The 288,358-nt window shown below is 37.3% G+C and overlaps 7 protein-coding genes and 1 long non-coding RNA gene across 43 annotated transcripts in view; 2 read left to right on the top strand and 6 right to left on the bottom strand.

Annotated features, from left to right (window-relative positions):
- Window positions 1-60,819, top strand: part of LOC124177767 (suppressor of lurcher protein 1) — a 354,466-nt gene extending 293,647 nt beyond the window's left edge. Inside the window, exons 9-13 of the mRNA XM_046560556.1 lie at window positions 22,671-22,857; window positions 31,886-32,076; window positions 45,285-45,492; window positions 50,195-50,442; window positions 57,870-60,819. Coding sequence (XP_046416512.1) covers window positions 22,671-22,857; window positions 31,886-32,076; window positions 45,285-45,492; window positions 50,195-50,442; window positions 57,870-57,928 — 893 coding nt within the window. The 3' untranslated portion in view covers window positions 57,929-60,819. The remainder of the gene's footprint in view (window positions 1-22,670; window positions 22,858-31,885; window positions 32,077-45,284; window positions 45,493-50,194; window positions 50,443-57,869) is intronic.
- A 17,366-nt stretch (window positions 60,820-78,185) lies between these two features.
- Window positions 78,186-93,433, bottom strand: LOC124180802 (high affinity choline transporter 1-like). Of its 2 annotated transcripts, XR_006870314.1 has the most exons (14): window positions 93,191-93,433; window positions 88,497-88,699; window positions 86,801-86,908; window positions 86,268-86,496; window positions 84,638-84,866; window positions 84,230-84,467; window positions 83,682-83,788; window positions 83,457-83,560; window positions 83,227-83,357; window positions 82,838-83,112; window positions 81,943-82,515; window positions 81,567-81,760; window positions 80,663-80,995; window positions 78,186-80,309 (listed from the first exon to the last, which is right to left on the bottom strand). XR_006870314.1 is itself a non-coding variant. In XM_046566599.1 (13 exons), the coding sequence occupies exons 2-13, from the start codon at window positions 88,666-88,668 to the stop codon at window positions 80,731-80,733; spliced, it is 2,625 nt and encodes an 874-aa protein (XP_046422555.1). In that variant the 5' UTR covers window positions 88,669-88,699; window positions 93,191-93,433; the 3' UTR covers window positions 78,186-80,730. The 2 variants fall into 2 exon arrangements, 1 of the variants encoding a protein (XP_046422555.1); XM_046566599.1 differs by having other exon boundaries at window positions 78,186-80,995.
- A 5,666-nt stretch (window positions 93,434-99,099) lies between these two features.
- On the bottom strand, window positions 99,100-101,234 carry LOC124175670. The gene is made up of 3 exons (XR_006869209.1): window positions 101,017-101,234; window positions 99,288-99,430; window positions 99,100-99,142 (listed from the first exon to the last, which is right to left on the bottom strand). It is a non-coding gene; the product is annotated as an uncharacterized LOC124175670 (long non-coding RNA).
- A 1,581-nt stretch (window positions 101,235-102,815) lies between these two features.
- On the bottom strand, window positions 102,816-109,814 carry LOC124175655 (caspase-1-like). 2 transcript variants are annotated; one of them, XM_046556060.1, is made up of 7 exons: window positions 108,987-109,813; window positions 107,319-107,489; window positions 105,636-105,778; window positions 105,246-105,490; window positions 104,942-105,120; window positions 104,678-104,813; window positions 102,816-104,559 (listed from the first exon to the last, which is right to left on the bottom strand). In XM_046556060.1, exons 1-7 carry the CDS (start codon window positions 109,005-109,007, stop codon window positions 104,324-104,326), a joined length of 1,131 nt encoding a protein of 376 aa, XP_046412016.1. In that variant the 5' UTR covers window positions 109,008-109,813; the 3' UTR covers window positions 102,816-104,323. The 2 variants fall into 2 exon arrangements, with proteins under 2 accessions (XP_046412016.1, XP_046412022.1); XM_046556066.1 differs by lacking the exon at window positions 107,319-107,489 and having other exon boundaries at window positions 108,987-109,814.
- Window positions 109,815-111,821: 2,007 nt separating this feature from the next.
- Window positions 111,822-123,276, bottom strand: LOC124175625. 4 transcript variants are annotated; one of them, XM_046556034.1, is made up of 4 exons: window positions 123,121-123,276; window positions 121,984-122,084; window positions 121,735-121,901; window positions 111,822-120,668 (listed from the first exon to the last, which is right to left on the bottom strand). In XM_046556034.1, the coding sequence occupies exon 4, from the start codon at window positions 120,408-120,410 to the stop codon at window positions 113,292-113,294; it is 7,119 nt and encodes a 2,372-aa protein (XP_046411990.1). In that variant the 5' UTR covers window positions 120,411-120,668; window positions 121,735-121,901; window positions 121,984-122,084; window positions 123,121-123,276; the 3' UTR covers window positions 111,822-113,291. The 4 variants fall into 4 exon arrangements, with proteins under 4 accessions (XP_046411990.1, XP_046411982.1, XP_046411997.1 ...); XM_046556026.1 differs by having other exon boundaries at window positions 121,735-121,879; XM_046556041.1 differs by lacking the exon at window positions 123,121-123,276 and adding an exon at window positions 122,545-123,063 and having other exon boundaries at window positions 121,735-121,879.
- A 1,393-nt stretch (window positions 123,277-124,669) lies between these two features.
- On the top strand, window positions 124,670-182,177 carry LOC124174970 (all trans-polyprenyl-diphosphate synthase PDSS1). Of its 2 annotated transcripts, none has more exons than XM_046554722.1 (8): window positions 124,670-124,859; window positions 165,722-165,877; window positions 169,179-169,312; window positions 169,516-169,657; window positions 175,064-175,153; window positions 175,332-175,463; window positions 176,154-176,348; window positions 176,477-182,177. In XM_046554722.1, exons 1-8 carry the CDS (start codon window positions 124,704-124,706, stop codon window positions 176,696-176,698), a joined length of 1,227 nt encoding a protein of 408 aa, XP_046410678.1. In that variant the 5' UTR covers window positions 124,670-124,703; the 3' UTR covers window positions 176,699-182,177. The 2 variants fall into 2 exon arrangements, with proteins under 2 accessions (XP_046410678.1, XP_046410687.1); XM_046554731.1 differs by lacking the exon at window positions 124,670-124,859 and adding an exon at window positions 147,723-147,803.
- Window positions 182,178-182,716: 539 nt separating this feature from the next.
- LOC124174968 (trans-Golgi network integral membrane protein 2-like) lies at window positions 182,717-185,328 on the bottom strand. The gene is made up of 3 exons (XM_046554706.1): window positions 183,861-185,328; window positions 183,065-183,195; window positions 182,717-182,984 (listed from the first exon to the last, which is right to left on the bottom strand). Exons 1-3 carry the CDS (start codon window positions 185,125-185,127, stop codon window positions 182,838-182,840), a joined length of 1,545 nt encoding a protein of 514 aa, XP_046410662.1. The 5' UTR covers window positions 185,128-185,328; the 3' UTR covers window positions 182,717-182,837.
- Window positions 185,329-189,488: 4,160 nt separating this feature from the next.
- LOC124187781 (ankyrin-3-like) lies at window positions 189,489-288,008 on the bottom strand. 30 transcript variants are annotated; one of them, XM_046579943.1, is made up of 38 exons: window positions 287,624-287,821; window positions 285,075-285,260; window positions 242,828-242,929; window positions 241,475-241,607; window positions 241,171-241,334; window positions 240,773-240,928; window positions 240,501-240,629; window positions 240,021-240,218; window positions 239,649-239,945; window positions 239,366-239,563; window positions 238,929-239,075; window positions 238,684-238,833; window positions 238,267-238,407; window positions 237,944-238,099; window positions 237,749-237,847; window positions 237,190-237,387; window positions 236,646-236,829; window positions 234,893-234,997; window positions 228,936-229,064; window positions 228,743-228,848; window positions 226,658-226,735; window positions 223,909-224,133; window positions 223,666-223,826; window positions 223,319-223,530; window positions 222,934-223,147; window positions 220,987-221,176; window positions 220,706-220,841; window positions 220,283-220,613; window positions 219,912-220,115; window positions 218,309-218,550; window positions 218,065-218,119; window positions 216,973-217,203; window positions 206,788-215,492; window positions 199,611-201,690; window positions 198,495-198,563; window positions 195,846-197,675; window positions 194,018-194,234; window positions 191,596-191,674 (listed from the first exon to the last, which is right to left on the bottom strand). In XM_046579943.1, exons 2-38 carry the CDS (start codon window positions 285,240-285,242, stop codon window positions 191,668-191,670), a joined length of 18,147 nt encoding a protein of 6,048 aa, XP_046435899.1. In that variant the 5' UTR covers window positions 285,243-285,260; window positions 287,624-287,821; the 3' UTR covers window positions 191,596-191,667. The 30 variants fall into 30 exon arrangements, with proteins under 30 accessions (XP_046435881.1, XP_046435886.1, XP_046435893.1 ...); XM_046579925.1 differs by lacking the exon at window positions 194,018-194,234 and adding an exon at window positions 189,489-191,518 and having other exon boundaries at window positions 199,611-215,492; XM_046579930.1 differs by lacking the exon at window positions 194,018-194,234 and adding an exon at window positions 189,489-191,518 and having other exon boundaries at window positions 195,873-197,675; window positions 199,611-215,492.
- Window positions 288,009-288,358: the final 350 nt, after the last annotated feature.

The following is a 288,358-nucleotide window of genomic DNA, read 5'->3' as shown; positions in this document are numbered from 1 at the left end:
ATTTTTAATCGCATTATTTGTATCTTATTTTACAACCCGGAACCATTGATCGTCGAGTCTACTCGAATCTCGCTCGAATGAGGTCAATGGAATAAAAGGGGACGGAAATACGCTGGTATCCGAACAAGAACTTCAGCCGAGAAGGAAAACAAAAATTAAAATATCAAGTTTACGGTACGTAATATGTTACGTGTAAGCATCGTCGAATAATGTATGAAATAAATTATAGACTTGCGGTAGATTTGAAGGTAGATAAGAAATAAATCAGCGACCGGATCATTGAGCATTAAACAACATTATATATCTACCTATACATGTATGAAATATATCTTACTTTGGTTCAGCGAAAATTTTCCAGCTAAAGACAAGCGTGACGATAAATTAGAAATTATCGTTCGTTTTATACGTATATACATAAATATATGTATATATGTATACATATATGAAGAGAAGGAGGAAAAGATGCGATGAATCATATCTACTGTGTCACAAATTCCAAGTATATGAGTGAAACAATAAATTTGTCCGGGTGCGTAATGTTTCCGTGTGGGTTACGTATGCGAGCATCGTATGTACGTATCTTATACGTATGTGTGTGTGTGTGTGTGTATACGTATACATACGTACAGGTACATCGGAGAGTCGTTTTAAGAAAGTTTTGCCAAGTCGGCGCAATAGAAAAACATCGTAAATCTATATCGATTTTCTCGCGAACGCCGCGCATCATCTCTGCACACAGCTTTGCTTCGATAAATTTCGTTTCGCAGGTCCTTGGGAAATGTTTTTGCCCGATTTTTGTTTGATAGATGGCCCGGAACTTGCAAGGCGTAATTTTTTTCTTAAGGGTCAGAAACGTTCTCCTAAATTCGTGACAGCAAACTAGTTTACAACCTTTCGCCAACTTTCAGATTCTTTGGCACACTTTCCTAATTCTTTTTTTTTTCCCCCCCTTCTTTCACTCTCTCCTTTTTTTCTCTTTTCTGCTTTTTTCGCCCTTTGTGCGTCCTTTTCCTTTCTTACCCTTCATTCTCTGAACAACTAACCACGCCTCTGACTAAGAGTTATTTTACAACTTTAGCAAAAGTAAATGCTCTCCGTCAGCCGAAACGAGTCGTTTGGCAGGGACGCAATAAGGGTGGCGATTTTCACCCTAGCGATAAATAAAAATAAGATAACCGTCAAAATTACGCGTAGCCGTTCGGTTTTAGTAATACACAGCAGATAAAGCTTCGAAATCGTGTAAATACACGATAAAGAGTTTGTTTTTTTCAATCTCGAAGACAATTTATCCCTGTTTACCACGACCGATTGGACAATTATCCCAGTTTTCAAGCTTTTTTCGAAAACCAGGTTGATTGCCAGCCTACTCTAGCGCTGAAAAATTACCCGATTTATAAAAAAGCCCCGAAATCCCGATAACAAGGCGTGCAGGGCGATACGGCCTCTTATATTTATCACGCTTTACGCCACGCGCGTAGATAAATATGAGGGAATTTTGCAAAACCGCGAGAGGTAAAAAATCTGGCAAAATGTGTGCGCGTACGGAGAGCGATTTTTATTCCCCCCTTATTTTTCCGTCCCTCTTTTGCCACTCGGGGTTGAAAAATCAGCGAAATGAAACTAATTGAAAAACGTTTGAAACCCGGAGGGGATTCGATAGTGATGAGAAACCCGACTGTGGCGGTTGTTCAAATACCAATAGTCGGTGCCAACTATCGTGCAACGTTCCAAAAACAATTAACAATTATTTACAGCACCGTTTGTCAAGCTCTACTGGTTTTCCAACGATGTAACAGGAATTTTATTCACCGTTCCCCGGCATGCAAGCGAATTCACCGGTGAAGCGGATAGGTACGAGTATACCAGAGGGTGGAAATTCTATCGGATAAAAAGGTGGAGTGCTTTTTGAATGAAAAATAAATCCCATCTTCTATTTTTCAACAGAGGAGAAATAATAACCGAGCAAATGTTTTTCTTTCATTTTTGTTTCGTCGGTACTTCTCCGTGGTTTCTTTTTTTGTTTTGTTCTTTTTTACCGCGTTTTCGCATAGATTTTTCGCTGAGGGAAAAATGTGCTTCGATAGCACGAAAGAGTTGTTTGACTTGGAATAACAATCGTTTTATAATTTTTTTTTTTTTTTTTTCAACCTTGCATGATTACTAGTTCGACAAAGTTGTTGAATTCTTAATTGTGGGAAGAAAACTGAACCGATTTTAATGAAATTTGACCGAGGAATCGAATAATTCGCAGAGATTTTAGGTCACAATATGGCGAGTGTTTTTATTTGAAATTGATTTTCATATAAATTTTCAATTCCGATCGAATAACTCGACGCACCTAATTTTAGGATATTTTCTGTAAAAATTCGCATATTTAGTGCACATATGCAGCCGTATTTTTTTTAATTTCCATTGACTTCCGGTTATCAAGTCGAACCCACATAAACTTTTGGACAGATTTTCGTTTTCAGGATTTTTTACTTATTTTTCTCGAACTCGACACGAGATTTTTACCGTTGGACAAACATTCTGCAGAGTATCTCCGGGATTAGTTATCGAAGTCAATCAAAACTCCGAACCTCGAATTGATCAACGTGGTGGGTTATAAGAAAAAGATATAAAATAATGACTAACATCAAAGAAATGTACTCGATTTTTAAGAATTTTAAATCAAATCGAAACTCCTCATCGATATCTCAGCTCTTGTTTACGATGTCAGCATTTTGTATTTTTGTATTTTCTAATAGATCTTAGTATCGCTTGCGAAAATTAATTAATTCGATCAATAGTCAATACAGGCACGACTATCCCTTAAGAGAAATTCCTAAAAATGATAAATTTACTGCCCAATAACCTGCTGAAGATAAATTTCCGCAGTCAGGAAATTGAATTACAAGTATCACAAAACTATCGAAACTCTCACAGCTTTGAATTTAGAAATTGCTTCCGAAGCCCCCGTCGGGTTTCGGATAAGTTACCAACTCTTGTAAACACAACTCGATGCGCGATAGCCTTTTCCTATCTTTCTTTTTCCAAATCGCAGCTGACTCACTTGGAAAGAGCAATTTACCAGGCACCAACACACACCTGGAGTACCGTCGATCGATCTATAGCAGACATTTTTTCCACCCCCTCCCTTAGCGATATGCGAAGAGTGATCGATGCGGCCGTGGGAGGGGCCCGCAATTCCGCAATGCGGGGCCTTCTGTACCGGCCATGCAGCGATCTTCAACCCGATTGCGAGTTTTCATATCGTTGGTGTACGCAGCACATCAATTCCCGGAGCTTTTCGCGGTGCGAAAAAGCGAAGAGAAAGAAGGGGGTAGAAGAAGAAAAAAAGAAAGGAAGGACTCGAGGAGCGGAGTTAAAAAACAAAAAAAAAGGAAAGCAATCGACAAATGTGAGAACATTAGTTCTATTGACCTCCGCAAATTGAAATAACTGCACGATCGTACGTCAAAGAGTTTAACGGGTTGCGAGTTACATGTATACGTGTGTGTGTGTGTGTGTGTGTGTGTATATATATATATATATATATGTATATGTCGGAGAAAAGCCACGGAAAGGCGGAGAGGATGAAAATTGATTATTTTGGCAAGGATTACTCATATCAAAGCGTGACGATACCGAACACATCCGGTAAGCTCGCTAGCTAACCCGTGACTGTCGATTTCGTCTAAGCGTTGTTACAAACAAGCCATTTGTTTGTTGCTAAGATTCCGTCATTAAGCTATATTCATAGCTTGCAAATAACGCTGGACGCTTGATACGGTGAACTCATCGAGAGTTCAATTTCAAATGAAATATCCTTTTATTCTTAAAAGACTAAATACATTTTTAAATGGAATTATTGAACAAAGATTTGTCATACTCCGACATATATATATATGCATACGTGTATGTATGTGTATACATTTTGGTGGAAATTACTCTTTAGAAAACTGATAAAATACCGCATACAACGGCTCCGCACCCATAACAAAAGTTTTTGCAATAAATATTACCGCCTTGTTTGTCGTGAGATTTCAGTCGGGTTTCATTCTAAGGGCGCGAGGCGAGGCGAGAGCGAAAAAATACTCTTTCTATTCTCTTTTTTCCAGTCCAGTAACCACAGCCGCGAAATGTTCGCCGTTTCTGTATATTATGTATACATGTCACTGTATATATATATACAGTATGTATATACACACACACATATATAGGTATATATGTATATTCTGTATGTACCAGAGATCAATAAATTTCAAGTGTTACGTGGTTTCGCCTCGCACACAACGCATCCGGCTACAGATAATTCATCCCTTAACTATATTATGCTTCGCCGTGTAAATAAATTCAAACCATTCCAACCCTCTTGGCTCGAAGGGAGAAAAAAGGGGAAAGAAATATTCAACAACAAAGATAAGTATTCTACCGGAAAATCTTTGATACTTTACAGCGCGAAGTTGCTTCCGTAATGTCTTATCGAATATCCCTCGAGGTTACGGTTACAGTTCGTCTTTTTTTTTTCCCTACATTTTCAATGATTCAGCCGTTACTAAATCAATTTTAGATATTTTTTTGCAAAATACGTTGTGTTTTAAAGCGTTAGCAGGTGTATTTCTTCGAGAAAACGTTGACGAAGAAGTAATATTAGTTTCGTAATATTTGAAAAAGTTGAAAAAGTCGAATCTCGGTCTGCCTTATAATCTTGAAAAATTTGTTCGAAGGTTTAACGTTTTTTTCCTACGTTCTACTCCGTATGTTTCACCCTTAATACATCACGTCAAATTTGACGACACTTATGCAACGTGTTATAGGTGGAAAGTTTTTCAGGCAATTTGGGAAAAAGGGATGTAAGTCGATTAACTCCCTCGTCTCCCTCGATTTCACCCCTCAATTACGCGGCTCGACACTGTATAGCCTCATAAATTAACCGCACAAGCTACCGAACCGATCAGAACTCGGGGAGGTAGTTTTGGCCGAAGAGCGCTATTAAGACGATCTGCCAGATGGTTTTGGCCCGGTTGACGGCGCTCCGAAACCTCCGGAATATCGTCATTCTCCGAGGGATATTCCCCATAGTCGAGGAAAAGAGACGGACGTCGTCGAAGGGCTGACCCTCTTTATACGCGTAACATCACGTGACACGGCATCAATATACCTAAACTCATATATGCCAGGATCGTTGAAAATCTCTCTCATTCATCCGGCTGTCTCGTCGTGCAGCTGGGTCAATATCGAGAAAGCAAGCAATTTTTTCACCATCAAAAAAAAATACGGAAGGTCGGAAAATTTATGGACAAGAATTTTTCAAACTCCACATCTTGGTCTCGATTATTGGCAAAAATCGTGCCGATCAGGTTTTCTTTCTCCACTAATTTCAATCTGTAGAGTTTTCCGCTTTTCATCCGTTTCCCTCGCTCCTCGGGGAGAAAATCGATGTTGGATACACGCGGCCCGATTCGTGACGTGGGATTTGTCCTGATCGCGGCTCAAAGAGCCGGGTGAAAGGTGTCGGTGTGAATCGGCATCGAGCGTTACAATTTCATCTTGAAATCGAGAAAAGCCCGGTGCGTTATTCACGACTATATTCCCGCATATTATTCACTTTGACAGACGCCGAATGCAGGGGGTGAGTTTAAGGGATGGGGATAACGTACGCTTAATGAACGGAGGCTTTTGACCGTGGCGTTTATCGTCCATTGCATGGAGGGAAAAGCCGCGAGCCTTGGCAATGCCGAAGTGCCGATATATTCGTGCGAATGGACCGATATAACCTCATTTCACTTTTCCTTTTCCTCCTTGAATCTGCAAGGATCGGTGATAAAGGGCCAGATATTAGATACCAATATCCATAAACGGTATCTCCCATTTACAGATCCGCGGCATAATATGCCGTGAAAAAAAAAATTGACCTCACTACTAAAATCGAGGAAAAACGTCGACTTTGAAGTAGAGTTTAACCTTCGTTCTTTCATAGCCTTGCATATTCGCTGTAAGTATGCCTGTACAAGCTTCGTTTATTATGTAATGCGGGGTTTTATTTTTTCACTTTCGATCCCTGCACCCTAAAAGTGTATACTTATTTTCTTTTACCTCAAAACCAATTCCTCGGAGCGGTAAAACCAATGTCGGTAGAAAATATTCATAGCGATGGATATGGAGGACTATAAATGTCAAAATCTTCCGGGCCTTCCGGCACTATACTCGTGGCTCGTTTTACCTTTGTTATTTATTCATTCGTTTATTTCATACATTTTCGCGGTCGATTTCGAAAAGCTGACTGACAGCTGTCTGTGATTCTGAAATATTCTTAAATAACACCTCGAATCCTTTCTTTTTTTTTTTTTTTGTTTTTTGCATTTTCTAAGCTAACCATTTTTTTCAACTACTCTCCTTCTTTTGGAACCAACGATGAAAGAAATAAGTCGTACAATAACAATGTTGTTTGTAGAAAAAAAAAAAAAAAAAAATTGAGAAACTAATGACGTTATCGTCCTAAAATCTAAAGGTTGATTTTTATACTAAAAGAGTTTCTAAAAATATCACGTACGCAATTACATGGCTAAACGCTTGCTCAACACATTAAAGCTCAGGAAAAAACTGGCTCAGATAGCATCGAAATAACTATATTTCAGTTAAAACTGTAGTTTATCAAAAATGATTCAAACAAATTATACTGAAAATCATTATTTTGAAAAACCGACTGCGCCAATCGATTCTGCGGGAAAAATAATAAAGAAATCCCTGCATGACATTTTGTCGTCAGAGTTCAGTTCGTTAGTGTAATAGTTTTTACGATAAGAATTATGAAGACTTGTAAATTTATTTAGCACGATTTTACACTAACAACCTGGACTCGGCGAAAAAATGTTATACAGAGTTGTTTCATAATTTTTCCCGTAGAATCGATTGGCGTGGTCAGTTTTTCAAAATAACCATTTTCAGCATAATTTTTTTGAAATGATTTTCTATAACCAATTGCAAACGACATACGAAAAAATCGGTATATTTCCTTTCTTCATTTTGCTACGAATGCAATAATTAGTTTGATGCTATCCGACCCATTTTCTCATGGGCATTAATGGGTTAATGTACCGTATAATAGTTTGAATAGTCGTGAAGTTAATTCCAGTTGAATGTTTTACATGAGCTTTAATATTCAAATACAAAATATACGAGCATTCACTCTCCTAGTAATTGTCGTATAATTGTTTTATAGAGTATTAAATGCAATGATATGAAGTCAGATCAGCGCTTCGCGCTCTGCGATCCATCGTCATCTTACGCTCTGCTGCAAACATGTTTTAATATAAATATTGAACCCGTGTGACCGGCAAAAAATTTAATTATGCCTTATATTATACAGTTAAAACACACGATATTAGCAGTAACATGCCGGATGAAAATTATCGAGGAGAACCGGGGCACATCTATATTAGTAAAACAAGAAAACCATGTTTATCCACGGCCGAAGATTGCCGCGCAATGCACACATTACTGTAAATTCAATTTTCAGAAATTATAATCTCGCCTACCCGGCGGCGGGAACTGATTGAATTCATTGATTACATGCGTTTGATTTCTTACCGAGAAACGTAAATATGCCGACCCTTCGGCGCTCCTTTATGGTACCAAAAACCATAATACGAATTTCAATCCCATTAATTGTCCCTTTGTTTCGACACATTTTTTGATTACACTCACGTCATTGACCCCAATCCAATTAAGAGTTCGCCTGATCATTTATTTTTATATCTTCTATCGAGCATTTGTTTCACGTATATTTTCCCTTCGTATCTTACTGTAGATATGTGTTCGTGAAATTTATCGGAAAGACAAGATTCAAGAAATAAATTTTTATAGTGATTCGCGAATCGAGGGGTTTCACCTGATGTCACGTATCCTCTGTAAAACAGTACAGAAACATAACTTTCAGCTTCTGAAAACTCGAATGGTGATGTAAAAATTGCAACCAATTCCGTGGGAGACGCAACAGGTTTACACGGCTTTTCTTTCCGAAGTATTATACGAGAGAACGTCATTCTGCGATGGGTGTTATAAAAATTGTTGAAATGCTAACATAGTGCAAATTTTCTGAAGTGAGTGAGAATTAAAGAAAAAAAAAAAAATCGCGACTGAAAACGCAAATAAACGAGAAGAAAACTGGGAAAGGGATGATGAGATAACGTGTGCGTTAAATGGTAACGGGCAAATAGATTTTCCACAAATCACTCCGATTGAAATAAGTTTACAAAGGTACGTCCAAATTTTTTATTTCGCGGACTGAAAATACGGATGTATGGATAAATTTCTTCGAAGCATGACGGGGCGGGGTTAAAGTTCCGAATTTGAGAAGTTTCGAAAGCGCTTAATTCCAAATTATCCGCTGGCGAAACTTGAAGTAAATGGATCAAACTTTTAAGAAGCAACAAAGTTTCGCATGGTCGGAAACCTGACGGCTCAAAGTTCCGAAATGCACAATTCCGAAAATTCAAGTTTCGATAGAGTGAAATAGCGAGGGTTAAAACATACTTACACATCGTAGTTTACGCAACGAACGGACGTAAAAAATTAGAAAAACCGAAAATCGGAATGACCAGGATTCCGAAATTAAGTGTACCGAAAATCTAAGACAGCGAAAGATCAAAATGGTGAAATTTCACCAAGCCAGAAATTCGTAGGAACGAAAATCTTCGGTCACTCAGAATTTCGATGTTTCAGATTTATGAATTTTCTCACTTTCACACTTTTGGGACTCTGACGTGTTGGATTTATGTCCTTCCGGAATTTTGCCCTTTGGAACTTTGAGCGTCGAATTTCGGACCGCTCGAAACTTTGATGTTTCGTCAAAGTTTGATTTCTTTACTTTAAGTTTCGCGCGCCAAAAATTTCGGAACTTAGCGCTATCGTAACTTTTCAAATTCGGAATTTCAACCCCGCCCAGCATGACGAAGGCAACGTTATATCGACGTGTTTTTACGTCCAAGCACATACATGCTGCATGCTTATTTCTATCTCGCAGCGAGTAGCAGCTGCTATAAAAGTTTCCACCCAACCTGCTGGAACTCGGTCCTCTACGAGTTTCGAGGAAAAATGTAAAATGAAGAATTTTAAAAAAGTTTCACTTTTGTTATACTCTTGCTGCCTTCGTCCATTAATAATCCCGGATGAACGTATAGCTCCACCGCTTTCCTTCCCTCGCCCACCTCCTCATACTTACGCAAATTTTATTTAACGGATACATTACCTGCTGCAAGCTCGTTTATGTTTATATTTCATCACGTACATCGTACGTCGCATTATCGAAACCACTAATTTCCGTCAGAATACGACGTAAGAGATGATGATACGCAAGAATTCATCACAGGTCAGCTGATGATGCGATCAAATTCATTTTTTAAAAACTCGCAATACGGTTAGTACTTATCGTTGAAATTATTTCATGTAATTTTGAAACAAATGCTGATTTTCACTCTACGTGAATGAAATTTTTACGGTCGTTTCTAAAAGCTTTACCATAAATTGATCCCTCCAACTCCAGGCTTACAGAAATTTCACGATATTTCTAGTAGTTCGAAAGATTTTACATCGTTCAAATAATTCTAAACGATTCCCGAAAATATGACGCGAATTTAATGAGGTTAATGAATTGTACGGATTTAAAAAGAATTTATGCGTTTTGAAAAAAACATGATATATTACACGACTGTATAATTTTTATTCATTTTTTTATGCTATCACTTGAAAAATATTCGCGAGGTAGATTGAATTTCGCAGTATTTCCTTTTTTAAGTAAAGTCCGAGGCTGTTTTTTTCTTTATTCACTTTTTCTGGACCGCTGCGATTACTTGAAATAAATTTAAAAACGTTGAATCAGGTCTCAAGATGTGTAAGACGGGACAGAAATTTTAATCAACGCAAAAACATTTCCAGACACGCCTAAAGCCTGAAGTCGATTCGTTAAAACGAATGTCCAACTTGAGAGAAAGCAGAAGTCTCAGAAATCCTTAGGTTCCAGAATATAAGGAAAATGGGGGAAAATGATAGAATTTTTTCACCCCTACCGCTTTCATTTCTCGATCGTTTAAGCGGCACGGAAATGGTCGGAGGTTGGAAACGGGCGATGGGTGATGGGGATGAGGTTACAGATCCCTTAACAGCTGCAATACTTTTGGTAACACCGTTCCGCCCAATCGAGCAACCATTACAACCATTAGCGGCAGTTCCGGAGCAGCTCTTCGGCACTCCGCACTTTCCCACGTTTAGTTGAGGAACGGTATTCGTATTTACATTTTTATGGGGTCTGCGACGAAGACGATAACGATTATGTGTACAAGACACACTTTTCGGTATTGATGAATCAATCCAGCAACGATTTACCGCAATTATTACTCCCACCGAGCTGATCGATTTTAAAATTACATTTTAGGAGAGACGAACGAGAAGAAAGTCACGATGGAACGATAGAAAAAAAAAACGTGAGAAGCGTAAGAGATGGATAAAAATAAAACGTGTCTCGGATTTTTCCTACACTGCAGATTTTATTTTTCTACGTTAGCTTTTGATCCTTGATCTTATTTTCATCTAGTCTCCTTTTGGATTTCGGCTCCTTTGCCAAGAAGCCGAAATTTGAATTGAACGAAACTGACAACGAGTACAAAGGATCGGGAATCCTGTTGGCCGGAGGATCGTCCCAAACTCGGGAGATCATAAATCTTGCATTTCATTACCAAACTCAGCGTGAGACTTGAAGTTGAATATCGCAGGGCAATCGCTCATCTTGACCTTGACGTTTGACCCGGTGACCTTTGTCACGCGAATGAATTTTCTCAAGGATCAAAGTATTGAAGTGAATTACCTGCAGCCGTCGTTTAATTTTTGATATTATTAGTGTAGAAACTTGATTAAAAATACAAAGAGACGAAGCGAGCCTTTTTTTCGATGCCCGTTGCCTCGCGGTATGAAAAATAATACGAAAGCATAGAATGAGAATTTTTAACTCGGGAAGAAGGAAAGAAAACGACTCGTATAACCGTGTTCAAAGTGGATGCGTAACAAACTTTGGTGTACGACTGACGGTCTTCTGGGACCCAGGGAATATCACATACTTCAATTTTCAGGCTTAAGAACGCGGCCTCATAATCCCACCCACCTCGTTGTTTCCCAGTCGCAGGATAATAAAAGTGAGTACCAATTTGAAAAGATGATAATGCCAAAGAGAATAAGAAAATGAAAAGAAACAAAGCGAAATGAAAACGCGTGGGAAGCCACAAAGGCTTTTTCGATCAAATTTACGGTCGTAAGAATTGTCAGGTTAATTGATTCCTTTCCGGGAGCGGGAATATGAATTCCTACCAATTGTTGAATTTTCACGACATGATGAAAATCCGGCTGAGTGACTGACGAGTGCTTTTACACCAACTTTTGTCATCCTACAAAGCCGCGCCTATTTTATTACATCGGCAAATCCAACAAATCTCAGCCAACTTTTTGAGATGAAAATTTTGATCTTCGTGCTATTTGGATATTTTTAGTAGAAAATAAGATCTGAAAATCCCTCGATTTTGAGGAATTTACGACTTACCGTTTACGAGAAAGGCGTTGTTAAATTTTATCGCTTTTGTGAATTGAACCTTTGTCTTCAAATTTTTAACACTTTCCGGCGTTGGGAAAAAATATGATTCCTTTTATTTTCAGCTTGAATAACTCCGATCTTTGCGAATATGAAACCCTGTAAGATAAACACGTTTTTTCGAAATTTTCAGTCCAGTATATTCAAAGGAGCAAAAAATAAATTGTTTATATTTTTAAATAATAAATGGCATATAAAATTTCTCGAGTGGAACGAAAATGAGCTCATAATTTAGTGGATATAAATATTCTATAAGGGCTTAAAATTTACTGAGTAAGTATATTCCGTGTTCTTGGAATATTTGTGCCTATTCAATTATGATCCGATTTTCCTTCAACTCAAAAAATTTCAGGATATACAAAAAATTCTCTACTTTTCCACAGACAACAATGAAAACAGAGAACTGACAAAAACACGCTTTTTAGAGAACTGTTGAACATTTTGACTTAAAAATTGTTTTAGAATTTTTTGAAAGGTTATTTTTCGAAAGTATATATGAGTGTAAACAATAAAATATCAAAATGCTAGATGGCACCACAGATCCGATTCTTCACATTCAAGTACTGGAAATCAACGAAGAAAAGACGTGGGGTCGTTTGTACCCCAGTGTGTCAAACAAGGGTTAAATGAAATTGGCCCGTTTTGACGGGCAAGTCCACCACCCCTTGGAGGCGTAATATCGCGCTATTGTAATAATGTCAGGAGGGTCGAAGCGAAATAAACGATGCAAAAGACTCGGCGTGGGCGCAGTTGTAATTTCGACTAACTTCGTGGAAACTGATATGATTTCTGAGGCAATATTATGACAGCGCAGCTTCGCCGTTAAAAACCATATTCGCGAACTCCCGTCGCTTCACTGCAATATCCGCTATATTGCGAATCCCAATTTGCATACATTATTTCTTAGACGTAAGGTGTATCTTATACCTACCTCGACTTATACGTCCCGTGACATAATTTTGGCGCGGAATTACTTCCGCCCCTACAAAGACCGCGCTTCGGAGACTACAAGCCAAGATTCGCGACGTCGTCAATTTTCCCCTGTTGGCAGAATCGCGTCACGGCTCATTGAAGCCGTCGAACACACAATTTTTTGCAATCGAGATCCGCATCCAAACCGCTTTCGCATATTACGAAAACGGCGACATGTAATGAAATTCGCGATCGGTAAAATTGTCCTGAACGCATTTTCTTTCAGAAAATTTCTCTACGGCACAATCTTCGCATAAACACATCTATTTTGAGGGGCTTCTAGCTTGCTGAAAATTTCAGCTCGAACCGCGTGTCGTCGACCGTATCGTGACCCAGGCCGTGGGACGCAACTGTCATTGATATTCAACGAGTCAATTATAAATCCAGGCAACCCGGAAAATCAAAGGCTTGTACCCCCGAGACAGCAAGGGTAGTGCTCCGAGGGGTGACTGAAACCCAAGGCACGGTACGAGGAGTGAACGCAACGTGCAACGGGCTGGTCTGAAAGACAGAACGCAAAGATGCCTGCGTCACTCGAGTAATCGCATTCAAAGTTCGGGGTTGCCTTGATGGATGTGTCGGAAGAACAAGACTACGTACGAACGCTACCGAAATTTGCTAAACGCGCGAAAAATCTGTTCCGCGCGCAGAGGGCGCCACCGGAAATCGAAGCGATCAAACTGAAAATCGGAGCGCCCGGCGCGAGGGATCATTCCGAAATTATCACTCGGCGCGACAGGTCGCTAAGCGGGACTCGGAGCACCCGATACACCCGGTAAAACCGAGATTGCGAAATTTCACAATTTGCGGCTTACGTGATCCGATAAAAAGTTTAACGTTTTGGAAATAATTTTACGATTCTTATGAAATTTAGTTTCTCAATCATTTACGGCGTCACTGATTGCGCTTTTCATTCTGAAATTAAGGTTTACAGAGCCTCACCAACTTTCAAAATTTTACATCACAAACCGACGAGTCTCTTCTTTTCTCAAGCTTCTCTTCTTTTTTTTTTTTTTTCTTGACTTGGTATTTTCCGTCAGTGTTGGCTATTTTTAGCGCATTATTTATAAATCTAGCAATTATCTATAAATCGTCAAAGCAACGAAAAATATATAATCACGCTCTTTAACACAACGAAACCCGAACAACCTGATCAATTTAACATATATCTTAAGGTATTCAAAAAAAAAAATGTATTTCCTCTAATGCGCCTCAAAATTTCGCTAGAGCATCTCAAATAGAATATCTCAGCCAAATATGAGCTCCTGATATTGATATTTAGAGGTCCCTATTTTGTCTCTTCCATTTTTCATTCAAATAACACGTGAAAAAGAATCGGAAAAATTTAGATTCGTTTTATTCTCGTTAATGGCTTGACTCATGAACTATTTAAATATGGATACTTACACGAAATTTCATATCCTATAAAAAGATACAAAGATAGAATTTTCCCAACTCCAACCGATTCAGAGATATTCAAGATGACTCAATTTTTATGGACGATAACGGTATACGGCAGTCTGATGTATACGCATAGTAAGCTTCGATAACTTTTTTTAAAGCAGAGCTCGTCCGATTATTTGAATCTTCCTAGACAGAAACGAGCACATCTCGTTACACTGGTACACAAGCAGCGGAGTGATAAAAGAAAATCGATTCTAGACACATGGCGCGCTCGTTTAAAATCTGCGAAATGTACATGTCGACATGGACGCGTGTGTACGTATGGACTATTAGTTTTGGCATTAGAATCCAGCTGTCACCGCCAACCCCCATTCGGTAAACCTGCAAAATTAATCCTCAAGTTGGCGTCTACGCTGCGTAATCGCATTCGCGACACAAATTCCGAGGTGCAACTCGGGTCTGATACTCTTGTGCAAGTTACAAGTTGCCCAAATCCTCCGCAGGATTTCGCTAATAACTCCAGGGAACTTCTTAGCTTCTCTGTCGTCACGTTTCATACAGAAGAGAGAATAGCATTTTACAAAGATTTAGTGCACGGTTCATTTCGAGAATTCGAAGACAAACATTTAAGTTGGCTCTCTTGTGTGTCTAAAATACTTGGAATGATATATTTTATGCCCCCGTTTCAATTAGGTCATTTAATTGGGAACTTGTTACAGGGCTTTAAGTGACTTTATGAAACTCACGGTGACTTATAATAACTTTCCGGAACTTTGACGCAAGCTATGAAATATATTCTTCAAACTTTCAACAAGAAATCAATGCGGTCTATCGTTACTGTTAAATCTAATTAATTCTTTCCGTAAAAATTTCAGCATATAATTCACCTTTCACTGCAGCCTCGAATCACGGGCACTAAATCATCTGCAATTTGAGCGAAAATAAAATAAACGAGCCAATTGTTATGGAACACCACACAAACACACACACACAATATATGTATGGGGCATTCCATGCCAACTCAGTGAGCCGGTGTTCCCGACCAATTTAGATTTTTTTTATTCCTTATTTAAGTTGTCTCAGAAGAGCCATTTTTTCTAAAAAATTCAAGACATTCCTTAATGTTGAATGAAGATTTTAAGCCTAGAACAGGAATGTGATTCCAGTTTTTTTTTTTATTTTTCCAGAGGAATTCAAACACTTTATTTCAACAATTTCAAAGCAAGTTGCATCATTTTTTTGTTTCGGATACGATGATAAATGTGAAACATTAGCAGGAATGAATATTCATTTTTCTTGAAGACACTTATCGCCTATTATTATTCGTCTTTCGGAAATTCTGAGAAGAAGCGTTCACACTCCCGTTCTGGGTTTAGAATCATCGTTTCACATCACGGAGTGTCCGTGAATTCTTTGAAACAAAAGTAGCATTTTTGAAATATCTTGAACAACGAATTATAAAAAAAATTAATAAGGAATCGTTTTTTAAACTTTTCGTGATGCTTGAAGAAAGGTGAATCATATAAAAAATAATCAGAAAAATCTAAATTGGTCGGACTCACGGGCTCGGTGAGTTGTCATGGAATGCCCCATATATAAATATACCCAGGCATAGCACGTGGTATCGAACTCATCGACTTTGTTCCACCATAGGTTGTAAAACGCCGCTATAATACTTCCGTATAATGAAATTCTGGCTTTATTACCGTAATACTGACCGATATGACATACGCCAAGGAAAATTGTGTGAGCGTGTCAAAACATTAAAGGGTTTCACCCCGGGATGAGTGAAGCATTATTACTGAACACACGTCTGTTATATGATCATATTCAACGACCGTGAACATTGTTTCGGAAATGTTGCACATTTCGTGGCAATTTAACCAGGTCAATGATCATTCACGACTGGTTGAATCACCCACTGCATTGTTATAATAACAGTTGTCAATTATTTTACCTAAGAATAATTACAGGCAATAATTGAATACCTGCAGATATTTTTGGCTGTTGTATGAATTTTTGATTTACATTATTTTTACATTACGATCACAGTTGACACTACTACATTTTCTGCGTAGATGCAATATTAAATCTGTTCACTGTGTCTCTGTGACCATAATTTTTTATTTCAAGATTAATGCCTTACAAGAAGATTTATTGTTGAACCGACATCGAGCTTAGGGTTACAGGAGAAAAAATTCGCATTCAATTTGTACCCAGAACAATATTTTTCGGTTATGATAAAGAAAAAAGAAAGATGACGCGATGGAGACGCGCGATGTATAAACGCAAAGTCGACAATAATATACTTTCTAAACAAATAGATAAATAGGCGGATAAACAAGTCCGGGAAGAAATATAGGGGAGAGGGAGATTGAAACTTGCGTATATTTATACGGAAGGGATACACGGGCGATCTTTGAGAGTGGCGGGCGATTAAATTTGTTTCAAATCTTAGGGTGAATGAGGATTGGAAACGGTGAAAAAAAAAAAAAAAAAAAAAACGGGGAATACGAAAAGCGTAGCGAAATGCCGGAAGCCAGTAAATCTCCTGCCGCAGTCAGAATTGAGTTACAGCTCCATTCAGCATCCACCTTAAGTAACTTCGCTTCGGGTTCGTTTCCCCTCCCCTCCCCTCCCCTCACCCCGCCTCGTCATACTCTTCTCGAGGAAACTGCGCCCCCAAGGGATTGCAGCAAAGGGTGCAGCAAAGATTCTCCTTCCGGAATCCGCTCGCCAATTGCGCAACACTCTCGATCATCTCGGTGTTAACCGAAATTCGAGTGGAAATTCGTCGAGGGTTTTCAGCCGTTAAATATTTCATTTATTCACCGCAGCTAATAACGAGGGAATCAACGGGTAATCGTCATCGACCGGAAACTGCCGTGAGAGAATCGAGGCGGAAGCTCTTGTAATGTTGACAACTTTCTGCTACCATAGAATTTCAATCCCCCTTATTCGAAACGAAATTTCCCGATTTTTACGCCTGGGTAAAAGCTCGTCTGAAAGAGATAAATTCTCATTCTTGCGTCGGTCGTTTTATTGCCAGTTGAATTAAATTCATTCGCCAAAGGGATGATCGAACATTATATTTTCATTGTCGCTCGTATATATATATATATATATATATATATATATATATATATTCAGAGTTTGAAAAATATTCACCTGTATATTTATTCTATACGTAATTATTCTCCGGAATACGCGTCGCGTAAAAAAACCTTTCGCGTGTATATTTTTTCTTTCCAGATATATTTTCCGTCCCGCTTTTCTCCCAAACGGATTATTTTCCGGCCAACAGAGGTGGAAACAATGAGCTTGCGGTATGCTCCGACGGAGTTCGTTACTTACTTCTTTCATTTTACAAATTAACCGTCTCAAAGAATAATATATCGTAGTATTTGTTATTCACCGAGACTGTTAAACATCGATTAAACAATAATACGTCGTGTAAGACACGTTGCAGTATTATTTGTCAGCATCCCCCTTTCTCGAAATATTATTTCAAATCAGAACCTATACTTTCAGAAGGTGGGCGTCAAATTTTTATTATTTGTTTGAATATTTTTTTTTTTTTTTTTTTTGCAAATTTACCACATTGTCAAAAATTCAGCTCCCACCACCCGAAACCATAGTTTTTCGTCCAAGCCTGACATAACATGAAAACTTTTTCTCAAAGGTGATACATATGCAGTGTGTATAAATTATTTAAAACTTTACATTTCGTAAACGACAAGCTTATGTTATATTCTCAGTGGAATACGACGCGACGTGTCAAAATGGCAAAGAAGGCTGCAAGGAGAACTTGACGAAGTGGATGTGTGTATTATTCTGCTGTATGCTCGCGTTTATCTCCAGAGACTTACCCAGTAACGCAATATCGTTACGAAGGCTCGATGGCCTTTTGAAATATAATCGAGTCAAAGTTGGAGTCTGTGAAGTCAACCCTCTTGTGTATGGTTATATGCCGACTCACAATTGAAGCAGGTATACTCGATAATCCGATACACGTTGAGAGGATCAACGAAACGGAGAGATAAGTAGAAAACACGCGTCGAACTACTTTCGAATACTTCAAAGCGTGACATTTGATCTCCGAAATATGTATGCTAATTCTTAAAAAATATTGATACAGACAGAGGTCTTAGAAGCGGGATAAAGTCTTCAATCAGGAAATACCGACACCGAATTTGGTTTTGTTCAGTAATATTCTGTCGCTGCGATATAATCTGCTCCAATTTTGACACGATTTAACGGCCGACGTCTATGCGGCAGAAAGCCGAGCTTTCAACGATCTCAAAAGATTTTTTCAATCAAATTTCATCAAAGTCTGCTACAGTAATGAGGAAAAAAATCGTATCAAATTTTTCCCAACGAGATCAAACTTCGAGATGTCGAAAATCTTCGTCAAGTATACCGGAACTCGAAAATTCGACGAATCGAAAACAAGATCGAGAAATCTGAATAAGGTCAAACATGTACAGCTTTATAGAAAAATATTTGTCGAACGTAATTTTAGGGTTTTAGGGTTTTAATACGAATATAAAAAGATAGAAATATAAATTAAAAAATGTCGAGTTGATAAATCCGAGAAACAGTGAGCGGGCAGAGAGACATGGCGTTGAAGAGGGTGTAGAGTTAACGACGTACAGAATACAAGTATATAAGCTTATAGGTACACTAATCCTTGCTCGCCCGACCTCGGTTTGCTCCGACGATCACAAATGGCATTAAAATTAATTACAGTTGGAACTTTGGTGGTGCAATATTAATACTGTCGTTTTAGTATCTGACTTACTGATTTCATATCTGTAATAACCGTGTACATATTACACACGCAAACACACACACACACATACGTACTCTCCTCGTTTAATTAGCGATTCTCCACAATTGCGGCACCTCGTTATACACACATAGACAGGTGTATCGATCTACGCATACTCCCCGATACAGTTCTCGACCAGCGTGAAACTGTTCCAAAAGCTGATCAAGGCGTATATTATATTCATCGATTAAAGTTGCGTATAACGTACGTGAAACATGGTTAGTTGGTTGAATAATCGAGAGAATGGATGGTAATGGAAAATACGTACGTCGATACAAGAAAAAACAAAAAAAAAAAAGTATTAAGGCTGCTGAGAAATAACTTTCAAATTTTTAAAACCATTGACAATTTCACAACATACGGTTCTGATGATGATATTTTCCTGCAGTTGAAGAATATAGAATTCAACTTAAATCAAGAGATTATAATTAAATAATTTACACTGGAAGATTTTACGTGAAATAAGTATACTTCTGGGTGAAGTGGACACGAAATGATATTTCATCGAATCAAGAAAACTCTTCCTTCGCCATGTTTGGTAATTTCCGAAAATCCGTTTTCTGTGCTTATTTTTTCAACTCAATAGTCCAAATCTCGTATAGTCAACTTGAAACAATGAACTTACGAGTAGAGAAAAAGTTGCCGAAACACCGAAGCAGCATGATCATTTTGTTTTTCGAGTAAATATCCAGACTCGAATAGATTCAAACAGTCCGTTCGCTTTATCACCGAGAGTACAGCTTGTGCTTTGATGTTTTGTGGTCAGACTTCCAGTTACAAAGTTAAGGTGGCTTAAGCCGGGTTTACAGTGCTTGAACTTTTTTCTTTCTTCTACTCTTTCACTTTCTCCTTTTCACCTTTTGCCTCGATTTTTCGTTTTTTTCTTTTCTTCTTTCCCTTTGTTTCTTATACATGTACTCTACCACAAAGAATTTTCAACGCTGCCAGCTCATGAATGCAAATTAAACCCATTGCTTTGCCCCCGTGGTCTTCTTATTTGCGAGGTATTAACCCGAAACCCTCACCTCCAACCCCATGACCTTCACAAATGGCTCACTGTGTTTTTACCGCCATTTATTTCGACCATGCAGTTCGTAAAACAAAAAAAAAAATTGAAAGAAAAAGACACAGGAAATTAGATGATTAGCTAAAGTATGTTGCTTACGTGCGGTTGAATCGTTTTTGTTTTCATTTCCGTTTTGCAAAAGCGAGAAAAAACAAAAAAGGATCAAGGTATCCGTACAACGTGTAACATCGTAAATGAACAGAGAACGAAGCCTGCAGCTATGGCGATTTAAAAATATTTCCTAGCTTAGGCCAGAGTTCTGGGAATATTTTATATTCCACCCGCATGGTGGAAAAGTGCTTCTGTGACCTATACCTACATGACAAGAGAGCTTTTCCAACTGATTTTCCAATTCTAAAATTACCTCCAGAGAGAAAATGAAACTTGTCTATACACGCGTATGGTAGAATATAGTAGACTGGCGGGATGAAATATTAGCAGACAAATTACCGGCGGAAAACTAATCTCCATTGTTATTACACGGTAAATGTAATTAAGAAGAAACTGAGATCACCTTAGGCTGTGTAATGTTTCTTTTTTAGTTCCGTTTGTTCTTTCGCTGCTTGCATATTGGAGAAATATTCTTTTTTCCTTCTCTCCACTGTCTTGTTCGCGTTTAAGGACCGAGGGTAAATCTACTTTACCTATAACAAACCGGTTAATAATGCAAGCTCTTTTCTCCGCTCGCTCATGGCGCTTGCATTCGTCGTTTGCGCACGGTGTAAGGCTTGAATCCCGGGGGCCAGAGCCCCGCGTTTAAAATCTCTTCCACTTTCCAGTGTAGGCAAACTGAAGGGCCCGCACTTGTGGGAACTAGGGAGCCGAGGTCCGAGCTTCGATGTCGAAGGGCTGAATACCGAAGCTCTGGGCTTTGGGCTTTGGGCTTTGGACTCACCTCATTACCAACAAACTTTGCATCTCCCCTCCCCCCCACTGTTTGCACCCGTGCGGTGTACGTAAACGTTGGCAGGAAAACACAACGGCGACAAAGCGACAAACTTTCGTTATTACCTACCTGAATTCTAGCCGGCGTTATTCGTGAAAAGCTCGGGTTATTCATGACGGCGTGGTTTAGAACGTACAGTTCCAGTTCCGCCTGCTGCAGTCGAGCCTCGGTATCACTTGGAAATTCAGTTTGGCGGTATTAAAAAGTATTATATTAAAATGCGAACGGCAGAGACAAACAGCAGAAATGTATGCATGACGAAAAAGGAATACTTCTCTTTTGCAATTTGCGTCTCGAGGTTTGTCGAAGTTATTTATTTTAATATTTTCACAACACGAGCGAGAGGAGTAATCAAGGTATCAAAAGTTTTTTGCCTCCACATTTTTTACAGTCGATGACACGCGTTGTTTCTTCTCAGGCAATAATCTCAGACGCTAATCAGACAAACAATATACATGCCTGTGTACTTGTATTCGAATATGTTTATCGGGTCGAAAAAAAATCTCACCTCTTCGAACGTGTCATCTATTTTACTTTGGATTTTCAGAAACTCCTGTAAAGCTCTCAAAAATGACGTTTATTTCTTGTCTTGCTGCGAAAAAGTAGACACTCTTTAATACATTCAAAAGTTTCAAAGCGGGATGGAAATAGGGTTGTAATTAACCCTCCGTGTCCCTGGTTGCTTTTCAGACCCTCGGTATTCCCCCTGGGTTTACGTTCTCAAAGTGTTTCGGACTTTGAAAAAATCTAGAAAAAAATCAGGGTTACTTCTCGGAGTGTCTGGTACCTACATCCAAAAGTTAGCGTAACGTCAAATGTGCGACAAGGACTTTTTGATGAAAGTTGAAATTACCTTTCCTTACTTCGGAGAAATTTGAAATTTGTATTTCGGCTATGACTTTAAAGGTGCCCAAGGGATGTGGAGAATTAACAATAAAGCGGTATGCATATTCCCGACATTTCAAATGTTCTGAACGGATTCTATATTCTTAGAATATTCATATTATCGACGAAGTGCTTCTCCCAGATGAAATCAAGTGTTCTACTCTCCGCAACACCGTTTTTTCAATCGTGCTCATAAAAAAAAAGTATCAAATTGGTATTAGAAAATTTTAGGGTAAGGATGAATTCCTTGCTAATAATTTTTCATTCTCCTTAATCTTCTGCACTTGTTGTTCGTCAAAATCCTCTTATTTAGAGACATAAATAATATAACTATATCGCTGTTAGTGTTACGACATATCCCTTGTCTCGACGGCGAGCAGCGCCCTTCGGTATTATCGTTTCTGGTATTATTGTACAGGTCTGAGAATACGGCATTGTCATATCCACGAACGTTCAGCCGGTTATATATTTACCAACAGCTCCGTGAAAATCATGACGGGAGTAGACGACGTATTGACGCAGACTCAGCGGCGCGTTTGCAGAACTTTCGTCTCTCCAGCTGCAGGTATAGATACAGATAAAGTTGGCGCAGAGTCTAGAAGGGCGAAAGAGCGATTCAAAGAAGTGTTTGCGATTTTTCTCGATCGGTCAGCAGCCCGTTGAACGGAAAATCCGAGCTCCGAAAGAGGCGGAAACGGCAACGCGTGCGAAAACATGATAAACGCGATTAGCGCCGATACTCTCTTCTTCCCTCGAATAAGACGCGGCAACGGCGAACTTTCCCGAGTTGCGAATCCCGGGCTTTCGCCCTCGCCTCATGCAATTCGCAACTTGCTAATCCGCGGAGTCTTCGCCCGGTATAAAAAGTTTCCTCACCACCTCAACGCCGGCTCTGATCCAGATCCCGTTTACATAATCGATCTACTTCTACTTTTATTCTTCGTTTCAGCTTCCTCCTGCGACAACGTCTTCAACAGCGATCTCACCAAGACCGGCATCGTTACGTCACCCGGGTACCCCAATCCGTATCCGGCCAGAGCCTACTGCAGATACGAGTTCCAGGGACGGGGTAAGGAGCGGGTTCAAGTCATCTTCCAGGAATTTCATCTCCACGACATATACACCGATCCTAAGGAGTGAGTAACCAACCCTTCTCGTTATCTTACTTTTACGAGCTTCTTCTTTTTACACTCAATTTTTTTATACGACCGCATCGCTGCAGGTAAATTTTACAATGCATGGAATGGTGATGATGTTTTGGATTCGTTTTTTTTTTTTTCTTTTTAAACCCTCTTTATGTCCGTCGTTTAATACGAGATATCGGGCAATGTTGTTACAAAAGTCGAACGTACTTGTGAAGCGGAAAATTTTTATTCTACACAATTAATTATCACGTGATACACCTACTATTTTTTCATTTTAATTTTTTATTTGAAAAATTCCGAAAGGAAAAACCAAAATCTTCATTGTTCACCTAGGGTAAAAAAATTTCTTCTCCTCACAGTGTATATTTTCGAAATTTTACGATCGGCGACTGCAGCTGATAAGAAACGAAGCGATAAAAAAAAATATGGGCCTCACAAATCTCAAAGAGCGTTCTGTCACCGACAAGTGCTTACTTGCACCCGGTAACTATTCACCGGATAATCCACGTCAAGGAATTTGATTCCGCACGATTTATCATTGCAATGTATTTCTATTGGCAAGGAATATTTCCTATTAAATTGGGGTATTTTATTATTACAACCGCTTAAGGCTGAGCTATTCCGAAAGATCCTCCAGTAATTTGTGCGACAAATAGACAAGAGTATTAAATACATGGACAATTTCCGAATACAGATTCCTTGGAATTTTCAACTGTCTCGTCGATTTTTCAGCTTTTATTCATCAGCGCCGGAATACACTCTCGACTCAATACATTGTAAAAGAATGTAACATCCTGCGGTGTAATACTCTGAGTAAGTGATTGTTCTTCTCTCCGGGAAAGCGTCATTTACGAAAGAGCTGGAAACATGGCAAAAATCATCATTTTCCTCAGTAAGAATGAATTGGAAAACCGGTTTTTTTTTTTTATCTTATCGAGAAATAGCCTTTTTCAACAGAAAACTTTTAGATAACATCTGTACTTTGGAAAACAAAAAGCAAGCTAGATTTAATCGCATCCCCTCAAATCCTTCACTAATGAAAATGAAAGATCGATTAGGAAGACGACGAAGAAATTAATACAAAAGCCAGGTATATCTTTCAGCTGCGAAGCTTCATCGTTTTGGAAAGTTGGATTACAAGCTGAAATAATTGCCGCGTGGGAAGACTCGCTCATTATAAGTGTATAAGGTACGCGAAGTTTCAACCTACTCGAAAGTTCAAACTTGCAGCCTCCCTTTTCTTAAAGCGACTGTCAAGTAGAACTCTGCAACACCGAAACTTGACAAAGAACAAATGAACCGAGCATTTCAAATGATGCTGATTTTTGCGTCAACTCGTCTTATTTTTCCCGAATTTTAAACGTGATTGCCTTGAAGCGATTTCTTCGGTTCTTGTCACGAAGTTGATGCCCAATTTTCTAGAAAGTAAAATATTCCTTCTATCTGGTATCCACTCCAAGAAGTTATTGTAAAAATTGTTTTCATTCTTGGCAAGCTCATTTGCAAGTCGGAATCTATTGAAGCTCGAAGCTTTTTGAAACTTTGTAGTTTTACTAAAAATTTCACGGTGACATTACAACACCAATTTTACTTCATGTAATTTTTAATTCGGAAATTCTATCACCATATTATTTTTTTTTTCGAGAGTTTTGTATTCGGTTGAAGAATTTTGTTTATTGAATTAATTATGTTCACGCTTTTATTGACGTTTTCTGTTGCGATTGAATAGAATTGTTCAACTAAATTACACGATTCATTGACATGTCCAGAAATCGTTCGATCTTTTTTAAAACTTGCGTTGAAAACTGTCAGAGTTCTGTTTTGTTTTACCTCTCATAAAATGCTTGTTAATTTCATAGAATAGGACACCAAGCCGATCACGAGATTGAGCTCTGCGTTATCGACTGAATTAATTTTGTACATTTTAGTGAATTAATTAATTTTTCGAACGGTAAAGCCATGGGAATTAACGATAAGCTTGAGCCCATCTGTGACCAGCTTTATATCAAATTATCGGAAAATTAACAAACTGCTTAACAAGGAATAGGAAAAAAAAAACAATTGGGATTGCGGAATGCAATTAAAGGCTGAGAAAAAATTCCAATAAACATTAAACAATCGGTACGATGAATAACAGGAAAGAAAAGAATGCTTGATCTCGATGAAAATTCCAGGAGCTTATTAGCAATTCGGTTATAATGTAGTGGAAAAAAAATTGAAATTACACGTTTTTACGATTCTTCGTTTTCCATACGCGGACTGCGAATAGTGACAGGATAATGTGTAATGGTAATGGCGGCGAGCTTTGCACGAGGCCATTTCAACTCCGATGGGAGAAACTTTGTCACGTAACTTCTCATCGTCGCCATGTATTTACGGTTTCCTGTCAGAGCCCGGTATTTCATTACTGCATCTTCAGCCGCTGGTAGTTCCTGTTCATTTTCCTAATGCAAATATGCGTCACCGAATGCAGAGCCGCTTCTCTGCGCTTTTCGCTACGGACATTCGTAGGAATTTTTACTCCGGGATAGCTGAAGAAATTTACCAACTTTCGTACGGCTATCGTCAGTTTTCAGAGACGAAAGTGTTTTTATACTTTAAACATTTTTCGGCGAAGGCCGCCGAATTTTCATAAATTTGAATAAAATAAACCGCTTGACTTGGCATTGATTACGATTTGATTTTCGAACGGAAGTGTTATCCAAAAAATATTACACATTTAGGAGGAAGCGATGATAGTTTCGAAAGAAAATACCAGATTTCCGTGCGATACGATGAAAAGAGAAAAACTTGAACTGGAAGTACAAAAATGAATTTCGGAAAGGGAAAACTATTTAATTATATACTTCTTTGAAAGTGATTTAAAAAATTTGAATCTGAACGTTGTTTCGCGTTATAGTGAAGCCTGAAGCAAAGACTATTTATCTGTGAAAAAAATTCACGGGAAGCAAGCGGTTCCAAATTTTCATGACACTGAGCAAAGAAATTCAAACGCGTGGAATTCTTATATCGGACGCAGAAAAGGAATAATGAAAACCCTCAAATTGTGTATTTTCTGTAAGAGAGCTGTAGAAACGAAGGGTCCTTTTTATTTTCCTGAAAGTCTCGAAGTTGGTCATACGATGTATGTGTTTATATGTATACAGGTTGTTTTTGAATTTTCCTGCTCCCAGGAGCTTAAACGCTTTCAAATTTATTAAAAGAAATTCCATCATGCATCAACTTTAAGATAGTCCGCTTTTGTGATCGAAGCATCTTATGGAAATAACATGGGAAAAACGTTTTTTACTCTTCGAAATTTTATAACTCGTTGACGAATATACCGAAAATAATGGAAAATACAAATTTTTGTAGAGAATTAAAGCCTCTACCGAAAAGCTCCGATGCATCAGATTCTTAAATAAAAGCCTTCATATGTCGATTGACAAGTTTGATCAAACTTTGAACGTTGATTAACATATGAATCAGAATTATTCTAGTGTACGTGAGTACAATATTATATTCGAATATGCGCACTATATATTGAGTTGTTATTTTCATTTTTATTGTCAAATTTCATCAAATCCCGGAAAAAGTTTTCCAGTTGTTTACCCGACCGTTTTTGTTATATCCCTCGACAAATTTTCTTTCCATTGGACACGAGGCAAGTTTCGAAGCATCTTATGTAATATCTTTTCGATCCTCGCCGGTTGGTTATTGTTATTATCCTCGTTACGAGTTGTCACTGCGTTGTACATTTTTATCAACTTTATTTTCGCCTTCTTCATTTTTTGTTTAAAAACTTCCTTTCATTAGCGGTTAACGATTTTATCGAACCCTCGACCCGCAAGCGTTCAGCCCTTACGAGTGACACGAGGATAAAAAATGAGAAAGTGCGGGAGAGAGTATCTTTGAGGCTAATTATTCAGGAGTGTACAATATACTTTTTCCAGGGGTGCCGGAACAATTTATTTTGCGTAATAATTCATCATTAGCTAACGAGACCTGCGACGTAGTTAGCCGGATACTCGTGTACGTGTACAACATTAACTTTCACTTTTCAAAAAAATATTTTTAGGTTAATTTATTTTGAGCCAACTCCTCAGGACGTGGAAAAGAACTTACTTACTTACTTCTACGTATGCGAAGAAAATAAATATAAATTTTTTCTAAGTTTGCGTGTGGAAGTGAATGAAAACATTTTTAAATATGTGTTGTGAAATATTTGTCGAGGAATGGAAATTGGATGGTGATTTAATCGGAACGAATATTTTTCAGGGATCTCGAATTTTCTCAATATATCCTACATGCCTAGAATAATTTTATAGTCAATTTATTTGTCAAGGAATTTTTCGGTTTTTTTCTCTCACCTGCCTAATATTTTATTTTATTTATTTTTTTTTCTACCTGTGTTTTCCTCTCAATATCATTATTACAAAATTATCACACTCTCCGAAATAATTTCAGTGTTATTTTCATTGTGTAACCAGTAATGAAGTTTGGGTAAATTCAGTTGAATTATAAAACCAACGATGAGCTTTTTTTTGGCTAAAACCGGTTCGTTTCGGGTGTTCGTAAGAATATATTTTAAAATGGATTTCGCATTCGCAAAGATTCGACGTTAAAATTGCGAATCATATTTTTGTCGGACAACAAGAAGTGATAAAAATTGAAACACCGTGCTTCAATTCGAAAACGCGGAAAAATTAATTAACGCTGTTTTTCATAAACGACGACGATTCTGATATCTCGGAGTACCTACACTTTGACGTATCTTAATTACAATCTGATAAAAATTTCTACTTTGAAAGACTGGCCGAAAGTTAATGGATCCGTCCATATATAATAATTATTAACCGGTGAAAGGCGTCAAGAGACTTGGAAATTCCATTTCTAATCTTCGTTACAGATTGTACGCAACGCTTTGGGTATGTGCAGATATTACAAATGCCTGTCTCCGACATCATAATTAACGGCCCGAGTGTAGAAACCAATTTGCACAAAGTATGAAACAACATTAACGGTGTCACTCGCGTCTCGTGCAAAACGGGCTTACGAAAATTCGACGCGTGCTAATTCCTCGGCTTACTCTTGCTGTCCATAATAATTCATTGCCAATTTCCCTCCCCCGCCCCTCCGTCTTCAATTCCCGCCAGTCCCTTGACAAGCATTGTCGTTTTTATCAAATGTAAAAATGAATTCAAACCCCCCACGCTTCGCTGCCCGCGTACATGTTTCATAGCAGTTGAATTTTTTTTTTTTTTTTTTTTTCGCCTTCTGCTTCCGTTCCACCTTTCGTTTTTATTGCTCATATTCCGTCCTCCCCCCGCCGAATCGTTGGACGAAAATTTCACCGGGCCAATTGTCTCGTGTTATAAGCCCCCTGGTTCTATTCCCTCTCGACATCGATTCAAATATTAAAACTCCCGACTCTGCGCAAACCCGCATTAGAATGTGGCGCCGGTTTTCTTACAGAATTGAAGAAAATACTCCCGACAATCACGAAACGTCGGCCTTTACTTATTTAGTTCGGGGTGTAGGTATTTTATACCTCGGAGTTTCTGGAATGGCGCGCGGTGGCGCTGAAGAATGAAAGAAAAATTGAAAATTCACATAAGCTTCTCTGCACTAAACTGAAAGATGAATTTATGCAACAAACATTCCCGGCTTATGAACATTTGTGCAAAACAACGATGGGTGCGTGTATCGATTGAACCTACAGTCTCGTAAAGAGTGTCGAAATGGATGAATTGTCATTGAAGAATGGATAAAAGAATATCACTGTAATTAATCTCGCGTGTCTAATGGCATAAAATCGTAAGCTCGATCTTACAACCTTTTTCTGTTGAAAAAGGCAAAAGGGCGTATATTTTTTATTGGATCATATCTTGGCTTAAAACATAAAAATATGGTCAGAAACGTTGAAATTGACCAACAGTTTCATTAGTAGCCAAAGGTAGATGCGACCTTCTGCTACTGATTCAACCATGAAAACGTATGTGGATTAAATCCGTAAGGTCGTATCTGGCAAAAATAATTTTCTTCTTTTTTCTCGGGCTCGAGTATAAATTCGTCAAGTGAAAGCAAAAGGTCGAATATCCTGGTAGATTCGATCTTTTGGTCATGATGATAGTCGAAAAAAATTATCTACTACGGTAATTGCATAACGGCATGAGAGCCAAAAATTATTATCATCATTCCTCTCATTCCGATAATTGACGATTTCGCTAATCAATGTTGAAAAAATCGACGTCCTCAGTGTACAATAACTTTGTTAGTTTAAATTTTTCATGCGTTTCAGTAGTCTTTAAAGCATTTACAAAAAAATAAATAAAACTATCGGCGGTTACGACCTTTTGTTTTTACCTTCGAGAATTTTTTTAATTAATTCTACATTTTCACAGATATCGGTTTGTCCGTGCGTTTCAATGGTTTTTAGAATGATTGCAAAAAAAAGGGCGGTTACAACCATGTATTTTAATCTTTTTTCTAACGTACACTTATTAATGGAAAAAGGTTGTACCTGCCTAACATACGACCCTTTGCCTTTGTACTTTCAAACGCTCGATTTCAATTGAATTATATGTTTTGGTCATTTTTAGAGTGAATGGTGAAAAAGTTTTTTTTTCATTTTTAATTCCAGAGTGTGATGGAATAAGCTCATCAATTAATCACAGCTTTAGAGAGGTTACGTTATTTGGCAATTTTTTTTTTGATGCCAAACGTCATCGTTTCACCAAATTCAATTAGTTACAGTCCGTTTTGTTCGTAAATCAATTTCCAAGTTCAATCTGATCGATTTCAGTCGCACTCTTGAAATCTTTGTATCAGCATTGTTTCATTGAGACGAGTTCGTAATAAATATCCAATTGTACCTCGAATACTTAGCGTTTCAAGCATAATGGACAAGGTTCGCAGCATCGTCAGGCTGTAAAATACATTTAACAGTGAGAAACTGAACAATGTCGAACCCTCGTTTTCCCTTGCGATTTGTTTAATCTCAAAAAGGCAAAATTTATGCTGTGCGGGCTTGAAATTTCTGAATAATTGAAAATCGACTCAGCTCGACGGAATACGATGAATGAGAATTTTCATTCGTGTAAGTAACGCGTACAAGAGTAACACATATTTGAAAAAAACGAGAGTGAAAAGCACATCGATGTTGTAATCCAACCGACTTTTAAAATTCTTTTTTTCACTTTCATATTTTCCCCCGTCGCTCATTCTCCCCATTTTCTCTTTTCCCTTGACTTTCACTCTCTCTCTCTCTCTCTCTCTCTCTTTCTCCCTTTCCCTCTTTTCCTCTCCCAACTTCAGCAGAATGACAGAAAGACGAACGGATCGTAGCGAAGTGATGCGATGTCGGCTTCCCACGCGCGTTTTCCAACTCGGAGGATTAATAACTAAATGGACGAGCCGGTGAATTATTGAATAGCTAAGCGCGGGGGGAAACAACAAATTCAGAATTTACACACACCCGGGAAAGCTTGAGCAAGCAAGGCTTGAACAAAGATAACAGCTTCCTCTCCTGCGGTTGTTCTCTTCCGCAAGTTTCACCCCGCTGCATATGCCGAGTTAACCAATTCTTCTCAATTATTCCCCGTCTTGACTCACATGCCAAAAACTCGTCCAAACTTTCGGGAAACAACTCGAGCAGATGGAGCCTCGAACTCGGGTTTCGGGATTTCGACCTTTCGTGTCCTCGGTCAGTCGTTATTGATAAATTCGAATTCGTAGATTTTCAACAAAGGCGCGAGTCTGACATTTGAAACATCGACGTTTTGACTCTTCCACATTTTCGCAAATCAATATTTTACTCTTCGTAATCTTGCCAATTCTTAAAAAAAAAAAAAAAACGCCGGTATAAATTCATCTTTGCATTTTTGCATCGTCAATTTTTATCCCTCCACAAATCATATTTTCATATTTATGGTATTTCTACGTTTTTAACTTCGGTGGTTTGACTTTCGGAATTTCGTCCCATCGACTTTTCGGTCTTTCGTATTTTTGCACACCACCTTCAAATTCAGAATTCTACCCGAACCTTGCGCGTGAAATGACTTTTCACTTTTTCTCGAGATCTAATAACGGGGTGGGGTACAAAACAGCGGAAGACTAAAAGCAGCTAATAGATGGCGTTACGCTTTTGAAGTGATACGAGGGTACATGAGGTACGTGAATGTGGAACACGATTTAATGTAATAACGTCTTAAGAAAGTCGAACGTTCGGGAAAAAAGATTTACTGTTTGAATGTTATTAAAAACATGCTGCCCATTCCTTTGTGCTCTTTTTTTCTTTGATGACACAGACGATTCTCTGATAAAATGAGATAATTTTGATAAAACTGGCACGGAGTTGAAGAATTTCAGAAATTTAGAATATTCAGGAAATTAGCGATCGGTATTTCGTCCTTTCGGAATTCTGGTCCTTCTACACTTTGCGAATTTAAATTTTTCTCCTTCTGAACTTTGATTTTTACCAAATAACTCTTTTAGTTTTTTGGTTGATCGAAGTATTAGCCACTAGCAATTTTTAATTTCGAAACATTAATTTTTTCATATTTTCACATTCCGTGCACTGTTCATTCAGAATGTGCAGACTGTTCTGAAAATACACTTTAGAATAAAAGAGTCTTTGGGTTGAATAAAATCTCGGAAATACAGTTATTCGATCATTCGTATTTATTTGTTTATTTTTTTTTTTTTATTTAATTTTAAATTCGTAACCCGAACGTTTCTCGGCTTACGCACCGTCGTCTTTTTGACTTTTCGGAATTTCAACCCGCGCCCTAGTAACGACGTTTCACGTCTCGTTCATTCGTATAAATGAGAAAAAAGTTAGGCACCCAAGGGGCAAATAAGAAACTCATTTAACCCCTAATTTTCATACGTATTTCCTCGTCCTTGTCGCCAACTTTTCATTCCCTCAAAAAACTCGACAGAAACGAAATTATTCGAGTTGGGTTATCGCACTCCAAACTCAAATATCTCAGAATTTTCATTCCGCGACAAATTTCTCAATTACTTCGAACAATTTCAGATGCGACGGAATCGACTCGCTCCTGGCCTACGTCCTGATCGACGGAAAGATGGAGAAAATCGACGCGTTCTGCGGCTCGATGACGCCTCGACCGTTGATGAGCAACGGGCCGAAGCTCTCGCTGGAATTCAACGGCATCGTCTCCTCCAGACACGTGAGAGGATTCAGAGCGACTTACTCCTTCACCGAGAGTAAGTACTCTGCTCCGTTGCTCTTTAAATTTCTGTAAGATCCAGGGCCGTGAATAATAAATAACAATCAAGGGTTTTCCCGCCGTGCGAAAACTGGGCAATACTCGTCTCACAAAGGGTTGTGAATTAGAAAGGGAGGGGAAGGTTAAGCCCGTCGAGGAGTCAAACTCTCCTCCCTCTCCCTTCCTCTCTCTCTCATCCCGAGAGCCGATACCTTTTGAAAGTGTAAGCACAGCAGCGTAAAGAGGGAATTAGGCAGAAATCCACTCGGAAATTAGCCCTCAACCCCTTCTCCTGGATACGTGCGAAACGGTTTTCCCTGACCTCAATGAATACTCCATAGTAGGTCCCAAAGTGCTCTCACAAGTGTTCCTTGGCGAAGCTAAAGGTCGCACAGGTTTACCCTCGAGGCTGTGAGCCCTCGCCGAATACAAACCGGTTGACGAAATACCCTGGAAACTGCCCTACGGCCTGCCGACAACTTTGGCAAAATGTTATTCGTGCACGGGTACGATTACATCGCTCCCAGCCATCCTTGTTGTTCGACGTATAAATTTTGGTACGCGCGTTGCCGCAATTTTGGTAACGCAAACTTATCGCGGATATTTATTCATAGATTATTCAACACCTTGATGTGCAGATCGATTTTTCTGCTCGACGGTATTACGGAGATGTCGTGCTTCGGCAGGTCGGCGATATCTGGATCATTCGAGCTTTTTCTCTTGTTCTATTATCGCTTGTTGAGGTGGATCGTTGGCCGAATATTAGAACATGGTCTCTATACTATGCATCTCTATACTATGCAAATAAGACCAAATAAAAATGTTTACATGAATTTAATACAATATCGGTATAAATTCTGTAGCTATTGCCCAAAACTTGTGGAAAAAAAATGGAAATAATTATAAAGACTATTCTTCTGGGAGAGTTTTACATTGCAAAAGAATTCAAAAAAATTGCACACATCGTTTACTTCCGAGTACGGAAAGAATTCGACCTTCGTTACGGTTTCACTTGAACCAGTGTAGGAAATAGGGAAGGAGGAAAATACGTAGATTCACTGCCGCAAGTTTAGCATTCGGCTTTCTTCACTGAATCCGGAAGGTTGGATGGCTTCGAGTTTTACCGGTTCAAGTTCCTTCTACATATTCCGCCCGTCTACTTATCCATCTATCCGTCTCTTCCCCTGTCGGTGACACCTCCGTCAAAATTTCAATTTCCCTTGAGTATTCCTGAGAGAGCGATATTAATATGCATAGTACGACACAGTGCCAATTTCTGCATTACTGCGATTGAACACGCGTGGAAATCTCAGATGCGAGAACGTTTGTCAATTTATTGGCAAAATCCGCGTGTCAGCGACAGGTGCGTGCTAATGCGGATTGGAAATGAAACGCGCTAATCATTCATCGCCGGTTTAAGCCGCCAGATTCGAGCCGAAATAAGCGAGAGAGGCCTGATAGGTTTTCGGCGTTGAAAATCCGACTTTTCGAAAGCAATTTGAAAATTACATAATATCTGCGAATGAAAGCTGCTTAAAACTTTTTCACTCCAATTTTCAACGTAGAAGTATTTCACGATTCCTTTCACCTGTCGATTTCTCGTTTCTGTAACCGCCTTGCGGAAGAAAAAAATCTGAAATTTCTTCCCGGAACTTGATGAGAATTAAATACGCTTTTCGCCTTTTTCCTGTTTCCTGATTATGAATCCTGTTTCGTCGATCAATCGCGAAAGAATATTGAAATCTCGGGATGTGTCATTAACCTGTTAACAGCAGGGAAATATCAATTCAAATCTTTTATTAGACGTGAAGTTTATAAAAAAGTCCAATACATTTCTTATTTGGAGTTCCCAACCTGATTTCTGGTCGACATATCGGTCAGCCCTGCAGCTAACAAGTTAAACAATCAAATAAAATGGCTTGGATGTTCCACGGTGTAAAAATCGCACTGATAAAAGTCTGGCAAGCTATTAATTATAAAAGTGGATACCTTTTCAAATGTTCCACGATGAAGAACATTGAAATTATCACAGAAAATCATCTCCTTCGACTCAGAAATATGTTTTTGACATTTTAATAACTGCGGATGAGAAAGGAATGTTTATAGTTCTTGAATTTTGGCGAATCGACCGCTTGACTATTCAGAAATAAAAAAATTTCAGTTGAAAACTCAAGATTCGATAAAACGTTCCATGCATTCCCAGCTTGGTATAAAATATTTCAAACCCCTTTTCCAAGTTTTGAGAAGGTTGAAACAAAAACTGAAGTATTTGAATCGACATTTTCGAAATATCAAATATATTGTTCAACTTTTTTGAGACCAAATGATTCTATTTACACAAAATTGTTTCAAACCTGAACAGATCCCTTAAACTAACTAACGCGATTGGTGAAAAATTTCTGTTCTCCATTCGGAGAGAAGATGAGGCATAGTTATAATTCCTGTCTTCGTGCACAAGTTATACGATTAGATGAAACTTTTACGTGTAATGGTGAGACTTTGTTTTTCACAGCATGATAAAACCCACTACAACTTTCGGAAGTTTAGCTTTCACAACTTTGAAACGCGCTTCAAGTGAGCTCTAGTAGTTCGATGTATTTAACGCTCCTTATGCTTTGGGAAGTGAACTTCTACTCGGCATATTTGTTAATTTATAAGGGCGAACATTTATCAGCGCAAAACTGCAATGAACCCGGAATAAAGCTAACGGTGCAGAATTATTATCATTGCTGAATTTTCCTCCTACTCTATTATTGCACCCGACAATAATCGATGTTTACGTTCCGGCGTAACGATAATAAAACAAACAAATGAGCCTATCCCCCAATTAGAAATTATGTTCTCGGGATAATGATGTACAATTAAGACGTGGAAATATTTTTATTCTCTCAACCAAATATTTTACGTCGTACTTCGTTAAATTCAGTATCGATTTCCGCCGGTAAATGAAAAACGGGGATGGCATGAAAGACTGGAGTAGGTGAACGATCATCATTATTCATAAGAAGTTTTTTAGTTTGAAAGCAAACCGCCCACTTCCTTGGATACAAAAAATGCAAACTCACCCACGTTTTAATTATCATGTAAAACATACCTTTACGTGCACAAAACAATTCAAAATTTCGAGCTCCAACCTCGTTACGCTTCATTTGAATCGTATGGTAATGAAAACCGTGTCTGTTCTTGCAAATCATTAAACTACTGAAACCTCGCATTGTTCAGTTGAAAATCCGAAGCCCCATTTCGGTCTTCCTTTTTTTAGTACAATTAAATAATACTAAATAAAAAATAAGCTCCTTTGCGAATTATTTCCACTGTTTTTAGATTAGCATTTTCATTTTACGTTGGAAGCTGAATTCACGGCGATCGACTTTGACGAACGAATGAATACAAAACGAACACTCGTGAGGTTTGCCTTTTTTACAGCCGAATCTATTCGCTGATTAAAGAGTTTTCGAAATCCTGGGATATCCCGGAACGCCAAAAATCCTTACTATCTATCTATAAAACGACTGCGGCGTTTCGAGTCGCGCCGATATCGCAGGGAATTCACGTCGCCGCTTTGCTCGCGGAGATTGACGCCATAACTAAACTCGAGAAGCCAAGTTTGGCAATAACAGTTTTTGCTTAGATTGTCTAGCAGTCTAAGCTGTCGCTACGGAAGTACGCCGTTCCTAAACTATGTCACGCTTCAAGTAGCTTCGCCATGCGATAAAGTGGACGGCGGATAAGGGGCTGACGATTTTTTCCTTTGTCTTTTTCCCGCACGTAACGAGTTCGGTAATTCGAAAATTTTTCCAAAGCTGTTTGAAACAATTTTCATTAGTGCTGAATTTCATTGCGCATGAAATCTATACATAATTTAGGGTGCTCTTTAAAAACGTAATTTTTTAATTTCGACCAGCGCGCCCGCCAAATTGGCTCCACGTAATTTAAAAATAATTGTCTCATTTTTTTGAATTCTTATCTTAACTCCAACCCGTGCCCCAAGAGGATATATTTCCCCATTCAACTCTTTTAGTGGAACATCAAATCTACCAAACGGATTTAGATCAAATTTGGTATAGGGTTTTTTGAGTCACTGATTACGAATCTGAATACTATATATATATTTTTGTTATCATATTTAGCTTGTGCTCGACTTCTAGCTCATTGAGTTATAATGTGATTCATGAAAGCACAAAAACAAGCCCTCGAAGATTACGTCTTTGCTAATTCACAAAACGCGTGGGCTAATGCATAAAAATGCCTTCTGCATGAAAAATCCGTCGATGAGACGAACAACGAATAATTTACGGCTAATGATGTGATCGTTATGCTAATTCTGCAGAGGGCATCGTGACGCTTCTTTTTAAATCATATCGGATTTATACGCTCCTACTTTATTGTTTCAATATCAAAAGTATTGAAGCAGCTTAGCGGGACAAAAATCGACACTACTTATAAATTTCATTACGAGATAGTCGTAGATTGAGTATTTATTGATTTATTATATTTGTAAGCTATGAAGATCTATTCACAAATACAAGAATATAGCTAATTACAAAAAAGGTTCGGATGTCTATACTTCACTTGATATCGCTTTGAAATTGAGCAAAAACGTAATAGCATTGTCAGATTTCGCCCCACGATGTCTCGTTTTGTTTATAAGTTTATTTTCTACGAATTCAATGAAATCTGTTTTTTTTATCATGTTGGCATGGTCGATCTATCGAGTTTCAAAAATAATCGATTACACACGATCAATCGGGGAAAAATAATCAATTTAGTGGAAAATCAGGTATTAATTCCTAAGTCGTGTCTCAAGCGTCTATTATACGCACACTCGCTGACCTGATTGCGAGTGTAACGTTATACATGGGTCCTTGATATACGACGTACTCATATACAGGTATACTCGAAGATTATTGAACGGGCAGGTATTATAAAAGTTCTTTGAAAACTTTATCAATTTTAAGAAATTGCCGGTTATACGATAGAACCCGGGGCCGAGGCTGCAAGCGGTTGGTTGGATACTCGTTCACTGACTTTTGCCCTACTTCCGGTTTTAAGTGGCCAAGTGTGCAATAATATCCCCTGACAAGTTGTTAAGCTCCGTATATGAAGTGTGCAAGCCTTCGTATCTTGCTTTTGAAATCTCGCAAGGTTTGCGTAGAGTAGATGTTGGATGAAGGTCAAATCGCCATTTTGAAGAAACAAAGTATTGAATTATTTAGAAAATTTCCCCACGATTATTAGAGGATCAAATTTTAGAATTTTTTTAAATAAATTTTAATAAAAAAATGATCGCGCGTCATTTTCAGTGAAAATTCTGACCATGTCTGATGAATTGATAAGCCACTTGTGAAAGTTATTTATTAATTCATCATTTTGGCATGATGGATGATTCAGAAACCCTTCGGTAAGTAAAAAACCCCCATCACATCTCCGGAAGTTATTGGTTAGGCGAATTTAACCACGAAGAAATATCGAGAGAGGCACAGAAGTTGGTATATTTCTTTACAAACTTGGGATATACAGAGAAAGAGAGTCTTGTGAACGATCCAGCAAGCACTGCATACAACTTCGATACCTCGTTTAGTTTTATTTCGATTGTTTCGGGCAAGCTGTGTCGAATTTTGTGTTTTTAGGAACGATATTGCATTATACACGTGAACGGTAACAAAACAAAAGTTTTCCAATATATCTTTCTCCTAGAAAGTAGAAGCAAATACACCTATACATATAAGTATACGAAAATACTGCAAGTTCGTATTTTAACTTGTGTCAACATATGGAAGTCAAACGGTCTTTCTGACTTTCTCTTTTATTCTTCTCTCTCCCTCTCGCTCTGCCCATCTATACGTACATATATTTCTATCCATTACAAAGCTTCGTTGGTTTTAACAATCTGTCTCACAATCCATGTCTGTCGGTGTAAAGACGAATTTACTGTTTCTTCTTTGTTCTCAACGTCGTTTTGTTAAGCACATGAAAAACTATGGTACGTATAATCAAGTTAAAGAGACTGTATATCGTGAGATTGAAAATAAAAATCTTCAAGGCAGTTAATTGAATTCGAATCCCTTTTTCCACCACTATGTTACTCAAACAATATTGAATCCCTGTGTAACTAACAAGCAACGGTACGAGAAAAATGTTAAATACTGTAGAGTATAAATAATATATACATGAATATAACGAAGAGATCGAATATCTTAAAAGTCATTGAAACGCATTAATCACTTTGAATTGAGCCGAAAATGAACCCTGTAAAATTTCACTGATTTTTCGAAAAAGTTTCAATTACTTTGCCAGGCTATCCTCGTTTATCTCGACAGTGTATTTTTTCCACATCTCCCCTGAATTTATCGCCTCGCGTTGACAGGTTTATAACATAAAATAGTTGATGCTCGGTATTTATGAAGCAATCTAGATAAAATCTCTTGGTGATTAATTGTGATTATAAATTCATTTTGCTGAGAAGATAAATCGACTATAATCCTTAAAACTGGTGTCCGCCTATTAAAGCTCGAAGATTACTTAATTCACCTTTTCACTCTTGAGCGTTTTTCGTTTAAACGATGAACCGGACTTTGGTGGCTACATTTTTTCAAAAATATTCCGACAGCAAATTTTCTCCAAAGTTTCTTCACATTCATCGATTTATCGTTCGAAGAGAAATGTCTTTAACAAATATTTCGTTCTTTATATTAAGCAGGTGGGTTTGAACTCTGCTTGGAAGTTTTGATCGATCGTCGATTTACGGGACGTGCCTTTTTGCCGAAACATGCGGAACGTATCGCGGTATACCATCCCTCGCAATGACGTCATAGATCCTATAAGCTCCCCTCGAAGTGTTAACTATTCCTCCAAACATATTGGCGGATTTGCGCACGGCCTCTTCGCGTGTAAATTGCGGCTTATCAAGACTCACGGCTTTCATAGTTTTCCCCGGAATCGAGGTCGAGGGCTTAAATCACCCACTTCCAGTAATGATTTGCGAAAAAAAGATTCCTTGGAAATATTGACCGAGCAAATGAGAAGAAATACAGGGGCCGCAAGAAAGTTTTTTTTTATTTTACCGACAGTCGATCAGTGTAGCTAACCTTATAAATTATGCAATAATTCTTACTCAAGGGAGAACAACGCGATGAAGTTTTGTAAGAAGAAGGAACGAAAAAAATTATAAAAGTTGAAACTGATTACGCATTCTTAATGAAAACTGGAAAGAAAAAGCTGCAGCTTGGCTTTTATCCCGATCGAATAGACTTTCCCAATCACACGAGAAGACAATATGACTGAACAAAAATGAAAAAAGAAAAAAAATACCGAATTGATTATCTCTCGATAGTTGGAAATAAACGTTGATCCGTGAAGTAATCAAACTGTAAGTGCTTTTCGTTGAATTATCTAACAATTCCTTCAGCTCGTGAACTGCAATTCAATGCGCAGGTACGTGTTATATAAGTTTCACTCGTTAAAAGTATAAAGTTGTAAACTATGAGGAAGTGGAGATAAAAAAGAGTACGTACGGTTGAAACAATAAAAGATCGAAAGAGAAAACCTATCAAATAAATGCAGTTTCCGGACTGGCGCACTTTCTACGCGTTTAACACACGTGAATAACGGGCTGCTGCATTCTCCATCGATTGTAATAAAATAACGCACTCGAGACGGCGATAAGGAACCTAAATTGTACCGAGAAAAATTTTGTAACAGTTTAAATAGCGCGCCTACTACGTAAATAAAAATAAGAAAAGTAGGCGAATGCGAGAAGTGTTCGTGGACGAATGAGTTTCATCGGTTCTCACTCTGCGAGAAGTCTCCGAAGGAACAACATCTAATCAATACGTCGTAGTCAACATTTTCAACCTATTCGCACATTTAAAGGTATCTAATTTCACAATCTACATTTTCTTTTTTTTTTTTTCTTTTCCTATTGAAGAAAATCTGGTCACATGTTTTTTTTTTAATCTAAATGAACACGTTATAATCTTAACAAGTTTGTAATAATTAAAAGTGAATAGCCATTTACGAAAATGAAGTCTGTATGATGAGAACGTGGCACAACAGCTTGACAAAATCCGTGATTGAAATATCTACTGCCTTTTTTACCAAAAAACTACAGAACCCGCTTTGACAACAATAAAGTAAAAGCTGATTAAAAATGGAAAACTGTTATCGTTTGAATAAAAGATTAGTCACAAAATATGATCGAGTTAAATTTGACAATGAACATTTATATATAGAGAAGGCGTATTTAATCTTGCGAATGAAAGAATAGACGAATGAACGATTAAAATTGATTAATATTTACAATTTTATTTATACAAAGTTATACACCTATGATTTATTCATTTATTGAATGGAAACAAAATATATACATTATACAGTTCACCTAAAAAAAAGAGAAATTCACTCGGAATGAATAATAAAACGACATTGACCAATTTTACATCTATAAATAAAGGTACATGTCTAAACAATTTTCTTCATAGCTTGAACCTTGTATCCTTAATAATAAATCTTCTTTCTTTTTGTGTTAAATGAATACTTCTTATGATGGACAACAATTGCTACAATTTGTATAAGTCACTTCCATAAAAAAAGTTTTTAACTACGTTCATTGTTACCACAAATGAAAATTACAGTTTTAAGTATAAAATGAAAATAAGTTTTGCAGCAGCTGTAACCGTGAAAAAATATGGCGTGTTTTCTGATCACTACTCGTACGATAGTTTCTAGTAACTGTAACGAATAAATTAATTCTCAGTTTGGCAGTTTCATGCGGAGGGCGGCGTAGAAAAATGTCTATAAATCCCTGATTGACACGAATAATTGAAAATATTGAAAGGACGATACTTTTGTGGCTGGGTGCCTTATGAATCTTCGCTCGCCTCCATAAATCCGATATCGAAATGTCGCGGCGGCGTCCAACTGTGCTGGATAGCTGATGCCTCTGTGTCCTATGACCTGTCCGCAATAAATGAGCGAACGAAACGCACCCAGGGGATGAACAAAGTCTTCGAGGGTAAGAACGTGGGTCGCTGCGTGAGAAAAGATGAGAAATTGCCATCCGAGCCGATTCGGAAAAAATACTTTCGTTACAATGTTTAAAAATGGCAATTTTTCGGGGAAAAAATTTATGCTGAATTCAAAATAATATTACGTCGACGCATATGTGACAAAACTTTTTAACGATGTGATCAATTTAAGACGAAGTTCTTTTGTCTTCTCGTTTTTATAAAATTTGTAGGATTTCTGACACCAAAATTTTGAGTATCAACAAGAGTGAAAAAGTGCTTTTGTCACGTGTGAAAAAATTCGAGTAAATTTTCATCCTGCCAGAAAAATTATTATATCTACTTAGATCCGAATTTTCTTTTTATTTAATCTGATCCAATTATACGTAACTTATAGATCCATTCGGATCGGATATTGGACTTAATACTTCCCAGACTTTCCAATTTCAGTTTTCCCAATAAGAGACGAAATTCCTAAATCCGAATTTTCGATACTTGGTTTCTGAAGTATGTGCCTTTCGGGCGGTGCATCCGCTCTAAAAAACGAAGAGAATCACTCGGCGGGAAGAAATCAGTTCGAGAAGGAAAATTCTGGGAGGGTTGGAAACTTTTTTCCGTCATGAGAAGCCGTTTCGTGCCATTCGAACAAATTGTCAAAGAGATAAAATAAATTCTACACTTTATCGCACGAAGGGTACTTTGCAGCTCGGACGGCGGTTCTCACGCTAAAAACTTTTTGCTCGTCTATATGTTATACACATAGCCTGTATAGCCCTGTATAAGCATGTACATGATGTCTGGCTACTCCTCGTTCACGAGATCGCAACCTTTTTGCCTGCCTTTTTTCGGTCTATGTCTTTTTTTGCTCGTCGCGTATCTGCGGTTTGTATCTTTTTGAAAAATATCACATTGCCTTGCGTGTTTGTAGGCAAGACATTTTTTATTAACAGGGTTGAAGTTTCGAATTTGAAAAGTTCCGAAAACGCCCAAGTCCGAATTATTTGGTAACGAAACTTGAAGCAAGGGTTTCAAATTTTTAAGAAACAACAAAGTTTAACTTTCGGAACTTTGAGCATCGGCTCTCGGGCCATTCGGAACTTTGATGTTTCGTGAAAGTTTGATTACTTTACTTCAAGTTTCACCACACAAAAATTCGGAATTTTTCACCTTTCGGAAATTTTCAAATTCGGAATTCCAAATCCGCCCCGTTAAATCAAACGTTGGGACAGAAGCGTGACTGCGGTAAAATTATTTATCAACAATTACACATGCGATAGAAGGTTCGCAGGGGATGCAGGTAACGGAAATGACGGGGGTGGGGGGGGGGGAGTTAATTAGAATTCAAAATCACGCTGACGTAGTGCAAAATTGAACCTGATTATAACGCGACACTGTATGCACATACATTGTCGATGAATTTACAGCTTAACGCAAATACCCTAATAATGCCAACCTAATTAGAATGTATTAATATTAATCACGGATTCTCGGATAATCGATTCCACAATCTGCCCAGCTATATAAACCGGCTTTGTGTGTCCCGGCTCGTTGTCAGTCGCATCACGGCGTTTCGATGCAAAGTTTCCCTCAATTCGCCAGCAAACTAAACACCTGAAATACGAGTGACGGGAAAATCTACACGCCATGCAGTTTTTGTCCGCATTTTTATTCAAAATTTATACTCCATCTTCATCCGAAGTTAATTTTGGCGAGAATCCTAAGATCTCAACCGAAACCTTAATTCCCTACGAGGTTCGATTTCGCTTGCGAACCAAGGCGACGAAGTTTGTCGAAAGAGTAAAGTTTCACGTATACGATCGAGATCTAATGTGCGAAGGCAGTGATGAAACACGAAACAAAGCACACAAAGCGAGACCCAAAGAGGATCGATCTCTTTCTTTCTCTCTCCCCCCCCCCCCCCCTTCCCTCTATTTCTCTCTTTCTCTCTTCCTCCCTCTCTCGTTCCCGGAAAAAATAGAGAGCGAGAGGGATGGCGTGAGGAAATCATAGAAATAGAGTGAGGATCAGTTCCGATATCGCATGTGGCTGAGGCAACTTTGCTCGGCACTTATGAAACGCGGTGTCTGAAGATTGATCGATTTCTAGTACGGGGCTAATGGAACTTGAAGAAGACAAAACCAAGAGACAGTGTCGCTCTCTTGAAAGATCAGATTCTGTTTCAATTTTTGTCAATATAAGAAATCGGCGACTCTTCGTCGCCGGTTGTAGTTTCCTCGCTCGATGTGTTCGTCATTTTGAATGAAACCGATGAAGTTTGAGTTGTCCGTGAGGGTTTCGGGGGAAGTGGACACATCGGCAAATCGATGGGTGGAACGAGAATGAACGGAAATGGACAAAAGCAGCCAGCTCCTTTTTCCACGTGGCTGCGGGTGTGCTTTGGAAGTTTGTTTTATGAAAACAAATCAAATTCTATTCGTCCATTATCTACCTAGATTCTAGAGAAAAAGGAGGAGGTTCGTTACATACAATTTGACACTTTTTATCAATTTTACTACGAGATAGCGACGCATTGGTATTTATCAAATTTCATGATCGTGAATCAGGAAGACCTCTTCAAACATATACAAAAATAGAAAATACTACAACGTAAATAGAAGCTCGGAATATCGATGCCTGATTTCAAATCGGTTAAAAATGGTCGAGAATCTAATAGACTCGTTTGATTTTACTCTACAATGATTTATTTTATTCGGAATACTATTTTCTACAAAGTCTATTAACATCGTCATATTAACATCGTTAAATATTAAACTATACTAGTTTGCGCCGATATTGATTATGATTAAGAAGTAATTTTTCAGTAAATAATCTTTCGAATAAAATGTGCTATCTCAGAGTGTCGAAAAAATTTAAATCTAGTATGTTATTAATCGTTTCGAAGTGCATCCCGTGATAGAAACAGAAAAAATATATTCTTCGTACGATCAAACATCTTTTTAAAATTGTTTTCTATCTCACTTTCACAAATCTGTTTACCTTATCCATCACTTCCAATTCGAAATAACCTCATTGCTACGTGTATTTTTTGCTAAAATGAATTCTTCTGAATGATACAGTGCACAAAACGATGGGTATTATTACTAAGAGACGAAGTATTTCAAAGACTGCTACACGTAGTCTCCTACTTGTACGACCAGAATCTCGAGGGTTACGGTGCAGGTCGATTCTATAGAAACCGAGACGACATCTTGAAGAAGCCATTACTCAAAACATATTTTAATGGAATGACGTCTTTCTCCCCTTTGTTGAACGAAAGTACAAACTGCGAAGCAGCAAACGTTGCTCGTGAAGTCAAATACATAACGACGGGAATCTTGGCATCGAATTGACGTGGATTATAAGAATAAAGCGGTTTGTTATTATGATTTTTCATTGTTGTATCCATGAAGAATAATTACACCGCGGTTAAATTTATACTTTTCTCATCTGTCAGAGTGATTAAATCGATGCTCGCGCCCCTTACGTTGATTATTATTTAACGATTGAGAAAATATCAAGTATCTAATCCAGAAAAGAAGAGACTGAAAAAAACTAACAATACAATCAATCTTAAAAAATAGGTTCGATAAATCAAATTTTAATTGGTTGAAATGAATCTTACACCGTTAGCGCAGGAATAAATAATTCTCTCCTCGAAAGGAAAAAAAAGTTTCCTATGCTAATAATATTCGATGGATCGCATTCTTTTTAAAGTTTTTTTTTTATCTTCTGGAAGAGGAAATGCTAACATTTAATGAACTTTCTACGAAATTGCCTGAAATTAAGTTTAAACAAAGTTTAATGTGTGTATATATATATATACATATTGTAATAAGGTGCAACTTTATTAAATTTGACCTATAATTATTTTGCATACGACGCTTTGTCGCTTAGTTGAGGAGCTGTGAATTTATTAATGAATTCATTACGAACCGAAACGAGGCACCCTTCATTAAAACTTGCCGGTTAGTTTCGACACGACGAAGGAAAAGGAAAAAAAAAGTATTTTTCCGATAATATTATCATTGAAAAAAAAAAGAATACATTCAATTGCAGGCTGTTGGAAATTCCCTTCAGTATAATGAAAAACAAGTTGTTTAAAGTAAAACATTCATTAGCCTACTGTTTCGACAATTTTATCGCGAATGAGTTAAAAATGGACGCTGTCATAAAGGGAATCTTCTTCTTTTCCTGTTCACAGATTTCGGCATCACGACGGGTCGCCAGCTGCCGGAATATCCCTGCGCGTTCGTCTTCAACAGTAACGAGACTCGAAACGGAACATTCGCCTCGCCAAACTACCCCGGCTACTATCCGAGAGACACGGAGTGCCATTACTTCTTTAACGGACAACCGAAGGAGCGAGTCCACCTCCATTTTCACTACTTTGACGTCGAAGGAGTGCTGCCGTAAGTCGAGGAAAAAATGTTGGAATAAATAATGAGAAATCTGCCGTTTAAAATGTATATATTTGATCGCGGGGCTTGCTGTTTGCAAAACATCTCGATGCGTAAGAAATAAATTGATGCTACTTATTGATATAAATATCAGCTTCGCTACCGGAGCGATTTATGCCAATTGTCTACTGATACGAGTCTCAAGAAACGTTGAATTCTAATTAGATACAGCTGACGTTGAGCGCTTTACAGACGATGCTGATATTATTATTGAAGATTGGAGTCAATATGTACACTGATTTCTCGCAGTAACAGATTTTTTTGCAAACCAATGGTCCCGCTACGAGACTCATACCGAAGCTGTAATGAAAACGTGTGTATCTTGAACAACAAACTTTAGCAGCCCTTGCACGAGAGCTTGGAGAATTTCGTGCTTTGAAGGAGATTTCTATTCATTAATTTGCCACCAATCTGGAAGGCGGCCACGACGAAGTTTAAAAAATTTGAAAATAAAAACGACCCTAGTTGAATACAAGCCCCGTTCAACTTTCGACTGATTATTATAGCGACAAGTGAAAATTGAATTTAACACCCGGCAAAATCGAGTTACACGCCTTCGGTGATGTTCGTAATTGTAACGGGGGGTTGCGGGTGGGGGTGTTATGGTTTAATTAATCAAATTCATCAAGCACCTCCTCCTCCTCCCCCATCCATGCACCCTTTGCTAGAAACGCTACATATCCCGCTGTGTGTATACATATATATACATACATATGTATATGCCTATGTATATATGTATGTACACGTATATATCTCCTTTCGCCTGCAAGGATTCCTCTCCAATCTTTGGATACACGGTATATCACGTATTCCGAGACTGGCTGATACCTAGCAAGTTTCAAAGTTACCTACCTGGGAGATTGCAAATTGAGTAATTGATATCAAGGCCCTGTCTTGGCCGTCTCTGCCTTCCGCGCTCTATAAATCTGGGATTCGTACCAACTACCGTGTAACGAGCGTTTTCGTGGGAATTAAACGGACCCGTTCAATCCCCTCGAGAGATCTCGAAATATATCTTCGCGCCGCGGCCGTTTCAAAGGCGCGGAGCCGGCGGTCCTTGCAAAACTATTGGCCTCTGCGCAGGCTGTCTTTACCCGTGCTGGTACCTGTAACTTTATTGACAAAAACAAGCCGGAAACATTGTTTTTTCGCAATAATTTTCATCGCCGTGAAAAGGGGAGAGTCGGTTATTCTGTCCAATAAATTTGAGCGATTATCTCGAAAACGGCCGAGTAAAAAATTTGAGACTGATAAAACTTGACAGCCAAACGAAAGCGTTTTAATAGAGATGTTCAAAAAAAAAAAAAATCGTGTATAACAAAAAATTTATACATTTGAAAAAGAATAAATATATAAACTGTGAAAAACGTAATCGTTTATTTGGAAAAAATAATAAGCAGGAAAAAGTATATGTTTGTTGATAAGACATTGAAAATGGATTTATTTCTAGTATAACCGGAGGTTCAAATTGAATGGGACATTGGATTTTTTCATGCCCATTATTTGATTGTAAAATCATGTAAGTTTCAAATTTTTTCATCGAAACGTTTCCGAGATCATCGCGGAGTTTGTCGGACAGATCGACAAACCAACGTTCAGACCGACATTTTTCTAAAAACCCTTATTTCGTATTCTAGAGGTTCGAAAACGTGAAGATTCGCTGAAATTGAAAAAAAAAAGTGATTTTCAAAGGTTACGAAAATCAAAAATTAATTTTATACGATGAAAAAGCGCCGCAGCGATCTCGGATAAAAACTGTTGAGCACGTTCCGTGCATCTACATAGCTATTCAAACCTTATCCTTCTTTCAAATCCCTCGTTTCAAAAGTTAACTTCAATATTGTCAGAGTCAAGGCCGGTTGAATTTGAGTAAAGGGTGTTGAAAACAAGTAAAAAGAACTTGTACCTTCTCAAAGCCACCTCTCTTTGTGGTTCGCTCATTTACTCTTGTTCTGAAACTTTCGGATTTTCGTTTTATAAACAAACGGAACAAACAAAGCTGCCTATTCTTTTATGTAGAGTTACATTGCTAAAGCTACACTCTGGAGATTTTCATACGAGAGTACGTCAGGGTTAAAAATTTAAAAACATCTACATCACGTTCGAGTTTACCTATCGGTTATTCGGACAAGGCTGCGATGCTTCAAATAATTGTTTTTTCGATTCAACCGTGAAAATTAGATAAAACCGTGCGAATTTATACGAAGTTTATACTTAAGTATAACCAACTGAAAGTCAAGTAGCTACCAGAGTCATTTGAAGTCTTTCGAATTCTTCAAGTTCTGCAGTTTTGTTTTTGCAGTTTTGCTTTTGCATTCACTAAATGACAGAGTGGGCCGTCCGTTCCTTTAATTTTTTTCCTTCTTTTTCTCCTTCGCTTTGCTTCTTGTACCTATAATACTTTACTTTTCCTCTTTCCTTTTTCAACAAACTTTTCGGATGGATTATCTTTCTTGCCGTTATATCTTGCTTACTTTTATCCTCTCATAACAACACCGCCATGCCTTCCTGATGTATCAATTTCTTCGAGTGAAACATCCAATTCCTTCTCACAATTGATACGTATAAACTGAAGTAGCTTCGTACAACTCCATATAAGCCCACATATGTACATACATTGGTACATATGTACTATGACATGTAGTTTTTTTTTCCTTATACGTACATCCTTGCAAGCTTATACACAATTTACTTTACCAGGGTCAGTTTATGTCAGGATTCGGAATCAAAACTTGCCCCGAAATGAGGTGAAATTTTCCACATTTCCAAATACGTTACTGCGAGGGTATATTTTTGGCAAAACGTGTTTTTTTCCCTTCTTCTCTCCCGTCCAAACGTCTGTAATAATTATTTTTTTCACCTATCCAGCATAGCTTCGAAGCGCAAAAAAATATCTTGTTGAATCGCGAATAAGGTAATCTTACTTTCCGATCAGTTTTCCAATAAATGTATACATATGTGTACATTACATATAGTATATTTATACGGGTAAGGCGTACACGCATGTGAGGCAAAAATCGATCGAGCATCGTCGAGAAACGTAAATATATTAATAAAACATTGAGTAGGTATGAAAGAAAGAATGAACTGGTAAGAGGATGGGAAAGTTATGTGATGATTCTAGTCGAGGACAGGATGGCGAAGTAATAAGTCGCAGGTTGTATAGAAAAATATACGCCTTTATATACGTACGCACAAGGCCTCGGAGTGGAGCTATAAATGAAATTAGATTACTCATGGAACTGCCAAGTGGGAGCCACGATATCAATTTATGGCATACCTAGCCATAAGCGAGAGACGTGATCATCTCGAGATTTTTTTCGTGAAAAATCGAGGGAAAGATTTCATCGTACGCGATGACAGACGCGGCAATATTCACCATTTATTATTCGTAACTTACGATGTATAGCGCTTTGTTGACCTGGCAAAGAATAAATATTTTTACTACATCGGTGGCGAGTTTTTATTAATACTATTTTTCCGATTCTTCCGTATCGAGAATCGATGATTTATTACAAATTACTCGGTATTTTTCTGCAACGTCTTCACACTGTCCGTCAGCTAGAAGTATGATTTTTTTCGACGAAAGAATAGAAAAAAAATTGATGAAATTCCAAGTTATGACGTAACTTCAGCATTGAATCTGTGAAAAATATACGTGCCGCACACGTTGCGTTACGTATGTAATTAACTGCTTGTTCGTTTACTAAAGTAATGCAAAAAAAAAAAAAAAAAATGATGTATTATTTGTATTCCTCTCAGATCGTTATTTATTTATTTGGAATCAACTTTATTCAATCATAATTCATGTAACAATTCGTATTTCATTATCATCTCGATAATTATCTTCCGTCAACGATTATTCAAACTTAAAAATGATAAATATATAGGAGTATCTAGAGGAGAATTCTTATCTTTGGTTCGTTTCTACTAGTATTCAACCTAAAAATGATGATTGTAAAAAAAAAAATGTACCATCGAAATTTCGTAAATTGCTAAGGCCAAGTCTGACAGCTGCAGACTCTCTCGTAGAAAATTTAATGACCGACTGACCAGCTGGCCGTAATCCTTGCTCAGCCAAGCCTCTCCTCCTCTAATATGCGTGTGCGTGTGTGAACAAATTTGTATTTACCCTTACACATGACTTCGGTTAAAACGTTTGTTCAATTAGAACAGTTCGTGATGGGAATGTAAAAGGTTCTTTACACGTCGAGGTGATTTGCAAAGTACAACTGGAGTTTCTCACGGAGTGAGGGGGCGAAAAAAAGAAAAAGAAATAACCCCCACCCAAAAAAAAAAAAGAAAAAGAAAATGACTCGAAACGGCAGGTAGAGAGCTTTTCCCTAATTTAGCTCGAATTCATATTTGAAGAGCGAGATTGCTCGTAATCCTTTCAGAAACCCTTTTGCCCAAAGGGTAGCTCACGCCTCGCTCCGGCAATATTTCACCGTGCGTCTTCGTGACGGTGTGCAATTTACGCGAAAAAAGGCTACGTAGCCCGCGGAGAGCGAACCCTGCACCCCGTCTTTTGTTACCCTCTGTATTTATTTTCTCCCCATTCCCATCCCCCTATCTACTTTCCTCCTTATTCCTCGACACCTATTCTACACCCCAACGGCAGACGACGCGATAACGATTGCAATCGATCTTTCAGATGCGGAGCTGCCTCGGCGAGTGACTTCGTCGAGTTCTCAAATTACATGGCACGCGATAGAAAGTATTCCCGGCATTGCGGCCAACTGAAGGAATTCGACGTCGACAGTGACGGGAAATTCTTCAGGGTCACTTTCAAGAGCAACGAGAGATTGGACGGGACCGGCTTCAATGCCAGCTACGTATTTTACGACGAGGAGGACAATTTCACCGTAAAACCGACCCAGGGTCACGCCTCCACGTGTAAAGGTAATTTCAATCTCGCTAATTCAAAATTTTATAACATTCAAGAAAACGGAGATCAGAAACTGTGGTTAACGATATGTTGTAACGTTTGTTGTCTTTGACAAGAAATGTTCCAAGGAAGACTTGTTGTTTAGGCTAAAAAAATTCAAACTAGAAACAAAATATCTGATATCTGCCGCATTTTTCACCAACAAACTATACGGAACCTGTTTTGACAATAATAAAGAAAAGTAACAGCTCGATACGAGAAAAAAAAAAAAATTTTCCTTCAAAAAAAAGACTAGACATGTAAAAAATGTCGTATTAAATTTGAAAATGAACATTCATACACATAGATAGAAAAGGCGTATTTTAATCTTCGAATGAATGACTGAAAATAATTAATATTCACAATTTTATCTATACAAGTTTATACGCCTCTGACTTATTCATTTATTGAAAAAAAAGAAAATCTCTACAGCTTATCTAGAAGAAAAAAAAATTCACTCAAAATCGATGGTAAAACAAAATTGACTGATTTTACATCTATAAATTGATGTGACGGATTTTGTAAAGCCGTTTAGCTACGTCTTCGTTATGTAGATTTCATCTTCGCAGATGGCTTTTTACTTTTAATTATATAAAAACGGTTACTACGTTATTCAATATGCATGGACATTTGTTATTGTACCGAATGTCAAATTTCTAACAATATTATACCTATCATATACCGATTTGAGAAGATGGAAGATTGAAAATCTTGTATCACTCCATAATTTTCGAGACAATATTTCTACCCCTCTTACGATAACAAAACCCTAGAAAGGTCGGATACGTTGAAAGAAATGTAGCCTTGAAAGAAATAATTTTACACGCGATCAACATTTTCTGGTCTCCGATCAATCTGAATTTGAAATTCTTCAGTGCGGATTGAGCCGTACCTCAACCTTCCACAGACAAATTCGGTACTTCATTGTTACACGTTATCAAATTTCTGATCAATTATTAAATGTAAATCGTACTCATCGAGTTCTTCGATCAACCGCAAATTACACAAATCTTATATAAATATTATCCCGAGAATCGTAGTGATTTTAACTTTAATTTCATACGAAATCTCTTCCCGAGATTCAAAAAATCTCAAATTCACTCGATTCTTACTTCTCTCTACAATTTTCACTCAACGAATTTCCAAATATTTAATACTCAAATCATGTTCAATCGTCCTTTTTCAACCTTAAATCTATTGAGAACCAAGTCTGTATTTTGCTGAAAAACGATCGTCAGTTAATTCCTCGATAGCGATCGTCAGTCGTTGATTGCGATCAATCAAGTTTGAGAAATTCATCACAGTTTCCGAATGCATAAGCAATTTTTCCATCGAAATCACGAATCTTTAACATCGCGATCGCTTTAAAAAATTGGTCCTCCGAGTAAACAGCAGCTAATTACAAGAACAAAACGTATTCCATTTCAAGTATCGTTATGAAAACTAGCTAATTAGTAACGCTCTGGAAGTTTGTTCGTGAGACTGTTTGACGAAAAAAGGAAAAGAAAAAACTCTGCCCAGCGCAGTCAACAGGTAGCTGCAGTATTTCGGGGCTTCGTATAAATTTGGCCAAGCGAATTAAGAGCAAAGAGACCTGAGAGAGTGAATTGAGCTGAGCGTTGAGGGTCGTAAACGGGATTATATAAAGTGGGATGGAAATCGAGCCAATGACGAAGTTATTCGACACAGTTCGCTGTGTCGTCGAGGGGTAATTTTTAAGGCGCATTGAACGGCGGTTGTGCTTGCGAACTTGCAGATATATGTACATGCCACGGGTCTAGATGAGATATTCGAGCTTATTCGGTGCTCAAGTCCTCGTGTATTCCTTGGCGAATTGAAATTCGCGGGATTGTGTTAGGATCAATTTGACGTACCGAACGAGTCGTTTGCTTATTTCGGTTAAAGTGCCCTGTGTAAGGGTTTATTCGAGGGAATCGTATCGCGAGACATCGGGTTCAAATTGATCCACTCGAACGAACCTAACCCTCGTCCCTCCGCCCCTTCGTTCCTTTGCTCCTTCGCCTCCCGCAGGTGAAACGTCTTATTATAAAGTATAATATTCGCCGAAGGGGTTTCTCCAGACGTTTCTAAATCCATCCTCACGAAGCCTGTTATCAGTTTCAACTGGCTTACTTTCCGTCCTTTTTCTTTGTTATTCCCACCCCCATACGAACTTCCAGGAATAAGCCGAGGGCCGCACAGTCAAGAAGAAACCGCAGACACAACGAAAAATTCAACCTAAATGAAACTTGAATGGAAATGAAAAAGAGCATCGACGATATTTCCTCCTATTGCGAATGGATGTTTTCCAACTTTATCAATTGCTGCGAAAAAACTTACGCCGCGCGCCGTGACAAGTTTGGTAAAGAAATGAGCGTTTTTTACCGTTGCAAATAGCATACGTCAAGAATTCGCATAAAATTTTCGAATGTATATGCAATATACATATGTGATTTTAAAAAACTAATTTGTACCGAAAGCGGGGACCAAAGTTGACAGCACAAAGAAAACAAGCATAGATTTTTACGCACCGACTTCAGGCTGAGAGGGAAAAGAAAACGTATACCCAGATCTTTTTTCTATTGCAGGATAAAAGTTGAAATCGTGTGTAGGTGCAGAGTGTGCGAAATTGGGCAATTTTAGACACACATATCGTATGTGCAGGAAGAAAAGGTTACCCTCCCATAAAGGATATGCGATAATAAACATTACCTTTTTTCTTCTTCTTCGTCTTTCTCTTCGATTTTTATGGGGTATGAAAAAGTCATATTGCTGCACCTCAGACTTTCACATAAGTGGAACACACACATATATATATATATATATATATATATATATGCGTGTGTGTGTGCGTGTGTGTGTACGCAAATAGCTTTAGATTTGAGTATTTTAAATATTTCCGATACACAGCACATATCATTTCATCGATCACAATTTATACAATTTTAATGGGTACTTTTTCAATTGTTTCAATGTCATAATGTCGTACGGAAAACGTTCCGGATTCAGCACAAACACGCGTATAGTTTATAACGATAAAGTTGTCGAAGGTTTGATTGTACGATACGTTACGTTTGAATTTTAAGCAGCTTATATATCAATCGAATCACGGTATGAAAATATCCTCTGTCAGATTTCCGGAAACGAAACTTCGTTATTTTTATTTGTAAAAAAATGTATTCGGTAACGATTAGTCGCAGTAAAATTGTGCACTATATCCACCAAATCCTAGCGAAGGAGTAAATTTTTCAATCCGTCTGACAATTATCTTCTTCGCTAACCACATTTTACGTTGATTTATTTCGAGTTGAGTCGTCGAAATTAACTCGTCAAAAGAGATGGAAAACGTTTTAACTGCATCCATAGAGAGATTCACAATTGAAAAGTTTCGTGAAATACTGCAGCGAAAGGAATATGTACCAACAATGAGAAAGTATCATTCAATGAGACGGAATTTTCTACACATAAATCCGACGCGAAACAATACAGAGAGAAGCTTCCTATATTTTACCTACTTTATGCTTCAGCTGGAACTACGTGGATTATACATTCCGTGCTGCTGTTGCTACGTACCGTTGTTATCATTATCGTTAAATGCATACAGTGGAACTTAATTTATATTTGTTTTCATTTTCACACAACGGTCGGATTAAAATTCAATTAGTAGAGAATGTTATTCGGTATTCTGCTTTTGAAATCGTGAAAATAACCAAATTAACGAACAAAATTTAACCCACGAATCGTATTTCCGACTCAATAATGAATCTGTCTCATCCGCTTTGAATTTACGAAACTGTATAACAAGTTTTGATAAAAAAAAATATGTTTAACTGACGGATGAATATCCAGTTTTGTGGCGTGTGCGCGATTTCAATTTTTCGTTTAATTTGTTTTCGGTTTCCGCAACGAAACGGTTATAGTTCTAAAAATAAACTGACAGAGCTGGTTTAAAATGTAACTAAACAACAAAAGTAGTCTAATTTTCACCCTAAAATATTCAGACGTCCAGCTAGCAAATGGATGAATATAAAAAAAAATTCATGACGAAATTCATGCGGCATAGGCGTAACCCACGTATAACTTGGGAGAGATGAAATTGCATGGAAAAAAGGGCGACCACTCTCCCTCTATATCGCGGATGAATTTCTGATTTAACGATAGTCATCGATCGTGTGTAAAGTACGAGGCACCGGGGACGTTTGCCTTCCGCGAATCGCGAGATAACAAGGGGGGGGGGGGGGGGAGGGGGAGCGACAAGATTTGCTTCTCTAAGGATATTTCATAGGTGAGAATGTCTTCGAGCTGAGGCGAGGGTGAGTTAGTCTTTCTTATATAACCTTCGCCGGCGTTGAGAGCCTCGGGGAGTGTCATCAATTTTTCGATATCCTCGTGCAGGCAGGATATATGTACCAACCCTGCTCAGCTACGCCTATCGACGGAAGGAGGACTTCGCTGGAGCTTGCCGAGGGTCGAATCGTCAAAAATTCATCTTTATAAGCCAGAGGCTGTTTACGACGCACAAGGGGGGGGCGGGGGCGAGGAAACGGCGACGCTTCAAAAATCGGGCTCAAAAATTAATCCCCAAATATGTCCTGCCGATCGGAGAAGTCGTATAAAATTATCGCCTAAACCTACATACGACTTTTCGTACAATATCAGGTTATTCCATATTTATGACCAACCATTTTTTACCGCTACCCATCGATGTTATAGTGTCGTTTATTTATCAAATATCACCGAAAAATTTTCACACTATTTTCTATACGTCAGAGTTAATATTCATTCAAGTTGAGGCGAGTGTCGGAACTCTGTCAAGTGTTTCAGCGCTTTCAGGAATTTCACACCTCCACGCAGCGCTCAATATTGTAAAGATATGCTATATTACACTTGAGATACTTGCGAAACCGTTGCAGGAATATCGCAAAAACGTGGATCTCTAAGATTTAAAAACTTGCGAAAAGTTGAATTGTCGCATTTTTTCTGCAATATTATTGACCGTGTATTTTTATTTTTTAAATTCATTCTCCACTTTGTTGCAAACTAAATGCAAACGAGACATTATGGCGTCACAAAATGATGATTAGAAGTGATTTTCCTCGTTTTACCTACGTCACGTTGTCAAAGAGCCTAAATAATTGCGCCGGAGTTGGGTCACGTTTTTGGTAATTGAATAACGTCGCACTAATCTTGTTTCGCGCTTTTAACCGGAAGTACTAAGGTAAATGCGTGGTGTTTCGGTATATATTTACCAACGACGTAATTTCTGTCCTCTCCTCCCTCCCTACCCCCTTCATGCCCTCTGGCGATCGCGTAAAGACTGGGTTTCGGCTCTCTCGTTGTTAAAATCCGCTCGTTGAGATTCACCATAAAAATGAGAATACGTGATCAAAGATTTGTTGTTTCGCGGTTTCCAAAATGCACTGAATATTATACTTTCGAAGATAACGCTTTTTCTCAAGCTAAATTTATTTGAAATTTGCATCGTGAATTCCGAAGAAAAGTCTTGCTAAAAATAAGCGTACTGAAAACGATGCAAATGTGTTGAATTTTGATAATGATTTGAAAATGATTAAGAATATAAAAATATATATAAATCCCAGCGCAAAATTTTCGATTCACTAAAAAAAAAAATACCGTCGATGACAAAAGCTACATCGGTATTTTTCCACTCTAGACATTTTTCAGTCGAATATAAGAATTGACGCATTTATTTTTCCCGAGATCAGGATTGTTTTTTCCATATCTCTTATTTCCCTCGCGCCGAATACAATTTCCCTGCAGGAATTGAATTGTATCAACGCTGCTTTATACACAGCATTGTTTTGGGCCTGCGATATCTGAATATGAAAACGCAAGTTGAAGATGGGGAATATCTGGGTGAAATTAAACCCCAAGAGAAGCTGTGAACAAAAGGAAGAAGAAAAGATCCCTTGAAGCCTTTGTACCCCGATACACGCGAATCTCCGCAGATAATACTTAATTGCGTCAACGAAAACGCGGAAAGATGACCAGGGGGTAAGAATTAGCAGCTAAGTGCTGACTCGGGGGATTTCATATTCCGCACGGCGAAATAACGGAGTATAATTTATTATGTTAGAGAACCGGGACTAATCAGATTTTCCTTGATTCGCTGCGAATCTCTGCAGTCGTAGAAGCATCAACGCCAACCCCTTTGCTGATTCTCGCATGTATATCGTACACCTGTACAATGTGCGATATCCCCGTGTAAGAGAATTGCCTAGAATTTGAAAAGTTTTTCAAACTTTCTACTTTGCGGAAACGAGGCGTTCCTTTTTTGACATGGAAGGATTCGCGGCTGTTTCGCCGTTTCTCGCCATGCGGAACAAACGACCGTTTCATCTTGTCTCTTTCTCGGTCTGAAAACATTACTTATTCCCCTTCGCGACCTTCTGTTTTAGAATTCGTTTTGTACCTCAACGATTTTCGACCCTTCACGTTTTAGACACTTACTTTACTAAATGATCGATCTGCAAATCTCTAAATATCTGGATTGTTTTTCAATTCAATCTCATATTACTAGGAAACACGTAAATCGTGTTCATTTTTCCAATAACTGTACCGAAAATCGACATTTAGTCTCGATTAATTGTTTTTGCACTCGTTTCACCTTCTGAAAATAGTTACGTGTGAAAATTTGTAAAACTAAATCCAATCATAGGATTCAAATCTTCGATCTTCTTCGTACGAATAATTTGATTTCTCACTTACCAGCGAATCCCGTATCTTGCATAAATTTAATTAACCAATCGAATGTAGAAATATTAACGAAAAATGTCTCAGAAGAAATAAACTGAATTCTAGTACTCTCTTTCCGTCAATCGACGTTTATAAATTTTTTATTTCGTCAGACGTTATGAATTTCCAAGTTATTGCAAACACCAAATTGTTTATCGCAATAGCATGCCACGGTATGCTCCATTTTCTCAATTGGCATCGTCGAACCAACTGTGGTAAAAAATAGCAGTCATTTTCGGTAGAAAAGAAACGAAGAGAAGCCGTCCAAGGTAGATGGCAAACGAAATTATACGCCACTAAAATTGTCTATTTTGGTAGACTTTATATTAGTCGGAAAGACCGCGAGGGAAGGCGAAGGTGGATAATTCTATTCCGAATGTTCGTAATACTATTACGTTCCGAGGTAAGCCGCCGTAATCGGATTACTTGACTCGGAACTAAGTCTCCTGGCGGTATATTTCATTCGGTACCGGAAAGTTGCCACTTCCGGTCCCTTTAGCAACGTGCGCGAAAAGTCGTCATAAAACTGTCCGACGACGACTAATGGCTATCACCCGAGAATAGAGGCATAGTGTGATATTTGTTTCCCTCTGCAGCCGAACGTTAATCTATATTAATAATTAATAATTCCTTTTAATAATTACAGGTCCTGCAGTAATGTTCCTGGTACTTCAACTCGTATTTCGAATCCATCTCCAGGCTTGAAGCAGTTTCTTTTACAACAATTACCGTTTATTACGGAACCAATTGCACTCAGCTACAAATAGTAATTACTTTCCGAGTCTGCTGGTCATGCTGTTGCGCAGGTGAGATGAGAATTCGCACCTGGTGATACAAGAAACTTAATCCTCGTCCCGACTAAACACGAAACTTCCGGCCTACGTTGTGGTTTGTTGAAGAAAAAAAAAATAAAAAATTCTCACATACTTGCGGTTCGTTAAACTTTATTGTTGGTCTAATTTATGAATTTTTATTCTTTTTCTTCCTTAATGATGACAACGAACAAACTGAACGAATTCCGGTATTATACCTATACAGTGACGTTGTAACGCAGTGTTTTTAACGCATTCGGCATTTTCTAGAACGGGGAAAAAAAAAACATTAAACAAATATAAACTGATTTTAAATACAATTATTAATAAAAAACTATAATTATATGTTAACAAGATTAACTATGTAATACGCGTAATATATATATATATATACATATAATATAGATATATATGAAAATTGAAACTGACACAGTTATATAATATATAAATGAATGATAATAGTACGTAATTGATGAAATTTAGTTGAAACAGTGTGCGTTTCTCTACGAATGTGCGTGCGCGTGTGTGTGTGTGTGTGTGTGTGTGTGCACGACGATTAATCTGGGCGATTTAAGCAAATTTAAAAAAATTACTAAAACACCAAAGACAATCATTAACATTGTTTTGCTAAATTCTTACCAATTTCATTTCGTTATTTTACCATAGCAAAAATATTTAATTGTAGCGTATTGCACTATCATTCGTGACGTATGATTGAAGCTTATTCTTAGATCAAACTAATCGAATTTATCCGTCAATAAATAGATGCCGATTTTTCTACCGTCGGAATTTTTCCAAACCACGCGCGAAGTTCTTGATCTTTATAAGAACGGGAAACCTTCTCAACTTCTCGTATAAAGTAAGGCAATTTTGTTTATCCGTTAGACGTGAGATCGTTGAAAATGTTCAGACGTGAATGTATTTTTCAGTTGGTGAAAAAGTTCGGCTACAAACTTGATATCGACCCTCGTGTGCATGCAATTATATTGTATAATCTGTAAAAAAAAATATATATATATATACATACATGTAATAGTTAAATTATTATACATCTATGAAACCAATTATTATAATTGCGATTAGAATATACATTAGACTGTAATATGTGAATATTTTGGAATAGATTTATAATTCGTTAATGCATATAATATATAATAATGAAACTCCTCGAGATACTATTAAAATATACGTTATGAATATGTTTACGGATAATTTGTAACGACGATGCAAGGTGACACATTGTACATGGTTATGCAGAAGGTCTGTATGATTGGAATGAATTTATATACATACGTAAGATTATACAATAGATATATGTATAAATATAATATAATAGGTGTTGACCAGTGATTTGCTGACTGTTTATTGCTATTTACATTATTACATTACAAATATATTTATTATTAAGACTACGGTACATGAAATTATATACCTAAAATTAAACGGTAAAAACATATAATACAAAAAAATGTACGATTATCAACTTGTAAATATTATGTTATCTAATATCGTAGGTATAAATAACACACTGCATTCATTTCGAACCACATATAGGTATGTATATTAACATTAATAATTGCCAGTGGTCGATACGGTTTTTCTCCCGTTATGTACAAATAATATTTAACTATTCTTCCACAGATGTAAATCGAGGAATTAGGTATAACACTTGAAGGATCGAAGCGGAAAGCAATAAGAAAAACCTGATATACAAATTTTCGAACACATTGCAAGCCAACCTATAAAAATCGAAAATTTGATGTGCCTCGAATTACCTGAAGAGAAACCAACGATTTTCAAACTCTCGTGTATTATCGGTAATTACGGGTGGAAGAAAAATGAATCGGTAGAACCGAGGGATTAGCCACCGATCAATTCATTTCATACGACAAAACAGTTTCGAGAGATTTTTGAGTGGTTTGCTTTCGTACTACCGGAAGTACTTCAAATGTTCTCAGCTAAATGATGCCAAAAAAATGTCACGTGACCTGTTCGGTTATATGAAATTGCAAGGGTGGTTAACCCCTCGAATATAACTGCATCGACCGCTGGCTTTCACCGTGAAGAGCAATTCTCACACATACTTTCTTATTCTGTATGTAACCAACGAGCACAACGGGCTAACTTACAAGTGATAATATTCTGCGGGGTGAGTTGTAACATGTAAATATTTGAAAAGAAGAAAAAAGTAAAAGAACTTTTCGTCTGTCCATACATATACATATACATACGCGATGCACGTCTGCATATTAATATGTTAATATACTTGTCACATGTCACACAATTACTTATTATTCCACCTGTAATGTGCATAATTTGTTTATTCGAAGAAAAAGGAAACAATCGCCGACGGCCCGTTCGTTTTTGAAAGGAAACAATTAAGACACTTGGTTTTCTCGGGTGTTGTAGTCTCTGAGCCCGAAAACCACGACCGTTCCTCGATAATATTCAACGAATTTAACGAGACGGTCATGTTGACAATGTTAAACCCGCGGCAAACTCGAGTGCAATAATTTTTCTCGGTGCTCTCGGCTCGGGGCAGAAAACGTTTCTTCGATACGCCCTGGCCAACGTCTATTTTATTACGCTGATATTATTTATAATTGTTAATTTATGTATTATACCTACCACTCCGACAGCTGTGACTCTCTGTGAATCACGAAAACTACAAGCTACCATTTCCTGCAAGCCTATACAGCGAAAGAATTTATTTTCTTATTGAGTTTTTTGTGGCACTTTTGCCAAACTTTCATGTACATTATATATATATATATATATATATATATATATATATATATATATATATATATATATATATATATATATATATATATATATATATATATATATATATATATATATATATATATATATATATATATATATATATATATATATTATATATATATATATATAAAAACGCATTAGTTATTATCGAAGTGTAATTTCATTCGCTGATACGGAATTAATAAATCATAAAGTCGTATGAATGCATTATTCATCTCCCTGAGAATCAAAACTTTCGCAGGTTCAATTCCGCAGAGAAATTATCCACCGACCGACTCGCTTTATGCAAATTCTAACAACAGATACGTTTTTTACGACATAAAACTTTGTTTCGTTCAAAAATATTGCACCAATCTTCCAGTATCAATTATTTAACATTTATTTTAATGCATTCAAATAACAGATAATTAGGCACAATCGATACACTGTTTTGAATGAATTTGTTACAACTACGGAAATCGTTTTTTTTTTTTTTTTCTTGTTTTATTTCCATTCATCATGTCTACTACTATTAATCTTTCATGAAGCATCCTCTCCATTTTCAGAACGGGAAATTGTTATTTTTCAACACACTGTATTACAAAGACGCACTCAATACAGATTACGACATGGAAAAGATTTCACTTTAATTACGTTTAATAAATGAATGACTAAATTAAATATTGCTATAACGATCTCTTCAGTTATTCATAATCGAATAGTAAAGTCCCCAAGCATTTCTGTCGTAAATATATACGGTTATAAAAAAACGTTTTACACCTGTCGTTGTGACTTGACGGACAATCGATGTCCTTATCTATTCCAAAATTGATCAACCTAAATTTCGATCTCGACTCAGTTATCCTCGTGAATTTCCGACCTTCGTACATCGGCTCCCAGTCAATTTTCAATTTAGATCTTTTCTCTTCACCTGCAATTATGTCTTTAATCGGCATAGGAATAGTAACAAGTTTTCAATTCGTCTCGAGTATTATTCATTGCGATTAATTAGCAAAGTCGAACTAATTTACTCCGTATCACCAAGAAAGCTGCCCGAAAGATGGAAATCCTCCTTTCGTCGCCAACTTGGCATCCCTCTCCTTTTATACTGTTTTTACCTCTCCTTCGGAAAAAATGTAAAAAACCGTCGATAAAACTCCACCGGAGATGATCCGGGTTATTAAATCAACGCCTGATACCCAGAGGATCGCGTAATATACGATAATAATGAAAATTTGATGATCCAATCTCAGGTCCGATAAATAAGCCTCGATGTCACAAGTACACGTAGAAATTAAATTCAATATTCAGAATATCGCCGTCTCGTATCTCGTTGGAGCTTTTTTATTTTGGAAACACATTTTTCAAACGGATATCGTTTCTCTGCAGAAATTTTTCTACACGAAGGTACGATCCACCGAAACTACCCAAGCCGTGGCTAATAATTTGAAACTTTAACTGATAAAAATATCTGCGGAACCAAGTATTTATATTTTGTTTAAATTCAGTACATAATACGCAGAAATTTATTGCTTATAATGACGTCACAGAGGCAGTTTTCGAGAAAATACTGTTGGTTCACATTTTTTGTCCGATGGACTCTTCCGGCATTTTGAAAAATATTTACAAAAAACAAAAAGAAGTTGTGCGTATAAATTATCATCCAACCATTAATTCCTTCATCAGCACCACTGAAATTCGTAAGGAAATTCAATTTTGAAAAAAGAGTTGACTCGCGATATTTTCCAAACATGGATTGAATGAGAGAAAACCTTTCAATTTACTCGGTTCTTCGAACTAAGTAGCAAACTTCGGGTGGGGGGGTGGGCGTAAAAGTGAGCTTATGATTGGAACCACGAGTCTAGCAAGTGTCACCAATGACAAACATCCAAATGTTTCGAACACAATATCAATCAACGTACCTAAGTTGTTCGACGAATTATCACAGACCCAATGCTGCTGACTTCGGAAATTGTGCCGAGTGCTTGTGGCCTTTGAGGTCACCACCACTTTCAATCTGGAAATTAATGGTATACGAAACAGCTTTCTACGGTGGAATTAACTGCAGCGTAAAGAGTTACGTGAACCCGATTAATCATCGACCGGTTTGTTATAGCTATGATAATACCAAAAGTAAAAAACGTGACTGGTGTTTTTTTTTTTGTTTGGTTGAAGTAAATTTCATTCCGACAACCCGTTGACTGAAGAATATAAAGACAGTTGCCCTAATGGGCTTGGGTGTGACCACCGAAAATCGTCGTGCGCCTGCGCTCCCTGATTGTGAGATCTGCCAACAGTAGAGTTGAGAACCTATTGTAGAACATCAGAGAGTTACCGATTTCGACATGATGCTGGCCGCATTCACCTTCCGAGTAACACAGTCTTCGCAATGCTAAGCCCAAGACTTGTCGGCGATACAAGAAATTAATAATAAGAATATTCGTAGCAAAACAGTGATTTAATTAGAGTATAGGTACCCGAGAGAAGGATGTATACAAAGATCATAAATAATAATAGATCATATGTAATAATGATGCAGAGACCAAAAAGTATACATGTATGTGCGGTCCATGTACGACATTAATATATATGATCCATTTATGATTGATACGTGATGCATACTATAAATTTTATAATTTTCCAGGAGACAAACTAGATTATCTACAATAATACGTCGATAATATGAAAATAGAAGAATTATTCATTTCGAAATGGGATTCTATTCGACACGCACTCGATGTATTCCATAACATTAATATTCATAATTATTCCAACAACATTTGCTCTGTCGATCTTGAATTTTCGCAGGCGGAGAATCGAAAGGCTGTTTTAGCTAGTCGCAAGTGAAGTATCTACGTTGGGTAGAGAGACAGAATTGTTTTTCGAAAAGTGTTTGGATGGAAAAAAAATTCAGAGTAACCATAATACATCACGGATGCGCTAATTTTGATCGATGTGGAATGGATGCTCCGTACGTGAAACAGTATTTAACGCAGTTTCCTGATTTGAAGAACCTAAAAGGGTGAATGTCGGCGATTTCTTTTGTTTCTTCTTGAAGCTTCTTAAAACTTCAAGAGTATTTTAACACATATTTGAAATATACGAGCAAAAATTTTTATCATTCAACTGTCGCAGAACGGCAGCGTTATTAGCTGACCCGTTAACTGAAGAGTAAACCTTTAGTCCACGCCTGACGATCGAAGGGTCAAGCCGCTTGAGTCTGCAATCGGCAGCAAAGATGAAATACGTATTTCTTGTCTGGAATATAAGCACTGAAATCATTATACATCATATCATATCACATCATACATCATACATCGTACATCATACCATACATCATACAGAGTATTGAAGTTCGAAACCAAAGTTTGAATGTTCGGAAGTTGTGAAAGTGACGTCACCCGAAATTTTTTTTCTCCTGACGACCTCGATCTATATAGACGAAAATCAGCTAGCCGAATTCCTCAGTCCGGAAACAACCGCGCAGTAGAGCGGACGGATGAGAGTCGCGCTCCGCAAATTTCGAGTACCGGGTTCTCAACCTCCCGGATCCCGCGCTGCAGGTCCGATGCTTGATGAAACTCGACTTCCAGGACAAGCGCTCCGTAATTTCGGTTTCATGTTGACAATGAATTGGTTCGATTCATTTTTCGCGCTAGCCCAAATTCAGGAGCTGTCAATGCGATAATCAAATTTATTATAAAGTCGATTAGTTAATGACTTACATTAATACTTGAACAATAATTTTTGTGTGTTCTTATACTGAAAATATTTATTACTATTCAAGGAATAACCCGAGGTGGTTATCGGTGGTTGTTGGAGGTGGTTGGCGGTCGTTGGAGGTGGTCTGCGGTGCACGAGGAGGAGGACGACAAAGACGAGGACAACAAGGTGAACAAAGAGGACAAGGATCAGTGCTCGGTGAGTAAAACACTTTTATAATATTTGATGGAAATTGTAATTATATTTCATCTGAAATATTTCAAACTTGTCATGTTTACATTAAACTATTTAAATTCATTTTCCGCGCAAGCACAAATTCGGTAGATATAAATGCGCTAATAAAATTTATTATATTATTAATTAATTAATTAATTATATTGATCCTTACACAATATTTTTAATGTGTTCCTATACTGAGAATATTTATTACTATTCCAGGTATAACCCGAGGTGGTTGGCGGTGGTCGAGATGGACGAGGTGGAGGACGAGGATTCGTGCTGGGTGAGTTTAACATTTTTACAATATTTGATGAAGTAGAATCAGCATTAGGAGTAGGATCAGGGGAAGATATAGAAATAGGAGTAGAAGTAGGAGTAGTGGTAGGAATGGGACTCGGAGTAGGAGTATGAGTAGAAGTAGGAATAGTAGGAGTTGGAGTGGGATTAGGAGTAGGAGTAGTCGGAGTAGGAATAGGAGTAGTCGTCGTAGTAGGAGTAGGAGCAGAAGTAGGTAGGGTGGGGTGGGTCGTGAGAGGGGAGGGGAGGGGCGGGAAGGGGATATTATCATATCAAGTTATCAGTAATAAGCAATTGCGGGTAAAATATTAGCTTACTTTTGTAAATATTTATGAATATAGCCTCTATGAATGTTCATTGTTGGTGTATAAGGTCTGGCAACGTACCTACTTTCTGTAAGAGATGTTTAAGATTTTTAACATCATTATGTTTCAGTTCTGTGCCCCACCTAGTGATCCACTGGTACATATCCTCCGACGTGACATCGCTGTGCTACGTATAAAGAAGAAAAGATTTATTAAGATGCAAATTGCTCCTCTCTTCTTGTCATTGTGCTTTCAGCCATTGTTGTGCTGTGTGTTTAAAATTTAGGACAGTATATAATATAGAATAACAGGTACAGCTACGAATATAGCACTACAATAAATCTTATAGAAATGAGCTCTCATTGAGATTTCTCTGTATTTATAACTCGACGCGAGAAGGCAAAAATCAATGTAATGCCATCTGTAAGGTAATTTGACTCGTGTTTGCACAACGAGAACTCGTTGGGCATTTTGCGGTGAAGTTTGAAAAATTGTTGTACAAAAAATTAAATAACTATAAAAATGGATAAAAAATATTATCTCTAATTGTGAATGTAGCTAATACAGCTTTAACCGTATATTGATTATGTTATTGATCTATTGTTACAAGATCGGAATTAGATAAGCTCTCTAAATACTCTTTTCTAGACTAGTAATTTATATCACGTATATGTATACTATGATTACCCTTGCCACGTTTTATGTTGCGCTTGTGTAATTTGTATATTATTAACCTTACGTTTTACTCTATTTGCGACAAGTTGTGAGTGTTTCTAATTTCTTGGCAATTATTTATGTACATGTATGTGTGTACATGTATATGTATACATATGCATGTGTATATACATATATACACATGTTTAAAACTAGATTTTTACAATAAACACAGAGGTTTTAGTATATTCACATACGGATTTCTGTGTATAGGTATACTTGAACTAAAATATCCTTATCTCTAACACGGAGTATTTCGTAATTCGCATTTGTCTTGTAACCCAATGTCCTGCATACGATGGCAAAAATCGAGATCCAACTTAATTGAGTCTCAAGGCCCTGTTGACATAAAAGCTGCTATTTGATAGAAATTATAGTTTATAGTTTACACAGCCCATTGCATGATATTTCATTATAAATACGTATGTTTCAATGTATTTAGGAATAATTTATCAAATGTACAGAGGTCATGTGCAAATAATAAATGAATTCGACCGCAGTTTTATGTATTCATTAGAGCTTTAACAATAAATTTAAGCTTTGTTACTTCTTTTATTTTATTATCGATAATCAAAAACATTTCCGACTATTCGTGCTGTGGAAGCATGGGGATGAAACCAAATGTAGCAAAAGACTAGAAACAGTGTATGTAGAGTACGGGTATTTTTCTAACAATGCAAACACGTGCCGCTAGCTTAGTTTTGACATATCTAGAATACCACGCCTTGCGAATTAGCTTTCCAGACAGAGTTGAATGATGAATTTTAAGGACTGCATTATCGTTGTTGAATACTCTACGCCTCATGGGAAACGAAAATCTGTAACGATAAAATTGATGCACCGGATCATCGTCGACTTACCTTTTGAAATGTCCTACCATTTCCGAACACCTCCAACCATCCTATTTACCTATATTACTAGATTAGCTATGATATGAAAAGAGAAGAATTATTCATTTCGAAATGGGATTCTATTCGACACGCGCTCGATGTATCCCATAACACTAATATTCAAAATTATTCCAAGAACTTTTCATTTTCTCTCTCGATCTTCAATTTTCATAGGCATAGAATCGAAACGTTGTTTTAGCTGGTCGCAAGTGAAGTATCTGCGTTGGGTGGAGGAGCAGAATTGTTTTTCGTAAAGTATTCGGATGGAAAAAAATTCAGAGTAACTGTAATACATCACGGATGCGCTAATTTTGAACGAGACGAAATGGATGCTTCGTATATGAGACGGTATTTAACGCTGCGTAGTGATTTAAAGACCTAAAAAGGTGGTAGGGAGAGAAAGAACGAAGCTTCTTAACACTTCGAGTGTATTTTAACACACATTTGAAAGATACGAGCAAAATTTTTCATCATCCAACTGTCGCAGAACGGCAGCGTTATCAGCTGAGCCGTTAACTGAAGGATATATCTTCAGTCAACGGCTGACCATCGAAGGGCCTGGCCGCTTGAGTCTGGAATCGGCAGGACAGATAAAGTGTGTATTTCTTGTATGAAATGTGAACACTAAAATCATTATACATCATATCATATCATCATACATCGTACATCATACATCGTACATCATACATCATCATACATAGTATCAAAGTTCGAAACCAGAGTTCGGATGTCGGATGTCCAGAAAGTGACGTCACCAATTCAAAATCAGCTAGTCGAATTCCTCAGTCGGGAAACAACCGCGCAGTAGAGCGGACGGATGAGAGTCGCGCTCCGCAAATCTCGAGTACCGGGTTCTCAACCTCTCGGATCCCGCGCTTCGGGTCCCCTACGTATTTCGAGTACCGGGTTCTCAACCTCCCGGATCTACAATAAATTATTTCAATTCGTTTTTCGCGCAAGCCGAAATTCAGTAGCTGTCAGTCCGCTAATAAAATTTCTCGACTTCCACGATAAGCGCTCCGTGGTTCCTGTTCACGTTTACAATAAATTATTTCAATTCGTTTTTCGCGCAAGCCGAAATTCAGTAGCTGTCAGTCCGCTAACAAAATTTCTCGACTTCCACGATAAGCGCTCCGTGGTTCCTGTTCACGTTTACAATAAATTATTTCAATTCGTTTTTCGCGCAAGCCGAAATTCAGTAGCTGTCAGTCCGCTAACAAAATTTCTCGACTTCCACGATAAGCGCTCCGTGGTTCCTGTTCACGTTTACAATAAATTATTTCAATTCGTTTTACGCGCAAGCCGAAATTCAGTAGCTGTCAGTCCGCTAACAAAATTTCTCGACTTCCACGATAAGCGCTCCGTGGTTCCTGTTCACGTTTACAATAAATTATTTCAATTCGTTTTACGCGCAAGCCGAAATTCAGTAGCTGTCAGTCCGCTAATAAAATTTCTCGACTTCCACGATAAGCGCTCCGTGGTTCCTGGTTCACGTTTACAATAAATTATTTCAATTCGTTTTTCGCGCAAGCCGAAATTCAGTAGCTGTCAGTCCGCTAACAAAATTTCTCGACTTCCACGATAAGCGCTCCGTGGTTCCTGTTCACGTTTACAATAAATTATTTCAATTCGTTTTTCGCGCAAGCCGAAATTCAGTAGCTGTCAGTCCGCTAACAAAATTTCTCGACTTCCACGATAAGCGCTCCGTGGTTCCTGTTCACGTTTACAATAAATTATTTCAATTCGTTTTTCGCGCAAGCCGAAATTCAGTAGCTGTCAGTCCGCTAACAAAATTTCTCGACTTCCACGATAAGCGCTCCGTGGTTCCTGTTCACGTTTACAATAAATTATTTCAATTCGTTTTTCGCGCAAGCCGAAATTCAGTAGCTGTCAGTCCGCTAACAAAATTTCTCGACTTCCACGATAAGCGCTCCGTGGTTCCTGTTCACGTTTACAATAAATTATTTCAATTCGTTTTTCGCGCAAGCCGAAATTCAGTAGCTGTCAGTCCGCTAACAAAATTTCTCGACTTCCACGATAAGCGCTCCGTGGTTCCTGTTCACGTTTACAATAAATTATTTCAATTCGTTTTTCGCGCAAGCCGAAATTCAGTAGCTGTCAGTCCGCTAACAAAATTTCTCGACTTCCACGATAAGCGCTCCGTGGTTCCTGTTCACGTTTACAATAAATTATTTCAATTCGTTTTTCGCGCAAGCCGAAATTCAGTAGCTGTCAGTCCGCTAACAAAATTTCTCGACTTCCACGATAAGCGCTCCGTGGTTCCTGTTCACGTTTACAATAAATTATTTCAATTCGTTTTTCGCGCAAGCCGAAATTCAGTAGCTGTCAGTCCGCTAACAAAATTTCTATAACTTGATAATCTTCTCATAATCTTTCTGGTAGATTATATCGATCAAAAAATTATATTAAACCTTACACATTATTTTTGATTTGTTCTCACGCTGAAAATATTTATTAGTATTTGGGGTATAACTCGAGGTGGTTGAAGGTGGTCGGAGGTGGACGAGGAGGAGTACGAAGAGGACGAGGATTTGTGCTGGGTGAGTAAAACACTTTTATAACATTTGATGGCAATTATAATTATATTTCATCTGAAATATTACAAACTTGTCACGTTTACAATAAATTATTTCAATTCATTTTTCGTTTAAGCACACATTCAGTAGCTATGAATAATCTTGTACAATTTATTATATTATTAATTAATTAATTAATATTCTTATAATATTTAATGGCAATTGTAATTATATTTCATCTGAAATATTACAAACTTGTCACGTTTACAATAAATTATTTCAATTCATTTTTCGTGCAAGCACATATTCAGTAGCTATGAATAATCTTGTACAATTTATTATATTATTAATTAATTGATTAAATACATTAATCATTACACAACATTTTCGATGTCTTCCTATACTAAAAATATTCATTACTATTCCAGGTATCACCCGAGGTGGTCGGAGGTGGACGAGGAGGAGGACGAGCTGGACGAGGAGGAGGACCAGGTGGACGAGGAGGAGGACGAGGCGGACGAAGAGGAGGCGGGGTGGGTCGTGGGAGAGGACCTCTCCTCTCCTCAGAGGAGAGGAGGAGGCGGGGTGGGTCGTGGGAGAGGACCTCTCCTCTCCCCAGAGGAGAGGAGGGGGAGGGGCAGGGAAGGGGGAGTGGTGGGCGGGGAGGGGGAAGGGATGGGAAGGGATAGGGAGGGGTGGGCGGCTGGGAGGGGTGGGTGGCGGGGAGGGGGAAGGGAAGGGGAGGGGTGGGTGGCGGGAGGGGGGCGGGCGGGCGGGAGAGGGAGGGAGGGCGGGAGGGCGGGAGGGAGAGAGTGGAGGACGGATGTCGATGCAAACTCGTTAGACTTAATAAAGCAGTACACCCCCCCCCCCCCCCCCCTGCGCCCACCCTCCCTCCCGCCCTCCCTCCCGCCCTCCCGCCCTCCCACCCTCCCTCCCGCCCTCCCTCCCTCTCCCGCCCGCCCGCCCCCCTCCCGCCACCCACCCCTCCCCTTCCCCTCCCCTTCCCTTCCCTTCCCCCTTCCCGCCACCCGCCCCTCCCCACCACCCTCCCCTCCCCATCCCTTCCCATCCCTTCCCCCTCCCCGCCCACCACTCCCCCTTCCCTGCCCCTCCCCCTCCTCTCCTCTGAGGAGAGGAGAGGTCCTCTCCCACGACCCACCCCGCCTCCTCCTCGTCCACCTCGTCCTCCTCCTGGTCCACCTGGTCCTCCTCCTCGCCCAGCTCGTCCTCCTCCTCGTCCACCTCCGACCACCTCGGGTAATACCTGGAATAGTAATGAATATTTTTAGTATAGGAAGACATCGAAAATATTGTGTAAGGAATAATGTATTTAATCAATTAATTAATAATATAATAAATTGTACAAGATTATTCATAGCTACTGAATGTGTGCTTAAACGAAAAATGAATTGAAATAATTTATTGTAAACGTGACAAGTTTGTAATATTTCAGATGAAATATAATTATAATTGCCATCAAATGTTATAAAAGTGTTTTACTCACCCAGCACAAATCCTCGTCCTCTTCGTACTCCTCCTCGTCCACCTCCGACCACCTTCAACCACCTCGAGTTATACCCCAAATACTAATAAATATTTTCAGCGTGAGAACAAATCAAAAATAATGTGTAAGGTTTAATATAATTTTTTGATCGATATAATCTACCAGAAAGATTATGAGAAGATTATCAAGTTATAGAAATTTTGTTAGCGGACTGACAGCTACTGAATTTCGGCTTGCGCGAAAAACGAATTGAAATAATTTATTGTAAACGTGAACAGGAACCACGGAGCGCTTATCGTGGAAGTCGAGAAATTTTGTTAGCGGACTGACAGCTACTGAATTTCGGCTTGCGCGAAAAACGAATTGAAATAATTTATTGTAAACGTGAACAGGAACCACGGAGCGCTTATCGTGGAAGTCGAGAAATTTTGTTAGCGGACTGACAGCTACTGAATTTCGGCTTGCGCGAAAAACGAATTGAAATAATTTATTGTAAACGTGAACAGGAACCACGGAGCGCTTATCGTGGAAGTCGAGAAATTTTGTTAGCGGACTGACAGCTACTGAATTTCGGCTTGCGCGAAAAACGAATTGAAATAATTTATTGTAAACGTGAACAGGAACCACGGAGCGCTTATCGTGGAAGTCGAGAAATTTTGTTAGCGGACTGACAGCTACTGAATTTCGGCTTGCGCGAAAAACGAATTGAAATAATTTATTGTAAACGTGAACAGGAACCACGGAGCGCTTATCGTGGAAGTCGAGAAATTTTGTTAGCGGACTGACAGCTACTGAATTTCGGCTTGCGCGAAAAACGAATTGAAATAATTTATTGTAAACGTGAACAGGAACCACGGAGCGCTTATCGTGGAAGTCGAGAAATTTTGTTAGCGGACTGACAGCTACTGAATTTCGGCTTGCGCGAAAAACGAATTGAAATAATTTATTGTAAACGTGAACAGGAACCACGGAGCGCTTATCGTGGAAGTCGAGAAATTTTGTTAGCGGACTGACAGCTACTGAATTTCGGCTTGCGCGAAAAACGAATTGAAATAATTTATTGTAAACGTGAACAGGAACCACGGAGCGCTTATCGTGGAAGTCGAGAAATTTTGTTAGCGGACTGACAGCTACTGAATTTCGGCTTGCGCGAAAAACGAATTGAAATAATTTATTGTAAACGTGAACAGGAACCACGGAGCGCTTATCGTGGAAGTCGAGAAATTTTATTAGCGGACTGACAGCTACTGAATTTCGGCTTGCGCGAAAAACGAATTGAAATAATTTATTGTAGATCCGGGAGGTTGAGAACCCGGTACTCGAAATACGTAGGGGACCCGAAGCGCGGGATCCGAGAGGTTGAGAACCCGGTACTCGAGATTTGCGGAGCGCGACTCTCATCCGTCCGCTCTACTGCGCGGTTGTTTCCCGACTGAGGAATTCGACTAGCTGATTTTGAATTGGTGACGTCACTTTCTGGACATCCGACATCCGAACTCTGGTTTCGAACTTTGATACTATGTATGATGATGTATGATGTACGATGTATGATGTACGATGTATGATGATATGATATGATGTATAATGATTTTAGTGTTCACATTTCATACAAGAAATACACACTTTATCTGTCCTGCCGATTCCAGACTCAAGCGGCCAGGCCCTTCGATGGTCAGCCGTTGACTGAAGATATATCCTTCAGTTAACGGCTCAGCTGATAACGCTGCCGTTCTGCGACAGTTGGATGATGAAAAATTTTGCTCGTATCTTTCAAATGTGTGTTAAAATACACTCGAAGTGTTAAGAAGCTTCGTTCTTTCTCTCCCTACCACCTTTTTAGGTCTTTAAATCACTACGCAGCGTTAAATACCGTCTCATATACGAAGCATCCATTTCGTCTCGTTCAAAATTAGCGCATCCGTGATGTATTACAGTTACTCTGAATTTTTTTCCATCCGAATACTTTACGAAAAACAATTCTGCTCCTCCACCCAACGCAGATACTTCACTTGCGACCAGCTAAAACAACGTTTCGATTCTATGCCTATGAAAATTGAAGATCGAGAGAGAAAATGAAAAGTTCTTGGAATAATTTTGAATATTAGTGTTATGGGATACATCGAGCGCGTGTCGAATAGAATCCCATTTCGAAATGAATAATTCTTCTCTTTTCATATCATAGCTAATCTAGTAATATAGGTAAATAGGATGGTTGGAGGTGTTCGGAAATGGTAGGACATTTCAAAAGGTAAGTCGACGATGATCCGGTGCATCAATTTTATCGTTACAGATTTTCGTTTCCCATGAGGCGTAGAGTATTCAACAACGATAATGCAGTCCTTAAAATTCATCATTCAACTCTGTCTGGAAAGCTAATTCGCAAGGCGTGGTATTCTAGATATGTCAAAACTAAGCTAGCGGCACGTGTTTGCATTGTTAGAAAAATACCCGTACTCTACATACACTGTTTCTAGTCTTTTGCTACATTTGGTTTCATCCCCATGCTTCCACAGCACGAATAGTCGGAAATGTTTTTGATTATCGATAATAAAATAAAAGAAGTAACAAAGCTTAAATTTATTGTTAAAGCTCTAATGAATACATAAAACTGCGGTCGAATTCATTTATTATTTGCACATGACCTCTGTACATTTGATAAATTATTCCTAAATACATTGAAACATACGTATTTATAATGAAATATCATGCAATGGGCTGTGTAAACTATAAACTATAATTTCTATCAAATAGCAGCTTTTATGTCAACAGGGCCTTGAGACTCAATTAAGTTGGATCTCGATTTTTGCCATCGTATGCAGGACATTGGGTTACAAGACAAATGCGAATTACGAAATACTCCGTGTTAGAGATAAGGATATTTTAGTTCAAGTATACCTATACACAGAAATCCGTATGTGAATATACTAAAACCTCTGTGTTTATTGTAAAAATCTAGTTTTAAACATGTGTATATATGTATATACACATGCATATGTATACATATACATGTACACACATACATGTACATAAATAATTGCCAAGAAATTAGAAACACTCACAACTTGTCGCAAATAGAGTAAAACGTAAGGTTAATAATATACAAATTACACAAGCGCAACATAAAACGTGGCAAGGGTAATCATAGTATACATATACGTGATATAAATTACTAGTCTAGAAAAGAGTATTTAGAGAGCTTATCTAATTCCGATCTTGTAACAATAGATCAATAACATAATCAATATACGGTTAAAGCTGTATTAGCTACATTCACAATTAGAGATAATATTTTTTATCCATTTTTATAGTTATTTAATTTTTTGTACAACAATTTTTCAAACTTCACCGCAAAATGCCCAACGAGTTCTCGTTGTGCAAACACGAGTCAAATTACCTTACAGATGGCATTACATTGATTTTTGCCTTCTCGCGTCGAGTTATAAATACAGAGAAATCTCAATGAGAGCTCATTTCTATAAGATTTATTGTAGTGCTATATTCGTAGCTGTACCTGTTATTCTATATTATATACTGTCCTAAATTTTAAACACACAGCACAACAATGGCTGAAAGCACAATGACAAGAAGAGAGGAGCAATTTGCATCTTAATAAATCTTTTCTTCTTTATACGTAGCACAGCGATGTCACGTCGGAGGATATGTACCAGTGGATCACTAGGTGGGGCACAGAACTGAAACATAATGATGTTAAAAATCTTAAACATCTCTTACAGAAAGTAGGTACGTTGCCAGACCTTATACACCAACAATGAACATTCATAGAGGCTATATTCATAAATATTTACAAAAGTAAGCTAATATTTTACCCGCAATTGCTTATTACTGATAACTTGATATGATAATATCCCCTTCCCGCCCCTCCCCTCCCCTCTCACGACCCACCCCACCCTACCTACTTCTGCTCCTACTCCTACTACGACGACTACTCCTATTCCTACTCCGACTACTCCTACTCCTAATCCCACTCCAACTCCTACTATTCCTACTTCTACTCATACTCCTACTCCGAGTCCCATTCCTACCACTACTCCTACTTCTACTCCTATTTCTATATCTTCCCCTGATCCTACTCCTGATGCTGATTCTACTTCATCAAATATTGTAAAAATGTTAAACTCACCCAGCACGAATCCTCGTCCTCCACCTCGTCCATCTCGACCACCGCCAACCACCTCGGGTTATACCTGGAATAGTAATAAATATTCTCAGACTAAGAACACATCAAAAATATTATGTAAGGATTATTATAATTAATTATTTAATCAATATGTAATAAATTTCATTAGCGCGTTTTAAGCTACTGAATATGTGCTTGCGTGAAAAATGAATTGAAACAATTTATTGTAAATGTGACAAGTTTGAGATATTTTGGTGTGGTGCATGGAGGGCCGGAGGGGAGGGGGAGGGGACCCCACCCCTTTTTATTAATTTTTTTTTTTCCGATGGGAAAATGCCTTATGCACACCCTGTGTTTCACGCAAGAAACACAGGGGTAGTGTGGGACCCGCCCCCACTAAAAACCCACCGTCCACCCTGGTACGGGATGAGAGACTCTCCGGAACCACCGAAGTATAACTACCGCCCCCCCCCCCCCCCTCACCGCCCCGCATCATTCCACCCTGATCTAATTCCTACTTCTTCTACTCCTACTTTTACATCTATTTCTACGTCTACTCCTACTCCTTCTTCTAATCCTACTTCTACTCCTAATCTTACTCCAACTTCTACTACTCCTACTTCTACTCCTATTCCTACACCTTCCGCTGATCCTACTCTTACTCCTGATCCTACTTCTACTCCTTCTTCTGATTCTACTTCTATTCCTACTTTTGACCCTACTACTGATCCTGACCCCACTTCATCAAATATTATAAATATGTTAAACTCACCGAGCACAGTTCCTCGTCCTCCTCGTCCACCTTGTTCTCCTCGTCTTCCTGGTCCTTCTCCTCGTCCAGCTCAACCACCTCCAACCACCGCCAACCACCCCCGACGACCACTGCTAACCACCTCGGGTTATAACTGGAATAGTAATAAATATTCTCAGTACACGAATACATCAAAAGTATTATGTAAGGATTAATATAATTAAATAATTAATTAATATGTAATAAATTTCATGAGCTACTTAATATGTGCTTGCGCGAAAAATGAATTGAAGTAATTTTTTGTAAACATGACAAGTTGGAAATATTTTAGATGAAATATAATTACAATTGTCATCAAATATTATGAAAGTGTTTTACTCACCGAGCACAAATCCTCGTCCACCTCGTTCTCCTCGCCTTCCTCGTCCTCCTCCTCGTCCACCTCCGACCACCTCCAACGACCACCGATAACCACCTTGGGTTGTACCTTCAATAGTCATAAATATTTTCAGTATAAGAACATATCGAAAATATTGTGTAAGGATTAATATAATTAATTAATTATCAAATAATATAATAAATTTCATCAGCGCATTTATAGCTACTGAATTCGTGCTTGCGCATAAAATGAATCGAAATAATTTTTTGTAAACATGACAACTTGGAAATATTTTCGATGAAATATAATTACAATTGCCATCAAATATTGTAAAAATGTTTTACTCACCGAGCACAAATCCTCGTCCTCCTCGTCCACCTTGTTTTCCTCGTGTTCCTTGTCCTCCGAGAGTCGAGTTTCACCAGGCAGTGGACCAAGAGCGCAGAAACTACGGAGCGATTGTTCTGGAAGTCGAGTTTCACCAGGTAGCGGACCTGGAGCGTAGAAACTACAGGGCGGTTGTCCTGGAAGTCGATTTGCACCAGGAAACGGACCCGGAGCGCAGGATCCAGGAGGTAGAGAACCCGGTACACGAAATCTGCGGAGCGCGATTTTCATACGTCCGCTCTACTGCGCGGTTGTTTCCATACTAAGGAATTCGGCTAGCTGATTACTACAGATCCATGACGTCAAGAGAAAAAAAAATTTGGATGACGTCACCTTCTGAACATCCGACATCCGAACATCCAAACTTTCGTTTCGAACTTCAATACTATGTATGATGATGTATGATGTGATGTATGATGTACGATGTATGATGATATGATATGATGTATAATGTTTTCAGTTTTCACATTTTAGACACGAAATACGCACTTCATATTTCCTGCCGATTCCAGACTCAAGCGGCTAGGCCCTTCGATGGTCAGTCGTTGACTTAAGTCGGGGAAGATTGGGCTCACAAAATTTAAACAGGTCAACGTCGAATTTTAGTCCGGTGAAAAGTTCCCTACTCAGGAATCATTCCCAATTATTATTCTTCAATCGACTAGACTCCAATCATTGCAAAAACGATAATCAAATCCAGGTCATACAAAGGAAATATAAAGGATTTCCTCGGTTTCAAAATTAAAAGGCACAATTGTTATGCATACAATCCAACCGTAGAAAACTACAGAAGACAAGTTGAGCTCCCTGTTCACACACAACTGGGAAGATGTGATTCAAGTTTTCTTTCATTGGTTTCAAGTTTCTCTATGTACCGTTCAATTATTTCAGAGTGCATGTCATCGTTGTCTCCTACAAAAACATCCTACAATTCACGCTAATGTGGATTTCAATTCTGAATTCGTAGTTCAATACCATTTCTGGAGCTATCTCGCAAGTGTCTCAATTACTGGCTCACACCGTACGTTAGCTTTGACCTTGCAAAGGAGAAGACATGTTAAAAACGCAGAAAAAAATCTAGCAGTTCTACCGTACGAATTATTCAAGGACGCGGAAATCTGTTCGATAGAATCTCCGAATTTTAGAAATTTGAAACATAGAAAAGACAAAATGTTGAAAAATAAAGTACGTTAATCCAAATTACAGAACCGTCAGAATCTATTCGGTCGATTTGATATCATGTCTCACTACATTCCGACTCTTCTCCGTTTCGAATCCTTAGATCAAAAAAATTCTGCGGAAGAGATCTCCATATATTTTAAACTTCTGTATCGACACTCTACTGTCTTCTGATCTTTCTAGATCATCAATATCACTCGCGCGTCGTATAAACAACACTCGGTCACGAAACAGTGGGTAATTAACTGAGGCGTCGAACTAACGATTTGATACTATAGACCTACCTTAATGAATGTATCATTCATTCCACAGAATCGAGGCATACAGTTTTTTATCTCCAAATAAAGTATACGGTACATGAATTTTCATCGGATTTATTGTTCTTATTACTAGATTTGATGGGATTTCTACAAGTTGATTCACGTTCACTGAAGTCACATGCAATTCTTGTGTACCAAATCACGCTTTATGTGGTGTGAAAGTATCAAGGTATCAAATTTCACCTAATATTTTACCTATTATTCGTATCTACCTTTTCGACTTACTTTAAACACACCTACTTATCCAGTTTTTTTTTTTTTTTTTATTGTACTGGAATTTCTCTACATCGCAGTCACAAGATGTGTGTTTCGTATTTTTGAACACATGCACACATAATTAACGTTTTTTATACACAAATATTGACTTACTGTTAAAGTGTTGTGATTAATTACCTTAGAATTCGAGTTATTTCTTATTCGAAACAATGTATAACTTCGGCTAACTAATAATAAAAGCAAACAATCATTCAGATACTTTGATAATTTAAAATGTTACGATGCAGGTGTTCGAGAAAAAGTAAATTTTCGTTATCAATGTTTCCTACACGCATTTTTTAACGTAACGAATATTGAAAAACAAAGTTTTTCAGTTGATTATTTTCATTTGAAATCTTGAGACATCAACTTAATAGCTAGTGGTTACCACTTGAGTAGACTTACCTATATCTACATATTCTACATGGAATTATACATTCTCCTATGTTTGAAGGACCATTATATGTATTTGGCACATAATTCACAGTATACAACCTCATTCATGTTGTCATAATCGAAATTGAAAAGATAATTTTAATATCAGACAATGTTCACATCATTATTATAATATTAATCTAGGCCTACATACAATCGTCATTGCATATCAATTACCATCACTCAAGTACATATGATCTCATCCTACAAATTATAATGCAACTAATATTCAGAAACGAAAAATTTCCCTGGCACATACAGATGACTGATAATCGTTAGAAAGATTCGTTTTCACGTAATGATAATCTGCTTCTACAATTCTCTCTCAAAGTAATTAGTAACTACTAACAGTCAATTTTCCCGCGGAGTTGATTAAGTCGTTGAATGTTTCCATTTCTATATTACAGATACGTACAGTTCGTAAAATTGACTTTTGAAAAGTTTTGCAATGGTTCTCTTTTTCTTAGTTTACCATTAGTTAGTTAGTAATAATACTGATATAGGTACTAGATGTTACTTATAACTTTACAAAATCATTAATTGCGTAAAATATCCTTATCAGACACACGAGTGTTGGTAGAAGTTCCTTCGTAATTGGTGTGTATTATAGGTATTCAAAGTAAATTTACGATATTTTAATATCGTAATAATATAATTTATTGTTTAGTAAACACTATAGCAGCCTGTTTCTTGATCGCAATTGCCGTAAGTCAACAGATTTTTGCTCAGTTGACGAATAAAACTCTCCAAGTATCCAACTGCTCGGTTTCATCCAGCGTAAAATTGGGGACATCAAAATGTAATTTCTCATTTCATAATCAGTCTTTGTAAAAATTTCTTATAGTATACTGATAATATGAACGTGTTTGTAAATTTTTTCCCACCTTTTCTTGATTCTTATTATTTAATATAACAAATATTCACCGTTACTTTCATCGTACCGTGTTTTTTGTTGTCATATTCATACGTTGCTTAAGTTTTATACGGTCGTCAGGCCACTATACTTTTTAAGAATTGCGTTATTCATAATACTATTTACTTCGTTATTATTGTTGCTGTTGTTGTAAGGATTAAATATACACGAATTGTATTCCTAGATATTATTTATAACTAGTTAGCTACTGGTGCAAAAATATCATTTCATTGGATTATCATGAATTTGCACGTTTGGACGTTTCGCTATGTAATATTTTTGTGTGTATTTATTCGTTCCCATAAATACGAGTACCTTTAAGGTTATATCATCGATTATTCATTCCTTGCCAACATTTAATATTACATCAAAATAAATGGTAAATCGATAGTTCGCGAATAATATTCATTATCAATTGCCACGTATTGCGGTACATTAAATATTTAACCCAACAAAAACTTCTCGTATCTACGACTACATATATTTACACGGAAATGCTGCGGAAGATCATCATTCGTCAAAAAGAAACGGTTCGAACATTTTTTTATACGCTCGTGCTTTGAAAAAATTAACAATATCGCACGTAAAACAACGCTTCGCTAATTTACGTTTCCTATTTTTATTACTATTACTATTGCTGTATTATACGAATAACGGAGCCAACTTTCCATGCCGCGGCAAAAGCTGCATCAGACAGGTCTTTCTTTTTAAAAATAGCACAAATGCTAATTTACTAAAAGAACTGCACATTTTTCCTCGAAATAATCTTCAAAAATAATGTTCCAGGTTTGAGCTTAATAGATAGTTGTGAGATGATAAGAAAATATATCATGGTCGGACCTACTGTGAAATTGTCTAAAGTACATGAAATATGAGATATTTTCCAGCACAATATGGGGTCATATAACTTACTGCATCCTTTTCTCATCAGTTGATTAGATTAAAGGAGCTTTGAAACGCGATCCTGATGCCACTCCCGTCTAGAACCTGCTTACAGCTTCATCGTCGGTAACGAAATAATTTCCAGTCTTTCCCGTCGAAGCGTACATCTTGTAAGTTGGACTGACAACCAGACCCTCGCCCGAATCTTTTTCATCGACTACAGACGAATGGCGAACGATTGCACCAGCTTTGTTATCCCTCTTGATCAGCGTCAGGCGACAGTCCTCCGGTCTCAACGGCATCGAGGGATAATTCGGCTGTCTTGCAAGCGTGGTCAAGGCTCTGTCCCCGGTCTCGTTGAAGCTGATGAACACGTGCAAAGTTCGACAAAGTTTCGGAAGTAATATATTGCGCAACGAGTGGTCTAAAGTGACGATTCTGAGTAAGTATGAAGTTAGTCACCCCTCACGAACCGAAGGCGAGTGCCGATACCATACGAACTCAGAATCGTCATTCCTCACACTTGCACACGATATTGTTCAGAATAAAAATACAAAATTAGGCGGTTTCGGCCGTCTACTGAAAATGAACGAAAAAAGCCATTTTTCTACGTATGACCAGCGCGTTGCGAAATAGCGAACCATTTCTACACTAGTGGAGAAACGATTCGCCATGTCTCAACGCGTACGTCATTCATCGAGAAATAGCGTCTTTTCGTCATTTTCAGCAGACGGCCAAAATCATCTAATTTACATTTTTACTGTGAAAAATATCGTGTGCAACTCGTGGGCAGTAACGATTCAGATTTCGTATGACATCCGCAGTCACTCGGAATCGTCCCTTTGTCCCACTCGTTGCATAATATACTACCGCGCCGATCAAATGCTCAGCTGTAATGTAGCCTGTTGCTTCAAATATAGAAAGCAAAGTGTACCTGTGGTGCCTGACGATGCCTCTCTTGATTCTACAATGCTCGTTCCCGACCTGACCATCAACCGCTGTCCCGTGAGTCCTGCAAGCCTCAACCCCTGGGACTGGAGACAGTGAGCTCGGACCGTAAGAAGTGTTGCTCTGTCTTCTGTCCAATATATGAACCAATTCCACGGAAGGAGTGGGAGAAAATGTTCCCTGTTACGTAACGTAAATGTGAAATGAGCCAAGTGCAGTACGATAAAACTGTCCGTTTAATCTGCTGTGAAGATGCATGACTCTCAACGCTCACGTATTCCGCAAAACAATAGAAGTATGAAACGATTGACATTGACGTCGCACAAATTGCTTGTTTAATGTTTCACTAGACATGTAATTACCTGCAACGACGGTCTCCTCAGAGTACCTCCCTCCATACCAATCAGCTTTACACCTTTGATGTTTTTCTTCCCCACACTGGAGTCGTTGTTAAGGTTGAGTTCCATCATTGACTTGTCGGCAATTTTGTCATTCTTTTTGCCTCTGTCGATGTTCGAAGGTTTCGCGTAAACCACGTTGTTCACCGACGTGCTGGATGCCACGGGTTTACTCTTGGTGTTCTTGTTCTGATCCTTTACCGAGTTACTGCCATGCGTGACTGGAGCTCGACTAACACTCGCCGAATTTGTGGTTAAATTTCTAACCGTCAGTATTTGATCACCAAAGAAATTATTCTGTCTAGAAGAAGTGACGGAAGTTTGATTGGCCTCCGGAGACTGCATGATGCTTTGCAAATTTTGCAAATTCTTGTTCGCGTTTTGAATAACAAAATCTGATTTCGGTTCCTCCGGCTTCTCGTACATATCATTCACGGTCTCGTAGTGCTGCGCGTCTTCATCACGGACCGATCGATTTGCGTCGTATTTCTGCATCTCATGACGATTTTCTGCATGCTCTGACCCATTCGGTGGTTCCTGAAACGTGTGTGGTCACAATTCTACAATGATGAAAATAAATGTGGAAAATAGAAAAATCTCAAGGTTTTTTTGAGCAACAACTCGAGTTCCATCAAGTGGAAAACACGGATTTGCTCGGTTATGCAGTGAGATCTGCAAGAAGAAATTTCGTCGGGTAAATTAAATCTCGAGTATTCAGCAGCGATAATCATTAGCGTGAGATACTTCAACGAATTAATGGTACAATTTTTCTAAAGGTCTGTATACCCCACGCCCCGTCAATTGAACCGTTTAACGGCCAATCGCGCTTTTCCCCCTCAGAGCAAATCAGTTCACTCACGGTAATGACGGCGTCAATTAGCGCGGCACCAGAACTGCTCTGAACAACGCCGCTCTGTTTGGATGGTTTTCCCGGTGAATAAACACCCAAGATGTCACAGCACCTTGGAAAGTACCCTCTGCCGAGTAAATTTTTGGTGAAAAAACTGACGAAAATCTGCGATATCATTGCGCAAATCATCGCTGCTGTCCGGAACGGAAACTTTTGAGTCTGTGTTGCGGAGTCGTAAAATGGATACTCGATGAGCGGTGGTATACCCAATCCCTTCTCTCCCCCTGATAAAAAAGAAGCAGCTGTCTTTTCACCAAGTTTGAAAAAAATGCAGTGGTTTCTTTCATTGTCAGTTAAAAAATCGGACTGATCGACGAAGAATTCCTTGAGCTACTTACCGGAAACTCGTAGTACGACAGCCACGAGGTATCCAAAGAGACATCCGTACGTGTCGACACAGTTGGGCCAATGTACGACGGCGAGGAGTTGCGGGAACAAAACGACGTAAACGAGATCCGAGCAGAGATAGCTACCCCAGAATTCGGGAAAAAAGTTGTTAGGATAAACTGGTACGACTTGTAATTGATTATCCGTATCATTGACGAGGGTGCAGGTACATTGTACTTACGAAAGGTAATAAACGCTGCCGACCGTCATAGCGACGGCAGCTGATAAACCTGATACGACCAAAACAGCGATACGGAGAACCCAAGCAAGCTCTTTTTCTGTCGCCTGTATGAAAGAGAATTATCTTTATATAGATAGCGACGACTCAAAGGAACCTCCCGCATCGACGGAGTCGGATGGAAAATGAAGGAACGGTGCAGGATGTGAAAAAAACACCCCTACTCACCTTGGGCCTGATCGTTAATCGATATATGTTTCTTGCGAACATTGAGCTGCTAGCCAAGATACTCGAGTCAGCGGAAGACATGACGGCGGCCGAAACAGCGCCCAGGCCTGTGATTAGAGAATTGAAGAGTATGGGCATCAAACACAGCTCATTAGCGTTCGAAGTAGTATACAGTCAACTCCATGATCCAACTTATTATCGGTAGGGAAACGAAGTGAACTAATCGGAGACTTACAGAAAGAGCGTATTTCAAACCAATAGTTGACTACAGGTCAACCAAACATACACGAATGCCCCTTACACAAGGTACAATTTGACCGTAAATTGAGTTGTCATCAAACAATACCTTGTCTCGACCTCGACATTGTTCAGGACATTTGTCGACATGGGGTTGACACAGCTTCGACTTTACAATTATTGACAGTCGTTGTACATACTACTAATGTATAATAATAATAGTTACTGTTTTCCTAGCTTTGATCAGCAAATAGTAGTAGGCATCTAGACAAGTGTGCTACCTAAGGTACCGTACTTGCATTATACGTTACCTATGAAGGAGACCCACTGAGGTGTCAAGTAACGCAGGACCAACGGTAAAACCACGTTTCCATCCTCCTGCGTTATGGTACGATTGAAACCTTCCACCAATGTCCAATCCGTCGCTTTGGCCACCAGACCCAAGAGCCCAGATGGTACCGCAAGCGTGAGGCACCCGATCATCGAGACGATCGACAAGGTTCTCGCTACCGTTGTGCTCTTGATGCTCAGGATGCGTTGAAAGTAACCCTGTAATAACGCATACGAGGTTTTGGATATGGTGATTGATTTCGGAATCGTATATACATCCCTCTTCAAAGACTTGTGTAATTTTTGCTATGCGGAAACGAGTGCGATGATTAAAGTATGTGACTCAGTGTCTATCAGCGCGATGACATTATGGTAGAGCTGTTTTATACCTGCCATGGAATTCCACCGAAGACGAGGAGCAACATGCCGTCGATCCATTCACCCATATCTTCTTCTCTAATTTCGCCAAGCCAGTCTTTCGTCGGTAGATTCTTCTCCAATGAGACTGCCGAGTGCATTACGGCAAACGGGGCGGCAACCGCCAGACCAAGAGTTATGCAAGCGAGCTGCAAGGCGTCCGTGCAAGCGACGGAATACAGACCACCGCAAACCGTGTACCTGGTAGAAACGTCGTTGAAAGAGAATACTGAGGGTCGCCTTGATTGTTTTACTTTGAAAATTTCTTGATTCTGACGATGGTACACAAATACGATAAGCTTTACGGTTACGATCGATTGTCGATGAAGAGCGGAAATTGAGAAAAAAAGATACGCAAAGTGGCACTTGGAAGTTAATTATACCGTTTTGCCGAAGACGTAAAAAGGTAAGTACTCGCGATGTATTCATTGCCAAATGAATGAGTATATTCGGTCTTCTTGGCTCCCTTTTAAATAATTTCAGAAATTAATATTATACGATTGTCGGATTATTGTGCAGATACACCTTTCTTTTTCAACGTTATATTTACTCTTCACCAAGAACCAGGAGTGAAGACGAGTATAAGTCTTTACAACAACCGCTGACAAGCGTAACCCAAGGATAATTCTTTTGTGTACCCGTGATATTGCTTCGGTCCATTCGAGGAGGCTTTACATTCCGATATCTCCTGATTCGAATATACCTATACTTGATATTCACGCATCGAAAGGAATTCTGCGAAAATATTCATTTCAATAACCTTTAAGAAACATTTCTTATAATGAGAAAAAATTATTTTCCATTTTTTTCAATTAAATGCATTGATGGATTACACTTTTTCTCTGTACAACTAGCCCGAAAGCGAACGACTATGCTTAGAAACTGCTCGAATGTTTTGCATATTTTTGAAGTGCCCGAACCTTGCATCATTTTAATGACGTGTGGTGTTTCTTAAGAATATTTTAATTGTTAATTTTATGGACGCATACGTATTACAAAAGATCCGGATAATTATGATCATGATGAGAAAAGAAAAAATAAACTCTGAGGGATTCGTTGTATAATATAATGCAAATGTCTAAATGAGCGGACGCTTATCGTCGCTTCACTGGACCGCTCAGCGAATTCTCCAGACTGCGGCGTCGTTATCTTTTCCTTGTCTATTCTCTAGTTCTATTTTATTGTTTCGCGTCGTCCCTAGCGTCTCAGGGACAAATCAAGCTTTTTTTTTATATCCGAAGATTGGTCGTCGAACGATTCGCTACGCTGCCTCTCGTAATGGGATGGATGCCCGCCGTGAAATTGAGGGAAAAATGTTATCAAGTCACCGAGGGTAGCTTGCTGACTCACCCCTCAGCCCGAAAGCTGAAGCCTGAGACGTTGTGCATGCCGCACTAAATTCTGTCGAACTTATCGATAAACCTTTTCTTGGCATTTTAAATTATTATCATTATTAGGCGAATTAATTTTCGCCGTGCGGTTCACACGCCTTTTGCTAAACGTTATTGCTTGTCGATAAATGGCACGACTCAAGTAATCAGAAAGTTTTGGTATCAACGTGCGAATTAAGAAATATTTTTGAAAATACCAGTAGTTACTTACACTGCGGCTAGCAGAGCAGAGGCACAGATGCTGACGTTGGAGTCGATTCCAGCAACGACGGAAAGGGAGCTGCCCAGGGCACTGAGTACCGCTCCACACCAAAAAAGATCGCCGCAAAGAGCCGGCAGGAAGAGAAGTCCTCCCACTCGAGCACCGTATCGTTGTTGAAACGGGTCGAGCATTGTTACGTACTCGGCGTTCCTCATCGGCTTCACAAATAGCAGGGCGCCTTTGAAGCGAGAGATGTTGAATATGAAAAAGGCAAGGTCGATATTTTTCAAAAGATGCGTCGAGCTCAACGCAGAAGAGCGATGTAATTGGTCAAACGAAATCAATTGAAGGACGGATGCTGGACTAAACCGAGTGACAAGATTTGTTTGCATATATAGGACTTACAGCTGTGAAAGAGGAGTTCGCTGATTTGAAAGACTTTGAAAGCAATCTGGATATGTTCTTTGGAACGTACACAGAAACTTGATTTTTCTCGGTTTATTCCCCGTTTCTATCCATCCCCTCGATTCAAACCCACTTACCGAATAGTAGGCTCAGACTGTAACCAATTGGTACTTGACACCAAGCCAATCCTCTGGTGAACATCGCCTCCGCAGTTCCATTGATGAAACCACCACCGACCCACGTTGCTGTAAAAAAAAAAAAAACGAATCCTAATGAAGTTGGTATGATGTTGAGAATTGAAAACATTCCATATTCAGACTGTGAGACTTGTTGATTACAGTATTGTTACGAGTACTACGCTATTTGAAGAGATGAAACAAGTGACCTTTTATACACCGTCCAGCGTAAGGAACTTTGTGGAATACAAGTACTAACGAGCTTCGAGGATAATCCTAATTCGTAACTCATAACTCAGACTAAGACAAAATTTGAGAGAACAATTAGTATAATTTGTCATACAAGTTAACATCGCCGGTATAATAAAATGAGAACGTTGAGTTTTGCATTAAAGGATCATCAACAGAGATTCACCGCTACGCCGTTAATGGGAACAGTATATCTTCAAGTGGAATGTTTATTATAACGATGAACGCATTTGGGACCGCGCAACGGTATGGTTCTCAGGCTAGGAGGGCTTTAATTTCAACGTAGGTATGAAAAACTAGAGTACTGAAAATACGGTGGCAGCGGGTGGTATAATAAGGGAAAAACGCAAACAGAAAACAAAACAAACAAAAAAAAAAGTGCAGGATACGGGTAGATGGAGGAAACACGTAGCAATATGATAAAAAACGAGGCATTGTGGTATGCCATCCCTTCCCAACGTGTGGAGGATTTCAGAGAGGAATATGTGAAAGCATTTAAAAGAACCGCAACTGTAGCTTACAACCGGGCGTGAGCGACAGTAGTCGTTCAACATTTCACATACCTTATACTCTCAGAGTCGCGTTAGTCTGATTTACAGTGCACCTTGCGGGTCGATTTGAATGGCGAAGTATGCCGAAGCAAATGGAAGCTGATGGAACGCGGATGAATGGATAAAATAGGTTTTGAAAATTCTCTCTCACACTGTCAAAGCTTCAGCAGTCTGCAGCTCCGGGTAACCGGGGTACATTCATTAGGGTAATGGCTAATGCGGAACACAAATGGCTCTGGGCGTTCAATTACACGAAAGCCGCGATATCGGTGGAATTACGAATGATATCCGCGTGGTTTACCATGTTGTACGGATCTTTCTTTCCGTTTCACCCGAATTGGAGGTCCCTTCACTTTCGTTCGGCGGGATTCGGTACCGAAGATCGTAAATCGCGTCCAGTCAAAATTGGGCGAGTGGAACGATCTGCGGATTACGTGAACTGCGAGGAAAATCCGTGGGTGAATCGCGCGTCATGATTACCGAGTCCCTCAGGCACTCGGGCCGAGTAGATGAGGCCATTGTTTCATATTTAAAAAAAAGTTTCGAGCGCTTCACCCGTTCGCCAAGAGTCTGGCGGTGAATTTTTCCACTAATTAAGTCAAATGAAATATGAAGTAGAAAAGGTCGGAGTTCTCCGCGGCGCGCCGAAGGACTTTCCCGTCTTTCTCTTGAGAGGCATAATAGCCGCCTATACCGACGGTTTTCACTGTCTAACTAAATCCATTTTCTCTCAACACATCTACACGCAAAATTCCGAGACCTGAACCGCCTTAATTAACTGACTTAACGCGGAGGCGGTCATAGTCACGACACAATGAAAAGATAGAGCCGGGCAAAGAGACTCCAACATTACTCACCGATGAGAGTCAGCACTCCGAGGAAGAGACCGAGGCCTCTGTTCGCCAGCAGCATGTCGTCCTGCCCTCTTTGCATCTTGTTCTTCTTCACCGTCGCTGCCCAGACACCAACGCCGAGAACAGCGGCGTAGAATACGGCCACCCCAGCGACCCCTGCCACGTAGATTCCCATCTTCCAGTCTTCCGCGGAGTCAGCTTTTGCCCTGAAAACATCAGAGACACTCTGTTACACTTAAGACGGAAGGAATCCTGCAGGAACATAGAGCCCGCCATGGTTCACTGGTTCACGTCGAGATTAACCCGTGCGCCCATTCAAGCGCGAAGAAAATGCCTTCCTTTATTATTTTTTGCTCACCCTCACCCGGCAACCCGCAGAGCTGACAGTGCCAATGTTGAATGACGTTTATTCGGAGTGCGTGAATGATCTGCGGATATGCATGTAAAAGTGCGATGTGTTCGTGCTAAATCACACACATCGGATGCCCGGCAAGGGCACGGAAGTACCTCACCTTCCCGTCGGGCTCGAGTGAACTCGTGGGGTTGGTGTATTTTTTTTTTTTTCTTTTTATTTTTTATTCAAGTATTACGTTACTGAACACGGTCACAGGATCAGCTCATTCTGAAACAATGTAGAACAACGGCACCGAGATGATTTAACGGGCGTTTCTTTGTCAGTAGGATGTGTCAAGTGTCGAATTATTTGTACCGCGTACCGCAGTTTGACCAAAGGTATAACGATTCAGATTCAAACCCTGGGTAAAATTTCAGTAGTAGCCAAAAAAATCAGTAAACGTTTCATGTATATACAGGCGTAGAGTTCAGGTACTGAAATAGAACAGTGACCTCTTTTCCTAGATTGTCACGTCAACTTTCACATTTAAATGGAATTGAATGAATTTTCATCTAGCAGTCGAGAAATGCCAGAGCTAATCCGAGCGTCGCAAACTCTTCAAGGATTCTCTCTCTCTCTCTCTCTCTCTCGAAGTACTAGAAATAAATTGTCATTTCAATAGCATGTATAATACGCTTTCCTAAAGTGCCTCTAAACTCGCTATACAATGCTAATCGGGTCACTTCAACGCTGCTTCGTTTTGCATAAAACCACTCTCGGCATTTCGACTTGTGTACCATATTCGTATGTTTTTTTGTAATTAGTATCCAGCGTGAAAGCACGAGACGAGAGGGAAAACAAAGGTGTAGAAGAACACCCTTCTGTATCATGCAATCGTTAACCAGTTATAAATCCTCGAATTGAACGCAGACTTGTCATACTTTGAGGAATGAAAGGAAAAATGTTTACAGAAAACAATTTACCCCGTCAGAGATGCGAATTCATTGTCATAAGAGAATTATTTCCAACGAAGAATACATTTCCGACAGAATTTCAAGAGCCTTACTCTCCGCGTGTGTAATATAAATGTTGTTTTACGAAGACTGTGTGAAAAAGGAAGTTTAAAAAACCGGCTCATCCGTAGCAAAGAGAATACTGTAATGTCAGCGAGTTTAAAGGAGGCACCTCAGTCTGACTCTATGAATATGCGAACACCGTGTACTCTAATCAAAGTGACGCCTGCAGCGTCTTCGCCGCGACGCACATACGTAGCGTGTAAAACAATTGTTACGTGGACAGGATCTGCGAGAAAACGAATCCTTGTGAAACACCGAATTGAGCCGGACGTGTAGACGGGCAGTGATAACTCACGAGCAGGGTCAAACGGGGTTTCCGACAGTTTCAACCCTTGTAAATGGAAGCTCGTGGAATGCGCGAAGAATGTGTTTAAATTAACAAGCCGGTATATTCAAGTATTTACAGCCATGTTCATCCTACGAACCTCCAGACGGCCAATGAACTTCCCCAAACAATTTCTACTTTCTGAATACAACATTTTCGTCATTACATCTCACGCTGAACCAGCGAGGCTTTTCTATGACGTGATAAAAAATAACGCACAACGAAGATTAAAGCGAGCCCATTCAGAGCTTGCGGCGAAATTTCGTTGAAACTGTAGGGAATTTTTTTTCGTACAACAAAGGGGAGGGAGATTTAATATTTCAGAATCAGTTTTTCGCATAGCGACAAATCCCTGTATAATAACAAACATAAGTTCCGCTTGAACTATTTCATCCGGAGTCCAGAATATATCACGAAACTTGAACAGAGAGCTGAAATGAAACTTTGCGAAAACTGCGATCCCTGCATCGAAGTACAATAATTTAATTAAACCCTCCGTTAATTGGCGGACGGGCAGTTGAGCCTGCAATTAGCATTATACCGGTAGCATATAGATATATATCCTATATCACGATAGCTCGGGAGTAGCGAACAATTATCAGTCGAACCCGCTGTAATAGCATATGTTAGAGCCGTGAAATCGCGGTTTCAGTTACGGTATCGATTGCACCTGGTGCACTTTAAAGTCCAGCGAATTTTTTGCCGGGATACCCTGCACCTAAACTCCATTTCACGGGTCACGAACGTGGCGAGTGACGATCGACCGTCGATAGTCCAACGGAGTTGAAATTATGAGATCTTTGACTTGCTATTTTTCACCCTGTCTGATACAGGCGTCAACTGACCTCCTGGAGCAAACTTCAATTAACCAAAATTCCAATTTACAACAGCCGCTCAAGCGTGCACGCGACAACGGTTTTAGATTGACGACGACCTGTTTCTGACGACGACCGGGGTCATGGCCCGGTACGAAACGCTGAAAGCCCTCAATTTCTGCACAGGGGCCACTACATTAGAGGTTGCGATTTCTCCGATGCATATATATGCGAGCCTGCCAGCACTTTGCAAGCTCACCACGCCGCGTTCCATCCAAATTCCATTACACCAGCACACAGACCGACCACAGCTTATCAATTTCGCATGTTACTCAACCAGGCGAGTCAAGCTGTCGACAACTCCCACTGTGAGTCATAACTTGACGTTCGATTGGTCAATTTTATGTGGATATAGTGACTGATGAGAATTGGGCAAATATGCATGGCTTATAGACGCGTTATCAGAGAAACTTTTGCTTTCAATAAACAACGGCTGCCAGCACTCGGGCTGTACATCAACATGTAGCAGAAATTTACTGCGAACAGTTTGCAAAGAAAGGGTGAATATTCAACTCGCGTGGTGCAGAGGGAGGATGAAACAACATGCTGGATCTGCTAACGAGGGGTTCGAAGGAGTGATCGAGAGTTACAAGTGTGTCGAAACTGCACCATGAATTATGCCGGAAACACGATCTGCCAATTATCACAATTCCCTGATCGTGAAACTCAGGGGAAAATGGCAAGGTGACACGGTTCCAGATTTGAACGGTTCTGTGCAACGATCAGTCTCGCGTTCACGTGCATGGAAAATATGATTCCGGAGGTTTCGCTGCAGCTGTCTATTCTCGCCAAAAGGTAAAAAGGTGTTTCATATTCTGCATATACAGGGAGAGTGTCGGCTGTGCACTGATGCAAATGAAATCTAACGCCGCTTTCAAACTTTCTGCCTGTATCGTGTTCCACCAACGTTTCAGTGAAATGTTCAACCTTTCTTCCAGGATAGATGCATCGTGGAAACTCTGGCGCGGTGAGCATTCCAAGTGCTCTCAAGTCCTTAGTGCTGGGTTTATAGATCGTTTCGAAACGTATTATGCTTCGTGCAGGAGTGAAGCATTTTCTGGGATGATTAGTTGACGGTAAGGGTCGTAGTTGAATTACTCGTATTACGAGAAGCGATCGATCAGTGGTAGGCAACTCGAATGATTAAAATGCGATTCGACATCGGAACGTACCTCGTTGTATAAAATTTCTGTCAAAAAATGTAGTTCAAATTTAAACCTCATTACTCGAAAGCCTCAATTCTCGTAGACTTACCTACCATTCGTATTAGCTTTTTCACTCCCTCCCCTCATTTGGTTTCTTTTTTAATTGTTTATTACACCATAACGCGGCGGTTTTGAGGAGAAGAAATTATGATAACGAGGCACTTTCACATTGAGTATAATATAATAGCGAGCAAGAATTCTTTCCAAGCGGTATAATCACCTCATTATCGCACGCTATCCTCGTATACCAAGATTTGAGAGTCGACAAAAATATTTATGTATCAGTTTCTTCGAGTAGCGCGGAGTTTGCGGTAAGTATGAGTTCGCGACGTGATCTGATATACACCGAGAGTGCCTGAGTATGCGTATAATCCACTCTAAAAACCAGCGCATAGCATGGTAACATCGTCCTTATTTAATGGATACCAAGGAAAGCTTTTCAAGAGTGTGTCTATAGTAACCGGAACATTGAAAATTTCGTAAATCCAACTTCCTTCCTCAATGCAAGGAGGGTATAGATGCAAACATTTGTCTCAATTATATTTCAGTGCAACTCTGCAACAGTGATACAGAGTTCTGGAGTCGGTACAATATCTTAAACATCAATGAGTGTACCCATCTATAAAAATAAAACAAAACAAAAAAAAACGCTGACGATGGTTGTACAAGCTCACGAAGTAGTCACGTAACGAACGGTCGTAAAATGCACTGTTTTATTTAATTTCACTCGGTTTGTCGAAAGTCACTCTATTTTCCAGAAGGCCCGATTGACGAATCTTTGTAAACGTTGCACAAAAAAGAAAAAAAAAAAAGAAATCAATGTAATCCTCGGCTTCCCTTACGACTGATTAATTTTTCTTCTTCTTTAATTATTGCACTCACCGTTTCAACTTGCATCCAGCTTGATTCAGATTGGTATCATCATCCTGTGTGTGGGAATATCGTCTCAAAGTTCAACGTGAACCCGAAGCGAAACGTGATCTGGTACACGAGTTGAGGATGAACCCTGCGAAAACGTCGCCGTGAAACGAGAATCGTACGACTGAATATCTGGCCCAGCATCCGCGCTGGACCGTCGAGGGGCTGGATCCACGTGCTGGGGAACCGCCGTATTGATCCATTCGCGCAAACTCCCGCTACTGAGGGTGCGTCCAGAAAATTTTCGAAGGTCTGACACACGACGACTGATGCACCGCGGGCGGCCTCGACGCGAGTCCGAGTTTTGAAGTCGTCGTACCATTTCGAGAGGTTCGCGACAAATTTATAAGCCGCGATTTGGATGAGCGGATTTGAAGTTCTGCCAAAAAAAAAAAAATAAATAAATAAATAGTGACGCATGCAGTAAAGCTAATTGTGTCTGTTATAAATTCTACGACAAAACCAAGTTCCGTACCTATGTATGTAGTATCGTGACTATTGTTTATTTATTACTATTTTCACGTACTTACTAGTAGGTGCTATTTGTTTATTAGATTTTTCAACAACGTAGACTTTTTCAGTACAGTTCCCAGTTCAGTGTATCTGTTGTTATTCTACTGCTATTCGTGGCTGTGAGCAGATGACTGATGCGTATATATATACATATTTTTTTAATTGTAATAAGTAGAAATATTGTTAAAAATGATCTATCTTTTAATGAGGTTTCCATAAAAAATTAAGACGTTTGTTTTTTCCCCAATTTCAATTTGTACTCTGTACAAACAAGAAATCTTGATGGAAAATTTTTGATAATACGTAATTGTTGCAATTCATATTGATTTACACTCAACATAAGCAATATTTCAAATAAACAAATTATGAGTGCTAGGAAAAATGTAGCTTTTCATTTCATTTATGATAGAATAAGATAACGAACGGAATGCTAAACGGAAACCGCAAATTGACTGTGACGATTGTTTTTTTTTTTTACGTAAATTAACTGTCTTGAACGAGAATGTCTGAAAAATCATGATAGACATTTAATTTTAGGTAAAAAACCAATTTGGTTTCCGTGATACCTGGTCAAGGCATGTGTCTACTTTGGAAAATTTATATACCGAAAGTATATATTATGCATAATTGAATTGGGTAATAACAATCAACGATAAAGTCGAATAAACTTTACAAAAACAAGAATAAATTGGCCACTGTACCGTAATATAGTCCTCGCACCATTGCTGCTTCAGAGTTGGCAATCCAGCTGCTTGTCCACTCATCATGAGTATCTGGCTGAGCTGAACGATGAGACTGATTTTTGATTTTGGTTATAGGATCGATACGTACATACGGAAATTCTAGGATTACAAGTATTCAAATCCTGGATCTCACCTGAAATTTCTAGCATGTATTAAACAATTGTTTTCTCTTAGCCTCGTAAAAATAATTAATAAATCGAGATTTTGTAATCTCGATGTAGAATAATTGAATAATCTAACGACTGGCTTACAATTAAAGAAACGATTACTTACCAGATACAAAAATAATTTCAGATTTTCAGCTAAATTTGGAGAAACGCGAGCGGTTCAATGGATTCCAAATTTTTTCATCCTTACAGGCAACATCCTTGAACATCGTCGAGTTGTTCTTCAGTTAATGAGTCGGTAAAACTACTGCAATTGAATTATGTGTTCAATATTCCCAATTCTTACATGAAAAATTTTGGTCGATCCGTTTTGGGACAATAATTAACTGACGGAATAATTGAATAAACACTTGTTCGGATTGATACGGAGTAATGATAAAAATTTCCAACTTCATTTCAAACTGTTCTAGGGTATTTGTTTATCAGTACCTTATTCTTCTCGTAAATACTTCTCAAGATACAGACGAATAAATACCCACGTAGTATTTGAACTAAAGTTGAAAAATCGAAAACAAATTTGCGCTATTTTTTGTCATTCAATTAATAAAATACGATACAAACAAACTGATCGCCCTTTATCTAGCCTCGTGGACTCCACGCAACATCTATTCTAACAGCTTTCACAATTAGAATATTTGATTCCTCGAGTATTCGATACCTTGGTGCGCATAGCATCTTGACCGCTTCGTATCTCATCACCGGTCAAGTTTATGTGGCATGCACGCATGCTTTTTGATGCAGAATTTGACGGCCTTTCAGATGTCGATGAGAAATATAAACTGTTACATTTGAAAAAACCAAGTTGACCTTCAGCTAGCATTGGCGGCTCACCTTACGAAAATTATGACACTCTCGCCTCCTTTTCCTCTTCGATCCTTATATATTTTGCAGGAAACACTATTTCGTATCTTGCTTAGTTCCGGAGTAATCAGCCTGCGGCGAATAAAATAAAACACTCTGTTAACTGCGATTTCAAGTACAATTACATCTGAACATTTAGCCATGAGTTACAAACTGAGGATAAAAATGAGAGTGAGAATAATATTGGTAATAATAATAATTATTATTACAATAACAACAACAAAGCCATTCAATATCATTGTCATTTAAAAAAAAAAAAGTATTAATCACGATGCGATGATAAAGTAATTGAGTAGGTTAATTATTTGGAAGTATAATGATTTTTTATTGTCTTAGATTTCTAAGAATATTATCTGTATATAATATAATAACCATTATGTTTAAGTATTCTCTTCTTGTGTCATGAAATCCGTTTCGAAGGCCCAAGCATGAAATACGGAATTTTAATGAATTCAGTCAATTTTGTACCAGAAGCTCAATTAAATTAGAAACGAAACAGTTATCAAATTAAATAGACCGGCTCCGTGCCCTTGTACCCACAGAACTGTGCACCAGCAAAAAGTCAGCATACGAAGGAATTGTACAGGGAGTTCTGTCAGATTGTAACTCCACATTTGATTGCCTAGTAATTTTGTTAAATACATTGAGACTGAAGCTATCTAAAGTTACACGGGTATCTGGTTTCTGTCCTCTGTAAGCCTGAAACTTGTAAGATATTGATGTGAATTAATCTTTTTCTTGGGGAGAGAAATCCTTCCCGGCTGTAATTCAAAACCGGACTTCTACAGCTTTCTATTGCCAAGACGAAACTGAAGAGAATTCGAAGCACAGGCACTCTTATACTGCGAGATTACCCGGTTCTTATCAGTAGCGGTTCCCATTGGTTCTCGGATTATGAGATTTCTCAATTTTAGCGTATCGCTATGGAGGGAGCGCTCACAAATTACGTTATCGGTTTTAGGAGGGAGGAGCGTTTCAGATTCAGACGAAAAATCACTGGGCGGACGGGGGAGTACGGACACTATGACGTAATATACGGAAAGCAAAATTCATAAATAAAAAATATTTCAGTAACGTGGCTTCTGTCACAAGTGACAGATAAAGTTTCTGTAATGCATTGTACTTCGTTTCATTATGCTAGTTTGAAAGAATTGTGAGCCGAGAAATGGTATCACACACCTAAATAGGAATGAGCGTAGGGGGGGTCGGTAATTTTATTTATGTCATTTGGAAGGGGGGAGATTTTTAAATTTGACAGAAGATGAGAAAAGAGGGGGGGGAGAGGGGTTCCACTCTTTCGACGTCTCCAGCCCTCGGATTTTTATGGACGTTATTGTTGAACTGATAGAATCAACTTACTCGTTAATACTACGTCAGCGTGTCAATATTTCGACGCAAAGTTGGCGATACATGTCGAATGAACGCCGCATTTGATTGTGTTTCGAGTAATCTGTATATCTACCCGAGTCAGTTGTATGTCGCAATTAGTAAGCTATTTATTTTGGCTTTAGACAAAATCCATTGTAATACGTGCAGTAGTTATCTTGTCCAAATTAAAAACCGAAAACATGACTTGTGTCTATGAAATCAACGTTTTTCTGCAATAATATCTCCCCCCGTCATACCTCCCGTGGCATATGACAAAAGAAATACAAAATGACCGGGAGAGATACGTGTTTAATTAAAAAAAAATAATTTACGTACAATCCAAGAAAGGGATGATTTTATGTTGCGTTATATTCAGGAATCTTTTGAGTTCAAAGCTTTTAAGTAATATTATATATTCCATTTCAGGTAGTATGTGAGACAAAAAATCTAATCATTATATATAATTATACAAAATATATGAAGACGAATTAAAATTATCATATTATATTCGGGGATTATATTGTTATTAAAAATATATGTTTTTATGCAAGAAAGATGAAAAAATATAGTATAAAAACATGTCATTGTGTTCAAACACCTCAAAAACATGCAATTTTCAATTTGTTTGATCGAAATTAGGTTCATATTCTTAGAAAATATGTTTTTAACGAAAATAGAAAATCCTGATGATTACAGATAAAAATTGCGACGCCAGGGATGTACGCAAGCCAAATGCTCGGATGGCAATCGCCCATGGACTGCACGTGGTAACTCCACTATTTCCGGTGGAAATCGTTTGAAAAAATTTCAGTGTACTTTAAAACATAAATAAAATATCCTTCAAGTTTAAACATTTTGTGATTATTCCTTCCTGGTTGAAAAAAATCATAAAATACAGCAAAATTTCAACCTCATAAACCAGTTTCCCCCCCCCTTAATTGATGGAAGCTTTGCGTCATTATTCTGTTTAAAATATAATTCTTTTGTCAACGTCGTCGTTGTCGACGGAACTTGTTTCTGCTCGTTCTGCTGCAGATTCAGAGAGTCGCGAGTTTGGAATTCAGTTGCTACTTTTCGCGCGGTTATCGTCAGCATCCTCATCAGATCAGTCGTCTCTGCAAACTCATCCAGGACGGAGCACAAACACTGAATGTACCACGTCCCCTCCTCAGGATTACGCCACGAACAGACTCCTAGTGAACATAGATTGTCAAAAAGCAAATTATAGCGTCAGACGCAGAAGATGAATACTTACATTAGTAGTTTGAATGGACAACGAAATTTTGTTGCAGTTTAAATAATGTGACATACCGTCTACGGAATTGCAAGCAATCAGAAAATCGGGATATGTAGGAATTGTATACGAGACAACTGCAGAATCCGTCCCGGTATTACTGGTCGGCGACGTTAGCGGAACATCGCCCACCAATTTGACCCCTTTACAAGCCTGTAACACAATTGAATTTTATTTTACCGATTTCACTAATTTCATTCGGAACAGAAAATGGATCATTGTCAACATATTATATTCCACGAAATCTGTTACATTTACAATTCGTTCGGAATCCAAGTTCAGAAAACCTGGGTTTAAGCGCAAAATTTCCAAGATACATTGAAATTGGTTTGTCAGCCGCTTGCGAAAATAACAAAAGAAAGGAGATCTTTTTATTAACTCGACGTTGAATATCTGAATAATGTGACGATTGCTTTACCTGATAAAAAAATAATTTCGGTTTTCCTGCCAACGTTGGACAAACACCGGCGATAAAGGGTTTCCAAATTTCGTCAACCGAGTAGAAGTCACCGTCGAATGCCATAACTTCATTATCTTTCCTCCCATGCGTCAGTAAAAATACGCATACGCAATCGTTGTTGGTATGGTCTACGTAAGTTACTGAAAGATGAACGATGTACACGTTAATTATGACTGTCAATGATAAAGAAAGATTAAAATCATGTCAAAGTTTTCACGATCATGGAATCAGTCTTTCCATATGATCGATGTGGTAAGTTTCGTACATTTATTTATCTCAAAGAGTACGTCAGTGTACTTAAGATTGTCATGAATAACAACGTTGAAGCCTAATTTAGTGAAAGTGGCTTCGATCCGCTTGGCATCAATGCTGGATCCTTCCCGGTAGTAGGATTTTTCTGCAAATTTCTCATGGTTGAATATTAGGCATGTTCCCTTCTTGGCATGGCTCATATTATACTGTTTTGACTTTCGGCTAACTGGTATCACAGCTGTTATTCCACTCGGGGTTCTGCGAAAAATAAAAAATCTCACCACATTCGTCGAACTTTACCGAAAGTGATATTATGTTAAAAACAGGGAAAATTGGTACGAAAATTTTCCACCAAAATCGGTCATATAAAATTATACATATATGCTGTGTCGTAAATAATTACCCAACGACAGTCTGCTCTTTTTCATTTTCATCGCTAGGGCCAGGGGGTGTTGCGTCAATGTGATCCGTTTTTTTGTGCATCCAACTTGGAATTAGGCCGGGATCGTTACACGGTGTGCCCTCGTATCCTTGATCCGGAGATACCTGTTGATGGTTTATCAATATCTGTTAATACCGAATCTGAGATGTGAATTTTCCTTCTCTTATTCTTATCATTAATAATCAGGATGTTCAGCCAATGCAGGTATCACAAACATTTTCCCAATCAACGCGATACGAATATCTTACTTATCACTTACTTACGATTACCTGTGAATAAGGCAAGCAAATGTCGAAAGGTAAACAATGAAAGTTGTGTGTGAGTTACAAAAAAAATGTATGCAAACACGGTAGACGATTGGGTAAGTATGTATGCAAATGAAATAGTGTAGTAGAAAAAAACCGAGAAGAGCAAAACGTGCAATCTTATGCGGAAAAAGCTTCGAAAACTTTTAATTTTGACGCTGCAGCTGGACGAATAATTCCCAAGAATTCCCGTTTTATGCTCGATCCACACTAATAAACGAACAAAAAATTTATCTTATACACATTTACGATTAGGTAAAAATATAAATAATTAATCCACTATAATTGTGCAAAATAATCAGTCCACACGCTTTAACGAGACTGAACGAAATATGTGAAATTTTCTTCTAATCGTTGCCTCTTCTACTTTGCTTCAGGCTACACGCTTAGAATGATAATAATCGAAAGCAGGATAAGCATATTTGTCCTACAACTGCGTGTTGTAATTGAATTATTATGAGGTCAGTTAGAAAAAAGAAAAAAAAATCTCCGTTACACACATAATTAGTATATTTCATCCTGGGAATCACTTTACCACATGTATGAAGAATTCGACTAATTATCTGCAACTCGAATTGGCGAAAGGATGTCGAAAAATAGCGAGACGCAACCGCACCGATAAGTGATAGTTAATTCTAGCGACTCGCTCTCGACCGCAGCTTTGTTAAAAACCACAACATGTAAAATAAAAAAAATTCTACGTCGATAAACTTACTCCATATTATTTCTTATATTTCGTTGCTGGTTCTTTTATAACTAATACAACAGACGCAACTGATGACAAATATCTGACAATGTTGTTCGGTCATTTTAATGTCGTAAGATTACAATGTAAGTAATTCAAAGGAACCGAAATATGGAAGAAAATATCATTTGATTGCGATAACGCATCGTGGGAGTTTTGCAATACACTCTCGGATTAGCGCGACATTTCCGAATCTACACAAAAAAAAGCACGAGAAACGTGAATGTAAAAATACGTTTCGTATATGTGTTCCGTTTACTCGAAGTATCGTTATTGTACGTCTAATTTCAACTCGAAACTTTACCCTGTCGTAAAATGTAATCCCTTAAAAGGAAACGCGTAAATATAACTAACAAAATAAGCCTACGTAGCGTCCATGTTTTGCGTATGTTTACGCGATGAGAAAAGAAAATATGCCATAGTTGTTGCAGTACATACTTGAAATCAATCGTGTTAGTCAAAAGTTATCAATAAAACTCATGACGAGAAAAAAGCAAAGAGGCTGAATAAATGACCCAATATTACATGTTTTGAAAAGATGGTCAAACATATTACGCAGAAATAGTATAACAAACTTACTGAATACAACAATCGAGAATTTGAATTTGCTAAATAATTGATACGGAATCCTGAGTCATACCTGCAATTTGGGTTTCGACATTGTCAAGTAACGAACAGATCAATTTTCTCCCCAATAATCAAAAATTATCTGATAATATATATCGTTTACTATTCTGGATTATTAACCGCACGGATAAGCACTTTCTTGTTTTGCCCTTCTCAGAAGTCCGATTATAATATTACAGTATCAATTCGCACAGGAACGCAACACCATATCATCACGCTACAAGCTACAGCTCCGCAATGCCGCTGCGAGTGACATTTATACGTATATAGACGTGTGACGTCATCGTCGTAGTATTACCGTCTAACATTGTGACCGCGCGGAACAAAAGACGGTCATTAAAATCTTATCATTATATGTAATTATACAAAACATATGAAGACGAATTAAAATTATCATACAAATTAAATAAATATATATATTCGTATTTTGGAGTCTTTTATTTCATTCATTCACGAGTAAATCTATACCCTGCACACCTTATCTCTCTCTCTCCCCTGGCACCTTTAGAAGGTATTAAAAATAATTAAAGTGTCCCACCCTTTCGTAGGCATTACAAGGAGACTGTTAATATTCCATTAAATACGAGATTGACCGCAATCATTATGTTGTTTACCTTGCTGCGAAAATTAGTATTTATTTACATTAAACGCAAGATCTTGGAACTATCCAAATGTTTTACCGAGCAACAATGTATATTTCGCACCAAAAATGTATTTTTTGAGCCGACGTTTGCGTAATTGAGCGTTCGGATAAATCAAGCCGTGGTTCGAATAATCAAGGTTCTACTTATGTAAATTCGCTATTTTCAGACACTGGCCATTCCACCACATCCTGTACGCAAAGCCGACATAAAGTTTTTTTTTTCTATTTTTATGACTTCGTCACAGGATTTAGGTGTTAACAAAGTCATGTCCCGGGTATGAAAGATCTCTGACTTCAGTTAATAGGGGTTTTCATAATCATTGGAATTTGCTTCGAAATTTTCCAATGTAATTAAACGGTTCAAAAAAATGTTTTAAAAAAATAAATAAAAATACGGTTTTCTATCAGAAACTTTCTGTATCTTCCGAACATGATGATCATTTTTTACTCACTTTTCATTTTCAGCGCGCAATTCAAAAAATTAAACTTAAAACATCAATTCCACCATGTTCGCCATCGTTTTTTGAAAGTCGGATTTTTTTTTCACGATTCAGGAAATTTCCGATGAAAATCATGTCTCCAAATTTTTAGCTCGTTCACCTCGAAGTCACGGTGTAAAATATCAGCGAAAAATGATGAAAGATAAGCCCTCAAATTTTATTTAAACCGAAACTGTGACTTCGAGATCTCATTTTCTTTTTTATTTAGAGGAAGCTCAATTCGTCTAGATTGCCTAACATGACGATGTGCATTTTTTCTCAGATAGGAGCACTAGTACCCACTAAAACCTCGCAGTTACGGATTTTTTTAACATTATTACTCTCACAATAAAATATACATATACTGAGAATGTGTCCGAATCACGTGTATTTCAAGTGAGGAAATCCATCCTGTTGATGGCACGGATTATAATTGACGTAAAACTCTGAAGAAATTAGGCAATTGTTTTTGAGATATTTAAAGTTGATTTGGGAGGGTGGGCCGAAAAAAATTTGTCAGCATTACATTACAACAAGTAGATACGTCCTCTGTGTTACACGCTTGCATTTTTTGTCTCTGCGACTTGAAAGGGGGACTTTACAACATCGGGATATAACAATTAAACATTTCTTGCAGCTTGCCGTACTGAATTTTTATTCGTATACGATATGCAATAATAAAGACTAGCCCAGTTTTCATTTCTAATTTATTTTTGCGGCACTTTTGACGGAATTCTATGAACATGGCTTTTTATCAAATAATATTATCAACTAATAGTAATCATAATATAATAGTCGTTTTCGCGTTACAGGATAGATGGAACACATCTGTTTTTTTGTTGAAAAATTTCAAAAAAATTACTTTGTCATTTTTTTTTTATCATTGCGGCAACGTTACGATAAAAATCATCGGAAATGTTGGTAAATAAAAAACGATAATACTATCCTGATACTTTCTATGAAGATGATACTTACATAAGTAGTGTGACAATTAATAGTTCATATGTACCGTCTGAATAAATATTTAACATATTAACGTTTAGTCCATTATGATTAAGGAAAATATACTAACTATGCATTTTGCTACGTTTCTTACATGTAGGGTGCTTATAATACACGTGCTTAGTGGCTTCTGGCCACCAGAAAAAGTGCGTATTAAGCTCGTCATGCTTTGCTCACATCAATTGCAGCGCACGGATCGAATTTGGATGTCACTGAATTCGCATTTTGCTGTGTTCCGCGACAAATGATTTTCATACGTGCATAAATTTCTGGTTATAACAAATTTCGCAACCTTGTTATGCATGTTCTAGAGAGGTTAAAACCGAAAACAAAAAACGAAAAAAAAAAGAACAACGGAAAAATAAATATTAAATATTAAACAAAAGTAAAGTGAATACGGGCGAAATAACGGTAATATTACGGAACATTGATAGGGCGAGCAAATGCGTGCGTAGCGATGGACCTGGTACTTGCAGGAATTAATATCATCAAGTTTTTGTACCCGCGTGTGTATTACAAAATGGCGCCATTTTTTCCGCCACACTGAGAAAGTTTAGTAACAAATCTCAAGTAAGCGTTACGATGAAAGATTACTTGTAATACGAACCTTAAATGACACGAAGATACAAGTTATGTATGAATTACTATTCGTACCGACTAGTAAGGGGGTGGAATCAGCTTAATAACTACTGGTCAGAAATGATGATACACATGTGAGCAAATGTGTCTTTTGTAACGAGCAACGAACAGTCTTATTGTGGAAGGATGGATGAATTATAAGCGACCAACTCGTATGATAATGGAAATATATAGTATAAAAAAAAAAGAAATTCTTAGGTATCATTAATCAAGAAAATATGCAAATGTGTAAAGTTCAACATTGAATATTCTGAGATTATACAAGTTTTACTGAATGATGCGAGGTGGGTTTGTACTTATTCTTTCTCCAGTTTTTGCTCCTCATAGCCGAGTCGGAAATATTTCATATTTCCAACGCCAAACCACAAAATCCAAATTTCACAACTATATTACCTATATAGTGTAAAGTGCGGGCCCAAAATGACTGACGAACAATTGTAATTTTAATAAAACACGAACGATGCTCAACGCCTGCAGTATCTTGTCGCTGAACAAAGTGTCAATTCTTTTTCTTCTTTATAATTGCTAGATCATTAATTGATGCAAGCTTTGCGTCATTATTTTGGTTTAAAATATAAGTCTCTTGTCAACATCGACGTTGTCGACGGAACTTGTTTCTGCTCGTTTTTCTGCAGATTCATATCGTCGTAAGATTGGAATTCGGTTGCTACTTTTCGCGCGGTTATCGTCAGCATCCTCATCAGGTCAGTCGTCTCTGCAAACTGATCCAGGACGGAGCACAAACACTGAATGTACCACGTCCCCTCCTCAGGATTACGCCACGAAAAGAATCCTAGTGAACATAGATTGTCAAAAAGCAAATTATAGCGTCAGACGCAGAAGATGAATACTTATATTAGTAATTTGAATGGACACCGAAATTTTGATGCAGTTTAAATAATGTAACATACCGTCTACGGAACTGTGAGCAATCAGAAAATCGGAATGGGTAGGAATTTTATACGAGGCAACTGCGGAATCCGTCTGGGTATTACTGGTCCGCGACATTAGCATGACACCGCCGTCCAATTTGTCCCCTCTACAAGCCTGTAACACAATTGAATTTTATTTTACCGATATCACTAATTTCATTCGGAACAAAAAATGGATCATTGACATAATATTTTTTTATTAACTCGACGTTGAATACCTGAATAATGTGACGATTGCTTTACCTGATAAAAAAATAATTTCGGTTTTCCTGCCAACGTTGGACAAACATCGGCGGTAAAGGGTTTCCAAATTTTGTCAGCCCTGTAGGCAACGTCTTTGGCCATAACCAAATTATTGTTCAACCCATGCGTCAGTAAAAATACGCATACGCAATCGTTGTTGGTATGGTCTGCGGAACTTACTGAAAAATGAACGATGTACACGTTAATTATGACTGTCAATGATAAAGAAAGATTAAAATCATGTCAAAGTTTTCACGATCATGAAATCAGTCTTTCCATATGATTGATGTGGTAAGTTTCGTACATTTATTTATCTCATCGAGTACGTCACTGTGCTCAAGATTGTCACGAATAACAACGTCGAAGCCTAATTTAGTGAAAGTGGCTTCGATCCGCTTGGCATCAATGCTGGATCCTTCCCGCTTGGAGAATCCTGTTTCAAATACTTCATGGTTGAATATTAAGCATGTTCCCCTATTGGCATGACTCATATTATACTGTTCGGACTCTCGGCTAACTGGCATCATGGCTGTTATTCCACTCGGGGTTCTGCGGAAAATAAAAAATCTCGTCACATTCGTCGAACTTTACCCTAAGTGTCATTATGTTAAAAACAGGGAAAATTGGTACGAAAATTTTCCACCAAGATCGGTCATATAAAATTATACATATATGCTGTGTCGTAAATAATTACCCAACGACAGTCTGCTCTTCTTCATTTTCATCGCTAGGGCCAGGGGGTGTTGCGTCAATGTGATCCGTTCTTTTGTGCATCCAACTTGGAATTATGCCGGGATCGTTACACGGTGTGCCCTCGTATCCTTGATCCGGAGATACCTGTTGATGGTTTATCAATATCTGTTAATACTGAATCTGAGATGTGAATTTTCCTTCTCTTATTCTTATCATTAATAATCAGGATGTTCAGCCAATGCAGGTATCACAAACATTTTTCCAATCAACGTGATACGAATATCTTACTTATTACTTACTTACGATTACCTGTGAATAAGGCAAGCAAATGTCGAAAGGTAAACAATGAAAGTTGTGTGTGAGTTACAAAAAAAATGTATGCAAACACGGTAGACGATTGGGTAAGTATGTATGCAAATGAAATAGTTTAGTAGAAAAAAACCGAGAAGAGCAAAACGTGCAATCTTATGCGGAAAAAGCTTCGGAAACTTTTAATTTTGACGCTGCAGCTCGACGAATAATTCCCAAAACTTCCCGTTTTATGCTCGATCCACACTAATAAACGAACATAAATGAATAACCGATCGGCCAATACGATTTCGTTCCAATTCTACCACACGGAAAAAATCTGTTTGATTTACACGCGCGACTGTAATCGTACGGACAGTGCTTTTTCGGAATAAAAATTACCGTGACTACGGTATTTGACAATTTCAAAAAACATTCGCGAGTGTAACTTTAATATATGTACTGGTAAGTAATTCTCATCGCAATTCACTCCTATCATTATTGTTAGTTCAAAAAATCGCTGTGCATACAATTATCGTCTCGCATGTAAATTCACCAAATTTCGTTGTCGTACATGTTGGTTTTTTTTTTTTTTTTTTCGAGAGAGAGAGAGAGAGAATTTTAGCCTTAGTTTATTTCTACATCTATGGGTACTACAATAGTCAACAGCCGATAAAAGTCCAACGCCGCACAGATTCGACCGATTCACGATATGCATGTGAATTTTAAGAAGGTTCGTCCGAGAACGTTAAAAAATTTAATCCAAGGATGCAAAACGCATCCATCGCTAACATCGACTCTTTCTTATGATTGGTAAAAATAATCAAAGAGACTGTTTTTCAGAATTTCGGTATCACCTTCAATGCGAAAGTGTGGAACCTTCTCAACTTATACTGATGGATGGTCTGATTAGCTTTGTTAACAGTATATCTGGATTTTCGATCGATTAAGCTTGATCGCAAGAAATTCAAATCTTATTAAAGTTAGTAACGTCATCGTAACGATTCATGCTGAGGAAAAACCGTTGTTACTCGATCTTGGAATTGTCCGAAATTCAGTAAACCGTAATGAAACAAATCGCACTTACATTTCGATATCTCAGTTCCTTCAAAATCATTGTGAAATAAAAAAAAATAGTGATTTTTTCCCCAATGTTTCGTTGCGATAACGTTACTAACTTTAACCTGGGAAATCCAGCAATAAACGAATAGATAGACAATCAAACGGATCACCGTCATATTCCGCAATGATTTCAAAAATTCCGCACTCTGGAATGATTATTACTCAGGTTTTATTCCGACTACTCTTCGATAAGCAGCAGCAAATTTAATTTCCAATCAAAATTGATCGATCGAAAGACCAGGCGAATAACAAACAATTCATTTATTCAACCAACCAAATCAACATGGGCTGGCATTTTTTGTTGCGGTGTCGAATGCCCGGGTGCCTGCATATATTCGGTGATACGAACGCTGTCGATAACGTCGCTGATTCTTCGCGAACGTTTTGTTTTTCCACTAATTGGCGTCGACGGCGATGTTTCGTCGACGAGCATGTCATCTCCACTCTGAAAGAATTATACTTGATCTGATACCCCGAGAAAAAATGAACAGTACAAGAACAATCTAGATCTACGAAATCGGACGGAATTTTTACACAGCGTCAAATAATTATTTCAAAATTTCGATACGTGTAGGACTTAAGGTCATGTAATACTCCTACCTTCACCGACCGAGCAAACTGACCCTAGTTTTCCTACAATAAATACACAAACGAAATTTGAACCCTTTCCGTTCATTTGTGTATTTAATACCCACAGGAAGAAAAAGGGTGAATTGCTGGGTTGGTAGAGGTGGGAGTACTACATTTCCTTAATTGCGATTCGATGCAAGTTTCGCTAAATCTGTATCATCGACGGTTTGAAAAATTTATCTTATACACATTTACGATTAGGTAAAAATATAAATAATTAATCCACTATAATTGTGCAAAATAATCAGTCCACACGCTTTAACGAAACTGAACGAAATACGTGAAATTTTCTTCTAATCGTTGCCTCTTCTACTTTGCTTCAGGCTACACGCTTAGAATGATAATAATCGGAAGCAGGATAAGCATATTTGTCTCACAACTGCGTGTTGTAATTGAATTATTATGAGGTCAGTTAGAAAAAAGAAAAAAAAATCTCCGTCATACACATAATTAGTATATTTCATCCTGGGAATCACTTTACTACATGTATAAAGTACTCGAATTGGCGAAAGGATGTTGACAAATAGCGAGACGCAACCTCACCGATAAGTGATAGTTAATTCTAGCGACTCGCTCTCGACCACAGCTTTGTTAAAAAGCACAACATATAAAATAAAAAAAATTCTACGTCGATAAACTTACTCCATATTATTTCTTATATTTCGTTGCTGGTTCTTTTATAACTAATACAACAGACGCAACTGATGACAAATATCTGACAATGTTGTCCGGTCATTTTAATGTCGTAAGATTACAATGTAAGTAATTCAAAGGAACCGAAATATGGAAGAAAATGTCATTTGATTGCGATAACGCATCTTGGGACTTTTGCAATACACTCTCGGATTAGCGCGACATTTCCGAATCTACACAAAAAAAAGCACGAGAAACGTGAATGTAAAAATACGTTTCGTATATGTGTTCCGTTTACTCGAAGTATCGTTATTGTACGTCTAATTTAAACTCGAAACTTTACCCTGTCGTTAAATGTAATCCCTTAAAAGGAAACGCGTAAATATAACTAACAAAATAAGCCTACGTAGCGTCCATGTTTTGCGTATGTTTACGCGATGAGAAAAGAAAATATGCCATAGTTGTTGCAGTACATACTTGAAATCAATCGTGTTAGTCAAAAGTTATCAATAAAACTCATGACGAGAAAAAAGCAAAGAGGCTGAATAAATGACCCAATATTACATGTTTTGAAAAGATAGTCAAACATATTACGCAGAAATAGTATAACAAACTTACTGTATACAACAATCGAGATTTTGAATTTGCTAAATAATTGATACGGAATCCTCAATCATACCTGCAATTTGCGTTTCGACATTGTCACATAACGAACAGATCAATTTTCTCCCCAATAATCAAAAATTATCTGATAATATATATCGTTTACTATTCTGGATTATTAACCGCACGAATAAACACTTTCTTGTTTTGCCCTTCTCAGAAGTCCGATTATAATATTACAGTATCAATTCGCACAGGAAGACAACACCATATCATCACACTACAAGCTACAGCTCCGCAATGCCGCTGTGAGTAACTTTTGTACGTACATAGACGTGTGACGTCATCGTCGTAGTATTACCGTCTAACATTGTGACAGCGCGAAACAAAAGACGGTTGTACACATTTGACCGCGAGTTAATCCCATTAAGTATCCGAAGTTTAGGAAGCACGAATGATTCGTGTACGCAATACGTGTAACTAAATCGATGAATCAAATGACCAGATTATACGCTGTTATCTACAACATTACTGGTTCGATACAAACGTGAGAGAATCGAAATCCTTGCGTCACAAGAAAACGTTGTATATTCACCGTGCAAGAATCGTAAAGTACGCTCGATTCCCGCCAAAAGTAAAATCAGATAACTTCGCGTCGCGCCGAGGCGTGTATGTTACGTCACTTGCACCATATAATCCAGAGCTCCGAATCGTACGAAGCGAGGAATAAGACTGACGTGAGAAGTTTCACGATTATAGCCGCGTCTCGTTCGATGGCGTCCATAATATGAGCTACATTATTGCGGAAAGAGCTGATATGCGATATTCGCGATCGGAAGCCGATGATTACGAAATACGAATGCAATCAACAGCCAACCAGCAGCGTTCATTCGCCTCATTGGAAATGCGTAAATGATGCAAAGGGATGAAAGGAGTCTCCGTTATTTTTTCAGCTTACCTCGAAGATCGAGTTTCCGTTAACACCGTTGTTTCTAACGTCGACAAGTTTACTACCGCCTCGTTGATCCGCCATAGGTTTCAATCGTTTCCGACTGCTCGACAACAGCGTAATAATTTCACGCGTGACTGAGAAGAGGCAACATAGAAGTGCGAACATTACGCGATGCCCTTTGAGCAACACCTACGTCCGACCGATTTCGAGTAAGGTAGCCGTACCGAGCTCAACAATGACTAACTTCGGACTGACCTTAACTAGATGGATATCATTTATCAATTTTATCATCAAGTTTATCTTTCGGAGTTCTGAGGCTGATAACCATATAAAAAATATAACCAATCCCGAACGTCGTGTTTCACTACCGTTATTACACGTACTTTTACTCCCACTTGTTTGTTATTTTTTTATTTAATTTTTAATCTTTAATTCAATAGTGAATTCAAATCACCCACAACCATACGATGAATCATCTATTCGAACATGCGTCATATAGGATTACCAAAAAGCACGGAAATGGCAATCAGAACTGAAATATGCGGTTGTAAGAATAATAATGTTAAATGTCAAAATATAGTGTTCATTAATTTATATAGCAATAGATCAAATGAAAAATTCAGTGGTAGTAATATTGTTGGTAAGTTTAGTCTATTCTAAGCCAGAGTGTACCTTTCTTTCCTACCGTCTGCTCACGAGAGCATCCACTTGAGATTTTGTTTACGTCTCGTATCTTTCAACACGAATGCTCTTTGGTACAGTCTGGATGCGAAATTATTACTGTTTCATAGTAGTGAATGTTGGTGAAGAAAATTACAATTATTCATTGGCGATTTAGCGATCAGTTTTTTCACGTGAAAATATCGTGAGATCGAGAACAATTCATGCCAGTATAAAATTCCTACGTCCCTTAAAGAAAAATTTGTTTCATAAACAATTAGAAACTTGTTTCCATCAGCTTTCATCATTTGTTACGTTTTCTCCTGGAATGAAAATGAACGATCCACTGAGAATCTTTATCAATGAAACCACGATATGTTGATAAAAAAAATTTGCATTAAAATGCGTTGCAAATAATCGACGAATTCTGAACATTTATATTTACAATTTTACAGCGAAATAAAGTTTCTCGAAAACTCTTGACAGATTAATTAAAAAAAAGTCTGATTTCAATCTGGCTAATTCTTCTCACGTGCAAATATACAACGAATGTATCCATAGTATAGCTAATCGGCTATGACTAGTCGTAAGCGATGATACTCGATCGTCCGATCATAATTTTATTTCGGTGAGAAGAACCTCTCAGACTAAATAACATGCCGGACAGTTCGGGAGATAACCAGCTTTAAGAACTGTTCTTAACGGCACGATGGATAATCTAGAACAGCCGATTTACGATACAAAGTTGTAAAATGATTCAAATTATTCAACTAATATTTATTCTTGATAAGAAATGTGCAGGATTTCGTCGCAAGGAAATTTATTGGTTTTCTATCAATAAACAATTCAATGTAATACCACGAATTGTTTATAAAATCTACAGTCAGAATAAGCGAAAAATATAATAATTATTCATATAATTTACTCGTAGTAGTTATCTCGAAGTTATGACAAAAAATTATTTTTTCTAATGATTATACAAATATCTGTATGTGTGGCATGAATTGTGATACGTGGGGTTATTGTTGTGACAATATTGAAGCACTATTATAAATATGTTAATGATAGTAATAATTTGTTGTTAGCATGTATGTCATGTTGAAAATATAGTACGTTAATCCGTTTTCGTGTATTTGATTATTCCATGATTTTATTATTATTGCAATGGCACCAACACAAATGTACACAATTTTAATAACGATAAAAAAACATTCTACATTAGCAATTAAAAACACGATGGATTCAGCCTTTACAATTTTCAACACTAGACCTGATTATATAAGGTAATAAAAAAAAAAAAACGAGAATTAATAATATATATATATTATAAATGAGAAATTTACACATTTGATTAAAGAAGACGTAATATAATAGAAGAACAGTTGCTCATTCTTATTCAAGTTACAAATTTACTTTTATTCGTAAATATCGGATAGATACCCTCAGTGTGAACTAGAAAAATACCTCAACGTTCATGATGCGACCTAACAATATTAACGTATTATCTTAATTGAAAATAATATTGTTCGATAGGTTGTTCGCTAATTACAATACTTAAAATATTTATATTATACCTGATTGAAAATGATTTTAAACTGTTGCATGCTCGAGTATATTCTTTCAAATATGTTTCTTTTCTTACTTGAAATTTTTACATTAAATTTGATTATAAGTAAATTAATATTAATCGAGTGCAAATAACGAGTCGGTTTGTCTAATACAGATTACAGTACTTAGAGTCACGACAAGCAAAACAAACAAAAGTAATAGTTGAAAATGTGATAGAATGGTCACACATACGGATTGTACAGAAAGTAATAAAGAGAGTAAACTGAGATAAATTACAATGCATTGTACAACAGTATTTCAATCGTCGTAAGCTATTAGCTAGTGCAGAATTTTACAACTTAAAGGAACGTTTCTCTCTCAAGTTGTAGATAACATTGTAAATATTAATTAGTCTGCATGTGCAATATGGATTATAACATCACTGTCATTTAGTGAAGCATTCAAGCTTGAATTTTAATTTTTACCAAGTGCACTTTTCGATTATTATCATCTACTCCAATGTACATACTATACCGGTATTATGTCAAACAGTTTTGACCGATATTCCGTTTTTACATTATAAAATTACAGAAACAGCAATGTATAAAAATATTAATGTAAATGTGTCATTTTTTTCGCATCAATGAAACATGGTCAAGATTTTTGGTAAATATCAGATGTGGAATCTCCTGAGAATTTTATATTTGCTAGAATAACGATTCGACTTGGATTGAAAAAAAAGGAGAATGGTACACGTCATTCTTCTTTAATGTATCTTAAGATAACAACTTTTCTGGTGCATTCAGAAAATTTTTCGACTCTTAAATCTACCAGCTTGCCAAACGCTCTGTTTGTAGTGAGAATTTCGTTTGTGATATAACTATATTAATCTATACTAGTCTCAGAAGCTTCAAGAATTAGTCGAATGTATTGGGATAAAATATCGTTCCTAATACACATTCAATTATATGTAGTACAATTATTATTCAACATTCTTAATTTATGTCTAATGAGTACTAAGCGATACATATGCAAACTGCAGTATCTTCGTGTATGAATATAAATTTTATTCTACAATATTCCGCGTATAGTGATGGTTTTATGTACAACTTGATATTTGTATCAGGAAAAATTAATTATGAACTTGTATGATGAAAATGAAATTGGAGGTAAAAAAAGATATAAAATGATGTCAGAACATTTTGAAAAGAATTAACTAAACTACTGCTGATTTATAATATTGTGCGACCTCATGTGAGCATTCAATGCCGTTTCGGATATAAGGAGTAAATCGCAAATACCACACTTGAACAAAGCTTGATTATGTAATATTTTTGGATGTGCCACTTGATCATTTGGATGCAATTGCCTGACATGAGCCTGCAAGTGAGTCTCTTGTAGAAAACCCGTCGAACACATGTGACAAGAATAAGGATATCTAGTTTGCAATTGAGTTTCATTTTCTTGTTGATTGATAAAAAGGAAAGTGTGAAATGTATTTCTGTGCTGCAGATATACATTATAAGATGAAAAGACCTGGGGGCAATGGTTGCATTTAAATGACGCATGGGCTGCGACTGTTGGGATTTGATTTTCAGATACGTTGGACTTTCCACTTTTGTGACACGTCAGTACATGTGCTCTCAGATTATCTTCAGAACCATAAAGATATTGTTTGCACAACTTGCATCGGTATGATTTTTTCGATGGTTCGTTGTACTCAGTTTGCTGATGTAGAGACTCGTGATGCTTTAATTCTTGCTCTGTCGAGCATTGATAATTTTGACATATACTGCAAGAGTATATAGAGTTTGCGGCAGGTGTAGGTAACCTGTATACCATGTTGGCGATACCGTTAAACTGTGGATTATTATTGGATTGATTTTGACACGATTGAACTATTGTCGATAACCATTCTGAAGCATTGACTCGCTGGTCTGGTGACAAATTATTTTCCGATATGGGAACTGGTAAAAATGGAACTCCTAGTTCAAAGTTGTTAGAATTTTCAACCGGTGTGTATGTGCGTGAGCTATTATTGGAGTTTATTGGAATCATTGACGCTGGTTGTTGGATGTTATTGAAGCTGCTAACCAGAGTAAATTGGGGTACCACATTGTTGCCTGATGTAATGGGTAGAGATGATATCGAAACTGGTATTTGGTAATTATTGGTACTGTTGGCTGGTTTTGTTGGAGTTAAATTGTTACGTGAACTACTGTCAGGTGAAATCGGAACAGGGTGTTGAAAATTGTTGGAATTGTCAGCTGTTAAAATCGGTGGTAAATTATTTCCCAAGCTCCTGACAGATATAATTGGACTTGGTTGCTGAAAGTTATTAGAGTGTAAAACTGTAAGAGGTGATGGAATATTATTGCTCTCCTTATTAACAGGTATTGCCAAACTTGGTTGTGCGACGTTGTTTGAATTTTTCACTGATAGATGTGCGGATGAGTTAGTATCTGAACCACCTACAGGTAAAACTGAATTTGATTGAGAATTGATGAAATTATCAAGTTGTCGAAACGGCTTTGTTGTGCTATTTGAGGTAGCTGAGGTAGGAGTTGTCTCTAGACTTCGAAAATGAGCGGCTAAATGACGTTCCATTTCTGGTTTTACGTCAGTTTTAAATGATTGACAATATTTGCAGTTGAAAAGAGGAGCAGCAACTTCTGCGTGACCATGTAATAAATGAAGCTGCATTTCATTGAGGATATCACTTCTGTACGTGTGACAAATAGTACATATACAAGTCTTTTTCCCATGCGGTCCATCGATTATACACGCCCAAGTGCCAGGAGAATTTAGGATAGATCCTATCGAGATGTGTTTCATCACATGGTGGTGCCAATCAACAACAGTATCGCATTCAATCTCTGTACATGTTTTACAAATGTAACTAACTCTAACCCGTGCTTTTATCGACTCGTTACAATTATGATTGTTGAGATTTTCCTCCGTATTAAACTCAGCATTGCATTTGCTACAAGTGTATGGAAGAAGTTCTTTCAAATCTTTAACACGTAAGAATGATAACTTCTTAGGTTCTTCGTCACTCGATTTTTCCAGCTGTTCTTCAAGGAAAGAATTTTTTGTGGTAAACTCTTTTTCTAGTGCATTCTTCTCACCAGGCAGTATTTCAATATCCATAGAATTCGAGTTATCAGATAAGTCTATCACACTGGGAATTACTATAGACCTGCCCGAGGTGATTTTTTTGTGCGTAGAAATAGACTCATCAGGTACAATTTGGTAGTTTGATTCTTGCAGATTTCTTTCAATGATAGCAATGGTTTTCTCGACTCGACTAATCGATTCTTGGTGATTATTTTCAGTGATAGCACTTGCTTCCTCAGCTTCGTTCGGTGATTCTTCTTGATTCTTCTCAATGATAGCAATTGCATCGTTAATTTGGTCAGTCCTGATTCCTTTCAAAAATTCCTGATTCTTCTCAATGGTAGTGCTTGTTTCCTGAACTTCACTAATAGATTCTTGCTGATTCCTCTCAATAATAGCACTTGCGTCATCAATTGGATCAGTGGATTCCTGTCGATTCTTTTCAATGGTAGTGCTTGTTACCTCAACATCTTTAATGGATTCTTGCCGATTTCTCTCAATAACAGCGGTTGCGTCATCAATTTGGTTATTCGGTTCTTGTTGACTGGTCTCCATGGTGATGCTTATTTTTTCAACAGCCTTCGCAGACTTTTCAATTAATTTTTCTACAAGTTCTGGTCTTGATTTAACCGAATTGCTATGTGTTGAAACATGCTTATCCAATATAGCTTGACTATCAAACCATAATTTACAAGTCTTACAATGAAACTTGGCTGTAGCGAATATGACTTTACATGAAACTGGTTTTTCTGGTGTACCTTTATGTTCCGTGGAATGATGTTCAAAGTCTTTAATACTATCCATCATGAGCGCGCAATAATTGCAAACATATTTTTCCTGAATTATATCATGTTTGATCAAATGATTTTCATAATCTTTTGTTGTGTCATATTCGATTTTACATATGTTGCAAGAAAGCGGATTATCCCCTGATGATTTACACAGGTCTTTAGGAATTTGTAGTAAATTTTTAATGGTTCTGTGCTCTTCAACATGAGTATCAAATCTTGATTTATCAGCGAAATCTTTATTACATATACTGCATATTAGTTTAAAGCACGGGTTGATAATTTTGCTGACTTGAGGTGGAGAATTGATTTTTTGATAACATGTGTGGTTAGAAATAAGGTGCTTTTTTAACTCAACTTCAGTTCGAAATGGTTTTTTACAAAAATGACACTGATAATCAGCTACTAGAAGACTTTCAGTGGGTTCGTCGTTATTGCTATCTTTTGTACAGTTTGGCTCGATGATCTTTATTTTAATATTATTAGGAAATACCGAATGATCAGCAATATACAGAGGATTTTTGCAGTGATTGAACCAATGTTCGTAAAATAGATGTCCGATTGAAAAAAAGAATATATTGCAATGTTTACAGAGCAATGATATATACATTTCTACGTTAAGGTCACTGTGCTTCTTTATATGCGAGTGCATATCTTGCAAGGAACTTAAAATTACACGACATTTATTGCAAAACATCGCTGGCGTAACTTTGCTCAAACTATTCCGTGCGCACAGTGAACTGTCAAAATGATCTTCAAAGCATTTTCTTGTTTTAAAAAATGTTTTACACTGTTTGCACACTATCGCAAGTTCAATTATTACACCATATGACATTTCGAGCCGTTCAGCTTTATGGCAAAGGCAAATTGAGAATTCACAAGTTGAAACAGCAGCAGCAGCCAATATCGTTGGACTATTACTAGTCCCCGTGAGTTTCGGTGGTACTTGTTCCTCAGCTTTAGCATTTTCGCTCTCAGAAATGCCACTGGCTTGATTTTCAGGAATTATCACTTCTCGAGCATCTGTAATTGACTCAAGCTGTTTCTTAACCTTTTCAACTTCGTAGGTATCCTGCAAGTCTTGTTCAGTATGCGTCAGCATGTGCAAAAACAAATCTTCTTTGGAATCATATGTTGATCGACACATAGTGCATGTATATGATTTAGAAGTTTTCGATGCTATATTCGGACTAACATGTTTCTTTTCAATACGGTGCATACGTCTAATGTGATAACCAAGGGTTCGTCGATTCTTGAATTTTTTATTACAGATAATGCATTCGGTGGCACAAAGCTCAGATATGTCTGTGCAACCACAGTGTTCAAGATAATGTTTGACTACATTTTTAGTAGCCAGTTGTTTATCACAGATGGTGCACATCCTACTTGTACTTCTTACATGCAACGTTGATAAATGTTTTCCCAAGTTGTACGTGCTTCTGAATGTCTTCTTGCAAAAAATACATTCTTTTTTCATATATACTTCAGTATCGTCATCAGCTTGATCAACTTCGACTACTACACTACTGATACAACCATTTGAAGTCGATGTATCTGACTTTGTACATGTCAGAGCTAGTGGATCAGATTCACTTTTATCCTTGTCAACAGATGACTCAGGTTGTTCTACTATATCAATAGCAGGAATATCCTGTGCATCAGAAAACTGAGGATCTTCATCGATGTAGAGCGATGGAAATGTATCAACATAATTGTCAACAAATGACATTTCTTTAGTAAGATTATCAGAATCTATTTTGCTGTGGTCTGTATTGTGATCTCTCTTCTCAACTATACCACTTCCAGTTGATGTCTCCTCTCCACTTGAGCGAGTTTCAATAGTTATGCAAGCAGGTCGATCTGGTGAATGATACTGAGTCGTCTTTGATGTTACATTTTTTATCAATGACAGACAGTTCTGGGTAAACTCAGCCGGGCATCTGATATCTGTGCTAGCATTTTTATCTTTGCAATTTTCAATAGTACATGCACGATCGTTAATAGCAAAAGAATCAGTACACATGTATTTCATGGTATTACAAGGTACCGTTCCACTTACTACTGTGTTGTGGAGATTCGGACTTATTTCTGAACTTTTGCTGTGTTGCACTGTATAATCATTTTCCACGGCTGTATTGATTTTGGGTGCATCGTTATCACTGCTCTCACCCAGGTCCATCCAAATATCTTGTTCATCCATTACGGAATGGTTTAACATTGTCATGCCGTTGAGAGGAAAAGATGTTTTAGCCACTTTTTCTTTAGCAGATACAGATCCGTATGATTTTTTGGGCTGTTTTGTTTCCGACCCATAAACTGAACATGTATCTGGCTGATTTACAACATGTATAGAATTATTACTGACTAACGTCGTGCTATTTAGTTTCTTCCGCACTTCATCACTATCAAACAAAAAATCTATGTTCTTTGTTAATGACACAATGCAAATTTTCTCTGGTGTTTTGGTTACTTTTTGTACACCAGTAGTGATTTCCGCCCTAGGAACTTGTGCATTAGTTAATTCTGGTTTATCTTGGACTAATCGTGAGGCGTTTCGTTTCTTTGGAGAAACGGATGATCGTCTTGTAAGAGCAGATGCTATTTTGAATGACTTTTCTGAAGTCCGACTAAGATGATTCCTAATTTCATGATTATTTGTGATCCAAGATAGACGCGGCAATTCCCTATCCATATGTCGTTTACTTTCTTCTTTGGTATGAGGAGACAAATTTTCTGTATGATCCATCCGATTTGTTGGTTTCTCTGCATCTCTTGCTCCTGGTTCAGAATTTATTACAGATGAATTGTTGTTCAACGAAACTTCTACACTTTTTACTGGTGAATATCTTTCCAAATGTGGAGGTTTGTCATTGATAGACAATGCACTTGTTTCCATTTGAACTGTAACAGTGTGAACTGAGTTTTGAGGACTCTTCACCACATTGTCACTCATCGAAGACACGTCAATGAAATTGGTAGACGATCGTCTGTAGGGTGAGTGAGATGTATTTAAAGTTGGATTTGAGAGGTTGCCAAAAACAAATGAAGAAGAATATTTTTGATAAAGTTTTTCAATTTCTGAGGCAACATATCCCGACTCGGATGTTTTCAATGCTTTAAAATCTATCAACAGTATAATCACATCTTTGTGAATGTTCCATTTCTTTCTCAATACTGCATCCTCCATTTCTTTTTCTTCCAAACATTTCACAGTTTTTTCTGGTAAAACACGGCTTTTATCAATCTTGAAAAAATAATCTGTAATCAGTCTGTTCCTAGTCTCTTTGGCTATATGTTGATCTTGAACTGTTGCTTTGATAGGTGAAATATTACTCAGATTGTTAAAAACTGTTTCATGTTTTTCTGTGTGTCGATTTGAGGGCCCCACTGGGTCAACTTTGTTAGGTGTAGTCGTATCTTGCTTCTTCAGTCGTTTAACTGCAACATGTAGAGATTTCAGGTGTGATGATTTCTTTGGAACCATATTATCATTTTTCTGATTTTGACTGCGATCAATGTTAACTGTGTCCACATGATCCGAATCTCTGTTGCGCAGAGAATTACGTTTATTAATTGACCTGCGATTAGTGTATGACAAATATTCAACTTTTACACGCTTTCTCAGTTTAGGAACATTCACCGCATCTTTTTGAGAAGCGTATAATTTTCTCTTGCAAGCAATCTTTACGTTATTTTCGAAATCTTCATCTTTAGTTTCACTCAGATTTTTAGTCTCTGAGATTTTGTTATGTAAACCTTCATCAGAAGTTAATGTTCTTTTGAGAGACAGCTTGAATCGTTTTGACACTGACGCTTCATTTACACAAACCTTCAAACTTTTCTCACTATTTTCAATTTTACACATGCCATCAGTTCGCGGAATTCTGCTACTTGGATATTTTTCACAATCTTGATATTCAGTGGATTTTTCACTATCCAATTTTTTGGTATGTAACGAGAGTTGAAATTCGCGCGATTTATCATGACAATGGTTCACGTTGGGTTTTCTGCAAGATGTACTTTTGTTGAGTGACTTCTTCCTTTTTGCTTTTTTAATGCGTTTTTTACTAGCTGCATGATTACTTGAAATCTTTTTTGTAATCACCTCAGAATTACCATCAGTCATGATGTCCGTCAGATTCAGATCTTTCACATTATTTTGTTCGTCGGATGTTTTGGTTTGCTGCTGGTTTCTTGAAACCGCGAAGCATCCCGTCTTACGTGGGCGAAATTTTTCCATAGTTTTCAATTTAGTTGCATTCCTTGCCAGTAAATTGGCCAGTTCTTCTTCAGGTAAACGTTCTACTACCACAGCACATTCTTTACATGGATGCATTTCTGTCCAAACTCTCTCATCTTTATCAGTCATCTTGACACTTTTCTTCTTAATATCGGTTGTACTTGAGTCGCTATCACTGGACATACTAGAACCCATGGCTTTGATAGATTTTCATCAATCTACAAAACTAATCAGCATATTGTAACATCTTCTCAATTTTCAGTAATCCCTACCTTTTCTACTTGAGAGTCTATGATTCTGTGACGTCGAGAAAGTTCTTGACAAAGTCAGAATTTATCATGGTTTCACCCACACCATACACCTCGTTTTCAACATGAATTAGATCTCATGAATGGTAAATTGCAATGCAACGTGGTCGATATCATCATCTATTCATAACTGATTCTTGATTTGCTGTAACACACAAACATAACGCATTATACTAATAATCACATAATGAAATTTGAGAAGTATAAAATAGTAGCAAAGCATTGTTGTACATACTCTAGGTCTTGTACTTTACTAATATCAACCATACTTCCTTGAAAGCCATTGATAAATAACTTAATCTCATGTTAAATAATGTGCGACTAATTATGACAAAGGGAGGTAAACTAGTTCGGAAGGGCTTTCGATGTATGATTCAAAGAAAAAAATATATTGCATAATACTTCTTTAAAGCAAAGTCCAGGTGGGTAACTGGCTGCCCTGGTAGTACACTTCTTGAAACAGAGGATTAGTTTTTCATTCGCCAAAGAATTGCAAATGACAGTTAGCATCGTTGCAAACTACTTGCTGCCATCTACTAATTTAGTCTGTCATATAAAAATGTTTGCAAATCTTCTTCAAAATTCAGACACCAGTCATTGACTCCGGTTATTTGAACTCCGGTTTGTATCATTTTGGCAGTGAAACTCAAAGAAAAAGAACTGCAGTAACGAGAGAAAAAGAGGGCGCAAGGCCCAAAATCCAGAAAATTATTGTGATGGAATTTATTAATGGCTTTCAGTCACTTTTTTGTAGTTTAGATTACTTGATTCAAATTATTTCAATTCGAATCTTTACCTACAAAACTTATTTGATTTTATTCAAGAAATATACTTTAGAATATTCTAATCATGTTTTAAGGAGAGATCATAATAGTTAAGGGAAAACAACAGTTTTCTATAGTTTCCTGTGTATAAATGTCTGTATCAGACTGCTCTTAGTCAATGAAGCTGCAGCTAGCAGTTAAGAGTGAGCAGCGAAACGTGTGAAATTTTTTGGAAATAAAAAAATGCAGTTCAGTTTTATCTGGGACTTCAAGGTATTTTACAAATTTTTGATTTTCGGACTCCACTACCTTATTCGAATGAACATTAAATCGTTTGACTGCTAATTCTGGCTGCTAGCTTCAGCCTTGTTCTTAGTCACTTAAGTGACTCAAATATTTATGGTGATTAGGAATGATGCTTATGGATGTATTGTATTTTATCCGTACCTATTTGGGTCCTCAAACAATATTAGTACGGACATTGTCAGTATGCAATTTTTTTTACTGCAATTCACATCGGCCAACAAACACGCAAGATTTTGCATTATAAAAAGTACTTATTATATTTCCTGATCCTGGGTTTCCACTTGAGCTGCAAAGTATTTGAAAAGGATCTTCATGAACATGACTATTTTATAACGACTTACAATAGTTTTGACATTCCATTGTGCTGGCGCTCTGAAGGTTTATACTCACATGACAAACTTTGGAAAATATACTTTTTTATCGAAGTACTGTATTCGCTCTGATTGTTCCACCCTTTTCTATTCTTTGACCAACATTTGCATGGTATCTACCTGTAATTAACAGACGGTAAAATATACAAAAGTTTATCGGGCAATTGTCGATCAAGTTTCCTATAGAATTCTATTTATTTGATCCTGTCAACATACAAATTTCTACGCCGGAAATGTGACATCACAGAGATTAGATCAGTACTGAATATGTTTGGCCAGTAGCAAATAAAACAACAATAAATACTAGACTGTGACGTTTTGAGGATTATTTCTAAAGTAAAATTTTATAATCATCAGTAAACGAACAGAATTTTCAGTCCACAGATATAAATTATCTGTTGCGCTGATCTTTACATAAGTTTATAGATTTGACTGAATTGAAAAGAAATTACACATGCTAAACAACCAGTCCAACAGACACAATACATCAAAGTTGAGATAAATTATGAACAAGCATCAAGTTTCAAAAAATTTATTTTGCATAATTAAATTCTCAATAGTTAAGCCTTATCACACTTACAATTTGTGGCTAAAAACCAAAAGTGAACCAACCACTAAAAGTACGATTCACAGACCCAAGTGTCCAGACTTATACTTGTGTACGACAGAGTTTTCGTTACGCGATATCAAAGAGAACAGCGATGCTAAAAGTGACTCATAATGCAGTACAGGGTTGCCATAGAAAGCTAGTTTCAATAAACTTGCAAGATTACCAAATGACAGAATGGTGATGATAAGATCAACGTAAATGAACATACGTATTCAGACACTTTAGAACATTTGAGCACCCGATTAAAACTGCCATGGTGATTTCAAGACGTCCAGGACTTCCGGTACAACTGGACAGCCTGTAATTAGCAGTAATAATTGCATCTGTGCGTAAAATTGAAGTACGTGAAAATGTGAGGCGCTACGTACACACGCATCACGCAGACACAACACAGATACCATATCAGCAGTCAACTGCACGACGCCATAGATATTCGTTCTATTGGTTTGTAGTATACATGATACAGCGATGAAAATTTGACCGACAAACACATGGGTAAAAAATTAATGTAGATAGCACTAATGGAAGAATTAGAGGCATACTAACCTGTCGTCACTACAAGTTAAGAATATGAACGCGATATTCGACAATAATTTCAGGTTCACTTTACGGCATAAACTAAAACCCACCGAGTACCGATACGTGACTGCATGCAACGGCCGTTGAATGCTTGGTTGGCACGATTGGCACTCCAGTACAATGAACAAGCCTTCGAACCCATGGACCTAGTTTGAAGCCGGTCGTAACGCTGATGGCGCTACGATCGTATTATCGAAAAGATATAATTCAGGAGGAGACAAAGAGTATGGGAGGAGATAGCGTGAGTGGAGATATATAGGTTTATCTTCGTAGGTCTATCTCGGTAAAAAAAATGATTGATTGACGCCATATTTAAAAGCTTCCGGTCCTGAAAAATGACAAATAACATATCCTACATTCCAATATTTTTATAAATAGCAGAAAGTAAAAGACCTTCCTACTACCGACAGGAACGTTTTGGCCAGTTTTGTAATTTCGTGTCTGACGGTTCGGAAATAGATTGAAAACTCATCTTTATACTGGTGAAAACCCAATTAGCGTTACCTGAATATAAACAGTGATCTGTAACATTATCTGCAACAATCTCTGCAACCTCATTCCATAAGAAGTTGTGTAACGCAGTCGGCAATGGATGAAATTGTTATGCTCTTGAATTCACTCAACGCTATTGGCGTCTGCACTTTTATTATTTATCGGTGAACAAAGATGTTACTATGGTGTCCAGTCAGTAATAGTAGATTCAATGCCTCTTTACCCTATATGGAATGAAAAACGACGGAGCCGTGACTGAAGACCACAGACAGTTACCCCCTCGGCCGATAAAAAAGCTACGGGATTGTTAATGCGGCTTCTTACGCTTACCCGCCAAGTACTAGTTACGAAAATTTTCCCACGGGTAATCGTCTTTGCATTCTTCCATCAACGCTAGACAGAAAGTTTTTAATTTGAAAAGACGCCAAATCATAGAATAAATTTCACTACCGGATTACCTTCATTAGAAATTCACAAGAGGACGCTAAAACAGCAAACTCTCTATTTTAGTGAAGCATTGCTACCTTCACGTTTTAATACTATGGTCATAGGATCGTCTGCTGTTACCTCGTCTGATATCAGACTGAACCTCAAAAAGCTACTGTCAACTTCACAGAATATGTCTCGACTAGCAGATGACAAAAGTACAATTTTCCGCAATTAGTTTTAAATTGTCTGAATGATTTAAATCTTCAAAGTTCTTCGGATCAATAAGCCATCGTTGATAGCTTTTTATTCCTGTTAATTATAAAACCGGTAAAGGGTGTAATAAAGGGCGAATAAAAGATATCCCTGTCTTTAAAAATGCGGCGAACTGAGCTGTGGTTGTCTGGCATGCACGTGACGACAATGCCGTACCTTTCGTAAGCTCATAGTGACGAAAGTACGAAACCGCGCAAGCCAGACCCAAAGCTAGGCGATAGTAAAAGACTATGGAACGTATTTCCGGTTAGCAGCGACGATTTGTCAGGTGGAGGGGATCGATTTTGACGTTGAGGTGGGGCGTCTAGTGGTCGAGTTGAAAGTGTCCCCCGAGTCTTCTCACTACAGTTTTCGCTATGGCGTGTATAGGGTCCGGTAGGCTCTGTGCTCGTGTGGAGAAATTGTGCCAGTTTGGACATTTCACTCAGGTTCGAAGGAAAGTTTCAACGGCATGTGTGAGATTTCGTCAAGACATACCGCAGTCCGGCTCAACATTGGTACAGCACTGCCAGGTACTGTCTTTTCCTTTTTTTTTTTTTCTTCAATGAAGATATATCGTGCCCAATGATATTATGTAAAAAAAGGCTAACCTAACATCTGACGTCCGCTATCTAGTGAAACTATTCGTTGTCGTTGATCTGGAAGCCTGTAGAAATGAATCAAATTATTTCTATTACGTAAACTCGGAAGTTGTGGGTGATTTATTGATCTCTATTTAATCAAGCTATCGATAAACGGTTTTCCAAATGGAACAAGATCTTACGTGATATACACCCTTGCAAATTACATAACTTGAATTTCAAACTTGTAGAACTGCTCGATAAGAGCACCGTGCACAGTCAAATTAAAGCTTGTACTGTCATCCGGCTCGCGGCGGGATTTGTTTAAATATCAAAGTCCTCTGTGTTATATTTCATCAAATGATCACGGTTCAATCGTCAATCAGAATTGTCAATCCATCTGTCAATGTCAACGTTTCTCCACCGCATGAAGTAAATCGAACGAATCTTTAAACTTTCTAAAAAAAAAAGAGAAGAACATAAGTAATACTTCACTTGTTTTCATTCGTGTCTCGTCAGCTGATAACAGCAGACGATCGTTCTATGTGCGCAGATGCCGTCTGCTAGCGCGCATGTTGCAGCAGTAGATTTGCTGCAACATTCCTGAACGATGATACATCTGCTTTGAATCGAAAATGAAACATAACAATTTTCGCTTTTCACCTCACTCAAAATTTCGCCAGTACTCGGATCGTCTAATTCATGCCAAGTTTTTTAACCGGGCAAGAAAACCGAAGGTTGTAACCGTTGTAACAGACAGGCGTTTTGCCGCCATACTTGAATCTGTATTTGACGGTGGCGCGCAATTCAAATGATCAGCTTTCTCAGGCAACGGCCAAGTCTTATTTCGCGAAAGTTTGTCTTCGTTTCTATTAGCGGTTTCTAAATCTCTGTTTAGTAATGTACAGGTGATTTTTGCGTGTGTTTCGCATGCGATTGGTATGACGACGACGACGACGATGACGACGAGAACTGCGAAAAAGGCGAAAACTGCGACGACGACCCCACTCGATTATCAAACGACGAAAGTGTGGCTGTTACCGCGGACTATCGAAGGCTTGACTAATCATTATTCACGTTACGAAACTTGAGAAATAAATACGAGTAGAGGTTTAAGCATGCGAAGGAGCGGTACCGGCAATGTTCTTTCTCGCAGCTCTTGCCTATCCGTACATAATGTTACTAAATTAGCAAAACTAGTCGCGGTGGAAAATTTTTCACAAGTGGGCTAGGCGGATCTCTCATATACAGATTCCTCAAGACATTCTTTACTTTCTCGCTGCGGAATAACTTGCATACATAAATATGTGTGTGCATGTGTACAGTTATAAATATACGCAACAAATTCCACTGCGTTTTCGCTATGCGAATCATACTTTCTCACAGTTCTAGTAACATGCTTTACATACACTGTATACTTTCTTATGCGCGCGCGCGCGCACACACACACCCACACACATATATATGTGCATATTACTGTAACTAGCTTTTGAAGTTCATGACTGCCGCAACAACTCAATTAACCTGTCGTCAGAATGCATAAATTGCTTAACTATAGCTCCGGGGAGTTTTACTGTCTACATACGCATCTCGTAGTACTAGAGCAATTAGTGAGTTAGTCATTGCGAGTCATTCGCTTGCAATCAGGCAAAAACGATTAGAGATGAGGCAAGTGGTGCTAATTAATTTTCCTTAATAACGGTATATTGGAAATAAACTCTATAGATACAATTTCTCCAAACCGCAAAATCATAAAACTAACGTTTAGTTGATCTATCTTATTTACCATCTGTGTACAAACTGGCTAAAATAAATTCTTTCCATCTCTTATCCAAGTCAACAAATTGAGCAAGTTGGAATCTTTTATGGGATAAGAGGCTTCTACTTGAAAACAATTTCAATAAATTCATTCATTGTCGTTTTATTGCTTTACTCCATCGACTCGTCAAGCTCTTACGATTTCACAAATTCACCTGCTCGCCTGCCTGCCTACCGAATGCCTTACATTTTACCCACCTATCCATACATCGCGGGCCGTTTTAAAATCACGCTCTTGAGCGCGCATGCGTTGCACGCGAGAGAATGCACGATGAATATTTTCACAATACAATTAGTAGCGCAACAAATGACTTTGTTCCGTATGGACTGCTGCACGATTAGCATTGTAGAATCGTAGGCCAGCTGTCAGTCAACATCGGCAATGCCATCTTCTTCACTTTCGCAATGTTTACCCGACCAAATATTATCATCCGTACTTACGTTGCACGACGACGGTGTCAAGGTTTCCCGCCAAATTTAGGCGGCAGGTTCCTGGTTCGTGGCGCTGCCACCGCTCGCTCATTTTTAAACTCACAGTAACGGTTGAAAATATGCAAAAAAAAAAAAATAACATTCGCAAATCGCTTGAGAATACGTATTTGATAACAGAGGGTATTTGTCGAATTTCAACAACCATTTTCTTATAATCCGAAACAAATTTCGATCCGAATTCAAAGTCATCGAAGATTGCGCAAGAAGTAATTATTTATTATACTTTCTGACATTTGGAGGTGTCGCTATTATGTATAAACGTAAAATCATCCGGCAATTAGAATTCATTCATTTTATTGAAATGATTTCTTTTAAAAACAAATCGTCTGTAAAGTTATTCATTCTCAAATCGAATTATGTATCATCATCGTCGTTGTTTTAATTTTGTTGTGATTTGAAATCCGACACACTCAAGTGTGCTAAAAGTGAATAACTTATTATTAACTATATCGGTGTTATGTATTTTACAAAGTGCAAAAAGTATGAACCGAGCGTATCTTTATTTCTTTGACGTCACTTCTTGGTTTCTCGGTATTTCCGTTGGTAAAAATCAATAGTCTATCATCGTCGCGCAAAAGACGGCTGATATAAATATGGTGCGAAATTTGACGAAACTTTTACTCACGTCTTATTCAAGATGATTATATATGCTTTACGATAAAATTCAAGATATTAAAATTTCGATTATGTGCCTAGTATACTGAGCAAAAAAAATTCGCACATATATATATATATAGTGTAAATTTAGATTTTTTTCTTTATTTTTACCGAATTTGAAGTTAGTATTTCACGTTGACGAAAGGAAGAATTTAAATTCAAAAAATGATTCAGGAATTTGAGACTTTGAAGGTGTCAAGTGTTTAGATCACGAGATATGTTTGGTGTTTCATTATGACTTACTAAATTTCCTTACGATCTCTTTAAATAAATCAATAACATCAATATGCCGACATGTTGAAGTGCGAATTGCAAATGTTTATCGAAGATGATCGGTCTGCCCATAACTAGATCTCGAGTACGTGTAAAGTCCTACCAACACCGAAACGATCATTCGTCAACTTTTTTCTCAAGCAATTCCCCACAACCGACACGCTATAATACTGTAAGATATACGTATCCTCTGTTATACGTGAGCAATCAGTTTTCTGCCGGCCTATCGCCTGTTTGGAGAAACTCAGATTAAACATCCAGGTTGGAAGCGCGTGTCCTACATACTCATGTAACTCAGGATGCTTACGATCGTGACGTTTACGGAATTCTTTTCCCAAGGTGACTCAATCGTCGATAATGGGTATCTCTCTTTTCCACATCTGCTGCCTTCGATGGCTTTACCATTCGGTATCCGGCGTATGGCGTTCTTCGGCTTTGAAAAATCCGAATAATATGACCTTATTTACAGACATTTCTCAATAAAGTCTGTCAAGAAATGAAAAGAGCGGTACGTGCACATCTTTTCGTACAAGAAAAAAAAAGAAGAGATGAAAGAAAAGAAAAAAAAAAAAAATGAAACGAATAATGATATTACCACCGCAACCGGTTTCGTAATAGTCTTCCAAATTTTACGATCAAACCGTAGGTGTTAATAAGCTCGCATAGGTAAACGGTAATAAATTGTACTTAGGTATGAGAAATTTTTTTTAATTTTGTAATTTTTTTCTATTTTAAATTAAAAAATTTTCCGACTATGCAAGCGGTCAGGCATTAAAATGTGTATCACTGCTAAGTCAGAAGTATCATTCGTCGATATTTCTTGATCCAATGCATAATTATTCAACCGTTTATATTTCACACAAGTCTCTGGATGCATATCATGCCAAATTGTTGTAGCGAAAGGCGCAGCTTCTAAAGTACCCTTCGGACGACTTACATCATAGCGAATAATTGATGATGCGACATAAAATTTTAGACGAAAGAAATTTCCAATTTTTTTTAGCCGTAGAGCCGGATTAATGTCGATGTCTTAATCGTGAATTCGCGTTCTGCAATTACGCTCGTTCGAAATTAAACGACTGACGAACATTTCATCAGATTGAATGTTCGTATGTGATATTTTAAAAATTTCGTATCACGATGATTATTCTAGCTCTATCGTCTGCGGTCTAAATTTAATACTCGTTAAATAAACGTCAGTAGTTTTCAAAAACGTCGTCTAAAGTTTTATCAACTTTGCAAAAAATCGTTCAAATTCCGAGTTCCTCACGCTAGTCCTCCTTTTTCGTACACTTTCGATTTTCTGTAAATCGCTTCAACGTTAATTATATTAAATATTATTCATAGAATCCGATACAAATTTGAATACAATGTCAAGAAGAAAAATTATCAAATGAAAATACATATAATATAAAAACGAAAGTACAAAGGACCGTTGAAAAACGCAATCTAACAATACGAATAATAAGTCGTAATAATGACCGTTTTCCACGGATATAAATGAATCCGCGTAGGTGATTCAATATTCATTGAAAATTAATACGCAACCGCGATTTCAGTATGCAACAGTAAATACATGTTCGTGGTTTTCCTAGTTATAACAATTACGTATTGCGTTACATGCAAAGCGTGTGGCGCAAATCTTGTCTTCGGCTAAAGTCAAAGTTAGTGACGTTAATTTAACGATACATTTTTTAGGAAAATCGTTACTTCGCGCCCTTAGAATTGTCTGAAATTCAGCTAATAAATCATAACAAAGAAAACATGTTCGTATTTTGAAAAGCCAACTGCTCGAAAGTCGTTCTTAAAATCTTACAACGATTTATTTTATGATATTTCGTTAGGTTAACGTTACCAACTTCAGCCTTGTGTTTTCGGACGATGTTCAATGTTCATCTTTCTCTTGTTCAACAAGCTTTTCTCATTCTCTATCAATTCCTTACAATTAATTGAACGGAATTTTTACCCCGCGAATCCTAAGCTCCGGTTTCAATCAATGTTACATTTAATAAATTATCATTAGCAGACGAATAAACAAACACAATACAAATATATTATAATAGGTACAAAAAAAGGGTAGGTAACCCACAAGGCTGCAACATCAACGTCCAATTACCTCACTCACACTCGTATAAAACGCGTGTAATAATTGCGGTGCGTGTGCATCATATATTATACGTAACGCGATGTGATGGGTGCCAAGGCTGACAAAATCTGCGCTCTTTATTGTCGTGCCGCTAACAATGATTCGATTATCGTGTACCCGGGGGGCTGCTATTGTATCTTTTTGTGCTAAACCGACGCTTCGCTTCTTCACAAAACGTGCATTGTGTAATATGTACCTTATACACGTATTTCAATATTTCATTTGGTAGCTTGGTCGATCGTTTGGACTCTGTATAACGCGTAAGATGATATTGTAATCGTGTGGAAACAATGCTTCGATGATTAAATCATTACGATACACACGCGAAATGTTAGAAAATCTATTGAGGGGATTGGTTGGCCAAAAATCGACAATTTTCATTTACTTTCTTACGAGATATGTTGTCGAGCATTCGGTATTTTACAAATTATTGTCATTGTAAGTTGCCGAGATCTCTTCAAGTATGGGAATATCGAAATTACTAGAATCGTAACTAAATCTTGGACATCGATGATTCGATTCTGGTCGATTTTCACCTAACGTATGTATCTCCAAATATCGAAATCCACGTATCTCAAATGCAAAAACGTGCTTGACAGCAACTCCATACTATACGCAATTACGAACAAAAACATCCCAATTCATTTTCATTTCCATAGATCTCTAAACTAAAACAAGGAATTGCAACAATTTCGTAAATAAAAGTACACAGAATTTCATGAATAAATTAACGATTTTCGGGATACGAACAACTTTCCTGAATTCGTTTATGATAGTGCGATGCACGATCATAAATTTGAGCCCTTCCCGTACGTTTGTTTATTCATTACATGAAGGAAAAGGGTGATTTTGATCGGTCGGTAAAGGTAGAACTGCTACGTGACCTTAAAAAACGCTACAATGTACCTGTGACTAGATCATTCAATAATACAGAAATTAACGTTTCTCTGCCTTCGTTTTTTGGTCTCTCTTTTCCCAATTCTGATTTCTATTATCATTATTATTATTTGTTGTTGTTTTCTTTTTTTTTCTTTTTTTTTTTAGGTACTTTACCTGGTTTACGTAAACAAAATTTAAAAAAAAAAAAAAAAGAAAAACCGCTATACGTGGATCGATATTCAAATAATACCAGAGACGCTCTGACCTCCGAATATTTGTTCATCGATCTGTCAATGTCTGTTTTCACATGTTTATTATTACTACATGTATTTTCTTCTTATTTCATCCTCTTCTTTCGTCCGATCGAAAACTCCCGCCCGTATTTTATATTCAAAAACTGTTGTTATCGTAATGTCTCATTGTCCTCGAGGACTAGTGACGACGGTGTTCACGAGGCCTGTATGGCGTCATAACGCATATATTGGCGATTGTCGAGTGCGAAATTCGTTGTTCACCGGGTATAGTAAGAAAAAAGTGGAATGTAATAAAAACTAGGTATACGATAGGATCAGAACCAAACTCACGCGTGTAATTATATATTTTCTAGGTCGTTTCAAGGATAATTCTAGATGTTATTATAATATTGAAACGAAAAAAGATAATTGCAATATTTAGATCCCCCGCAATAATTCTGCCACGTAACTATGTCATCAATACTTCACACAACGACACATCGATCGGACGATTCGACGATTGCATTTAAACTTACACGTAGTTAATTGTCCAACGAGTTGTAATATCAAAAAGAGGGGGAGGGGCAAATTTAACCATTGGCTGCTGAGCGTTGTTAATGAAGCAAGAACGTTACTTTTACAATTGGTACAAGTTGGACGAATGATTTTTTTTTTCTTATCAACATCCCGTTTACGAACTGGCGGTCACAGAGCTTTGGATTTATACGCTGCAGAGCTTTTAGTAACGAATTCTATACTGTATAATACAGGCCTCATAAAAATTCATGATCTACGGTGAATTATCTTGTTATTGGAAAAACATGTTGTGATATCATTCAATAACAATTGCCCCGTACCTGCATCTCGTAATTTCCGTGCTCGGAATTATTTATCAATGAATGTTTATTTTCCTGCAGTGTATATCATTAAGCTCAGTACAGATCAATTTTATCCAATGCTGTAGTTTTTCAGGTATTTCAAAAAGTGAAGATTTTTCAATCGAATATAGTCAAATCTTGCCAAAATAATAATAACAATAACAACAATAATAATAATAATAATAATAACATATCTTACATCTACATCTAATTCTATAAACACAGGTTGAAAAATGGTTGAAATTAACATCACATCTTTCATCGACACCATATTCCGAGGCGTGAATCACTAAAGTGTATTCCTACGTCAGAAGATCGTGAATAAACGTTTCCTGCATGAATGAAGATGGTTTAACCAAGGCGAGAAGCGAATCCTACGAAGCACGAGGACTGCATTTTTGTGTCCGAGAGCTATTTCTTTTTTTTTTTTCTTAAACAATACCTAGACAATTATAAAAATTGCATAAAATATCACCCAAAATTTTACTCGCACATTTACGTGTCTTTACGGCAAGTGAACATAAACTTGCGTGGGAAATTCCGTGCGAGGCATTAACGGTAACTAAATATTGGGTAATTACAATTTCTCATTACATAAAACATATAACACTTTGTGAATAATTTTTTTTTTACCCATCACGCAACTATTACCTGCCTATTTTGTTGTTTCAATATTTAAGGAGCAGATTTTTTTTCTTCTTTCATCTTTTATTCGAAATGAGTAATTCATCCAAATATATATACTTTTCTTTTAAACGTTTTTCAAATCTCGTAACCCTCCCAGCTTCATAATACAAACGTTGAAATAAATCGTTATTCCCGTAGCGCACATTTTTGCATGTAAAACGTTCACCGTATCCTTCTCTTCTGCGCCTCTTTTTTTCATTTATCCATATATTTCATTTATTTATATCCATTTGTCACGTTCGCGCGGTCTCGAATCATTGAGGGGAATTTCGCTTGCGCGTTTGCACGGCCCTGTTTATCGTTAGTTAGTAAGACTTGGACAAAGAGCACGCAGAGCACGTACCCTGAATGGGTGATAAGGATGTAAGGTATAATCTGCACGATCCTCATTTGTAGTCTTTCGGGTTGTTTCTCCTCTGGAATTATTTTCTCATACCGACCGTGCGAAGGTCTCGACGACGAACCGATGATCTTCGTACACCGGATACATCCGCGGTTTTTCCAATAGCTACTGCAAACATATTATATACACAACATACGTATATGTACGTACTACTGTTCCTACTTCGTTTCCGGAACTTGATTTAACCGCGTTTCTTCACCGTAATAATTGACAATGAGGACTTGAAATCATTTTTTTTTTTTTTTTAATCTCTCTTGTATTTCTAGCGATTAGAATATCAGGAATTAGTCAATTTATTTGTATGATCTACTTTTTTCCCTAGGAATATAAAATTTCATCAATCTTTAATTTGTCAGAATAGTACTGGAATTACAAAAATACTTGAAGCGTCGTCTTATTTGAGAATTATGTATGTACAAGTATAAAAAAAAAAAAAACACGCACACACACAACCGAAGAATCGTCAAAGCAAATTTTTGAAATCGTAGCAACGCGTCGATCGATTTGAATCCGATCGAAGTGAATTATTTTTCATATTCCCAGCTTATGTCAGACGTAATGGAAAAGTATTTATACGGAAGCCTGTGAATTTGTTAATTAATCAGGAATCAAAATAAAACATCTATTCGATTATGAACGATTGTACTTTGTGCTTTTGAAAATAAGGAAAAAATGTAGTAAAATGCTTGATAACGTGATATGTTTTTATAAAAAAAACTTCTCATCCGCAGTTTTATTTCCAATGTAATTGTACTATTTTAACGTGATATCCTTTTCGTGGTATTCATATTCTGCAGCTTATTACTTTCCTATTTTTCTTGTTTCTTATTCGACTGAAACATCGGAGAATAAATCTCACTTAGATTTAAATAACAGCGATTACTTACGAAATTCCAATAAGGTTTTCATCGTACTTCTATTTTTACATCCGCGTAGGGCGTGTATGGATAATAATCCGCGTAAGATAATCGATTCAACGCACAAGATTATTATACAACACATATATATATATATATATATATATATATATATATATATACGAATCTCACTTGTATTTTGTATGCAAAGCAAACACGTGCGAAACGTTGTATCCGCCCAGGGTACGCAAATTTAACTAAAAACATCCGAACTTGTGAAAACTGTAATGTAATTAGCAAGTTCATAAATCCGTGGAATTCCCGGGAGTATAATACTCGGTTGGTTTATTTATTTATTTATTTTTGTCGCATTCAAATCTCGGAAATGTCGTGAAAATAGAGAGGAAAAAAAAATGAAACGAACGTTTATGAAAAACATTGAATACCTACTCAATTTCTATAACCAGAAAATGTCGAAAGTATCGACATGTATAATCATGCTAAACAGTTACTTGTAGGATATTGAATGACGTACTTTGAACAATATTTGAACCGTTTCTGTAGCGATACCCATTTTCTTAGAATTTCCGATCACCTATGACAAATACAAATACACCACGATAAAATACAAGCTGTTTCATAATAAATTGCTTGTATTTCAGCTAGAAAAAAAAAAATTCTGTGCCAGTACGCGCGTGTAACGAATAATTATAAACCGTACATCCAAAAATTGCCGCATAGTTAATTAATGCTTCCCAGCAGCTTAAATATTCTACTCGAAGATCTATTTCTTCATTGTTCCCTCTCTCCTCATCTTGTTTCTTCCCTCTTTTTTTAGAAAAACAATGTAATATCCTCGTATTACTGATAGTATCATTCATTGCACGTTTCGATATAATATCTTAACTAATCGCGTTAATAAAGCATTTAACATTCAACGTATTCCAGCTGCAACATTATTATATATATACATATATGTACGTATACATTCTTGTTTCACGCAAGTCGCGTTAAACATGAATGTCCGATGTTTCGGGGAAATAGAGTAGAAAGAACACAAACGCATGTATCACCAATATCACAAATTTCATTTGATAACAATTAGCGCAGAGAAAATAGAATAGTATAACTTACACGGCATCGCGGTTTTTTCCTCTCGATGAATATTCAAATATACGCTACATATATAAATAATATAATACATAAGTATATGAGAAGTACTATACGAATGTGGTATACTGTATGCACGATCAAAAGAGAGAAAGTCTTTTTTTGCTCGTTCAGAACGACGAGCAAAAGTCAAAGTATATATCATCGTTATTAGTATAAATATGCATTACAGTGAAATTTATACCCTGCATAATGATAAGGTAGTAGAAAAAAGAAAAAAAAAAAAAAAAAAATCGGAAGTCGAACAAGCCTCTCGAGCCGCAAAATACCGCGGTTGAAAAAATATTTGCACGTGGGTATCTGAATTCTCTGTTGTTTTTTTTCCGTTTTTTGTCGTTTTTTTCTTTTTTCCGTCCCTTCGCATCGTACGGAGTATATTCGAAAATTTCGCATCTTTTGCTTACGTGTACCTACGGCGTAACTGTGTTACAGTAATTGCGATAATCGTTGTTGTTGGAAAATAGAAATACGAGGAGGCAGCACGTGAACGATACAGAATTCCGAATCGGCCAATGAACGGTCGTTTCTCACTTTTACCCGCGATTCGGATTTGGGTATCGGGGCCAATCGGGTTTCATGATCCACGAAGGAACGCGAAGACGGTGAAACGCTCGCGTCTCTTGCACCTACTCGGCGAAGAAGGCGAAAGCAGCCTGCAGTATTATATACCTATAGTACATGTATATGATACTTGACCACTCGCTCGTTTCACTTGTAATGGTTGAACGTACACCGCTAATTTGCAGGTATGCACGTACACGTATATACGTGTATATATATATATATATATATACATACGTAAGCACGGCACGTACAACGAAAGTGTTTCAAGGGGAACCTTTGACGGCCTAGCGAAGAGATCGGCGAGAGGTAAATGACTCGCAAAAGAAGAAAATTGAGCGGCAAAAATTTATTATCACGAGGTACACTCGTAGTAAAAAAGCATCTCCAAAGGCACGTGCCTTTACTCTGCGTTTACGTCGAAAATCGCTAGGCTTTATTGTTTACTAGCGCGACGACCAATGAGGTAAAAATAATCGAACAAGCTTCGATTGAATTGGTGCGTTTGAAACCAAAATTTCGTAAATTTCAGAACGTAGTATCAGTAGCGGTGAAGTTTTTTCATAACTTACAGTTACACTGAAAATAATTTTTCAATTCCAGGTGAAAATATTCATTCACCTTTTAGTCGTTATGTAAAATAGGTACTTAGTAAGTAAGACGATTATAATAATTGATACTCTGATCACATAAATTTATGTTGTATTGCGTCGTTCGTGGAAGTAAAAAACGAAAACCGATTGTGAGGAAAAATGATCGATTATACTCGATTAGTCAGGAAGACATAATCGATTTAATCGAAATTTGATTATTTTTTATCATACTTAGCATCGAGCTTCAATTCGAGACTGAAAATAATTACAATGCGAATTGATATCCTGTAATTCTGCAACGAATTACCTAAGCAAACTGCGTAACTTATCCGACGAAAAAGAGAAATAAATAAACGCGTAATCCAACTTTTTTTGTTTTTCTATCTGTAAGCAATTGTCAAGTTGTATTTAATTTCAAGACAGACGAAATTACGAAGATAATTCAGTAAAACGATACCGTCGGTAAATGGATTGAAAAAAAAAGTAATTTTTTACCACTACTTTAAACGGTATCAAGTTATCCTTTGGCAAAAGTAATAAAAGAATCTTGCGTCACATCTTAAAGCTTGTACCCGTTTAGATTTGAAAAAAACGTTGAAGTAAAGTGTACTATTCTAGAACCAGCTATCTGATCAAATTAAGGCAATTTTACATGGGCCTGACCCACGATTAAAATATCATCAGAAATACTGCGCATACTTCGGATTAAAATTGCTTTTAAATTATTATTTTATAATATTTCGATAATTTGCCAGAGTTGTATATTATTAAAAACCATACATCGTCTATGCAAGAGAGTCAAAATTTTAATGTCGTTAAAAATCGACTTAGTTCATTTATCAATGTAATCATTAAATTTTATTATTTTAACGATCCTGACGAAATTCTGCACACATCAACTCTATAATATTAACTGGTATTGAAGTGACTCTATTATAAATTCAATACATTTTTTTTATTAAAAACTTTGAAATTTAAAAATTTTTAGAATATTTAAAAAGCTGGAATTTTGAATTTGTTGTCACCCGAGTTTCGTTATCTGATCGGTAATAATACAAATTCCTCGCAATGTGTTTCAACAATAAAACTAATTTGTAAACTTCGGTATTAAAGCAGAACTAAAGCAGAGTAATTTTGTCAAGAATTGAATCCTGATTTCGACTATTAAGAAGGTTACGGTGATTGAAACAACGATACTTTTTGCACCAAATTAATATATTCGTAAGCTAAGAAGATTTCTTTAAAAATATGAAAGTAAAAATCACTGAAACTAGACACACACAGCTTAGGTTTAATAGTTGTTTCATTTAACGTGACTTTAAAATTGTTAAACATGTGGTAGATTCGTTTGGTTTCGTTCGTCGTTGGCTCATTTTATTCATACGACTATTTCATACGAACAGATGGGGGGACAGATTTTGTAACGAGCTTAAAATCGGAAAAGCAATTATACCAATAAAAAGAAGATTAAAAGGTTTCAGGAATACAAGGTATAATCGCTTTTTATACACCATAATGTAAAATCTTGATTTTCGTTTTTTACAATCTTATCCATACGTACCGCATCAAAAAATCATTATAAAATACATTAAACAGAGGTAAAATTTTCTGAAAAATCGATTGCCGCTATCAATTCCGCAGCATTATCTCCACATTGCGAGAAAAACTCGAATTTTCAAAGAAAAACAAAAAAAAAAAAAAAAATCAAAAAACACTCATTTTCCGCAATATTTCCAAAACATCTCAAAATCGTCCAAAAAGTGTTTCCTTACTCAAGTAAATGCATTTTGCGACAATATTTTTATTTTAAAGTTAACGGATTAATACGTACAGTAACAAAACACACACGCCAGATAAACTTACGGTTTGTGTATTCATACGTGTGTAACACAGTCACTACGAGAGAGAAAAGATTTCTCTTCGATATATCTACGAAGAAGAAGTCTCTCTAATAATTCTCACCACGACGGCCATGTTTATTAAACCTATCTCACCGTCTCGGAATATTTTATTTTCATCCCAGCTGTGCATGCGTCTCTCTCTCTCTCTCTCTATATATATATATATATATATATATATATATATATATATATATATATATATATATATATATATATATATATATGCAACCCGTGCATGTACGTATTTACCTGCTGGAAGCACACACCTATGGGGATTATAACTCTCGTATGTGCCGTGGGAAAGTTTGGGTTCACGCGCACCGAAAACCGGTCGTAAGGTCCATTAGTAGTAGACGATCTCTCGATTGTGGGTTAAAGTAGGCGGAAGAAAATCCTCTCGATAGGTTCTCCCTCGTTTTTTTTTTTCTTTTTTCTTTTTTTTTTTCAATTCCCATTCTCGTTTCACCTCATCCTAGTTTTCCGGGTCAACGGAGTCTCGTCGTTTTTAAAATTTTATTTTTATTTTTTTTTCTTACCTACAGTAATCACTCGACGCATCCCGTTATGCAATCCTCCTACGTCGTTCCCTCCTCCTTCCATATGTTTCTTCTAAATTCTCATTTCGTACGTGTTTTATTTTAAGTGCATGCGTCTCGTCCGTTCCTCGTAATAATACAACGCGTTGAAGCTATCGAGAATATGTCGGGAAATATTTATGATCTGTTTAGAAACAAGTCTTCTAGGAAATAATGGGTAAATGTTGAGAAAAAAAAAAAAATAAATAAAAATAAAAATACTCAAACGCAATACTTGATCCAAGGTAAATTATTATATATAATGGGATTGAATCTTTTCTACTTTCTCGATCGTCGATCCTTGGTAAATGATTTTTTACTATACTATTCGGATAATTTGCGACAAATAAATTCCGATCACACGAAATTAATTGCATAGAATTATGAAAATGTAGAAATGATGTATTAGAAAGAATGGATATCTAATCTTGCCAAATGTATTCACGTTTCCATAAATATGACTTCCGTTTGTCGGTATAATCCAAAAAGTAATAATTCAACGATTATTCGGATGTTGTAACAACGTGGAATCAGCGAGCTTTAATTACTAGTTAATAATTATAGAGTACTTGTGCGATTCGCTTTCTATTGCACTCTTCTCGACGAAATTCTCACAAGTTTTGCAATTATGTACAATAATTCACATGCAAAAATACGCAAATTAAATCGTGAAAAACTGTATACTTTGCCGAAAGTTGAAACGTACCTTTCGATCGGTATTTTAATTCCTAACGCCGAAAAAGGTGTAACTAAAAAAAAAAGAAAAAAATAGATAAAAAATAAAAAATGAAACAAAGATACCGTCGCGTCGTTTTCTTGGAATATAAGCTTCGTATCCTGGACGGTGAACCGGATGCGGTGCAACGCGTTCACGGGAAAATCAAATACGGTCGGCCTCGAATATATTATTCAAACACCTTAGAAGAATACATTGCGTCGAGTTGGAAAAAAAAAATCATATTTACATCGTACCTGTGGCAAAACAATCGTTTAGAAATTATTCGTATTATTATTATGCTGTATAATTATACCGTAAGGATCCAATTGTATCGATGTGGAAAAATTGGACCAAGTCAGATTGATCGAGTGGATCTGAAATGCGAAACGAGCGGTAACAATTTTCGTGAAGTTGTAGTGAACGAAACGGAAGGAAAAAGAGATTAAAATTCAGGCAGTCGAAACGTTTTTTCGTTCTATGTAAATGGCAAAATTTATTTTAACCGGCTATTTCTTGTTTAAAAAAATTGATAATCGGTTGATTAAAATTATCTATACAGAAAATCGAACGCGATTAATTTTTCATTGAAATTTATCGTGATCGTGCGATTAACGGTTTAGAGTTTTCGACATTTTTTTCACCTTATTTCTAGTTACAAAAATACGTCTTACGGTTAACTGTTTATTCTTAGTCTGATATACTTGTCAATTGTACACAATATTTTCCAATTATCGCAACATTAAATCTGTTTGCTTAGTCAACGATATTTCATTTCAGTAAATTAAGTCTTCGTCGTAAATTTATTTTTGCACAAACGTAGATTCTTCGCAAAGGTTCCAAAAAAAAAAAAAAAAGGAAATAAATAAAAATGAAACAACCACTCCAGCGTCCGTAGTCAAAAAGAATATAGCGACATGTATTAAAATTTCCGGTAAAATTCATACAAAAACTGGCATTCATGTTATACCCGAAACCGTAATCATCGTTTATGATAATACGTAAAAATAATTAAGAACCGTAGGCAGTAACGACGATAAAAAATTTCTCTCGACGTTACCGTCTTCGTAAAAATCCAAAATTTCTCAAACAATTTCATCGATCCATGCAAACCGTGATCTTGACCGTAAGCCGAACCTAATCAAACCTACACATCTTCCTCCTCTTCTTCTTCTTCCTCTTCTTCTTCTTCTTCTTCTTCTTCTTCCTCTTCTTCTTCTCCACCGTAAATCTTGGAGCGGTGAAAACGTAGCTTCAGCTGTAAGAAAAGTTTCACCTTCGTGCTGTCGCAACATCCGTTTCCGGTGAGGACTCACAACAGCAACGGCTGCAGGGTCAAGGTCGAATCCTTAGCGTCAAAATCCCGAGTACCAGGCCGCTTTCCACGGCTGTGATACGAAGCACGATGAAGCAGGCGGCGGTAGATTGTAGATGAAGTCGAAAGGAATAAGAATAAAAGTGGCGGAGGGGTACAGAATTCGGACGGTGGGGGGAGAAGAATGTCGGAGGCATGCGCCTGCCTTCAGAGAGATTTGAGAGAGTGAGTGACCTTGATTCCGCAGGACTCGGATTTGTCCAGGCAGCATCTTCGGATATGCCTGCCGGTTGTAAGTTTGTTCCGCCGGTTGGTCGGCCGCCTTCGAAGCCCCCGACGGACACGCCGCGATATGTGGGTCGAGCAGAAACACTCCCGCGGAGAAAGTTTCTACAGGTTGTTTGTCTTTTCGAACCAAAGTCATGCCGCCGTGCTCCCGAGCATCGAACGGACCGTCGTCGCTTCTTGTTAACCCTTTTGAGTCACGCGTTATTCCGCTGAGTCAAATTTTACAACAGCACGGTGCTCTGCGGATCAGATTTTAAAATTTAAGATGATGGATACAACACGGCGGATCCGAATTTCAAATTTAATCGAAACTGGTCAAAAAAAAGTCTACGAAGCGGTTTTCGGGATCGCTGATTCAAGATCTGAAATCAAATTTCAACGATTCAAGACGGCGGATCCAATATGGCGGACGAAAATTTTCAATTTGTTTTTAAATCTGATTTCAGATTCGTAATCAGCGACCCCAAAAACCCACGGACGGAGTTCTTTCTTCGGATTTTGATCGAATTTCAAATTTTCGTCCGCCATATTTGATCCGCCATCTTGCATCTTAAAAATCCGATTTCAGATTCGTAATCAGCGACCGCAAAAACTTACAATTTATGTAAAACACGTATGCGTGCAGAGAAGCAACTTTCCCGGAAATGAATTATTCCTTCAATTTTCACGATTTTTTTTCAACCAATTTGTTTCCAACGATATAAAAATTTACATTATATCGCAGTAATTACTCTCGAGTGTTTGAAAACCTATTAGCATACTATCAAAAAGAACAAATAAAAAAAAAAAAACTGCAAAGAAATATGTTAAAAACTTCTCTAAATGTACAAGAAATTGATATAACATAGGTGGTAAAAGTATTTACCACTATGACTCAATGGGTTAAATACCGATCGGAGTCATCGCGGCTGTGTTAATTTTGTTCATCACCTGCGGCAGTAATGCGAAGGACTATACGATTTATTTGGGGAAAAATGTAAAAACATTTTTCAAAGTTTTCTATATCGTTCTATGAAAGACAAGATGATTCTTTTAACAAAAAAGTACCTAATATAAATAATCAAAACTTGTACAACGGTCTATTAATTTTTATTTATTAATTTATTGAAAAAAAAAAAGAACAACACATTTTATCCACTTCACGACGTGGACATTTTTTTTACACTCGTCTGTAAAAACAGTCGAAATTCAGCGGGATTTAGTGAAATGATCTAGAAACTTTATTCGGCTGATTGTCGGTTCGTTTCTAGCTTTCGATAATTCAAGTCGAACAAACCTATTTTCATTTCTAAAATAATTTATCATCGTACGAAGCACCAATTCCATGGAGGATTTCCTTGACGTGTGACGTTTACAAATTACTTTATTCATCGGTTTATGTGTAATATATATAACCTATGTAGGCCTATCGAAGAGAGCGTTCGTTTCTTCGACGATGATCGTTGCCATTTCAGTCCGCATGTGCATTTAAACCGCACACATGCGTTATAAACTTTTCACTTTTCTGTATACCTATAATAAGTTGAGCTTGTCCGCACGTTTTTTTTTTTTTTTTTTTAACACTCCACCTCAACAACGTTATATTATGTGGCATTCCGCATTCGTAAACCGGAACCGCACCTGTTTTCGATATATCCCCTCACAGTCTTCGATTTCATCTCCCAATATGGTACAGGTAAATATATATATACCAACGTACATACTTATTTGTTACATAGCAAATTATTCGACATTGCTTGTGAAAAATCTCCAGACATACGTCTGCCTGCTCTTTACTACTATTGTAACGGTATAATAAAACATTGCAATAGAAATAATAACTCACGCGCGTATAATTACTTACCAAATTTTGTCCATGGATGAATAAAGCGAAAGGAAATCTTCTCGAATATATATAATAATTAGCATACGAGCGTCGTCAGAAAGACACGTGTTAATAATTATTCTTCTAGCTTCTCACTCGTTTCCCAACAATTTTCTATACAGTTTCTTTTCCGATGTATAAAAGGGCTTGTTGGCTTGGCCAATCGAGATACCCGAGCGTGATAAGAATTATTGCATACAATTTTTTTACATTTTTTTTTCCCTTCTTCTTTTCTTCGTTTCTATTTCTCTGGACACGTGAAGTAATAATAAAATCTCTAAAACAAAGAGAGAGAAAGAGAGAGAGAGAGAGAGAGAGAGAGAGAGAGAGAGAGAGAGAGATAGAGAAAAACGGTCGAACCAATTTATAAACCGTCACGTATCGACCGGATCTCTTTCATCGTCTCTCATCGTGGCGTGCATACTGAAATTATATTTTTGAAAGTGCGGAATGCTGGAGGGGACTTTTATACATACATATGTATGTGTATATGATTTTATATTTTGGTATGCGAGTATTGTGAAAATACAAATTGCTGAAATTCTTCTTTTACGTACGGTCTCTGATTTTCGATTGGAAAATCCAGTTTGTGAAACGATATGCAATGTCGATGCATAGCTGCGATTACAACGTGTAATGCAACCAAGTTTCACATTCGGTATTATACCGCAAGGGAAAATTCATTTCTATCGATTTCTAACGGTTTCGACATTCGGCCAAACCGTTACCGCGTCATCTTCCAAAACTCCACCTCAGCATATTCTCCGACCTATTGCTCAACAACTTTTATTTTTCCATATTTCATACACATAATTATATATTTATAAAAACACACACGCACACAGACGCGTCTCCAATAGTCGTCCGACTCCGTTAGTTAATAAATATTTTTGAGCTTACATATACTTCAATTTCGTGCGAAAGTCCTATCGATATCGTCCAAAGTTCAAAGCGTGCTCTTTGGTTTTTTTTTTCTTTTTCTTTCTTTCTTCGAATCAAGCAATACGCATGTATCTTATATTATTTACACACACACACACATATATATATATAGTGACCCCTCACCCACTTTGATTTGGGAATGGATTTTTTCCATCATAGCCCCAGACTATAGAATAGCTCTGAATATTTTTCAAATTTTTTTCAACTTATGATTCGGAAGTTACGAGTTTTGGAAAATCATTGGGTATGAACGTGACCTGTTTCTTGGGATGGTTCCAACGCCCGAGTCAAATGTCACACGATACAGTAATCGTCACAAAAACTGTCCGATTTGTGACGTACTCTAGTCACTGACAAAAATTATTGTTCCCTCTCGTATCATAATCCAAAATCAAAGGAAGGTTTACAATATTTCATCATTTACCTTCGGGGACATTAGGTGTTTAATCGATGAATTGAGATGTTTCTTTTGTATGAATTTTGAGAAAATCCCAAATCCATAAAAAACACATTCCTCTTTGCATTATTGCTTCTTTCATAGGAGATTTTCCAAAAATCCCAACTTCCAGACCATGAGTTGAAAAAATTTGACAAACATCCAAGCTATCCTACAGTATGGATCTATGACTAAAAAAGTCCATTCCCAAATCAAAAGGGTTCGCGACCGTTCGAAAATTTCCCGACTACCCGAAATATGTGTATGCTCTGTATGGTTGGGAAATTCATTTGTGATCGTATCGATAATGTGCAGGAAAAAAAAAAAACTCGATGTTATCATTCTCGCAAGCATCCTCAATTCTACAATCACTCATTAACGACTTGCTGCACCTGTCGTAGTCATTAAATTTCCCAAAATAGCAACTAATTTTCAAACAACGCCATGCGCTTACCGTACCGTGTCTTTAAGGTCGGTATCTTTAGTCATCATCGCTGTGAAAGTGATTCTTAAGATCTAGCCTCGAGGCGGTTTCAAGAGAGAGAGAGACAGAGAGAGAGAGAGAGAGAGAGAGAGAGAGAGAGAGAGAGAGAGAGAGAGAGATAGAGAGAGAAATTGCAGTATATTTATAATACAGTATCGATGATTAATTCCCAGGAATATTTTTAATGTGAAAATATTTCCTATAACTATACGCACGTTACGTGAAAATGCGTGTAAAGTTATCGTGCCTATAATAATTTAGTCATTTTGCGTGTGTTGTATAATATTATAGGCTTAGCGTCGTTGTCGCATTAATTGATATACAATGTAAGATACGTCTAACAGGCAACAACCTTCCATCTTTTATCTAACACTTTCCTACATTCGGAGGTTTGCGTTTAAATTTCCTAATAATTCTAAGAAGTCGGATTAGATAGAAGACAAAAAATAAAAAAGCAAAAAACCTACAAACCCATACAATTTATCTACAGTCAAGCCTATAATAATTCCTTTGAATTTACGGTCTGAAAATTACAACGAACAACTTTTCGAAGTCGTACAACAATCAATTTTTTAAACAAATTTCAATTTTATTATGTTGGATTAACCGTAAAAAAGTTACGGATATTTTTCTCCGTTCAAGAAAAACAATGTAAAATGGCCATCAAAAACATCCATTTTGCCTGTATACTTTGTTTAAATAAAAACAATTTTTTTCAATTTCTCGGATGCAATTTTCAATATGCGAAATTTATCGAACAAAAAAGTAGCATGCGATACGTGAAGGGAGAAGAGAGAAAAGTTTAAAAAAAAAAAAATTATTATATTTAAGAAAATTATATTGCAAATTTGTAGGTAAATTAATTCCGTCAATCACGCATTATATGCTAATCCAAATTTATACCGCTGCACTTGACTGTGAGAAAAAAGAAAAAAGAAAAAAGAAAAAGAAAAAAAAAACAAACACCAATTGTTACGACCGAGAATTTTTCATGATTTTGTAGACTGTTGCAGATTGCCGTGCAGGCTGCTTAACTGACTGCATGGCAAGGAAAAATTACGCGACGGATCACGTAGCAGCCGATCAAGTTCACACATCACGCTGCGCAATCAGCTGAGTGTCGTCAAAAATACAATTCTGGTTAGACAAAATGAAAAAAATCTGTAACAAGTAAATGTAGTATTGAGAGATGTAATTTATACGCTAGATAAATAAGAAGTAACTTGCAGCGAATTTTCTTGCCTAATTTTACAGAGTGGCCACACACCTTGAAAACCTGTAAAATCTGGAAATCTCAGGGTTTTTAATAGGGGTCATGAAAAATCCGGAATTGTCTGGGGATTTTAAATTTGGTCGTGAAAAAAAAAACTAAGAATATCAGTTTTCTATCACGGGAATTAGAAACAATTTTTTCTCGTCGAAAAAATAAATTTGGTAAAAACAGATTTTTTTATTTTATGTACATTATATTTTTTTTTCAATTCGAATTGAATTTGAACCATAGGTTTTTTAGTAACTTACCGGATCTGGGGAAATGTCAGGGAAAACTAGGTTTTAGGTCTTGGAAAAATTTGAAAGCGCGATGAAATTTATTTCCCAAAAATTTTCTGGCCACCGTGTTCGAACAATGTTCAAACGGTTATCGTAACGATTAAACCCGTTACAATACAATTGTCTGTAAGCGATCGTTGCAACGAATAAAATGAGTGAAAATATCTCGTCGCAGTGAGTATAAACGGACGTTCGGATACAGTGCAACGACACTCTCTCAAACGATAATTAACGGTACCAAAGTGTATAACAATATCGTTAGCGCTATTGGTCATTATTATTGTATATAAGTTGCGAATTCTCGCGTTTCGCCACGAAGCAGGCACTTAGACAGCGCTCGTCAACACGCTTAGTACAACAAAGCCGATGCTTCAGCATACACGTGTCGATTATTTTTAACAGATACAACCCAACGTACAAGGTATCACATATCAAATCCCTGGGCGGCTGCTGTCGAGAAGTTGAGTAATTCGTTACCTCGAATAACGCGCAGCTTGTGCTGTAATACACCGTATATTATATTATAATAACACACATCGTATCGGATTGCTGCAAATTCTAAGATCGCGGTTCGCAGTTTGTAAATAACATTAGGTATTATAATATAACTGCACCTCTACATTGCCGCAAAGTTAGAGGGATTATCGAATGAAATTTGTGTCAAGGTAGTACCGCACCTTTATATACATGCGTGATGGTATGTAACAACGGTGTGGAAATTCCAATGAATATGTGCACAAGATGCACGCCCAAATCGCGAATCTCGACTTATCTCACATCCGCTGTTGCACCGATTAATCGCACCGGTCAACGCGAACTTTGAGTCTCGGTTCTAGATTTCAAATTTTCATTTCTTTCGCGTAACTTATAAGAGAAAAATTCTTCCACAAACATTTGTTTTAAATAACTAGGGGCTTCGCCCCTGCTACAACTATTCCCCACTATTTCCTCGTACGGGTGAATTTATTTATGCTGATTTGATGACAGGTCTGCAACCGTTGATCGGTTGCTTCCGATCGAGTGAAGAATAAAAAAAAGAAACAAAAACTACTAGTATCCTTAAATCTTACTCATACTCTTCGTCTCTTCTGTTACAGGTAAGGAATCCGAGATAAAAAAAACTAACGTGTATTATACACGTATTCATGAATCACCGAATGAGTGATACAACTTCATCGGTAAGTGAAAAAAAGATAAAAGTCAGTTTTGTAGCATTTATAAATTAACAACATCATTATTTCAAACGGTTCGATGTTTGAGGCCTGATAACTCCGAAACGAATTACCTTACGCAAATCTTTATTCAGATCTTTTTTGTAGAGCGTAAAATTTCCTACAAGAATATGTTTTGTTTATATCTATACACTGATTCGTTTTCGAGCAATAAAATTCTAGATTTAAAAAAAAATTATTCCCATGTTATTTAAATGGGAAATAGAAAATTGAGAATCGCCACCTCTAAATATCAATATTAAGTGCTCGTATTTTACCGAAGTCATTTTTGAGGGACACTCGGAAGATTTTTCAATGTTCATCGAAAAAAAAAAATAGTCGGTTTTTTTAAAACACTCTAATATACGCGCATATGTATACGTAACTAGCTGACCAGTCCCGGCTTCGCACGGAAAGACAAATCTAATTGTAAGTTGAACGTACGCTTAATCACTTAAGTGTCTCTCCGCTTGAAGCTTGCACAATAAGATGGCTTTGTAACCCCGAAACCTTAATTTATCCATCACATCGCACTAATGTTATATTTCACGTATATCCAACGATTTGGTTAGCGCACGCCGCTAGATCAGTCAAGCATTGCTTTTTCTTCCGACTTAATTTACAAATATTGCGAATTCAACCTAGAAACTTATGTTCGTCAAAATGAATTACAGCCAATATTACTCAGAGGATAATTTACAGTTTTTTATTAGTGAAAGAATTTTTAAAATCGCAACAGTAATTCCCGCGATTACTCCTTCCATCCAAACACAGAAACTTTGTCTCTCAATAATATTATTACAGTATAGATTACGATTGTAAGAATACCAAATTCCTGGCTCAATTTCTCGGCATCATAAATCATATATCTATAAAATGAAAGGAAAATTTTTAATCGCAAGGTGGAAATACACGAAAAATTCTAGCTGCGGTAATGATTTTGTAATTAGCGTTGCTGAGTTCCTTGCCGCAAAAATTACAAAATCCCGATCCAGGTGTTAGACGTAGTTAATTATCGGCGGCTGGTTGACTTTGGGATCAGCCGTTCCAACAAAATCGGTATATGTAATAACGTCTTTCGCGAATCGAGCTGCTGCTGCCTGTGCTGCAAAGTGCTTCGCTCACTTTCTCTCGCTGTCATGTCGTCGTTCGCACAATCACTCGACTCGCGAATCGCGATATATACATATATACGTGTGTCTCTCCGAATACCTCTCCGAATTGTACCACCGTGTATACGTGTATGTATATCGGTACATCGAAGAAAGTCGTGAGAAAATTCTTTGCGATACGTATATTACTTGTTTCATTATTGTTTATCCGTCAACGATCGCGTTGTATAACACGTGGTGAAAAATTAACAAAAAAAAGAAATGCGAATCTCACAAAAAGTTCAAGGAATTAACGGAAGGAATGAAAAATTTTGGAAAGAAGTTGGCGAAAAATATTTCTATCTCCTCTATTTTCCAAAGTAGTTAAACTTACCGGTTTCTCGAGGAATTTATACCTCGCAGTTATTGTATTCTATTACGCACGATTTTAAGTATATACCTATCCTCATAGAAATTATCGCTAATACGAGCTAATTTTCAAATATATGACATTTAGGTACAAATTGTACAGATACGCGTTAATTTAAAATTCGATCCTTTTTCACGTCTCCGACAATTTGAACACTAGAATTCAATTGTATTGCCGCATAGCATTTCACACCTTGATTTCCTGTAGTATTTCCACGTTGACATCAAAGCTTGCGCCCCTTCGAGATTTAAAACACACAATCGTTTGTCAGTTTATTCTTTCAATCGTTTGATTTTCTTTCGTTTTTACTTACAATTCAAAGTTCATTATCGCCTCAAAATTCGTATGACAATAAATTTCAAATTATTATGCACGATAATGGGAAAAGTATAGGTTAGAAAATACACGTCTTGTTGGGAAAAGAAAGACAAAAAAAAAAAAAACACGCCCTTATAAGTAATAATTGTCCATACGCACGCTCTCCTTAAAAGTTTACCGTAATTTCATTGAGCAGTTTCGAGATTGAGCAATAATTGCCGCAGCGCCGGAAGCTCGGTTAACGATAAGTAAAATAAAGTGGCAACGAGCCAAAAATCAAATAACAAAAAATAAGGCAGAAATATTCAAACACTCGATCACTTCGGTAAAGACTTGTTAACGGTGTAAAAGGTACGTGGGATGACAGTTGCTTTGCCTCACCTACCTACCGCATGTCCGTATACGTATGCGTACGTGTGTACACACATGAATACACAGGTGTGAGCGCCTACACTAGAAGCGCATAGGTATGGGCCCTTCAATCTGTCAGGCTTTTTATTTTTATTAACATTAATTTTTCTCTTCCCATTCTTTACTTCGACAATTCGATATTGCGATACAATTATAATTGATATTTCACGTCTAACGTCGTTAAAGATTTTGAAATTAACATGTGAATCTATTGATTGCTATGTACAAAAGTTTCACGCTTCTCTTAATGTTCGTATCACATTTCACATTCACGATATATTGAACTTGATGGATGTCGTATAATAAATTTAGAGAAAATTCTTTCCTAGTTTTCACATCGAATCGAATTGATTCAAGGTTAATTGACTAATTAAGGAGTCGATTTATTCAATTAATTTATATGTAACTACCGTACCTTCGGTTACTAATTAATTAAAAACACCGCTTAAACAGGTGTGCAATTAAAAAGCAATTTGAAAAGTATAAATTATCGATTCTGGGGTCAATTCACGCGAGAATGGAATGCTTGAAATATCATTTCAATAGCGACAGTCAATAGGTTGAAGGCTAAATCCTCTGTACGGATACAAAAATCCACGCTGTTCTTACGAAAATCCAAACAAGTAACCGCGAATAAGTCGAATCCGCCACGTGCGTAATCAATATTCCAAAGACGATCCGCGCGAATGTTTCATTCATAATTTTTTTCTATATCCTCGTGCGAAAATAAAAGAAATAAAATATCCACATGTGTATTACATTATACTATGTATTCAATTTTCAAGTAGCCGTCACGCATTAATAATTCATGCCGGTTTATTAAATTCCCTTGAAATTTGCTGAAAATAAACTTTGTGGTATATTAATAGAAACTTTTGCCGAAACCTCGAATAAACAGCGTTATAACCAAAGTACACAAAAACACTCACGCACACACACGCATGCACGTACGGTATAGAAAGAAAAAAAATATGTATGTATATAAAAATAAACTTTGAACAACTTAAATCCGTAGCTATGACCTAAACCCAAGTATTTACATTCAAATTGTGAAATTTGTCATTACTTATCCTTGGTCGTTGTAAAACCTTGCAAGGTTGAAAGATCGATATCGTCTAATAATTTTTTATTTATTTATTTTTTTTTTTTTTTGGCTTCTTCGCGAAACAATTTTATTTACATTTACCTGTACGTGACAAAATTTTAACAAACTATTTTACAGGTAGAAGAAACAAATATTAGAGTAACCCTGCCATAGTCGATCGTTCATTTTTACCATGAATTTGTTTTTTAGTCTGAAATTTTTCCTGCTAAAAAATACTTCCTCAAAATTATACGATGTTCACGTGAAATGAAATATATTTGAAAATAATTAATTCGTATTACCGAAATGTCACAATACGCAATTGAATTTCACTGTTTTTCACACGATTATATCATACCTTTTTCTTTTTTTTTTTTTTTTCTTTTATAAAAGTTCGCCTAGAAATAAGTAAACAAAAAGTCACATGCATTATAAAAACACTCGTTACGACTGTCAAGCATCCAATCTATATTATCCCCGTGTTCTGATTATTTATCTTATCGAACGGGTGCAATAAAAATAACTGTGTCAAACGTAAAGAAAGATGGCTGGAATAAAGAAAAGGGAGCAAAATTCATCTTGCCCTGGGCGTGGCAGGTGTTTAAACGAGCATCCGCCACCGCACAGCCATACCAGGCCATAATCTGTGTAATATACCCAATCCCAGATTGAAAACCGTTAGTTTTTTCGAGGTCATATTGGGCGACGTTAACGCAGGTTTTATGCTAATACGCATCGTTGTACGTGCGCCTTGATATCTCGAAGTAAAATTTAAAAAAAGAAAATAAATGAAGAGGCAAAGGTACCGACGCACGCTTCAACCTGCGTGAATTGATAGTGTGTGAGTGAATTAAATTTTTTATTTTCTTCTTCTTCTTCTTCTTCTTCTTCTTCTTCTTCTTGATCCAAGACACCGCGGTGAATGACTCTATACGTTATAAATTAATTGTATATACGTGAAAATAAATTTACATCCTCATTATATATATCCTTGCAACTTGCAACACATATACACCTGTATCTACCGATTTTTTACTCACGCCCAAATTTATCGTCAAGTTTCGGTTTATTTTTTTTCAATCTGTCCATCAGCGACGAAATTCCAATTATCATTTAATTTTTCTCTCGTACGTTATATATGTTATATGTATTCGGTTATACGCGTAATAAAATACGTGGGTGATGTTTTGTACTCTTGTAGTGAAGAATTTCAATAATTTATACGGTGTTTGTTCTTCCCATGAATGAAGCCCGCCTCTTCGTGCGTTTCCTTCTTTATACGCGGATCCCGCGATCACGATCCCTGTGTAATTATACGCTTGTATATTTTTGACAGACATATAATAGACGCGGATACCATAATGTTCATTCATGAAAATAACCGAATGACGAATTGCTATATTTATACTTGTAGAAAAGTTTATGGAAACTTGTACAAATATCGCACCATTTATATACGTACAGGTTCGATACTATGCATCTTGTTTCCTTTCTTTACCTTACCCAACAACTCTCGTCCTTTCTAATACGTATCGATTGAATTTTGCGCTTCTAATATTCTCGTGTAGAATCTACAGAGAAAGAGATTAACGCGTATTTTATGAAAAAATCTAAAATCCCCGATGAAATGACAACACGTTTTTCACAGTGTTGACGTATTGCCACTTTTATCTGACGATACGTTTTCAGGAAAAATCGTTACTTCGCAACTTTGGAACTTACCCAGAAATTTCAGTAAACTTTAACAAAGCTAAACACCCAAACGTATATTATATACGCGACTAGTTCAGAGACATTCTAATTTTCCAAAATCGTAATTTTACTTTCTAATTATTAGCTACATTACAGCGTCGCTCGTTAAACTTCGTCCTTGTAATGTTCGCAGAACTGCAGAGAATATTTTTTTAACGAAATTTCACACCTTTGCTGAAGATGATGCCACGATACTTGAAAAATTAAAAAAAAAAAGAACAAGAACTTAAACTCCGAAAACTCAAAACCCTTTAGCTTTGGATTTCATTTTTACCTCCGAATTGCGACGTTTCGAAATTTAGAACATTCTGTTTTCAAAAAATTTCGGGAATTCGGTCGTTCGAAATTTTTAACCCCGATCGAAAAAAGCTTCGACGATTATTTTTAACCGGAAGAAATAAAATGACGTAAAGCTGGGTCAACGTCTTTATGTATACCATATTCAAGTACATAATACCTGTACACGTAATATGCTACTGACTTGACAGGTTTACGAACCGAAAGTGATTCGCGCTTTGCAAGGACATGGCGTAATTCGGATCCCGATCGCTTATAATCGCGTGATAAATCGATCCTTGCGAGAACACGAGACGCGTCTCTAGGTACGCTTCTTCGTTTCACTTTCGCTCTATTCACTATAGAATTTCCCGCAAGATCTCGAAATTACACCAAAGAAACCGAACGCGAAAATAAAACCTAGATCGACCGAAGAGGAGAATTAATAAACGATGTACGTGTCAATTGTTATTTTTATTTATTTTTTTTTTTCATCCTTTCAATTCCAAATATATGTGATTACACAGCGAGCAGATCAGCGTCGTTATAAATTTCCCTATAATTTATAATAATATTTTCGAAATGCACGCGAGGCAAGTGTTGATAACAGAGTCCATTCTGAGAGAAGTTATTTGTTTATTTATTTATTTTACTTATTTTTTTATTGCACAAGGCGCGCAAGGGTGTTAATCACAGCTTTACGGGCACGATTCTTTCTTCCGAATATATTACTTAACATCACAGGCGTACAAGGAAATTTGTAAGAACCACACCAGGTGTGTGCCATCGAAACTTGTTCCGTATTTATAAGCGTAGCTCAGCTCCATGCCGATTATTATTTATACAACGGCGGGTTAAATTTATTACAAATCGTAAAATAGTTTTGACGGACTTTTATAATTACAGATAGGCATATCAAGTGGTATTACAGATATTATATACCGAATGCAGTGCGAGGTTCGGAAGTTCCTTAACCAACGGTTATAATGTAGCAACGAGTAATTCGTCGAGATCGAGTCATTTATGAATAATCATAGCTTTGAAAAACCTGGAAAAAATGTTTAGCCTTTTAAAATATCGTCCATTATTCATTTCTCATCCTCTTCTGCGGTAAATCATTCAAAATTTTCATTCAGCTTGAGCAAGCTTATGTTGAAACACGGTTCAAAGTTAAGTACGTGTTTTTTTTTTTAATTAGATTTCTTATTCCCGATTACAGTTAATCGATTAGCTCTCGTTATTCATATTGCACAATTAGTTACAGTAACGTACCTACTCAATTTTATCAATTTTGTAACATCGTTATGCATATATATATACATGCAACGTGTTATAACTGCACAAAATCAGGATGTAACATCGCGCACTTTGCACTGTGCAGATTTCGAGATTAGCGTATATTACCGCAAAAGTTGCATGACAACTTTTATATTAATAATAATCCAACCACTTTCGAAAAGAGTCTGGTTTAATACACACGCACGCACGCACGCACATATATATATATATATGTTTGTGTGTGTGTTATGTATAGGTATTATACATATACAAGCATGTATAAAAGTAGTACGCAGTGATGGCCAGCGATATTTTGTCGTCGTTTAAACGCGTAAGAATTAAACAATTCAATTGCAAAAAAAAAAAAAAAAGAAGATATGATTGAAACAACGAATAAACAAACCTATACCTTAAAATCTATCGAAATCAACTCGAAATTTGATTGTCGAAAGAATCCACGGAAAGAAGAATAAGAAAAGCAAAAAAAAAAAAAATAAGAAAACTGCACACCAACTGTAAATTGAATCGAAATATTATACAGTACACGTAATTGGCTGAAAAAAAGGGTTAAAAAAACGTAACGCAAGCGACAAGTCTTCGGATGATATCCCCTTTCCTTTGCTCATTTCGTCGTTTTTATTCTAAATACGTATCGAGGATAAAAAAAAATGAGTGTTAACCTTTGATCGAGGAGGGAATGAGAGCCTCTGCGATCCATTGATGGGTCGGGTGCTGGCGAGGCGATTGCCCCGGGGTAGACCACTTTCACATTCTTCTCCCCTCCCCTTATCAGGACGTCAAGTTCTTTCGATGAATTCACGAGCCTCGCGTCTGGTCGCATACATATATGTATATTCTTCATCATCATCCTCGTCGTCATCGTCATCATTTTCTTCCTCCTCCTCATCTCATCTTTCTCACGTAATCGTAAGTCAGTCCGCGGCTCAGGGCTAATCGTACGTCTAAAATTCGTAAGGATATTTAAGTGCCGGTCGTATCGCGGTTAACGATTCTGAGCGGATCGTTACATCAATCAATGGGCTGATGCTTGCAGCTATTCAAATTTTCATATTCCTCGTCCGTCACGTGTGTGTGATACGAAAAGTAGCACGTGGTGCTCGGCCGAAAATTCATTTCTTCGTTTCATTTATTTTCGGCCCAACCGTAACGTTCGCTTTGTTCGCTTGACGAAAAACGAGACGAAAGTGGCATATTATTAAAAAGTAGCACTCTTCTCCAGCGTTTGCGGGAAATATGATCTGATATTTCTTGCAAATTGATTTTTCAGTGTTTCTGATTTTCTCTCTTTCATTTCCATTCTGAACCACGTCTCTCTGTATCGTTATAAACTTCCAACAGTAATATTGTTTTCAGACTGATAGGCCACACTTTATACACATAAAACGAAAACACTTCTAAGTCAATAATGTAGCGAGAGTTGAGTCGGGAATAAAGTCGTATATGTAACACGGGAATAAGAGTCAATTATCCTTTTGTTACATAATTTACTGTTTTGGTAATTTTATTACGCGATAATCGTAGGTTCAGCGTTTATCGAACTATTATACATATCTAAGAAATAGGAAATTACTTGATTCCTAAACGAAATCTTGGTTGTCGATGCTTTGTTCCAAATCGCTTCAAAATTGTTAAAAATCTAAACCTAATTGATCCGTTCGATTTCACTCGACGATGGTTAATTTTTTCATTCAAAGATTATTCCTCACAGAAGTTCACTGACGATAATTTTTGTTACAACGTTTCGATACGTTTGAAAATTCAATTCTACGATATTGTACTCGTATTGATTTTGACAAACAAATGATGATATTATATTGACTGCTTAAAAAAAAAAAAAAAAAATTAATTCGATAAAATTAACCATTGTCGAGTGAAATCTAAAGTATCTACTAGATTTTCAAGAATTTCAAAGAGATTTGAAACGCAGCATCGACATCGCACTTTTTCTTTACAACTATAGTATCTTATGTTCTCGTGATTCTAAAGAGATCTTTGTAGCTTGCCAATGTAATAATTTAACAAATACCACCAAGCAGCTTAAAGAGATTCAATTTCATTAGCACGCTTTACTTTTTCTTTGTCTACCGAATGTATGAAAGTGCGAGGTTAAAAAAAATTTGTGTCATCGTGGTTTTTTTTCCCTGCAAATCACCTCATCCTTTTCTTTCAAACATCGTTATCTCGTTCGCGATGATTTATTTTTCAACCGCGAATCGTGACCAGACGATCCGTAGTGTCCGCGCGCAAGATGTTACCACAAGTAGTACAACTGTGCGGCAAGAGCGCCGATTTCAAAGTAGAATTTTACGAGAAAAGTGGGAGAGACGAAGAAGATCTGAATTTTTAATTATCCTATAAATCGACTGGATAAATTCTAAATATCGTTATACAACTCGCGTATAAGCGCAGAGCTTATTTTGTCGGTTTCCTCTTACTTTCTATAAAACGCGAAGCAAGGACGGAGAATGAATATTACACACGCTATTCGCTATCGCAGAGAGAGTCGTCGATTTAATTAAACGTTTCTTTTCTCTCTCTCTCTCTCTCTCTCTCTCTCTCTCTCTCTCTCTCTCTCTCTCTCTCTCTCTCTATCTCTCTCTTTTACATCTTCAACTCTTTAGTTTTCGTTCAAACGGTCGACGACATCTCGAGAGTCCGACGAGTTGTTTTTTTTTTTCTTTCCTATTATCATTTAAATGTATGTAACATGTACACAATATCACGTGTATATATAAAAAACGCGCTTTTAATTACTCGGCGTAAATCAACCAATACGAATGTGCAGTTATAGCTTTACTATTTGTATCTGACTTTTTCTTTTTTCCCTTTTCTTGGGCATAACTTGTACTTCATCACTCTTCGATCTTTTTATTCCGACCTTCCTCATTCGATCCCATGTAACTGCGGACGGATATATCTAGGCACGAGATATTATATTCGTGTATACCATTCGTAGCGGTTGACACAAATTGGCTGTACCGTTATAGAAAAATGAATTGATAATCAGGTACAATCAACACGACTCGAGTCTATAATTATTATTCATAAAATTCAGACTCACGTGCATTGGTTTACCGGTCTGTATTAATTTCTTTTTTCCCGTTTTTTTTCTATCCTTTTTTACTGCAGAGGAACAACCCAATTTATGACATCCGTGCATGAAAATTTTCAGGTGAATCAATCACATCCATCCAATTTCAGATTTAATCACCTTCCTTAACGATTCACGATGATTTTTGTCTATAAAGTTGGTCAAAAGCTAATGCTCATTTTTCTGCAAATTTGAAATGATTTTTTTTTCCACCCTATTTCAAGTAGCACTGCAATTGCCTGTTTTACGTACCTCTTAAAAAAAATACAAGATTTTTTTCCGAACGTTAAAAACGATTTTTGTAACTGATGGTTGAATTTCAACGATTCGTTAAAAAAAAAAAATAATAAAAATGAATTATACTAACGAATTAATTAAATTTCAATTTTTTTTCTACAAGAAAGTTGTCCTAAATCATTCATTCGTGATAACTTGTTGAGAAATATAAGTGAAAATATTATTTAAAAACAATATCGATCTACTATCGATGTAACATATAACAGTTGCGAAACCTCGGACGTAAGCGAAATTTTTCAATAGAGAATTTCAATCACTTGCAAATAGAGAAGGCCCGAGGCTACAATTCTACCACAGGTGTAACCCACTGTTCAAAGTTTCACGGTAAATTATCTCACGATTTTGCGCAAAGTCCAGAATATACTTCGTACGATTGAAAAATAAAATTTGATTAAAAACGGAAGCGAAAAAAAAAAATTTTTCGTCCTGAGAAAAAATCTAGGTTAACGAAATAAGAAAAAAACAAAAATGACGATTATTTAATAGGTTGCTGTAATCGTACCGAGTATAAATATCGAAGCTGCATGGAACGATTAAATACCGTCGTGACCGTAGTCGAAAGGTATCCTCGGTAAAAATTAATTGCAATAAATAATAATTCGTAATTTAGTGTTTTTTATTTTATTTATTTATTATTTATTCTTTTTTTCTCTTTTTAGTCTAATGTCATCCGAGTACGTAATACCTAGATAGCTGAACAACCTGCTTATGCAATTAACCAAGCGTCGAGTGAGAGTTAGAATGTATGTAAATTAATATGCAAATCGATATTGTCTTAACAACTGTATTACCATAAATCGAGCAGACTTAAATCGCATGACATGATTTCATTTCACGTAACGAATTCCGATTATACGCACGAATCGGCACGGCGCGTGTTACACGAATGGCTGAATTACACGCGGGATGAATTGCGTGAGACTGCACTTTGCAGGCGTCAAGTCTCAAGTCGTGACACTACGATTTTTCATTCCAATCACAATCGGGAAGCGTCCGATCATTCGTCAATGATCTGATCGAGTCAGCGTTGACGCGATGCCTGAATCGAGATCTGAGAAAACGAGAAAACCGTATTTAAAATCTCCAGTAATTATATTTACTCCAGTGACGGTGAATACGAATTAACACACATCAACAATTGATAAAAGGTTTGATATTTACAATCTTCGAAACGATTAAACTCTATTTTCTGATGTGTTTTTCACTACGAGGCAAAAGTTAATAACGTTACTGTAACGATGCGTGTTCACGAATAATCGTTACTTTGCTTACTTACTGCATGATTGTCTGAAATTTAGTAGAACGTGATAAATGAAGTATACTCTTATTTCTAAAAGCCAACTCCTTAATTGTCAGTCGGTAATTGGATATTAAGGATTTGTCGATCATTTTTCCCCGGATGTTTCGTTCCGTTAACGTTACCAACTGCAGCCCAATTTTTTACACACATCTTTCTAGTCGACCAGTATCGTACGATTTAATTAAAAAACAATTAGGAAATCTCACGACATATTATAACTCTAACGCGCTTATGTAATGTTTAACGAACACCTGTCGCACCGTTATATAATACTAACTAAAATCTATTTTTTTTTTATTCTTTTTTTTCAATCTGGAAATAACTATCTGTAAACCCTAGAAATTTCTACGGTAACTGAAACAAATCCAAAAAGACTAGAATCTGTTAAAAAACACTTGAGTTTGATCATTTTTACCCATAATTCCAACTATAAAATCCATTTCGCAATTTGCGAATATTTTAACTTATATTATAGATTCATTTCTGTCACATAGTATAAATGTTGTCTCGTTCGTCTTCGCCGTCATTGGCGCAAACAACATTGCTAGACTTTGTTTAACCAATTTTTGTTCTTCTCCTAACTTTTGATTGAGACGGTACAATGTTTATTCACGCAACTTAAACGGGATGGAATTTTTGCGTCTGCGCAAAGTGCACAAAATCAACGGCGTAACATCGAAATCTATTACAGATCGACCGTAACGTTGCATAGGAGAAGTTAAAAATTTCTTATATCAAATTAAAAAAATTCAAAACGACGGATTCGATATGGCCAATCTAATATGGCAGACGAAAATTTCAAATTTAATCGAATCTGGTAAAAAAAAACTCTAAGCAGGGCTTTTCGGGGTCGCTGATTGGATTCGTAATCAGCGACCTCAAACACCGAGACCAGAATTTTTTATCAGCTATATTAAATTTTTGAATCCCATAATCAGCTTCGTAATCAACGACCGCAGAAACTTACAACTTATATAAAACACGTATACGCCTGAAGGGGTAATTTTCTCAGAAATGAAAAATTCCTTCAATTTTAACGAGTTTTTTCGAACCAATTCGCTTCTAACAATAATTACAATCTACACGCATCATGTCGCAATAATAACTTTCGAGTATTGAAAACTTATTAATACACTATCGGAAGTAGCAAAAAACCGCAAAAAAATATATTGAAATGTTCTCCAAGTATGTATACAAAAAATGGATATAAAACAGACGGTGAGAATACTTGCCGCTACGACTCAAAGTTTCAAGCTACACTATAGGACACCGGCATTAATTAATCAAGCCGAAATTAACTTTCGCTCTGTGCGATTATAACTACCTAGGCAGGTATATGAAAAACGCCAGGGTACGGAAATGGCATAGAAATTGGAATTTGATTCGAGATTCGAATTGAAATAGAAACATAACCAGTTGCGGCGTCCCATTGACGATGAGGAGAAAGTTTTTCAACTTGTACATTATATTCATCCTCTGTCGTCGATACAGCTACTTATGTGTGTATATATATATATATATGTGTGTGTGCAGTATAGCTATATACTTACGAAACTAAGGAGACTCGAGGAATTTTCAAATTTCTTTTACTCACTGCACGACTGGGTCACTCACACTTATATTTACAGGTGGGCATTTTTGTACCGCGCTGCGGCTTCCTCAACATTTTTAACGAAACATCGTCGCGTGCAATCCCCGTTTCTCATAACCCGTCGGAAAGTATTATATACGGTACAAGAAGCGCTTGCATACGTTTACTTATTTACTAACCGGTATATCAGCTATAGAAACTCGTAGAGAATTTAAATTACACCTCAGATTCGTTCGACTTGTGAGACAATTTTTTCTGCCCAATGAATCGATCGCTCGTATCCCGTTGAAAAAATATCGATCTCGTCGATATACTTTTTTCTTATCACGTCACATGTAAAAGAAAAAGAAACATGCAACTCGCAAAATTGGCCAAGTTCATGTATGTACGGATTCAATCATCGTTCTGTAAGGTACAAAGTAACAACAACAATTTCTGATATCGGGAATCCTTCAATTCTTGCGGTAATACATCGTACGGAGAAACACAATTTATCGATAGAAAAAAAAAATTTTTTTTTTTTGTTACCAGTATATTTGTCGAACGGTATTCGTGCGACAAAAATTGTCCTGATCGTTGTTTTTTTCCCCCCTTTCGATTTTCACAAAAACTCAATAATTCCCATGCAGTCTTCTTACAAAAAAACAAACGATTATCTCACGAGCCGACTGTGAGACTAATGCCAATTATTATATTGCTATGATAAAATACGTCGAGCAACCACCGTATAAATCATTACTCATCGATTTATTCTTACCCCTGATTTTCAAATTTACCCTTCTCATAAACAATCCGTATTACCTACACGAATCCCACACTTTACAAGCCTCCGCAACGAATTTCCACCCACGTAACTTTGGTCTCTCAATTTACTTCCGCCTACATAATTTTTACATCATACACGTAATCGCGTATCAACGATGCTTACGTGATCCTGATCATCCGTCCGTCTTCCCGAATGCGGGTGAAAGAAAAAGAGGAAAAAATAAAGATAAAAACAAAATAGAAGAAAATAAACACGACTAGAAAAAGGTTGAAATAAAAGTGTGTTTCACCGTTGCAACCTAAGGAGTACGTGAGCGGGTAATATGCCGATTTTTGGGTGCTCGTCGAGTTGACGTTACGGCTGGCCTGTTATAACATTACGCAAGATTGGACCGGTCGGCTGGGATCATAAACAGCTGGTATCGCGGTGGGCAGAGACGAGGGCTTAGCTTCACCGATTTCGAAAGCCTTTCGAAGACTAACCGTTCGTTTTTATCCCCGCATTTAATATTTATAGTTCACGTGTGACGCGAAACGTCGTCTTCCTCAATCGACGAAAAGGTCACCCTACTTGATTAACATTTTCTCCCAGCTTTCTTGTGAAAATTTCTTCTAATATCTTTTTACGCGTTCGAGCGGATCTGATTCGTTCCTCATTCAGGCATCGAATCTGGTAATTGTTTTTTTCTTTTTTTTTTTTTTTTTCAATAATGAAGTTGTGAAAGATCCGTGAAAAGTATAAGGTCTTTTATTATATAATTTTCATTGTGAAAAATTTCGCAATAATTCCTGTGGTTACAATGAAATTACACTAAAATTGGCAGCCTTGCAGCATCGCTCAAGCATCGTTAAAATTGGAAGCAAATGTGGTACAAGCAATTATACAATTTAACGTGATTATACTTGGCAGTACTAAATTTTCTGCTAAATTAGAACGTGCGTAATATTCTACGTTTTCAATTCATCGCGAATGAGGTTCGAGAAAATAAAAGACCAAAAAAAAAAAAAAAAAACAGCAACATACTATTTCTGGACTTTTTCGTTACATCTTCATTATCCAAAACCATACTCTCCGAATAATTGATGTAAAAAATTTGAAATGATTACGGATAATTCATAGAAACGAAATCTACTACTTTGAATTTTTTTCCCAAATGTTAAAATCAATGCGAATACATAACAAACGAATTGAAATGATTTGAAAAAAAAAATTGCAAAATCTCGTCTAGTTCGCTTGGGCCGATTATCCGAATGAATAAATAAATCATACCTACGTAAATCGCGGCAACACGCTTTTCACCGTTCTAATTGATCTAAAGATTTTTTTTTACCGACTGTCGGTGCATATGCAGCACCGACTTTCCTAGATCGGTTGCAAGGTCTCTTGTACTATAGCCTACATAGACGATCGGCGATCGATGAACGCGTTTACCGTCGATTCTAATACAGGCAGCTCCTGACCTACTTCTTTTTTTCCTCTTTATTCCGCGCCATTATTTGCTCCTGTTTTTCCATTTGTCTCGCGTAATTCACAACCGTTGCACCTGTGGATAATTGTCGTCACCTAGGCTATGCGGACGGTGTAGGTTTTCCCATATATTGCACAGAGTCTCTGACCAGACGAACGTGTTGGGTCGACCAAAATGACGAAACAATGACCGAAGAGATCTCGTTACATGCCGCCGACTGCACACAATTGCCCGAAGCCTCGTATAAATAATAATTGTCTTCGTTATGTAATTTCCAACCGTCTCATCGCGGCGTAAAGTTACAAACTCTTGCAGTCCGTCACGTGCACGAATACCCATCAATCCGGTTATCGAAGCGCGCTTCGGGATTTTTTTCAGAATAAAGAAGAAGAGCAATAAGATCAAAAGTTGAGGCTAGCAGCTGTCTATTTTCTAGTCATTTTTTCATCACGCCGCCATCAAGCTACATTTAAAATGGACGTAACATGCCGGACACGTATTCCTGTATACATACGAACGCACAGCTCGTAAAGTACGAAACATATTTATTTTCTCAAATTCGTTTCATTTCATATTCAAGTGCTTACTTGCAACGGTGGTAAAAAATCACGAATATCTGTCGGCTGCGTCGTGTTTCCAAGATTTACGACGTAATTTCGTTACTTGTAATTGTTTAATCAGGCATTTTACGAGGTTGAAGTTGGTAACGTTAATTCAACGAAACATTGGTAAAGAAAAAAAAAATTCTGATTCATAACTTCACTTGAGACACTTTTCGATTTCTTTCATGGTTCACTGAATTTCTAAACTATCCCAAAATTGTCAAGTAATAATTTTTCCCAAAAGTACATTGCGCTACGTTAATGATAAGAAATTGAATCTCACTGCATTTTACCGTGTGAAAAGAAAATTCTACTGAATTGAACCGCCGATCATCTCTCGATTGAAGAAACATTTACTAATTTGTGTCGCGATTTTCGATTAAATTGATTATTTTTTCACGATTAATCGAGTTTAATCGATCATTTTTCCTCACAATGGGTTTTTGTTTTCTACTCCCACGAACGACGCAATGCAATATCAATTTTAGTGATCAAAATGTCAATTATCATCATTGTCTTACTTACTAAGTACCTATTTGACATAACGCGTGAAAAATGGATGAATATTTTCCCCTGAAATTGAAAAATCTCTCGAAAGAAGCTGTGAATTATAAAAATACTTTCTCGCTATTAAGACTGCATATTGAAATTTACCAAATTTTGGTTTCAAAATGATGCGAAATAATCGATTCGTCAATTAATCTTTACCGATTCAATCGAGTCGTGTTCGATTATTTTTAGCCAGTGGCCGTCGATGGTAGTCCAAGCGATTGACGAATTGCTTCGTTCGTATCCGTATTGCAGGCAGTAGTAAAACCGGCGTGGTATCAGCCAGTGGTGAAGTAAAGCGTGGGTCAGACACGAGCGAGTAGTAAGTATCGTTAAGAGTCAGACGCGTAGAGACGCGGATTTACAGCCCGAGGCAGAAGCGTGCAATCTTAGATGATTAACGCGTTTCTACAGATTGACAGACGATGATAAAACGTCCATGAAATTTGCGCTACCTTTAAATACTCGTGCTTCTCCTTATTGCGTTACACCGTATAAAACGCGCTCTGAAACTGGTGACTGGTCGGGCTCGTAGAAAAAAATTCACAATCAAGCTTCGTGAGAGTTTTAGTATATCTATGCATGTAAAACGCGTAATCAATTTTATATCATTGATGCCATGTGCGCAGGATAATTTAAAAATTTTTAAGTTTTTTAAAGCAAAACAATTATCAGGAAGCATAATTTGATTTCAAAAATTGGGGCCTCGTTTAGCAAAAGTTGTATCTTCTTTTAAAAAACAAATTGCATGACGTTTCCTGACCGAAAAGAAAGAGTTTGCGAACCAAGAATATTACATTTTCGAAAACTATCGCGCATTAATTTTCGGTGGGTTACAAAAATGCGAAAGACCGAAAAGTCGACGGGACAAAATCCCGAAAGTTAAGTTACCGACAATAAAAAATCTAAAAGGACCATAAATACGAAATGTTGTCTTTCAGAAAAATAAATATTGAAAAAGCAAAAATGTACAAATAAATTTGTATCGAAATTTTTTTTCGTTTCGGTATTTCGTCCTTTCGGGAGTCTGGTCCTTCTGCGTTTTGCGGATCGAAATTTTTCTCGTTCTAAACTATGATCGTCGACAACTAATTTTCTTAGTTTATTTTAATTACGGAACTTTAATTTTTCTACATTTTCACATTCTGAGCGTTCGGTTGAATGAACTTTCGAAAACTTTTGAAAATCCCCATTTCAGTAAACTGATCTTTCGTTATTTCAACATTCGTACCTCGAAAATTTCGGGTTTTCGATCAGTCAACTTTTTGCTATTAATTCGAGATTTTTGCGACCCACAGTTATCCTTAAAGAATATATTGCGTATTATGTTCACCTCATTAATGACAAAGCAAATTTGAATCTTATTACTTGAATTCTAAATCAATGAAAAGAGATGAAAGCGAAACAAAAAAAAAAAAAAACGCACCATTGTATGGGTAAAATAATTCACCTTCGTGACGGTGAAGTTTTTCGACTGTACGATTGCTCGTCTATTTGTTGTGTAATGTTTGTTTTACGTTTGATATTTTTTTTTTATTTTTACTTCTCTTTATTTTTCAGAATGGGGCAAGGTCACGCGTACGAGGGGTTATCCCGGGGTCAAGAGCTGTCAGTTCGATGCAGACGCAGCAGCCAGGTTCTTTGCCCGAATTTCAGGTCGACCCTTACCGCCTTATTGACGATGATCTCAAGGACGTCTATGATGACATACGGCTGGTGAGCAACCTTTAACTTTCACCGACCGCCGTCGGATCCGCTATTTAACATTTGTACTACACGTACATACCTTTTTGTACAGTAAATAATGCCTGCGTGCATTAATGCAATTAATGTTCAAGAGTTATTTAAATTAATCGTTCTTAAACATCTTCCATATCCTGTCAACATCTCCATTCTATGGTATAACATCCAATTGGTTCTAAATTCATAGTTTCTATTTTTTTTAATGATTTTATTTACCTCAAGTTTCTAGTTTCTCCGTCACTTTTCAAAACTAGTTAGATATACCTACTGAAAAAAATAACTTGTTCGTGCTGAGATTTAAAACTTCAATACAGTTAGCAATGAATAACAATAATTCGATTTTCGACGATAATGTAAAAATGATAACGTCCCAACGAACCGTCAGTTTTTAATGAAAATTGTATGTATCGGGAAAACCTGGAAATGTCGATGCTCATTTTCAAAAATCATAACACATAATAGAAACGAAAAAATGAATAACGACGTTGAAATTTTTGCGGTAAAATAACCGATCCTAGGGGAATAAAAACTGCAATTTTGATTTTACAAAACCGGAAAAATTCACAAGCAATATCTGATCTAATAATATTCTAATTCTTCAATTTTCATTTGCCAATTACCTAGTATCTGTTTATTAAAAAATTGAGACACTTTCACAAATATTTCATTACTCAACGATTAACGGTCACCGTGTTTGAATTTTGCAACATTTGAATTCTCCGATGCGGTTGCGGATTGCATTCTCATGCGTATTCATACGGTGGCCATGGATAGCCATACGGATGTGCAGCTCGCCGCGCTTTTAGTTCTCCCTCTTGCATTCTTAGCCATACGATGTATCGGTAATCCTCGTATTTTATCGTCACCGTTGCATTTAACAAGCGCGCGTTTGCGACATGTCTTCATTAAACATTTTACCCAAGCGAAAGCGAAGAAGCCGCGATGTGCGTTCGCGTCGTTTCACGGTCTGCATATCAGCAAAAAACTTTTACTCGAGAAACAATACATATATATACAAGTATAATAACGCGGTAGTCTCACAAGCCGCACGCGGTTTCTGTTCAATTTATTTCTCCTGCTCACAATCAGTTCAATTTATTATACCTTTGCCCGTTATATTCTCAGGTATGCAAGTCTCTCTTTTACAACTGTAAATACAGGTATACAACTTCTTTAGTATTGAATTACTTACGGAACGAAAGTCTTTTTTTTTTCTTTTTTTTTTGTATTCCTTTTTCTTCTTTTCTTTCTAGAAACAATTCAGTTTCAATTCAAAATGTACATAAGTAAAAATAAAATGTGAAAGAACCTGGTACTTCCCAATTTTTCCCGGTTCTTTCCTGAATTTACTGCGAGCAATGAATACGCTTTACTTTTCATTATACAATTAACTATATCGTAAAATCTTTAAAAAATGTTGTCAACATTCCCCCGTGGCGAGTTATTTATTGGTTACGAAAACACCTCGAAAAACAAGTTGTAGTGTAAATTGAGCAAGTATCACGCGCAAGAAGTGAAATTGACAGTTTTCATTACCAAATTTGCTAAGTGGCATCAGTAAGCGGATATTCCCCGATGGAAAAATGATTAATAAGTTAAAATATTTGTCCTTGGGTGGTCGTTTCTATTGTAGTGACGTACACGCGGCATGTTTAACTTTCCACCATGGCGAACGAAACGGCTACCAGGAATGATTAATAACATATTTTTCCAAAATATTATCGAATTCTTCAACCCCTCGCAACGTACAACAAAATTCCTCCCAGCGTTTCGAAACAATATGAAATTACTCTTTATTTTCTCTCTTTTCATTTGCTACAATTTCGCGGGTTTCCGTTTCTCCTGATTTCATTCCGCAAGGCTAGACTTTCTTCTTTCTTTCAAATAAAAATCTCGTCGATTATTACATGCAGATGGAAAATTTTCGCTCGTTGTTATTGTATAAAATAAAAGTATCCATTAAATATTATACGGGCAACGGTAAAATCACGCGCGGTATTATTCCATATGATTGGCTTCTCTCCAGTATGTAACTTTCTGTCCGTACGTGTACCATGCGTCTGTAAGACAAGGAACCACCTGTACAGGTACGCAACGCGTGTACGTCTACATACATATATGTATGTATATATGTGCGAACACGCAGACATCAAGGTGTGTGATTTGAATCCTAACGCCTCGTCGAGCGCCTGCCCAACGTACACTTTTTCATGCCGACTGAATAAATAAAACATGTAGTAACGGTGGCTGCGGCAGGTGGGTACGTCCTTCGCTAACGATAATCGCCTACTTACTTCAAAGCTAAAATTATTATCCAAATCATACCTCGTTTAGCGGCTCCTACGGAGAGTATACTAATCGCCGTAATCACGCGACTGAGGAAAATTTCGTTTGCTACGGTCACTAAAAAATTCTAGTAAAATTGCTGAATTATCTTATTGTTGCAGCATCAAAACTCTGTTTCTTTAGTTTGCTATATTTTTTTTCAATTGAACGGGGGCTTAACCATCAATTTATTTTTGCAGTAAAAGCAATTTAACGCGATAATTACAAGAAGAAAATACAATAAGAATGACAATTTTCAGACAGAGCGACGAAACTCGTTGTCATTTTTTTACCCAGAATTCTATTTTCAGTTATGTAGTAAAAATTGAAAACGGTTAACTAAAAATTTATCTCGTTGCAACGTGAAACTTGTTTTACAATAAAGTTGTGGAGCGTTTGAGTAATCTTGAACGAAACTTCATCGCAACCCCTTTACTTGCATTTATATATTTACAACCGTACGTTCTTGCACTCCGACTGAGCATCTGGCTCTCGCCTCCAAGTGGGGCAGAAAAATTATCGTTAATAATACCCCTTGTGCACAATCACCTCCTTCACTACATGCACGATGTTGAGTAATCGGATGTATACGAGCGAAATTAAATTGTGGATACCGTTCAGACACGGGTTTCATTTTTATAAAAATTCAATTCGTGAAGCTGCGTAACTAAAGTCGACATTTCATTAAATTTCCCTTCTTTTCATCATAATTAGAAGTAAGTCTACTTTTAATGCGCAGATTCAAAGACTGGCTAGTTATGATCCAGTTTCGAAATGAATCCGACTTCATACGCAAGCTTCGAATATATTTAGAAACAGGAGTTCGAAATTCTATATTAAATGTAAGAAAATGTTGGATAAGTGGAATAAAAGCTCCTGAATCAGTACCCGCGCGATTGGATTTACAAAAATTGGGGATAATTAACATGAAGTTTGCATCGTGTTGCAGGAACTTGTCCGAAACACGTCACAGGAAGAATTGAAAACCATAGCAACATATTACTTCGACGGTCAAGGAAAAGCCCTGCGACCAATGGTGGCGATTCTTATGGCTAGGGCTATAAATTATCACAAGGAAAGAAGGTTCGTATAATTATCTCGACCGTAATACCTATAAACCAAAACCTCGACGCGTAAATTTCTAATTCGTTGAATTATTTGTCTGTTGCTTGTACGAAAATGAGGAACAGGAGGTAATGCAAAACCGGTGATTGAAATTCCGTGCAACCCGATGAAAAATATTCAACATTGTGAATGACAAATTTCTTTCCCCCCGACTCGTTTAGCGATCTCTTGGCATCGCAGCGACAAGTGGCGATGATCGCCGAGATGATACACAGCGCGTCTCTGATCCACGACGACGTGATCGACCAGTCAGATTTCAGGCGTGGAAAGCCCTCGGTGAACGTGTTGTGGAATCATAAAAAGGTAAGACGTGTAAGCCTGGAATTATCTCCCCTGTTCAGCATTCGTCAAAGTCGAACATTGTAGAAAATTCCGATATGATGACGAAGGTATCGAACTTGCTTCCAATCTGCGCACACCTGTCACCGTTAATGTATTTTGTACATGTAATAATGCCTGCCTGAATTACATATTCGATCGAAAAGTCGGAGGGGCAGAAGGAGCGCGTGCATACATATGGAATGCAGGTGGAAGGAGGTCAATTCGATTCGTGTCCGGCAACACTTTCTTGTGGATCCGGAAGTGTGCCGAGTGTCAAGTGACTCTCGAATTACGTACGTGATGACCGCGTCGTCTCTCTCGTTGCTTTTAGATACGTCATTCGCCGATCAATAGGCGAGTTTTCGAGGTTGAAGTTCCAAATTTGAAAAGCTCCAAAACCGCCTAATCCCGAATTATTTGACGTTGAAACTTGAAGTAAAGAAATAAAACTTTTACGAGTCCATAAAGTTTCGAATGTTCGGAAACCTGATGGCTCCAAGTTCCGAAATGCAAGATTCCGAAAATTCAAATTACGATATGGCAAAGTTCATTCCAAGAAATTCGAATAACACAAACTAAAATATTAACTATTTCATAGGTGGTATTATAATTAGAACGTTCAAAACGACGAAAATAAGTGGTGTTTTCGATTTGATTCTAATGGTTTGAGGTTGATTTCGAGCACCATAGGGATATCCAAAATTAAACTGAACAAAATTTAAATAATTCTCATTTCCAGTACGGATCAGAATAGATATTTGTACAAAGTATGATGCAACAAATGTTCGTCGTAAACTTTTGATTTAAACGGTCTGGTCGATTCGTCCTTGTGAATTCCACAACGCCAAACCGAAATTGACATTTTAATACAATCTTACAATTACAATCTTACAATTAATACAATCAAATTCTCCTTACAACATACCGGATTTCTTTCCTCTCCGTTATTTTTCACATTTCGCCACTTTGGTCGTTAAGCTACTCGTTACCTCAGCTACTCTTAGTCTCGTCTTTTTCAAATTACGCCAACTGCTGTGTAGCAGGATCAAGCGTGAGGCCGTTGCGTAACAAATTATCACATTTTGTGTACTGACCGCGTTCGTATTCGACAGTATGCGATGTTTGTTTCTTCCTTTTTTCGTTTACCATATTACTTTTGACGTTTTTAATGGTTTTCTTTTATTTTTAGTATCCCAAATCTATTTATATCCGCTATCGGTAAGGATCGAAAGTGTTGCCGTCACTTTTACTTTCGTCTGTAACAAATTTGTTACCAAACATATTCGATGGGAAACGTTGCAGAATTATGAAATAATTTACATGTACGAGCATAGATGCAGAGTATCAAATCTGTCGATCACAAAAAAAAAAAAGAAAAAAACACACACACACACACACACGCACACATTCATCCATTCGTTGCAGTATCTTATGGATCGTGAAGCCCGTGGGTCTCGAGTCACCTTTGTCGTTCTAATTATAATTGAGAAGAATTAGACTCGCTACGGGTATCGTTAGAAAGTAAAAAGCATCAGAGGGATTCCCTGGCTTGTTTCCCAATTGTCTATTGCGATACCTTTGAATAGACCCCCAAGACTTCATCTCGTTTGAAAGTCATCCTCATAGAGAGTTGTTTCCTCTTCTTTATCCCGATTAAACGTACTCGCGATTCGTAGCGTAAAACGTGCATAGATCAAGCGAGACTAGTTCGTTAATCCTAACTATCAGTTTTACGTCGATCTGTGCCGGATGACCAGCAAGTTCTCAGCTGACACGAATCAGTGGCAAAAGTTCAATGTCCACAACATTCCAGCACAGCACCTCGTACATAAGTATAAAACGTTCATTTTATGGATTGTAAATACATGTAATATGATCCGGTACATGGTTATTACTCCAGCTTGACTGGTTTCAACGTTCGCACGAATGATCACTTGTTAGTTATTCATTACAGCTCTTTCCCAATGTTTGAGTGTGTCTCCAAGCATGCGGCAGAAATTCGAGCAAGCACTCGATAATGAGACCTAGAAAAATCTACATCTGTGCACGGATTTCACGTTGCATTTCGAGGCTTCGCCTGAAAAGTACGCGCGGAATACTTTTGCTCAACAACGCCCTGGCCAATCTAGGACATTGTAGAAAAAAAATGTCAGTGACACTTCACACCGATTTGTTGTAACTTAAGAGTGAAAGGACTTAGACGTTAATTGCTCTTCAAGGTTGAACGACCACTCAGTTGGCAATGATATATAGCTTAAGGTATTGGATAATTGTCGGTGTTTACACTCGACTCGGAGCCAAAGCTCGTGGATCGCACTTGCGATCGTTGATCGTCGATCGTCCAAAATCGAAGCGCTGCACCGATTTCAATCGTTCGTTCGATTGTAATTTATACAAAATTAGATGTCGTCGATGATTCAGAGGTTTCGCTGTACCGTGTTTCCTTTTTTCTATTACGTACTTCGCTCTCATTGAGCACAACGCACGTGCGCCTATCGATCCTGCAGTGATTCAATATTTCGTAATTAAAATGAGAATGTATACCATTGCCTTGCGACCCGTTGTAGTTCAACTTGATGCCAGTCGAGCAGTTTCACGCCGAATTTACCAACTGCTCTCTATACCATATCTGCACACTAATTTGCTCATCGTGTTACACGTTCAAGCTTCAAGACAAAATGTTTCTTCGTTAATTTTTCTCCCGATTTTTTCGCCATCCCGGATGCACATACCTTTCAATCAGGATTGAAATTCAAAAAGTAGAAGGTACCGCAAGCACAGACCGTGCCTAGCCTTCGGCTGTCACCCATCTCCTTTTTATCTAGTCTCCTCGACATATCCGTATGTCCGTATATTCTCTTATAACTTTAGAACTACTTGACCGGTTTTCATCACGTTTTTTTCTATCGACATGTACAACGTCTGGTCAGATTTTAGATTATAATGCTTTACAATCGAATCAACAATTCCGGAGATATTACGATATTAAATTTGTAAGCCAAGTCGGAACGGAATGACACCGTTATGCGAAGGTTGACCAAACCCTTACAGATAGAGGAAAGTTGTGTTAAAAAGTTTTCAAGGTCCCAATGAGCTCTGCAAAAAAAAAAAAAATCGCGAGAGCATATATGGCTATGGCTACTACTTTTCTCACAAAAAGCATTTGTAAATATTCGTCGACGGAGCCGCGGCGAGTTGCTATAATAGTAGATATGATGACATTACTCTCGTATACTTTCGCGGTCAGTCTCGGAGTGTCACTTATAAAATTCTTGTTGGCAAATCGGGTTTCCTTTCACCGCGTGGTTCCTGCAGCAGATACCTGTATCAATATTGTACAATCCCCCGAACGCGCGGGTCTGAAAACCACCTGCTGCATGTATAACTACGAGTAAGTCCTCCTTTAAGAAAGACATAAATGTGCGACGAGAGGTGAAAAATAATGTTTATTATAATCGCAATTACTCATTGCTACTTGTTATATAAAATGGGTACTTAGTAAGTAAGACAATTATAATAATTGATACTCTAATCACATATCGTTGGTGGGATTAAGAAACAAAAAACGATTATGAGGAAAAATAATCTAGTCGATCGATTAATCGAGTTTGAAAAATAGTCGATTATACTCGATTAATCCTGAAACCATAGTCGATTTAATTGAGATTCGATTATTTCTGGTCATTCTTAGTACGCTGCAAAGATATTATTTGTATAGTTTTTTGAACATTGTTGTAAACCGGTCTCCAATCGTATGAATATTACGCACAGATATGTGCGTATGTGTACAGATGTCGAGTGAACAATGTGAACTACCGCATTGATTGCCGACCTTTGCGGTGAAACAACTATATTATTATACCTATATGCGTATCGCAATCGTTAATGCTGGACAAGACTATTCATTGTAAGGTGTACCGATAAGCATGAGACATGAATGTTCTTTAATTATTTTATTGTTCCGGAACGCCCGTGTGTGCAAGAATCCTCGATTCCTTGTCATTTGAAAGAATGTATGCATGCACAGTATTCCGGTCAACGATTTCAAACAAAGGTTTCCCAAACTTTTGTGTCACATCTCACGAAGAACAAACATTTGTGAATGACGGTTTGCAAATTATCATCTTCGCCATTTATTTAGCACTTGACATTGAAAGGTCTATATTTGGTTGAGGAACACCTTAAAATTATTACGAAACGCGCGATATACGGTGACTGATGACTTACACAACGATTTGCAATAATCATTATTGTTCGTCAATGAAAGAAATTTGCGCTTCTTACACAACCAGGCGCGGTTAAAATATCCCATGAAAATTTTAACACGTATCAATTTGCCAATATTATAATACAGCTAACATTCCTGCCACATACTCGTCAAGCTGCAAATTCTTCCGATGCCGCCTGTGATCCCTCCCCATCGACGGTGTTGGAGAAAGAGATATTCAGCCCAAGGATTCTCATCGTCGTTCGACTTGACGGATATCTTTGGATTATAATTCCTTCTTCATTAGGAAAGAAACAATGCAGACTTCGGTCCGTTGCCTCTGTCAAATCTAAAGTATTTTAGGACCCGTTTAATTCTGCTAGCTTTCCATTGTTGCAGAGTTCCGCGTTCGTAATACTGCCACGATTTCAGTAACACGTGTGTCCTGCATTTTAATGTGATGTCACCTTGCGTCTTTGTACAAACATTCTACGTGTCCTCTTCGCATTGACATGCACGGTCTTCGAAATTTTTGTAAATACTTCCTCGATTATTGCATGCATTATTATCTTGTCTCAAGTACGCTCGCCTCCTTCTGATATTTGCAATGTATGCATTTGCCATTTTTGAAGGTCCGTAATATTTACGCCACGCTCCGAATACGAGTCCTTGCACCGTCATGCGTATTTGTATAATTTTGGCCAAATAACACGATCCTTAAATTGGGTATCGACGATATTTTCTACGTCACTTTATCAGCGCTATCCTTACTTCACCATATTTATCCTCGTCAATGATTCGTAACGTGAAACGATATAATACAGAGCGAGAGATAGTTCCTGAGGTGAAAAGTTCGTACCGCAAAAAGAATAAATTTGATTAAGTAAGAAAAGAGAAACAAAATAAATGATTGGAAGATGTGTAAAACTTAATGTTTAAAGATGAAGTAAGACGAGAAGGAACATTGTCTCGCCGTACTCATCAGCTTATAACAGCGATGGAATTTTATTAACATAATAACCACAAAACGGCTTTCACAAAATGCAAATCCATAGAGTTACACGTAGTAAGACATTGTTTTTCGAACAGTTATTTTATAACTCTATGCAACAAACTAACCGTCCATTATTATCTCTGGATATTTATTTTTAAACACTCGTTTCCTTTTCCCTATTTTCCAGGTCACGATGGCCGGCGATTTTATTCTCGCAATTGCATCGATGATGATCGCAAGACTTCGCAACGACGATGTTACGCTCACCCTAAGCCAGGTAATTAGCGAATGACGCGATGACGAAACGCGACACGTATGTCAGTGGCTTAGAGATACTAAGTATACTACTCGTGCACTGCAGGTGCACGCGTAATTATATTAGAAAAAAGAAAGAAGCGATAAGTCAGATAAACTCGATTTGCTTTCTAACTTTGTATCTCTCGCTGATTTTTCAGGTCGTCACGGATTTGGTGCAAGGAGAATTCATGCAGCTCGGTTCTAAGGAAACCGAAAACGAAAGATTCGCACATTATCTGACTAAAACGTACAGGAAAACGGCCAGTCTTATCGCCAATTCCGCGAAAGCCGTAAGTACCGGAACAATCGATTCGTGTTTAATTAACCTTTGACTCCGAAACCTGGATCACTTTTGTCCGTGCCGATTTGGATTGTTCGATGCGCATCACACATTCGGTGCATTATATTTGCAATAAAGATATTGCAAATAATTATTTCACGTTGTTTTTTTTTTTTTTTTTTTTCGTAGCACTGTAGCGACAAGTCCAAAGATGATATATAAATTTATGTAGATTATTTATGATAGATTAAGTTAGTGAGAAAAAAGCCGGACACTGATAATCCAAGTTTCGGGGTTAATTAAGGGGATCGATTTCGACCATGACGCGACGTCTGTATCTCCAAATATCGAAGTCCACGTATCTCAAACGCGAAAAAGGGCTTATCAGCCTCGTTCTATAAACATATCTGAACAAAAACACTCCAAGACATTTACATTTAACGGAGAAATAGACAAATGGCATGAATCCTACGAATTTACTATTACAATTCGGTAGAATCTGTGCCATTTCTTTATTTCTGCGTTAAATGAAAAGGTATAAGAGTGTTTTTGTTCGGAATTGCGCATGGAGTAAGGCTGTTAAAGTCTCTATGGAGATAAATCCGTCAACGTCAAAATCGACCAGGGCACCCTCTTAAGGATCAATTGTTTTGCGAGGCCTTTATTATTTATTATTCAATATTCGCACTTCGTTTCGCAGGTCGCAATGTTGGCCGGTGCCGACGATCATCTAGCGGACGTCGCTTTCCAGTACGGAAGAAACGTCGGTCTGGCTTTTCAGCTGGTCGACGATCTTCTAGATTTTGTATCATCGTCAGCAGCCATGGGAAAACCGACAGCGGCCGATTTGAAACTAGGACTTGCTACCGCGCCAGTTTTATTTGCTTGCGAACGGGTAAGAAAATGACATCAATAATACGTGTGAAGAGAATATTTCAAAAAAAAAAAAAAAAGATGAAGTGCGTAAAGTGAGTTTTGATAATGAAAAATTATATTCATACATGCATATTTTACATATTTCAGTATCCAGAATTGAATCCGATGATAATGCGACGTTTTCAAGAGCCCGGAGATGTCGAGAAGGCATTTGAATTTGTCCACAAATCGCAAGGTCTTGAGCAGACACGGTTTTTAGCAAAGAAACACTGCGTCGAGGCGGCTCGTCTGGCACAATCGTTAGCCGAAAGTCCTTATCAAAAAGGCTTACTGGTAGTAAGCGATTTCGTAATAAACCGAATGAAGTAGCCGAGGATTTAAATATATTAATAATAATGATAATAATAATAATAATAATAATAATAAATATTTGAGAGCAAATCGAGTACAAAGCTGCTGTCGTACTCCTCAGAGTCGCGACCTTAGAGGTGATCCTTGGGCAGGTAATCCGATTCGGATTAATCGACCCCGATCCTGCACCCCCCCCCCCTCCTCCCTTTTCACCCAAAAAGGAAGGCAATAAAAAACTGTGCAAAGCGAAAAAGTCTCTCTCCGGGTCGATGACACATGTACCGAGGGAAGAGAGATCAACAGGACTAAGTAAACATTTGTGCGCATCTGTGAATTGTCGAATGTATGTTCATGCATGCTACTACACGTTGTGTGAAAATGTGTTTTAGAGTGAATGTTGTATTTTTTTCTGTTTTTTTTTCTTTTTTCTTGTAATACACCGACGAGTTCAAAACGTGCATTGATTTTCTCAATAATTTACGTCGAATGTAACACGGAGGCTTTTATTACATCAGGGTTGTGCGAGAAAATCACTTCGTACTGTTCGATCGGGTAAAAGTCAAAGCTACAAGACACTGTTTCATATCTCAGAGTTGAACCAGATCAAAGAAAAAATAAAAGTCACAGAGTTATGCTTAGTGTGATGCTGTTTTGAAACCATTTTGAAACAGTTCGGAAAACGAACTTAAACCGTTGAGATATTTTTGTTTTGGCACATAAATGTATCTTATTTGGATATTCTTACACATAATTTCATCAGTTTTCACTGGAATTTATGTTTGTGTTTTATGACAGCAAATTTTGCTCTGATTCGACGTATTTCACTGATTTTTACTGATTTTTCATCGACAGTATTACACAAGATTATTAAAACTGTTATAATGAAACTCTAATTAAATAATACCACTTCTCAAGGTTCAGATTTTAGACAAACCGAGCGTTGAAGACACGTATTGAGAAATTAATAACGAAGCTCGTCGGTAGGAATTTTCAAAGATATTATGTTAAAATATATGTAATATGTATAAATATCTGTATGTATGTATTATGTAGAATTCGTGGTAGTGCCAAGCGATTGAAGTATTATTCAATTTTGTTTTTTTCGTCATTCTTTCGAATAAATTTTTTAAGTACGTACTGTAATCTGATCAACATAAAAAATGAGATAAAATATTCAATCGAGATAAAAATAAAGACACAAAAAAAGTAAAACACATACAAATAGTTATTAAAATGAATATTAAATCTATAATATAACGATAAAGCTACCACGATAAATCTGAATCGTATGCCCAAGTGCCTGATTCGATTTTTATAATTTCATTTATGAAAACAAATGAATCTTATGAATGTTGATTAATTATTAAAATAAATGAATAAATAAATAATAATGATAATTATTACTATTATTATTATTGAATAGAGCACCAGCGGAACTTATAGTCCACCGCGATTCGGGTAGTGCGAGCATTACCTTATTTTTTATTATTGAACATATCGTTAGCCACACACCTGTAAATATACTTATATAATGCTTAGAGTAGCATATTATAGAAACATTATATACAAATGTATAATAATATATTAAGATCATGCAAAGCTATCGGATTTTCTTTTACAAATTTCACATGCATCAAGAAATTTGTGCGGCTGCCTTCGGACTGTGACAACGCCATGGCTAAAACGAGATATCAATATGAACCGAGTATTTATTCTTGAGCTTAACGGTTTGATTTTTTTTACTTGAATTTTATTTCCATGTCCTCAACGTTTTTACTTGCCTTATGATACGAGTTGAAATACTCTCAAAATTATTAAACAAAAGCTGTCATTCTTTTCCGTACGCCGAGGTGAATAATCAACCGGAACAATTAAACTTAGTTTAGTTTAGAAGAATAAATACATTCAGTATTGTTGCCAACAGTCCATTACAATTTAAGCATCGAGTAAATTTCAACAACAAGGCCCAGCTTAATCTTTTCAACCCAATTTAAAGCTGTCAAGATTCATATGCCGACTTTGTTTCCTTCATTTATACAAATTTGAAACACTATTTAAGTTTAAACTTACAAGCTTGGTAATAATTGTACATCGGGTAAATGATTTTCAGAGAGTAGAAATTGGGCGTATGAAAAATGAATGTACATGGAAGAGAATTGAAGAAAAATATATATTATATATAATATAATGTATATAAATATAAATATTATATACACATATATATATGTATATATTTTTTCGCCTGCACAAAGGAACATAATGCAATGTAATATTCTGAATAAATATCTAATAATGGAGTTGATCAGATGCTGGACACAAAAAACTGCTCAAATCTAACTTATATTAATGATATAGGTTAATATTGTACGTGCGTCCAAATACGTGTAAATATGTATAATATACATATACGTATACACATAGGAATATATATATTATACATATTTGATGTATTTAAACACGTATATAGTTACATGCACCATGCGTGCGTGTGTAAAGTAATATAATATTATATTATAATTATTATTATTATTCGAATAATAACAAAGTAAGCAAAATGTAATTATGATCAAATGTAGATTAATCAATTGTTCTTAGCTAAAGTATTTAGACGTGTATATGGAGCAGAGGTATAACCGAATTTTAATAAAATAAAAAACAAAACAAATTTTCTTAAGCAAATCATGAATGGTAACGAACATACCTCCATCTACACAGATCAGGAAACGAGTAATCGACGGAGAGTATTAATTATTCAGGGTCAATTATACTTCTTAAAACTTATATTCGACTCTACTCGGAGAAAAAACGAAGAAATTTGACCAGGTTTTCTCGGTATTTCTTAAAACCGTCTGATATTACGCCAGTATACGAAATTTACAACTCGATAGACAAAGCAGTGGCCCCCCCCGTGCTGTTCTGTGGAAAATTATTAAAAACTGTATTTAAATTTTAGATTGTTACTCCGTATATGCGTATAATTAGGTGCTGATATTGTAATTCTTTCAATTTAAGTCTGATTGGTATAATAAATTGTGTCATTGATGATTAACACAAATTTGAAGCGGCAAGATGCAGAGATATTATTAAACGTATAATTGGATTTTAATTTGCACGGTAGAAAAAATCATTCAAAAATCATTGTGTGAAAGTGTGCTTGAAATGCGAGTGGTATCTATTTACGTTTTTTTTTTTTTGACCTTTGTAATCTTCATTTCACGAAGTATAATTTGATAGAATAATGAAAATGTAAATACTACTCGAATCACCTAATATTTTTCACAATATGTTGTTCGATTTAGCTATACTGACAAGTACATAAGAATTGGTTCGATCGAAGCTGAAAATGAACTAAAGAGTTTCTAAACTAATTACTGACATTGAATTGACATTGTAGTCGTGTATATATGGGTAGTCAACAATTAAGCGTAACCTGGCACGAAAGCTAGCAAACCCCCATTTTTTTTGTTTTTTTTTTTTTTGGTTTTGGGTTTTCCTTTTTTTTTCGTATACTGACAATTATTAAGATGTGAATAAAACAAAATATTATAATTATTGTGTTGGGAAATTGAATCAACGTTGTATAATTATTAACTTCTTTATAATATAAACACTAAAAGAAAATATTGGTCGTCTTTTCATTTTCTTTTTTTCTTGTCAACTTTATCAATCTGAAGAAAAAATCAATATCCTATATTGTTTCATTGCAATCGTCATCCATGTGCTCAAACTATGAATACTACAGTTGCACAGTTAATGAAATTTCACTAGTCGAGGACTTTCAATTTTACTTTTACCATAACTATCACTCCCATACTGTGAAATAAAATAATCAAAAACTGTTTACCTTTTCTACATCGCCTTTCGTTTAGAAATGAATATCACTCTCATTCAATTACTAACGGGGCCTCTATTAAAATCTTCTTCGCAGCGTTTTTCAATACGCATGCAATATAATACGATATACTCAACAGTTTGGCTTCTTTTATTTTAAACCTAACACTGATCTTTGCAGTAATATTCTAATTCCCGATTGCAAGAAAAGAATCGCTGTTAAATCAATTTCGATTTATTCATTTTAAAGATGGTATTTAAGTTGACTAACATTTAAAAATACTGGAGAAAAAGCGAAATTTCACTTCACATTCCCAATAGCAGTGTTTTCTCAACATCTCTAAACCAACTTATTGAATGAAACTGGATGGAATTATTGATTACGTCATTATTTCCATGCATCTCCTTTTCAGGAGAATAATTCTCTTCGTATATGTAACTTTGAAACAAGTGTCAATTCGAACATTGAATTTGAATAAATTAATTAAAAAAATACAATCCAGTGGAAATAAAATCGAAATTAGAAATAAAGTTTGTATCGCAAAGCAGAAAATTTATGAAAAAAAACTTTTTTTTTCGTAATTCAAATCTACATATTTACAATACTATGATATCTCGAGACATCGCATAACATTTGGGATTGTTTTATCCTTAAACTTAGGATCATGAAATATTTCGATTTTATTTTCGACCACGAGGACTATTTCAATTCGAGCACTTTCAATTAGAGGATTTTATTACAGAGACAATTTAGTCGTCAATGCATAATGCACAAGAATAGAATTCTAATCTGAAACGTGAATTACATTCCAGCTAAATGATTGAATAACGAATTTAAATCAAACTTGTAATTCATAGGATTCTATTATTCAATGATTCTGAAGCAGTATTCCAACCAACCATTAAATCCCCCGAAGGTAATACATTTTGTCGTTAAAACTTATAAAGATCATTGAAAGATGTTTTAATCTTAATAAACGATTTTATTATACAAATATATTATTTAATTTGAACTGCAAGAAGCATCATTATAACGTCAATTCAACATTATCAATTATGAGACAGTCGGTTTTAACATTGTGCGAATCTGTTGTAGATATCGCTAATTGCTATATTTTTCTTTTTCTTTTTTGCTTTTACGAACATTATTCGTCAAAATTCGAATGACAAAGAAAAAAATTCTTGCATCACTTTGGATCTGTTCAGAGCGATACGATATTGTGCTAAGTTTAGTTATTTCACAGATATTAAGAGTAATGTTATTACAAAAACTTAAACTACTACATTACAGTTACTTATCGCTATCAACCATACAACTATTATTATAGCAAATTGTCATAACAATATGTATAACGCAATAAAGTTATGCTGTTATTATATGGGTTCAATAAAAATAACGTAATATTACAGGTGATATTTGAAAAATGGAGTGTTGCTCACGGTTTTCGAATTATATGGGAAAAAAATAGATTGTCATTTCTTCCGCCTTGATCTTATAAATCTATCTTGAAATCCAACAGTATGAAACCCCTAATGTTTTCCATACAAAAATTACTCTAGCTGGAGAATCGAAGAGTTTATTTTCCTTTCACAAAAATGTAAGGTAAAATGATTAATAGTTAGAACACTGAAGTCAAAGAACAAAAGGACGAGAAAACTTGTTCATTTTAGTTTGAAAGAAATATATGATGACGCGATTATAGTAGAATCTAGAAACCATAGTTTTGAATGACTATCTGGACGTGTGGAGTAGGCAATAAGACTAAAAGTGCAGATTTTTTTTCAAGGAGCCTTATTTAAATAAAAATTTAAAAGTAATTGTAAAGAACACACATGTGTTTTGATAACAGTTCTACAAGACATGAGGTTGATCTTTATATTATAACGTCAATGCAAATAAATATGAACATGAAATTCAATTATTTCAACTATTATCAAAGGTTTATGGGGAATGGCAGGAAAAGTAAATCATTACTCGAATAAAAAATGTTACATCTTCATTTTTCAGCCATTTCATAAACCTTGAATGGTTGACATAACTCAACTTTTCTGCTGTACACCGTTTACATGAATGTAATAAGACTTCAACCTCATTCAGACTGTGTTCAAAAAGTAGTACTGTCTTTCCTTAGTACCAATTTATGCTGAACAATAATTTTAATAGCAGTGGCGATGCGTTTGGTGGAAAATGAAAACTATCGAAGGTTTGAGAAAAAATAATATTAAGAAGAACATAAATCACAAAGGAATACAAATACTTCTTATATTCATACAACAATGATCACAATCTGAATGACAATTACTCCAATGTCATTGAAGTTATTGATCAATATATTACGTGCGTAACATTAGAATTACATTGCGAAGTAACTGCCTCTTCAAGCGTACAGTCAAGCTTTCGATAATTCGCTGTATTTGGTCTTCTTCTACCACGCCCTCGGGATTTTCGACCCTCAAATAGTAGTGCCATTATCTAATAAATAGTATGTGAAAAATTATGGTTCAATAAATTTTTGTATGTTATTTTACACAAATATTTCGTCTTCTCCATACCTTCTGCTTCTTATGGTACGCTATGTAGCAAATAAGGCATGTTACGGATATCACCATGAAATAAGTAAAGAAGTGCTGAGGCGGATCCATCGTACTTGCTGGTGGAGGTTTTGGTACATTATTGCCGATTCCTAAAGAATTAATCAATATTTGAACAAACCTTAATCGCGATACGATGTTTACGATTTTACAAAGAAAGTTTTAACATTTTCATAACTGCTCAGTTGACAATCAAAGATTAAACTGTAGAAGTATTCTATCGTAGATGTACTGTAACATATTTCAAATGTAATTCAGAAAATTAAACAGTTGCGTTTGCACAGATGTCTACCAGAGTGAGTATACAATTTATGAAAAAAACTATCTAAGAATATCTGTAATGAACAAGAGGAAACCCGCGAAACTACGGAAATAAATAATTTGGTAAGAAAATATTACACAAAAAAACTACTATAATAACGATGTTGAAGATATAAACAATATCAAACAAAGTTGGTTCTGATGAAATCTTGACTAAAAATTGCAATGATCCTTACGAAAGCTAATAACAGACTTATAGTCATCAAAGTTAAGTAAAGAAATGATAAAAAGAGAATCAAAGTTACTGAAAAAAGTGATTTAAGATACCTATTATGGTAAACTTTATCAGAAACTGTAGTGTACTAGTTATTAGAGTTTAAAAGAAACACTTGATTACATTAGTATTATCAGAAATGAAGTTGAAATTTGAAGTATCAGGTAAAGCATCATTTTAAGGAAAAAGAATGAATTAAACACGTTGACCAGGCAACCTGACCTCGCTCAATATCCTTGTCAACGAAAGATGATGAGCCATCTGTTTTAGTTCTCTCTGCGACTGGATTCTCAATTCCATCATTTCCATCATTGGAAACATCATCACGAACTTCTTCAAGTTCAGGACTTAGTGGTTCCTCATTTCTTTGAGAAGCCTTGCCTGAATTTTCTATTTTATCAGTATCGTGAGGCGCAGCTAGTTTTATTTTTACAGTAGTAGATACTTTTACAGATGGTGGTGTAATTGGTACAGTTTTATTCATTTTTTCATTCGAATTTAGATGAGCAACTGCATCAGTTTTAACGTCGTTGGTGCTCGAAGAATGTGATAAGTTCTCGTTTGGAGGATGTATTTGGTCAATTGGTGCATCTTTAACACCGGCTTTGCTTTCATTTGTTTCTTTGATTTCTTGTTCTTCGTGTTGAGCTTCATTATTTTCTGATTTCTTTGTATCTGACACAGAATTATTTCCTATGTTTTGAGTACCAGCCGGCAGAAGTTCTTGGCTTGGATGATTCTCTTGTTGATTTGGACCTTTGACAGTTTTTTCAAGTCTGGAACCACTATTATGACCAGAAGGTTGAGCTGGTTTGACATTATCATGGCTGGAGCTGGGTGAATTTGTCGACTCAGTTAATATCGCAGTTTTCAACGCCTCATTGCTACCTCTTGGCATAGGTGTTGTACTGCCGACAAGGATTCGATTCACCCATAATAAGATGGGACATATTGGTTTAACAGTTACCGTAAGATTGGCGCTAGAACAGAGCCTATCACACTTCAAATTCAATGTTTGGTTGAGTAACGTAAAGTTGGGTATTGAGTCTATATTTTTGCCACCGTAGTTCATAATTTTCTCATAACCGGAGTTCGACAAGGTACTCAACAGAGCAGTACATATCTCATTCTCTTTCGACGGCTGCTTCGCTACTTTTTTTAATTCCTCAAGAATGTAAGATTTTGTTAGGTTGATTTCGTAACTTTTATTTAACTGAGAATGAAACTCGCAAAATTTAATTACAGCATAACGAATACCTGTGCATAAGTAAATCAGTTCACTTTTGTCATCATTCAATGGAGGTAACGACGAAGGTATTACCGACGTACCGCAATATTTTTCGTACTCTGGTGCAAAAAATACAGCTTTCAGATTACAGTTTGATTTTTCTAATGTTACTCTGTTTTCCCCGTACGATACGCCGTAAATTGTGGTTAAGCAGAGGTAAATAAAGGGCACGTAATTCATTCTGTCCACAGTTGATTTCATAATAATAATTCCTTTTTGCCTTCTGCAAATAGCCGGCTGTATTATATGTGACTCATAATATCACAAAAATTATTTCTGTCGGCTTTTAAAATAACACGAGCTGTCATCAGCTTATTACGCTAGTATTTACTGTATTTCCACCAGACGTCAGTGCCAGACACCAGTCTCATCCCAACGCATACGTGATCGCTACAAGAGTATACGTACGCACCACGGACTATGTCATATATCTAGTATAGAGATATTGTTCTATATAGGGAGCATGATCGAAACAGCGACGAGTCTACTCTTCAGCCAAACTAGATGGCGCTAGTGCCGGTAGTACTAAAATATAGAGATGTGTCGATAATACAGAGCATGCTTACCGTAGTGAAGTCCCACTATACTAATCGAAACTGAACAAATCACAAACATTAACAATTGACGTTGTTATGGCTCTAATTATAACCCTACTGTAACCGCCCGGCGTGGGGGGTGCGTTGAAAGACGTTCATATTACTATTATATGTTACACGGATAACTCGAACAAAAAAAAATCAAGCTCGTGAAATTTGTGTAATGAAACCTTTTCGTTACCTCCCGGACTAAATCACTCGATCATTCGATCACTCGATCTCTCGATCTCTGGATCATCCAGTTACTGGATACCGCGCGATCATCCGACCACTGGATCACTCGATCATTCGCAGAATGGCGCCCCCCTGCGATCCATCGTAATTCCCTGATTTTTCCCGATGAACAAAATTCCCCAACTATTCCCGATTTTCCCGATCTATCGTCACCCTGATTATCAATCATCGAGCAAAAGACGCGTCCGATTTACGCGATTAATCTACGCGCAAAAAGGCGCGACTGATCAACCTGTCAAAAAATCTTAAATGTCTAGGACTTGTTGCAAAATTCTGTAGAAACCCAATCCGCATCTGCGTCTTTTTGAATCTGACACATTGCGATGCGGATTGTTCTTCCGAGATGCGGGTCAAGTCCGGGAGGGAGGTTGGAGGGCATGCATTATTGTGTGGCGTGACGGTCGGCGGTCCTCTTCGACGCGAAGTCTTCGAGCTCAGCATCTCTCCCCATCCAGCGTACCACGGAACGCGATGGATGGTCCAGAGATGCGTTTTGCCCATTCAGACGATCACAGAGATCAATTGAATGGAATAATTATCGATATGGACTGAGTAATTAAATTGAATAACGACTGGAAAATGATTGCAGAGCGACAAGAAACGGGTAATTGAACCTCGTTAAAATTTGAAAGCTCACTAATAGTTTAGAGACTTTTATGCCGAGTCTTTCACTGGCTTCTGGAGGAAAATCACTGTGATCGTTCGACGCTGTGGATTACAAAAGTTAGTAACATCGCGGTACATCGCGACCTTCCTACCCTCGCCTGATTCCCAGCGGAACCACCCAACGGAAATGTTGAAAAGAGATTCACACGCACATCTACATCAAACCCCGCGACGGATCCCAGAACGACCACCTTACCTACCCGATTACCTATATCCGCTCTAAACGATTCTCCATTCTTTCCAACACACATCATTCTTCATTTGCGCCGTGGTCACTGTGACTTACTGTTTCGTTGGTTACCTGTCGGGAGCAAAATGTTTTTGTACCGTAGTCAGCGAATGTACTATTTTAGCGATTGTTGGCTAACTATCGGTACATCAACCTTTTGTAAGACGGATTAAAAACATCCTGTATGCTAATCAGCATTTATCTAAGCGAGCTAAGCCTGTAGTTGTTTGATAGTTGCTGAGTATTAAAAAATTGAAAATGATTCAGGATATATCATACAATTTCATTACGTTACTTTATACTGGACTTTGAAATTGATTCGATTGAAATTGTTAGAATTTGTTCAAACCTCCGGGGTATTCAGCACTTGAACGACATTACTTGTAAATTCGAACACTAAACACATAACTAATTCTCGCGGATGTCGAGCAAGCGATGGTTCCCGGGCCTGTCGCGATGCTCATTCCACTTTCAACAACGTGTAAAATTTCTAACTTTGAGTAAGCTACGATAAATTCAATTGCGAAAATAAAATCATTCGACTGAAAGTCCGGCATCGTTGCGATCGTGAATGAGCCTATCCATGCAGCTAAGAAATCGTAGATTTGTGTAACAATTGTTACCGCCACGCCACGTGATGGAGGAATCCCAGGGAAATACCCGTAACCTAAATACGTGCAAACTCACCAGCGTTGCCGAGTAATGGAGAAGTTGCTCGGAAGTCTCTGCTTAAATCTGCAAAAAACAAAACAGAACACTTGAATTAATATAACAAATTGGCTTTTCAGTTTGCAAATTAATTATTACTGTTGTTTACTTTCGTACTTATTCACCCCAGATTACGCAAGGGTTAAAATTCTGCTTCAAATGTACTACCTTGAATAATCAAACAGTTATTAAAATGAGTATTCTTACCTCCTCCAGGTTGCTTGCTCCACACTTGACATGTAGTAGGGCGCGTAGCATCTCAAGTTGAATGGTGAAGCGTCGCACTTTTTACACTGCGATAAGAATATAACAGAACATAATCAAAGACCGAATAGCAATAACGTTTAACTGAACCACAAACCTCTGAAGTGACGATCACGCACTAAGGATTGTTATTTGTTTTGAATGGTACGACGCACGAGTCGTCGCGCTATACATATACGCATTTTCACGACACAGCTAAACATGCGTAAATAATAAGACTTCCGTATTCAATTAACGTGCCGATAATTTTTTTTATACAAAAAGAATGACGCCTAAATGAACCACTCAGTGATACATGCGTTACAATTGCATTCTACAAACGTATATCTACGCGTGAGACGCGGTTCGCAAACCAAAATCCGAGATACGAACTCATTCTCAAACAAAGGTCAAGTTTTGCAAGGTCCGTTTCGTCAGAACGTAAGAAAGAAAACCGCAAAGATGGATTATCGGGGTATTTTCTTGCCACAAAACACTAGGAAATAATTACAACTTTGCCCGAGAGCAGTCTGAATTTGTGAATAACTTGTGTAAAAAACTTTAGAACACCATAATTCGAGAATCTGCTCCGCAGTAACACTTGATTCTACGCTAACTCTCGCTTTATATGCAGTAGCTGGCTGTATGAACCGACTGGATAAACTTGCCAAAAATGCAAGTACACATTTACCGGACTCAGCCAAACAAGCAATGAAAAGGACTCCGGATCCACAGATGAAAATCGACATCGCTAAAAGCTGAAGTGTAACGAAAGCACTGCACACTCGAAACATTCGATATGCGCAGGATGTTTTTGTTTTTTCTTTGGGTCACACGCTGCCCTTTGCACGTTATTCATGGATGAGTGCTGTGAGAATACAATGATTGAACAACGCGATCTGAATTATCACCTTATAGTACACTTTTGGAAACGCAAATCCGAATTCTCTGACGACTCTCGATCGAATGCATGCGCAATAAATGCGTAAAAACGAATAAAAGATGAATAAAAAATGTCATACCTTGTCTTTACGCGATATGTGAGCACGGGATTTAAACTAGATTACGTTACCGATAATGTGTTTATGTACCACTATGTCTGAATATGATATTTGGATATGTAGATTCCATAATAACGGTGTTTGATTTTTTTCAGAGCGTAGTTCCTTTTCGAGTCGATCCTTTGACGCCATGTAAGAAGTACTTCATTTTATCAACAGCCTGAATCTTAATTGCAAAATCCACACACAGTTTACGAGGCAGTAACGCATTCTTTTGTAATTCTTTTATATTTTTACAAAGGGGTACTTCGTAATGTAACCAAAAAATGACCACTTTGTCATGGTTTCCACATAGCTTATACACACAGAGAAGACTAATCACCACGTTTTCACACTTCACGATTTGTTCAGTTTCAACCACTGCAGTAACACTTTGCCACGGTAAATGTGCTCTGTATTGGTCGGTTGCCGACAAACATTTACCGTCCAGGCACCTCGAAAATTAGTTCCAATGACCTTTTCGTGTCAGAGGACGCTACTACTAGGTCGTCACATCGACTGCCTAGCGACTGCTCTCCACTCTCTTCATCGTGTGACTGAGAGAGGACCACAGCAGGTTGCACGACTAGCTCTGCCCGTTGGTCTCGGCTTCAACAGCTCCTTAAAGCCAACTCCGTGGCAACTTCAGCGCTACCTGGTGGACGCTGAGTGCGAATTATCTGCCGCAATTTAACTTGAATACAACTGGATCATGAGATCATAAAAGATGCCATTTGAGATGCTAAACCGGATTTATATAACTTTAAATGAATTAGAATGTAATATCTGTTGTAAAACTGATGTTTTTTATGTACTATATGTATAATTTAATGTAAATATTATATATAATTTTGCAATATCTTCTTTATTATGCTGTCATTGATAGGTGTCACACGATAATACAGTATGACATTATTTCGTTTAATATTACGACATGATGCGGCACCATTAGTGTATTGACAGAAATTTTATATTTTTATTTCTATTTTAGCATATAATAAAAGAGCTGCTCGTTGCGAAGCATGCTGCACTGTCCATGAAACCTCAACTAAACCGTATAAAATTGCTTACTGCGAAAGAAACAATGGTTTCAACTTAGGACGGTATGTTTACTGGTTTTCAAATATTTTGGTGCAGTTGAATGATGAAACTGAAAATTTTCTACACATCTGTACAAGTTACATAAATCAGAAAGCAAAAAGTAAAAGTATTGACCATATTGTACAAAAAAATTTAAATCAATGTATAGTTGATATAAAATTGTTCCATTCAGAGGCCAGAGTTAAAACAATTTCGTAGCAGGTAGCATTATGCAGTATAAGTATATTGGTTGTAATTTCGGTATAACGTCTACATTGTAGCAATAGTGATTGTGCCTTTGGTCCTTGCATCAGGTGGCTCAAGGCAAGACTATTTTTTATGTATAATATATTGTATCGAAGGTATTATAGATAATAATTTATAAATTCTGCATGTGTAATTCTTATATCTTTTTTGTTTATTTATAATATAATATATTATATATTAATAGAATATCTTTATTCTAGAAGATTTTCTAAATATATATTATACTTTTTTGCTTTTAAAATGTGTTACACACTGAAAGCTAACGCTGCCTAGCCTAAAATGAGTTTTGGGCTGTTGAATTTTTACCACGTGGACTTCTTACAACATAATTATATTTGCCTGAACCTTTTGCTAAACAGTATAATTTTATTAGGTTCATTTCATTTATTTCAGAATAATTATTACGAATTCATTTTGGTGATGTTTTGGCGATTCAAAAAAGTAATTTTTTTTTTCTCAATATTTTCTTTCTATATAAATAAAATATTCACGTATCGTATCGTCATAAATTCTCAGTTATTTCAATAGTACTATTATGTATACAGTAAAGATGTATAAGTTATGCTAAGAAAATAATTATAATAATATACACAATTGAAATTGTTAGGAAAAACTCTTTAAATAAATGAAATTTACATTGCAACGTTGTTAGTAAAATGACCATTTCTTGCCATAAATAAAAATGACAAAGTAAAAACAGTACTAGAGTCTCGATTTATTGTGCTTGAAAATTCGTTTCCTTTTTATAAAATGGCAAGATAAGGTATTTTTCTCGTAGAATCTTAATAAATAGCGATGAAGCTTTCTCATTTCGCCACCAAATGCCGAAGCTAAGAATAATTCTTAAGAATATAAAAACTTTAACTTTTCTAGTAAGCGACGCGTGGTGGATAGTCCTAATTTACCTAAGGCTAATATCGTCGACTAACTGATGCAAAAATCAAGTTACTTTGACAAATTATGCATTCATTTCAACTCCATGCATATTATTATGTCCATGAATTCGAATCATAAACATTGGCAGCTGCTCTAATGGAGGCAAGCAATCTTCATGAGAACAAATAAGGATTGATTTTTCGAATATGCAAAATTGAAACTTCACTGACAAAAAGACCAGCTTAGTGAAGACTAGCGAGGAGCTAGTCCAACTAGCAATCCCATTATTGCTCAGATAATCGCCATAATTATAATATCATTGATATTCTTTTTCCTCGAATATGGAATACTGTTCGATACGCGAGGATATAACGATTGGAATTCATATTCTATTGTATAATACTTCAATGCTCGAGACGTAAAATGTTTGCCTCGTAAGTTCAGCTGCTCGGACATATTGAATGATTCTGGTTCGATCATCGAAAAATCATGGAACTTTTTAAAAGCTATTTCTTGTTTATTGACCTCGTCTTTCTTCGGTCATGAATTGGTCGACAATGTTCTGCATAGATTCTCGAAGTTCATCGGTGCCGCCAGTAGCGCCACTTGCCACAGGTACTGATACTGTCACTGTCCTAGTAGTTTTGGTTACTCTGGAATAATAATATGACGTTATTACGGAGGGTGGAATAGAAATTATTGAAAAACGACCACAATTACTAAATTATACCTTTCTTGAGCTTCAGGATTCACTTCGGTCGTAGTGGTCTCCATAAAAGATGGCTCGGTGTGTTGTAAAAAGTCAGACTCTGCGTAATAAATATAAGTTAGGTGCTTGGAATCAGTAGGAAGTATGAGATATATTGGCTTGCTTTACAACTTGTTCACATTGACATAAACATTAACAATAGAAAAACGTTTCATCGTTACATCATGCCCAAACAAGGGGTAATATTAGACAAATATGAAAAAAATCTTGACAACATTGCTAAACATTTGACAAACAATGGTATGTACGTATTTTTACGAATTCAGCCAAATTTTATACGTTTTTAATTCACAGTCGAGCCCGCGTAACTGAAGAACAGGAATTTTTTCTCTCTCAGAGTTACTCACACATATAAAGAACATATGGGAACTTGATGCTGATAAATTTGATAAGTATGCTTCAGGCTATTTACTTTGGACCATTCTAGAAGGTTTCATACTCAAAATGGGTATTTAGATTACTAAGTAAAAAAAAATTCATGTTTACAACAACTTTAGTGGCAATTCAATTTCGGAAATTTTATCAACTTTGTTGAATACTACTGATAATTGATTGCAGTACCAAATGCTATACATGTAAATTCAAAGATACGCATTGAACCAAATATATAAATAAACAAATACAAATACGGTACATTTTTATACTTTTCACTGAATAATTAACATGGATATGGTTTACGCAACATAGAAGACGGGTACTTTGTTACGTCATTTCATTTATTCGCGTAATATGCTCTTTCTGTTATAGTGTTGCTGCGCGCATCAAGCTTGTGAGAAGCTCTGTTCAGGGTGCCGAGTAAAGCGTTTAGCAGTTAGTTTTATTTGACTATTTTCACATGGCAAAATATTTTAATAATGTAATAATAATAAGTATCGGAGGAAGTACTAACTACAATGTTAGTATTGTTAGACGAATGATATGTTATTATTTTATTATTGCAAAAGAAAATTAGTCTATTTCGTAAACTGAATAAACAGGCAGTTTTACAGCATCAAGGTTGTTTTGAAAAGGTTTATTGATTAAGTTTCAACCTTCTTATTTTCATTGAAAACGTATATTTAGGAGAAATTTTGTTTCATCAGTTTAAACGAATTATGTGGCAGACAAAGACGAAGTATTACCATTAATGATGTTGATATTTGGAATTCAGCCTGTATGATAGCTAATAAGTTTAGAACATTACTGTAGAGTATTAAAAGGGAACAAGTTTCGTCGATTTTTATAAAAAGTTGTAATAATTTTTCTACAAATATAAACAGAATACTTATCTTTTTGATAACAATAGATATCTGCATTGCTTAATTTGATCTGTTTTGAGAAAATCATCAAATCACTATTGATCTCATGTTTGTCTGCCAAATGTGTCTAATTATAAGATGCATTGAATTTAAACTCAACAATTACACATACGTACATTTGAATATTGTACTTACTTGACGATTCGCCTAACAATCCTAACTTCATACCTACATAACATGATCGTTGGTCCCTCTACACTTTAGCTTTATCTTGATATCCTTATTGTTATAAGAACTAAATAGATCAGACTTAAAATGAAGAGCACTAAATTAAAATATTTCAAACTTCACTCATTGAACTTTCTCTACAAACGTGCAATCAAAAATGAAATTATCAGGAGCAGCATAAATTCTACATAAGCCCTTGAAATTCTAAAGTGCAATACACTACAAGATTGAAAAGTCAAATAATTCTCAATGCAACATTACCATGCGATGTATAGATTATAGTAAAAAAAAAATCATGCAGCATAAACGTTTGACCAAACGAACTATTCAGTTATATCTTAGAAAAAGAAAGCTTGTGCGTATTCATTCAATCTTATAGTATAATGGAACCAAGTTTATTCTACTAATTACCAGCTGACGATATTCAACCCTTGTGAATCAATCTCATCAAACGTGACAATTCATCGATAATTCCCTACCAATTCAGAGAGTTTCTTCGCACAAATATGCAACGAGTAACAATAGATTCTAATCACCTATATGATTACACCACAGCATTTTATTTGTACTACTCAGGAAGTTGACAGTAGATTTATAAATAATAGGGGAAAGGCACATCGGAAAACACCTCGCTTACCTGCACCTGCGTGCAGCTCTTATTATTATCACTGACACCAGTGAGAAGCTTACGAAGCTTACGATACTTACTCTACACTTTGACTTTCAGATAATCTATCAGTCAAGTAGATTAAATGTTTTGCTAAAATGAGATTCGTTTTCGAGGAGACCTGTTGACTAGCAGAAGTAGATTAAAATTAATTTTCATATATGACGCCCTCGTTCACTATCTAGGCCCATGTATAAAAACGATCGCTCAATTATTTTTAAGATATAAATAGAATTAACGTTAATCGTACCCAGCTTGCCTTGGGGCATGGCTGGAGAGGGCGAGGGCACGTCGGAGCGTACGCGGCTCCAGGACAAGAATAAGCGCTAGCAGGGCCACCAACACCGCAGCTGCGACGCCCATCCAACATACACAGCTGGCTCTACCACTAGTCCTCGTCCTAGGTTTCGTCCCTATCAGACTGCTCTCAGAGGTGGAGCACGCCGATTGTACTGAACTGCGCACTGCTGCCACGCAAACATTATTCTTCTGATCAATAATTTTTACTTTTTTTAAGAAATTTACAATCTCAATTCTCCAACTGCAGTTAGTATAAGAGAGGAGCTGAAAAAGCATGTGGATTTATACATATCTAAAAACCCTTTGTCAGCCCCACACATAAAGTCCGAATCTTTTCGAATACGATGAAGAAGTTGAATAAAGCCATTGTAAAAGAACAAAATGATTGATAAAAAAAAAAACTTTAAATACATTATGTGATTTACAACACACATAAACATATGTACACTATGAAGTTCTTGATTCCAATATTACGTGAGTATAACTCGGAAGAAAACTGGATTAGAGAATCTGTGTAACTAACATGAATCCCACGCCAAGTGATATTAGCTTCCTTAACTACACATTTAACATATGAAATTATGATAAGCATCACGCTGTTTTATAATTCCGTTCTTCGAACTTAATTAATCCTGAATAATTTCTGTTCAGATGTCTGGTCCTAATCTATATGTTAAACGGTACAAGATACCTTGTAAGTAAAAATTATTGAAAAAATTCTTATCAATATTGAGAAAATATTCACCAACAAGGCACTGAATTCACCGAAGTGAAAGTCATCTGCAAACTGAGTGTTTTCACATTATATACTGACTTTCGATGCGTGATGCGTCTATATTCATTTAGGAATTTACTTTAAGTTTTGTAATCGGAAAAGGGTAACTATCATAACTCATGCATATTGATTGTAATACATGATGATATTTGATTTTTCTGAATACATTCAAGTGTTGCAATCGATATATCGAATGGTGATTGGGTTACCCCAGATATACTCTTTTAGTATAACTGTTCTATTCCATACTTAACTGGGTTAAAGTCATATCGCAGGAATAATGCATTGGATATGAACGCTTACATCAAAATCCAATACACAAAAAAGTATTCACAATCCCCGCAGGTGTGTGTTCATTGCGAATGCGATGGATCATTATGCTTAGTACCTATATCCATAAAGCAATACGCCAATTACTTCCAAGCTTCATTTTTCAGTTTTAGTAATGTTGTGCAATATTATAAGACGTCCAATGTTCAATTCAATTCATGCTGCTTGCAAATTCACGCTAAATCTGTCAATGCCATGCATTCCAAGTTGAGTAGTTGTGAAAAAGGTTTTCCATGCACATTCTTTGTGAAAGTTGTCTTTCGTTTATATACATGCCATAAGAAATGTTAATGTTTATGTGCACATGTGTCCCTCAGTAATTGCAACTCGTTATGCTGCATAAATTGGAAGATTTCTTGTTACATATATTGGAGCAATTTAAAAATAATGGAATGTAAAAGAGAAAAATTTTTAATTCCACAACACGTTTTCTATAATTTCGATTTGAGAAATACGCGAAACTACTAAGATATCTATAATTCTGAGTAATTCAAATTTGAATTACACGCTACTTCCATTTTCGATATTCCATATAAGTATGAGTACAAACTAGTACTGTAATTTTTCATTAAAGAGCGTATCGAGTTCCAATAATAGTGTGTTGATACGTTTTCGAGCTCGCTCGAAGATTTTAATTATGGTTGTTAGTTAGCGGGATATGTACATTGCTTACTTAGAAGGTTAGCTGTGAGTGAGGTACCTTGGTCGTCCTCCAATGGGGACAATTCTGCACCTTCATGCAGGGCGACGTCTGATCCACTAGAACTTCCTAACGTTCGCCTCTTGCTTGGGGATCTTCTTCTTGGTTGGGGTGAACTATCGCTATCTGATTCGCTGTTGACTTCACGTCTTGAACTACCATTTTTTGAATAAAAGTCTCCATTACCAGAGCCAGGAGAAGTGTCTAATGAGAACTCTGTTTCCCAATCTTCTGGCCGCACATCTCCAGATCGTACAATGGTTTGCCAAGTTTCTGGTTTCCCATCACTCGATCTTTTCGTAACTACAGTTTCAGTCCATGTTTCAGGTTCAGAGCTACTAGATTTCACAGTTCTTATAGTCTCTTTGACAGTCTTCGCTGATGTGATGTTACCATCTTTGAAGAACTCATTGAATTTTTCTGTATCTATAGTTTCTCCCAAACTACTTTTTACTACAACTGTTTTAGTACTTTTTCCATCTTTAAAATCAAGTTTTTGTAAATCTACTGGTTCACCTGTGGTACTTTTAACTGTGGTTACAGTTCTCACTACCCCTTTTCCATCTTTCAGTAATTGTTTGTACAGCTTCGGGTCAATTGGCTCACCTGTTTCAGTCTTTAATGATTCAAGGGTTTTTGTAAATTCACCTTTCTTAGAGAGCTCCTCAAAATCCTCTAAAGATAATTTTTCCTGAAATTTCGACGGATCTATTTTCGTTCCAGAAGTTGAGTGTAACGTAGTTACTGTATTTCTCAGTCCGCTACTTTTTACAATGTTATCAAATTCTGCAGGACTCATTACCTCTGTAGAACTATCGCCTTCCGTCACATCATCTCCACCAGACGTAACGATTCTCCTAGTGATGGTTGTGACAGTTCTTCTACTGGCACCTCCATCCGTCATACCCTTGAAGGCTTCTGGATCTATTTGTTCCTCTGAACTAGTACGGATGGTTTTTAACGTTTTCACGGACTCACCATCTTTTATGAGTTCTGCTAAGTCACTTGGATTGATATCACCAGAGTGAATACTTCTTGTTATAAATGTTTTGACTATTGTACCATCTTCTTGTATCTCATCATACTGTTCGCAAGAAGAACTTGGCTCTAAATCTGAAATGTGTTCAAACTTCTCTTTAAATTTTTGTGGATCGATACTTTCGCCTAAGGTAGACTTTACAGTAGTTATCATATTCGCAGTGTTATCTTCGTTAATTAACATCGATTCGGTAGAGTCATTTTTAGTTGTTTTAACTGTTGTATAAGTTTCTGTTACTGTTTTACCTTCGTTTGGCAGACCTACTTTGGGAGAAAACTTATTATCTTGTGATGAACTTTTGAGTCCTGGCAATTTTGATTCTACAAACTTTGCTGACACGGTCTCAGTTACAGTGGTCATACCGTCATCAGTTGTGAATTCTTTGATAATTGTTTTATTGCCATCTTTGGTTGTTTCTTTAATTTTTACAGGAATTTTACTCTTCGGACTTTGAGGCTCTCTAAATGTACTTGCAGATATTTCTTCCATGATAGGACTGCGTCCCTTCTCCTGTGATCTTTTAGGTGACTTGAGTGAAACCTTGGACGTTTCTGGAGATTTTTGCGGCAATTTTGACATTGGCTCTGGTATTTTAGTTTTGGGGCTTTTAGGTGTTTGCGTTGCTTGAGTATCTTCGATTTGTAGGTGTAAGTCAGTTTTGGTGGACAACTTGGAGGAGTGGCGAGGGGCAGGAACAGGTTGCTTTGACGGAGCAGAAGTAGCATGCCTCTCTACAGTCCCATCAATCTCAGTAGAATCATGCCCTGACCCATCCAAAAGGACACGGACAAGAACAGGAACAAGGACATAAAGCACATTGATACACACTAATAATCTCAACACTTTAACCCAACAATAAGATGGGCTTGACTTTACATTATACATATATATTAATATACATATCTATGTAATTAATATATATATTTTTTGACTGAATTATGTTTTAGTTAGTATCAATATTGCATTAGGATTAGTTTATATGTAAAAAAACACACATTAGAAAATTACCTAGAGTCTGTGTTTGACTTTTACTAAAAGGTATGAAATTTTCTTACAGTGAAAGACTAACTAAAGTCAACTATTCGTGATGCAAACTCTCTTCTCGTGAAAAAAAGTCACAAAATAAACATATACAAGATTCAAGTATGCGATATGTTTATCTTAGAAAATAATGGATTCAGTAAATTTGTGCAAACGGTGTATGAATTGACCACCGAATTATACCAGTATTGTTTGCGTAAGGCTCATTGTGAAACTGGTGTCAACTGAAAGGCTGTATAAAGAATCACGAGAAAGCGGGTATGCCGAATACAGCTAAGGGATTTTTATTCATAGTTGACGATATGGTACGATATCTTACTAAAATTTGAAGCAATCTTATTGTGCTACCTTTCAATAAAAGATGTATACAGACACTACGTTTAGTATTAATTGATCAAACGTATCAGTTAGTGTGAAAGCGTTAGCAGGAGTGCTAACTATAGAAGATAAAGCTAAATACCTGAGGGTACCAAAACAGTAGTTTTACTAATATACTGACTTCCCTGAAATAATGTATCAACTATTTTTGTTTAATATGTTACCTGGTCGCGTGAGAGATAGCGATTGGTCAGCTAGATCTTGAGCTCGTCTCGAGGCCTCCTCTGTTACATCTGAAATTGATAGATTGCATGTGAGTTGAGGAGTAAGAGATGGGTTTACATTGAAAGCAATGAATCAACAAAGATTAGATGAATGATGTGTTCCCTGCATGGCATACCTCGGTTCATGCGTCACTAGTCTGTAGTTTCCTGTTAATTGAATGAGAGATATTACTTACTGCAATAATATAATAATATATGATCTCTATATTGTACTATACAGGAAAGTATACACAGCAATAAATGAAAAACTGTGTGTGTGGCAAGATTTATCACTGAAGTAGCAAGGTGTAAAACGGCACAAAATCCTGTAAACATGCAGTAAACGAAAAAAATGAAATATTCAAATCATGGGTAATACACATTAAGGCTGAAAATATATTTACAAAAATGAAACCAAAATATATTATTCGATATAACGAAGTGTTATTTCTTTGAAGTCGTAGGATGGACATGGACAATTCATATAATTAGGATACATTCACAGGAATGGATCATTGCCGTAAAAGAAAATTTCAGTCTGTTCGAATCGATTATGTAGTTCCAGCATGATTCAAATGAGTATTATTTTTAATATAAGTTCAACTATAAAATAACTTAAATTAATGTTAAACATGTTTCTGAATCTAGCTTGTATTTAAAAAATGTTCTATCCACTAAAAATGATGAAAGTTATGTGGCCGACAAGAATTAAAGTGTTGTATTTGCTTGTAGTTTTTATGAAAACGACAATAGTATCTGTGCATGAAACGATGATATTTTTAATTCAGTTAGGTATTATAGCACATATTTCAACTTGATTTACTCTTTGCACAACTATGATAATAACTAAACTCTGTTGTGAATGTATACTGGATATGAGGTTTGGAAAACTATTAGGTGAATAGGTCATTAAGGGTTAGTATTATAAGAGGTATGGTAGCTGTGCGAAATTAATTATTCCAGTTGCCTCGACGAGGCTGGTGTAAACTGAGGTTATACAAAAGCATTAACTTAATCAATTAATCATGTTACACACAGCTGGCATGTAATATGTATAACACAATTATTCCAAGGTACCTTTAATGCTACTGTCACTGAACTCGGCGGGGCTGGGTGGTGGGGTTGCTGCCGTCCGCACAGACTTTGTTACAACTGTGGTGACGGATTGACGCGTGCGAGGCTCTAGGTGCTCTAGCCTGCTCGTCACCCCTGCAACTAGCCTATCCGAGCTATCTACCGGAGTATGTTTCAACTCTTTCGTGGGGCTTACTTTTTGTGGAATGCGTGAAATTAATTTACCTTTACCTTCGCTAAAACTTTTCTTTGTATCATCATCACCTAGCCTGTCGACTTGTTTAGATTTTTCAACAAACGATTTTGAAGCTACTGCCTCTTCATTCTCTATTCTATCTGAACCATGGGGTGCTGAGGAAACGTTATAGCTTCCGGAAGCTAGTGAATCATCGGATTCTCTTTTAGTATCTTCCCAGAACTTTTCAGTCGCATCTTTCAAACCTACCGCAGCATGATCTACTTCTTTCGCAATTTTATGAGTTGCAGATTTGGCTCCTTTTACAATGCTTGATATCACTCCTTTTCGTTTTTTCGATTTCTTATCTTCATCCAGAGAAGCATCTCGGTCCAAAGAACTGCGGGCCGAACTTGAAGCGGAGTCAGAATAATCTTGAGCATTTCCAAATGCATAGGGTTCGTTTCGTTGTTCAGCAGCACTTCTTGTATCTGCTAAAAACATCATTGTAGCTAATTTTGCATCAGATATTGATTCTGGAGCATTTGACACATCTGCTTGAGTGATTTTTTGTTTTTCAGCAGTACTAGCTTTTTTGTCAGGAATGTTCACGGTGTCATGCTTAGATCCTTTGAAAATACCAGAAAAGAGTTTGCTACCCTTTTCTTTGCCTTTTTTCGCTGCTTTCGAAACTTTCTCAGTTGATGCTTCTGCTGTTTGCGCTACATCCGCAATAGCCGAAGATGTCTCGTCCTTGATGACAGTGGCACCATCCTTAATTTCTTTGCCTACTGCATCTGTAACTTGTTTCGATTTCTTTAATGCCGCTTCTGTGCCCTGCTTAGCTTTTCCAGTAACTTCCTTGGCTCCTTGAGCAACTTTATCAGCTGTAGCGTTTGCAGTATCAGACACTGCTTCAATTCCACTCATCAATTTACCTTTGGTTTTTTCTTTTGCATTTTTAGCAGCATTTGAGAGCTTTTGAGAGTCTTCAGCAACTTCCGAAGTTAACTTCGCTGTTGCATCCTGTGCACTACTTGCGACAGAGTCCTTTATATGTTCAATATTCTTTGATGCCTCCTGCGCAGCTAGTTTTGCACGTTTGGTTTCTTCTTCCGCCTCTTTCTTCGTTTCGTCGAGAAATTCTTCCACCTCTTCTTTCGCTTCATCAACCATATGCTTAGCACCTTTGATAATACCAGTTAGGAATCCACCTGTTTCTTCTTTAGCTTTCTTTGCTGTCTGTGCAGTTTTATCTTTAGCAGATGTTGCAGTCTCAGCTACGGAATCAGCTGCTGATGTTAATTTATCTTTCGCAATTGCAACGTCATCCTTAATTTCTTTTCCCACATTGTCCGTGATGTCCTTTGATTCCTCAACAGCAGATTGTGCACTATCCTTAGCTTTCCCAATTAGTTCAGAAGTTCCCTTAGAAACTTTATCACCTGCAGCCTTAGCTGTATCAGACACGCCTTCAACAGCAGCGACTATCGTTTTCTTCGTCTTGTCTTTTGCACTATCGGAAGCCTCTGAAAGTTTCTTAGAATCCTCAGTAATCTCTTGGGATAGTTTGGCTTTCACATCTTTTGAAGTATCTACGACGTTAGCTTTGGCATCTTCAATGTTTTCAGATGTCTTAAGTGCAGCTTGCTTAGCACGTTCGGTTTCTTCCTCTGCCTCTGTCTTTGTATCGTCTAGAAACTCTTCCACGTCATCTTTAATTTCATCAACCACATGTTTGGCACCTTGGAAAATACCAGAAAAGAATCCACCAGTTTTTTCCTTAGCCTTCTTCGCTTCCTGTGCAGTTTTGTCTTTAGCAGATGTTGCACTTTCAGCTACGGAATCAGCTGCTGAAGCTAATTTAACTTTTGCAATTGAAACATCTTCCTTAATTTCTTTTCCTACCTTGTTCTTGATGTCCTTCGATTTTTCAACTGCAGATTGCGTACCATCCTTAGCTTTCCCGATTAATTGAGAAGTTCCCTTAGAAACTTTATCACCTGCAGCTTTAGCTGTATCAGACACAGCCTCAACACCAGTAGCCAACGTTTTCTTCGTCTTGTCTTGCGCACTCTTTGAAGTATCTGAAAGTTTTTTAGAATCTTCAGCAATCTCTTGGGATAGTTTAGATTTTGCATCTTTGATGTCTTCAAATGTTTTAAGTCCAGCTTGCTTAGTATGTTCCGCTTCTTTTTCTGCTTCTGACTTTGTCTCTTCTACAAATTCTTCTACGTCATCTTTAATTTCATCAACCACATGTTTCGCACCTTGGAAAATACCAGAAAAGAATCCCCCAGTTTTTTCCTTAGCCTTCTTTGCTTCCTGAGCAGTCTTTTCACCTGCAGATGTAGCAGAGTCAGCTACAGAATCAGCAATTGAACTGACTTTCTCTTTACCAACAACGATATCATGCTTAATTTCTTTTTCTACCTCGTCCTTGATACCCTGAGATTTTTCAACGATGGATCGTGTGCCATCTGTAGCTTTCCCAGCAAGTTTGGAAGATTCTTGAGAAATTTTTTCAACTGCACCTGTCGCTGCATCAGAGATCGCTTCAACACCAGTGGTCAATTTTTTTTTAGTCTTGTCTTTTGCTTTTTTAGAGGCATCTGAAATTTTTTTAGAATCCTCAGAAATTTCCTGTGATAGTTTAGATGTTGCATCTTTTGTCAAATCTACGACTTTGTCTTTGGCATCTTTGACAGTTTCAGATGTCCGATCGGCAGCATGCTTTGCCCGTTCTGTTTCAGATTCTGCTTCTTTTTTTGTATCTTCAAGGAACTCTTCTACATCTTCTTTGACATCATCAACTGCATGCTTCACCCCTTTGAAAATACCAGACAAAAATCCTCCAGTTTTTTCTTTAGCTTTTTTTACTTCCTCAGCAGTTTTGTCTTTAGCAGATGTAGCAGTATCGGCAACAGTACTTGCAGCGGAAGATAGTTTTTCTTTACCAACTTCAACATCATGTCTGATTTCTTTGTCTACCTTGTCTTTGACGTCTTTGGACTTTTCCACAATAGATTTTGTGCCATCCTTGGCTTTAACAGCAACTTTAGAAGCTTCGTCAGCTACTTTATCAGCTGCAGATTTCGTGGTGTCAGATAGAACTTCAACACCAGTTGTCAATTTTTCCTTTGTCTTATCTTTAACACTTTTAGCAATATCTATAATTTTTTGAGAATCCTCAGTAACTTCTTGGGACAGTTTAGCTTTGACTTCTTTTGTGCCATCTAGAACCTTGTCTTTGACATCTTTAATTTCCTTCGATGTGTCTTGCACAACACGTCTTGCACGTTCTTCCTCTTCTTTAGCCTCCTTCTTCGTATCATCTACAAACTCTTCAATGTCCCCTTTAACGTCATCAACAGTGTGTTTGGTACCTTTGAAAATGCCTGATAAAAATCCACTACCTTTTTCTTTTGCCTTTTTAGCTTCTTTTGCTGTTTTAGCTTTTGCCGTTTCAACTGTATCCGTCACTGCATCTGCGGTTGAGACCAACGTATCTCCAACGACTTTTGCATCACGATTGATTTCTTCCTTCAGTTTCTCCTTGGTCTCCTTAGATTTTTCGATAATCTTTGCTCCGCTATCTTGAGCCTTGTCAAGCAGATTTGTAGCCTTTGCAGAAGCCGAATCGACAGTATCTTTCGTAGTATCAGATACAAGATCGACACCAGCTCCGAGTTTAGATTTTGTCTTATTTTTGACAGTCTCAACGCCATCCAGGATTTCATTTGTGGTATGCTTGACTTGTTCAGATGCTTCTTGAGCGGCACGTCTAGCCTGTTCTTCTTCTTTTTTAGTCTCCTCCAGGAAATCAGCAGCATCACCTTTCACTTCGTCAACAGCATGTTTCGTAGTTTTGAAAATACCAGATAAAAATCCACTGCTTTTTTCCTTAGCTTTCTTAGCTTCCTTAGCAGTTTTGTCAATTACAGCTTCGGCAGTATCAGCTACAGCATCACCCGCTGAAGTCAGTTTTTCCTTAGCTACTCTGACATCATCGTCAACTTCTTTTCCCAGCTGTGCCTTTACATCCTTTGACTTTTCAACAATTGTTTTTGTGCCATCAGTTATTTTTCCAGCAAATTCTGTAGCTTCTTTAGAAACTTTCTCAGCAGTTACATTGGTGGCATCGGACACAACGTCAATGGCAGAATCTAGTTTTTCTGTGATGTTGTCTTTGGCACTTTTGGATGCGTCCGAAAGCTTCTTTGAATCTTCAGCAATCTCCTGAGATATTGTAGCATTTACAGTTTTAGCAGTATCTGCAACTTTGCCTTGGACCTCCTTAATTGTGTCTTGAGCAGCCTGCTTAGCACGTTCTTCGTCCTCTTTCAGATCTTTCTTCTTGCCATCAAAAAACTCTTCAACATCCTCCTTAGCTTCACTGACAGCATGTTTTGTACCTTTGAAAATACCAGAGAAAAATCCACTGCCCTTCTCTTTGGCCTTTTTGCTTTCCTTTGCCGTTTTGTCTTTTGCAGATTCAACAGTACTGGCAACTGCGACAGCGGTAGACGATAACTTATCTTTTACGATCTTAGCATCATCCTTTATTTCCTTGCTCAGCTGGTCCTTGGATTTATGGGCTGTAGTAATAAACTCCGTTACTCCTTGGGCAACCTTATCAGAGGCCTCCTTGGTACTGTCAGAAACAACCTCATATCCAGCAGCTATTTCCTCTTTTGTTTTATCTTTCGCACTCTTAGAAGCATCCAAAACCTTTTTAGAATCTTTAGCTACTTTCTGCGATAGTTGATGAGTAGCATCTTTTGTACCATCTACAATTTCGCTTTTAATACCCTCGACTTTTCCAGCTACCTCCTGTGCAGCATATCTAGCACGTTCTTCCTCTCTTTTTGTTTCTTCCAGGAAGTCTCCGGCGTCTAATTTAACTTCGTCAACAGAGTGTTTGGCACCTTTAAAAATACCAGATAAAAATCCTCCTGTTTTTTCTTTAGCTTTCTTTACTTCAGCTGCTGTTTTGTCAATCGCAGTATCCGCAGTGACGACTGTAGCATCAGCTACTGAAGCTAATTTGTCCTTTACTGTTTTGGCATCATCTTCGATTTCCTTGCCCACTTTGTCTTTAAAATCTTTAGATTTTTCTGCAATTAATTGACTGCCATCCTTAGCTTTCGCAACAAAGTCAGAAGTTTCCTTAGAAATTTTATCAGTTGTAGATTTAGTGGCATCAGATAAGCTTTCAACACCAGTAGCAAATTTATCCTTGGTTTTGTCTGCTGCGTGTTTGGACGCATCTGCGAGCTTCTTGGAATCTTCAGAAATCTCTTGTGATAGTTTAGCTGTAGCATCTTTCGTTTCATCTACAATCTTGTCCTTGACATCTTTGATATTTTCAGACGTGACCTGTACAGTCTTCTTAGCACGTTCTGCTTCGGCTTCTGCTTCTTTCTTCGTATCATCGAAAAACTCTTCAACATCATCTTTGATTTCGTCAATAGCATGTTTGGCACCTTTGAAAATACCAGACAAGAACCCTCCAGTTGCTTCCTTAGCATTCTTAGCTTCCTGTACAGTTTTATCTTTGGCGGATGCAGCTGTATCAGCTACAGTGCTAGCAGCTGAAGTTAATTTATCTTTAGCTACTGCTACATCATCCTTTATTTCTTTTCCGATGTGGTCTTTGGTTTCCCTGGATTTTTCGATAACAGATTTTGTGTCCTCCTTAGTTTTCCCAATAAATTCGGCAGTTTCGTTAGCAGCTTTATCAGCTGCAGCTTTAGTAGTATCAGAAACAGTTTCGATACCGGTGGTAAACTTTACCTTGGCCTTGTCTTTTATATTCTTGGATGCTTCTGAGAGCTTTTTTGAATCTTCAGCGATCTCTTGAGATACTTTAGCTGCTGTATCTTTTGTCGTATTCACAACCTTGTCTTGGACTTCTTTAATTTTTTCAGCTGTTTGATGAGCAGCCTGTTTACCATGTTCAGCTTTGGATTCTGCTTCTTTTTTGGTGTCATCAAGAAACTCTTCGAACTCATCTTTGATCTCATCGACTGCATGTTTGGCGCCTTTGAAAATACCGGATAAGAATCCTCCCGTTTTGTCTTTAACCTTCTTCGCTTCCTCTGTGGTTTTGTCTTTAGCGGATGAAGCAGTGTCAGCTACAGAATCAGCAGTGGAAACTAATTTATCTTTTGCTATTGTGATGTCATCTTTAATTTCCTTCTCCACCTTGCCTTGAACATCCTTGGACTTATCAATAATGGATTGAGTACCATCCTTTGCCTTTTCAACAAGATCGGAAGTATCTTTTGAAAGTTTGTCAACTGTAGCTTTGGTGGCATCAGATACGATTCCAACACCAGTGCTCACCTTGCCTTCGGTTTTGTCTTTTAAACCCTTTGAGACATCTAGAAGCTTTTTAGAATCTTCACTAATCTCTTGCGATAGTTTAGTTGCTGCATTTTTTGTCGTAGCTACAACTTCGTCTTTGACTTCTTTCACGTTTTCGGATGTCTTACTGGCAGCATGCTTAGCACGTTCTACCTCAGATTCTGCCTGTTTCTTATTATCTCCTATGAATTCGCCTACTTCTTCCTTTGCTTCATTAACTGTATGTTTGGCACCTTTGAAAATACCAGATAGGAATCCTCCAGTTTTTTCTTTAGCCTTTTTTGCTTCCAGTACAGTCTTGTCTTTGGCAGATACGGCAGAATCAGCTACAGTATCGGTTGCTGAAGCCAATTTATTTTTAGCCAGTTCGACGTCATCTTTAATTTGTTGACTAACCTGGTCCTTGATGTCTTTGGATTTTTCAGCAGCCGACTGTGCGCTATCCTCAACTTTTCCAACAATCTCCGATGTTTGTACAGAAACTTTATCAGCTGTAGCTTTAGCTGTGTCAGAAACGACTTTGATTCCAGTGGTGAATTTGTCCTTTGCTTTGTCTTCTACACTCTTAGATACGTCCGAGAGTTTTTCAGAGCCTTCAATAATTCCTTTTGAAGTTTCGTTCTTCACGTCTGTGACACGACTTACAATTGCGTCTTTGGTGTCTCTGACTTTATCAAATGTGTCTTGTGCAGCACGTCGAGCACGTTCTTCTTCTCGCTTTGCTTCCTCGAGAAAATCACCGGCATCTCCTTTAACATCATCGACAGAATGTTTGGCACCCTTGAAAATTCCAGAAAAGAATCGACTGCCTTTTTCCTTTGTCTTCTTGGCTCCTTTTGTAGTTTTTTCAGCTGCCGATTCAGCAGTGTCGACCACAGCATCAGCTGCTGATGCAAGTTTATCCTTGACTACTTTAGTATCATCCTTGATTTCCTTGCTGACTTTATCTTTTATATCCTTAGATTTTTCAACTACAGTTTGTGTACCATCCTTAGCTTTAACAACAAGGCCAGAAGTTTCCTCAGCAACCTTATCAGTGGCAGTTTTGGTAGTATCCGACACAAATTCTACACCGGTGGTAAACTTCTCCTTGGTCTTGTCTTTGACAACCTTGGAGACGTCTTGTAGCTTTTTGGAATCTTCAGCGATCTCCTGCGACGCTTTGGCCGCTGCATCTTTTGTCGTACCCAAGACTTTACTTTTGATATCCTTAACATTTTCAGACGTTTGATGAGCAGCGTGCTTGGCATGTTCTGCATCAGATTCGGCTTCTTTTTTGGTGTCATCTAGAAACTCTTCAAAGTCGTCTTTCACTTCTTCAACTGCATGTTTGGCACCTTTAAAAATGCCAGACAAAAACCCTCCAGATTTTTCTTTCGCCTTCTTCACTCCTTCTGTGGTTTTATCTTTAGCGGATGAAGCACTATCAGCTATAGTGTCAGCAGCTGAAGCTAATGTATCTTTCGCTACTGTGATGTCATCTTTTATCTCTTTGTCCACCTTGTCCTTGATATCCTTGGATTTATCAACAACGGATTGGGTCCCATCCTTTATCTTGCCAACAAGTTCCGTAGTTTCCTTCGAAACTTTGCCAGCAGTAGCTTTTGTGGCATCAGACACAACTTCGACACTAGTAGACAATTTCTGTTTGGTTTCATCTTTTACATTCTTAGAAGCATCTGACAGCCTTTTGGAATCTTCAACAATTTCTTGCGATAGTTTAGACGTGACATCCTTAGCCGAATCTACGACTTTGCCTTTGGCATCTTTGATCTTTTTAGATGACTCATGAGCGATCCGTTGGGCACGTTCAGCTTCAGATTCTGCTTCTTTGCGTGTCTCTTCTAAAAAGTCGCCTACATCTTCTTTAGCTTCATCTGCCGCGTGTTTGGCACCTTTGAAGATGCCGGAGAAAAATCCAGTAGTTTTTTCTTTAGCTTTTTTGACTTCAGACGTTGTTTTGTCAATTGCAGCATCAGCAGTTTCAGCTGTTGCATCAGCGGTTGAAGCTAATTTATCCTTCACAATCTTAGCATCATCTTTAATTTCTTGTTTCAAGTTATTTTTGACGTCCTTGGATGTCTCCACAATCGTTTGTGTACTACCTTTAGCTCTTCCTAGAAGGTCGGAAGTTCCTTTAGAAACTGTATCAGCTGCAGTCTTGGTTGTGTCAGACATGACTTCGACCCCTGTGACCAATTTTTCCTCAGCTTTGTCCATTGCATTTTTGGACGCATCAAAAAGCTTTCGTGAATCCTCAGCAATCTCCTGTGATAGCTTGGCTGTTGTATCCTTTGTCATATCTACGACCTTGTCTTTCACGTCTTTAACATTTTCTGATGTCTCATGGGCAGTGCACTTAGCACGGTCTGCTTCCAACTCTGCCTCTTTCTTGGTATCTTCGAGAAATTCTCCAACGTCATCTTTGATTTCATCAACTGCATGTTTAGCACCCTTAAAGATGCCAGACAAAAATCCGCTTGTTTTTTCTTTTGCCTTCTTCGTTTCATCTACAGTTTTATCTTTGGCGAATGCAACAGTATCAACTACGCCATCAGCAGCTGAGGCCAATTTCTCTTTAGCTATTACAACGTCATCTGTAATTTCTTTACTGACCTTATCTTTGGCGTCCTTAGACTTTTCTGCAATGGATTGTGCACTGTCCTTAGCTTTGTCAGCAATTTCAGAAGTTTTCTTCGAAACTGTATCAGCTGCGACTTTAGCTGTATCGGCTACAACTTCGATACCAGTAGTAAATTTATCCTCAGTCTTATATTTCGCATCCTTTGAAGCATCCAACAGCCTTTGTGAATCTTCACTAACTTCAGTAGAAATTTTGGTTTTCACATTCTCTGTATTATCTTTGATTTTGTCTTTAACACTGTCAACTTTATCCCCTGTTTCTTTAGCAGCACGTCTAGCACGGTCTTCTTCTTCCTTGGCCTCTTTCTTTGTGTCATCCAGAAACTCTTCAATGTCTTCTTTGACGTCATCAACAGCCTCTTTAGCACCTTTGAAAATTCCAGAAAAGAACCCACCAGTTTTCTCTTTAGCTTTCTTTGCTTCTTTAGTAGTTTTTTCTTTGGCTGATGTAGCAGTGTCGGTAACGGTATCAGCCATCGTATATAATTTGTCTTTGACTACTTTGACATCACCTCTGATTTCCAATCCAGCTTTGTCCTTGATGTCTTTGGATTTGTCAGTGATTGTGCTAGCACCTTGCTTAGCTTTACCAACCAGTTCTGTAGCTTCATTCGAAATCTTATCAGCAGTACTCTTCGTAGTATCGGCAACAAGTTCAACTCCACTAGTCAATTCTTCTTTTGTTTTATCCATTACATTCTGTGATGTATCTACAAGTTTTTTTGAGCCATCGGTAACTTTCTCAACAAGTTTAGCTTCAATATCTTTTGCATCGTCTACAATTTTATCTTTTACAACTGTCACCTTTGTAGATGTTTCTTGAGCAGCATGTTTAGCACGTTCTTCCTCTTCATTCGCCTCTTTCTTTGTGTCCTCAAGGAATTCTTCAATATCTTCCTTAACTTCATCAGCTGCATGTTTAGCACTTTTGAAGATTCCAGATAAAAATCCACCAGATTTTTCCTTAGCCTTTTTCTCTTCTTTTGCGGTCTTCTCTTTTGTAGCTTCGGCAGCACTGGCCATGGCACCACCTGCTGCAACTACTTCATCTTTGACTGTTGTTGCATTATCCTTAATTTCTTTACTGATCTTGTCTTTGACGTCGTGAGATTTGGTGACAATTACGTCTGTGCCATCTTTGGCTTTTCCAATAAGTCCTGCGCTATCTTCGGAAACTTTAGTGGCCGCATTTTTGGCGGCCTTAGATACACTGTCAACTTCTCCAGCCAGTTTCTCTGTTGTTTTATCTTTTGTACTCTTAGAAGCATCTACAAGCTTCTTTGAATTCTCAGAGATTTCGTGGGATATTTGAGCTAATGCACCTTTAGTATCATCTATGATTTCAGCTTTCATTTTTTCAGATGCTTCTTGAGCAGCACGTCTAGCCTTTTCTTCTTCTTTCTTTGTCTCCTCCAAAAAGTCAACAGCATCTCCTTTGACTTCGTCGATGGAATGTTTAGTTCCTTTGAAGATGCCAGATAAAAAGCCACTTGTTTTTTCCTTAACTTTCTTTGCTTCTTTTGTGGTTTTGTCTTTTGCAGCTCCAGCAGTGTCAGCTACAGAATCAGCTGCTGATCCTAATTTATCTTTTACAATCTTAGCATCATTTATAATTTCCTCACTTACCTTGTCTTTGGTTTCCTTGGATTTCTCAACAATCGATTCTGTACCACCTTTAGCCGCTTGGGCAAGGTCTTTTGTGCCTTCTGACACCTTTTGAGCTGCATCAGAAACAATTTCGACACCCGTAGCTAATTTTTCCTTGGTGTTATCTTTAGCTCTATTGGATGCATTCAGAAGTTTCTGAGAATCATCGGAAATTTCCTGGGCCAGTTTATCCTTTGCATTTTTGGTACTATCCACAATATCGTCTTTGACATTTTTTAGTTTCTCCGCTGTTCCTTGAGCAACGTGTTTTGTATCTTGTCCGACTTCTTCAGCAGCTTTCTTAGTTTGTTCCGCAAGCTCTGCGGCATCATCTTTAACTTCATCAACAGCCTGCTTCGTACCTTTGAAGATACCGGACAGAAATCGGCTGCCCTTATGTTTAATTTTTTTTGATTTTTTTGTCGCTTTCTCACTTGTCTCTCCAATAACATCAGTGATCGCATCTTCCTTTGATGAAACTTTGTCTTTCAAAATGTTCACTTCTTGTTTTGTTTTGTGACTAATTTCATCTTTAACCGTGTTAGAAGTTTCAACCATTTTTTTGGCATCATCTTCAACACCATCGGCTATTTTCTTTGCTTCTTGAGACACCTTAGTGGTTGCATCTCGAGTGGCATCAGAAACAACTCCATAATCTGTGGCCAATTTGTGCTGAGCCGTGTCTTTAATGCTTTCAGAAGTCTTTTTTAACGCTGCAGCATCACGATCTATAGCCTCAGACAGTTGTGCTCCCAAGACCTTTGCATCACTGACAATATTAGTTTTTGCATCCTCTAATTTGTCAGATGTTTTTTGAGCTGCACTAGCTGCTGAATGTTCTGCCTCCTTCACCTGTTTTGGTGCACCTTTGAAAAAACCTGTTATATCATCAGTCACTTCATCAATAGTCTGCTTGGTTCCTGTTAATATGCCAGAAAGGAAACCATCACTGCCTTTCTCATGCAGATTTGGGTCGTCTTTAGAAGCATTACCTGTGTGGACGATGGATGCGTTGTACATGGTGTCACTAGGTGAGGGAGACTCTTTCTTCGAAGGACTCGGAAGTTTTGGTTGCTTCACATCTCCGATTGAAACTCCAATGTCAACAGTTGCACTTCCTTTCCTGGATTCATCCAAGAATTGGGTAGTCGCATATTTCAAATCACCTACAACAGGCAATTCCCCTTGTTTGGTTTTAGATTCGGTATCTTCAACCGAAGGTAAACCTACGTCTCTGGTTACTGCAACGTTTTTCAGATCAGCCAAGAATGAAGCTGTTGCTAATCTGAGGTCCTCGTCTGCGCTGTCAATGGAAGTTTCTCGTGATGATTGTTTGTCCTTCGATTTAGTTCGCTTTTTATTCTTGGACTTAGGGCTTTTGAAAATTCCAAAGAAACCTCCTCCTTTTTCTTTAGTACTGTCGTCATCAGATCCAACTGATTTATCACCAGCAACGTTTGCTTTGCCATTCGTGGGTACTGTTTCAGATATTACAGACTTTGTTAACAAAGTTTGTTCATCTGATGTCGGTTCTTGTGAAATGATTTTCTTATCACTGTTTGACCCTTCTTTAATACCTGGAGCATCTTTCTTATAGGTGTGCTCTGTTTTTCGTTCAATGATTCTTATACCCAATTCTGGATGAGTCGCAGCTGTCATTGGAACAGGAATCTCAGATTTGAGACGGATGTCATGCTTGCTTACGTCATCCTGACCACCTTGAATCATTTCAGTAACCTGTGTGGTAGTTGTTGAGACTACTTTCTGAGATTTCTGCAAACTATCATCTTTGTGATGTGGCTGCTTTGCCTTTTCTTCTTCTTCTGCGGCTTCTTTTTTAGTTTCGTGCCAAAATTCTTTGACATCCTCAGTTACTTCATCGATGGCATGCTTAGCATCTTTCAATATTCCTGGTAAGAATCCCGCACTTTTTTCTTTAGGTTCTTTTACTTCTTTTGTATCCTTTTCCGTGACTACTTTAGCATCTTTATTTACTTTAGATACTTCGATGTCACCTTTTAGATTCTTAGCATCTTTACCAGTGGTCTTAGTTCCTTCAGGTTTCTTTTGATCATACGAACTTTCCACGACTGGCTTATTACCATTCGCAAGTTCATCATGAGTGCTAGAACGTAACACAGGGAAGCTAATATCATCTGCAGCTTTTCTAGTATCATGAAGGAATTTTTCTGTTGCGATTCTCAGCTCCTCATCTCCGCTGTCAAAAGATGTTTCTTTAGACGAGTCCTTGTCTTTGGACTTACCTCTCTTTTTACTTTTTGACTTTGGACTCTTGAATATTCCAAAGAATCCACCACTCTTCTCTTTGACTTCATCCGATGCATCCTTCACTTCGGTACCCAATTCCTGTGATAACGCTTCAGCTTTAGTAGTCAATTTTTTTTCCCCAGTTATTGCAGGCTCAGTTATAACCTTGACATCACGCTGTACTTCCATAGAAACTTTTTCTTGGAAATTTTTAGTTCCTTCATGAAGATTTTTACTACCTTCTTTAAAAGAATCACTGATAGTATCTGTAGTTTTTTTGATATCTTGGCCAGTAGCGGTCATTTGGTCCGTAATGTCGGGAATCTTTGTTGGTACAGCTTCTCCAATAATTTTAACATCCTTTTCGACGACATTTATTATTTCGCCTCCTGTCTGTCTGGAACTTTCACCTACAGTAGTGATGTCCGATTTCAAATCTTGGCTAGCAGCAGGGATGCTACCAACCGCGGTTACTATTCCAGCAGTAGTACTTGCGAGACCTTCTGATGTTTTATTCGCAACATTCAGTGCCCCATCTGAAATAGTTTTCTGAACATCAGCTTCAGCTTTTTCTGCAGCAGCTTTAACGTCATAAAATGTTCCTTTAATCTTATCTGTAGGTGTGTCAAATTCATAATGGACATTATCAACAAATCTATCTTTTTTAATGTCAATGATATCTTGAGGAGATGTTATTTTTTGACCGGCAGAATCTCTTCTTTGGTCTGCGACCTTTTTTGTGTCATCCAAAAATTTAGCTGTTGTAATTCTGAGTTCTTCATCTCCGCTATCAAATGATGTTTCTTTCGAAGATCCCTTGTCTTTTGATTTACTTCTTTTCTTACTTTTGGATTTAGGACTCTTAAAGATTCCAAAGAAACCACTGCCTTTATCTTTCGATTCTTCTTTAAGATCTTTACTATTATCAGTAACTTTTTCAATAGTGGTCGGCGTATCCTTGGAATTTATTTTTTCATCAGTAACATATTGAACTGATTCCCTTATCACTTTTGTAGTTTTACCTGCATCTTCCAAAGACTTTTCAATTGATGTTGAGCCACCTGATGATTTGGTACTGTCAATCAACTTATCTTTAGCAACAATAGCAATATTAACGTCTTGTGAATTTTGTTTAGGATCTGTAGGAATTGAATGGATAGGTTTGGTTTTATCCTTCAAAGTTTGTGCTTTGTGTATAGTGACATCGCGATCTGGATCAACAATGTCTTTATCTTTATTTATGTCTGGGCTCACGAGTGAATTATTATCTTTCTGGCTACCTTGTAAGTTTTCAGTGGCAATTACGGTGGTACCACCAGTACTCAAAATGTTCGTTGTAGTTTTTGTGGGTTCTTTAGGCAACCCTTGAAAGACTTCAGCAGTTCTTCTAGTATCATCCAGAAATTCTGCAGTAGATACCTTAATATTTCTGAGTGGATTGCTCTTTTGATCATCTAATGGAGCACTTGGTTGATAAACTGGGCTAGAAGCGCGGTCGGGTTGATGAGCTGAATCAGCTGTTTTTCTCGTGTCTTCAAGGAATTTAAGTGTCGAATTTTTAGCATCTTCATCTCCACTGTCGAATGATACATCCTTGGAATCTTTAGATTTTAACTTCTTCGATTTCGGTGTCTTGAAAATACCTGAGAATATCCCACTAGATTTATCTTTCAATTTTTTAGATTCTTTTTCAGCTTTGTCTTTGTTGTCCTCTACATCCTGTTGGACATTGTATATAATTTCGTAAGCAGATACCCTGGGATCTTCTTGTGGCTTGGCTGCAGTTCCAGTTTCTTTAACATCAATTTTCGTTGAATCAATTTTAAGGATGCCTTTAATCTCTTTTGGTTTTTGCTTTAGTTCTTGACTAGCTTGATCAACAGCAACTCCCAACTTCTCATCAAGCTCTTTTCCCTCGCTCGCTAACTTTTCTTTTTCACTACCAATGTCTTTATTAACATCAGATAGCATTGCATTGGCATCATCATAAATTTTTGCAACGCTCTTTACAGGACCTTTACTCAAATCACTTTCAGTTTTCAGATCACCTGATAAATCTTTCACGTCCTTCCCTACCTTATCAGATCTAAATTCTATTTCCTTGACTACGCCTGAAATGACAACTTTACCTTTCTGTATGTGTTCGTCTATCGGTTTTTCACTGAAACGAGAAGATTCTGTGTCTAAGATTACTTCCGGTATATTGGGGGATTGCGCAGTGATTGTAGTTATAATATCTGTCGTTGGTCGGCCTATGTAACGTGTTTCGCTAGTTACAATTGAGACAGATTTTTTGGGATCTGTTGTTGTTACACTAGCACCTGAACCAATTACGGGATCGCTCGGGCCGAAGTAATACGTTTCCCTGGTTTGGGGTTCACGGACAATTTGAGATTCTCTGGTAACAGGTGGAGTATAATCGGTAATGGTTGTTGTCTTCACGGTAATGTTTTGCCCTACATTAATGGGATCCTTTTGCTTAACAGTAATATGTTTAGTAGACAATGGTAAATCACTGTTATCAAAATCTATACTAGGACCTGAGACATGATATTGTTTAGTAATAGCTGGTTCGACATCTTTTTGAGAGAAAGTATGCACTGTGGTTGTTTGACCTAATTTCGGATCTTTTTCTGTAACAGTAGTGATTTTATCTGACAAAATTAAATGTGGCCCTACAGCACCTGCCGCCTCTTTACTCTCTTGCGCATCATCATCATCATTAACCACCGACCACCCTTCCGCTAACCTCTCCTTCTTTCTCTCTGCGTCTTGTATTACACCTGTTAATTAAGTATCACATATTTTAGGCATCTAAAATCGTAATTAAAAAAAGTTTAGACTTATTTCATTCTAAAATGATTAGTGTAAGCTTGCTAGCTTGGTTTATGCGTTGATCGAGTAGCAGTTAGGCTTTCCTATGTTTTGTGCGTAGGTGTATGTGCTCTGGAGCAGCTATCTCTGTCTAATCAACAAATTCGGCATACCTCATTCAATATGAAAGAAGAATATTTATTCGAGTTGAGGTATTATTTTTTCCTCACAAACACCGGTCTGTACTCATAAACATAAAAGTATGAATCAATTGAATCATACACTACATCAATTTTAATTTCTAATTTCTCAATAGTTCTTTCAGGGATGTATGTATTATATTGATACGCACTTTAATATCAGTATAAATGATTAAATTAGTTGATTCAGTGCTATCAAGAAGTTGATAAGTTTTGTAGCCTGAAATTTACTCACTGTCATTAAGTAATTAATGATAATTTTAACATCCGAAATCAAGAGATTTTAGAGTGCACAAAAGAAAACAGACGAAGAAAAAGAATATTTAATAATGATATTGTTGAGAGTAGCCTGATAAACGCTTCTAAGGACAGCTGCTCCGTGTGCCTGCACAGAAATAGGCATATTCATGCAGCGTCAAAGAATGCAGTGTTTCCTAGCTGAAAAAATAAATAAATCAGAAAGAACAGAAGAATTTGCTGAAAATATGACTGGGAAAGTTAGATAGGATACTGGAATGTTAGGAGTACTTATTTTACAATAGATGTAAAGAGTAGTGATAAGCTAATCACTGTAGTTATTATTTATTGAAAATAAGCAAGCCTAAAACGCGGATCAATCGGCACCGGTTTCCAGGAGCTGCTATCAAAAATAAAGTCATTAATGTGAAATGGTGATTAGAAACTGGAAATACCAAAGGCTGGTGAATTTTTTCTGGCTAGAGTAGACAATGATGTCAATCTCAACATTAAATTATGAAATGTTGTTTGATCATTTTGAATAATAGAGTATTTGGAAATATTTCCCTGTTTAGACAAAGAAGGTTTTTGCGAAGAAAAGTTAATACTTCATCACATTTTTTCCTATTTTGGTGACTGGTGACAATTCAAATCCACTCATAACACGTACTGAAAATATTTTTTAAGTGAAATAAAAATTCAAAGAGATATTACGGCATTATTAAAGAATGAAGAATTTTTTTCTATCCTATAACACGACACAGTTTAGTGATGTGAATCGTGGAATAAGCATCCAGAAGAACCATTAAAAAGATATCCCTTAAGCTGAAAGTGCCAACAAGGCTGTTAAGTATTATATTCCTAAATATAAGTAAAATTGGTCATGCTACAAAGATAAATGTGTTACGGAAATGGTGCTGCTGTCCTTAGATTTTTTTAAACCTCTGCTGTTAGGCAAAGCTCGGCTCCTTAACCGACCCATTTTCAAAAAAATTGTACATGTACTACTTACCAGAAACTATTTTGTTGGCATCTTCTATGACTCTCTGTCGTTTTATATTGTCATCGTCAGCGTCATCTTTAGATCTTTTCGTCATCGTATCGGAAATATGACATTTGTATTCAACAAAGTCGGCCATCATATCGCCAAATTCCTTTTCATCACTGGCATATTTATCTTTTATAGGAGTCGAAGTTCCATTTGGTATAGTGCCATTGGTGACTGTGCGGTGCTCTTCAGTTGCTAAGTGCACAAAACGTGTTGCCAGTAATGAGTTGCAACGTAAAAAGCGAATTTTAATATGGTATGGCAATAAAAATTTTATAGCTTATTCGCGTTTTATCCAACTACAACAGTTTGTTTGATTGACATTGATGATTATGTTCATTATATACTCATACAAAAATCCAAATCATGATCCAATACTTCGAAATTATGTGCTGCTGAGCCCTTTCAGTATTTGATTCCATTTGCAACATTGTAAGTAACATATTCAATTTAAAATGGCACCAGTTTTGGGTTTGAAAGTTGAGCATCGGTGAATAACTGTAGTCAGAACACTAAGCTATGGAAGTAACTCGTGATTGGTAATAATGATCCAACATTCAAGTTAAACATGACTAAGAGACTAATGACAGTTGGGTGTGCGATATTCAATCACTGCCTTAATGTAGACAGTGATCTCATACTATTCTCCGGTATTCGTATTCTCTGAATGTGATGTGTATCAACTATAACATTTGAATAGATACTTTCATTTGTTGGGAGGCAATAGAAAGTTGAACTTTGTTAATTGTTCAGGAATTTCATAAACATACAACACTTCAATTATTATAAATAAAATATTTTTGCTGATTTGTAAGTCTTCGATTATGGTACTTATCATTTCTATTAATAAAGAAACTGCAGTTCTACCACGCATACTGATTATCACGTTTTTTTTTTATCACAGCGTTGTAGCAGTACTTTAAAGCTTCGCAACCTATGATTATGTAATACGACCTTGAGAATTGCAAAACAAGCAATTTGTGTATGGCACATAAAAAAAAGTCAAATATTATAGGTCTGATGTCAGTTTGCAAATCAGTATATAAATTTACTTACTACGTTTGTGAGTTACTGCGCCTGGTATGCTGAGATCTTCAACAGACTCTGATTCCTGCAATTGAATTTTACAATGTTTGTACGTTAAACCTGAATAAGTATGACGAATATTACGTCAGCAAATATAATGAAGCATTACATTATTATACAAATTTCCATACATTAAAAAAGGCTATTAGACCTTAAAGTTTCTGCTCAATAGTATTGAAAATATGAAGGAATCGATACAAAAAAGATGACGAACCTTCATTCGATCTGGCTCTTCCCAATCTGGGTCCATTTTAGGATCCATGGTAGCATCTCTGCGAAGAGATGTATCTCGGGAAGGCCCGAGTTCCTCTTTCAGGGAATCAAAACCAGGTTGATCAAGCCTTACTCTTGCTACGGCTTTTTCTACATCGTCGGTAACGAGTTCTACATTGAATATGCATCTTTTCACGATATCTTTACGACCGATTTTATTCAAAGCCTTTTCTAGAGTATTTCCTGGAAAAAAATTACCAATGAGGAACAAAATGAAATTAGCAAATGTCTATCTTCAATTTTACAAACATCATCTGGACTAGAATTAAACGCTTTTCTACACAGAAGAAAATGATGAATTCAAATTGGCCAACCATCGTTATTATGTGAATTAAATTTGAATGTCTTTCCCACGCGAGATTGTTTCAAAACAAACCTTTGTGTTTACAAGGTCCTTGATGCCAAGACTGTGACCTTCTAAAAATAAGTAGCAATTCACTAACGTGAGAATTAGTGGCTTCGTTCTCAAACGCTTGATATAACGTTATAAACATGGTCTTTTCAAATAATTTCACAAAACACACACACCAACTGGTCACAAACTGATATTATTTTATAGTGTTTTATGAATATAACACAAACATTCACTGCAAATCACTTGATTTTAGAAAAATTCTACACGTTCAAGGCCAAGGTAATGCTTTAAATATAAAATTCACAACTTTTCTTGGTACTGTGTGGTTTATATCATCGCAGAAATGAAAATACCTTTGTAAAGATCTATCAGCGTCAAAGGACGATTGAATAATGCCAGTCGGATGGAGGTTGTTATTTTTGTTGATTATAGTAATAATGCTGAGCTATAGTGGGGTATAGCAAGGCGATTAGTATTAGTGGTGGGACTTGTGTCAAGCATGGTAATGGGTGATGAGATCATCAACTACGTTTCTGTACAGATTCCACATGTGTGACTCAACGATTATGCGTTCTTGTTTATTTCACCTTGTCAAACTGGTTTCACTTTATACTACTTCATAGTGGTTGAAAGGCTCTGCGAGCCTTTACTACACAATTGGAATTAATTGGCAAATGTATGCAGGTAGAAAAAAATCTACCTGAATTCACAAATCAGTCTTTTGTTTACCGATTGGAATACGAGTTATTATTAACATAGTTATTTAATAAGCCATTAATATTCGTGCGCAGTAATACAACTAAATACGACTTTATTTTGCAGGTGTTTATAGAGTTTCCATTGTTACATTTTAACACTAGCTTATTTTAGAAAAGAAGCGTCTATTTTGGGATCTTGGAATGAGTACCTAACTGTCAAGTGTACAGAACCTGTTTCTCTGTATATTGAAGTCCCGCATAATAAGCTGTGGAACATTTGAACTGACAAGTAAATCAGGAGTGCTATCATTGAAATAGCTAAATATATTAGTGGCATCAATTGGGGTAGCGATCAGTTACTGATCAACTCATGTCATGTATATTAAACGATTTAATTGCGATAAAAAAAAAGATCTGCAAGTGAAGTCCAGAAATTAGAAGGATGTAATAATCTAAATGATAATATGGATCATATATTTTTTTGCACTAACCTGTCGCTTTGTTCCCATCGCTTTGCCATAATTTGAACATCATGTCGGCTTGCTGTGCAGGTTTGCCAGGATATTCTTGCTTGATAAGCTGGACATCATTCGGCGGGATGTTTAATTCTTCCGCTAGTTTCTCCCAGTCCGTATCCAATAGATTGGCTATATCCGTCAATCTTATCGTAGCCCTATGAATAGCATCTGGTCTAGCTGTACATGAAAATAATAGTTAGTACATAAATCCCCGAAATAAATAATGGTGTAGATTCTTGATGAAAAAAACATGTAAACAATATTTTGATACTAGATGAGTTAGTGGAACTTTGAGTAGAATTTAAAAAATCTGCATGGTGCAGCAAGAAAACTTTTTTACTTACTAATTCCACCATCTCGAAGGAAACTGTAGTTCTTCGATAATTCAAGTAAGTCTAGCTCCGATGTCGCACCTTCGGGAGAAATTTTTTCAGGTAATAAAATATTCAATGTGCAAAGTGGCGTCTGAGAAGGTTCACCCTTTGGAACTTTAGGTTCACTCATAAACATGATGCGGCCAACAGTGTCGGCGGCATCTGGATCTTTGACTCTTGCAGTAAACGGAACTCTATTTTCTTTGAAAGCCCTGAATGGTAGCTGTAATTGTTCTCCGCTCTTCAAAACCGGGATTAGATTACCGGCAAATTCCATGTATTGTGTTTTCCCTTCGAGAACCTGAAAAAAGTGTAACACAGCAATTAAACTAATGAACTCTTTAGAAAACAGTATAATGCTGAACCGATAGCTTTGAAATATGAATGGAATACCTCAACATCCCGGCTTTTGGCAACCTCGGTAAAGTGCTCTTGATGTTCTAGCGTTTTGTCTTCCTTATCATCTGTCATGCAGAACACACGTAGTCTCGCTTCTAGAGGATCGACTCGTTTAGCAAAAACAACAAACCTGCGGATTGAATACGTAAATGAGAATACATTAAAAATAAACGTGAAAAATGTAATGCGTGCGAGAAAAATAAATTGAACCGGCAAAAATATATATCCACATTTTGTATTAACCATAGTTTGTGCTCTATTAGTTTACAACTCACTTGGCCATAAATGGCACGTGCGTAGCATGGGTATAAAGTTCTGTGGCCATTTTAGTAGCCTCAGAAATGTTTCTGCAATCCATCAGCCAGAAACGAGCGGATACAGTCGTCGTAAAGGAGACACAGTCCTTGACAAACGTTAGTGGCGTAGATCCGGTTACATCCTCCCAGACCGCCCGAGACTGACCCCCTGAACGACATACATGCCAAGTCCAATAACATTATTAAAATATGTCCGTGCAGTTAGTATACAAATGGCAGCTGTGAGACACATGTGGATTGAAAGTACTGATGTTGAATACAGTTTTTCATTTGTGGCAAGTTTCAATGTAATTGATAGTTACAAGCAGAGTAACTTATCGGCAGACAGAAAATGAGAGTGTCTTTTGTAACATGTTTAATTGTATTTAAACTAATAGATCTTATCAAGATACAGAGTTTAACTGTATTTAAACTCAGCCGGTATGTGTGCTTGATTGATACGTGCTTGACACTGATGTAAAATTAATGGGTAATACTGTATGGGTTGAATAATTCGATAATGCTAGCTAAATAAAGAAAAAATAACATCCATGAGAAATGTGTAAAAAGCAGGATGTGTATGGAGCATAAAGCACGAAATCATGTATGTCTCGTGTAGGCTCTTCGTCAAAGTGTTACATTAGATACGTTTATTTTTAAAAGATACATATCTCGAAGTTCCATATTCTCTGTCTTATTAATAACAATTAATTTGATAAAGAAAGAGAATTATCGGTCAACCGTAAATAGCAAATTGCAGTTGCATTAACGAATATTCAGTATGACAAATAGTATGATAGTCGCGTAAGTTTATAATTATCATTGCGACCATATAAACTTTTGTACCACTGTTGTCAACATATAGCGCATGGAAAAATGGCAACAGTACAGGAAAGATATTCTAAAATCAAAATCAAGTTTTAACCATTGCATCCATAAACAACCAAAGTACGTTGAGTACATTTGTATTGTCGGAATGAACTGCATAATTATACCGAGACTTGTTAATGCGTTAAGTAATTGAATATATACAAAACGGACGCTATTCGAATGATTTGTCAACTGCAACATGCAATTTTTAATGCAGATACGATTTTGTCGATACGAAGTTTTTCAATTAGTTATAATTCGTCGTAAGAAATTCTATGATCGAAGCATTTAACAAGAAACTAAATGTGCTGAAACAAAAACAATCGAATTAACAATTACAATTAGCCAAGTTGGTAAAATTTATCTACGTTAATTAATGATCCATACCTAACTGACTCAATCCTAACAATACGCAAGCATTAACAATGAATCACAACAAGATATGTATACAACAATGGTACTGAACAACATTTTGCTATGGAACACCACAGCTACCACCAATCCTTCAAATCTCTGTCCAATAATTTCTATTACCAACAAATCCTGGATCAAAATAAGATCAAGATCATTTTATGTCGACTGGATTGACCAAAAACATATTTTTTAAACAGGGGGACCAGTGGGGTTCAGCGTAACTGAACATTAACTCTGTCACTTAATATTTTGCAAATATACACTGAATATAGCAGTAGAGCTACTTAAACTAGATTTCACTTTGAATTTAAATTAAAGCAATAATCGGGCGTGGAGCTGACTCTAAAATGTTGACGTTAAAAAGAAAAATTCGTTGTAAAAAGGATGATACAACTACGAAGGCTTGAAGCATTATATTTCAAATGAAACACAATTTCAAGAAGCTGGCTAACACCGTTACGTAGCTAATTCCTTCAGCATCTGGTAAAATCTAGGTTTGCAAGTACATATAAACATCATATCAGTAACGCGACTTGTGAGCGAATTTCAAAATTAAAATAGACTCATTTATTATATATCAGAAAGAGATTCTCCGTTCAAGTGGCTTGCTGCCCTACAATGTTACGCGCAAGCATATATTACCAGTTATGCTGCACAGAAGTCTAAGAGTTCCAACTGCTCCAGCATCTCCGGAGTATTGATTAATCATGCCTTTATTAGCTGCTTGTGGCATTGGTATCGTCAAAGTAATCGGTTTGTGGAATTTTCGACGTCTGGGCTCTACAGTCACAATCGGTGATACCGCGACACGATTTCCAAGTAGCTTAGCTACCAAATCAGATGGTATCGGATGAGCCTGAAAGTGTTAAATTTGTTTCAATCTTAATTTTATCATTAATTGACAACTGTAAAGTAGCAAACATACCTACAAACTCGTTTGGTGGTTCCATTCAATACAAATAATAACCCGTAAGAAAATCTACGTGCAGTTTAAAAATGTGCATTTCCAAATTCATAACTGTCTTACCTGTAGCCCGACTCTAATTTTCTTTGTAAGAGCAGCTGGCGGAAATACAGCCTGAACTTGAGGCACAGCGGAAGAAGAGACAGTGCCTCCTTCAGGACCTACTGCATGAACTTCCTGTCTAACACGAGACACTACGGCAAAGTAGTGCGGGAAATCTACCGTGAGAATTCGTACTATACGTGACGTCTGGAGATCCTCTAGCTGGCTTAATTCTGTAAATTCAATATGTCTTGTTGTATAGATTCATCAAGGGCTCAAACATATGATAATTTCAAAAAAATTAACAGGTAAGAATATGAAGAATTTACCTAGGTTTGAATAGTAAAGCAACAGTTTGAAAAATTTACCTTCTCCTTCAAAGCTCTCGTTAAGCACATCCTGGACAGCTTCCTCGCTTGCTTCCAGGGTGTGCTCGCGCCATGTTTCTCCATTATCTGATCTCAGTATTACTATTTCTCTTTCCTTTCCACGCAATGAGGCAAAATGTGGTACCTCTATAATCACGGGCCTGAAAGTGACGAAAATAGATTTCCAAATATTGCCTTATAGAATGAAAAGGGCTTTTTAACAATTTGTTTCAAATGTCTCACCCTAGGAACTTAGCACCGACAGGCCCAAGCTCGAGAATTCTACTCGCCAATGCCTCACCCTCCATTAGAGGTGGAGGATTGGTTAATTTATCTCTTTTCAGGTACCGACAAGTTACTCTCATAGGCATGGCCGCTTTACGCGGTGGCACAATCACGCGAACTCCACTGTGACGGCATCCACGCATTGCGCCTCCCCTTGCATCGACCAGGAATGAAACTAGGAAACTGTTTACAGAAAATTAAATTAGACATATCGTGTAAAAGTCTAATGCAATATTCACCACAACCTGCCTACAGCCAATAAAATTTTAGCCCAGTTTCTCGGTGCTATAGAATATAATTGATGAAGTTGTATCAATACTTTTGTAGATAAATGTTCGCATAACTTGAAAAAGTAGATCATTTTATTAAACTGGGCAGGTTGTAGGAAGGCACACCTTCCAGTTGAGAATTAGTGCAACATTTCTGATAACAGACCGAGAATAAGTTACAATAAAATTTGATATGTAAAATCTAATAGCGTTTTTGATGCAAAAAAATAAAGTGTTGATCAAGAAGAAGGCTTTATTCATCGGATATTAATGACAAAAAAGTTGCACATTTAGAAGCGAGTGAAATAATCTAGCCAGATTTCAAAATATAAACAATATGTTCATGTATTTACAATTTACAAAACATAATTCATAAATAAGTGGCATATTTTCAAATTTATAAATAGCACGTATATACATAAAACGATAGTGGTAGAAAATCAAAGCTCTACTGTCACCGTTTACTTCAAATTTGAAATCAAAGATTAAATTACTCATATAAGTTTGTGCTCTTGAGTGTGTTTGTGGTAGTAAGTTAGCACAATTGCTTCTAGGATGGAAATTATTTATAGTAATATTGATAGAACGAATAAAATGCTTTGCAACTATGGCGAACCAGTAGGCAGCAACTATAAGCAGCGTTTGAATATGTTTCAGCGCTATATCAAGATCTAAAATTTGCTATAAATATCAATTGAAGAGTATTAGATCAAAGATGTTGAACAGTTGCGAATGAGAATGACAATAGCATATCTGCATGAAAAAAAAAAATTTATATTGTCCTACAAAAGTTACAACAAATTTCCAGCTGTAGATATTTATGTGAAGTAGATGAAGTAATGATTGGAGGTCACACTGAGCTAAATGAAAACTATACCTATATGTATATTTATGTATGAAATAACGAATTTTGATACATACAAAATACAAAGTATCTACAAAAATACTTATCAGTGAATACATATGTTCGAGCAGGATATTCGTTTGGGTAAAACAGCATCTTGGTTTAAACACAATTTCGAATATATATTTTTATGCAAGGTTCTTTTTTATAGTGCGCTTCCAATCAGACCTAATATTGACGATGAACAAAGAATTTTATTTTCACGATTGCGTATTATTGACTTCTTCGGTGATAGCATCGCATTGTGTAGGAAGTTAAATATTTCCAATATGTATTCACCTTATTCCCATCTCTAAAGAACTATGTAACATAAAATATGCTAAATAATGGATAAACTGCACTATAAAGTGGTGTGAGATAAAAAATGGGTGCAACACTGAAAAGAATTTTAGACAGCAAAAATATGAAGGCAGAGACTAAAGATTTGTCCAAGGGAGTTCACTTACTTTCTCCAGTGTGGAATTCTGCGGGTAGCGGAAATTAAATAACAGAAAGAATCGGAAACAAAATAAAAATCGCGTTAGTATTCATTTCTCTATACAAATATGATAGTGATAGATGACCAAAGATGAAGGATAAGATATACTACATTCTAATATTTGATTTTAGATTTTCGAAATTAGTAACAACAAGTTCGATTTATATCAATCGATGGATTATTTTGATAACGCATAGACAATGACTTTTTGTTCATTGCACTAAGATTATGAATAATCTCGAAAACCGTAATTTTTTTTTTTTTTTTGTTTTTTATACATAGAAGCCTACCTTTTCTATATACATAGTAGGTAACAACAATGATTATGTATTATAGCTGAGATTGGTAGTGCGGCAAACCATTCACACTGTGCTAAAATAACAACATAAGAGTTAGAAAATAAACGAAAGTACGTATGAAGTCACAGAGTGAAAACCGATGATCTTTATAGCTGGACAGCTATATGCTGAATTTAAAATATTATTATTGGACACATTTTCTCCAGTGCAATTCGTAGCTGAACGTGTTAATGGCCAGTTTGAGTGTTCCGTTATTTTTTTGCCCACTGAGCTCAAACGTTTGTTAAATACCTAGTTATTGTTACTGGTAAACCTATGATTTTTTACTCCAATCGGACATATTATGATTGAACTAATTTCATCGTTTCAATGAAGAAAAAAATTTCTTGCAACACAATAATTGACCATGGTTGATCGATATTTCAAGAAAAAGAGAAACTAAAGGAATATAAAGTGGTAAAATTCGAATTCAAAATTTTGTACAGAAAGGGTGCAAAAGGTAATTGAAGCAAACATAATGGTATGTAAAATAATGTCCAATGTCATTGTACAGAAAATAAATTTTCAGAAAATTTTTTGCATTTTCGAGCTATGACAAAAGTGCTTCAAATACCACAATGTTAAAGAAAAAAAAAGAATGAAAGTAGTTATTCAGTATTCAAATATCATATAACACGATACACCTTAAAAAATTTTGAAGAAAGATACAACTTTGAAATAAATAAAGCAAAATTATAAAAAGGGGTATATAATGTACCTGTCCCTCCACATCCCTTGTCCTTTAGGCACGATACCAAGGGCTGCCAGTGATGTGTTTAACGACACTATTGACGCGCTAATCTCAGAACAGAACTATACGTGATTATCGAATTTAGCTTTAAGACGTGCTCATGCTTGCATATCGTGCAGTGCGGCCAATATCTGCATTTTATTGTTTACTTAATATCAATAACTATTTCTAAATGCTACCAGGGCGCTACGAGAAAACTATTGTGAGGGTGCAGCGAATGACATGAGGTATCGACAGATGTATGGTGATTTTAAGTTACATCTAATCCGATCTTCAGAAAACAGTGCACATTTTGCTAGTTTGCCGATAGTTTTATCAATGTCACATTATTTCTATTATGAACAGTCACGTGAACGATGCTTATTTAAAACTTGATCGATAAATATTCTCAAACGAATAACCTCAATTTCAATAAGAGTCTCTACGATCACTGCTGTGTACTTGGTAAATTGGTTCAAAACGTAAAGCAATGATCGTTTAAACCTCTTTGTACCAGGCTTCAAATTCTCGTAAGATTAAAAATATTGACCATTATACCTAATTTTTGAATTGAATAAATGATTTGTAGAATATTTATTTGCATATCACATTTGTAATTTATTGTTCTACATGACATTAGATTGCAGAAATTATTTCAAAATGTTTTTATACAGTTATAGTTACAGCATCGTTACTAAAAAAAAAAAAAAAATTGCTGAATAAATATTGTATTGAGAATGCAATTTTCAATATTGAATATCCATGCCAAGTAACTACCACACGACACACATACCATTGTAAATTGAGAAAGATCTCAGAGCAAAGTATCATTTCGATCCATCATTTACAGGATTTGAAATAACTTTGAGGTAATTAATGCGGAAATTAAGTTTTTAATACGAAAATTTTCACATTTGTCTCATGGATAATTATTTACGAGAGGCATAGAAGTTGCATGTAGCTTGAAATATCAAACACGTCGGTTATATTGGAAATTCACGAATAAAAATCGAAACAATATTAGTGCCCTATTTTTTGAGAAGCAGGCGTTCATATTAATGCCAACTTTAACTAAATAGCAATTCTTGCGTAACAACGCATTGCTAAATTACTGATAAGTTGTACATAAGAAAAAGAACACAGGAGCCGAAGTACACCCGAGTGGAAATACATTTCAATCATAATTTCGTTTAGATTTATTTTAAAGCCCTTTAAAAGTTTAATTTCAACTAAATAACATTGTTAGTAGCAAGCAGTCTTTCACCAACACACTCCAAATCACACTATAATACACAATATCGTTACTTTCTGGTTTAATCAAGAACAGTTCAGTATTTACATCAGAATTTGTCTAAGCGAGATCCTAAGCAACAGTTGGAAATCGATAATTCGTTGATGAGATCATTGTAAAATAGGTCAGTGATATCTATGTGAAAAAACATAGGTAGCCTAATTGGCGTAAAGGCTCGAATGCACAACCTCGACGAGAGTGGTGGAATTCCCTCGTCGTATTTTGTATACGATCCGAACTTATAGAAAGAAGTATAGGATTTTTTTGCATTCTCTGTGAACTACGAAAGTAAGCTAGTCATGAGTCTAATCCAGTTTATCGGAGTAGTGAGAGATTAGCGTAAACACTCGAGAAAGTCTCCACATTAGAACCACGGCCATTTAATTGGAAGGCCGTTATTTTGTAATGTTTTAAATTTTATTTGTATTACAAGCGTGTTTTAAATTTTTTCGCTTCATTCTCGGTTCCCAAAGAGGAACTTTTATGCTACATGCTTGAGTAGCTTTGTTTTCAGAGTTTTTTTTCTAACTGAATTTTACTTCAGATAATCATTCTATACTCGGTGTAATTTAATATTCAAAATAACGAGAGAAAGACTATACATGTATCAACGGAGTACAAGGTAATCTTCATTTCAATCACTGCAATTAGAATTTCACCAACGCCGAATATTTCGTTATTCTATTCAATCGTTAGCATATTACACAGTTTTCCATGGAGTAATTTATAACTTTAGGGTGGCGATAACGAGTGTAAAATAAACATAGTATGAAGATACATACCCAACGTGAATCGGATGCCTGTTGATGTCCACATTGTCTGGTTTGTGATTTGCGGCATTTGATCTGTGATAGCTTTCTTTTGTAATCATTTCTGTTATAGTTGGAGCTGAAATTGGAGATTATAATGTTTAAACAATGCAATTCTAGACAACACTAAAGGCGGCAGTTGTACAAGATATGGAAACAATTTTACCTCCAGAATGTCGATTGTCTCTTTCATCGTCAGTCACATTGAGGCGCATAGAGTCATCACCCATTGATTTCATATCGTCAACAGTCATGTAGCGGTACTGCTGTTGGTCGCTTAACATCGGATCTTCGCCTATAAGGAATCATGATTGAACGAATGGATATGTTTTTCAAATTTGGAAAGCATGGATTAACTACGTAAATAAAAATTAAACTAGAGTTATCGTAGTGTGGATTGAAATGCTTCGGTGAGATATATTCAAGTATGCTTATATGATGCAAAATTGGAGCACTATCTAATTTATTGTGCAACATATAGAAAACTAGAATCCAGTAATTTTTTAATATTTTCCCATATTAAATTAATGTAGCGGGTGTATTGATTTGTGTCAGCCCCAACGATTTATTTGAATCACCATCACCGCAACTCAGTAATCACTGAGCAAGCTCTGTTTATCAGCAAGACGCAACATTTTTCCGATCATAGAATTATTAATGCTCTTGATAACATGTGTGTTGCTCAATTCCATGGATAGCGTTTCATCCACTTTGATAGTGAGGCACAGATAAAGCTGAATTTATTTTATCAGAGTTGTTTAGATATTTTGTATTAGTCTATCAAAAAATAGTATCATGTCGATACATGTAGCAAATCACTGTTCATTGTTTAATATGTCCTTCAAGATACTATTAACATATTGTTGCTTGTTAGAAGTTTTACACATTCGTGATGACTTCGGTGCTGTGTATTTATTGAACGAAAACTTGGTAAGACAAGAAATACTGAATAACATATGCACTAAATTTAACTAACAATGGTAAAACAAAATCGATTATTTACATTTCAAGTGATTCCTCTAAACGTCATCAATGTTTTGAGGTGAGGAGAGTTCTAAGCCACGAGCATCACATATCTAGTTGTAACTGTAGACTGATTGCATTTAAAATGACCTAACAGATATTTCAAGAATGTAAGTAGTAATGATCCAATTGTCCAGCCGCCTACAAATTCAGCCTACACTTACTAAACCAGTGATGTCACGATAATAATGAGGAAATGTTAAAACGAAACATGACTAATGCGAATTTTTCCAGTATGACACATTTACAAAATCAATATGAAATTATTTAAATATTTACAAAAAAATTTTTTCTCCATTATCAACATTTCAGTGCTTGCACAGATTGTTTGCTCATATAATTAATTTTAGACATGGATACAGCGTCTACGAGGAAAAATTTAGGTATATATATCATATGAAAATAATTCAGCCGATGCGTATGATAATTAGGCAAATTAAATATAAGGTAAGCTGTAATTTCGGTTTTCAAAATTTACGTAACGTGCGGTTATAAAATTTCAGATATTGTCAGCAAGCAAAAGATTCATTTTTCCTTTAATTATTTATAAAGCCTTTCAACTACGTTTCAAATGTAAGGTTTATTTAATGTTTATACCAATTTAATGATATTTCACGTAAAAGCGGACGCCCCAAGGCTACCTATATTTATATTCTAAGCATACTGTTTTATACTTGTATACGAATAGAGGAACATGTATATGTATGTATGTACATAGGTATATGCAGGAATTTGTAAAGTTGTTGAATAGCACATATGTATTCATAACATATTAGATCAAATCTGTTTCTCTCGAGTTCAATCTATCTTTAAATTTGACTTCGTAAAGTAATGCCCTACATTTTTCTGGCAACATTGAATATCTACAGAAAATCTGAGTCAATTAAATATGATTACACGGAATTGAATTAGTGTCGTAAACAGAAATAGTTTATAGCTTCTGAGAATTTATGTATGCCTCTGCTTGTTCCGCTTGACCCAATTGCATATGCATGCATTGTTGTGTTAAACATTAAGTCAAATGGACTAAAATAGCGATGATTTGAGGTCAGAAGTCATTAGCTTTGTGTTTTTTTCTTTTCGGTTTTGTTAGTTTTATGTTTACTCTACATCCACATCAATTATCACACCGAATTCACGTATTTATACATTTAGATATATTTTTAGAGCATAGACGTAAGCAAGTCAGTTTTTGCGTTCAAAAAGACACTACCGTACCACTTCTACCGCCCCGATGAAGAATGAAAAATTATTTCACTTACATTTCGTATTTTTATTTTTTTTGAACTTTGCACCAAATTTTGACAATTTCTTCAATATGTAATGCATCGAGAAGCTTTGAGGAGAAGAAATTTTTTTTCAAAGTAATCGAATAGAACTGCAGAACATTAGTAAATAACTTTTGGATTTACGAGTAATTTAATACCTCTCTGACGTATTGGCGTATTATTTATCAGCATTTCAATATTGATAATAATTAGATAATGATAACCATTGACGTGCGAGGGAATAAAAAATTGTCTTGATTAAATCTTTCTCTGAAATGATGTATTGATAACGATTAGAATATCGATTGATATTTAAATACTTTACTCAAGTTTTACTATTCAGCAAGAAACGTAAATCCAGTGACATGACAATTTTATGTATGAATGAAAAATATTTGACAATTACTTAAATACATGATACTTGTATTTAAAAAATTACGTATTGTTCCGGATGACCTTTTTACTCATTCCTACATATAATTGAAGCAGATGTAATTAGTCAGCTACAATGAACACCCGAGGCAACCTTCACAGCTATTTCACGGGCTACTGGTTAATAGCTGCAATTGGTTCCTTTTCTGCCCTAACAGTTGATCTGTCAACCATCACGAAGCACCGTTCTCTTTGAATCATCTTCTCAATGGGTGCCAGCACAGCCCAATTATTCAACCTATATGTATACACGCACGTAGAGTATGAATCTCAATTGACACTATACTTCTGTTCTTTGAAACTTTAATTATATAAATTTGAAGAGTTTTAACACGTATCATTTTCCAGAATAATGCTCGTAGCGTTCAGGTTGGGTTGTAATTTTGCTAAAAAATTTCTCACATCAAGAATATCAGATAATTACAACATTGAGCGAATTAGATCACGTTCAGACGTGACATCTTTGGGTCAACTGCAATCGTTAAGAGGCCATTCATTGTTAGTATAGATGGAATAGTAATTATGTAATTCGATAACTGATATGACAACGTAGGAGAGAACAGAATATGTTTATCTGCATAAAATAATTTCTCGAAAAATTATTAACATATTTACACATCAGGTCGCTGTTCCTGTTACGGGCGCACCCACAGCAAGCCATCTTCTTTGGTTTTTTCCTGTGCTTTACCTTTTCTAACGGCATATTGGTATTGGTCCACAAATAACTTAATTAGTTATAATTTAATGAAAAAGCAAGCACTTAAATCGAGCCTGAATAGAGTGATCGGAATAGTTGTGATGTATAACACACTTTTCTTTGTTATAAATTATGATTATTATTTTAGTTTTATATTATTAATGGTCCATTTATTGCGCAATTTTAAAAATAACTACTTTATTATATTATGTTTGTTAAATCTGTAATATGATTTTTCAGATATAACTTTCAATACGATAAAGTATTAATGAAAAAATTTTCTTGTTCTTCGGAAGAAATAATGTAGCACAAGTTCTACGACACTTTAATCCACAAAAGTTTATTGCAGTGTGGAATATTCAAATTATTCACTGTTTTCAATTAAATGTCATAATAAACCTAGATGCACATTAATCAATGTTATTGAGTTCGGTAGATGGTAGTTCTTAGAGCACTGTGAATTCATCTTAAACACGGAAATCAGATTAAAATCGGTTGAAAAATAAGTTCACTTCTCTTCTTCAAGTAAGAAGTACACAGTGTGCGAAAAATCACCCTATTCACTTCAACGGTGTCTGCCGATCTTTAACTCTGTATACACTTCACATCTGCAACGGGCAGGCCAGGAACAGCGACTGTCTTAGAATTGATACTTGTTCAGCACAAGCTTAGAAATGTGACCTCATTCCATGAATCACTAATTTTATAATAAGATCCATTGGTCCATGATTTCGCAATTGATATTTACACAATGTTATATTTATACTTGTTTTTAACAAGCACCCAAGCGATAACCCTTTACCTTGAAATTAAGTGAGATAAAAAGAGGATAAAATTTTGTTTTTGAATCATGTCTACTTTTTAATCTGCGGTATGACGTAAGCATGTGTAATAAAGCAGCAACGTATAATTTATGAAATTCAACAAATTCGATGCTGTTGATATTGGAACGAATGAATCACTGTACACTCTGAATCTATTATCAGTAACAAAGATGCATATAAATTTACTGTGAGAAGTACTAGTATGGACAATAGTTTGCAATGTGAAAAAATTTGTGACCAAAATTAAAAATTCTCAGAGCTTGATTAAATTTTGATTTTGATTTGATTAGTCGACACAAATACTTGTTTAATAATTTATTTTAAGGCGTTCAAATACTAGTTGGTAATGAAAAATTGCTACAACAAGAATTTTTTCTTTTAAACATGCTAACACTGAACACTTAGTGGCTGGCAAGCCTTAGCAGAGTGATTTACAGTCTGAATACCATGTAAGTGAATCTTGTGAAATAATATGAATGGCACTTTTACAATTTTTCAATTTTTTAAATGCAATCCTCGATCGATCGTTAGCTTGCGCTCTACTCGGAACTGGATAAATACGCACAAACTGTTAAGACTCAGTGGTTTTGCTTAGTTATATAAAATGGAATATTTTGGTGGGCAGAATCGAACTTGGCACTCGGCCAGCCTAAGTCAAACTAGCTTAACCAGAAAACAAGAGGCACGAAACAAGGCCGCAGATCCTGTCTTACGTAACAGGTAGTAGTAGAGAGAAAAAGAGAGGAGCCGCATCAAAACATACCGAACACATAACAGATGTCACTCGGCTAGCATAATAGTGGGAACTTTTATACAAGTCATTACTATGTAAATTACATTAACAATAGTATGCCCTATATTTCTTCAACGACATTACACATAAAACTTCACTGTTGTTGGTGCGTGTAACCAGCGCATGTATGCACATCACAAATAAGGATCTTGAATTACGGGAGCTGACGTACATGTATACACATAATTACACAATGCACATTAGGTTGTGTAATTAATCAATAAAACCCATGCAAGTAGGTTTATTGAACCAAGAGACATGATCATGTTTACATTACGAAACAAAGGACATATCAGTGAAGTTTTTTCTCCTAATGTACAAAATGGAACTCTTGTTGAAGCAAAGAGGTAGTGTTGAGAAATTGGTACATTGCGGTGTGCCGCTGAAGTTTTTAAATTCAACGCCGTTTGGAGTTTGAACATGTAGCCGTTCTATAAATATGATCTGACCTATATCGAAACTAATTATAGATTTTAATGTTTATACAGTGAAGCAAAGAACGAATGAAATGGCAGGAAACTTTGGTTGCGAATAATCCCTTGGGTATATCATTCGATTATCCAACAATCTTGATTCCTACGTTACTCTCCATTCACCAGTAGGTCAACTTGTGACAGTTTGAAACATTTGGCACTCTTTGAAGTTTTACATGATAATTTAGTACCAAAGGTAAATATATAGTTTATTAGATAATTCTATCCATAAGACTGTCAGTTTATCAGCAATTTGACCAGCACATTAATGAGAAAGCGAATGAAAAGAGTTGTATTCGATCTGTTCAGCTACTTACAAAACTATTTGAATCTAAGGACGGAGTAAGGGAGATGACCGTCAAAACATTGAGAAACCGAAAATATTCTGAAACTTCTGTATACCTATCAGTTAAGATTCTGATTTGAATTGTGTAAATACACATAAGCCTAATAATAAGTCGTGTAATATAAATTTATGTTAATTACTGCGATAAGCTGTATATAAAAGAAAGTTCGAATAAGTGAATAGGAATGAGTGTATGGAATGTACGAAGGGATGACAAGGAACATGAAACAAGAATGAGCGAGAGACACACAGAGAGCTTCAACTTACTAGTATAGGTCATTTGGCCCTGGTAGTAGGAAGGGAGGTAGACATGTTGCGCATGAGGCGGCTGCCCGTACACATTCATGGCTGCCATACCAATTTCGTCGCCACCTATATCGTATACCGTCAAGTAAGGTAGTCAGGGGTAGTTTACCATCAATATGTATTCCCTAACACTTATTGATTTTTTTTTAAATTTCAAATTCACTATTCACTGGGTGGTTGCAATTGGTATTTTAAATTACAGAAATAGTTCGACCATCAAGTAATAGACAATTATCTTAAGCATTCTTATGTAATAACTGATGGAAACTTTCCAAAAATTTCATTATCGTTGAAATTACAGAAAACAGAATTGACTAGTTCATTAATTTAATTCATTGGAATGGTGAATTATGATCAATTTAAAAAAAATTTTTACTCATTTTCAATACATTGAAAATTTTATTTCAACATTAAATTTGATAACAACCCGGTGAACTTTGTGCTAAACACATGCTCTTGCAAAATAAATGCGAATTTCAACATAACAAGAGAAGCAAAATGATACATACTGTTCATCAATGAAACATATATCAACAAAGAAGTTTATAAACAAAAGGTAACTAGTCTCGGCTATGAGGAATCTTTTCTGCTGATAATACCTAGACATCCATAACTTCAAAAAACTTCTATCGTCTAATAGTTATAACTAGCGTCAACATTGATAATAGTCAGTGCCCTAAAACCATGGCGATATTGAAACCCTCGTATTTAATTGGCAAGGGAAAGGAATGACGTCAATATTCGGGAATTCTAATTCAAAGCAAACTAAGAACGAAACATGCTATACGATTTTGCTTCCATCTAAAAGCTACTAAAGAATCAAATCCAACGTAATTTACCTATATAAGAGTACATGCCAAAGCTTGTCTCACGTGAAAATAAGTTGGGAATGATTGCAGGTGCGGCATGCAACACATGTATAGAAATTCCTATAGACATGCAGTTATAAGTATTATACAACTTTATGATCGTATTTTTATGATAGAACAATTTGTTTCACTTAGTGCGTTAAATGAATAAATTAGATTATTCAACACGCTCTGCCAATTTACAATACCTAAAAGCTTAATAAGATATCGAAATTTATCCAGCGAGAATACTGTGCACTATATAGCAATAGCAATAATTCAGTAAATTTAGCAGAATAATTTAGTGCGATACGAGAAATAACCACACAATTGTTTAATTGATTATAAATTCTCAACTCGTTCTCCAAAACTGATACCTAAATACTTATGGAAAATTACTAAGCACATGGCTACTATGTGTATAATACGCGTGATTATGGCATTTACTGGAGAGATATATGCCAGTCGTTTTGCATTCTGTTTAAGTTCGTACAAGAAACCTTTGGATGCATGTTTCTGATATATGTCTAGATGTTATAGCTTTTTAAACTAGTTACATAAACATGGTCCAGCATTACAGCACAGCATAAAAGTAAAAGTCAATGGAAGACTTCAGTATACACCAGATGTGCACTGGTGTAATTAGTTGAAAATGCTATAAGTTGCGTGTCGCTTTATGATAAAATATAAAAACAACTCAACTGCATAACGAATCGCTGCAAATTAATCAGGCAAGAATACTACTATGTACATAGTAATTGCATCTATAAGATATTTCGTACCCATTAAGCTAGTGAAAATAACTTTGAACCAGCGTAAAAACTACAAATAACGGTTTCGTTAAAAAGACAACTATGAAAACTCACCACCTTCGTCTTCGCTATCACTCATGAACGTCTCCTGCATCGATTCAGGTGCCTGTACCTTGTACTTTTCTTCAATTGTAATAGTATGCGTAGTCGTGATGACAGTTTCCGTTACAACTTTCAAAGTTTCAACAACGCTGATGTATCCTAATTTCTGTGCTATGTCCAAAGCTGTTTGCCCATTCTATTTAACAGTAAAATGATTTCATGAAACGAGTTGCTTAACCTTTAGACCGTCGGTGATTTTAATACATTTTCAAATAACCCACATTTTTATTATTTGACTAGTGGCGACCTAAAGATTAATGACTTATGGTCTTCATTCTCTACGATGAAACTTGAGAGCTTTTTGAGTCATAAGGCTTTTCCAATATTAAACAATGCGAAAGAGATAAAATTTCTTCTCATCATGTAACAGCTACGATAAGGGTTTTTTCAATTCAAGCAACAATAAGTCGTACTTTATACATTTACAAAATGGTTGTTAGATTTCATTCTATCGATTACTTTGATCTTATTAGATAAAAGCTGGAATTTTGCTCACATTGGTAACTGCATTAGGCTTTGCTTTACTCTCTAACAGCAAATTAATAACTAAGGTATGCCCCTGTTGCGCAGCTTGATGTAATGGTGTGTAACCAGCACCGGTACTGCTATCAACACCTGCTCCCGATCTCAGCAAGAAACGTACCATTGCTGCTTGACCAAAATGTGCTGCGACATGCAACGGTGTGTAACCAGCCTATAAAAATTAGCAATTACTATTGAATCGATCGTCACTTCGTATGGCAATTGATATACAGAATTTTTTGTTCCAATAAACAAATTTTTTCAACTTGACTGTGAAACAGACTATCACCTATTTGAATGCACATGATTGAGATCAAGAACTAAGTGAAAAACTTTGAGTGCTGCTGATCGCAGAAGTTCACACTAGCCTGTACAAGGCTAATTATGATGCTTGTTATTAAATTCGTGACAATTCTATTAGATCTAATACCCATATACATACAGATATATACATACTTGTTGAGCCAATGATAGTACTGCATATTTGGATAATAACGTTTCGATTCGTTTATGGATATTTGGGCGTATCTTACCTTAGTTTTGGTATCAATATCAGCTCCATTTTTGACAAGGATGGACGCGACGTTAACTTTGTCTTCTTGCGCACACAGGTGTAATGGTGTTAGACCGTTCTGTAATTAATATGTAGAACAAATATCTAATATTCTTGACGAAGCAAGCGATTAAACGCATTTAGACTCGGAAATAATGTAAGACAATAGTAGTACCTTAGCTTTGTGATTTGTATCTGCTTTGTGCTCAATAAGAAGAGTTGACATATCGGTATGACCCTCCTGGGCACTCAAGTGCAGAGGTGTGAAGCCAGCTTTTGATTCTGCGTTTGCCTTTGCTCCATATTCTAATAATGTTGTGGCGATATCCATCTGCGTGTCATTAAAAGTAAGTGTAAATAATTTAGTATAAACGAATCATTGATTATTTCATGATTTACTCAATGTAATTGGATATTTTCGTAGGTGTGAAATAATCCATATTCATCACCATTACGCAAGTAAATAGACTTTATATTATAAATATACAACTAGGGTACCTGATTTTTACGAGCCGCAATGTGTAGCGGAGTGTGACCATTCTTAGCCATTGCATGAGGAGAGGCTCCCTTGTCAAGAAGAAGCAGAGCCACATTCTGATGGTCGTAATGGGATGCAACGTGAAGCGGTGTGACTCCATTCTGAGTTGTTAGTTACGTAAGCATACATGTTAAAAAAAAGTGTCAAGTAACGAAACGACAATCAGAATTATACAACATTTTGTTATCCATGTGGAGTATGATATTTAAAAAATTTGACACAGCAAAAGTTCTACGCTTAATAGTTGCTAATTATTTAATTACATTTTGCCAAGCCTCGATATAATGTAACAACTGTGTAAAAAGATTAATGAAAAACTCTTGGATATTTCAAAAAATAACATACATCGTAATCGTAATCAATATTCTAGATCTCACCTTTCCTTGAGCATCGACAGGGGCATCCTTCTGTAGCAGAAGCCTTGCAACATTCATATTTCCATATTTTGCAGCAAGATGCAACGGTGTGAAACCTTTCTTGGTCGTAGCGGTAAGCGATGCTCTATTTTCAAGCAAGACAGATGCCACCTAGAAATGAAATAGGCAGTGATCAACATGACATTTGTTCCACTTGTAAACTTGAGCTGTAATTGTTATACTCGATTTTCATAATAATTACACACCTCTTCCTGGCCTTCTTTAGCTGCAATATGAAGCGGGGTGTATAAATCTTTCGTAGTTGCATCAACATCCGCACCATGTTGTAGGAGTAGCATCACGATATCAACGTTACCCAACCGTGATGCAACATGTAACGGAGTTTGGTCTTCCTATAAAACGATTATTGAAAATTATCGATTTGAAAGGACTTCACAAGGAGGGACCCATAAAAACGTTAGAGTAACTGCAAACAGTACACTCAAACAAATCCCATATACACAAGTAGGTACACATTCAACTATCGCAAAGTGCAACAGTGAGAAAATAGAAAAATTTTTTGGAATTTGAGATAACTTGTGAATGAATGTTCGATTAAAACAAAAAAAAGTCTTCAGATATATGGTCTGATAACAAAGAAGTATCCGCCTTTCCGCTCTGCAGAAAATTGAAATATCCTTACTCTCGCTCTGGCGTCAACTAGAGCTCCGTTTCTCAACAAAATCCTGATGATGTCGGTCTGATTTGCTCTAGCAGCCAAATGCAGGGGGGTTTCTCCTCGCACAGTTGGAATGTCTGGACTAGCATCGTGTTGGAGTAAATAAATGACAATGTTCATACATCCCATGAAGCTTGCAACGTGTAAAGGTGTAAGGCCGGACTGAAGAACAATTTCATGTCTTTAATATGAAGGTCATAAAATGGGGATCATAATCTATCGCACTCATATCTAAGAATATCTATACCTCTGTCATTGCTTCGATGCTAGCTCTGTGTTTAAGAAGCAGTTCAACAACTTTTATTCTGTTCTTTTTACAAGCAATGTGAAGAGGGGTAAAACCATTTAAGGCTCTGGCATTAGGATCAGCATTTCTGTCGAGCAATAGTTTAGCTACTCTAACATGTCCGCAATGAGCTGCCACGTGCAATGCAGTCAGATAATCAACGGTCACATCGTCGACAGGTGCTCCATGGTAAAGTAGAATACGAGCAGCATCAACGTGATCACCTTGAGAAGCCATGTGCAGTGGGGCAAGTCCATTCTGAGGAATGAAACATTCGAAATAAGAGTATAAAATAAAGACATGTTGAACGATGTTGAACGCCTGGTAACTTACTTTCGTTTTAGAACCAATAGGTGCTCCGTTTTCTATTAGTATATCTACTACTTCGTGATGACCAGATCTAGCTGCGCAATGAAGCGGAGTGAGCCCGTCTCTCGTTTTTGCTTCGATATTCGCATTTTTGGACATAAGCAGATTCACCATTTTTATCCTTCCCCATTTTGCTGCGACATGCATTGGCGTTATATTATGCTGAAAATCAAGTTTTACGTTAACACAGATACTCAACTGAACAAAAATATCTACGTATAATAGACCTGTTAAACACATTTTGTGCATCAAACATCATTTAAAACAGCTGACCCGTTACTACACGAGTAAGACTGCTTTATGACATGTGCTACAAATGGTACTATGTATGGGCTTGAAGTTCTGTGAGTAATGGCTTATTTCGGCACACTATAAGTCAGTAAAACTCTGCGCAATTCGTCATTCGATGAACTATTTTGTAATTGATATTACGGGCTTCATTACCTTTGCGGTGAAATTAACTGCTGCTCCTTTTTCATAGAGTAGCGAAGCTATCCTGTCGTTACCGTAATGGGCAGCGATGTGAAGGGGTGTAAAACCACTTTTTGATGTAACATCAGGATTGTGATCGTTCTGTAAATAAAACTCAGTGTAAATCCATACTTAAATGGCCATACATCACAAAACGAATTTCGATTGCCTTTGAACATCGAATTTATGTACTTTTTCAATATTGTTTCTTATAAATAGCATCAAGTAGAGGTAAAAAGGCTTACTTGTAAAAGCAACGCAGCAGCTTTGCAGTCGTCCTTCTTTGCAGCAATGTGAAGAGCTGGTAGACGTACTTTACCTCTTGTGTCACTTTCGAGTAGTACCGCTACTACTTTATCGTGACCCTGTTGCATGGCCACAGCCAATGGGGTAAATCCATCCTGTGAACACAATTTCATGACTAGCAAATGTATCTTCATCTTACGATTCATTGAATTGCAAAATATACAACGTAGGTATTTCGTATTTATATGAAATAATTAACATGAATTAAGTGCAAGGCAATGCCGCAAACAGTTTCAATTTGCAAGTGCTGTCAGAATAACATGAGGGTAATTCAACAGGATCCAATCAATCCTGGAGAGAAATACTTCAAGTGAATAAAAAACATATTTTGTCTTACCTCAGTGGCAAGAGTTTGATTAGCGCCCTTGCTAAGCAAAAACTTGACAACGGAGTCGTGGTTTTCTTGGGCAGCCATGTACAGCGGTGTGAAACCATTTTGTGATTGGGCATTGACAGAAGCGCCACGTTGAATGAGTAAATGTACAACCTCTTCTTGCCCAGCTGAAGAAACAATGGAATCGTATTACTTATTAAATAGGAATCTTATACAAAGACATTAATCAGTTGGTATTTTTTCAGCAGATAAATTTCATGGCTTAAAGGATATAACACAAACTTGGTGAAGTAGAATATTCAGTTACCAAGTGAGGCGATATGCAGAGCTGTATTTCCTTTCTTGGTGGCAGCATCTACGATAGCTCCTCGAGTTAAAAGTTCTCTGACTATTTCTATGTGGCCGTCTTTAGCGGCTAGGTGCAAAGCGTTTAGACCATTCTGTAATATCAAATTATTTTATTAGATACTGCTATTAGATTAGATACAACATGAGAAAATAATTGACGATATGCGCTAAAGGATTGATTCTAAAAACTTAAAGACATCAAACCTGACTAAAAAAGAACGACACTAGAGATTCCGAAAATTTTAAATACTGAGAAAGTGTGAGCAACCCTTTCATTACGAGATTTCATCTTTGATTTAACAAGATTTTAGGTGGGTGTAAATTACGTTACAAATGTTTTGAGGGTCAAGTGGGTTCAAGTGCATTTCTGATGAGTGAAGTGAATTCAATCATATGATGTATAAGGCCTCGATACCTTAATGATGATACGATACGTTACAAATATGCCTTGGTATGTACTGTAAGATGCCAGTCAACCATAGTCCCTCGAGATAATATAGATACGTGAGTGTACGGCTCCATTTTTGATACCTATTTTTCTCATGCAATTAGATAAAAATCTGCTGAGTAGTCTGACTCAAGCATGAGCGAGTAAGAAGGAAAATATTGATCTGCGACATTGCGAGTAGATTGGTCAAAATTCAAACACTGCAAAAGGTTATTTTTGAAAGACTTCCAAAGACCTAAATTTCAGCGCTTTTAAACTACAAAAGTACTGTACTGCTCTCATGCATTGATTTGTAATCGATATCGACACTTCCACGACATCAAGGAAAACTGCCCAAAAGGTTATAATTAGAGAAATTCGTAGTATGTACGCAAGTTTTTCGAGAATACGACTCAGATTTTTATAAAATTATTTACAAAATAAACATATCCTTTGGTCTCGCTGCCGTTATGATTAATACTCAAATGTAATCAACTGTCTTCAAATGAGCATTATCAACGACGGTCTGAATTTAACGAGAAAGAATTCCGGGTTTAATACGTATTGGCATGTGGCATGATGCATGCTGTCTGCTAAGAAGCTGCCGGGCGTTTTTCCGAAATCGGTTTCCGTGTGAACATAGCCACCATCGAAGTCGCTCGATTCCCTAGAAATGCAAAAATCGAGAGTGGCTGTGTTTCGACAGATTTCGTGTTCGAAGCTGAAGTAGGTAGATACGTTCTACGAGACAGTTACCGGTTGTTTGGGGAATTGGGTATGATAATAAGGGAAAGCGAGGGAAAACTATCGGAATGATACACCATCAAAGAGATATCGTGAATAATGGTTCATTCGGAGTGATCACCACGAAACGATCATTCTTACAGCGTTAGAAGCATTTATGTCAACTCCGGACTCGAGGTACTCCAACACTTTTTCCAGTTGTCCCGCTCTCGCTGCCCTGAGGAAAGCTGTACTTGGGTCACTCTGCAACACAAAAAAGTAAATTATGTAGGTAATATGTTACTTTCATGTACCCGTACAGTTTTACGATTCATGAATATTATATCTGTATCGTCTATTACGACGGTAGTCGATCGGTCTGAACTAAGCGATCAGTGGTGCCACGTCGAAACAAAACTGATCTCGGGCAAAACGATCGTTGTATTCATTTGTTTACTCTTGTCAAGCTCAGACGCGTATCGGATGGACCGAGACTCGCGGTCTTGAACCTTGATTGCGACGATTTCGCGTTGTTACGTAAATTCTGCGACTCCGTAAAACCGTGTCGGTTCGTTTACAAATCGTGAATTAAGCAGCGGAAATAACGGAAACAAACATTTGTGCAATGCTTCAGCCCCGGCGAAGGGTGCTCGAGTGCAGTGGCGGGCAGGGTTTCTCGCGATAAAGGGTTTTATCAGTCGGTTGGGGTTGCGTTGCGGTCTGTGGGCGCCGTGCAGTCTGAAGTGACGTCACGGGGTAAAGGAACTCTCCTCTCCCTTGTCGCCACCTGAACCCTCGACACTCGGCCTACCCTGAGTCTAGACTCCGGAGATTGACGCTAATACGGATTAACACGATCTGGAACTGCAATTTTTCGATACGACTTTATTCTCTTTCTAAACGTTGGGAGAAGGGGGGCAGTCGGTTATCAGTAGTCTAAATTCAGAATTTTGACCAGACTCTACAGTACCTTCGACCGCCATCTTGAATGTACGGCTCAGGTAGGAAAATATCGATCTCGGACAAAAGATTGTTACGACAAAAATGAAGATACCAATTAATTATAATAAAGAACAAATTCCACCATGAATTGAAGACGGCGGTCAAAGATACCGCAGAAACTGTTCGAATTCTTGATTTAAAATACTGACGACCCCCCCAACCTCTAAAAAATGAAAATAGTGTTATTTCAACTGGACTACAGTTCCTTGCTCCCTTTTCCGCGAGGAAGCGGTCAAGCCAGTTAATTAAGACTGTTCAGGTGAGAAAAAAACGAACCTTCATTCGATTAGGTACGGCGCAATTTTCCGCAACGTGGTTATAATTCGCGTAATTACAGCAGGGGTGCGCGTTGCGGGCAACGACACGATCGACGAGTGACTTTAGAGTCGCGTCAGTCCCTGAATGCGATCTAATTAAAATTTGATTATGGAATACCCTATCATCGAGTCCATGAAATCATGGAGTAATCCTGACGAATACAACAAACAACTTTACAGCTCTTCTACGATGCTTTGAAAACACGACCGAGGAGGGAAGAAGGCTCGTCCAGATTTAACGCAGTCAGTTCAGCTGTGAGGTGAGTCAAAATTGATACATAAATCTATTTTTTAGTCATAGACGGATGAAGCGGAAAACAAAAATTATGCAAAACTTTTCGATCCATTCGATTTACAAGCCTTGTTTTAGGTTGAGAACCTCGGGTATGTCGCGTCATCATTCTTAGAGATGTATATAATTTTGTTATTCGGTTCAATAAGGCGTGAGCAGTGCTTAAATATACCTTAGCACACTGTAATCGACCTTTCTTGCCTCTGTTCGTTAATAATTTATTCTTAAAAATCTCCGACCTTCGATGACAAACAACCTTCTATGCGTACCGTAAAACAATTAACAGTTAGAGGTTGGAAAAAACTGGAAAAGCCGTTGAAACTTCCGGGTGAAATTGCCAGCAAGCCGGGATTGGATGCGATGCAATCATCAATGCTGCAAATCGCTATTCGTTACGCCATTGTTCACCGTTTACTTCTTGGATTTACCTTCCTACCGTTGACTTCTTTGCACAATTCGTTACCTTGTAACTCGATTATCACAGCACGAGTACCGAGTCATCGATATATCATACGTAATACATTGCTACTGATATTATCCACGGCTGCATGCGTGTGTTATCGAAGCTTGTCAAAAAGCATAGAAGGAAATGAAAAGTAAAAAGGTTGAACAGCAAAAGTCCGGACAACATAACGAGCATCGGAGTTTATTTAAGTATGAATGTGGAGTGAAGCCAGACGTGTGCATCGTCTGTCGCCTGTAATCAATACACTCGGTGCTGCATAGCCGGCACGAAAACGCTGCTGATACGTGTTTCCGTTTATAGATTTATGGATCTCTGCTTGGTTGTGGGTGTACAACGCACCCAGTCGGTAAATGATATTTTAACAACCTGGAAAATCTTGGCCAAACATATATCGGACCTTCGTATCTTGCTGGAGATGATTTTTACGTTCGTACACGAAGAGAAGATAAAGAGCTGATTTTACTCAAAACTGGTAAGAAAAAGGGACACACGAAGGTTTTTGATAAAAAAAATATACCCACGTATCGACTATATTTTTTACTACAAACGTAGCAGATTTTACTTTGCAGACAGTGGTCTTTACTGGTTCTAAGAGTAAATTCTGCATCTTACGAAGTACATTTTACCAAAAAATTGTGATGTGTTCCTCTTTTCCTGCAGTTTTGAGTAAAATCTGCTCTTTTATTATCTGCGTACAGGCTAAATTAGCTGCTGCTTGTTTTTCGCACGATGAATGTTATTTTTAAGGAAAAAATTTCATCTTACCAAGGCTCCGGAATTCGAGTCGTGTGTGTATAGATCTATTGCAAGCAGTTATATGTATACAGATACTCCGCAGAGTTCTGGCTAACATCGCAGCCGCTTCTATTTTCGTTTCAAAAATATCTAATCAATGAAGTAGATCGCATGTTTTCTAACCGCGACGTAAATTACTTGCTGTCTGAATAAGCGAAAAATATCGGGTTCTTATGCGTCTGATCATTTTTACTTTATTTTTTTGACGGCACATGTCATGCGGTTGATGCAAAGAAACTGGTTCTCATCTTGTTTGAATTCAATTTTTGTCCACCTTGTAATTAGTGGGTGAAAGGTTTACTCATACTTTGAGAATTACTACAGCTGATACTATACAGTAGTCGAGATACCTGAAATATTCTGCTTTACTTATTATACGAAATGAATGCCGGAGGCAAAATTAACTCGGCTTAAAAACACAACACTGTACAACGTGTCGGAAACGGCGCTACAGCAGTAACCGTATATTATGAAACCAAAAATCACGTTATTCCGTTACTCATGTACGTACATTATACAACGTCAACAGTTTGAAATTATACACTGAGTAATAATTGCAGGTTTTACCGAAAATCATTCAAGATTTTTTTTAAATTCCTCGGTTCTCTATTCTTATTTTTTTTACACAGACAAAATTTCAAATCATAGCTGCGCTTTACTGAATTTCTTTTTTATAGCGTATAATTATTTTTTGTCTTACTTCTTTTCTCTTTATTCTTTTTTTCGAACCTCAATATCTGTAGCCGGCGATTTTTCGGTAATAACAACGGAGTGCTAACATTCGGTAAAACGAGTCTGTCAACAATTTAGGATTCGGCCATCGGCTAACTGCACCGTGAACGATAATAATGCGCTTTATAGACGTCGTTAGGACGCGATATTGGGGTGAAGCGCAAAACATCACTCCAGTACGGAGAGAGTAGAGTATATTATACGTATATGTATGGTGGTTGTACAACATATGGTCGTCATCTGTCGTCAGTTTGGAGTTGAACCACGGTACCCAGCATCGTACGTATACCCTAATTGCAAGGGTGGATCTGGGATCCCAGAGTCACGGAGGATGGCTGACTGATGCCGAGCTCCTTTATGTTTGCGAAAATATTAAAACTACACGTATGCGAATCCACGCCAACGCCGTAATATTCTGTACCGCGCAGTGATTGGAAACCGGGCGAATAGATAAAGTAACTGATTCAATAACACACGTCGCTTCGTGTACATACACGCAAACAAACACACACTCGTTTACTATAAATCTATTTTATGGTGTTGTTTATCTTGGTCTAATTTGAGCTGTTAAACGGTCTCTTATTCTCTGTTCGTTGAGCAATTAGAGTCTGAGATTGGTTTCACTTTTCACTGCCAAGGTAATTACTGGGTGGGAGGATTTTGTAGCTTGGTGATTTGTCAATCATTATACCAGTGAACATATGTTTCATGCATCTTATACATATATGGCGTATATAATAGGTATATCATCATGCTAGCGATACATACTTATATTTTACTCTACTGCAATCTAGTTATGTGTTACACGTTACGTACTCCGACCGTATTACGAGCAGAGAGATGACTTCGTTTTAGTTCTAAACCAGATTAGATTCTAATGGAACTGCAATACGCATAATAGGTAACCTAATTGCGTGATTGATTCAAGATCCGTTTTTACCCCGATGAAAATTGCTCGAGAGTTAACTCACGCTCTGTATCTCCTGCAGTTGACCCCATTTTCACAGTTGTAGATATATATATATATATTATCGTTTTGCAAACACTTGGATCAAACATAGTGCATACATGCATACTAGTAAAATATCAGATTCATATCCATGGCCGCTTGCTTTCCATTTGCGCCAATTTTCTGCCACAACGTCACTCCGAGTGAATTCATTGCTCGGATATAGCGTATCAGGCCAATGAAATCACACGGTGTCATGTTGCGTCGGAAAATTGACAAAAAAAAAAAAGGAAAGCGGTCTGTGTCTGATTTTACTTCCTTTTGGATCGAAACAATATGTGGACAATGATAATCCCTAAGGAATTCTTTAACAGTTTTCAACAATCAATCATCGATCTTAGTTATCATGCTTAATATTTGCGAAACAAGTCAAATTCAAGTTTTCACGCATGAAAGCATAAAAAGTTGAGGAAATTTGATTTTCACGTCAACATCGAGTCAAATCGTGCCAAACTCGAATTTTTGGATATCGTGCGCCGCAGAATCGCGTCATCCGTAATTATCCAGACGGCTTCCTCCCGCGCGAGTCGTTAAACAGCATTCGCAGGTCCACAAACACTTTCCATTCACGTGTCGGCGTGTATAGTCCCTGCAAGAGGAGGCAGCGTATTCACCGAGGAATAGTTCGCGCGTGACGTGATCATTGCGCGTCATCGCCAACCCGGTCTCGCCTGCTCACATCAGTTATGACATTGGCTTGGTGGGTCGGCATCAGCATCGGCATCAACAGAGCGGCAGCAGCAGCAGCAGCTACCGACAAGCATCGCGACCGTCTCTCCATACCCATACTGTCGTACGCACTGAATTACAGAGTGTGCATGACGCAAACGAACACGCCTTCGACCCAGCAAGAAGGTCAGGATGTTGCCAATCGTCCAAGCTCCGCAAGTCCTTGAAAATCATTGTGTCTTTGACGTTAATGATCGCAGAGCAGTCGAGCACAATCCGCAAGCTGCAGTGCGCGGTTCGATTGTTACTACAGGTATACGTATCCACGATACGCGGGTTGCGTAAACTTTGCGTAATAATCTCCGATTAGATTAATTAACTTCTCATATGTGTGCATATGTAACGACAAGTATCGTACGTACAATGCGTATATGAATTTATAGTTAGAGGATGAGAGATCGGGGGATGTTGAGAGGGTTAATCAGTCTCATTATCGCCGGTGCGGGTTACGAAATATTTCCCACGCAGTCTGCAGACGTGGATAAGGGTATTTGAAAAAGTATCCGATTACGGACCGTTTGTTCGTCGCTCTCCGTGTAATCGCAATCGTACAAAACTTATCGTGCACAACGCAGTGTATACTTATACGTAATGCATATCTACTTGATTATCGCATTGTGACGTCTACAGCCTTGATGTCATTGGAAGGAACATCTGATCCTGAGGGTGCCTTAATTTTTTTCTTTTTCATTCGGACTTTTTTTAAGGCGTTGATAAATCCTCATCGATACTTTTAAGCGCAACGATTATTATTGGTATATTTTCGTAATTACGTAACCGTAATGTATGAACAGGGAATAGAAGCGATCTGACTTGGCGTGCAACCTGCGATATTGTTGCGTAATCGAATTAGTGCATCGGTTTACTAGTCGGATGAACACAAGAGAACACACACAAGCGGTAAGACGATCTGTAGCCGATAGTATTCTGCGCTTCTACCCTCTCAGCGTGAATACAGACAGACGGATACACGCCGAGCAAAGAGTAGACGAGGTAATGAAACTCTGATGGAGTCGCGGTGTCTGTTACAAACTCTTTAGAAACCGGACATTGAAGGCTCTCCTCCTCATAAGTCTGCATCGCAGCTAGGGCGAGACCGAACGACTTGGCGCTAGAGAGCCTCGAGTGAAAAGAAAGTGAAAGAAGGCGGAGAGAGAGAGAGAGAGAGAGAGAGAGAGAGAGAGAGAGAGAGAGAGAGAGAGGAGAGGAAACGCAAGAAAAGAGAGTTGAAGAAGGAAGAGGATTAAGACGGAGAGAAAAAAAGAATGCGAGCAAAGAAAGGCGATGCAAGATGAAAGATGGGAGATAAAAAGAAGAACCGCGCTCCATGCTCCGCTGGCTTCGACGTCGTTGGCGTCATAGACCAGAGGGTAACGACCAAGACCTGCTGCAGCTCATCGTCAGCTTGGCCGTTTTCCACGAGGACGTTGCCCGGCGAACTTAAATATTTACATACGGATGCTTTGGTAACTCGTGTCTGGGGATGTTTTTCACGGGGGGAGGTCAGGCAGTGCAGACGTGCAGACAATAATTACCGTTCAAGTATGCGAGGCTAGACTCGGAACGGGAAAAACTACGAGCGGATCACTCGATTCGATGCCGTCGCTGCTCCGACAAGTGCGATATTCTTTACAAGTCTATAACCTGGACGTCTACGTGTAGTACAGCTTTAATTATAACTAAAGACCGACCGAAGATTCGGATTCGGTTTCGGACAGTTTTTATCAAAAATTCTGGTTTCCGACAAAACTTGGCCGGAACTGGCGTTCGTGTCTTGTCGGACACAGTCGCGTATGTTCGAAATTAATTTTGTGCCTACACTGCGTTCCAAAAATAAATTTATTTCCCAATAAATTGAATCGAATAATCTGTTACAAAGCTAGGAAGAACAATAAATTCAAGGGTATAATAAAAATGTAACTAAATTTTAAATCACCCATCTAGGTTTTGGTTACGGTTTCGGCCAAAATTAGAAGAGGAGCTGAATATTCGATTACGGTTTCGGTTTCATCTGAAAATCGGGTTTCGGTCGGACACTAATTATAACGAAACGCAATTTCTAGCAGATTTTGATTTTATTATAGAAAATCTAATTTTATACTCTTAGAAATGAGTCCGAAACTTGAAGACATGACGGTCGTTCTCGTGCGGCTATTAGTAGAGTAAATTCCGCCCATGTCGAAAGAGAAAGACAAAAAAAAATACGGAAACAATCGTATTTTCCTTAGTAGATAATCATCGGATGACTTGGCTCCGTCAGTCTGCCAAAATGTTCAATCATCCAACAGTGAAAATAAGAATAAAATAAAAAAAACAATAAAAAAACCACCTTACCAGTTGCCACCTCGAGAGTTTTAGATAAGACCCAGAAGCAGATAGCGAAATGACCGCAAGACGAATAAATGCGAGCGTATAATAACATGATATATTTGAAGCCTTGGGCCACAGCAGAAAATAGCGTGCGAAACGCATTAACGTAACTTGATGTGCAGATACGGAGGAGGACTCGCGATAAAGCTCTGCTTTACACGGTGAATGCAACTTGCGAACGGCTCTTGCAAATGCACGTTATAAAATTTTCTCGCGGTAATTTTTCCAACAACGCTCGACTCTTGACGATGCACCACGCGATGCAGGTTTCGTTGCAAGATTCCTGGAGGCGTGAGATAGATACGCATTCTGTGAGTCCATTCCGGTTGTTTTTCACGCCTAGACGCATCCACCCGTACTTCCTATTCGTTGTTGAAAACAAAATTCTAAGCAAGTTTCGTGTCTGTTCTATGCGCGATTGTAGGGCTTAAAATTCCTTCGCAGAGAAAAAATTTTATAATTAGGAAGCTGATTTTCTCATCTTCGGTCGATGAGGACGAATTTTTATTCCGTTTTTTCTTTTTTGCTACCGCAGATTTTGACGCGTTGTCAAATCTTGTAACATTCGCTAATTATTATCCATTTAACGGATTGAGCGGATCGAATTGAGCGGATCGCTTTGCGTTGCTGAGAGCTGATTGTGGATACTTAACTATCCGTTAAACGAAAGTAACTCGTCTTTCAACTATCTCTTGAAGTCTTCGGCGTTGTACAAATTATAGGCGCGGATGTAGGTACATGTTCACAAGTCCTCCAATTGTTCAATTTAGATTTTGACGCTTACCAATATGCACTTTTTATTATCGTATCTATGTAGTATTAGAACCGAGATTAGAACCTACTTATATACGATAAACGACGTAATCGTTCCTTTGAAGCGCGCGAATCGAACGTGAATGCGTCATCCCATTTATCCGTATTATTCCGTACCATGTATAAATAATGAATATTAATAAAAACAATAAAGATTGATGCAACGCATGTGAATTTTGTACAATAAAATCGAACAACTTACGGCGCAATGGATCAACCATCTTTTCACCCTTGGATAAATCGCATTGTTGTTTTTAACAGCGCTCTAATTCTTTACACGACGAAGATAAACGAAACGACGTAGCATTGTGATTTGAGATAAAAATTGGAGGAGCATTGCCAACAACAATTATACCGTCAATTGTTTGAAATTTTATACAATATAAGTGCAATTCAAGGCTTGCTACAATTTCCATTATTGTCTATTCTTTTTTCGCCGACGCGAGTGTTTCGACAATCCCTCTGGAGGAACCACAAAGCGGTCAAGGCTTGAGTAATTTTGACAATTGCCGCTGCCTGTTCGCGGATGGGCTTTGATCTAACAGCCCACACTTTAACATCACGCGATGTCATGACTTTTTACGCTTCGAAATAATACGGATAAAGTAGAGCCTACCTATTTGCCGGATATACTTTTGGCCATTTACTAAACCGCAAATAGATGGCAATGATTTCTCGGTATAATTTTATGCCCAGTCGTCCTGACATCAGGCTTAAAAATACGCGTATAATTTATCTATCGTATTCGAAGGTGTGGAACAAACCTTGTACGCTCTCTTCTCACACATTTTTCACTTTTCATCCGGCAACAGACTTTTATTCGTGTATACTAGGGGCTATCCTCATGTATTTTCGAGTAACGTTTATTCAACCCTGACCCACCTCGAGTCTGATACTTATATTTTTTGTTTTGATTTTCGCCAGATTAACGTCCCAACTCTGAAACCCAATTATACATATCCTCTAAGTTTTTTTTCCGCGAATCATTATCCATTTCAATGATATCGAAGAATTTTATTCAATGCACTGTATAATAACTTGAACGGGAATGGTGCAAAAAATGATTTTATCGTTTCGCTAGAAATTGGTTTTTTTTTTTTTTTGTCTCAAATCAAATAACAGTTTACAATTATCATTCCTGTTGCGCAAGTTTTTTTTTTTCTCGTTCATAAGTCCGGGGATAATTTAAGTATGACTATCTCAGTTTCATTCATACGACATAAAGACGGTATTCTTCCGTCGTCAAAGAAGTTACTTGAATTACGATAAGAAATGACATACTGTGAATTACGGTTAATTAACCCAGTAATTAGATATTCTTACAAATTATTCGAATGCGTCAAAGACACATTTTATATACATCTATATAAAATCGTATACGCTAATGAAAAAATTCAGAAATTTCATGGAACTGTGAACTACACAGATAAAGAAAATTGGGTCGAATGCTTAACGGCTAGATTGCGTACAGTCGATTCCTATAATGGGGATTTAAGAATCGATTCGGGCTGAAATAGAATATCCATTATACATATTTTTACAGGTGATTCACTATTTACCGTTGTTATCCGATTTTTTAACCATATTTGTAACGAGCTCGATTTCGCCTTTGAGATCGTTACAAAAAAATAAATGACTCACAATATGTTCCTAAATTAATAATCCTGATGATGTGAACGCATCATTTATTTGTTCATCGACTCGTTGAATATTCAGGGCATTTTATATGCCTACGGCACATAGATGATTAACTTATCAACCTTGTCCTGCATATTCACGGTCTTGACTTCACGTTTATCGACAAAAAATATGTGCACATATACATAAATTGAATAAAAAAAAAAAATCAAAAATAACCGTTCTGCCTGCCCACTTGAATTTTTATTGGAATATTTTTGGTTTTGGCCACAGTTTTTATGTTCATGTTTTTTTTTTTTTTTCTTAATTTTCGACAATCTTACAATCATTGTCAAAGACGTGTCGTGATTTGAATGGCTCTGGGGGCGGGGATTTGAAAAAAATTGGAATTGACTTTTAAATTTCGAATAAAAATATAAAAAATTGTATTGACGGTATATAATAATTGACGGTAAAACGTTTGGCCTTCAGCCTCGTTTGGATCTGCATCAGAGGAACAGTTTTTGTCATCTTGGGAAAATTTTTACCTCGCCATATACTCGTGGCGTTAAAATATAAACAGGGTAGGATTATACGTACAATAATTTCTTCACGGCCTTCCATATACAGACCTGTATTATGTGTATATATATATATATACGTATGCATACTCGACCGGTTAATTCACGGTCGATCGGTTACTCAACGACCCATTATCTCGCTGCACCGTATCACCTACGAGCAAACGTATAATAACGATGAAAAACACAGAGACAAGTGTAGAGAGAAGGGAGAAGATGGACGGTTTCTTTGCGGCGAGGTACTAGACGAATTCGACGATCGCAGCAGCCTTGTGCTTTCTTCTCCTCTTCGATGTTACACTCTGAACTCATGCGTGCAAGTCGTTATTCCACGTGGCTGGACTTTACTTGGCTACATTACCGCACAGAGCTCGCAGTGCCGTTCAGCTCTTTTCTTATTTAATCCTGCTGCAATGCCGCAATGCACTGCGCCATGTGCACCGAACTGCATACGATGGAAACGCCACGATATAATATAACGCATACGCGCATAGACGCAGTTCACTACTCCCGGTAGTAGATACACGCTTGTACGTACGTTTGTTACTGCAACGATTATAATTACATTATTACGTATTCGTCTGTAAGGGAATTTATTTTTATCTCATTGTCAGCTGCAGCAGAGGTGCGCGCAGATGTAATTGCTTGTTGTTAACCGCGAATTACGTCTGACCATGTAACATGTTTCGTTGCATTCCTCTTCCTAAGTTTATACCGCACTCAGACGTGTCATTTCTTTTTTTTTGCTGTATCATTGATTTTATCTATGAAAATTAATCCGATTGAATTCGTGTTTGAGATTCTTGTGTCATCCTATGTGCGATGATAGTTTTTAGCAATTAACAAGCAAACATCGAGTGGCTGGTCATTTATCTTGCGCAACTCTTTTGAACGTTAGTTTGAACTTCTTTATTATTCCGACATTGAAGGTCTCGTTCTTTTTGGTATAAAATCGCACTGTTTGACTATCAAATGTCTCTGTTAACTGTAGATCTGAAAATTATGATACTCACGTACCCGATTATTTAAAAGGTACAGTTAGCTTATTGTCATCCGGATGGTAGTCATTTTTTCTTCGTCATGCGACGAGAGGACCAACAAAAGAAGAAGTGTGGAAATATTCAGTCTGTTTTTAATACAATTACCTAAACTCAGTCTAACCGCAAGAAATAACGTACCGATGTACCGAATAGTATTAAACAGCTGTATATTTCTTAGCGTGTTAATAAATCAATCAAAGATTAAAGTAGTTTCGATTTTAGGAGTTGAAATTTATTTAATAAACAGAAGTAATAAACGCAACGTGTATACAACAAGGAAAGGTTCACGTTCGATTTTAGTATGCATGATGTACGTGTTTTCAGGTATATACACCCAAGAGAAAGAAGGTCACAGCTAGACTCAACAAATTTTATTACATAAGTATACGTATTTATATTGTATACATATAGAAGGTGCGCGGAGGATATTACGAGGTACGCTATTATTCATGCTGAAATCTTTTGGTCTGTAATCGCACTATAATGACACAGTGCCTTAATACCTTACGAAGATTTGATCAAATTCTATAATGATTGTTACCGCACTCTAACGTATACATGACGCAACAACCTTCCGTGTAGTGAAAGCAAAAAGGTCTGAGATGAATTATTTCTTCTTAATTATTATTATTCGTGTAGATTCAGTTTGAAACGACGACGAAACCCGCGAAGTTCTTAACATTTCAAAGATAATATTCCGAATTAGTCCAGTTTGGATTTTGAGCTCATGACTTTGAGCTTTGTCCAATCTTTTCCTTACACATTTTATCGCCGAGATAGGATCTGATATAAATGAAAAAAACAATTAAAATGTGATTTTCACTATTCGAAAGACGATTTACTTCGGTCTCAGAAAACGTAACAAAAAATATCCGCGACAATATCTTTCCTGAAGTTGGTCTTTTTACACGCAAATTACGTCTTACAATCGCACGTGTGCGTACCTGCATGTAATTAATATAGAAATGAGTCGACGTTACTCCGGTGACTCAAATTGCCGGCAAAACACGATCGTCGTCTAACGTTCTCGCTGCATTCACGCGCGTCTCTATTTTGTGCCTATTGTAGGCAGAATGGCAATTACACTACAAACCATTCGTAATACCGTCACTATTATTTATAGCACCAGTTGTGTATAAACGAACACACGTCCAAACTGACTATCTAACTATTATTATTAACACTATCCTTGACTCGGCTGCCCGCCGCATTATACGTTACATGTGTACCTATTACACGAGCATGTCTACGCCGTAAAACCGAGGCGTCAAAATTCATCGAAACTCCGCTCGTGCAAGATTCGCCGGCCGCACGATGTGCCAAAATTTTATACCCGCGAAAAATAGCGGAATCGACAAGAGAAAGCGATAAGCAGTAGGTAATGTGAGATGAGCGAGGAACAAAAATTAAAACAACGTCAAGCGGTGCAAGTTATAGTGGGTTTAAATTTCATCTTACAGGTTTTTGTTGTTTTTATTTTTTCTTTTATTTTTGGTAGTTGGGACCATTTTTTTTTTTTTTTTTTAACCCTTATAGCCACCGAAACCTCTTTTTTTCATCGAGAAAACCAGGCATGCAAGGAATCCTGCTGCCAGGCTAATTTTCGCGCATGTACCTAAATTATTTTTGTTAACGTATTATCGTTGTCAGAAATGATGATAGATTTATGGTGGTATTCAATTGGTGATATTGGGTAGGTAAGAGGGCAGGAACTGGATTGTATTGGCGTGGGCGAGATAAGATGGAGACGAGCGTTTAGCGCTGGTATGGACGGGGAGTTCGTTGACTGCAACTCGATTAAGAGCGTAAAGAAGTTAAGGTCGGCTTCGAAGCATGACCGAGAAGAATCGGGGCCCGTTTTATCCGATCAAATTTATGTGCAACGTACATTACAACACTTACAATTTATTCCCGGCATTGTAAGCAAACGCGTGGCTACGACAACTTTTTTACGCACTGCACTAAATTGTTCATATTTTTGTTTCGCAACGAATTTATCACTCTGACGTAATTTCGTACGTTACAGTTCATTTGCTTGTGATTTTTTCTTTTTCTTTTTTTCCTTTTTTTTTTATTTGGTTTTGTTTTTCGTCGACGCCAACGATTTTTCAACGAGATTCGACCTATCCGCGATATAATTCTGCTTTTTGACGAATTGAGATTATCAACTCATCTGTCATGATACCTGTAATCGTATAGTGCCTAAAAACTGTTTCTCTACACCGATCGTTTTGCAGTCACGCAAGCTTATGAATTTAAACATCAGATACGTCAAATTGTGAGGTCTGAAAAAATGGGTTTTTAAAAATAGTTTAATATCAGGGGTTAAAAAAAATTCATAAATTAAAAATGTAGGACTTTTATCGACGATGCATTTAAACTTGAGAACATTTCATATCGGTGTATTTTATCTTCTACGATGAGCCGTTCGTTGACAATGAGACCCTCAAAGTTGTCACGTTTACAAAAGAAAAGTCAATTTTCACATAGTGTTAAAAAATGAAACATGATAGTTGTAATTCAAAAAACACTTTTAAATGGAGATTTTGGTCAAGGTGTATTAGCCTTGGAAAAAAGAACATGGAGAAAAAAAAACCTTTCCAAGCAAATCGGAGAATCAATTGATGTCTAAACTCTGTCTCTGCGCAAACAAATGCCTGAATAACGCCCGTGTGACTCGGAGATTATCTTCAAGGATCTAGTTATCCTTGTTCTCAATTCGCAACGCCATAAACTTGCTCGTCAATCTAAGCTGCGACTGTGGCTTGGATGTAATTGGTCCAAGTTTCGTAGCAACGGGACCCGGTAAGCACTGTTAGTTAATCGTTTGAAATTATTATTATCATCATCATTCGTCGAAGTATACCTGCACAAGTACTGCAGGAATTTCTTCCATCACCTAACTGAGTTGCGGTATTGATTGAAAATTTCGTGATCAACAAATCGAGAAATAAATCTGTGATCGAAGCTCGGTTGAAAGCCTGATTTTTCGATCCTCCGCAGTCTTCTAATTCATTCGAGTGTCAAGCATCACATTCTAGCTTCGGCCTCTATCGACGTTCAAAGCTCTTTAATTAGCGCTAATTATGTTCGGACCCTCGTTATGGGCGCAGCTAATTACTCCGTGGTGTGCTCGCATCGTTTCAAGGTCTCTACGTTCGTCAAATTACTACCTTTACTTCACAGGTAATTAAGCAATGAATGAGACTTAAGCCTGTCACGTTACGGTGGCGATGCGTTTTTAGTATCACTGTTAGAAATATTCAACTAAACACAATGTCCCATCAGGTACACTTCATATTTGTGATATTTGTTACATTTTTTTTAGTGAATATAACACACATTTTTATAATATCAAGACTTCATTTTTAAATTTTACTTTTTTTTCCCACTCAGCTATAGATTAAAAGATGGTTAAATCAACTCAAAAATGTTGGTGAACTTTTTGGGACAATTTTTTTCTAACCGCGTAGAATCCCTCATTTTCCGCACTTTGATGATTATACGAATAAATCTCAACATACTAAAATCTTGCAAACTCAATTACCTCAAATTGATTCTAACTTTTCAAAATAGTGGTAATATTTTTAAGCATTTCGTTGTCACGTTAACGCCAATAATTAGAACCGCTTGCCACTAAAATACGTATCATAAATATCATAAGTTTCTGTACCAGAAAATCCACTACATTTTTTTGAGTCATGGAAAACCACAATCAATCATTTTTACAGTCAAATATCACCCAGTACTTAACGAAGAAGGCAATAATGGCTGCAGTGAAAAAGTCTCGTGTAGGATATATATACTGGTAAAAATGTTGTATCAGACAATTGAAGAGTGCAGATTTGGTGCAGATAAATTCGCATGTCTCGTCAGCATCCGTTTGCACAGCATTTCGTCGGCAGGCACAGAGACGATTTGTCCTTTGTTTATTGCAACGAATTAAACGTGATTCGATAAACGTGCCGGCGATTATTATTATTATTATTGTTGTTGTTATTATTGTTATGAGCCCTGGGACACAAGTTGAAGCGGCTGCTAACTGTCGTCAGTTCTTGTAACCTTTGCAGCTTGGGCTGCATGCTTATGTAACACGATCTTATAATTATATACTCGTTCGTTTTTAGTGCCCGAAGCGCGAAGTAAAAGGCGAATATAAAAGTTCTGACATTTAGTAAAATTCGTCGCATCCTCTTCACATCGCCATCCATCTTTCTCTTTCTTGGATTGTCGCCTTGTTCGATATGCACCTTTTCGTCTGCCATTATAATTCTACCCTATTCTGGGTATTTTCCTTGGCACCGGCATTTTCATTATTACCGGCTTACAGCTATTTTACTGATTATAACCGGTAATTGGCGCGGTAATTAGGCGGCCTGATATCTTAAATTTTGATTTTGCATTGAGAAATGCCAATCAGATCGATATTGCTTGGAGGGATTTGACCAATGTAGGTTTGCCTCCAGCTGCATACGTCGAAATATTCTACGATTAAGTAAACTTTCGTACGCGGGTATTTTTCCCCCGCCGTATAACGTTCGCAATCATTGTATAATTAATTAAATAAAATACCATTAATATAAGGAATGAGTTGCCGAGCGAAAAATATTCTTTAAGACGAATTTTTGTATTTAAGCAGGCGTTTCGTGGCTGCAGGGAAAATGTTTGACTCGTTGAAATCGAAGGAGGGAAGTAGATTCGTCGAGCTTGTAGGTCACTCACTGCTCGGCTGTATTTTCTGGCTACCGATCAAAATCTTTCGCGGCCTGGCTGAAAAGCGAGTGGTAAAGAAACGAAAACAAACAAAACGGCTATAAAAGAAAATGATATCAGGTGCTTCAAATTCCCGAGTTGGAAACGCCTCGTCAGTGAGCGGCGATCGAAACCTTCTCCGTCTATAAATACAGCAGCGGTATCCAGCGTTTTTTTTTTTTTTTTTTTTTTTTCTAGAGCGGTACAGGAACAGACAAGCTTTTAAACAAAATTATTTATTTTTCCGTGTATATACGTGTTGCATTTATTTTTATTCTTCGTCAACTGTGTCTGCGCAATGAGAAAAAAGAATTTTTCGTTCAACAAAGTATTTCTTCGCGGGTGGCGAAAAAAATATACTGTTGTGCGACGTATAACTCTTTTTTTTTTTATTGCATCAACGAAAGATTTGGTGAGATCGAGTGAAATGTAGTTCCTGTACGAAAAATTATTGTTAAATTTTTTTTTTTTTTCCTCAACACCCGCAAAGAAATATGTTTATAGCAGGCTACATGTTTTATACACAGTGAACTCCGACTCAGAATTTCTTTGAATGTAAATATTGGTAAATAATTTGTTTACGATAAATGGACTTGAAAAAATAGAATGTTATCGATTTGAACCAACTGAAAATTTTCATATTCTGGTATACTTGTAGTGCATTTTTTTCATCTTTGTTTTGTCACATTATGTAGACTTTTTTTTTTATTTGTAATTTAATAAATATACCCGGAAATAAATTTACCGCACCCGCGTAAATATATAGATTTATTGAATTTGGCATCGCTTTTCTGCGTCGGGATGTATATTGTTTGCTCAAATGCTTGTTTATAAATGCAGTTGCGTATAGCTTCGGGGACAAGGTGTCAGCGAATGTGAGATCAACGACACAGATATCGCTTTGCACTGCATAATATTTTTTGTCGATTGGTTAGCGATCTGCTGTAAACACGTGACTATTACAGTTGCTAAGGATAAATAAACTGACAGTTAAATCTATGCAAATCGCATGAATTATATCGTCGAATTTAATCACACGATATATGAGAGCGTTTACCGAGCGTTTCAGATGTAAGGAATTAAGCAAGCTGAGAAGAAGTTTCAGTAACTGTGAAATCCTTCTGTTCCAGTCTCTGCTCTCTCCTTAATTTAATCAATTTTTTTCTCGGGGTGCAGCTAAAAATCCTTATAAATTACATTTCTTATCGTGGGCAAAAATTGGTTTTCACAGTTAAGGAATCCAAGATTAATATTAGAGTGTAATATTGATCATCTCTATATACGTGTATTGAAATCCAGTCAGTTGTCGTTCGAGACGTAATCGGATAGCCGTCAGGACTTGAAGCATATATGCAACAAGCAGCAATATAATGTTCAGATTTGTATGTTTCTCTTTCCCTCTTGGAAAAACTTTCATTTTCCTGCGTGTCTGCCAAACATTTTTGTTCAGACTGCACTGAAAAAAGTTATTAGTCATTCTATACAGTCCTTAAGTATTTTAATTTTTTTACTATGCATAACCGATAAAAATACTTCCGGAAATAAAAAAAAAAAAAATGAATCTTGCAGCCAGAATCGAAAAATTTCATGTCTTACTGTTCTATAGTACTCTCTATGATTAGAGTCACTCGTGCTATATTTTTTAGTAACTATTCCAGCAATTTGGTATTAGCAAAACAGTAAAACTGATGATGTCGATCCCCTTTTTAACTGAATAAATATAATCAACCAAATAAACAGATTTAATTGTAAACTGTCAAATTTCCCTGAAATTCCAACAATATTGAAACGATACCTATTTGATTAGAATTTTTGTGGAATATCGGTAAGCTAGAAAATCAAGTTTCTCCCAGTTTCAATATTCCAAATCCAAAATTTGTGAAAACCGTTGGATTTGTATAGTTTTAGCTTGAAGAAAGCTCGTGTGATCAGTGTAGGTGTACCTATATGTGTAGCTAGACGTCGACTTCGAAGACAAACGGAGACCGACGCGACGCGACATGCAGCTGGTTGTTATTTAATTAGAATATATATGCTTAATTGAAATTAAGCTCTCCGGCATTTGTTAACGGGAAAAGAATTGCAGTTGCGACTCTCTCTCTCTCTCTCTCTCTCTTTCTCTCTGTGTTCATAAAAATATGTGTACGCGAGTTTGCTGCTTCTGTTTGTCTAATAGCATCTAAGTTCGGCTGGTGAATCGAATAACCGCATTCGATGCTTGGTGCAGTCCACAGGATGCGTGCCAGAAACACACGTGCAACTATTTCTGGGTTAAAATTTTCGTTGAGGAGTGGAGCGCATACAATCGACACGTGGTCCTAATTGCAAGACAATAAACACACGCGATGTGCTATGCGTGCACATATTTATAACGGTAAAAAAATGTCTATGTATATGGTTCATTTTTCGCTGCTTACATATCACTCGCTGCATAACTTGTCACGCAAACACAAAAATGCTGCAGTGTAACGAATATTCTAGATCTGGTAACGATAAGAAACATTATATTATTTATTTCTTCGGTAAAGCTCAAGCTTAATTTTATCACAATAAGATCAAGAATAGACAAAAAAAAATAGATAAATTTAATCCAGATCACTAAGTTTGTACCGTACGATTTTTCTCACGAGAGAAATCAACGCTACCGGCCTACTTTTTATGCAATTAAGATTTTTCCTCAATTTAAGAACTCGTCATTTTACTGATAGTGTAAACAACAATCTGTGCCAAGAGTCGTATCCACAAGCTAGTGGAATTCTTGGCTTTGAAAAAAAAATAGGTAGGTTGAAATCTATGAATCGTGGTGGTTTCCCTAATAGCTAAATCGAGCTAGCCAAGCTCGTAGAGTTTTTGTTACATATGTAAAAATGGCGTGTCTAGTGCCGATCATAAACCGATATTCGGAGACATAAGAGAGACAAACGTGGTCCAGAACGCTGCTGCGATACTTGACGAACAACAAGAAGTCTAGTTCGCGTCACGAACAGGTGTATTTTAAAATAAAGAAAAATACTACAGCCAAACTGTATCCACGATTATAGTTTTTTGTAATACAGTTCAGTGATTTCTCTTGATACGATTCAATGATCGCGCGGAATTCAAACTGTTCTCCACATCTGAGTATACTTGGAGATTTTCAACTACGTACTAAGATGTTACTTTGATTCGGGTATCTATTTTATGATTAATTTCTATTTTCCGACCAGTGATTGGAGGGCAATTAGTACGAATAAATATTTTCACAGAAAGTATGCGTCTGTCCGAAGCATATGGTATCGGACCTTTTTACGATGATACTACTAATGCCCTCAACGTCGTAACCTTAATATTTCGATCACTCTAATTATCTGCACCGATTCAGAATCACCCCGACTTTAGACCACGGAACGGTGTCAGTTGAACTTTGCCCTCTGTGATTTTTCATTCGATACCATTGTCATACGACATGTGTAGTACGTGGATGTTATTGGTGCAGTAGATCCGCGGCTACATTCAATGTCACTTCAATCGCATTCCTCATATTCTAACTCCCTGCAATAGTTCAGCTTTGCGATTTACTATCCATTGTCTCGTCCTCTTTGGTTACAGTATTACGTATTAGGCAACCGTGGCTGATTGAGCAACGCTCATTCTGTCGTTGATAGTTGTTAATATCGTCGATCGCAACCAGCAACAACAGCAGTCAAAGCTCCACAATCGTGACGCCGGTCGCGTACCTACTCTAATTTTATAAATGAACTCGGGCGGAATGCTATGCGCCAGGTTCTATCTTAGGAATATGTTATACGGTCGCATTGGCACGCGTAATAATTGCGATTGTCGCTTTACTTGTATTATAATAATCGCGAGTAATAGCAATTTCGGATTCATCGTGCTGGATGGATGCTGGAGTGGCGTGATGGCGAACGATTGCCTCGTTGTGATAGGTATTATCGTTGCGTAGTTACTTATTACCGTGTAGTAGCAGACGTGACGGCGATAATTACCGTCTGAAAGGCATGCGTTCATCTATACACTGTACATGTATGCATATACGTACAGAAGACGCGAATATGGAAGTAGACGACTTTCCCTTCCAGAGTCAAGTTACCAAATGAAGTCCTTACTCGATTTCGCTTTCAAGTCTCACATGCGTGCTTGGTTTACTTTGTACCTCGGAATCAGCCGAATGAAAAGACCAGAAGCGCTTGGACCTGAATATTGGTAATGAATTGCCGATTGCCAGAATAGGAACAAGCGTCGTGCCCAGCACTCTTCGTTGGTTATTTGTAAAATTTATCATCGATCACTTACTTCTCTACAGGTATCTACAGTTATTTTCAATCACTTCTCAAGTAGGCGATGCACAGGATGACGGAAGGCATAAAAATACACTTAGAAACTCTAAGAATAAAACTTTTAGACAGCAGCTATTCAAGCTAATCATAAGTTAATATTTTCATGGCTGTAATGCGTAGATAAACTCTAATTTAATCTTTTCAGACGCTCCGTGGTTCCGTATACCTAACATAAAACACGGCACCAGTTCAGCCCCCCCCCCTCATCCTCAAAGTATAAACCAAAACCAAAGACAGGCTCGACTGGATTATGTGGTGTAAAAATAGGCATGCGCGAAACCGTTTATGTAGATGTCAAAATAGGGTCTAGGTTAAACCTATTTTTGGCTTTAATCATCTAGTTTCGAAGAAGCCAGGCGTGGTCCCAGTTACTGGCTGTACCAACATATAAAATCACCTCGATTCCCACCGGCTAGATAAAAATTAACTCGGCGCCGATCACGAAGCTCAGAAGTAACGATCAAATTCATGGAACTTTCATCAAAATCATGGACGTGTTATAGAACTTGAACAAGTTTCATATTTTAAATTCTTGTGTATTTTCAAAAAGAGACTGACAAATTTTTTTACCATTTTACAAAATTCGCCGTATAATACAGACTTTCGCTTTTTACCTGACGTGCGAAGGCCGCCTTAACCGTTAACTGTTCACCACAAAGACAAAGTGCTAATTCGGAGATCGATGAAGCCGATGATACTTTACATACTCGTGTGAATGTACAATCGTGCGTGCAGGATTCTTCACAAACAGGTTTCTTCGTCCACTTATGACGTACCTGTCGGTACGAGAGTGTGAGTTCAATTTTCTGTCAGCTCAAAACTGCTAGTTGGCAAAGTGGACAGAGAACGACGAGGTACCTACCTCACATTCTGCTCTTTCACAGTTTACTCGAGTAATTTGCATAACAAATACAAACTATGATAACCCATAACAATATTGAACCCATGACTTGCGTTGGTTCAGCAACAGAGCGCAAAACATAATGTGCTTTTTATAGTATAGATAGCTGCGAGTCCATAATGCCAACGTGGTTCCAGTCGTTAGCTGATACACTGTATTTGCGCTACTTGTTTAGCGTAAAAATGTACCGTACTGTCTTGCTGGTGGACGCCTAGCTCCGACTGATTGTCACAAGTCGACTGACCGAAAGAGGTACCGTTACTACATAACGTAATTGGAATGGTCAGAGACGCGCGGTACTTGCATAAGTAACTGGGCAATCGGGCACATGGCCCATCCTCGATATCGCTATCGCACTGCACTTCGGGATGGTAGCACGAAATGTAAAAGCCGTGTCGCACCGCATTCATTGGATGCTTTTCGTTGATGTCCCGCAAAGTGCAGTCGATCGGAGTCCGCGAGTTCTCTGAAATGTTATCGGCAATTTTTACGACAGATGAAGTGCATCGTCGTCGACAAGGGACGTTGTCGTGAAGAACTTTCGGTGATTATAATGATACGACCTAAAAAACTCTGAACTTGTAACAAGTGCAACTTGTAGTTCACTGTAGATACATTTCGACGTTGATGCGGAAACGTTATAAATTGCAGTAGTGATCAATTGAGTCGTGAAATGATCCTTCGTGATTCGTGTAGCGGTATTGGTAAAACCGACCATGGTTAGAGTCATATTGTATTCCTGCTATTCAATACGAATTTTTCAATCAAAGAACAATCGTTTCCGTTCTTGTATCGATCCAGTAACCTGAGAAACGATTTCTTTTGACGGAAGGAAAAAACCGTGACCTGTGGCACCCGATACTTAACCTTGGCTGTAACGAGCTGTAAAGTCATTGGTTGCCGATTGCCGTGTTTGGCAGTTGAGTCTACGAAGCTTATTGTAAGCAGGTATTGGTTACCCGGCTACCAACGGCCGTGACCGAGTCAGAAAACGCTGACGTTGTTCACCCGCCTCAAGGTCCTTCAAAAATTCTCTAAACAATACTCTGGCTGGGCTTTGATCTTCGCTGGACAAAAAGTAGCTTGACTAAGCTGAAAACTTCATTGCGAAATACGAACCCATGCGAGCGGCTCTTTGTGTAGATACTTGGATAATTATTGGCTAAAAAATATCGTGCTGACTTTCGTCGTGCAGGTCAGCCAACCGTTACAAGGTATACCATGGGTTTGTATTCAAACTCGTATGTGACACTTGACTTGTTTGTACTGCTACTACTGCGTCTCACTTTCGGGCCTTGATATATTCTCCGTATGTCGAAGGTGATATTGACGAACCATAACTACTGCGATATTTACTCACTTACAAGTCAATGGACATTAACTCGGCGTAGATCTCTGGTCGTTATTGGTTAAGACTTACTGATGGATGTAAACATACGAGAAGATGTCTGCTTACCTGAAAAATACAAAAAAAAAACAAATCTGTCAACGTATGCCTTACGCGATGCGAAGCTTAATCGTTGATTTATACGAATGCAATTTGATTCGATCGGAGGAATGACGTAATCGGTAAGAAATGCGTTGCAAATGTTTGAATTTCTCCACTTCATCAGGGTCAGTATACCTGCACTACGTACACGTATACGCGTTTACAACGTATTACGCGATGGCAGCACTCTTTGTGTTTACGTTTCGCCTGCCTCTGCCGTATTTGGAAGGCTTAAACGATTCAAGTTTCAATTTGTAAGATGGAATACATTTCGAAGGCCGGTGAGAGGTAGGTGCGAAACCGCAAACGCGCCATTCCATCATGCGTTTGCGATGCGGGGAGGGGCGAAAGGTCCTTCTTTCATGGTATTGGATCACCATCGATATCGGCGCTCGTGAAGCTCAATCGTACAAAAGCCCGCTTCGCGTTTTGCATACCTACACGTATTTTGCGCGTCGATGATGCATGCGTCGAAAGAACGACGATCTCTGCGCTGAACCGAAGACTATTTTCGGATTATTGCCTAATCCAAATCTCACCGGGCAAGGTGTAGTGGCGTCAGGCATCAATTTTATTTCCAATGGAACGAAACAAAACAAAGATGAAGAACTCTACGAAGCTTTGGAATATGTTTGTTGCACAGTTATATGTAGCGGATCCGTTCATCTACGGTGAACGGAATGAGAATGACCCTTCAGCAAAATGAAGTGACTTATATGTTGGAGCCACTGCCCTGCAGAGGGATTTATGGGACATACGCCTGTGTGTGAGATGAATGAAGTAATAGATAGGTATACGTTAACGTTGCTTTGAATTTATTAATCGTGAATAATAGGTTGGAATCGTAGTTGGAGTTCTTTATCATTCACGGCACGTCCGTTCCGGATGAGTCGCGGAGAGTACCTGCATGGGCGAAAAACACACGATGAGTTTACAACCTACGCTTCGCGGCGTCGTGCAGTTTATTGCGTCAAATCTATTTTCATTGGTGACTTGAAAGCATGATTTTTACGCCACTACCGCGACATGGTTGCAGTACGTCGTCCATACAGCTGGCGTTGAAGGTGGATTCGTCATAGGGAATCAATATTTTTGCCGCATAACATAGAAGAAAATCCCGTTTTAAGTGCCTCGCTGGTGCTGGAAGGAGGAAATTCTGACATCTGCGGCGCCGCACCGTCCGCAACACGGCTGAAGGTTGTTCAAGGTGACTCCCTCCGCAGAGGAAGACCGTTACCAAGCTACAAAACGTACAGTATAGAGAATCAGAGAGGACGGCTTATGCTACGGTGGCGCTGGTGCCGTCAAGGCAGGCACCCTCTTTCGCCTGATCAATAATGCCCTGCCTTGCCTTGCCTTGCTTTCGTTTCTCCTCTTATTCCATCCCCGGCTTTGGATTCGCCGACGGCTCTGACCTATCCCATGAAATATAGGTCATGGGTATGTCTCAAACTCCGCCTTGTAAGTAGGTACTCTTTACAGTCACGTACACAGCCATATGTATAATATATGTGACTCGACGAGCTTCTGAAGCATCACGCCTCTGTGCCATGCAACGCGCTAAGCTGATGCTTTGCTTTGATGATCAGTCTCATTGTCAGCAGGGATTCCCCTCAGACGCTTCCCTGCATCCAATTAACAATGACATTACGAAGAAAGGGCCATTCATACGGAGTGATGCCGCCGAAGAAACTGTAAGAGAGCTATTCTTCAATCGAGTACATCCAGCTTCCAGCGGCGTGCTGATGTATGTTTAATGTGCAAAAAGCGCACAATACTCGCGAATCATCATCTTGTATTTGTTGCAAAGGTAAATGACACGGTGAAATAAGTTTCCTAAGCTGCCAATTACATTAAATCGGGTGGAACGGATTGCAGAAAAGCTCTTCTTTCGAGCCCTGGGAAATTTGCGATTAAAGCACACCGGGAGGAATACCGTGGATCGAACAAACTCGCTGCGGTCTGATTGTCTCGCTTATAATGTAGGTCGCGCGACGTCGCCAACGGCTCATATGCAGCAGCCAGTCTAGGTATGGTAAAGGTTTATTACATGCTGACTGTCGTTCAATACATACGCGGGAATACCATTTACACGATCAATCCTTCGGGATGATGAGAGTATCCCGGTAACAGCTGCCAATCCAAAAAGGATCCTTTGACAAAGGATGTATTATACCGTCATATATATAACTTGTGGAGGTTTATTGAAAAGATGACTGGAATGGAACGAGGCAGAAGATTTACTTGAATCCCATTTTTCAGTATACTAAGACTGGGTACTTTCCACCGAAGTAAGCTGGATTTGTAAGAGATTGTGGACTTCCGGAATACTTTTTTACCCCATATAAATCTGTGCAGTTTGACCTTCGGGCACGCCCTCTACTGACGCATCTTTCACACGATGGATGTTTAATTAAAGGCTTAGCCACTGTCACGAAAGTAAAATGGAGTAGTTGGGCAGGTTATACGTATACATATGTTTCCGAGGGTGAATCCCGTCACGCGTTAAAACAAAGGTCAACCCAATGTCATGATAAGCCTTGCCAACCGATTCCCCATGATCCAGACCAATAAATTTCGTCGTATATATAGCAAAGGCGTATTTTCGCCTCATCGTTAATCAGTACGATACATGGTTCCACTTTATTCGTGCCCCACAAAAATTGACCAGTTAAGATGTTGCAAGCAGTCTTTGAAGCCTGGAACCAGGTAGTTTAACATTTTCTGCATAGTCGTTAATACTTGACATCCAACATTGTCAACTTTTCATCGCTTGAACTTGTTACATATATGCTATTGAATCCTGATTGGCTGAGTCAATTTGGAAAATAGCCGCTATACGATTTCTGTACTTCGGTTGGTATCGCATGTTTCAGTAATTTTTACGAATACTATGGCGCTGCAGGGCAGGATGATGCTTGACCGACGTTGTCGATGATAATGAAAGCGTTGAAGTTGGAGTTGGAGTTTTAACGATTTTTCCTTAGCTGCCACGCAGACTAGCTGTGACTACCTTAATGCCTGCCTACAATATACACGCTTCCTCTATCGCCCAGACATCGTGGAACCTTTATAAACGCTCTACTCGCGCCCCACCCTCGCAGTGTGGTCAGGAATTTTTATGCGGTATGAATTTGACGCTGTACGAGTACTGTTTTGTACAAAATTCACGTCAAGTCCGAAAGATTCGGTTTCAGCCGAACCAACAGGTCAAAAACAAGTTGCAGAAGAGGATCAGTTCGATCAGTTCAAAAAATACATTAAAAAAAGACAGAGCGAATTGGGCTGGATCCCAAGTTTCACTAAAATTAGAATAATATTCCAAGATCGTATTTCGCGATGGGGGTTTTAAAAAACTGTTCCTCACCTTGCAAGACGTGAGAACTACTTTGTCCAAGAGAAGGTTTTTGGAGTAACTATACGGTGCACAAGTTCACAAATAATTCCCAGGATGACTCGGGGCTTCTGTGATCGGATGTAAAAGAAAACATTGACGTGTCGCCTAACGATCGTTGCAGTATTTGAGGTTTTGCCGACTTAATACTGCGGTATTGGCACTAATCGTCTTAGGGATATAACATCGGTTCCTTTCTTAGTTAATTCAATTTATTCATTTGCGCTTTTGTTTACTCGACAAAAGCAAAATGAAAGAATAAAAAAAACTCTCGAAGTGACAAATCCGAGGCGATCTCCTAATCTGACACCCTGCAAACACCTTGACCTCTTGACCCGTTTCCCCATCCGCTCTTTCGTGATGCCACGCTGCTGCGTTTGCGTTTATGGACATGTTGAGCCTCCCTCGTCGCTTTAGTTAGATTCGTCTCTCGCCCCAACTTCCGGTCAACCGAGACTTCCGGATAGTATGTTATACTATATCGGACCCGTTGTAAGGCTGCCCTGATAATTCCTTCTGGGTACCTAAGGTAAGGTACCAGTTATTGACCCTTTTATTTTCCAAAATTATAAATTGATGGCACAAATTGTGAATTTCGCAATGATTAAAACCAATTGCTAGAGGGTTAGACGCTACAAATTTCTGTTCTTTTTGTAATTTTAGAACTAAGGATCAAACAGATACAACCAAAAAAGGTCAATAATTGGGATAGGTTCAGTAACTGGTAACTTATCGACGGTCCTTCGAAAGCTCACTTCTTACTTCAAATTCATTTTATAACCGAGATTTGCACTTTTGATCGATGTCAGGGTACTTTTTTGTATTTTTGAACGCGTTTATTGTACGCCTCACATAAAACTGTAGCAATTTATTATCTACGGTAGATGCGTGAATCAAGATGGATCGTAACATGATTTCCTTTGTCAATTTCGTGTTTCCTTCATACAATATACCTGTTATACGCGTACTTTCAAGTATCGCTACACTTATATCACCGATAGTTATGCCTTATAAATACAAATTTATGTACCATGTATATACAGTCGAACATATCCATCTACACGTCTGGATATACGTATACGTAGGTATATACGATTATGTGGGGCAGAGCAACCTGGATTCTCGGCACGGGTCGATAGAAACGCGACAGCGCCATTTGCCGCAGCACTCCCCTCGTCCTCCTCGTCCTCCTCTTCGTCGTCCTGGTCGTCGCCTTCCTCCCACCTCACCGCTGCCCGCATTACACAACGCTATGGTACTGTATGTACAGTCGGATTCATAATTTTCCACCCCCACCCATTCCGCACTTCAATTCCGCTCAAAAGACTTCAAAGCCTTGAGTATGAATTTCGATTTTTTTTTCGTCAAATTTAACTGCCGTAACAGGGTGTCGATAGAATTCACTGCGTTTTCTCCGACTTCCAGAGTCCATCTTTTCAAAATTCTCTGCCAGTTGTTTTTTTTTTTTTTTTATTATTGTTAATATTTATTTTACTATCATGCTTTAGAAATGGTTATGTAAATGCTCTTCGAGGCAACTTGAATACAGAATGGTGTATTAAAATAAAGCAGATGTTACGTCAAAGTGAGAATCGCAAAAATTATTTTTTGTTATCTCACACCAATTAATACTTAATTTATCCTCAATTTTTGATAATAAATCTCAAATAATTTTCACACATCAAAACAAAAATATCTTTTCAACAAGATTCAAATCATCTATGAATCAAAAATGATAATTTATAACTTATACTGTAAAATTTCAAGCACAGATTTTTCACGTTTATTTATATTGTTCACAGTTTTGGCTTGAAAAAAAAAAAATTCCATGTGTGGGATAGAATTTTGAGAATAAAAGTGACAAATAGACGATAACGCGTTTTCTCATCAACTTATGGTTTTCGCATGAATTACGCAATAGTGATGATCAATAATTTCCTGGGTATTTCTGATACGTCAATTACACGTCGTGCTGTCCTCGCTAAATCTCGCAGCAATTGGTTCACTTTGTTGAGAATACTTCAAAGTAGAACCCTTTTGAATTTGTAAAAAATTTCACTCCGTGATTGACTCTCGTCCAGAGGAATAACATGATTGAAAATACAGCGAACTTTAAAACAATATGTATATATATATAAGTTTTGAATTTTATCAATACATTGTACTACATATAAAAGAACTCGCGTCAACTTTTGTAAATTTGCGGAGTACGTGGTTCAGGTATTTATTTTTTCGTTTAATCAATAAAATGCAAAATTATTACTAATGCGTGGAAAAGAAATGAAATTTCTGTATCGTGTGTATGGCATATATCGTCTCAATATTGCATGATTGATATATAATATATATAATATATATATATAAATATATATATTGGCTCCGAACATCCAGCCGCGACTTTCTCCCGCACCTACAATACAATCCTTTATTCGAAATGAAATTTGAATTACAAATCAATATCGTAAATCAGATTATCTCACGCCCGCACGTGTATTTCCTGCCTAGTCCCTTGACAGCGAATCGAATTACGGGTCAGCGGTATAAAATCGTTACATCGGTAAGAGAAGAAAAAAAATTAATAAAATCAAAATTCTCCGGTCCGAATTGCGGACCATTTCCGTATAATCGGTTCAAAATAGACTATCTGAAAATGTTCTGATTCATTGGTCCGTCCGCATCTTCAAGAGCAATTTAAATACTCACGGGTGTACAAGAGGCAAAAAATGATTCACGCTGATCGTTGAACGGCGATGAACCAGATAATTTTATTCTTAGTAAAAATTGTAACACAGCTACAGCAGAAAAGTGTAAAGAAATACAGAAAATAAATGAAAATAAAAATACTAATTACGAGAACGAGAAGAAAATATTGTTGGATAAAAGGTGGAATTATTATTCACTGTGCAATCCGAAAGAGAGATAAAAAAAAAACAGACGGAGGTTCGTTTTCCCTTGTGTATTAGCGGATCGCGTCGAGAAGTGCTTACTACAACCTGCCGCTATGTCGATACTTGTTAAGTTCGGTTTTGAAGCACCATCTTTTTGCAAAGAGGTTTTGAAGCGTCCTCCACGTTACGGTTACACGTCAAACGCGTTTGTTAGCCCCTTTGCCAAGACAATTGCCTCCTCTTCGCTTTCCATTATTTCTTTTTCTTTCTTCTCTCTGTTTTTCCTATGTTATAACGTACCGCACACCGATACGAGAATTGCTTTGAAACTGTTGGAAGTCGAGCTTTTTTCTCGTTTTACGACGGATTCGTCATTCTTTTCACAAACGAAATTTTTGTCGCGTCGATATAACGATGCGGGACGATATCGAATTGTTGTTACGGCGGACAGACCCTTCCCTCAAACCGACTGAAAGCGGAAAAATTCGCCGATTTTTTGCCCCCTTGTTTTCCGATAAAATACCTCTGTGTCATTTTTACGAGTTATATGTCGTTGTGAAGATAAATTTTTTTAATTGATTATTCATATAACGGGTTTTCAATTTACTTCTTCAATTGTGATTTTTATTTACGATCCGACAGAAGCTCGTTTTACGTATTCGAAAAACAAAAGCGTCTAGAATTCTATTATCGGATAACGACGTGTTTCACGAATTTTTTTTTTGGTAACGATACATTTTAAGAAAATTGTGGGATCAAGGTTTCAGAGAGAATGGAATAAATTGTCGAAAATTTGACTTGATTGTACGGTGATAAATGCTACCAATCGTTCTTATTTTTGAAATTTTTTGAAAGACTGATATTATTCGATTGAGAATACGGTTTCACCTTCACAATTTCTTACAATCGAACGCTCACTCACAAAACTCCGAAGGTCGGGTGGATGAGAAATGCTGCTGCTTCGAAATACACGCGAGTTAAAAAATACACTGCAACAATTTCGAACTAATCGTTGAAAAATATGTACAATCAGAGCCATCGAATGTTGTCACTGCTAAATTAAATGTCTGAAAATATTCTGGGTAACTAGCAGAAAAATAAATTCCATATCGAAAATTGGTAAAATCACTATCCGCTGTACCTTCATTCTACATTTAGGCTTCATGGAATATCCTGAAGTCAGTCTTGTCGGTTAAACTTTCACTGCACTTCTTCGCTATGTTCTTGTCAGAAGACAAGATATTTACTTCTTGGTTGGTTTTCTTTCGCTTTGCTTAGATTAATGTTTCTCTTAGATGATCCTGGGCTTTTAGATAATCCCCTGAACTTTAACAATACAACCGATAATTAATCCCAAACGATATGGAATCTTGACAACCAGTTATTAATTACAGTAGGCGAATCAAGAACGAAGCAAAAGTGTTGAAAACAGGTGAAACCCGGTAAAGATAAACTGGGATGTGACACTCGGCAAAGATAAACTGGGATGTGACACTCGGCAGTACGACGACGTGACGTATATAATTGCAAACGGGCACATAAAAGATTACGTCAATGCTGTCAAACTGGTTCTCATAACAAAAAGTTTCCAACCTGCAGGTATATTATAATATAATTATAAAGTGCTCGCTTCGCTTTTACATCCACACGTACATCATTTTCATAATTTTTCGCACTCCGCCCCGTGGTTCGCGAAAAATTTATATAATAATTGTTACTGTCGTTGTCGTAGTTGTTGTTTTTTTTTTTTTTTTTTATAAAATTACTGCGAGTGATAAAATCATACGACTCGTTATTATTTTGGTAATGTTTTCGAAATCATCGTGACCTGAAATCAAAGATTCAATAATTTCTAAAATTCATTCCGTCATCCTGAACTTTACAAGCAGCAAATATCACAGGTATAATAATCCGAAATAATGGTTTCTCGAGAAATAATTTCGAGTATAATATTTGATCAGTTTCGATCAACTTTTTCGACACTTTGCTGAGTTGTACATTGGGTGATCCATAAAGTTCCTGATGTTGGACACGCGCCGCTACGGTTCTTTTGTTACTTAAATTTTCGTCAGATAGATTTGAATTTGTTTTTTTTTTTTTATTTTTTCCCTAAAGTATCGAGGACTCGAACCCAGCCCATTTCGCTGTAGTGAATGACTAAAACATGCTAACGATCTGCCAACAATTCACGGCGAGGAGCGAGCGAAAATGCGTTGAAACACACGGGCCTCTATTGTTGTCAGGTTTAACACCGTGAACCACTAACGCGACGAGTTGAAGGTTGTGTGCGTCGTGTGGTAGAAAGTTGGGAAAATTTTAATGTGTCGCCAGGGGTTTTATTAGTACCTTTACTCGAATAAGGTGCGTTGTGACGGAAACACGGCGTTGTTCTATTCATCCCTCCTCGGTGCGATGAAATTTCACCCTTAAGCTCACGTGGAAAACCGTGTCAAAGAAGCCGAGACTACATGAACGGAAAAATAGCTAAGTACCATTGTTCTCGGTAAAAAAGTGAAAGGGGGAGAAAATCGTACGTTTAGCATAACTTCGTTTTTGGGAAAACAAGGTTTTGCCTGTTTGCATTTTTTCAACCTTTCTCTTTATTTTTTCTTTTTTTGGTTTTAAAATTTTTTTATTTATTCGCTGCTCTTACCGCGAATTATCAATTCTTCGTCCTTTTCTTTACTGCCTGTGTTTTTGGTAAAGAAAATAAGAAGAAAAGAAAAGAAAAAAATTGAAAATTTATCGCTGTTATACGGTCATTTTGTGCGTGAGTTTGATCAGGGCAGGTTTGGCAACGCTGTGACTGCATTCTGTGTGTGTGCAAAGGTTTTTACGGGCAATGACGTCACGAATATACGCACGCTACTTGCGTAACGTGGTCCTTCACAGCATCCTCCATACTGCTATAATTACACAGATCGCCAGACACGCGTACGTACGTTTACGCCCTACATGTGTAAAAAAATTTATCACCTCTATCGCGGTATAATTTTCTAACTGCAGTTGGATTGAGAAAAAGAGTCGCAACCAATTTGTCGATTAGAATTTTTAAAGTACGTATAATTTGTGAAATTTTTGACATATTAGTCCGTTTTTTTTTTGGTTCTTTTTTCGAAATTGTACTAGAAGTTCATTATCATACCAAATCGTTCTCTAATAAATACTCCAATTTCTTGAACAAAAAAAATAAATAAAAACAAATCAATAAAATCAACATTTTCATTTCGCATTGTTACAAATTTGTGAAAAGTTCTTGTATAAAAATCAAAATTCTGTATTACAATATTAGAAAATTAATATCTGACAGTGAGAACTTATAAACCTGTACGTAATACCGTGAGAGAGTAATAGAGAGTATTATAGGTACTAATTATTGCTTTGAACTTTACGATTCATCGCTGCTTTTCATCCGTATTTTTTTCCCACACATCTCTCTTGTTTTGTCTTTTAATCAGTAATTATTTCGCTTATAGAACTGAACTGCAGAAGAATTAACGAGTGTCAATATATGGAGTTTGATTTTATTTCCCTGTTGAAAATTACTCGCATATATAGTAAACGTTTTTCCTCTCTCTGAATTTCTTTCTCTTCTTATTCTTAACGAGTGTACCGCGCACTTGAAATCGCTACGCAGTTTTCTCTTATTCTTTCTTGATCTCGGCATGCGTCCGAGCATCTCTGGGATGTAGGAGCTGGTTATACTTGTACGGAAACCGCGCGCGTATTCTGGTTGATCACGTAGTCGGTCGGCCAAATTCGTTCGTTCTCAGTTTTGTATGTGGGTATAATTTAAACGCCTGGAACACAGATACCGCTGGGAATCTGTGCGTAACGTATTTCTATTTTCTACGCACATCTCGTACAGCAGAAACTGGGTTGCGAAAGCAACCGGCCAGAGAAGAAGAAGAAGAAGAAAAAGAAAAAGAAAAAAAAGAAAAAGAAGAATGAGAGGAAGCATTCGATGTAGCGATGTTGATGCTAAAATTATACCGTCTTATACACCCAACTTTATGTATAATATATTAGTGTGTAACGGCAGATCAACCGACGAGAAAATCTTGCGAAAGACGATAAAAATTGCAAACGCTCTTTCGAATTTCCATAATAATTATCGTCCTTTCAGAAAATTCAATAATTGTAACGTGGTATTATATTATACAGTGGAAATCTTTTGTTCTTTGAAGCACCGAGTGAAATTATCATACAGTTGGATGTATAATTGAGAAGAATGAAAGAAAGGGGGAAGTATTTATAACAAGTAATGAAAATTTCAACCTTGTACAAGTTTTACAATTCAATTTCAATAATTATACCGGCCGGCCATTCGGACTTTTTCTCGATATACGATCACATTCGCGTGTCGCGTGTACCTACACTACTAATATTATACGTATGTACGTATAAATAGGTGTATACGTATACGCGCACGTAAGTTACGACTTTGGCAGGTGAGTAATAGCCGGGTGGTTCACGTAACTTCACGAGGCAACGCCTTAGGCGAATATTACTTAATCGTTAATAATTAACCGACCTGGACTAGCGCCAAAAACGTGGAGTAATTTGTCTACGTATACCTATTACATTCCTCATACCTCTACCCGTAATTTTGGAAAAAAAAAAATGCGGACGAAATCGAATATCTATATTATCGAAATAAAATGTCGTCGACTCATCGTCGTTCGTCGACGACGAAAAATCAATTATTTCCACTTTCCGAACTGACGCGACTTTCGTGGGTAGTGTATATACTGGGAATTATCAATACGTAACTTGTTTGTGTAATAACTTTGTTCGTGTAGAATTATTTTTTTTTAATTCTTACTTGGAAAAAGTTTCCAACGGTAAAGCAAATTGTAAACTTGACCGGAAATTAACCGTATAAAAGTTAATTGCTACTCTAATTAATTTTTATCCCGCATACAATGGGCAGAAATGTTTGTTTGGTACGCAATAGTGCGAATTAACTTGGCTTTTTTTACTCCTGTCGCTGCTGCTGCTGACATCAGCAGTTAATAAGTCAAGTATCAAAACTACGTAATCGGGAATGGACGAGGTTCGTGTCTTGCGGTATGTTGTACATGTTGTTTGTTACCTTACCCTCGATGCACTGACAATGAAAGCAAGTCGGACAAACTTGAATTAACGTGGAATCGTGAGAGGTGCGGAAATACGTACGTGACGTAAAAACAAGGCTCGATCGATTAGTAAGTTTAACGTAAGGAAACGTTGAGAAAAAAATCGTAATTATGCAGCTTTTAAATGACTTTGAACAACGAGTTGAATTTACAAAATATGAGGGACCTGAGATTTATCATAATTTATTAAATTCCCGACAATTATCAAGCCTTGATATTAAAAAAACGAAATGCATTGTTACATGAATTAACGTTACGAACTTCGATCTTTTTTTGTAGAATATTCTTCATGGTCTGAAGACATTTTTCCAGGGTTTCGGGAAAGTCGACAGCCTTTTATAGGGGATCGAAAATAGAATTTATGGATAAGTTGAAGGCGAAATCGACTGTTCAACAACGTTTATAAATTCCGCATAAACTTTACTGCAACGCGTTGATCAAATTTAAAACTTCAATTTAGACATTGCCAAAACAGCGACCAAACATTTTTTTCATCATTTTCATCTGCAGTGGCTGCTTATTATTACAATCGAGAACACCTTCGAAGCGTATTCTCGAACACGATCGCATTGATTGATATGACGAATGTCGAAACGTGATCGTTGAACGAATCACTCGCCAAATAGGGTTTGCACCAATACTCGGATCCCGTTCATTTGATCCCGTGGCACACGAGTCACGTGCGCAAGGTACGATGAATAAATTTCACAACGATCGAGGCCAAACTAATTGCAAAAGCTTGCCGGAAACTTTACAACGACACGCCTTCCTCTTCCACAACGATTCCTGTGTACGACTCGAGTAGAGTGGTCCTCCAAAAGGTCATTTTTAAATTTCGACTGGCTCGCTTCCTGCAGCAGCTCCAGATAATTCAAAAATAATACCCCAATTTTTTCAGATTTTTATCTCAACTTTAACTTGTGCCCCAAAGAGAGCGGGAAGTTTTTCGGGTCGCTAATTACGAATCTCGACTCAAAATTTAAAAATTCATGAAGACGGATCCAATATGGTCGAGTGGAGTCGAAAAAGTCATTTGATTTTGATAAATCTCGGTACTCGGGAGTTTTCGAGGTCGCTGATTACGAATCCGATGTCGAACTTAAAAAATTTTAAATTTTGCAATCAATATGGCAATATCAAGTGACTTTTGCGGTTTTGGTTTACCATGTTGGATCCACCATTTAGAATTTTCAAATTTTTAGTTCAGATTCGTAATGAACGACCCAAAATACCCCTTTATATCACAACTCATCAAATTCGTTGGGTATATTTGATGTGCTCCTGAAAGGGTTGAACGGAATCCACCCTCTTTGGGACACGGGATAGAGTTGAGATAAGAACGTGTAAAAATTTAGGAATTATTTTTAAATTATGTAGAGCCGATTTGGGGAGCGAGCCGGTCGAAATTCAAAACTGACCTTTTTTAGGACCACCCTAGGCTCGAGTGAGAATTTCCTATTTCAACGTCGAAAATCCGCAGTAATAGTTTTCTAAATTCCTAATAGTAGGCATTTACCGTACTTATAGGGGCATGAAAATGTGAAGTTAACCGTTTTGAACGTGTCATCCGGCCCCCATTTCGTCTGCGGAGTAACGGATGGACGCCTTTTCCAGACGAAGCGGCGACGCTAGAGCGAACCGATTAACTGACTGCACTTCCCTTCAAAGCAATGCCCTCCGTTCGTTCCGTAGGGTCGGAACAAGTGGGGTTTCGGTGTGCACCGAGTGCGATTTGGCTAAATGAGTGATCCTAGGTTGGGTTGCTTGAAGAAGTTTTTTACATTGATCAAGGGGTGAATTTTTCAGGGAACACCTAGAAAATGGTATTCCGAATGAAGTCATACATCGTTTAGTGATATCGAACGAATCTATCATATTTTCACAACCATCTTGGTATTTTCTATTTTCATATTTTTGAAGATATATGCTCGTAGCTTTGTAGGAATACAATAATTTGATAAATACTCACGACAAAATACGCGTAATATATTCTAGTGCTGTGTAATTAATCGATTAATCGAAAAACTTAATCAATCGAAAAAACGATTCATCGAAGTCGCTGATTAATCGATTAATCGATCAATCGCACAGCACTAATATACACTCGTAATGAAATTCATGAATTGCATCGATGTTTGGACAACCAACCTCACAATCAGTAATTTTTACACCGGCATTCAGTCGCTGAAATTTTTGTTAGAATTACAAAGACCGTTCCACAATCGCTCTTTTACCCTTCCGACCATTTATCTCGCTTCCCTTTCACTCTCGCTCGCTCCCTTGTCATTGTCAGTCTCGTATTTCGCATCTCGTTCGAGAAGAAGGGTCGTTTTCACGCAAGGGCAGCACGCTGGATACGAACTAATTCGTCAAAATAAATCTGCACCCCACTTTCTTGCACTCGTTCAGCCCTTTTGCGAAGGGTTAGGTCGGATAACCGACGCTATCACTTTCCTGCACGGTGTTAACTGGGTGTCCGGTGAACTGGAAAACCTGCCTATTATATCCAGCCATTTTCAAGAATTTAAAAAAAGTCTTTTTCCCTCGTTACTGTTCTGGAATTAAAAAGCTATTCGGACTTTTTTCAGTACCAATAAATCAAACAACTTCTCGAGACTTGCAGATTCGATGATTTCAAAAGCGCATCTCGACTTAGCTCAGGAAATTTATCGAGCTTGTGAGTTAGAATAAATTTCAGGCTATATTTCGCAACGACTACAGGCGTCTGTGATGTGTAATAAGAGAAATTGCGCAGAGCGGCTGTAATTTAATCCCGACGGAGAGTAGAAGAGGAAAAAATGTTTGTATCATTACTCACCTCGTCGTTTATCTATTGATTTTGTCAAATTTCACGTAGGCGTAACAACAAAGCACCCCGCACAGCTCGAGGTCGTATTTACATCAGGATTGGTCCATAGCTACGGCCTTGAGAGACTCATTAGTTATTACTTGTGATTTACAGCCGGCTCGCTCGAATGCAGGATCAACAAAAGTGAATTACTACGCGACTCCGCTTTTGCCTGTATGTTATATGCGTGTATACTATACGTGTATACGTGTATAATATGAGAGGGAATTGAAATCATGAAATTCTATAAATAAACGATGATCTTTTGCAACGAATGGCGCGTATAGTTCTGTTTGCAAACAAATTGTGTCTTATTTATCTATGTATACATGTATACACACACACACACATATATATGTATATACATACATGTGTATGCCCATCTATATATCCACTTCTCACGACGTGAACGTCGACCGAGATGAGAATCAAGAACGAGATAGGAGAGGGGAAACAGGGAAATAAAGAGACAGTCACGGCTAAATATACTGTGTATTCTTGGCAATCGAGCAGGTTGGTAATATCCTAACGATGTTACGTATGGAACTCTTTACTTTATTCGTCGTATTTTCTCCTTTTCACATTTGTTTGATTTTCTTATTTTTTTATTTTTTTTTTTTGCGTTTTCATTTATTTTTTTTAAATCTTTTTTCATACACATACATACACGCAAAAATTGCCGAAGGGCTGATTATTATCATTGGAGGAGATTGAGTTTTTTTTTTCTCTTTTTATCCAAAAAATATCACCCGTCAAATCAAGTTCTGAAGTTACCGAATTCTGACTTACCTTCAGATTGAATAAACGAGGTAATATTATCTATTTGAAAAACAGCACAACAGAAATGTAATTCTTATCGAACTCATCGTCTTTTGCCAATCTATGTAACTCATAAAAAGTCAAATGGCATTTATAATTTTTTCAAGAAAAATTTGCAGCAAACACAACTAATTTTTTTGTTTTCATTTCAGTTATTGTTGTTCACGATATGTGTCATCTGTGATTTAGAAGGGGGATAAAAATGCTTTGGTTCATTGTCGAAAGAATGATCTATGAAAAAAACTGTTCACGTTATAAAACTGATCGTGAAATCTAGGATAAAAGAAACGGTGATCGTCGGAAAAAGCCGACCGAATGACAAATAAAGCCAGGCGTATATTATATGCGTTTTATCCCCGTATAATCCAACACACACACACACACACACACACACATTTCTGTGGTCTTTCCGTTTCTCTTTTTCGCATTCCCTCGGGAGTACTTGGGCCGCTCCTACCCTTGGGTAATGTAAGAAGTATACAGGTAAGCGGGGTCAAAGCCGCGACAGAAAATCTTGAGAAAAACCCTCGACGAATCGTCGGATCAAAAGACTCTTGAACGAATTCCCTTTGGAATGTGGAAATGATTTTATCAGCTCAAACGAGAGTGATAAAAATCGAAAACTATTCGCGACGTTTACGATTGAAAAGATTGATTGGCCAAAATCGATGCAGAATTTATGCAGAATTATTTGTCTGATCTGAATCTTAAAAATCTTTCTGTAGAAAAATTGAAGTAAAAAAATATTTTCTAAAAAAACATTCTGTCGAACAATTTTCCTGTAGAAAAACATTCTATATCTGTAGATAAAATATTTTATAGAAAAATATTCTTCGGAACAATTCTCCTCTAGAATAACTCACGTAGAATTATTTCTGACGCCTATCTCAAATTCCTTTCTGCAAAGAAATATTTCCACAGAAAGGAGTCTGTAGAACTGATTTCTGTAGAATCGAACCGCGTTATTCTTCCGAAGAGATCTTCGTGGCTTGCAGATACGATAATTCTCCAACTGCTCGTGATCATCTCGAAACTAAATGACCAAGAAGTATGGATCTTTGGCTAATCCATAAATAAATTAAGCCTTCCTGTGCTCCGAATAAACATCGCCATGCTCCCGGTGTTCTGTTGTTACATAGAACCAAGGGGATCCTACGGGAGGTGTGCCATACGTACGTGCATACCAAAGACAGCTGCGATTGCCAGCTGTCTCGCACCTACCTGACTCACGTTGTCCCGAATGAACAACGCGTGCATAAGGCAGGTATAACTATAAGAGGAGACTCGGAACCGATGGTAAAATTCGGGCTCTTGTCCCACGACCCTTTGGCCACCACCGCTTGGCACGGGACGAGAAAAGAAAACAGAGTCGGACCTTTAAACTCTGTCGAGATTCTTCACTGCCTCGGAAGATCTCGCCGGCAGGTAGAATGTAGGCCTTCCAGTTGTCTCTCACGTGACGTAACGCGATGCTGTACAGAGGCGTTCCGTCTTTGGTGCCTTTGGTCCATCCCGAGTCGAGATTCTAGAACTCCGTTGAACCCTCCCAGCCCTCGGTTCCTTTGTAGTTCGGATATGCCGACTTGAATTTGGATGTCATTTACATCCTCCGCGTACTCACAGCCCAGCTGTAGGTACTCGATGTGAGTATTTGCTCAATTTTTAACCTCGACGTTCTCGTAAGTTCACAAGGTTGAAGCAAGCAACGTTGACGTCGCGAAGTATCGGGAAAAAATTCATTACTTATTTCTTTACAGTTTTAGAACGACTTTCAAGTAGTTGGCTTTTCGAAAAATATTTGTATGGTTTTGCCGAATTGCAGACAATTCTAATGGTGCGAAGTTACGATTTTTTCTGTACACGCATCGTTGCAGTAACGTTACTAACTTCGATCACATATAAATTCATTGATCAAAATCGAACCTCGATGTTTTCAATCAAGCTTGGATCATCGAAACTTCGGATACATTCTTCCTTTGAATTTCGTTACTACTTACTCGAGGTTGGAAGCATGAAATTAGCTACGGTTTGTATCGAAATGCAGTTGCAAGACTTTGCTTCAATTGGTCGATATGGATAATCGTCTCGTAATCATGACGGTTACAACGATCGAGTGTTGAATGAAACTTGATAATGTCATTTTTATTCTCATCGATTTATATGTGAGCTATTGAGGATAGTGAGGCAACCGTGCGGCTTTTGGATCGATGACACATTAAGTAATCCGGTGTGAAACACGAGAGTTTGACAACCACGGAAGCCTTTTCATGAATAATTCGACTTCTGTGGCGTATCACCTTCAGCTTCAATCGTCCGACGACTGCAAATCTTTCACGATTTAATCTGTGGAGCTAGATGATCGCATCTCAGCTTTGTTTTTTAGTTTAGTGTTGTGATATTTGTAACTCCATATTTTAATTTTTATCGACGTTATTTATAACAGTTTCATCTGTCGTATCCGCTGTATGCCCTGCCTTGGGTTCGTCTGTTGAACTTTTTCACTCTAAATAAGTACAATAAATAAATAAATAAACGAATAAATCTTCCATAATCGTTGACAGAGTGGAGTGGAGTGACATGTCGCTATTCGGCAACTCCGTACACGGAGTCAGGATTCTATTTACAAATTTACTATAATATGGCGATAAAATAGGCTGAAAGGTTTTCTTCATCCAGAATGTGTCCAATTAAACATTTTCTTCAAAACAAAATAACAGATTTTTACATTATTTCGATCTTGACCAATGCGCAGTTCTTAATTTAAAACCGATTCTCAGCTGTTCCCGAATTATTGTTAGATTGGAAATCATTCGAAAACGGATTAACGAATTTAGGGAATACTTGATCCATTGATCCGTCTACATTTGAGTTAGGATTGGCTGTATTTCGTGCAAAATTGACGTAGTCGTTTCTGAGTTATTAGTAATACACAGAGATCTGTTGTGTACGTAGAAATATTTTCGCGAGTATCGGGAATAGAGTGTAGTTAGTTCTAGGAGCGGTCCTTTTAGGCCAAGTAGAATTTCCTGCTAGCCGATCCTTGTGATTCTACTTTTAAGATTAGTTACTCCGTAAATAATGATAACAACAATTCACGACGATTGGCTTATACGACGCGACCGTGTGTATAATACGAGACGGCCGAAACCGGTTTTACTTCGTTTGGGCGACGAGACGCGACGAGGAAGACCGTGAAAACGTTCCTGGGACCAATCTGCTCGCGCGCAGCGAGTCGATACGCGTTCACACATAGGTTTATCCTACTTATCACGTACACGTCGATGATCGATCGATGTGTGTACGGGAGAAGATGTTATTCGACACGTATGTACACAAGCTACATAACTCGCGTAATTTATGCACGCTTTGCTATTTATTATTACAGCAGTAGTGTTGTGTCGTTTTCTTTTCTTGTTCTTTTTTTTTCTTAATTGAAATTTGTTTTTTTCAAGGAGGTTCATCGCCTGTGATATTACACATTTTCCTCATATCGAAGTATTCGGTAGTTTTCTATTCATCGGGATGAAGTTAGTAACGTTACTGTAACGATGCATTTCTTTTTTTTTTTTTTTAATCGCCACTTCGCATCCGGAGGAATCTCCGAGAATTATTGACAAAATATACTGTAATTTTCAAAAGTCAACTCCTTGGAAGTCATTTTCAAATTGGCCAATAATGATGATTTTTGAGCCTGCCGTTTCGTTAAGTTAACGTTACCAACTTCAGCCTGATTTAAATTCAGGAAAATTCAATCCTTTCCAAATCAATTTAATCATCATAAAAACCAGGGAAAGTTAAATTAAGTGCTGAGAAAAAAAAAATAAGAATGACGATAAGATTTTGGAAAAGGTCACAGCGAATGTAACGAGTGTCGTTAAATTACGCCGTGAATTTTAAAAAATTTATAAGGCAACTTGTGTGTAAGATAATTTGACTTCAACTTGTTCTCGTTCAAGTTACAATCGCCAAATTGTTTTCTTTCAATTTTTTGCTCTTGTTTTGCAATTTTTTCCCATCATCGTCGGTGAAACTGCGTAAACCTAGTCGAATGAAAATTCTCTCTCTAGAGTCTAGACGTACCTGTTTTCCCGTTCTCGGCAGGGTTTCCATGTTCGTCCCGTTAACTACCGGCGCTTTTTCCTTCTCTTCCTGAACTCCGTTCTGCTGATTATTATCCCCAACGACTTTGGCGTTCTCTGCAGTAGGAACACCGCTGTCCGGCCCGCCCTTGGCCTCCTCGCCCGTCATCCTTCGGGCCTTATCAATCTGCGGATTCGTTTTTTCGTTTTCGTTCTTTTATTCCACAATATTATCGCCCGATTTTCGTTGTTCTAATTTTCGTTTTTTTTTTATTTTTTTTATTTTTTCTTTCAATACTTATCCTATTATCTTCTAGACGTAATAAATTCATTGTAAAACGATCAGCGAAAAGGCAAGCAAGAAAGAAAGCGGTGGAATAATAAATAGCCCCCCTTTTTACATTCTCTCGCTCTTTCTACTCTTCTCTCTATATACTATACAACATTTTTATCATACATTTTACAGTTTTGCTACGGTTCGTACAGGATGTACAAAAAAAAAAAAAAAAAAAAAATTAGCCAATCACAAAAACCGCGCGAATCGACTGTACAAATAGAAACAAAAAAATCGGGAACGAGAGGGGGAAAAAGAAACTACACAAAATTTGCCAATTTTTTTTATACAATCCAATTTCAGCCGGGTTAGAGAGGGTGGGGGGTGAACCCGCGGATCGATTCGCGTTGTTATAGGGCGCGATGACGTCATCTCGTCGTCCGACTCCGGAAAACGTGTTATATATATATATATATATATATATATATATATATATATATACGCATACATACATAAATGTTAAATAAAATATCACCGATCTCACGCTTATCTTTTCACCCCTTCCTCGTCTGACAATATAATAACCGTAGCGGGCTGAAAATCCAGATAAGTCGTTGCACCGCGACTAGGAGGGGGGGGGGGGGGGAGGGGGGGGGGGGAGGGGGGGGGGAGGAGGATGTTAAACTCGATTAACTCCTTAATTTCTCACCGCACGAAACATGCGGGCTTTTGTGTGTAAAATTCACGCCGTTCGAACGCAGTGTGTCTAAAAGTTAAAGATGTAGATTCATAGGGAGAAGGAGAAAAATTTACAGAACAAAAATCCGGTCCATTTTCATTTCTCACTGATTATAATATACAAGTTAAAATCTAATCGAATGTCTCCTCCGGTGGTAATTACGTAGGTAGCGGCATGATTCACGGTCGTCTCGTTTAAGTTTTCTAAATACACGATATAGCGGAAGAATGCCGCTGAAATAACGAGCTCCGAGAGAGTGAAGAGAAAATTGAGTCTCAGTGCTGGAAGAGGCTCGACCCACGTATTATACGGATGATAATCTTGTGTGTTCGCGGAGTGTAATTCAAGATGTTACACGTACTGTTAAAACTCGATTCGTCTTCGGTTGCGCTCGAGACGCGGTGGTGACGTCACGTCAAGCTGTATATACATATAAATAATATTTAATCCAAGAGAAAATTTAGATTAACGAAGAATTTCAATTTTCTATTTTTGCACTGACCAATTTCTTCGATTTCACATGTAGGTAACTGCAAATGAAGAAAACGAGAATCGGACTCGTCAAACTTCAACTGTATTATACGCGCTATAATGAATCGATTCCCGGTGAGATATAACATCGAATAAATAGCGTGCCAAAGCCACGTTTCGAAGTACGCGTATAAAGTTGTTCACGTATACAATATGTTTCTACATATATGTATAGTTTTGGGAGTGACGCGTACCTGCGGAAATCAATGACGGTGAAAATTTCCGCGGAAAACTGGGAAGCGAACCGTTACGTTAAACCGGAATTTTACCGGTTGCCAAAACCGGCTTTGCATAAATAATCCACCAAAAAAGACCGGAAGCATAGAAATTCCCATAGACTTATATAATCCGTCTAAAAAATTCATCACGCAATTGGTCGCCGCGAATATCAATCGATTCGCATTACGCGTCAAAATTTTCGCAAAATATGAAACACGTCGCGATTTTATAAATAACGATAAATCCCTCTAGAGCCTCGGGGAAAAGAGGGGTTGAAAAAAAAGATTAAAAAACCACGAACGGCGGGGTTCCTTTCTTGCATTTCCTCATTCCTCGGATTTTCACCTCGAAAAATTCGACATTAATTATATTAACATCTTCATTAATTGTTTTTTTTTTTTTTTCATTTCTGCATCCTTCGTCATTAACAAATATCCTCTGATCATCCGATGGGCGGTTGGTTCTTAATTTTTATTATATATATATTATATTTACTCGGTTTGAGAATGTAAACGGTTCTTCTAGCGGACGCCCATTTATCGAACGAACGCCGCGGTACGAAAAAGATGCGTGCCGATCATCGGAGCAACACAGTGTCCAATTTACATGCGTAGTATGGATATATATGCCGTGTGCCTAAATATACCGCGTCGAAAAACCGCACGGAATTTATTTATTTATTTTTCCCTCCGCTTTCTTGCTTTCTTTCTTTTTCTTTCGATGTACACGTAACGATAAAACGATACGTTTAATATACGTTCGACTATCATACGATATATAATCTTACGATCGATTATCGATGATTATATCTTCGCAGTTGAACACTTTCACTGTCAAATCACAAAGTAAAACATTTCACTCCTTGTAAAACTTTTTGGTTGCCCCTTTTTGTTTTATCCCCGTTCTTCTATACCGACGTTACGTACCGCAAATTTTTATACGCGACTGCTCCGATATAAATCAACGATCAACAAATAATACATGTGCATACATCTGTGTGTAAATTTTGTCTTCTTTTTTCCTTTCTTTTCTTTTTTTTATATTGCTCTCTTTCTTTTATTTTCAGCTATTGTTGTATACCTATTTATTTATTATTTCGAAGAGACTCGGCATTCAACGCGACCGCCCTCGTTGAGACTCTGTACTGTTTTAAAAGTCGAAACCCCCTCGGCGAATCGAACGCTGCGTTGCGGACGTTCCGGATACTAATTCACTATCCCCTCTACTACACGATTTGAGAGGATAGGGAGCTCCGGTCAGCCTCTCTTCCATCGGCCAATTTTTTCATTTACTTCAAATCAATATTTCATTCTTTATCGGTCGCTTATTTTATCGAGAAACTTATCGTTTCTGTATAGGTGGAAAAGAAATTTTGTTTGTCAGACAAAATTTCGATTAATCTTTGCAGAGTAAAAATTTTAATTTCATTATATTTTGTAGTTTGAAACAAATTATTTACCAGTTTTTCTCTTATTTAAGCTTACCAAATTTCAAGGCTCATGCTTTGTGTAATCATGAGACA

The sequence above is a fragment of the Neodiprion fabricii genome, chromosome 1 (genome assembly GCF_021155785.1).
Source record: "Neodiprion fabricii isolate iyNeoFabr1 chromosome 1, iyNeoFabr1.1, whole genome shotgun sequence".
Classification (NCBI taxonomy): Eukaryota; Metazoa; Arthropoda; class Insecta; order Hymenoptera; family Diprionidae; genus Neodiprion; species Neodiprion fabricii.
This window is presented reverse-complemented; position numbering and strand designations above follow the sequence as displayed.

Coding starts and splice junctions, on each gene's coding strand:
- LOC124174968 (XM_046554706.1), bottom strand. CDS start 185,127: ATGAAATCAACTGTGGACAGAATGAATTACGTGCCCTTTATTTACCTC. Junction 183,196..183,860: donor TGACAAGGATATTGAGCGAG/GTCAGGTTGCCT, acceptor TTAATTCTTTAG/GAATCGGCAATAATGTACCA. Junction 182,985..183,064: donor CGTACCATAAGAAGCAGAAG/GTATGGAGAAGA, acceptor ACTATTTATTAG/ATAATGGCACTACTATTTGA.
- LOC124175655 (XM_046556060.1), bottom strand. CDS start 109,007: ATGTCGAAACGCAAATTGCAG. Junction 104,814..104,941: donor CGAAATTATTTTTTTATCAG/GTAAAGCAATCG, acceptor ATTGTGTTACAG/GCTTGTAGAGGGGACAAATT. Junction 104,560..104,677: donor TGCTCACAGTTCCGTAGACG/GTATGTTACATT, acceptor TATGTTCACTAG/GATTCTTTTCGTGGCGTAAT.
- LOC124180802 (XM_046566599.1), bottom strand. CDS start 88,668: ATGGGAATCTACGTGGCAGGGGTCGCTGGGGTGGCCGTATTCTACGCC. Junction 86,909..88,496: donor CGGAGTGCTGACTCTCATCG/GTGAGTAATGTT, acceptor TTTTTTTTACAG/CAACGTGGGTCGGTGGTGGT. Junction 81,761..81,942: donor TGAGGAGACCGTCGTTGCAG/GTAATTACATGT, acceptor GTTACGTAACAG/GGAACATTTTCTCCCACTCC.
- LOC124175625 (XM_046556034.1), bottom strand. CDS start 120,410: ATGGGTTCTAGTATGTCCAGTGATAGCGACTCAAGTACAACCGATATT.
- LOC124187781 (XM_046579921.1), bottom strand. CDS start 285,242: ATGACGGGCGAGGAGGCCAAGGGCGGGCCGGACAGCGGTGTTCCTACT. Junction 242,930..285,074: donor TGCCGAGAACGGGAAAACAG/GTACGTCTAGAC, acceptor TTTGTGTTGCAG/AGTGACCCAAGTACAGCTTT. Junction 220,116..220,282: donor CCTTCGAGATGGTGGAATTA/GTAAGTAAAAAA, acceptor TTTCATGTACAG/CTAGACCAGATGCTATTCAT.
- LOC124174970 (XM_046554722.1), top strand. CDS start 124,704: ATGGCGTGTATAGGGTCCGGTAGGCTCTGTGCTCGTGTGGAGAAATTG. Junction 169,658..175,063: donor TGTTGTGGAATCATAAAAAG/GTAAGACGTGTA, acceptor CCTATTTTCCAG/GTCACGATGGCCGGCGATTT. Junction 175,154..175,331: donor TTACGCTCACCCTAAGCCAG/GTAATTAGCGAA, acceptor CTGATTTTTCAG/GTCGTCACGGATTTGGTGCA.